Source organism: Seriola aureovittata, chromosome 1 (genome assembly GCF_021018895.1).
Source record: "Seriola aureovittata isolate HTS-2021-v1 ecotype China chromosome 1, ASM2101889v1, whole genome shotgun sequence".
Lineage (NCBI taxonomy): Eukaryota > Metazoa > Chordata > Actinopteri > Carangiformes > Carangidae > Seriola > Seriola aureovittata.
Window position 1 is genome coordinate 24,641,052 of NC_079364.1, and position 212,421 is coordinate 24,853,472.

The 212,421-nt window shown below is 42.0% G+C and overlaps 1 protein-coding gene across 1 annotated transcript; it reads right to left on the reverse strand.

Annotated features, from left to right (window-relative positions):
• Positions 1-44,796: 44,796 nt before the first annotated feature.
• fto (FTO alpha-ketoglutarate dependent dioxygenase) lies at positions 44,797-164,492 on the reverse strand. The gene is made up of 10 exons (XM_056379233.1): positions 164,378-164,492; positions 143,741-143,818; positions 142,578-143,613; positions 139,958-140,083; positions 134,840-134,919; positions 134,133-134,276; positions 127,751-127,870; positions 109,854-109,978; positions 47,017-47,157; positions 44,797-46,309 (listed from the first exon to the last, which is right to left on the reverse strand). Exons 1-10 carry the CDS (start codon positions 164,453-164,455, stop codon positions 46,303-46,305), a joined length of 1,935 nt encoding a protein of 644 aa, XP_056235208.1. The 5' UTR covers positions 164,456-164,492; the 3' UTR covers positions 44,797-46,302.
• Positions 164,493-212,421: the final 47,929 nt, after the last annotated feature.

Genomic DNA, 212,421 nt, shown 5'->3' on the forward strand with positions numbered 1-212,421 from the left:
AACAACATAGTATAATAAGGCATAAAAATGTCATAAAAAGGCCATAGTATAGTAAATCATAAAAATGTCCTAAAAATGACATGGTATAATAAATCATAAAAATTTAATAAAAACAACATAGTATAGTAAGGCATAAAAATGTCCTAAAAATTACATATTACAGTAAGGCATGAAAATGTCGTAAAACAACATAGTATAGTAAGGCATAAAAATGTCATAAAAATGACAGTATAATAAGGCATAAAAAAGCATAGTATAGTAAAGCATAAAAATGTCATAAAAATGACATAGTATAATAAGGCATAAAAAGGCCATAGTATGGTAAGGCATTAAAAGTCATAAAAACAACATAGTATAGTAAGGCATAAAAATCTCATAAAAATGACGTAGTATAGTAAATCATAAAAATGGCATAAAAATGACATAGCATAGTAAGGCATTAAAAGTTATAAAAATGAGATAGTATCATAAGGCATGAAAATGTCATAGAATAATACACTATTAGACTTACAATTCAATCTAAAGTGCACATCTTTGGACTACGGGAATGTTAGAGCCAAGATTCGAATGCATGACCTCTTCACTGTGAAGGGAAGGGACCATAGTCATACCAAGTCATAAAAACATCATAGTATAGTAAGGCATAAAAATGTCGTAAAAACGACATAGTATAATAAGGCATAAAAAGGCCATAGTATAGTAAGGCATAAAAATGTCGTAAAAACAACATAGTATAGTAAGGCATAAAAATATTCTAAAAATGACATAGTATATTAAGGCATAAAAATGTCATAAAAATGACATAGTATAGTAAGGCATTAAAATTCATAAAAAGGCCATAGTATAGTAAATCATAAAAAGTCATAAAAACAACATAGTATATTGAAAGGCATAAAAATGTTGTAAATTGACATATTACACTAAGGCATAAAAATGTCGTAAAACAACATAGTATAGTAAGGCATAAAAATATTCTAAAAATGACATAGTATATTAAGGCATAAAAATGTCATAAAAATGACATAGTATAATAAGGCATAAAAAGGCCATAGTACAGTAAGGTATAAAAATGTCATAAAAACAATATAGTATAGTAAGGCATAAAAATGTCATAAAAATGACATAGTATAGTAAATCATAAAAATGTCATAAAAATGACATAGTATAATAAGGCATAAAAATGTCATAAAAAGGCCATAGTATAGTAAATCATAAAAATGTGATAAAGTTTACATAGTATAATAAATCATAAAAATTTAATAAAAACAACATAGTATAATAAGGCATAAAAATGTCATAAAAAGGCCATAGTATAGTAAATCATAAAAATGTCATAAAAATGAAATGGTATAATAAATCATAAAAATTTGATAAAAACAACATAGTATAGTAAGGCATAAAAATGTCCTAAAAATTACATATTACAGTAAGGCATGAAAATGTCGTAAAACAACATAGTATAGTAAAGCATAAAAATGTCATAAAAATGACATAGTATAATAAGGCATAAAAAGGCCATAGTATGGTAAGGCATTAAAAGTCATAAAAACAACATAGTATAGTAAGGCATAAAAATCTCATAAAAATGACGTAGTATAGTAAATCATAAAAATGGCATAAAAATGACATAGCATAGTAAGGCATTAAAAGTTATAAAAATGAGATAGTATCATAAGGCATGAAAATGTCATAGAATAATACACTATTAGACTTACAATTCAATCTAAAGTGCACATCTTTGGACTACGGGAATGTTAGAGCCAAGATTCGAATGCATGACCTCTTCACTGTGAAGGGAAGGGACCATAGTCATACCAAGTCATAAAAACATCATAGTATAGTAAGGCATAAAAATGTCGTAAAAATGACATAGTATAATAAGGCATAAAAAGGCCATAGTACAGTAAGGTATAAAAATGTCATAAAAACAATATAGTATAGTAAGGCATAAAAATGTCATAAAAATGACATAGTATAGTAAATCATAAAAATGTCATAAAAACAACATCGTATAGTAAGGCATTAAAATTCATAAAAAGGCCATAGTATAGTGAATCATAAAAAGTCATAAAAACAACATATTATATTGAAAGGCATAAAAATGTTGTAAATTGACATATTACACTAAGGCATAAAAATGTCGTAAAAATGACATAGTATAATAAGGCATAAAAACGTCATAGTATATTAAGGCATTAAAATTCATAAAAATGATATAGTATAGTAAATCATAAAAAGTCATAAAAAAATATACTATAGTAAGCCATAAAAATGTCCTAAAATTGACATATTACACTAAGGCATAAAAATGTCGTAAAAATGACATAGTATAATAAGGCATAAAAAGGCCATAGTATAGTAAAGCATTAAATGCCATAAAAACGACATAGTATAGTAAGGCATAAAAATGTCCTAAACATGACATAGTATAGTAAATCATAAAAAGTCATAAAAACAACACAGTATAGTAAGGCATAAAAATGTCGTAGTATATTAAGGCATTAAAATTCATAAAAATGTTATAGTATAGTAAATCATAAAAAGTCATAAAAACAACATAGTATAGTAAGGCATAAAAAGGCCATAGTATAGTAAAGCATTAAATGTCATAAAAACGACATAGTATAGTAAGGCATAAAAATGTCATAAAAATGACATAGTATAGTAAATCATAAAAATGTCATAAAAACAACATCGTATAGTAAGGCATTAAAATTCATAAAAATGACATAGTATAGTGAATCATAAAAAGTCATGAAAACAACATAGTACAGTAAGGCATAAAAATGTTGTAAAATGACATAGTATAACAAGGCATAAAAACGTCATAGTATATTAAGGCATTAAAATTCATAAAAATGATATAGTATAGTAAATCATAAAAAGTCATAAAAACAATATACTATAGTAAGGCATGAAAATGTCGTAAAATAAAATAGTATAACAAGGAATAAGAATGTCATAGTATATTAAGGCATAAAAATGTCATAAAAATGACATAGTATAATAAGGCATAAAAAGGCCATAGTATAGTAAGGCATTAAATGTCATAAAAACGACATAGTATAGTAAGGCATAAAAATGTCCTAAACATGACATAGTATAGTAAATCATAAAAAGTCATAAAAACAACACAGTATAGTAAGGCATAAAAATGTCGTAGTATATTAAGGCATTAAAATTCATAAAAATGTTATAGTATAGTAAATCATAAAAAGTCATAAAAACAACATAGTATAGTAAGGCATAAAAAGGCCATAGTATAGTAAAGCATTAAATGTCATAAAAACGACATAGTATAGTAAGGCATAAAAATGTCATAAAAATGACATAGTATAGTAAATCATAAAAATGTCATAAAAACAACATTGTATAGTAAGGCATTAAAATTCATAAAAATGACATAGTATAGTGAATCATAAAAAGTCATGAAAACAACATAGTACAGTAAGGCATAAAAATGTTGTAAAATGACATAGTATAACAAGGCATAAAAACGTCATAGTATATTAAGGCATTAAAATTCATAAAAATGATATAGTATAGTAAATCATAAAAAGTCATAAAAACAATATACTATAGTAAGGCATGAAAATGTCGTAAAATAAAATAGTATAACAAGGAATAAAAATGTCATAGTATATTAAGGCATAAAAATGTCATAAAAATGACATAGTATAATAAGGCATAAAAAGGCCATAGTATAGTAAGGCATTAAATGTCATAAAAACGACATAGTATAGTAAGGCATAAAAATGTCATAAACATGACATAGTATAGTAAATCATAAAAAGTCATAAAAACAACACAGTATAGTAAGGCATAAAAATGTCGTAGTATATTAAGGCATTAAAATTCATAAAAATGTTATAGTATAGTAAATCATAAAAAGTCATAAAAACAACATAGTATAGTAAGGCATAAAAAGGCCATAGTATAGTAAAGCATTAAATGTCATAAAAACGACATAGTATAGTAAGGCATAAAAATGTCATAAAAATGACATAGTATAGTAAATCATAAAAATGTCATAAAAACAACATTGTATAGTAAGGCATTAAAATTCATAAAAATGACATAGTATAGTGAATCATAAAAAGTCATGAAAACAACATAGTACAGTAAGGCATAAAAATGTTGTAAAATGACATAGTATAACAAGGCATAAAAACGTCATAGTATATTAAGGCATTAAAATTCATAAAAATGATATAGTATAGTAAATCATAAAAAGTCATAAAAACAATATACTATAGTAAGGCATGAAAATGTCGTAAAATAAAATAGTATAACAAGGAATAAAAATGTCATAGTATATTAAGGCATAAAAATGTCATAAAAATGACATAGTATAATAAGGCATAAAAAGGCCATAGTATAGTAAGGCATTAAATGTCATAAAAACGACATAGTATAGTAAGGCATAAAAATGTCATCAGAATGACATAGTATAACAAGGCATAAAAATGTCATAGTATAGTAAGGCATTAAAATTCATAAAAATGACATAGTATAGTAAATCATAAAAAGTCATAAAAACAACATATTATATTGAAAGGCATAAAAATGTTGTAAATTGACATAGTATAGTAAAGCATAAAAGTCATAAAAACAACATAGTTTAGTAAGGCATAAAAAGGCCAAAGTATAGTAAGGCATTAAATGTCATAAAAACGACATAGTATAGTAAGGCATTAAAATTCATAAAAATGACATAGTATAATAAGGCATAAAAAGGCCAAAGTATGGTAAGGCATTAAATGTCATAAAAACGACATAGTATAGTAAGGCATTAAAATTCATAAAAATGACATAGTATAATAAGGCATAAAAAGGCCATAGTATAGTAAGGCATTAAATGTCATAAAAACGACATAGTATAATAAGGCATAAAAAGGCCATAGTATAGTAAGGCATTAAATGTCATAAAAACGACATAGTATAACAAGGCATAAAAATGTCATAGTATATTAAGGTATTAAAATTCATAAAAATGATATAGTATAGTAAATCATAAAAAGTCATAAAAACAACATAGTATAGTAAGGCATAAAAATGTCGTAAAATAACATAGTATAACAAGGAATAAAAATGTCATAGTATATTAAGGAATTAAAATTCATAAAAATGACATAGTATAATAAGGCATAAAAAGGCCATAGTATAGTAAGGCATTAAATGTCATAAAAACAACATAGTATAATAAGGCATAAAAAGGCCATAGTATAGTAAGGCATTAAATGTCATAAAAACGACATAGTATAATAAGGCATAAAAAGGCCATAGTATGGTAAGGCATTAAAATTCATAAAAATGACATAGTTTAGTAAATCATAAAAAGTCATAAAAACAACATAGTATAACAAGGCATAAAAATGTTGTAAATTGACATAGCATAGTAAAGCATAAAAGTCATAAAAACAACATAGTATAGTAAGGCATAAAAAGGCCATAGTATAGTAAGGCATTAAATGTCATAAAAATGCCATAGTATAGTAAGGCATTAAATGTCATAAAAATGACATAGTATAATAAGGCATAAAAAGGCCATAGTATAGTAAGGCATTAAACGTCATAAAAACGACATAGTATAACAAGGCATAAAAATGTCATAGTATATCAAGGCATTAAAATTCATAAAAATGACATAGTATAGTAAATCATAAAAATGTCATAAGAATGACATAGTATAACAAGGCATAAAAATGTCATAGTATAGTAAGGCATTAAATGTCATAAAAACGACATAGTATAGTAAGGCATAAAAATGTCATAAGAATGACATAGTATAACAAGGCATAAAAATGTCATAGTATAGTAAATCATAAAAAGTCATAAAAACAACATAGTATAGTAAATCATAAAAAGTCATAAAAACAACATAGTATAGTAAGGCATAAAAATGCCATAGTATAGTAAGGCATTAAATGTCATAAAAACGACATAGTATAGTAAGGCATTAAAATTCATAAAAATTACATAGTATAATAAGGCATAAAAAGGCCATAGTATAGTAAGGCATTAAATGTCATAAAAACGACATAGTATAATAAGGCATAAAAAGGCCATAGTATAGTAAGGCATTAAATGTCATAAAAACGACATAGTATAGTAAGGCATTAAAATTCATAAAAATGACATAGTATAATAAGGCATAAAAAGGCCATAGTATAGTAAGACAGTAAATGTCATAAAAACCACATAGTATAATAAGGCATAAAAAGGCCATAGTATAGTAAGGCATTAAATGTCATAAAAACGACATAGTTTAGTAAGGCATTAAAATTCATAGAAACGACATAGTATAATAAGGCATAAAAAGGCCATAGTATAGTAAGGCATTAAATGTCATAAAAACGACATAGTATAACAAGGCATAAAAATGTCATAGTATATTAAGGTATTAAAATTCATAAAAATGACAGAGTATAGTAAATCATAAAAAGTCATAAAAACAACATAGTATAGTAAGGCATAAAAATGTCCTAAAATTGACATATTACAGTAAGGCATAAAAATGTCATAAAAATGACATAGTATAATAAGGCATAAAAAGGCCATAGTATAGTAAGGCATTAAAATTCATAAAAATGACATAGTATAATAAGGCATAAAAAGGCCATAGTATAGTAAGGCAGTAAATGTCATAAAAACGACATAGTATAACAAGGCATAAAAATGTCATAGTATATCAAGGCATTAAAATTCATAAAAATGACATAGTATAGTAAATCATAAAAAGTCATAAAAACAACATAGTATAACGAGGCATAAAAATGTCGTAAAATGACATAGTATAGTAAAGCATAAAAGTCATAAAAACAACATAGTATAGTAAGGCATAAAAATGTCATGATATAATAAGGCATAAAAAGGCCATAGTATAGTAAGGCATTAAAAGTCAAAAAAATTAAATGGTATAATAAGGTATAAACATGTCATAGTATAATATTGCATTAGAGTTACAATTCATTCTAAAGTGAAAATCTTTGGACTATGGGAATGTTAAAACCAGGATTTGAACACCTGATCTCATCACTATGAGGCAACAGCACTAACCATTGCACTAGCAAACCATCCCAAGAAGGAACCATAGTATAGTGAGGTATAAGAAAGTCATAGTATAATAAGGCATAAAAATGTCATAAAACTGACAGAGTATAGTAAAGCATAAAAGTCATAAAAAGGCCATAGTATAGTAATGCATAAGAATATCATAAAAATGACATAGTATAATAAGGCATAAAAAGGCCATAGTATATTAAGGCCTAAAAATGACATAGTATAATAAGGCATAAAAAGGCCATAGTATAGTAAGGCGTTAAAAGTCATAAAAATGAAATAGTATAATAACGCATAAAAATGTCATTAAAATAACATAGGATGATAAGGCATATAAATGTCATAAGAATGACATATTATAGTAAGGCATAAAAATGTCATAAAATTAAATAGTATAATAAAGCTTAAAAATGTCATAGAAACAATATAGTATAGTAAGGCATAATATGACATAAGAATGACGTAGTATAGTAAATCATAAAAATGTCATAAGAATGACATAGTATAACAAGGCATAAAAATGTCATAGTATAGTAAGGCATTAAATGTCATAAAAACGACATAGTATAGTAAGGCATAAAAATGTCATAAGAATGACATAGTATAACAAGGCATAAAAATGTCATAGTATAGTAAGGCATTAAAATTAATAAAAATGACATAGTATAGTAAATCATAAAAAGTCATAAAAACAACATAGTATAGTAAATCATAAAAAGTCATAAAAACAACATAGTATAGTAAGGCATAAAAATGCCATAGTATAGTAAGGCATTAAATGTCATAAAAACGACATAGTATAGTAAGGCATTAAAATTCATAAAAATGACATAGTATAATAAGGCATAAAAAGGCCATAGTATAGTAAGGCATTAAATGTCATAAAAACGACATAGTATAATAAGGCATAAAAAGGCCATAGTATAGTAAGGCATTAAATGTCATAAAAACGACATAGTATAGTAAGGCATTAAAATTCATAAAAATGACATAGTATAATAAGGCATAAAAAGGCCATAGTATAGTAAGACAGTAAATGTCATAAAAACCACATAGTATAATAAGGCATAAAAAGGCCATAGTATAGTAAGGCATTAAATGTCATAAAAACGACATAGTTTAGTAAGGCATTAAAATTCATAGAAACGACATAGTATAATAAGGCATAAAAAGGCCATAGTATAGTAAGGCATTAAATGTCATAAAAACGACATAGTATAACAAGGCATAAAAATGTCATAGTATATTAAGGTATTAAAATTCATAAAAATGACAGAGTATAGTAAATCATAAAAAGTCATAAAAACAACATAGTATAGTAAGGCATAAAAATGTCCTAAAATTGACATATTACAGTAAGGCATAAAAATGTCATAAAAACGACATAGTATAATAAGGCATAAAAAGGCCATAGTATAGTAAGGCATTAAAATTCATAAAAATGACATAGTATAATAAGGCATAAAAAGGCCATAGTATAGTAAGGCAGTAAATGTCATAAAAACGACATAGTATAATAAGGCATAAAAAGGCCATAGTATAGTAAGGCATTAAATGTCATAAAAATGACATAGTATAGTAAGGCATTAAAATTCATAAAAATGACATAGTATAATAAGGCATAAAAAGGCCATAGTATAGTAAGGCAGTAAATGTCATAGAAACGACATAGTATAATAAGGCATAAAAAGGCCATAGTATAGTAAGGCATTAAATGTCATAATAATGTCATAGTATATTAAGGTATTAAAATTCATAAAAATGACAGAGTATAGTAAATCATAAAAAGTCATAAAAACAACATAGTATAGTAAGGCATAAAAATGTCCTAAAATTGACATATTACAGTAAGGCATAAAAATGTCATAAAAATGACATAGTATAATAAGGCATAAAAAGGCCATAGTATAGTAAGGCATTAAATGTCATAGAAACGACATAGTATAATAAGGCATAAAAAGGCCATAGTATAGTAAGGCATTAAATGTCATAGAAACGACATAGTATAATAAGGCATAAAAATGTCATAGTATATTAAGGCATTAAAATTCATAAAAATGACATAGTATAGTAAATCATAAAAAGTCATAAGAACAACATAGTATAGTAAGGCATAAAAATGTCATAGTATAGTAAGGCATTAAAAGTCTTTATACTATAAATAGTATAATAAGGTATAAAAATATCATAGTATAGTATCGCATAATAGTAACATTTCAATTTAAAGTGAACATCTTTGGACTATGGTAATGTCAGAGCTAAGATTCAAACCCCTGACCTCTTCATTATGAGGAAACAGCAGTAACCATTGCACTAGCAAGCCATTCCAAGAAGGGAACATAGTATAGTGAGGTATAAGAAAGTCATAGTATAATAAGGCATAAAAAGTCATAAAGATGACATAGTATAGTAAATCATAAAAATGTCATAAAAACAACATAGTATAGTAAAGCATAAAAATGTCATAAAAATGACATAGTATAACAAGGCATGAAAAGGCCATAGTATAGTAAGGCATTAAAAGTCAAAAAAATTAAATGGTATAATAAGGTATAAACATGTCATAGTATAGTATTACATTAGAGTTACAATTCATTCTAAAGTGCACATCTTTGGACTATGGGAATGTTAAAACCAGGATTCGAATACCTGACCTCATCACTATGAGGCAACAGCACTAACCATTGCACTAGCAAGCCATCCCAGGAAGGGATCATAGTATAGTGAGGTATAAGAAAGTCATAGTATAATAAGGCATATAAATGTCATAAGAATGACATATTATAGTAAGGCATAAAAATGTCATAAAAGCCTCATAGTATAGTAAAACATAAAAGTCATAAAAACAACATAGTATAGTAAGGCATAAAAATGTCATGATATAATAAGGCATAAAAAGGCCATAGTATAGTAAGGCATTAAAAGTCATGAAAATGAAATAGTATAATAAGGCATAAAAATATCATAGTATAGTATCGCATAATAGTAACATTTCAATTTAAAGTGAACATCTTTGGACTATGGTAATGTCAGAGCTAAGATTCAAACCCCTGACCTCTTCATTATGAGGAAACAGCACTAACCATTGCACTAGCAAGCCATTCCAAGAAGGGAACATAGTATAGTGAGGTATAAGAAAGTCATAGTATAATAAGGCATAAAAAGTCATAAAGATGACATAGTATAGTAAATCATAAAAATGTCATAAAAACAACATAGTATAGTAAAGCATAAAAATGTCATAAAAACAACATAGTATAGTAAAGCATAAAAATGTCATAAAAACGACATAGTATAACAAGGCATAAAAATGTCATAGTATATTAAGGTATTAAAATTCATAAAAATGACGTAGTATAATAAATCATAAAAAGTCATAAAAACAACATAGTATAGTAAGGCATAAAAATGTCCTAAAATTGACATATTACAGTAAGGCATAAAAATGTCATAAAAATGACATAGTATAATAAGGCATAAAAAGGCCATAGTATAGTAAGGCATTAAATGTCATAAAAACGACATAGTATAATAAGGCATAAAAAGGCCATAGTATAGTAAGGCATTAAATGTCATAAAAATGACATAGTATAACAAGGCATAAAAATGTCATAGTATATTAAGGCATTAAAATTCGTAAAAATGACATAGTATAGTAAATCATAAAAATGTCATAAAAACAACATAGTATAACAAGGCATAAAAATTTCGTAAAATGACATAGTATAGTAAAGCATAAAAGTCATAAAAACAACATAGTATAGCAAGGCATAAAAATGTCATGATATAATAAGGCATTAAAAGGCCATAGTATAGTAAGGCATTAAAAGTCATGAAAATGAAATAGTATAATAAGGTATAAAAATATCATAGTATAGTATCGCATAATAGTAGCATTTCAATTTAAAGTGAACATCTTTGGACTATGGTAATGTCAGAGCTAAGATTCAAACCCCTGACCTCTTCATTATGAGGAAACAGCACTAACCATTGCACTAGCAAGCCATTCCAAGAAGGGAACATAGTATAGTGAGGTATAAGAAAGTCATAGTATAATAAGGCATAAAAAGTCATAAAGATGACATAGTATAGTAAATCATAAAAATGTCATAAAAACAACATAGTATAGTAAAGCATAAAAATGTCATAAAAATGACATAGTATAACAAGGCATGAAAAGGCCATAGTATAGTAAGGGATTAAAAGTCAAAAAAATTAAATGGTATAATAAGGTATAAACATGTCATAGTATAGTATCACATTAGAGTTGCAATTCATTCTAAAGTGCACATCTTTGGACTATGGGAATGTTAAAACCAGGATTCGAACACCTGACCTCATCACTATGAGGCAACAGCACTAACCATCGCACTAGCAAGCCATCCCAAGAAGGGATCATAGTATAGTGAGGTATAAGAAAGTCATAGTATAATAAGGCATATAAATGTCATAAGAATGACATATTATAGTAAGGCATAAAAATGTCATAAAAGCCTCATAGTATAGTAAAGCATAAAAGTCATAAAAACATCATAGTATAGTAAGGCATACAAATGTCATATTATAATAAGGCATAAAAAGTCATAAAGATGACATAGTATAGTATATAATAAGGCATAAAAAGGCCATAGTATAGTAAGGCATTAAAAGTCAGAAAAATGAAATAGTATAATAAGGCATAAAAATATCATAGTATAGTATCGCATAATAGTAACATTTCAATTTAAAGTGCACGTCTTTGGACTATGGTAATGTCAGAGACAAGATTCAAACTCTTGACCTTTTCATTATGAGGCAACAGCACTAACCATTGCACTAGCAAGCCATCCCGAGAAGGTATCATAGTATAGTGAGGTATAAGAAAGCCATAGTATAGTAAGGCATTGAAAGTCATAAAAATTAAATAGTATAATAAGGCATAAAAATGTCATAAAAATAAAATAGTATAATAAGGCATAAAAATGTCATAAGAATGACATAGTACAGTAAGACATGAAAATGTCGTAAAAACAACATAGAATAGTAAGGCATAAAAATGTCATAAAAATGACATAGTATAATAAGGCATAAAAAGGCCATAGTATGGTAAGGCATTAAAAGTCATAAAAACAACATAGTATAGTAAGGCATAAAAATCTCATAAAAATGACGTAGTACAGTAAATCATAAAAATGTCATAAAAACAACATAGTATAGTAAGGCATAAAAATGTCCTAAAAATGACATAGTATAATAAGGCATAAAAAAGCCATAGTATGGTAAGGCATTAAAAGTCATAAAAATTGAATGGTATAATCATGTGATAGAATAGTATCGCATTAGGGTTACAGTTCAATCTAAAGCGCATATACTTGGACTATGGGAATATTAAACCAGGATTTGAACACCTGACCTCACCACTATGAGGCAACAGCACTAACCATTGCGCCAGCAAGCCATCCCAAGAAGAGCCCATAGTATAGTAAAGTATAACAAAGTCATAGTATAATAAAGCATAGAAATTCATAGAAGCCTCATAGTATAGTAAATCATAAAAGTCATAAAAACATCATAGTATAGTAAGGCATAAAATAATATAGTATCGCACAATAGTAACATTTCAATTTAAAGTGCATATCTTTGGACTATGGGAATGTTAAAACCAGGATTCGATCACCTGACCTCATCACTGTGAGGTAACAGCACTAACCATTGCACCAGCAAGCCAGCCCAAGTGGGGGCTATAGTATAGGGAAGAATAACAAAGTCATAGTATAATAAAGCATAGAAATTCATAAAAGCCTCATAGTATAGTAAAGTATAAAAGTCATAAAAACATCATAGTATAGTAAGGCATACAAATGTCATATTATAATAAGGCATAAAAAGTCATAAAGATGACATAGTATAGTACATCATAAAAATGTCATAAAAATGACAGCATATAATAAGGCATAAAAAGGCCATAGTATAGTAAGGCATTAAAAGTCAGAAAAATGAAATAGTATAATAAGGCATAAAAATATCATAGTATAGTATCGCATAATAGTAACATTTCAATTTAAAGTGCACGTCTTTGGACTATGGTAATGTCAGAGACAAGATTCAAACCCTTGACCTTTTCATTATGAGGCAACAGCACTAACCATTGCACTAGCAAGCCATCCCAAGAAGGTATCATAGTATAGTGAGGTATAAGAAAGCCATAGTATAGTAAGGCATTGAAAGTCATAAAAATTAAATAGTATAATAAGGCATAAAAATGTCATAAAAATAAAATAGTATAATAAGGCATAAAAATGTCATAAGAATGACATAGTACAGTAAGGCATAAAAATGTCATAAAATTAAACAGTATAGTAAGGCTTAAAAATTTCATAAAAATTACATAGTATAGTAAATCATAAAAAGTCACAAAAAAACTATAGTATAGTAAGGCATAAAAATGTCATAAAAATGACATAGTATAGTAATGCATAAATGTCATAAAAGCAACATAGCATAGTAAGGCATAAAAATGTCATAAAAATTACAGTATAGTAAGGCATAAAAATGTCATAAAAATGACATAGTATAGTAAATCATAAAAATGTCATCAAAACAACATATTATAATAACTCATAAAAACAACATAGTATAGTAATGCATAAAAAGTCCTAAAAAAGACATAGTATAGTAAGGCATAAAAAGTCATAAAAACATTGTAGTATAATAAAGCATAAAAAGTCATAAAAAACATATAATATAGAAATGCATAAAAAGTCATGAAAAATATAGTATAGTAAGGCATAAAAAGTCATAAAAACAAGATAGTATAAAAAGTCATAAAAAGGTCATAGTATAGTATGGCATAAAAAGGTCATATTATAGTGAGGCATAAAAAGTCACAAAAACATCATAGAATAGTAAGGCATAAAAATTCATTAAAGTCTCATAGTATAGTAAAGTATAATAAAGTCTCATAGTATAGTAAAGTATAAAAGTCATAAAAACAACATAGTATAATAAGGCAGAAAAAGGTCATAGTAGAGTAAGGCATTAAAAGGTTATAGTATAGTAAGGCATAGAAAGTCATAAAAATGACATTGTATAATAAGGCATAAAATATCATAAAAACGCTGTAGTATAGTAAGACATGAAAAACGTCCAATAACGTCATAGTATAGTATAAAATGTCCTAATATAGTAAGGCATAAAATTTCATAAAAATGTCGTAGTATAGTAAGGCATAAAATGCCATAAAAACATCCTAGTGTAATAAACCATAAAAACATCGTAGTATAATGAGGCATAAAAATGTCAAAAACATTTCAGAGTATATTAATGCCTAAAATATCCTAGTATAGTTAGGCATAAAAATGCCAAAGTACATCATAATATAGTAAGGCATAGAAGCGTCATTGTATTGTAAGGCATATAAAGTCATAAATACGTCATAGTACAGTAAATCATAAAAACTCATAAAACGACATATACCAAGACACAAAATCATCATAGCATAGTAAGTCATAAAAAGTTCTTGTTTTGTATGGCAGTAGAGTGGTATTTAACCCAAAGTGTCTAACCATCACACCACCAAGCCATCCCATAACTGAGACATAGTATAGTCAGGTATAAAAAGTCATGAAGACTTCATAGTATAGTAAGGCATTAAAAGTAACAAAAACATCATAGTATAGTAAGGCATTAAAAGTCATAAAAACAACATAGTATAGTAAGGCATTAAAAGTAATAAAAACAACATGGAATAATCAGGGATAAAAAGTAATAAAAACGACATAGTATAGTAAAGCATAAAAACATCAGTATAGTAAGGCATAGAAAGTCATAAAAACGTCATAGTATAATAAGGCATAAAAATTAATAAAAACAACATAAGGCATTAAAAGTCATAAAAACGACATAGTATTGTAAGGCATAAGATGTCATAAAAACGTCATAGTAAAGTAAGGCATAAAAATGTAAAAAAAAAACATATTTTGATATTATCCAAGATGACATTTGGCAGATCAACCAAACTCACACAGATCAGAGCAGGTTATTATATCTTTATGTGTGGCAACTAGCTTGTATTTGCCATTGACCAATAAATGATTCACAACACATTACAAATTCAACAATACATCAATAACTGCTTTTTTTTACTTTCTATTGCCAATTGATTTGGTGTTTAAATCATCAAGGCTTTTACATCAGCTTTTGTCAACACCTGGTGATGGCTGGGGCTTACCTGATACACACCCTTTGGTTAAAGGAATTGATGTGTTTTGCAGCAATATTTTGGCTAGTGGTTGCCACAAGCAGCAATAGCATCCATGGTTGAACAAACAAAAACACAGAGGTACCAGGAGAAATGTAACATTCCTTAATGTAAAAAAAATATCACAGTAAAACAGATGGCCTGACTTTGACAAATGTATGTTGCAAAATGCTGGTCATGAATTAGAAGTCGGACATCAGTGAAAAACATTTTCTCCCCTCAATGATGGTTAAAAAGTGAAGCGACAGGGTGGAGTAAATTTTGTAAAAGAGAAGCTACAATTGTTTTTATGCAATAAATGTGGGCAGCTTTCCAAGGTCTGCAGTAAAGAACAGTTTGAAAATAACAGAAACAGACACTCTGATGGTTAACAACATGCACTGAAGTGAACAAAGCCAGGCTCAAAGTCTCAGTATTTCCATTCTGCAGATATGTGAACACATCATACAACCTCCAGCAGGTTTCTAAGTGTCCAGGTTTGGAAATGACCACTAGAGCCAAATGCCACAGAATTTGGCAGAGGATGGCAACCTTACAGCTACTGGCAGGTAACCAACCATCACATGGAGGCGCTGCTTAGTACTAACAATCTCGCTGGCTGGTAAAATAACAAAAATGGCTGGCAAAATTTGGCATGTAACCTGTGATATGGCATTAGGGTTTCACACAGCAGTTAATCCATCCAATGTCTTCAGCAAGTGCAGAGAAGAAAATATCAGATTGAATCTGTCACAGTGCAGATCAAACTAAACATTTTAGTGAGGACCTTTGTTTATATCTAGAGAGGCATGTAGAAATTGACAATGAAAACAAATAAGCCATGATTTTGAGCTATAATACCAGTGTACATGTATACTCTGATATTCTAATAATATACTGACTCATGCACATGAGCACGTGCCTTGATCACAGGTTAACACATGACGAAAGAATCTGAGATATCACACAGTTTTGCATGGATATACTTCCACCTGTGCTATCAATTGTATGCAAAAGAAGGGGAACTTCAAATTACATCTCTGCATTTGCATACAAATGGCCCACTTAGCTGTTTTTGTCATTGGGCAAAATACACGAACCACATGATCATGAGATTGTGGGTTGAGAGTGATGCAGATAAGGAGTGTACACTGTTGAGGACGGTAAAGCACATCCAGATGAATATGGACACAACACTGTTACACAATATAACCCTGAGAGACACAAGCAGCACAGTTTACACAGGGCTATAATCTAGACTGAGATGACTCCATGCAGAGCTACAAATTAAATAAAGCCAAAATCTGGATTCCATTATCATGTCTCCCAATGCCTACATTTTTGTAACATTTAAACGGTAAAATAAATATGAACGTTGCCGTATCAAACAAGGCTCCAACCAGTATTTGTTTTGTGGGAACACTCGGAGAAATGAAAAGCTAGCACAGTAAACAGCCCCTTTTTTTGCTGAAAATTTGTGAGTAGCACCAAATGTTCCTGGGAGTAGTAATTGCTGGCAGATTTGTAGATGTGTGTTTTAATTAGCCTCGACAGGCTGCTGATGGCATTACACAAGTTGTTCCCGTCAACCAGGCCCCAGAGATGGAAAACCAACAGAGATCAACCATGTGGACACGCTGTAGTGACTCTGAATAAGACCCAAGTTAGTGCTAACAACCAACACCTATAGATGAATGAGCACACATCCAAACAGCTGCCCAAAAGTGTTGTTAATGAGGTCATTCGTAGAGGTTCTGCTTGAAACTGTATGCAGTTCTTGAGAATAAAAGTAAAAGTTGATCTAAAAGCAACAGTTTTCCTAAGTTACTGGATCAATTGCTCAACAACTTTTTTAACATTTTACCTTTCTTCATTAAAGTGATTTGGAACTCCTGCCTTCCTTGCAATGAGCACACACCATCTCCATACGCCTTTGAAATTATAGATCGTAACACAAATCTCAAGAGCTGCTTGCCTTATACACACACACATACACACACACACGCACACACACACATTCAACATTAGAGTTATCACTCCCTATAATCCACAAGCACTTTTAGGCCTTGTATCCTCCCACCGACTCCCCTTGCACCTCATCTACCTCGTGCTAACACAAACCTCCTCTTATGTGGCTTCCCCTTTCCCCCAGCGCAGGATCCACATCACTGAGACTGCAGCCGCCATGGAGGGCCTTTTTCCACTTCTCCAGCCACATTCAGCCAAGATTTATTAGACTCTTCAACCAAAATGTAATTTTCACCATGTTGGGTTTTTGAGAGTGAGGGGAATGGGGAAGGTTTTTTTTTTTGTTTCTTGGTGCTTTGACAGTCATGTCTACTCAGCTGGGATGGTGGGACAGCTCGCTCCAACACCAATACCCCAAACCCACAGAGAAAGCTAAGTGATTTATTGGCCTCTTTTTATTGAGAGGGTGAGAGAGAGAATGAGAGAGAAACATAAGTAAGAATAACAGTGTAATTGAGCCCGTCTGCAGTGTTGCACAGCACAAAGGTAACACAGGTGGAGGCATTTAAATGGGTTTAGGTTTTACGGTGATTTAAGGAAAGAAGTTTTGTTTTCCAACAGGATTTCCTGTAGCTTATCAAAACATGTCCTTTAATTTCTTTCATAGAGTTATTTGCTTGGTTGTTATGCCTTCATTAAACCACCTTTAAACCATTTATTATGCATTAGTAGAAAATGTCAGCTCATGACAGATTTCTGTCGTACTGGAGTTACAATATCTCCTGGAAAAAGTAAGTATGATACTTTTGTCTTATCATGATATTATAATTTAAAGAACTCTGGGAAGATTTTTGACTCTCAAATCTCACATTAATCCAAGTTGCAAAATGTTACAGAGAGACAAACTTTGCAGCCTAATCTTGGCACATTCCCACACCAGATAATGGTTTCCATGAACAGGGCCGTGGTGTAAGAGACAGATACTCTGAACTCTGCTGTAGAAAAGAACAGTCTTCACCATTGTAGAGTGAGTAAATGCACCTTATAAAACCCAGGAAATTACATGTAATAGAAGTGATGTACCATTCTGTGGTTGCACTCAGGAGACACACAGACTTCAAGGAGACAGCTCACAGAGATCACAGTCAGTGAATCATAACATTTCAAAGCGAGGCAGGATAGACACATGAAGAAAGACAGAGAGAGATGGAAAGAGACAGAACGGGACAGACGGAGTGAATGACGGAGAGATAAAGGCAAATTAGATAGAGAGACAGCAGAAAGGGGAAGGTGAGAGGGCCGAGATAAAAATCACACACTGAATCCCATTCCCTTTGCCAAGACAGATGTCTATGGTGAATAAATAATGAAGGGTAACAGTTTCACAACATCATGTTAGATTGCCAGTTCTAAACCGGGGCTCTGACTACTCCTGCCTGTTCTCTGACTATGACTCAGGCCGCCCTCTGCCCCAGGGGAACCTTCCAGACCCGTCACTTCACGTCTCCACGTAAAATCAAACCCAAAGGATAGGCCTGGCAAACACATGGGGATGTGTGACTCTTGGTGGCTGAGTTACGTGTGTCACACTCCTTTGAGAAGTTGTGTCCCTCCCTCATGACTGACCAGGCTAAATATACCCACTTCAGCAAGCACTTACACACTGTTTCCTTTCTTGGCGAGCATTAACCTAATGTTTCTGGATTGTGAGGTAATGGTGAGCGCTCTGTAGTTTAGCATAGCATAGATCAGCTTAGCTCTAGCATCACAATGTGTAGGAGGGTGAGTGTCCTGGCCATTCAAAGTGAGGTTTGATGTGTGGAAGAAATATATTATTTAGTCAGTATCAGTTCATGCCTTGCTTCATATCAATGCATATTTAATACACTTGCATTTATGTTTCACTTCCATAGGATTAATAGCTGTATAATACCACTTGAATCTTTATTTTTTATTCTTTTGTTATTTCATCGCAGTCTGCAGTTTAATAAAATGCATCGCGGACATGTTATACTCAAAAGTTACTGATACTGTCTGCAGTAGGCCTATTTTTTCTGTATGATGCTGTTAGCCATTTATTTACTGAACGTGGAAACAGATCCACTTTAGGGACAATCCAATGTATGACAAGGCAATCCGTGGCCAATATTGCTACAAGGTAGCCGTAAAATAATTTTTCATATTTTGTATCCAAGGCCTAATCCAAAGAGGAATGCAATAGAAAAGCTTTGGCCTAATATCCCAGCTCTGCTGTCAACACCACTTCGCCAAAATTCAGCAGTGTTATTGTGAGAGGGAGCGTTAAGTAACTGTAAGTGCACTGTACATCCCCTCAAAGTTAGTGGAATGACTCAGAAACTTGCTCCTGTGCAGTATAACACTAAGAAAGGGTAAAGGGACTTGAAAGCTTGCACACATACAGCCTTAATGCACATGCAAACACAATTACATTCAGACACACAACCACACAAACATACATGTGCACTCTTACAGACTGCTCTCCGTCTTCTTATTTGGGCAAATTCAATCAAATGATTTTCTGAATAGCAATAAAGCAGTCTTTATTTTGCTTTGCTGGGCACGCATCGCGAAACCCCCTGCTCCCCCCCCTCCCCTCCCCGCCCCACACCCCCAATATTCCCAACCCTCCAACCGCACCACAGCAGGATCAGTTTTCCCCCCAGAATCCCACTGAAGCGCTGCCATGTCGGCTGGAGACAATCAGCTGAAATGCTCCTTAGATATTCCTGCTCCTTTTCAAAAGCCCCAAATTCAATTTATGGACACATTTATTACCATGTCTGTCAGTGACTAAAAGGGAGTTTCATAATCAGGAGCACACATCTGATCTGGTCACAGCAGGCTGCCTCGCTTGGCCAATACGCGCTCTATTACACGGTCAGAGCCAGCCGATCCACAGAGGAAAGGGAAAACATGAGCAAACAAAAGACTAGGTAGTTAGACGTGGGATGGGGCCCTTAGATGTTGCATTTTTTAAAAGCTGATCTGATTTAGGAGTGGGGCCGTGGGGAGAAAATCCGTTAACTCAGTACCTAGAGCAAGGGCCTTGACCATGTGATGAGGGATCACATAGCACACTCCCAAAACTACACGGTATTCCCAAAGCACACTCCCTTTTTCTGATGTTATTGAAAACATAAATGGGATGTTTTTGTTGTCTAATGATGTTTCTGTCAGTCTCTAAGTGGCAGAGGGCTTGAAAACCTAAAGGGCCTCTTTGAAAGACTGAACAAGTTTTCATCATGTTGCGGTCTTGTCTCTTACATCAATAGTTTCCATTGTTTTTCATATTTTTTCAAAGTTGCCAAAAACTACATGAAATCCACTTTTAAACTCCAATAAAGTAGACAGAGAGTGGCTTGTTAGAGCCAGCTATAACAACATTGAGGCCTGAACGATTTACTATCCCTGCTCTGCTTGTGAAACATAGATTCTAATGAGTGCTCTGCAGGCAGCGCGTCACTCAACTCTGGAACATGGGGGCACGGACTGGACCAAGACCCAGTGATTGAGGGCTTTTGGTCTGCTGTGGTGTGTGTATGAGACACACACACACCGCAGACCGCAGACTCCAATCAGTGGTTCTTGGTCCAGTGGTTCGACAGAGTGTCAGTGATGTCTGAGAGCCACTGTTCACACACGCTTGTGTCCAGGCAGGCTGCATGCCCCAGGAGAGATGCACACCTCAAACCCAGGCCATAAATCAATACTTACTCACAAAGGTTCACCTAAACTCTTGCCAGTGCCCACTGTAGTAAAAACAGGAAAAATGTAGGCTAAGCTCCCCCTAGAGGCCAAAACTAGAGGGTGATTCAGTTAAGGAAACGAAGCGTGTCCTTCATTAGCCGAAAGATCACATTTTACCACAGGAGCAACACATTTACTGGTGCGGAGGGCTCTGTGAAATCTCAACGAAAAGGATTCTCTGTTTGCCTTCCAAGGTAATTAGGGAGGCTATCACCTGACACTCACACAGGTAATGTCCTGGACTGGAGCCAAAACCAAATTTCATCATGGTCAGCCTGACTGCAGCACCCTCGGAAAATATGTGCAGAAACTGAAAACTGCATTTTCCAAAATTGCCTGCTTGTCCCCTGTGTTGGTTTTGGATGAGGTCTCTGGGCCAGAGCTTAGGGGTTCCTGGAGCCTGTGCCAGGATCCTTAAAAACTAGTAACTGATATCTGCCTTTTTTTCCCCCCTACACGGCCTGAAGTGTTCTGTTATTAAAATGGGAGCAAATCCCACCGGAATGTTTTACACGTTTACTAGGTGTACGTCAAGGTGAGAGACAACACTAGTGAATTATGGTTTAGATTTGGACCTGGGGAATTGGGGCTAGGGGCAGACTGAAAGAAAGATGGGGGAGGTATTACTGCGTGTGACAGTTCTGACTGCCAGGATATAAATCCACCACCCCCCCTTCAGCCCCAGCATGTTGCACAGAAACCACAGTGCCCCCTACAGTTAAAACCCACACATGTCAAACTTTATTGGCCTTAATAGTAAATGCCAGAATGATAAATAAAACAGTATCAAGAGTCCTGCTGTGGAGAGTTTAGTATGAAAGATCAATGAGTGGCTGTCTACAGGGAGTAGGCTAAAAGCATCCGTGCCATCTGCGGAAGCAGTGGGTTGACATGGCACACTAATCTCTTCTGGTTTGTGTGTTTGGGGTCCAGGACGTCCAACAGGCCCAGTGACAGCTGCACGTAGAAGCAAATCTGAACCATGCTCGTGAACAGAGCAACTGCAAACTGATGACATACGCTTTGTTTGGGGAAAAGATTTTTTTCTTCTCTTGCCTGTTTTAGTGGGATCACAAGTCTGGATGTACTAATGGGAGAAAAAGAGCACCAATTAGAGATGTAGACCACGCTAGCCTCAGTTATTTCCAAACCACTTAAAATGTGTAATAAATGATCAAATGAGACAACTCCTTTTTAAGCTCACAGTTGGATTTTGTTTTCCTCAAAAGCACATTGGCTCTAATAACAGAGCGGGCCTTTGATTTAGCTCTCAGTAACAGGCAAGTGGGCTACAGACACAAAACTTTCTGCTGCTTGTGGTGGATAATCAGAGAGTTGGAGGCATGTGGGTGGATCGCCCTACGTGGCTTGAGGCCGCTGGCTGGTGTGAGGTGGGTAGAAGCTGGTAGACAGATCACCTTGATCCCTGAAACTGCTTACTTTTATGGTTTCTGACCCCAACTGGGACACTAGAATTTGCTCAGCTTGTGACTGTGAGACGCAAAGCAGAGCTCAACTGAACTGATGGTATAGAAAAGTCACTCATCCATCACTGCAGTGGGGTCTAATGCATATGGTTATGGCAAATTCCCAGAATCCAGGGTAACTACTGAGGGCGCCTCCTGCAGTTAAAGTGCAAAGAGGAGCAGGGATAAGAAAACATGTGTCCTATGTCAAGGCTTGAGCCAAATCTCAGTCTCTACTTCTTTCCCTATGTCTTTACATAATTTGGTACTTTGACCACCTTGATTATCCATTGGCATTATGTGTGATAAATAAAAATCCTTCCTGTGTCAACACTATGCTGGGCTCTGATAACAGCTCATCCAGCAGGACCTCCCGCCAGTCCCATTCCCTCAAGAATTCACCATCAGTTCCACTCCTGACTTCCAAATGCTATGACCAAGTCCTACAAGCGCTGCAGCAACATGCTGGAGTATCTGAAAAGCAAAGAGGATGGTTTTGCATTGTGGATTTTATCCTATTTATTTTCCAAGAATGTAGCTTTTACACAATGGTTCTACGGTAAAGACTAACAAAGACCTCTGCGTGGTTCTTGTGTTGGTCTATGCACGCTCACTCGCACACCCGCAAGCCTCCGCATTTATGTAATTGCGGCTGGTGTGCAGACTCGGCGCGTGCCTCTTGAAATTTGAAACATTAGGGTCCCTGGCTGTGCCAATACCGTGCAGCTCCTTTTTGATGATTGGCCTCCTCTTTGTGTGCCTAGCAGCTGGTGGTCACAAAAAAACAGTGTTCTTTTGTCTGGGTAAAAAAAAATGATTTCTTTTAATTAAATACCATCAAACAATTAGCATTGTATAAAGGAGTTCATGGTTATACGCAGCTTTATGTTGACTTTGCGGATAGCTTATCGGTCTTCTTGCTACAGATCTGTCCACAGCACAAACTTAAGTTCCAAAATGCAATGCTAACTTCTGCACACATGTGCATACATTAATAGTCGTAAACAGTGTGCAGATGCAGATGGTTGCAGAGGTTATGGTGTGCAGATTGACTTGAAGACCATGCTGAGCCCTGAAGGCATGTCCTTCAGTCAAGCCTGGAATTAATATATAAGGGTAAAGAACTCTGCTCCAACCAGCAAATATTCATGTGCTAATGAGGCTTCGAGGTTTTCAAATTGATAGTATTCAACAAAATACATGTGATTTTTTTTCCACCCAATCTCTTTATGAGTTCCCAGTGAGATTGCTTATATCCTTGGGGCACAACCAGCTCAACTCCGCCGTCCCAGCACCACACCCCCACCCCACACTCCTCATGGCATCCATCCTGAGGACAAGCACATGGTTCTACTTTCTCCCATCTAGATCAGCCAATTCATGTATGTGTTTCCAAACAGAAGACGTCACCGCCGCAGATCACTTTACAGGGATCACAGGGACATCTGTTAGGAAAATGGAATAACAAAACTGAACCAGGTTTTTGCATGTTCACTGGAATTCAATTAAAATGTGATTAGTGGGAGTATTAGGGGGACAGCTTGGTCCGCCATTACACGTTCAGTTGCCACTATCCCCTGGCCTGGTCAGGTTACCGTGGGGATTACCCCTAACAGGATGACTTCTGACCTCTAGACAGGTGCCAGTGGGAAGGATGGGAGAGCGTTCATGTCACCATACCAAGTAGGATTCACAGGCCCAGTGGCTGACAGGGGTTCCCCCATTCCATTCCAGAGGACATTCCCACTTTGTAATCACACATGCAAGCACGCACATACTCCAAATACTCAATGGATTGCATGTACTGGGATCACAATAATCTGATTAGAAATATTAGTCATTCAAATTTCACAGTTTAAAAACACAAAGACATTCAAAAAGATCTGAATCTCAGAAATGTGTGTTTGGGGGAAGAAAGGTTTAATTTATAAGATTATAAAGTATTTTTAGTGAAACAATGACAGGCAAACTCATAATCTTAATAAAGAAATCTTTGCTTTAGTCCATGTAGGATAGTAAATTTAAAATAATGAACACTATAACTTCACACTTCACAACTAAATTATTGTTTATGACTTCAATTTTGTGCATGTCAACAGTAATCTGGACCAGATTATGATTTTAAAACAACCTCTCTAACCAGTGTGATATATAATGCACACAGTAGAAGCTGCAAACAACACGTCAATATTCAAATCCAGTAAAAAGAAAAAATATGTATCTTATTGATCCTTAACATGTTGGAATCATCATGCATGCATACTAACTGTGATCCCGCAAAGAGTTTACACATGTGGTAAAGCTCAAGATCAAACTGCACTTCTTTCATTACACAATAGCAGCCTGTAAAAAAAAAAAGTGCTTTGACTGTAATATTCTCCATCACATAGAGTACAAAGAGCCTGGTCTGTTCCTACTTGTTCATCACAAAAATCCATGATATTTACCCAACCCAGAGTGATTGTGCAGAAACAGGAGCATTTAAATAAAATAAAAAAAAGAAAGAAAAAAAAACCCCAGAAAACAAAAATCCCCAGCTGCTTCCATTCTGTGCTGTTTACCATGGTTTTCCCCACCAGACTAAATAGGCCTGTGTTTGTCCTCACCATGCGCTACACAGCCACTCCAACCCCAAGACCTCTACTTAGGCAGCGTGCGGAATAAACAGCTTTCCTCAGAGGACCTGCGAGTGGAACCGGTGGTGGATTCATGAGACGATGGGAGAGGTGAGTGGAGGACTTATTGGATGAGCCGTTATCACAGTCCAACACAGCACAGATGCTGGAACACTTCTTGTTTTTATTTATTTATATTATTTTTTCAGAGTTCTGTTGCGACATTATTGGATAATCAGAGTGGTCTACTTTCCATGCCTGGCTGAGCTCACATTACAAAATTATGTAAAGACATAGGGAGAGAAGTAGACACTGTTTTTGATCCTAATACACAGAGATTTGGTTCAAGCCTTGAGGTAGGACATACGTGGAAGCATTTCCAAACAGCATCAGCACCACCAGCTCTTAGCTGAGGCCATTTGCTGCGGAGCATGGCTGAATCTCTGCAAATGTGCGCTGAGAGAAGGAGCTGCAGAAATGTAGAAAAACAAAGTCAATCTGTACTTTCCAGCAGCTTGGAAATGCTTCTGAAGGACGGTAAATACGCTGTGACAAATACACTGGAGTGAAATTCCCTCATTTAGGGATCATGACCTGTTCTCACAAGTGCATTATCTCTGGAAGAAAGCCTCTGTGTGGCAGAATCAATTAAAAACAACGAGACAGAATGGAAGGATTAAAAAAAAAAAAAAAAAAACAACTGCAAGTGCACGGCTGATAAGACTGTTTGAAATCCTCATTTATCAGATAAAATGATTATCCTCCAAAGTAGTTGATGTGGCCATTAAAAACAATGGAGCCAGATTATGGATGTCTTATAAAGTTTACAGTTAAATGCCAATCCTCATCGATTGCCACCAGTGGAAGCTCAACATATTCTGTATGCGAAATGAAAACTGACTGACAAGTGTATTCATGCCGGATGGAGTTCAGTTGTTGTTGTCTAACAAATTAAACATTTGTGTGTGTCTTTGTTTTTTTTTTTTCCCTTTGTTTCATGCATTGGTCGCTCAAAGCTGCATCAAGGACAATTGTCGATTATTTGAATGAGTGAAAAAAAAAAAGTGAAGCAATCATCCATAGCCCTCTTCAAGGAAGTAAAATGTCCATATAATAAGAGGCAGATTATGTTTTAGTCTTTATCAACACAAACAGACACACTCAGGCTCAGCAGAAAATCTATATTCTCCGTACAGTACACAGTTTGATATCCTAGCCATCATGTCCTTTTGAATCCATTAATCACTTACTGACAAGGCAGTGAATGTAACTCCACTCCGAAAGAGGCATCACAGATAAAGTCTCATCAGTCAGACTTTTTCGCTGCGTGACAGACGATCGCAGTTGAAAAGCATCACACTCACAAAGTCTGGACGCATGAGCAGGTTCCGTAATGTGTTGTGGAAATCAGCGAGCCACTTCATGCTTTCATTCTGGCAAAGAATCGTATCATCAGTGTTCAGCGGGAGAAGAAAGGCAGATTGGATCATTCTGCTCAGATTCACGCTGACCCTCAGCTTGTATTAGAGGAAAACAGGCTGACTAATGGGATGTGTGTTTTCCAGCTGTGATCCTTAACTGAAGGTTGGCTGGTAGGTTGGTGACAGTTCTTATACTCATAAAAGTAAAACAGACACTGTTGGACACTGATGTTCCTGTTATCACCCCACAGTGTTGTTACTCAAACACCACAGCAACAAAACATTTAAGGGCTGGAAAGGACAAAGACATTCTTCCATCCCCAGGCAGACCAGGCCTGTCATGCCGTTGCATATCTTTAATCAACTCCAGTTAAATTCCGATACTCAAGTATAGACACGTGATAATCTGACTTCATAAAGTGTTTGACTTGCAATTCTCACAATAAACTACTACAGAAACCTGGGTAACTCAAGGTTTTAAAGGTCCGTTCACCCTAACACAAAAACAGCCTTATTTACCACTTCTGGTGTCATTTTTGAACTGCTAGCGTTAGATTTATGTTTAAATTTTGAGATCTTTAAAACATGTTCCACCATCCCAATAAAATATAAGTGAGTGAGTTTTGTTTGTGTTGCTTAAAACATTGAAAAATTACATTTACCAGCAACATGTCTCACCACTAACAATGTCCCCATAATTTAGGATAATCCACAAACCACACTGTCAACAGTTTTAATTGGGACTATTTCTTCTGGAGAAAGTAGTTTCAATGAAAACTGGTGAGAGCAGCATCTGTGGATTATTCATAGACTGCGATTTATGATAGATATGTAGTAGGTTGTCAGTCACACAAACTTGTTTCTGTGTTTACAAATATTTTCTCAAAAAGAGGTTTTACCGTTGGCTCTGATTTTCTACACAAACAGATTAAGATTACCTCAAAGAACCTGAAACGTCAATTATATCATTATTGTGTGTTTTACTCTCAAGAAAAGATGCCAACTAAGTGTCTCTTCAACACCCTTTTGCAGCATATGTGATTTAAAAGTTGTTGGCACATACACATAACATCAACACCTGTCTCCTAAACGTGATATCTTTGGACAGCCCCCAGAAAACTTGCATAGGCTTGTTGCATCGAGCGGCTGGTTATACACGCACATGAAGACAGAAACAGTTGCAGTGAAAGCAACATTAAGAGAGGAACTGTTATACTGTACTGCGGTTTAACTGGTGAACTTGAAATTGGCGTTGCCTACTGTTTGGAATTTTTCCATAAGAATAAAAAAGGTTGGAAATACAGTTTAATGCTTAATATTCATACCACTGCTTAATAAATAGCTATCACCCTGCGAATAGAATCATATATCTTTCTGATAAATTTACTGATCAGCACTGGATACCAACATTTCTCCAAAACAGATTTACAGCAGTTTGGAACAAGACCCTTCATATAACAATACATTTTTAATCATGGTGGATGTTGGAATTGTGATCATCTTTTGACATTCATCTTAGTTTACCCACCTTTTGATTTACCACTGCATCACCGGCCGTCAGGGAGCTGCTGTGGGCCAGAGAGGTGAGGGGCTGCTTTGTTCTGAGGCAAGGCTGACAGTCTCTTTATCTCCTCCTGTCAGACAGAATACTGTTTGATCTGCAGCTCCTCCATGTCTTCTAGCTCTGGTCAAATGACCTCAGCCCACTAGCAGAGGCTGCTTTAACAGTCCCACCACTCCCAGTTTCATACAGTTTCTTTGGCTTGTGCTTGCACGCGTTTTGTTCTCACACACACACACACACACACACACACACACACACACACACACACACACAGGCACACACACACATGAACACATCTAAGACACATCCAAGCATTAAAAGGTGTGCTGTATATGTACATGTACTGCACATGTACACGTAACACATGTGCAGACATATACACACACAATATATAGTATGCACACACTTGCGCTTGAAGTTTGGCATTGGCCCTCACTATACAACCAGCCCGCGCTGAGGAGAATATATTTCACTGCCTCGCTCTGTCTCCGTCTCCTCCTCTTTTACAGGACGGGTGTCTTTTAGCAGCTCACATCACAGAGCCTACAAACGGCAATTAAAACGGATGTGCTACACTGGCTCTGTATGGGGAGAGAGAGTAGAGAGAGAAAGAAAAGAAAAATGAGAGGGGACATGAGTGAGGGAGATGGAAAGAAAGAAAGAAAGGGAGGAAATATGCGAGGGAAAATGTACAGCACCACCTCTCCTTCAAAACCACGACTGATACCGTGTCTATTGATCTTTATTACAATAGCAGCAAGCTGTAAAATGTTTGATGGTTTTGTACAGATCTTAGTCCCCCTCATTCATAATTACTGCTACACATGTAGAACCAAGGGCAACTTCAGAAGGGGCGCTGTTTGAAAAGCTGCTGCCAGACTGTAGGGATGATGGGAAATCTCGGTGGGGCCTCACGGTAGCTAAAAGCCCTAAGGCTATCATTCCTCTTGCCGAACACCTGCAGCAACTTAAGTTTTATAAAGATCAAATTATGGAGCTGATTTTAAATAAGAAATGAGACCAACCCCGTCCCTTTACAAGCAGAGTAAATCTGCTTATTTTGATCAGTGTTGTGAGTTTCTGAGAAAAGTCAGTAGCGCTCATTTTTCAGAAATTCAACACCTCATTTTTTGAGCAAAGTGACCTCAGATCTTTCAAGTTTAATGTTGACAAATGCAGCAGTTTGCATGCGGTATTACGCTTATGTTGATGCCCCCCCCCCCTCACTCTTTCTCTTGTCTCCCTTTGTAAATTGTTGACATGCACTCAAAACTACACTGAGACTAAGTTTTAGAGTTGAAAGCTACAGCAATAACTACTCTAACTCATAATGTTTTCGGCCTGGAGAAGCAGTCTCAGTGTAGCCTAAACAAACAAGCAACCCAGAGTCCTCACAACTTATCAACCCATGCTCTGTTTTCTGGGACAAAAGTGTGCAGCAGTACACCAGGACCCCCAGGCTGGCCCTGGCTCTCCGTCTCCCCTCTCTGCTCAAATTTTAATGTTCTTCTCTGAGTGGAAGCCAGGGGAGACACAGAACAGAGAGTGACAGAGATAACAGACCCGGGATACAAGAAAATATATTTGGATCTCTTCCTCCATTCCAGTGACAGTTCACATCAACAAGAAACAAAAGCAAAGAGGCTAAATTATAGGACAGTGGTTTGAGTCTAAGAGATGTATGTGTGGAGAGGCTGAGAGGCACAACAACAGCAGAGTGCGAAATGGCGATACAAACTTTACAAAACAATTATACTGTCAAAAAATAATAACTGCCTTTTTTTTTTTAAATAATAGCACAGGCCACTGGATCGACATGTGCCTTGCAAAATGCAACAAAGAGATGAAAATATGTACTGTACAGCGCAGAGAGTAATTCCACAAGGCATTTGGATAAACATCACAGTGATGAAAAATTACCATGATGCAACAGGGGTTAGGAAAGGCAAGCAGAGAAAGCAGACAGTGAAAGGAGAGGACAGAGAGTTTACAGACAGAGAACAGTGTCCTAGCGAGATGATTGTTGCTTCCAGCAGATGAGAACAGGGAGAACAGTCTTTAGCTTGGCACGCCCTGAATAATGCATCACCCTGTAGCTGTAGCTGTAGCTGGGCAGATATATGGGTGAGGGAGAGCACTGATTTTTGCCCCCTGGCATTGTTGGAGATATGAATAATGGATAGGTTAAATGCTTGTGGTAAGAATGAATTAGTATAGAGTCTGTTCAGTAGCAGTATTTATGTAATCATTTGATTTGGACTCTACAACGGGAGCAAAGACAGTGTCATGTTAAGATGCAGTGTATATTCTAGTTAGCACTGATCTCACGTGGTCCGTGTACATCTACTGCAGCTCAGTATCATCCCAGGCCCGATCCCAGTGTCCCAGCAGAAGCTGGAGCCTCTCGTGTCACCCTGCTGCCTGCCATTGATTAACATTTTACAACCAGGGAATACTTTGTCACTGAAGAGAAAAGCAAACTTTGAGCTCTTGAAAGCAACAGTAGAGGGAAAGACAGTGAGAAAGAGGGAGGGAAGAAGGGGGTTAAAGAAGAAAAAGGGAAAAATAGAAAAGAGCATGATACACACAGTACACAGGAAGCATTTTCACATAGCACGTCATGTATAACTCATGAAGTCCTGACAGAGCAGCGCACACATTCCACATTCCCTTTGGCTGTCTCCGGCTGGCAGTCTGCACAAGCCAGGATGAACAAGTTGTTCCGGTCTTTCTCTCTGTCCTTCTTTCTCTTTCCCTCTTTCTGTCTCTCCAGGCTCTGGCACTGCTCCCCCAGGCTAGAGGTTACAATGATGGAAACGGGGGACTGGAAGCGAAGACAGGCGGCCTGGGCCGCAGCCATGGCCAAACGCTGGAGCCGAGCTGGGCCTCCCCGCTGGTCGTGCTGGTGAAGCTGGCTGTGTGCTCAGTGCCCACTGCTGCAGAGCAGTGCTTTACAGTGGGCCCTGTGTTTAGACAGTCTGACAGATCTCAAGCTGAACACCTTGAGAACCGGGAGAATCAGCACTCCATGCATACATCACCCCCAGCCAACATCTACATCCTCTCTCTCTCTCTCTCTCTCTCTGCTTGTCTGTTTTGTGAAGCTATCTTGGTTGGTGTCTCTTCATCCTTCCCCACTTGGAATCTCTTTCCTTTCACTGTCTCTCTCTCTCGCCTCCCTCTTTCTCCCCCGGTCCCCCTTCAACTCTGCTCTCTCTTATTCTCTCATGTTTCTCTCTCTGTCTCTCCCTCCCTCTCCTTTTGAGATTCAATAAGAGCCCTGGAGGCAGGAGAGAGAAAACAGGGGGGTGTAAAAACATCTATGGCTTTATTTACAAAGGGCCCAGGTATTGCCCGGCGTTAAATCCGGGGGAAATGATTTATTTTCCACCCATGTGTGGCACTGATCCCCGAGGCGTAACTCAACAGTGGACTGGCTTCGTGCTTGCAATTTACGGTGGCTGCAGAGGCTCATAAAGGAAGAATGGATTAATCTGGAACACGACATAAACAATATGACTCTGACAGCCCTATTAAAACCTGTGCTACTCAGCATCAATTCTCTTTCATGCTCTCTCTCTCTCTATCTTTCTCTCTCTGGTTCTCCGCAGCCACTGCCTGTTGGTGAGAGGTTGACTGGTAGCTCCAGAGAACTGACCAGAGCTCACAGCCTTGTTATTGTGATTCCCAGAGTATCGGATTCAGAAAAGGGGGGTCCTGAGTATCTACATATAGCAACCGGACCTTTTAACTGTTTAGCCTTTGGACATCATTGGGGGTATCAGATGTACTGGGTCCAGAGAGGAGGCTCCCACAGTGCTCGTTAGGGCCGGGCCGAGAAGGCTTCCTGTCCCAGCGCCGGTGGCCTCTCATTTTCCATGAGCTGGGCTTCTTTAGGGAATGTGCTGCGTTCACTTCTGTTGGCATGGGCCTCCGTATTTGGATGTGTGCACAAATTTGTAGGGAAAACATGTTGTGCATGTGATACATGATATGGATTAGTAGCGGATGCTCGTGTACTCACGGACACACACACACACACACATACATGCACACACAGACATACACAAACAGTCGTCAGCTGCTCCCTGAACCCCTTGGGAAGAGGTCACTCAACATCTTCAATGGCCTCCAATAACCAATGGCACACACACACACGCGCGCATACACACACACATACACACACACACACAGAGAGCCTGTCATTTCGTTAGCTCCATCTCTGTCAGGGACAGGTGTATGCTAAGCCGCACAGAAAACACCCACACAGACAGCATCCATCTAACCACAGAAGCTTTTAACACATTTAAAAACAGCATTTCCAAGATAGCGACCTGTCTCAGGGAGACAGACCCAGCCAGCAGGAGATGAGCAAAAAAAAAAAAAAGAAAAAGTCCCCGAACAAGAGACAGAGTTACTAATTTATGTCCAGCAATGGATGAAAGCTTCAGAAGCGTCAGGCGGGGAGAGAACAGCCCTGAAATTGAAATCAATAAGTTCATTAGACTGCAGAGCCTGTTCGTGCTGCTACCTCCACTTCCCCTGCAGACAAACACAACAACACATGAAAAAAACTGGGGCAAAACAAGGCTTGACCTATGTCCACTAGCCAAGCATTCCATTTATTTAGCCCTTATCACAGGCCTGATCTGAAGAGGCAGCTACACACTGATAACGCCCCAGGATAATAGCAAGACTAGACAGGGTCTGACCAAAGAAAGACAGCCAAAAGAAAAGAGAAAGTGAAATAAAGAAAAATGCATTTGGGATCTTCTTGACATTCATTCTGTTTTTTCTTCATGTACACACACACAATGCTGAAATACAGGGCCTCTTAAGAAACTTTTACAGGGATTGTTTTTTGCTGGCGTCTCTCTTGTTTGAGCCTGTAATTTAGTGGATCCCCATCAATAAGTGAGAGAATAGCTTTGTGGATGCTTGGCCTGACAGCTAACAAGGCCCAGGCCGTATCTGCAACAAACAGACAGAATAACAAACGCTGTTTTCTGCGTGCGCGCATTGAACAAACAAGTGAATACAGCTCATCATTCATGCAGCAATACGGTACTGTCAAGGCTTTTGACTAAGCGCACTGTATGGAAGTGAGTGTGTGTGGTACAGAGGCATGCTGAAGGAAAAGTTTTTTACCATCTGAGCGACCTGAATAGTGTTTCTTCTTGTACAGTAGTAATCTCCTGAGCCCTGCAGGTTAGTAAAGATCAGTGCAGCTGATGTCTTCCTCCACCTGAAACAGGGCCCATTATAGCTCCAGTCCATATCAGCAGGGCCCTGCAGCCTGTGTCACACACTTCCTATTGCTGATTTATGGCTACAAGGCTCACGGGTGTTAGAATACTGCATATTCTCACAGTGACATATGCACACACACACATACCTAAGCACACACAAAATCAACGAGGCACAAATTGTTCATGACCTGAGCTCAACACTGCTGCGCCAGAGGTAGCCAAACCTGTCTTCAAGGGCACCTTTATCACACTCACAGTCCCCTTTTCACCTGCAGATTAGCGCACAAGGCTAAATGGTCTGGCTAGACCAAGACCATATCTCCATTCACACAAATGAAATACAAATGGACTATATATATCTACAAAAGAAAATCTTTATTTCAATCCCTCTTATCCTAATGCCTATGCAACTCTGTAAGACATTTCTTTTGTCCTTTTTTCTTTTTTCAATCAAAGAGAAAAACTGTTCGCCCCTCCATCCGGAAGCTCAGGGAGTCACCATCCCAGGGGGTTTCTGGGAACGCAAACACACTGCTGCAGTTGGCAAGTCGCTGTTCGCTAAAGAGTTCAACAGAAGCCAAAACATTTGTTACAGACTCATTTCATTTCCTGGTAGAAATGTCCAACACTGCAAGGCAAATGTGAGAACACACGTTTACATAGGAAAGCTCAAAGGAAACCAAGCGTCAAGCTTTTCCCTTAACAGAAACAAGAGCAGCTTTGGAGCTTTTTTTTTTTTTGGGGGGGGGGTGGTTTTGGAGGGGAGTTTAAAAATATGAGGGGAGGGGTAAAGGGTCAGCTAACATTGTTGGAATGCAAAGAAAAGCAGGGCTTATAGTGACACTATTAACTAGTGGTTAGTGCCGTGTAACCAAATGTCCACAGGTTCAGTTCACCTGATGAGTCAGCATACCCACCCACAGCCATTCGTGCTGTGGTAATGACAGAAGCTAAACAGCACCTGTGAATGTAAAGAACATCTAAACCCACATTTCAACTAGCAGCCTTGCATTTCCCAAGATGGCATAAAGATTTTAAGTTTTCTATTCGAGCTCTCCCGCCGTGTGTACAGCTGAGTTTTATTCTACATTATACCGACTACATAGGAGTGTGTCCAGAGGAGTTTCACTGCTTATCCATATTTAAGGCCTGGAACTTACTGGCAGGGCTTAGCCCCAGGCACACGAACAACTCAGCCATATATATACAGGAGACGGCAGTTGAAGAGGCCACTGTTGACCATTTATTTATGAAGTCAAAGCTCCGTGGCAACAAGCTAGTCACTCTGAAACAACTTAAAGCGCTTATATCCAGGCTGAATATTTCATCTCTGGATCGCTACTTCTTTTGAGTCTTTTTCAAGGTAGGAAGTGAAGAGAACGACACAGGGCGAGTGAGAAAATAGACAGAAAGAGAGGACACTGCAGGTGAGGCAAGACCCCTCTCTAACCCAGTCAAAGTAAACAGGTGGGACTGGGAAAGCAAGGAGGAGGAGGAAGGGAAGGGAGGGAGAGTGGGTGCTGCACACAGGCCTCTTCAAGGTCAGTAGAAGGAGAAGCTTAGTATTCTCGCTCTCTCTCTGTCTTGTCTTGAGCTTGCGCCAGCTCATTGTTTTGTCTCTTACGCTTTCTCTGTCGCCCTCCTCTCCCAGCACAACCATCTCGGAAACTAAACCAGCACCTTTTATGTGCTGAGTGAAAAAAAAAAATGCTTCGGGCGAAAAAAAAAAAAAAAAAGGGCCTCAGAAAGCAAAACGTTGTTGGGCACAGATTTGACAACATCCAGGGAATCTTGCAGTCTTTTGAAAGGACTCAGTCTGTTATGAAGCCGGGATACAGAGGAGAGAGCCCCGGCTCACTGAAAATGTAAATGTACACTAGGCAGGCAGAGAGAGAAGACTCCTTCTCCCTTTCTCTCACTTCTCTCTCCACCTCCTCCTCCTCCTCCTCCTTCACTTTGCTCTCTTTCATTTTGATCTGTCTATCCATGGTCTGTGTGTGTGAGAGGAGAGGCAGCTGGCAGGTGGCTGTGTGCAAAGGTATTGAGGCCTATGAAATATTTACCAAAGCAATAATGACTCCCTGGACGGAGTGAGCGGAGGAAGAAGGCGAGGAGAGGAAAGGGGAAAAAAGAGCAAGAAGAGAGAGATAGGAGAGTGAAGAGTGCCTGTCTTCTTTTTTTGTCAGAAGCAAGGATGAACAAAGATGAAGGAAGCATACCTGAGACTTTCAAACTTTAGCTGTTCTCTGAATAAAGAATAAAGATTAGTAGTGTCACACTATAGTGCTTAAAATATCAAAGTGCAGACAGCAGTGATAACAAATTCAAAATAAACTGCAGTGCTAACGTTAGTTCCTTCTTTTTTCTTTTTTTTATGACCTTTGCCAAAAAAAAAAAACTAAACAAATAAAGTAAAATGAAATACAAAACCTTGTAGTAAAAGTTTCCTCTCCAAAAACAATGTGTTGTAAGCCATCTTCAAGTGAAAAAAGTGTTAATCATTGGTTAAAGTTTTTCTGTGTTTTTATTATGTTGCTCTTACTAAGTTCACCTGTGTCAAGTGCTGTGACATCTTTTTCCTCTAGGTTTTCTGCTTTCGAGGCAGCTCTCTTTTGCTCACCGCTCAGTTCTCCTTCTTTGCTCCTGGTGGAAACAAGCACACTATTTCATGTGTGTCAGGGGATTTCTTCCAGGAAACACCTTCCCGTCGCCCAGTGCGATGAGAGAGACGTGCTTCTGTGACTTGTTTTCCACTTCTATCATCTGAAGATAAAGAGTAGAAAATTGGACAAAGAGATTATTTTTATATTATTATTTTGTGAATGAAATTACAAGGGTCTGAAAATATATGTGAACACACACTCAAGTGCATACAGATGGAAACTCGCCTTGTAATATTACCCTCTCCAGGGCTCTTGGAGAGTAATATTTCTAGGACGAGTGCCCCTGTGGCGAGTCTTTAATGCATGGGCCTCCTCTTGTTTGCAGACAGGACTCGGCATCACACTGTGGGCCAGTTTGATCCGGACAGCCAGCAGAGCCTGCTTCAGATGAGACAGGGGAAGGAAACTCCACTGCGGTGCTGCTGTTTTCCCTTCATAGCACTACCAGGATGCTGGGGTGGCTCAGAACAACAGTGAGCTCTCTAACCCAAGACTCTGGATTAAGGATGGAAGGAAGGACTGCCTCGGTGCAGCAGAGGTAGGGGGTCCGTTTGGATGTGTCTACAGTGGGAGTGAGCCGCAGATAGAGAGCAAGGGTTGGGACAAACAAACATGAACCTTTGCACTGCTTAACTCTGTATGAGACCGCCACAGATGGGAGAAAAAAGGATTGGAATACTTTTAAGTTGAAACGCTTTTACTTGAGTTCACGTTTTCTCAAGTTTAAGTGTGATTTTTTTTTTTCTGCTTCAAGAAATAAAGATATATTTAAATTAAATCAAATGAGACAAAAAAGTTTAAAAAGTACTTTGCAAAAAATGTGAATTCTTATTTTTAACGTTAAGATTATTTCCTCCAAATCTGCTAAATTCCCCTAAAATTACCAAATAAATCAGAGTGGCAGAAGATGAGGGATTTTTTTGTTATAGTTATAGTTTTAGTAGTTATAGAAAGTAAAACATCCTGCTTAAAATATATATAAATGGTTTCATTTCAACCATCTTACAGTAGTGTAGGAGTGAGTACATGTATTTAAGTTGTGTCAGTGGCAATTACACCATTAATCCTTGCACTGTAAACAATAATGATCACCAATTATGAGCTACAAACACCAGTCAGTAGCACAAGTCCAACAACCAGCTCTTGTACTGTTTCTTTGAGTAGTTGTTACCGACATCTTCCCACCACTTTGCTGCAGTGCACTGACTTAGCAGGGAGCTCCACTGCATGTAAGCATGGAAGATTTATGTCAGAGTGTGAGTATGTGTCCAAAACATGACACTCCCTGTGTACTCCCTGAAGCAAGAGGCTACACTTCCTGATCAGCAAGCCTGACACACTGGACAGCTGACCTTTGACCCCTCATTTCACCTGAGTCGCAGAGCGACCCCTCAGCCCATTCTCTGGCTCCTGCAGGGTCGCAGGGGTCACAGTTGACACAGCAGTACTGTGTTATGCTGAGCTCTGAGAGCCTGCACGTCAGCACCACCCCTTCACTCAGGAAATCAGTGTCAAACCAAATGGACTCTACGGCTGTGTGTGTAAATCTGTGTTTAAGTGTGTGAAGACGTATTTTTCTACTTCTTCTTCTAAATCTTCTTCAAATAATAATAACTATTATCATTGTTATAGGCTGCTAATAATAATCATACATTTGAGTAATCATTCAGTGTGTGTAACTGTGTGCGTTGACGTATATCGAGCTTGCCTTGCCTTCACATGAGGAATTTCCTTCTTTCCAAATATTGATTTTTTCCTTCACATATCTTTATTAATACAAACATTAATTTTTCCCCATGTAGATGTTGCAAATCTAAGAGGGATGGGAGGAGGGAGGTGGATAGAAAAGATTGAGCACCTTTTAGAACAAATGCGTCATGGGGGCCATTCCAAACGAGTCCATCTGTATGATCTGTAATTGATCAGCGTGACAGAGTGTGGTGCAGCAGCGCTCGTGGGCCACATCTGACAAACGACTAGACACGACCTTAAGAGCTGACCTACACACAACTAGGAGAGTGGAGAGAAAAAAAAAAACAGAAAGAACATACAAGCAAGCCTAGGAGAAAAATCTATGCAGCTGAAGTGAAACTGCATTTTGTCTGATGAGCGATGTTAAACAACAACTGGACCGGCGGGCAATTACCATTATTGGAGTGCTGTGCCTTGTGAGAGCCATCGAGACAGAGAGAGAGAGTTTGTGGAGAGGTAGAGTATCCCCACCTTCTCTCTCCTCCATCGGCCACAGAGGCCCAGTGCTCATTAGCATGCATGCTTTTACAGGCCTGGCCATACCAGTCAATGCTATCCACTTTATTTATTAGTAAATAGAGACAGATGGCGATGAGGAGGTGATATCGACTACCCATAGCCTTTTAAACAGGAATCAATAGCAGGGGTGGAGCACTGAGACGGGGGGCATTAACTCGCTAATATAGCCTTACGAAATGAGCCAGGGTTGTGTTGTGGATTCTGAAGCTTTCTGGGTTTTCTCAGTCTTCAAAGCCCATTTTCAGTACAGTATAAAGCTTCCTTTTTTTTTTTTTTTTGTCATGCCAGGGGAAAAAGATGACTTTATGACTCACACCCAGATGCAATACACCATCGATCTCATTGATTAGCCAATGCTAAGTGTTGTTGCAGGCTTTATTTTAGTTAAAGAAAAGCATCAGCACGTAGCGAGGCCTGGCCGAGCAGTAGCTTGGATCTCAGATTGAAATGGGCATGTGTTGTGGTTGAAGAAGACCAGGTGGGAGGGTGCCAATACAGTGTGAGATAGATAGATAGTTAGATTGATAGATAGATAGATAGATAGATAGATAGATAGATAGATAGATAGATAGATAGATAGAGACAGGTGTGAAACACGCAGAGATCATGTCTTGTCTCCAACGTGCAGCAGAGGCTCGCTGTAGAGCTGCTGTCAGAGGTCATCTCCATCATCTATATTAATAAGTCTTTATCATCTCCCAGCGCTGTCTGCCAGCACACACCAGGCACAATCCAACACAGAGCAACACCCCCCCCCAACCCCCAATAACCTCGCAGCCCCCTGCACAGGGACTGGCTGAGCTGCAGTGAGCCAGCGCCTTAAACCACCCACTGCTGAGGCAATTAAGAGTTTAACCTGGATGCAGCCCAGGGACTCCAGAGAGAGACTCCAGTCAAATAGTGCAAGGCTCTGCAGAAAGACAGGCAGGCAGGAGGAAGAGGAAAAAGGCAAGTGAAGGATGGAAGAGAAGAGAAGAGAATAGAAGAGAAGAGAAGAGAAGATGGAAAGTGATGGGAGAAAGAGGGAAGGAAACACGTCTGAGTACACAGACAGACTGAAGAATGGCAGCGGCTGGTCGAGGCAGAGAGAGTGAATCTCGGCACAGTGTACACAGCCGTCTCCTCCATGAGAAGAAGGTCACCGGCTCTCTCTGAGGACTCCCTTAAATAAAGTCCCCTATCCTGCACTTTTCTGGGCAAACAACCTCCTCTACTCTTTATTAACTAAATATGAGGGGACTTTGACCGGGGGACAAAAATTCAATATTTTTCCCCCACCAAATATTTAAACCAAGCAAATAAACAGACAAATAAATAGATCTCCTCTGCCAGGGGAGAGGGGTCCAGCCGGTCCCCTGGATGTAATTTGACGGCCCACTTACTTGGAGGCCCAGAGCCCAGTGCTACTCAGACACTCATTTGAAGAGCTGTCAATCAAAGGGCAGCAGCGTTAGTGATGGGGACAAGTGTATGTGTGTGTGTGTGTGTGTGTGTGTGTGTGTGTGTGTGTGTGTGTGTGTGTGTGTGTATGCACCACTGAGTGTTTGTTTGTGTGTTTGGGAGGGCTGACCAGCAATTCATCTTCAAGGTTGGAGCAGATACGTAAGGTGAGTGTCTCTCCTGATGAATACATCACACCTTCCTGCTCTCCTTACTGCCGTTTTTAAACTACAGTGTCTCTCCACCCTCTTTATATCCACCCATTACCCCTACTATCAAATCATCTTAACACTGGCCTAATATTCAGAGGATCACTAGTTTCCCAAATGTAGAACGCATTGTGAGGTATTTACTGCTTCTTTTTTCTCCCTCTTTTCATATTGTGCTATGCTGCAAGAAATAGTGTGAAGTACTGTAAGGTAACAGGAAGGAAGTTGAGCATTGAACTGACACACAAATGTCTTGTTTTACTTGACTAAGTACTCTAATGTGTGTTGTTATTGCTCAAGTAGTGATGGCTACCTTTCTAAAAAGAAGTGATGCTAGCCTAAGCCTTTTTCTCTCTCCTGCTGGGTAAGGGAGAGTGGGGCGTGGGGGGGTGGGGGGCTGAGAGGCTGGTGATATCAAAAAGTCCTTTCATCCATTTTAGATGAGATGCAGATGACTCAATTATGCTTGGCCTGACATCAAGACCACTTGGCGGAGAAGCTGCTAACGCTGGAAAACGATCCATTTAATCCCACTGATATGAATGGCAGGGCACTAACAGGGCCTGCAATGGTAAGAGAGTGAGACAGGTATGAGCGGAGATACTTCAGCGTCACTCTGGAGGAAGAGGGTTCAGTGTGTGTGAAGGGTGGGAAAGTGAGGAGGGAGGGTGAGGCCTTGGTAGCTAATGAGACTCGAGGAGGATTTAAAGATACAATGCCAAGTGTTTTGTTTTCTCAACAGTGAAAACATGATGTCACCTTTTGTCATTGATGGCGGCTATTGACTCAAGTTAGTTAAAGTATAATTAGATTATAATAATGGAAGAGAAATGAAGCTGAACAATTAACTGACAAGTAAAACTGGCTTGTGTTGGTCTAGCTCAGATCACATGAGGCAATGGGACAGGTAGATTTGCCTATAAAGGGGTTTTCTTCCCAGTCCCTTTTGTTTACAGCAGTTATGAAAAATAAATAAATTCATGAAAAAATTCTACAAATAGGATGTAAGGGAGCTCCTTTACTTTAGACTGTAACTGAAAATGCAGTGGACAGAGGTGTACAAAAAGCATCAGATGGAGATTAGGAGTGAATGAGAGAAATGGGTCAGCCACTTCCACACAGATTGGAAATGAGAGAGCTAGAGCTAAAGAGAGTACGGTCCTACAGGACAGATGATATCAAGGCCACTGGTCACTAGAGCCAGGACCACAGCAACGACCCACAAGCATGCTCCACATTTGATCAGACCGCTGTTTGATCTGCAAGGCCTCTCTCCCTCAAGACCCACTCTACATTCTCTTATCATATACACACACACACACACACACACACACACACACACACACACACACACACACACACATACCCACATAAACACACACACACACACACATCATGCCATGCCCTCCACTCATCAGAGCTGCTAAGCTGCCAAGATCTTGACAGCATCAACATCAGCATCAAGACTTCACCATCACTTTGCTCTCATCCTAGTTCTAATACTAAGTGAACTGGGGGCAGTGAGCATGTCAGTGGTGATCACCCTGCTAACAGACAGGCCAGCTGGTTTGTAGGAAGAGGTATTGAAATTTTAGAACCCAGCAGTAATAGTGAGCAGCTTCAATGATGAGAGGAGAGAAGAGGAGAGTGGAGGAGAGGAGATCGATTATATGGATGAATGTTTCCATTTTTGCATTTTGGATTTTATGATTTAGTGAATTATCTGATCCACAGATGCAACTAATTAAGTACAACAGTAGTGTATATACTGCACAATAATGTCTTAGGCTATAATACAACCAAATAACATAATAAAACTTGATGAAATCAATTAATCTTGTGACCCCGTGGAGTAATTTCTGACACTTGGTTAAATAATTGTGTTAATCCAAGTAACACCTGGCTAAATCCATATTTTGTTTAAAGGAGTTATTTCTAACTTTTGCTATTGCTACATAGCTGATGTTAGCATTAACAGCTGTTTACTTACCAGTCCTCAAGAAACCTTGTGAATTCAGCATCAAAACTTTATTCCTTTACTTGCCAAGCGACAATCACCACCACCTGCTCCCAGCAAGAAAATATGCTAAGTGGCAGAAAAAACGTACAAATAGCCCCTTAAAGACACCAACATCTCATCAAATCGGACACAAATAAAGGGATTAAAATAATATTTAATGAACAATATTAAGCTTTTTCGTGTAAGTTAAAAATAAGGAAAATGTTATTTGTATTAAATAAAAGTGCATTTTTGCATTCAATGTGACCTTAATGTCTGCATGACCTTTTGTGTAATGTACAGATCAGTCACTGTGGATGCTGCCTTGTATTTGTGCCGATGTCAAACTTCTGCGGTTTGCCTTTTTTATGACCTTCAGTGCAATTAACAGTTGCAAAACATTAGGGCTGGTGTTTCTTCACATGTGTTCAATCAAGTCAGTGTTTGTCAGTGATGAGTGGTGTTTGTCTATGTTAGTGACAAATGAGCACGGCCCTTCCCACTGCTGACAGCCGCCCCAGAGCTGTGATCCTATCTTCAGCTCTGCACCCTGCTTCTACAATTACTACTGCCTCTCAGGCCCCAGGGCCTCTAACACCAGCCTGCACTCTGGAACCTGGGACACACACAAACAGTCAGATACTTTACACATACCAATTCATTTGTACAACATGCTCAAAGACAATTTTACACATGTATTCATTCTGGAAGACACAAAACACAAATGTTGCAGTGTGTAATGTACGCAGAAGAATGCACCAAGACTGGTCCAAAAAACAAGCATAGTTTATGCAATACACTACACAACATTAGGGTTGAGGTCAGACTTCCTCACTTCTAAATATAAAATAAAATTGCCCTTCACTGACATAAATAGAATCATTATTCTCCACAATAATGTAATAACTCTTAATAATCTTTTTATAAATTGGATATGAAATCATTTTCAAATTTTGATTCATATCCATTTGCTTATTTCATTAAACTGCACTACATTCAGCCCCAGCCATTAAAGCCACACACCAAAACATTTGACTGGGGTATGACCCCAAACCTGTACCTTTCCCCACCACACACCTGGTTATTTTATCTCTCCTTGCACCTATTGTTGGCCTAATTGAGGCTAGCTTGGCTGGTTGGCTGGCGGCTGACCCCGGTCAGAACAATGCATACCTGTGGCTCTCACCAGCGCTGTGTAATTGTCTCTTCAAGTGGGGCCCTTTTCCAGTCGGCCCCTGAGGGGAGAACGCTCCACACTTATCCATCACTCAGTCACTCTGCCACTACAGGAAGTAGTTAACATGGGCGACCTCTGGGATGGCGGTCCACTGTTGGCGGGGGGGTGTGCAGGCGAGTTTTTTGAGAGACACACAGAACATTAGCTATCACTTCATCACTGGGAGTGACATCACTCAGTCAATCAAGCCATCAATCAATTTGTCGTAGAAGCTGTTTGCTCTGCTAATCCAGCCAGTTCCTTTGAAGTTTAAAGAAAACAGATAGAAGGAAGGAGCTGACCAAAAAAAAAAACAACAAACAAACAAAAAAAGACACAAAGGCTTCCTTGATGAGTATAGAGCAGATGTACTACACAGACATGTCATTGTCTTGTGCAAGTCTATCATTCATTCAAAAGAGTTTTTTTTTTTGCTTCCATGCATTTAACAGCTTTGCCTCTAGATGTAAAGAATATGAGGAGTCTAAAGGCATGTTGGCGGTTCTATGTGGCTGTACTTTGGGACAGCATTGCTTTAGGCTAAATGCTAACATCAGCATGCTAACATACCCACAATAATGCTAGCATGCTAATGTAAAGTAGCTATAATATTTACAATGTTTGGTTCAGCGTGTAGCACTCAAAACAAAACACAGGGGAATGATCAAAATCATTGGACTATGAATATCTATACAAAATCTCATAGCAGCCCATTTCATAGTTGGACCAGAGCATTGGACTGAGCGACTAACCCAATATTGCCATCTCTAGAGTCATGCTGCATGGCTAAAAATACAATAATAGAAACACTAATAAGGCGAGCTCCAACGTAATCTATGGAAAGCCTTGAATAATGCAATATTGGTCTGTATATTGTTGAATATTGAATTTGAGATGGCTGCATTCAAACTACATTTGAATTAGATTAAAGTGGTTTGTAAAAACCTGTTCTACTTATAAAGATTTGACAAGTTTTGCAAAGAAAGCACTATCATGCTAGTCATGTTTCAATTAGCATTTCTAAAATTTATTTGCTTTTGTTTTAACGTCCTTAGAAAATCCAATGTTTGCCCCATGGGAAATTACCAGAAATGTGTTTATATTTAAAAGTTCTGGATACATTCCTGTGATTGACAATGCCACTGTAAATGGTCCTGATACAGTGAACCTGACCCCTCTGGCACTCGCAGCAACTTCATTCAAATATTTGGAATTATATTTTTGGCCTGCTGTGCATGTGAGCTCTATCTGGCCTTGGCCTGGTGTGGATGCTACGTCACTCAATAAGGGATCTTTGTCCATTGCTGTCCTGTTTATCTTGAGCGAGGCAGAGATTCTAGGGAGAGGCTACTACAAAGCAAAATAACTCCCCTTCACCGCAGTGGGAGAGGAAGGATACACATGTTTCCCGGGAATGACTAGGTTTAAGGTCAGGTCAAAAATAATTAGGAGAAATACAATCAATCAACATTAAAACTGAAACACACGCACACACACACACACACACACACACACACGCACGCACGCACGCACACACGCAAGCACACGCAAGCACACACGCACGTATGAAGAAACTTTTGTACCTGTCATATATGTGTTATCCGCCAGGCGTAAAAGAAAAAAAAATGCACAAAAGCACACAAAGAACAGAAAACAGATGCGGGTCGTTGGATAAAACACTGTTTTTTTTAATTACTGCCATTCCTATTGCTTCAGACAGACAAGCTGTGGCGCAGGGAGCACAGAGTGATTCAAACAAGTCAACGCTACTGCCGATCTACAAACAAATCTCTCTGACAACAACAAACAACAGAGGCGCAGCAAAAGAAGAAGCAAGAAGAACAGTGTTTGGCAACCATTAACATCTTGGAAAAAACTTCAGAAGTAAAAAAAGGAGTGCATTCTGCATTTTTAATAGTAAACAGCGTCTCTACTTCATCATGAACTAGATAGAGAAAGAAATCAAACGAGGAGGGCTGCTACACTGCTTTGACGTCGGCCCCCTTTTCCACCCTTTTTAGCTTTTTTGAAAGTGGATTTTGTCAGAAGTGCCGGATATTTCTCTCGCTTTCTCGGATGGCCTGCAGCATTACAGGGGAATGTGGTGCTCTACACACTTTAAGAGTAATTAAAAGCGATTGAACAGCTGTAATTATGAGAAACGGCGGTTGTGTTCCGGGTCATTCTATCAGTGCTGCCTTTCATCAGAGCAGAGGCAGAGGGGCCCCGCTGCTAGTCTCTGTTTCTCCATATGCACATCTTCAAGAACAAACAACTGGCAGGCTGCCTACAGGCTCACACACACTATCACATTCATACACACGCGTCTTCATGTAGACATGTGGGCGAGTGAACGTGCACATGCACAAACACACAGGCCGATGAGTGATCGCACGTATATTCACATGGTTAAATGTACACATACAAAGCACACACGTACACACTGTCACACATCAATATGGCACAAACACACCATTGCACTGTCAACACAAAACAACACATTCTTCATGTTCTCCACTGGGTGACATTCATAACTTTTTTTATCAGAATCTTTCTTTGGTCTCTTCAGGCTCATTCCATTTTCTGAACACGATAAAAAGGATTACACTATACACAAGTGAAAAATGCAATACCATGTGAGCAAAGTGACTTTTCTTAACCATTGTATACTGTATTATAACACTGTGTGACAAATAGAAAGCATATATGTATGTACTGTACTGGACTACTGAGAATGAGCCAATCCATTGATAAAAGCATGACTGGGTTACATGAGATTAAGTAACAGAGTACACGGAAATAATAAATACTTGCACAATGTATGCTAACACTGAAATGTAGGTTCCACTTATGTTTCGTTAGACCGTTGTGACACTAGTAGCTTGTTGCTAAGCTTGCGTTATTAGCATGTTACTGAAGCGCTATTCTGGTTCTACTGTGGTGGTCTGGTTGTCTTCCAGCCAAATCCAAGCTGGGTGACTGGGATGCCAGGGTCAGGTGGGGTAGTGGAGGGTGGAGTAGGGGGAATGTAGATGCTCCAATCAAAGGAAAATCAATCTTGATGTGATCACAACGGAGCTGTCGTCAGTGGTCTGTCCCCTTAGTTAACGTGGGGGCCATTCAGAAAAGCTGGTGGGTTTTTTCTTCTTGTCTTTCTTTCTCACTTCATCCCTTCACATCCTGTTCAAGGAGATAATAGAAAAAGAAAAGACCTGATGATTAAAATACGTCTATTCAATCTTATGTTGTATCTGTGAAGTAATTATGTAATTTTAAAGCTATATATGTAAGTATATATATATATATATATATATATATATATATATATATATATATATATATCGTTCAGCACTATACACACTATAAAAATTAATATGAGAAGAATAAATTCATAAAGGCTATATACCAACTTAAGGGCATCAGCATAAGGGCATATTTTATGTACTTTAAGATGCCCTTATGCTGATTTAGAACTGCTTATCAGGTGGTCGAAAGCTTTGGAAACCCTCTCCCCCCACTCCTTTCCCTTGTCGGACCCGTGGAGCTGTGTCCCACCATCTCTGTAACTTTCCAAGACCGACAAATTGATATTCGCACCTGCTTTATGCAGCGATTGGCCAGCTATGTGCAGGTGATAAAAGTGCCAAGGTGTAGACCTTTGCTCTCAAGATGTCTTTTTTAAAATTCTTTTCACATTTTTTTCCCCCATGTTTCATGTGAGCAACCAAGTGCAACAGTAGGAGAGACTTTCTGAATTACATCTGTCTTCTTGTCTGTGTGTATGAAACAAATTAAATGACTATTAAATCATGAGTAAGCAAAGCATGCTTCATGGGCTATATATGTGTACATAAGCACATTTGTACACTTCAACATCTTGGGCACACCTCCAGAGAAGCGACTCCACTCTATTGATGATGTCAGCCAGATCAAAGGGCAGCGGCATGCTGGGGTCATCCACACCCCAGAAGGGCCGGTCCACCGGGGCCTCCTCAGGGGGTAATGTCTGGGCCAGACTCGAGTGGCACCTGAGGCGACAGGACACAGGAAACAAACGCACCCATTAACTCCTCCCTCCCATCAAAACCAACTGGTAGACACTCGTCAGCATTAGGACACGTGTCTAATCTCACTCACAAAACTTTCTGCTGGTGCTTTCAATTTTTGAAATGTCGACACAACTGTCCTGGTAACAATTACCAAGTCATATTTATATGAAACTAAAGAAAAAAAATCCATAATAATCCTGATGCCCATACACAATAAACAGTGTTGGTTGAGAACAGAAGGATTGTAGTAGGTGAAGATATGTCAGTCCCAGAAATGTCAGTTTGTTGTGTGTGTGTGTGTTTGTGTTTGGTGTGTGTGTGTGTGTGTGCGTTAGCTCGTCCCTAAACACACAGTGGGTGTTGTGTGTTTGACCAGGAGGCAGTTGAGGTGTGTGTTTCCTCTCCTTTTTATGACTCCTAATAATACTGGGCCCCATTAGAACCTGCAGGATATGAGAGAGTGTGTCTGTGTGTACAAAGGAGACTTGGTACACATCTTTTCAAATAAAAGTTGTTTTTTTCCCCTGCACTTGTAGTTCAGGATATTTAAATTATTGATCTTTAAGCAGTTTGTACTTCCTTGCTTTGGCAATACTGTTTCGAAACTTTCAAGCCAGTAAAGCTGATTGAGCTGAACGGAGCTGAGAGAGTGGTAGAAAATGATGTGTCAGGAAAGTGTTTCTAAAGCCATAAATGGCTGCAACAGGACCAAGCTGATGAGAAACCATGATATCATGTATCATGATTAATGCCCCATTCATCTTACACACATGCACACACACATACAGCAGGTGCTTTCACAAGCATCACTCTCTGTTGCAATCATGACACAGCAGTGACACAACCAGCCTTTTCATATCACTGTGTGATTTTCTTATGATTAATAATCTGGGGTTAGTTGTCATTTCTACAGTGTTTGGAACCCCAACAGACCATAGCCACATCTTTTGTCAGACCAGTGTAAATATTTACTGCGGTGACTCTGTGTTGCTCTCTGCTGTCATTGTAAATCTGCCCTCCCTCTGCCTCTTGACAGACGAGAGTGACCCTTGACCTGGAGGTGCAAGAGGGAGAGGTGGAGGACGGTATTTGTATGTCATGTGTGTAGTGTGTGTGCTTGTGAGTGGTGGCCCAAGAATTTCCTTCTAGAGCCATGAGGCCAGTTATACTCCCCAGTCATTATGCCAGGGTCTGTCCTGTCATATCTCTTTACCCCATCCACAGCCAAAAAACCTCAAACAACCCCCTCACACACACACACACACACACACACACACACACACACACACACACACACACACACACACACACATACACACACACACACACACACACACTCACAAACACACACGCACACACACACACACAAAGACACACGACCACCACCACCTTGTGGCCAGCAGCTAAAGGAGAGGATGGAGAGGACACAGGGAGCCTTAGAGAAGGATATGGGGGTCGGTTATGGATGAGATGAGGGGATGTTAAAGTTGTCAGGGGACAGCCAGGGGCTGCCACAATTTGTGGTTATATATTTTCACCGGAGCCACTTAATGTTGGACTGGCTCTCAGCCTAAGTGCTGCATTTTGGTGCGGTTAGCCCTTTAAAGAGCTGCTGCATTACGGTAGTGAGGACCAGCATTAACATCCACTGTTCCAATATATCTTCTGCGCTCTGGATCAGGGCCTGATAATAGCATCTGTTAACATGCACTAAGTACCATTATGTAGCACATCACTTCATAAATAATACGATTAGGCGACCTTGGGGCTTTGCGACGAGCCGTGTGTTTAAATGTTCTCATCATTTATTTAGGGTGCGAATTAAAGGAAGCGCCACTTCAGAGAAGGAGGAGAAGGAGGAGGACCTGGCTGGCATACATATATACAGAGTGTGTGTGAGAGAGATAGAGAGTGCAAACCAACCCAGACAGCACACTCTCACACACAGTGTGTGGTTCTGCTGACATCAGCTTGAGGACACCATAGGCCAAGGGAACCAAGGCCTTTGATTTGGTCTGATTAAGTATTCATGCAGTAAAGCTATGAGAGAAAACACTCGCCTCTTTTCTGCTGCCCTGACTCATAATGAAAGGCTACATACTGTAAAAACCTGACCAGCCGCCTTCAACAGAGCTGCTGCATTTATCTGACGAGGGATCTTGCAACATTAGCTTGCAAATAGAAGGCTCTTGGTTTACCAGAGATATAAAAGATATCAAGACTGGAAGACTATCAAAGATAATATAGTGTAGGTAATTCAGCACACACTTTTACACAATCTACCACTGTTCACAGAGTACCGTCCCTTGACTGCTAAAATGGAACCAAACAAAAAGTCAATATCAAGCGAAGTGCCTTAAGCTCTCCAGGGCTCTTGCTAGAAATTCAGTGTAAGCCACAGTGCCGTACAAACACGGCTCACCAAAAGACTTTCCCATGGCAGAACAGCCCACCTTAAAGTTAAGGTCAAAGACAAAGAGGTGTGTGTGGGAGGCTGAGGAGGGAGAGAATGTGTTTGTGAGTCCTGGCTGTTCCAATGGATTAACCCCAGACAGATATGGGCCTAACTATCCCATCTGGCGCTCGGTCAAGAGAGATTGGCAATACAATCACTCATTTCAATTTGCCCTGAAACCTTATAGCCCGGCAGGCCCCCACTCAAATGGTATGCTAATGTGAAAGGTATCTAGGATTCTATCGCCTCTATTCCACAGAGGCCTTTCCCTCCATGCAGCACAGTGCACTTGAACTGCGGCTGGGGCGGGAGCTTCGCGGCCCTCGCTGCAATAAGGGCCGGAGCCCCCTTTGCGCTCAAACTAACCACTTTAGCTAAAGTGAGTGTTAATTATGGACAGGCAAAGCAGTCAATAAAAGGTTAATGTAAAAGTCAAAGGATAAATTCCTTTAAGCATTGCATCATTCCACCATCTCCGCGACCAACACACTGCTCGCAGGTCTCCTAATCAATACGTTTTACTGTAATGCGCTCCCCATCGATTTCCTCCCCCCCTGCTCCATGGTCCGAGCTCCATCACTTGGTTAAAGAAAGGAGAGGGAGAGGGAGAGAGAGGTAGGGGAAGGAGGGAGAGAGAGAGAAAAACGAGTAAATAAAATGATTAACCTCGGTTTCACTTTGTTGTTTCACTCTTCGTCTCCCTCTGAAAGGCTTGTCAGAAGAGTGCCTGATGGTCCAATATCACTGCCATCACCACCATCCCAACCATCGCAGTCATCAGCATCATCAGCCCACTCAATCTCAGGCCGGTGTGTAATTGTGTAGCAGCACACTCAAGCAAGGCCATACATTAAAAGGCCCTCTGCTCTTAACAGGATGGAAATCCGCCTAATAGACAACATCAGTGCTTCCGACTCATGCAATTACACTGATAAATGCACAATTGTGTCAGACCAAGTGAAAAAGAACCCCGAGAACGTAGATAGGAGACAACACTTATTGCATTATTGCTACAGGAGGTCATTTGTAACCACATGGGACTGGTCAGCTTGGCCTGCTTGACTCAGGACATCATCTCAGGACATGGGTGGAGTCACAACCAGAAGGTTTATGGAAGATATTTAGAGAGGTTTACTAAACTCTGTGTGGTTCAATTGTTGTATGTCAGAGCCATGCAAATTATCTTTCAGTTGGTGCATCAATGTGGAACATGTGTCCTTTGAATGTTTTCTATAAAAATCGCTAAGATGCTTTAAACAACAGTAACAGCATTTTATCAAATCCATTCCAGTACAAAAAAACCCCACAGAATCTACCTTATAAATTTGCCTTAAAATAATCAGTTTATACTTCAATGGTTTTAAGAAAAAAAACAAACAAATGATCAACATAATATGTAAGAAGTACAGTAAAAATAGTCTAAACCCTTCACACGATTTTTATACTTGTGGCTATGACAATGTGGATGTTTTGTTATTTGCTAATGAAACAGACAGAGGATAAAATAACTGATAATAGATCTAATTAGACACAGTTCTTGTTTACAGTATGAATGTGGGTAGTCAGAATCATTTCCAAAATATGTGCCATGCCCTACGCATTAGCAAAACCAGACCAAAAAATAAAGCGTTGTTAAGGTACAATGACTCACAACATCAATCAATCATTCGTGTTAATTTTAAGATGTATTATGTGCCTGTGCTGATCAAGGGAAGCAAAAAATACCTCAGATCACCTGCTCCCTCATGCTCTGGCTGCGCCTCATTTGACTCTCCAGCAATCCTGTGCAGGTGTGAATTTTTATGGTTTTGGCAACTGAGTGCCTGATACTGAGAATGCAATCAAACAAGTCATGAAAAAAGTGGCATGTGTCTCATAAATCAGCCTGACCCTGGAGGTAAGGCATGCAATCACGTCCCAAGGAGAAGGAAAGAAAGAAGTACATTACCCATGTACATTCTGTATCTATGCAATGTTGTGTAAGAAATGAGCGATTGAGCACATCTGTCTTTATATGTCATGCAGTTGTATAATGGGTGAAGGAGACAGACATATAGCATTTATCTACATACTTATCCTTCTACTGTGTTGTGCAAGACATCAGTGATGTCATGCAGAGGGCAGTGCAATAGGGAGACATTCAGAACAAGGCCCAACCTGTGAAGTGTCGAGCCTTGGATCTCGACCTATAACACCACCCAAGACTCCAAAGGTCCTCTAAACTGTCGGGGCTGCCCTCGTTACAGCCTGAACAACAGAGTCAGATCCCCACCCACCATCCCCAACTCCCATTATCCCAATCACTGCCACATTCAGCGATAAATGTAAAGTGGTGCAGAATGTGAGCCAGCCAGCCAGCCAGAAAGCGTGGGCAGGGCCGCGACTTAACCGTTTCCTTAGGATCAATCACATGCTATTGTGTCTGCAGACAGCTGCTGACTGTACACTTTGTGAGTGTGTGAGGTGGGCAATTGTGGAGAAAGAAACAGAGAGAGAATGGGGGGGGGGGGGGGGGGGTTGGGGCAGGCGTCATCAAATGCATGACATATGTTCCTTTCATTTTGATTCCCTCTAAGGAGCCTAAGCTAATAAAACTAACATCTGATGCACTCTTTTCCCCTTTAATTAATGGTTGTGGAAACCACGCAAAAATGCATTAGCAAGAGGGGTTGTGGGGTGGGGGGTGGGTGCTGCTTGGTGCTTTCAACACTCTCCCCCACGTGCCACCATGTAGCTGCTCCTTCTGGGAACAATAATTCTGCCAGGGAGCATGGGTACCTTTGGGTGGGGCAGCCCCTTCCTCAGACTCTGTGAGGTCTCCCTCTCGCCAGCTGCAGTCTGGGCTGTTCATTAAACCACATGAAACAAATAAGCCTCTTTATTGGCATCGGTTGGGAATGCAGGACCCTGAGTTTGCATCAGGCCCATGGACTGAGCGCAGAGGTAGTTGGTACCCTGTACCTGAACAGGCCGCGCCCGCTTCACACCGTGAGTGCTTGATGTGGCCTGGCCGGCTGCCCCATCCAGAGCAGGGTGAACCAGTTGTAACAGAAAAACACACACAAGCTAGCTAGGTAGCCTTTAAATAGCCTTCATAATTGGAGGCAATAAAACACTACTGCAGTCTGGAAGTGCAAAGGAGGCAAGCCCCTGAACTACAGCTACTGCTCTCAAAAACCAGGTGGACGTCCATTAGGTGCTTAACAGCGTAACAAATTACCGAACACCCTGGCCTGCTCCTTCTCCTCCTCAGGCTATGAGATGGAATGTGGCCTAATGTCAACACTGGCGCAAAATTTACGAGCAGACAACTATTGTTCAAATGCAATCAGGTTCTAATAAAAAGAAAAAAAGAGGCAGGAAAAGGACAAGCAGATAGGGCCCTCCTGGCCATTTACTCTTCCGACAAGGGGTGGAGAGACAGATCACCCCCTAAGGCTCTGGATCTGTGTGTGTTAGTGTCTGAAAGAGCAAGAGTCAGAGAGAGAGAGTGAGAGACCACGTTTGTGTGTGTGTAGTTGAGAGAGAAAGAGAGTTTACACGCGCATGCATGTGTGTGTGTGTTTGTGTGTGTATGCTCCAGGCTGACTGGGGAGGAATGAGGGTGGCTGGGGCTTTTGGCCTACTAGCCACCTGTGCCAGGCTACAGGCTAGTTCAACAGAAGCAGCTGGCTTGAAGGGAAAGTTAAAAAAAAAAAACAAAAAAAAAAACAAACATTTACTCTGGACCCTGCCACTAACACCCAAAGGACAACACTAAGCAGGGACGGATGCCTAGCTCAACACAACAACCCTCTCCATCATCGTCCCAAACGGTCCACACGTGGCCAAATACCAGAGTGAGACATTTTGATATATACAGGCAAAAACTAATTAGAGTTGGTTCTGAAGAGACAGTGAAGTTTTTCCTGATGACGCTGTTTATTTATAAAGCCCAGGAGAGAAAATGGAGCAATAAGAGAACTTGATGGCAAGGGGAAAGAGGTTACGAGCCTGCGAGTGATTGCACTTTTTCACAGCGCGGCGTTTGAAGGCTGTAAATCTGCTGTTAGGGAATCAGGAAGAGGGTTACTGTGGCATTGGGAGCACTAACTCTTAGTTTTCCAGGGCAATGGCACGCCGTTGCTGTGAAAACTTGTTGTTCTGAGAGTGTTCTTGTAAAACGATCATTTTTAACCCTCATTCCTCCCCTCCATCGTACACCCCCTCCCTCCTGGCCAAGCGTCAGTGCCTTGTGGGCATCATCTGAATGGTGCAATAAAGCTGGTGATGGATGAGGCTTGCCTCGACAGCTATACAGCCAAGCCATTGGACGACACCTGACCCCAGTCACATGATAAGGTCGATCCAACGTGGGCACAATTCCCACCTGTCTTCAGGTGACAATGGCGGGGTCAAGCTGGGCCAGCTAATTATAGCCTATTGTAGCTTCAACTGCCTGGTTACAAGTCACCCTTCTAGCTCCAGGGGATGTGGTGTTGGGTTCTGAAGCTTTTGTGTAAAGTTAAACTGTGAGATAGAAGCTTTAAACTGTTGCACAACAGATATAGGGTTTCAGAAACGTGTATATTAAACTGCTTTACACAAACTGAGACACTGACTTCCCTGTTCCCTTCACACAAAGCAAAGAAACAAACAACTAACTTCAAGAACAGGAGACAGCAGTGATCCTCTATTCTTTGACTAGATATGAAACTGCATCCAAACAGTCACCTCATTGTTGACGTTGTTTGTCACAATGAGATCGCGTAATCGGCTCGGCAAACCAGTGATGCACAACCCACTGAAAAAAAAAGTCATAAATCTTCAACCTCATAAAATATGACCGTCAACAAAGAGAAGACATTCCTGTAAAAACAAAGAGTAAAAAAATGTAACACTTATTACATATTAGTCAATAAAATGTTTTCATAGCAGGTACTTATATGAATGGAAAACAAAAGGATAACTTCAAAATGTGCGATTCAAAGTTTAAAAAAAAAAAAGGGTGTGTTTAACAAAAGGTGAAGCTCACACCCCTTAATTGGAATCTTTAATACAAATAATAATAATTTGCACGTAGTTTATTGACCCCCCTCCCACTCCCACTGACCTTTCTTCTAGTGCCACCATCAGGAAAAATCTAGCACCTTCAGACATATCAGATCATAAAATCTAACAGGCAGTTTTCTTTAACCTCTGAGTGGACAAACAGAGTGGCACTCAGCAACCAGAAGATGTTCACATTCCCACATAGGTATCTGTCAACAAGTGAAACTACCATCACTCATTCTGTTTGCAGTCTTCTGAAAATGTCTGACTGCCTATAGGGTACAGTAACTCACTGCATTAATCACACTTTCCCACATGTATTTTTTTTTTTTTTGCTTTTCAGTAAATAAAAAATGTCCCAAACTCAAAAGCCTCATATCCAATACGGTGTGAGGCCTACAGTATTTGTGACCCAGGATGTGAGCGTGTGTGCATTCATGTGTACACATGTGTACACTGTGTGTCCATGCCAGAGGAGTGCTTTCCGCCAGGTGTTTGAACTTCTGCATCACCTGGTGCTCCTGCTGCGTGAACACGAGTTTTGTTTCACCCTATTAAGTAAATAGTGTAATTAAAGGGCCTCGGCATTTAAAACGCTGTGAACAGCCAGCAATTTGTTTGGAAGAACAGCCAGGCTAGGCCCTAAGGCGCTTTACCGAACAGGATGCAAAGAGTGCACACAGTGAGCCAGGGAACACAGTATAATGGTGTGTGTGGGTGTGTGTGTGTGTGTGTGTGTGAGTGTGTGAGAACATACGGTACTTACCTATGCAGACGAGCTGGTGTGTGTTTGTGTAGGTGTGCGTGCGTGTGTGTAAACCACTTATTAAAAGTTGTCCTGCGTATTGGAAAAAAATTGTTTGTGGTGTAACAGGTACATCATAGTGTTCAGTTTATAGTGACAATACTAACTAATACCTCCATCACTAAGGACCAACCCTTTGTCTATAGTGCCACAGGCATTGTTCATATTGATCCTGATGTGAGTAAAGTACTGGGCGGTGTTCACTGTTTAGTTAAGTAAAATAAAGTCAAAGGTGACACAGGCTTAGCTTGTTTGCAACACGTACTACAAAAGCCACAAGCCAAGCTAACCATAATAAAAACAGAGGGATTACAACTGAAATGGTAACAGAGATCAGCTCTCTGCATTAGTTCCCTCTCTTAATGATTTTTCCACTCCACAAACATCCCCACTCTGCTCTACCTATCCCAGCGAGGTTGCTTCTTACTAAATTCTCTGCCGTTACTGTTGATCCAGGGTCAGCTGTGGGGAGTAAGAGAGGGATAACCTCTTTCTGAGCCCCATAGAAGCCCAGATGGCTGTGCGGAAGCTCTGATCCAAAAACTAGCTTACAACTCAATCACTTTGGCCACATCTCCAAGTCCACAGTTTAACCCCCTCCGATGTCAGCCAAGGTCACAGATGCACACTTGAGAGGCAAAAAGAGCCAGGAGTGAAGTGCTGCCAGAGTTGAAGGAATTAGATCCGGGCTGAGTGGCCCTCATCTGGCTAAGCCTGGTAAGTAGCAAGACTAACAGGCTGAGGCACGGTGGTTTGGGTTCGTAGGCACACACTTACACACACACATCCATGCTTGTAAGCTTGCACGCAAATGTACACACACACAAATATAGAGGGAGACACACACTTATATAGTCACACACACAGTTACACACACACACACACACACACACACACACGGAAGGACTCCGAGGGCTACAGATGGTGTGCCCTGGGCCTGGTGACTGGGGCTCTGAATGAGCTAGTTTTAGATCCAGTGTGGAGGCTGCCACGATGCACAGGGCTCAGGGGTTGGGGCGGAAGACAAAGAACAGCGGAAGGAGTGCATGAGGGGAAGAGAGGAGCAGGCGGGGTCTAACTCCTTTCCTCGCACGGGGGGCTCCAAACACTTTTAGTACAACATCAACATGTCACTGTCCATTCGTCCCCCTTGCCCCAATACCCATGTCCACGTGTCTCCGCCTACCAGTGCGAGCACACACACACCCTACAGATACACAACACTACACTAACATACAAACACACACTCTGGGAGCCAGTGGCCACTTCAGCCGTAATTCTGCCTGACTTCTGCTGTCTGACTGGCAGGAGACAGGGAGGGTGAGGACAACAAGCTGTGAATACGGGAAGAGACAGAAAATCATTGAGAACCTTGCCTTTATGAATCTTTGATGAGAGAGAGTGGGGGTTGGCGGGGGCTTTGCCTCTGGTTAAATCAGAGCATAGCGTGTATGGTGTGTGTATGACTGCCAACAGAGGTTGAGATAAACAGGGCCTGGACCAGGCCCAGACAACTGCAAACCCTGCAGACGGGAACATTTGTCCCTGCAATTAGTCCCTGTCCTCCTTGTTCATGTTGCAGGTAAATGGTATTGGTAGCTAGAGAAACAGCCACAACTATGGGTGCTTACGAGCCTGGGATTAGATAGAAGGTTTAAAAGTACTCGGAGTTCTTTGTGTGCAAGTAGAAGGCATCTACTTAATTTAATTATACAGCTGGCAACAACAGATTTACCACATAATTAATCAATCAATCAATCTGTACAGGCAGTAGCTACAACAACATAACCACTTCATGAGTCACTTAAGGCCGCATGTCACGTCAGGGTGGTATGAGGCTGCTTGTCACAAAAGAGTCACATAAGGCTGCATGTCATTTCACAATATTTGACAACAACCTCTAATGGTATATGTTTTAACTTGTGACTGCTGTTCCTCCTTCTTTTCATTCGGTTTGTCTGTGTTGTCGCGTTTGTTGTATTGTTTTTAATTACTGAACACTTGATACATCAATAACTTAAAATAGAATTCAACTTGCCATGACCCACATTTTAAGCTGTGTTTGCATCTATGATTTACCTACTTCAGTTTCCACGAAATGTTTAAATTATGTGGTTTATCTGCTGTATTTATGACAAGAGAAGAATCACTCAAAATGAATGGAAACCAGCTGTCAGTAAATATGTCTTAACATTCTACTGGACCCATGACTGTGGGTGGGTTTTTTTTTTTTTTTTTTGGAGGTATCCCCTGATGTGATGCCATTTGACCTCTGCTTTGGTTACTTTATGTGTCTTTATGTATAAATTGTAATCTGATGAGAAACACTTAAGACGGCTAGCACTTCAATTTTTATAACTTTGTGGTAAGTATAAGAGACACTTTTCTGGACAGTGCATTGCAATCAGAAAGTTGTAAAATTATACCTCTCACACTGCACCACAACAGACCCTTCAAAACTATTGATATGTTTGAAGGTGCCTGATCCATTCAGTCACATTTCTGCAGGCAGCCCTCAGCATCAAAAGCATTTTGCTTCTCGTGGCTGACATTGCTGGTAATGGCCTCCATTTCTCATCTGAAGGAGGACCAGTTTAACGTATACTAACAAGTCTGGCTCCCTGCCATGATAAATGACATGCAACTATGTGCAAGAAGGAAAACGAACAATATGATGAGCTGGTATTATGCTATCCTACACTGCAGTTTTCTAATTAACAATGATAAAGCATGTTGCAATGTCTTGTAAATACGTACTAGCTTGAAATTAAAGCGTGAGAAGTTGTATTACACACACGCCCTTGTGGTATTCCTTCTTTCACTGTTCATTGTTTTTACCTTCACACCTGTTCTGACTTCGGACACATGAAAAGCTGGTGATGACTCAGAGGAGGTTGTTTTAATTAAAAATACAAGACGTGTTACAACAACCTTCCCTCACATCTCAGAAACTGCTTTTTAATAGATGTCAAGCAGGTGCCAATTTTCTTCTCAACGTAGGTTGGGTTGTGTTACGAAACAAGCAGAGCTGCATAGTAGCTTTATCTCATCTGCCACCTGTGACAGCTCAGAATTCAGAGTCCTCCAGGAAGCTCGGCTCATGTTAATGTGTCACCGATGAGGCCTTTTGAAGACTCGATTCATCCGTCTGTCAGCGAGCACAGAGGTACTGCTGACTTCCGATCACATAAGAGCTTGGCAATGAGATGAACTGCCTGTCTTAAGCTGATCAAGAGTTGCCTTGGCTTCCATCTACATCTGTCAGGTTCAAACTTTACACTTCACTACACATGTTGATCACATATAGCAAAGTATGGGCACAATTTCAAGCTGCTGTTTGGTCTAATCTACTTTCGGCTTTAATTAACGCAGGATTTCCACTTTTTGGGATCCTGAGATGAAGGCAGAGGATTGATTGACACCTAAAGTGCCTTATTTCACAGCTTGTAGACCTGCCACAGCTGTGAACTCATGGCTTCCTGCAGCCTCAGGAGAAGACAATGGAGAACTATGCCAGGTTTGGGTTGGGTCGTTTATAAGGTGTAAGAGTGAGTCTAACAGTGCCCCCTGATGGTTCATACATGCTTTGTGCCAGGGAAGGGAAGGCATCTGCGGGGCTAGTCGTGCGGCTGGAAAAAGTAATGCCAAGGAAACAACGTCACCTGACATCAAATGGAGCCTGTGTCCTGCCTTTGTTTGCAGGCAAAGGGAGGTGAAAAGAGCAGTACTTAGCAGAGTAGCTAACCTGTGCTCTTATCTGCTGGACAAATCAATAGCAGTGTCTGAGAGCAGAACAGAGTGTGCTGGGGGGAAGCTGGAGGGGCTACCCCTGGCCTGCTGCCCCCCGGGCCCCTCCTGGGTGGTACCTGCCTGTCTCTTCGCCCTCCATCTCTTCTGCGTCAGTGCTCCCATCCTGCAACTACTCGCTCACACACACACACACACACACACACACACACACACACACAAACACACACACACACACACACACACACACACACACACACACACACACACACACACCGACTCACACTCACGCCATGACATCTTGTAGCACCATCTATACTATATAACGCAACAGGGGACCCACATTCTCTAAAATGTTGCACTGCAGGTTCAGACTTGTGAAAGGTATATAAAAGCATATACAAGCTAACTCAAACATGTGCATGCACACACACACACACACACACTGAGACACATATTGATACATGTGCGCACACTGTTTGTCCCCTGATAGCAGATAGTACATGGACCACAATATGGACAAGGTACAAATGGCTTCCCATTGTAGTGGTCTTTCACACAGGAGAGCAGAGGAGGCCATACCCAGTGCACAACAGAACATCTTCCCCCACCTGACCCAAAAGCCCTGGAGAAAAGTGTGGCTCTGAGCAACAGTAAAAGTGGTGCTCCTCAAAACTGCAGGAATCCACTTCTCTAAAAAGCATGAGACCCTTCCCCTCATCGCTTCTCCACTCGCTGCTGCCTACTTACTTTCAATCACAGTTAACATCACAGAACAAGAAGTGGAGGGAAGGGAGGAGGCGAAACACAAGCCTGCTGCACAATGCACTTGTCTGGCAGCTGCTTGCTCTGACATTTGAGGCCATAGGGACCTTGTTGAAAGAGCAGATGCTCACTGATGTACAGGCACAGGAACATGGCAACTACACAAGTGACTGAAGCAGAAAAAAAAATCTGCACAAACATATGACAGAAAAGAACAAGGGGAAAAAGCTGAAGATGACAGGCTCACGCAGAGATGCGTTTGAGTGTAGGAACAAATACCACAACTACAAATACACAGCAGAGTGGACATGGCACACTGACATGCACAGAGATGGGAGACAAAACAATGCAAACCAAATGTAATTTAGTAAAGAAATCAGAAGTATCTTAATGAAAACAACAAATATTTTCACACTAATGAGCAGATACAAGGAAACTACATTTACATTTGTGATGTATTTATGTGATGTATACACACACATGGACACAATGAAACACATACTTCCATACAAGAGTTGCACATAAGACTATACTCATGATAAAAAGAGAGACACAAATAATGCAACAGAAACAGAGCAGAAGAAACAGATTCCCAATGGATAGGTAAAGTACAAGGTGCCCCAGCCTCCACACACATTAATTATACAAACACATAAATCAACCTATACGCAACTTACTGTATACCGAGTGCACCTTGTAAACACTACCATGGGATATCTTGTTATTATGCCCACGACCTATTTCAGCTTGCTACCCCTTGAGTGACAATATGTTCCTGAAACTGGCAACAATCACTGATGTGAATTAACAGGAAAGGACCGAATTCAGTTGGAGCTGGAAGAAGGCCAAGAAAAGATGAGTGTAGAGGGAGATAGAGAGAGAAAAAAGACGCAGCAAATAAGGAGTGATGGAAAGATGAGATGGGACGAAAGCAGATGGAAACAAAAGAGAAGAGAAGACACAGAATCCAAAGTGAGAGAGGTACAGAGCAGGCAGCATCATGGAGCATCTCCGGCAGAGAGAAATTAGTTTCCGCAGAGGACCGCAGGCAGCGTTATGGAAATGGGTGGCTGGCAGCCTCTTTGGCTGACTGTAAACAGGATCTTGGTAAGGCATATAGCCTCTGGTGAAGCCCACGGAGCCTGGCATCATCGCAGTGCTGTGTTGAGCTGCAATACTCCCACGGTCCCTCCTTCTATCTGTCTGGTTCCTTTGCTCCAACCTGCCCAAACTCCACTCGTGAGTAATTTATGAAGCGGGTGGGGGTGGTTGCGGAAGCGGTACGCGCACATCCTGACACCAAATACACGACATGTTCCATATGTCTTCCCACGAAACTACAAAGAGCCCTTTTGTCTCTACAAAGAAAAAGAAATATTAAAAAGTAGTTGAGGCGTTCAGGATGCTTGCACGTTGAGAACTACTGGGAACCAGGTATTTATTGGCAAGCCCGGGTTAAGCAGCTTTCTGTGCTAAGGGTTAGCTTAAGCCCTAATTAAGCTGTTCATTCAAAGAATATGACATTATCTGGCAGCATTGTCTTGGTTATCTGGCAGTATTGTCTTCTGGTTATGCCAGGGCACAGACGTGATACAGTGCCAAGTGACTAGAAGAAAAAAAGACAAAAAGACTAGCCAGGAGTTCAGGGACCTTGACCATACGAGAGCACAGTCAGTGCACTAGTATGACACCACATTTCTGCAAATTACTTCAGTAGGTCAACCAGGACATCCAACAAGTCCACATTACAGATGTTCCCACCACAGTTTCACTATCTCTTTACATGTAAATCTATTCCTTTGTAAAATTCCAACTCCAAGCGTCACATTTTGTGTGCCTCCGTCAGCCCTATACGTGCAAGTGTGGCTACTTGTCTACCTCTTCACAGTATCTAGTGCAGGCCTCTCGCTTTCTTCTTCCTAAGAGCTGTAGCTAGCACAATTAAGCCTGCATTATCTTTGCCGTGCTGCAAAACAAAGTGCATTGGTGTAATGCGAGGTCTTACACAAAAGTAAACAACTTCATCTTGTGTCTGAAATATGTGTCACTGCGACAGTGCAAAGCTGCCCATCGACACAGCCGTGTCGGGTTGAAGGAGCGTCTCCTAATTAATGAGAGAGCGAGACTGAGAGAGAGAGAGAGTCGAAGAAAGAGAAACTCTCTCTTCCACAGTTCTCCTTCAAACAAACACTTCCTACGGGACCCCATTGTTTGGACTGAGGCATCATGGGTAGCCTTATTTACAGATTTTAATTGCTCTGGTGATCTGTGGGTAAAACACCCTGTCGTAATCACCCCACAATAGAATTGTTACTCTTTCTGACAATTGTAATAAAATGCTCTACAGCGTCCGGGGGAAAACGAAGAGGAGGGAAACAGAGAAGGGCAGAGGAAAAGAGACAGATGGTAGACAATGTAAAGAAAAGAAAACAGGAAAAATAGAGAAAAAATAAATAAGGAAAAAATATTTTGGATGCAAATTTTCTCCGAGAGAGGAACTAATCCGAGCGGGCGGGAAGCAGGGATGAGGATGGGACTGTTGTCCAAGGAAATGATTGCTCTCCCACCTCAAAGTGACAACCATGAGAAGCTCACCATTCCTGGACCTCCAAAGCGTAACCGCAAAGGAGACATGCACCGCAACCATCACACAACACACATACACACCTACACACTCAGACAGATTGGGAATGTGGAGGTAGGTCACCTACAGGAAGAGATTAGTGTCACCAGGCAGAGGTATGAACATGGGACTGTCAACTGCAGCTGTCCCTAATCTGGAAGGAGCTGGCACAACTAACTCTCACACACTACTTTCACACTACTTTCAGAGAGGTGGTAAAACACAGTTTATGCTGGAGTTAAGACCAAAGGATTCCCAATATTAGATGAAATGTACTGAAGGGAGATAATCGCCTAATTTTAAATAGACAACCACTTACATAGTGTGTCACCAGTGAAATGAAGCAACTGTACAATGTAATGCAATGGATTCAAGTACAACAGCCACCATATTTAAAATGTAGCATTTTTTGTTCATTCATCACAACAGTACAGTTTGTACTATCCACAGTACAGTTACACTATCCAATCCAACTCCAATCCAATGGTTCTTAATTTAAATTAAAATATTCTGTCATGCGTCATGGTCAATCTGTCAGTGGCCCCTACGCATAGAAATATTAATCTGTCCTTTGAGTGGTACTTATCAGCTGGACAGATGAACATTTCAAACTGATATGCATTATTTTGTACAGCACTGAGAAGACACTGACACCCCACTGAGGTTCATTTATACTGAGATGAAGAGCAGCGGCTCCTCTCCTCTGTGAAAAAGCCTGTTTTACTTAAGTGTGTCAAACTTTATCCCATTATTATGCCTGCTGATAAAGGTAATACAAACACCCTGTGCATCAAAGGTCCATGAAAAATTAAACAGCCAATCAGCTGGCAATTATTCTCTTTAATCTCCTGGAGGCAGCCAATGGGGATATGCCTCCGGTGGTGGTGGCCTGGAAGGGATTCTTGCCTTCAGTTCTGCACATTCCACAATCCAAACACTTACTTTGCATTATGCTCAGCTCAGGCTAAAATAAAGTAGAGGCAAACTTTCTAGACTGTTTCACTTCTCCGTATTTGTGAAAATACACCATCTTGAGTATTGATATATTAAAGCCAGATAAGTCAATTGGTCTTTGTCTCTCCTAGACTATAAAGACATTTCAACTGGACATGAAGACACCTTGTTCACGTTCCAAAGGAGTTGATCAATGGCTCATTTAAAGCAGCAGCATGTGGTGCCAAGGTGTTTAGAGGAAGTAATGCTTATTGTATTACCATCAGAGATTTAGGTGTCAGTGCTCCCTGTTAAAATATATTTCAAAGCATTGAATACTTTATTATTTATTATGATAGATAAATAACCACAAAAAAATGCTTAATAAGGCTGCAACATGAAAACAGGGAGTTGACAATCATAGCAGCCTGGTGTTTCCATAGGTGATGCAACAATTAGAGGGTCACAGTTGCCGTATTTACAAAACCAAATACAACCATTTCTGAGTCACCTTCTCCATGATATGATAAGAAACAAATCCCTCAAAAAGCTGTGTGCCAAATACACCTGAGATTAAAAAACATAAACAAAAACATAATGATGATGTTTTCTGGACCGTCTTACGTGGCCCGACTTCACTGTGGCCATGGCTCGACCCATGAGGTTGATTTGTGTCACTCCTGTCCACACTACCCTCACAAACACCGACTCCCTCCCTGCTCCAATCGATGGGCGTGTGGAGCCACTCAATGCCAATGATTCTCCCCTGATCTTAATTAGAGAAACACATCAGATACAAATGACATCTCAAATCAATCGACAAGTACAGGGTGAGGGGACTGGGGCCTCATACTGAGACAAGTTTCAGTCTCTTTTTCCACAAGATGAATTTAAAAATCTAAGTCCCACATCCTAAATTTGAATGAAATAGCTTTCAGGCCTCATTCAAAACGTAAGCAGCCCCATGCCACGGTTCTCTCTGGATTTCAAATTAGTGAGACACTTAATGACCAAACAGAGTACCTAAATGTGCTACTGAAATATAGATGGAGAGAGATTCTATCCAGTCCATTTCTGACTTCTCCACCCTATGTTCTTTACTTTACTCTTCATCTCCATTTTCCACTCCATCTCTTCCCTACTCTATGATGGTGGATGGATGGATGGTGGCGTAGAGGCAGAAACAGGCTGACAGGCTCTTTAGACGCATGGCTGAGTGTATAACTAGCAACATTAGTGAACACCTACACCCAAGGAGCTGATCAAAGACAAGGGTATTTAGTGTGGTGTCGAGGGAAACACACACACGTACACATACACACACACACACACACACACACACACACACAAAGAGACACACCTGTGTGGTAATGCTAGCACAAACATGTATACTTCATTGGCGCATATGAGCATAAGCATGTATGTTCACACCGTGATATGTTGTAAAGGTACATACACATACACACACACACACACACACACACACACACACACACCACTAAGGAAGTCAATAGTGCTGATTTTCCTTGTCAGCTCCTCGGCAGGCACTGGTTTAAAGAGACATCAATCTGTGATGTCAGCACTTACCTAATGAACCCTCTCAGATCGATGGAAGCACTGGTCTGCTACACAGCCTGCCTTCACTGCTTTTATGTATACTCTTTTTGGATCCATGCTGGGCCAGGCCACAATGTGTCCAGATGCGTGTGTTCATGTGTGCATGCAGCTGTATAGACCTAGAAAAAAGGCTGCTGATATCCCCATTTATTCTGCGTGTCTGTGCATTTACACAAGAAAATGTGTCGGCTCTGATACCTGATCAAAGGCTTGTATGCATTTGTGGGTAAATGTAATTGCACAGCTACTGAGACCTACGTAATGTTGCACGCTTCCTATACACCCCTTGCTTGTATCTCTGCCCTATTATTTGCTGAGGCATATATGTGTGTGTTTAGGTAAGATTACTTAACTGTTGGAGGAGCTATTTCTAAGTTTTGCTATTGCTACATAGCCAATGTTAGCATTAACAGCTGTCAAAAGGAGATATTGCGAGTTCAGCATCAAACTTCATTTCTTTACTCACCAACAGCTGTCACCATTGGTGGAAAGCAAAAACAATGTTAACTCTTGTTTTGCTGCTATTTCTATCACTGTTTTTGTTCTACTGAAGTTAGCATGCTAACCACCTAGCTACAGTCTGGCTGGACCATCTCAACACTTTCCGATAGCGAGTCACTGTTGCGTCCAGCTTGCCCTGAAGAAATAGAGCTGCTCCGATGGTGTATTATAACCTATTATTTTATAATTGCAATGATCGCTGAAGCTCAAGATAAGACTGGTAAGTAAACAACTGTTTATGCTAACACTGACTATGTAGTAATAGCAAAACTAGCAAAAGTAGCTCCTTTAAGAGTGTGAATATGTACAGCACATTGTAGGCATGAGTGTTGTTGTGGGTGCAATTTGCAACAACAGTGTGTATCTATCTTCATGCATGCACATGTGCCAGATAGAGCCTGGCCATCTCTGCACCTGTAAACCTGTGCCGTCCTTTCGTTTTTTCCAAAACACACAAGTTTATATTCTGACTGGCAATGGCAATTTCTATGGAGGTGGCAGCAGCGTGAGATGCTCTACAATTAGATTAGTTCCATTTCCTTTGATCACCCTCACCCTGTCCCATCTTGCATGTGACACTTCAAATGCAGGAGCCTTCCTGCGCCACTTAATTGACCAGAATAAACATATTATATTGTGATAAGTGTTGCGATTGTAACAAATTGTACGGCGTGACTGACACAAATCATGGCATTAGCCTTGCCTCTCTTATCGGCGGCCTCCTCGTGCCTTTTCAATAAACAATCTAGTCGACCGAAAGAGAAAAGCAGAGCAAGGGAGAGAGAGAGGAACGGAGAGAGGGAGGGATTGATGGTGGGTGAGGCGAATGGGAGCTCTGCGGCCGTGATCTAACATTTACCCACTTAACCATTCAAAAAGTCATCTTCCTCCATCAGCGCCTCACTCTGCGCTGCATGAGAAACATTATCTTTCCACAGGAGCTATCATTCACAGATGGCTTCCCCCTTCTCAGCAGCCTGCCACCATGCATTTCCAACACTGGGTATTGTGAACGTGTGTGTGTTTGTGTCTTTTTTTAGTGTGTATATGTCCGTTGTTATGGGCAGGTGAATGGTGTAGAAAGTTCGGAGAACAAAGAGAAGAAAGGTTAGAAAACAAGAGGAAGGGGATATGTGTGTATATGGATTTGTTTTCATATTTATGTGTGTGGCTATGAGTGTAGAGGTTTGACAGGAGAGAGGGAAGGAATGAAGAGAACTGCTCGAGGCATGGAGGGTGGGGTAGGGGGGTGGCTGACGTGTTAATCAGTGAATCAGCGTCCATCCACTAATGTCTGCCAGTGTAAATAAGGCCCTCATCTCCTGCCGTCACATACGCTGGCTTTCCAGCCCATTAGGCCCGAGCTGGCTGGCTGAGGCGGCCCACCACTCGCTGGAGACTCATTTACGTGTCTATAGGCATCTGTGACTGGTGATAGGGAGCCCACGTGAAATTAATGGGACTATGGGTGCTGCCAGCCAGCCAGCCAGCCAGCCAGCTCTCCTGCGCCCACACACACACACACACACACACACACACACACACACACACACACACACACACACACACTCTTTACACACACCAATCACCAGCATATACGCTTGAATGCATGAGCTCTCACACACCTACATGTACGCACACACACACACACACACACACACACACACACACACACACACACACAGAGGCACGGACACACACATGCAGTGGTTTTTATGCATGCTGGGTAAACTAACCTTTGCAGTAAAGATTTAGCAGCTTTATTAGTTTAGGAAATGGCTGTAATTAAGGATAATTCATAATGGCTGCTTCTCCCCTCTCTGCGGTATTAAAAGGGGGCCGGCCTAATTTAGCATGCTTGCGTTTGTGCACTAAGGCAGTAAAATGGGTGGGGTGGGGGAGATACATAGGCATCAAGACTGAGAGAGAGGCTCAGATACACTGTATGGTCAACAGGCCAGCTGAGGGTTATTGCCTAATGGTCTTTACACATCCTTTATAAAAGTCAACAGTTTACAAAGAAACATTTTATTGGCCTGACAGTTTCCAAAACTCTCATCATTCACACACCATGAATATAAAATAACGTAAAAAAAAAAAAGGCAGGGCAAGACACTGTCCCATTTCCAAAATGCAAACCTTGCAGTGACATGGAAAATATGAAAATCAGCTGAAGTGATATTTTTAAATTAACAGCAGCAGTAGAGGACAAATCTTTTGTTATCACAGATGTTATAACACTTCAGTCAGTCTCTAAACCATGGCCAAACAGGGCACTCCAATCCAAAAAAATGAGACAGTAATGTCTCAGTGCCAGGTGGCCGGCCAGCCAGGGCGGACAAACAGGGGGCTGGGCATGTTCCCCAAGCTCCAGAGAAGAGGTGTGCGTCTGGGTTGTGCCCACCTCTTTTTCTCCTCCCCCACCGGAGGTGAGGCACGAAACCAGAGGATAGGATCAATAAGTCCACAGATGCTGCTGGCTCCTTTCACTCATTACCGCTGATAAATAATAGAGGACAGGCCACAAGCTCCTCAAGATTCTTGTCCTCTCTGAATGTGCACACATACAGAGACACGCATTAAACCACACATACTGTGGAGAGAAGCTAATGCAGGAATATGAGGACAGGAGGCAGATACAGTTCAATCTCAGGTGTCAAATGCATTTCATCAATGACCTCCTATGGGTCAAGGACAACAACTACTATACAGCAGTTGGTGTTGTGTCTAACAGAAGCGATATAGAATGTTGGAGCATTATGTTCAACATGCCCAACACACACAGCCCATGAAAAGCAAATTAGACTCCCTGATCTCTCAAAATAAGGGAAACACAAAGTCTGAGCATTGAAAACATAAAAAAACAATTGGCCCAGTTCTGTAAGGCAGAAAATCACACTGTGAAGACATTTGGCTTAACACCATCTTTCACCTTTTGCATCTTTAGTGGTGCAGATATGAGCCGCAGTAAGGTACTGGCTGTCAGCCTATAAGTTTAAAAAAATAAATAAAATAAACAGCAGCTGCTTAAAGCTGCACCCAATCAATTACGGAGTAGCAACCTGTCCAAAATGTGATTTCCACACTGTTAGCTGCATCTTTCACACCATTATCGATTACCTTCGCTTGTAACGTTTTCTGTTAATTCTGTTCACCCACACAAAATCTATATGTGTGCATTTCAAAGCAGGCATCTGAGCCGAGCAGAGGCTGCCTCAGCTCTGCAGGCCAGACAATCACTGTCAATCTACCTAATGACCAAGTGTCTGCTGATGCATGCTAGTGAAGTGGGGAGAGTCCCCGGGTGCAACATGAAGCAGAATGGAGAGCATCCCCTGCTTTATAAAGTGTTGAAAGGGCATGTAAACCCCCCTGCTGGAGCCTTCCCAATGCTTCTCACTTTCCTCTGTAACTTTAGTTAGATCAAAGAGAATGGGGCCCTTAAGTAGAAGTAGTACAGATCAACTAGGGTTGGGGTAAGTCACATAAGGATGCACAGGGAAAGTTGAATGATAGCGTATTCTGTCAGAGTGCGACTCCTCAGCTAACGAAAGTGTGTTTTAACAATGTATGGCGCAAGAAAATCCTCCCTGAAGGTTCAGGTTCAGAGAGCAGGAAGCTGCAAGACACGAAGGCCTGATGTTCCTGCTGTAAAACCCTGCCCCCTCCTGCCAGGCGGTGCTGGCTCTGTTCGGTACATCAGCCTCAGGATGTAGGAGATTGAATCAGACCTGCGGGTCCGCTGGCCGTTTCAGCAGCAAAATAAATGACAAGGCAAGTGCTGGGGGAGAGAGAGCGAGTGCAGCCCAAAGGTGTGACCCCACTGATGAGATGAGAGGCAGTTCAGACCTGCCAGACGCACTATTAGAATCTGAGACAGAGATGGGAGATGGAGAGAGAGGAAGAGATAGTGGGGGCCAGTGTCACTTTATCAAATTCCTCCCTGGCACATGGTAACAGAGGTCAGGGGAAGAAAAGCATGGGGGCAGAGTGTAAAGCTGAGTGAAAACACAGTGCTGCTCTAATACCTTTCATAAAGAGAAAAGCCTCCTCATCCGCCAGCCATGATTAAATATAACCTGAGTGCTGAAAAACTAACCCCCGCTACCCCACCCAGGCCCAAGTTTGTGTGTGCTTGTGTGTGCGAGTGTACACTCATGGGGTGAGGAGGGTAAAAGCAATTTGTGGAGAACTTGTTGGGTGAGTGGAGTGTATGTTTTTGTGGCACCGGTTGTGGGGAGGAGAGGAGTGGGTGCTGGATGTGCACATCCTGGCCTGCAGCTCTCTGACACCAGCCGGCCAACAGTTAATGTGTTAGACTGCTGGTCCCCTGAAATTAATGCTGTCATCCTGCAGCTGGAGAAGAAGAGTTAAGGTGAGACTGTGTAATTTTTGTGGAACAGCGGCCACTATGGTCATATGTGACACTTTCAGGTTAATGGCATTCAATTACCTTTCATATGCACTTCTTCTCAGTCAGTTGCTTTAGAGACATCATTAGGAAGCTTGAGGCCCACATCACTAACTTAGCAACATATAAGCTGCAAACTGCAACATGAGATCATTTCCTCTCCTCTCCTTCCAACAAACTCTACACTAGATACCAGTCCATGAGCATACACTTGTGACAGTCATGAATTCGTTCACTACTGTCATTATCTAGCTTATGTTTGCTAAAAAATGTTAGCTACCACCACTAGCAGCTACTGGCCATACCAGACCATGTTAAGCTTAAGAGCAAAGGCCCTCAGTGTTTTGATTCCGCATCTGTGCATTTATTTGCTCATTACTTCAACTTTTATTTAGAATAAGAACAATTGTGTTATTTATTCTTTCAAAAATCACACATCCTGGCTTTAAAGACTGGGAGCAAAGAGGGTTTGTCATCATTGTGGAAAAATGAAAGATCACACATTCATCATCTGGTAAGCTGATGCGTACATCCATCCAAGCCTTACCTGCCCCTGAATGCCCTCTGACATCTGACCTCACTGACATCACTGCCATACATGTTTGTCTGAGACAGGTACGTGTAAATTAAGAATTTCTTTCTATGTGCAATGCACCAATAGACGGGCTTGCAAATTCAAAAAAATGGAAGACAACAGCGTTGACACTTGGATGTGAGGAGCCAATATATACAATAACCTTATTTTATATATGCCTATGTGGTCCTCAGGGATAGAGAGAAATTGGACGATCAGTGTCACTCAGAGCCCCAGTGTGGAGCCTTGTTTTCTTGATCTAATAGAAGGTAATGATCCAGAGAGTAGGGCTAGGCTTCCTCCACCACGGAGCAGGCCTCCGGGGGCTACTCCACCCCTGACAGCGGCAGTGGTCGTGGCAGTGCAATAAGAATAAACACATGCAGGCGGGGAGTCTATTTGGCTGAGAGTGATGGCTAGCTTGTTGCTTATCCCAGCCCAATAAATCTCCATACAGGGCCAAGAGATGAGCGCCGCTTATCTCATCAGGCTCGCGTCTGATGCCTCCGACCGAGTGCCGCTGCACAGACCCCTGATTTATCATGAACAGGGGAGGGGAGAAGTTCTTCGCCGCAGTAAAGCTAAAATAGAGGGGGAGAGGGATACAGCGGGAGATGCAAAGACAGGGGAGGGAGGGAGAAAATGAAATAAAAAGGGGGAGGAAAAAAAGACATATTGAAAAGCAGAGGGCAAAGGCAGATAATGCAGAAATATAGAGAGCAAACAGAAAGGTTTTCAAGGGAAAACATGGAGGCTTTGGCGTGAGGCGACGCAATAAACTAAAAATAAAAACTCCCAAACCTGAGGAGGAGGAGAGGGGAGCGTGGGGGTAAATGTCACCATCTCCGTGTCAGGGAGTGGTGGTGAGGGGAATTGCACTTGACGTCTGGATTCTGTGGGATTCAGCAGTTTTTTGTTTTTTTTCAAGGCAGGGAAAAGGATTGAGAGGGACAACCGAGCTGTTATATTTCAAGGGAACCAAATGCACTCCGTCTTATAGGGAAACATGCCCTTTTCCTGACTGATGCTCGTAAAACACATACTGTACTGTGCTCTCAAGGGCTGCTCATTAGAAGTAAAAAGACTTGTGTAACGTGACGCTGGTTGTTAAAGGTAGCCTTATCCTAAGGCAAAGTTCATTTTTGGCATTTAGGATTTCAGATCATGGATGTCATCTCATAACAACACAGCTTGTAGTCTCCTTAGTATCTTGACTCAGCCTCCATAAAGATAAGTTTCAATATGGCAAAACTTCAGCACTAGGGATGACAGTGTGCCCCCATCCGCCCACCGTCTCTACGTTGTGATGAATAGTTTGGTCCGGTAGCATCAGCAGATTAACCCAATTAGAGGTTTTTAGCAGTGTGAGAGCTGAGGTCCAGAGGATGAAAAGTGTGTGTGTGTGTGTGTGTGTGTGTGTGTGTGTGTGTGATTGTATCGATGGTAGGAGTTGGTAGTGGTATTGGATGTTGGTTTAGAGTGGGAGGGACAATAAAGAGGGACCAGGGGGGAATTATGTCAGTGTGAAAAGACAGCAAGCTAGAGGGGCAGCCTGCGTACTGCTCTCTCTCTCTCATTTTACCTCGCTCGCTCCCTCTCTCTCTCTATCTTGTGGCCGTATGAATTAGTGTGGTGAGAGGAGAGAATGAAGAAGGTGGGAGGGGAGGATGGGGAGTGACGGGAAACAGACGGGTATAATATTCTCATCACTCTTCACTCGGCAGTTGTTGGTGAGGAGCGTGGCCCAGGGCACTCAGCGGCCCAGCCAGCCGCCTCGCAGACCCTGCAAATATTCCTAAACCTCAATTTTTCATATTTCCCTGTATGCATAAGGAGATGAAAAATCATCCGATCATTTGTATTGTCTGACTGAGGTTATACACAAATATTAGTTTATCTACCGCACCTAAGATTGCCTCCCTAAGCAAGACGGATTGGTCTTTTGGAGAGGGCAATATTCCCTGGGAACATATTCAGTCCATCTTTTATGTGCTGCAATTCACAGAGCAGCAGGTATGAGTTCTATCTCCAGACAGGCTCGATAAAGCTAAACACCCAATAGAGACACCGCTTATTATACACAATACGCTTTAATTGCCAGACAATTTGCAGCCTGGTAGAATTTATACTTTTCAAAACTGATCTCATGCATAGAGGCTCAGGACCTAATATTCCTATTCATTCTCTGCACATTTACTGAACACTTACCTAAAGTGAATATTAAAGCAAAACAAGCAAAGGAATCAATTTGACTTGAGAGGGGTGAAAAAGAGGAAAAAAAAACCTCTTCAAATCACAGTCTCAATTGATTTCCGTTACCTCTTCTGTGAACTACCGAGTGTCTGGTCCTCTGCTCCAAGAGAGTGAGAAAGGGAGAAAGTGAGAAAAATGAGAGAAGGAGGGGGTGTGAAGAAGAGTTCTGGGTCAGAAATCACTGGGTGATTATTCACCACTCAGCCATGTGTAAAACTCATTAGACAATGCGTAATGCCTTTAATCAAATCAATGGCACAAGCAACTCCAAACTGATAGCTCCCATCAAAACTTACATAAAGCATGGCTAATTTCTCATTTACTTATAAAAATAAGTGAAGACAGGGGAATTATCCCCAAAATGGGCCTAATTGTTCTCTGTCTTCCAATCAATACTGTTGTGGGAAAGAAATAAATAAACAGATAAATAACAAAAGTTTAGTGTGAGAACAATGTGGGAAGAGGGATGAGCAAGAGAGAGAGAGAATGAGCATCTCCTTCAATATAAAATGTTTTCTGATCAGTAAGATATAACATTTCAGGTAAAAGTGATAGAGCTGCCATGTAAAACAATGAGAACATATACAAATGTTCACTTAGCAGTGTGTAGTACAAACCGAACATTGAGGCTAATCATCTCTGAAGCTGGAAGAAATTAATCCAGGAAAAAATAAATCATATTATACGATAAAGACTGGCAAGGAGTAACACTCTTCTCACCTTCTCCTTTTCCTCTCCAGCGAGCTTTGAGATGGTGACAGACTAGGAAGCGGTTGGGCAGGGGTGTTGTGGGTAATTAGGCGGGTGGAGGTACAGATGTTGAGCTGTGGAGGACCCTTACCGGGACACTGAGAAGCACTCGAGCACAAATAACCCTGCATCTGCCTCCCTCTGCCAGCTCTAAGTACCTTTCTTTGTTAGGGTGTGGGTCTTCATTTTTTACTGTTGACAGGCAATGTTATTTCAGTTATTTGGTGGCATCTGGTTAGGCTGGGTGTGAGAGAAAGGGAGTGAGAAAAAAAAACAAAAAATCTGCTAAAACGCACACACACACGCGCACACACACACAGGATGCACTTTAATTAATTGCGGGGAGATTACATGGTCTTCCAACCGTGTAGTTTGTCATCAGAGCCCATTACACACTTCTATTAGATGTTTCTTCACAGTGTCAAGTGTAATTTGAAGGACAGTCTTGGTGGAGGATCTCTGAGTACAGTGAAAGGCCTAATCGGGTGAGTAAGGTTCATCTCAACTGAGGCAAAAAATAACAAACTCTGCCAAACCTCAATTAGCTGAAAGCAATGTGTAAACAAATACGCCTTATTGAAGCGGTACCTATTTCATGGTGCGTCACTCACTCATGCTGGTGACATCAGGCTGTGGTTGTCTCCAGGCCTGGTGCTGGTCTGCCTCTGTTGCCCTACTGCAATTGCTCTTCATTTCAGTGGGAGAAGCTTTATTTTCATTGCCAAGCAATGAAGTGTCTTTGTATGACTGCAGAACACACCACAATCAATCTTACAGCAGCGGAGTTAACAGGACAGAAACCAATGCAGCCGTTACTCGGCACAGAACATTACCAGTGTATGGACTCATTATTCATCACAGGCTCCATTAGACACCGCTCACTACACTGCCACACTGGATATGAGACAGACAGACAGCAAGTCAATGCTGTGTCACACACAACACTGCCCACAGTGGAACAACACAGCACAGGATACTATTGTATTTACTGCAGGTTTAACACTGAAAATCTCACAATTCACATGTTTGTTTCTCTTGTTGAATTGAAGGTTTGTACGATCCTGAGCAAAGTTCATGACTCTACAGCTACAACAAACCATTTAGCAATGTATATTTTAAAAATGCAAGAGGCCAGTTTTAAAGTAAAATTGATACTAAATTGAACTTAATATTTTCTTTTAATTAGATGGCAGCCACATAATGTGGTCCCTGGTTTACTCTACTAAAATTCCCCAGAATACTGTCACCGTTTTGCAGGCACATTCCAGTGTCCCATGCCATGTGCCCACAGAGAAATGTGTATGACAGACTGTGTGCCTTCCTGTGCCGCTACCACATTTGGTAAAGTAACTAATGACACAGCAGTTAATGGTCAACAATCAGGGGAAGAAGGAATAATAGACTATAATCCATACATCAGCCTCATAACCCCAGCTCTAATTGGCCACACATACTGAGTAAACTGGGAGGAACGCACACAACTTCAGTCACAGCGTCACATACAAGGTTTTACAACATCAGACGGCAGTTAAAAGTGGTGAGGAGACAGACAGGGAGAGCGAGCTGCTGAGCAGGACCAAGGTGGCAGCACACAACACATGAGGAGTCCCTTATAAGCCTGTCTGCTTCTTCCTCCTCTTCGCTGTCACCGCTGCAACCGTAACTATCTCCTGCCATCACTGCCAGTGGGGCCTGGGACAGCTGCTCACCAGAACAACCCCAAAACACAAGCGCACACACACACGCACGCACACACACACACACACACGCATGCAGCCCAACTACAACTGCAACCAGGCACTGGGACCCATGGTAATTGGGCTTTCTCACTCCAGCAGCCAACAACAAGCAATGGCACATTCCTGTCTTGCCACAATGGCAGTTAAAAAATGGCATAATAAAAGACAGCACAAACAAACATCCCAGAGGACCCGGGCTGCAACATTCAGATGGTTGCAAACCAGGCGATAAACACCAGCCCGGGAACAGACGACCAGAACATGGTCAGGAAAACAGGAAGCACTCCCACAAACAGGAAGTGACACGGGCCCGCTCATCTAGATCCTCTCGCTCAATAATGTGTGGGGGGAAATAAAAAGAAAAAAGCTAATGAGAACAGCAAAGACATAGGTATGGCTGTTTACAAGTGTCTGCCTTCAATTTGAGAGGGAACTGAAATGGAAATTGAGGACAAACAATCATTGCCTCATTATAATCTCACATCATGTACACAGGCTTGTTTTTATACCCCTGTCAGTTTATTGTAAGAGACTAATTTTGGCTTGTGTTTGTTATGCTACCGCTATTACAGGCTGATGTGTCCTCATTCTTAATTTCTGTCCCAGTTACTTTTTTTTTTGCTTTCTTGTTTATCTTCTGCTCAAATGTTTACTTTGAATCTACGGTGCATCTTCAGCAGGATCCGTGTGAGTCCGCCCCAACGGTGAAGTAGTTAAGTGGATGACATATACCTCTGTCATGATTTATCTGCAGCATTATCTTTTTTATTCACATTTTCTTTCCAATGAGGAGGGTTCGCTGATGTCTGCTAACTCAACTCCTACTATCAGTCAAACCTGCAATTACTGCCATGTCTATCTCTACCTTAAACATTGCTTAACAAGAAAAATATGCCAATACACCGCAAACGCTTTAATTTGGGCTCTGAAATTAAGCAAGCTGCACAGAGCTATGTTGTAAATTACCCTGAGGAATGTGCAACTGGGTGCAGACACAAAGAGACCCATTGCATAGACTCCCACAATGGCAGAGCACTTATAATTTGTAACATCTTGGAGATATTTATTATTCTTTAACCTGTTCTTTTGTCCCAGTGCCCCTCTCTGGCCTCGGGGTTTAGCTCTTATCTGATTAGTGTGTCATGTCAGAGATTTCTCACAAAGCTATAACATACACCTTGGCTTTCCAGAGGAGCCGAGACACCTCCTTGGCATGTGAAGACATGGCCACATTGTTGCTGTTTAGTGCCTATCTGTCTCTCAGTGACACTGCACAATAGAATCTTTAATAGCACTCTACAGGTGTGAATGTACGTGTAGTATGTGTGTATAGATTAGTATTTAATATTAATACATTGATTAATGAATTGATGCATTTACATTTATGGCTTGAAATTAACAATTTTTTTGGATATTAGGTTTTATACTTACAACCGAATGTTTGCAAACGAACATTATTATTTCAATTTATAACATGAATATACAAATTTATTTTAAACAATCCATAAATGTAACATATCTAATTAAATGTTAACCTGAAAAAATATTCCATCATTATTTATCATTATTTAAACCTTTCAACTTTTCTTGTGGCGCACAGTGAGTAACTGCACAGACATGATAAATGGATGGACTGAATCTTTTACTTTGAAATGCTGAAAAGATTTTGAGTAGCCAATGTGCTAAAACATAAATTCAAAGGCACCATCACCTGGCAGAAGTTTTATACCTTGAGATTCATCCAATATAAGTTTCCCACAACTCCCACAACACATCTGCACTCGGACACTGCTCGAGCACCTGATTTGGCACCTTGCGCAATTCAGCCTTTGCTAGGTCGACCGCTAACTTGACAACACTACCTGCCGAAATTAATTTCAAGCCGCATTTGGTGGCTTGGCGGGTGTTAATTTTAAGTCCCGTGCACTCATGATCACTATAGCACCTGAGGGCAGGACTGGGCCATAAACAGGCCTTAATACCTGGCTCAGTGTCCCGCCCGAGGCGCATGTCAGTGCATGACGGATCAGACACACCTGATGGCTCTATCTCTAACAAGCATCTCTGAATCCTCATCACAGCACTTACTGAATCGTGATTAATTCCATCCAACACCGCTGACAGACAAGGTGCTTCATCTGTCGCTGTTCACTTGCCTGGCTGGGCCCCGAGCAAAAACAGACAGGCGGAGATGGAGCGATACAGACAGAGAGAAAAAGACGGTGTAATGCAGTTTAGCTTCTGGTAAAACAAACAATATTGAGAGCAGCGTACTGTAAAGGCGTAAGAACAAAGAGCATGAGTGATCTATTGGCAAACCTTTCATTTAACAAAGGGAGTAGTGTGAGAACAGCAGAGGAGAGAGAATGATATAGCACAAGAGAGACAGAAAGATGGAGCGGTAAAGAAGAATGACAAGAACAGAGCAGCAGGCAAAATAAAGAAAATGGCAGGCAAACAACAAAGGGATTAGGGGAGAGACATGACGAAACGAAGAGATGTTCGTTATGCGGTAAGCGGGGGAGACAAAGACGATCAGCTTCTGACACCTTTACATTTTAATTGCCAAAATAAGAAATTAGTGCTGGCTCTTTGTATTTTCTCTTGAGGAAGAGGGGGCAGACAATGAGCAGTCAGGGATGTCAAAGTGGAGGCCTCTATCTTAAGCCTTATGCGTGATACACACAGTCTATGTATGAGTATTGTAAGGGAGCAACCTCCTCTTTGTCAAACTCCTACAAACTCTCTGAAGCCATAAATGCAAATCCATGATTCCTCTAAAGTTTATCATCCTGTGTTTTGACAAGGACGGGAAGAAAACACTAAGAAATAAAAGAGAGGAAGACCCCTCGACTCTGAGCGTGGCATCAGCCCTCTCAATCGTATCCGCATGGCTTTCAAATAGCACTTCACGGAGCTTTAAGTATCCGGATGAACGCTTAAAGTTAGTTTGCATATTAGTGGTCATAACAGGTTCGTGCTTACTAATCATTTCCAGGTAGTGACGTGTATGTTGCGCTCGATTAGCAGTGAGGTTGGGGAGTATCCGGTGCTTTGGTGGTTGGTCTCCAAGGCTGAAACGGAGTAAGGCCGAATCAATGCTAGCTGCTTTACCCCTGTCATCACTGATATCATAAGAAAGTGCTAATTAACTTACTGAAACCTCTGGAACAGCTCTGACCAGAGGGCTAATGTAGCCTAATCGCGTGTGGGGCCCTGTGCTTACTTCTCCAGGACTTTCTCCCTTCCCAGTCAGAGTTAATCGATTGTAAACTGCAGCTGGGGTCACGGAAGCCCACAACTTCCCCTGGTGACCCCTCCACACCCCCGGGCCGGACCTTAATGGAGCCATGCTCCCTAGAAATCAATACTCAAACTGGCCATGGATCACTGTATGAGCCCCCTCCTGATGGGATCTGACAACAGGGCTAAGCTTTGTCTAAATACAAGAAGCAGTTACTAAAATTTATAGGCTGCTGCCTTAAATTTTTTCCCTCTCTAACCGACTTTGTAAAACCATTCCAGAAAAGGATAAATGGAGCCGCAGAGCATTTGAACAGCGAAAAAAATTAGATGGCACATTTTCTCCTCTTATTAGATTTTCTCTTTTCTTCAATGCAGTAGCTTCCTTCAACTCATGTCTCAACACGGCGCGTGCAGAAGAACACATGTCAGCTACAGGCCGATCTGGTCTATTGAGAGGCCTAAGCTCAGGCGCTGAGTGAGGAGCGACCTAAAAGACAACAGCCGCAATAACCAATAGACAGGCAGCCACATTAATTCCTCCTCACCTTGGGAAGACCTGTTTGAGTGGCTGGGTCCCGTTAAGATTAATTCCCGCCTAATACTAATTGGTCCTTTGGCTGGGAGGGCCCTGGGGGAACGGTTCCCTTTGGTCCACTCTCGCTGGGGCTCGCCACCATTGGAGGGGTGCTGATGAGCTGGCGTTTTTATCAGCCGCAGCATTCCGCCAGAGCTCCCCCAGGGCTCTGCACAAGCTATAATTAAGTCTCACACAATCCATAATTGCTGTGTTTACAATTACTGTAGAAGAGGAACACAGAGGCAAAGCAATAGAAAGATAGAGGAGCGTGCACAAGGAAATGGAATAAAAGAGAGAGGATGAAAGTGAGAAAAGAAGTAGCCTGGCCCTACATTAAAAGGTGCAAAATACATATTAAAATCTCTTTTTCTGCTGCCCCATCTCCCTTCACTTTGGCTTAATAAGCTCTCAGGGCTGTTTGGCAGGGGTAAAGCCCATCACTTATTTATTTTTCCCAGATAGCCCTATTAATTTTCCCCAGGCCTGGAGTGCTCCGGCAGACAGAGATGTGGACTGGATCTGCCGTCCCTCGGGTGCTCCTCGAGGAAGAGCCGTAAATGACCCAAATAAAGGGTACTTTTGAAGGCTGCGGAGAGGCGCCGGCACCATTAAAACTAAATGAAGTGTTTATTAGCCGCGCCGACAGCACTCTAAACACTGCCAGATCAAGGGCAGTTACAGTTAATGTGTCTCTCCAAAGCATTCGCTGTTTGTTTAGCCTCGCCAATGGGCCTGAAAGAACCAAAGGACAGGCTTTTTCATGCTATTTTTCATGCTTTCTCACACCTGGTCTTCCCTCGTCTGCTTTTTCTATCTCTTACTTTTGTTCCATCACCCACCACCCAAACTCCCCAAGACTAAGTTCCCTTTCCTGTCTTTCCAGCAGGAGAAAGCCTGTATATTGTGGTTTCCTCTTGGATCTGGAAGCCACATAGCGAGGTTAATGTGAGGGAGGTGTGACAGCAGCAAAGCACACCCATTGAAGGTAGAATAAAAACAGTAAGACGTGTGTCTCCGTGGAAAAGGGGGCCCGTTACACTGTGCACTGACACTGTCTGTGGCTGGGCAGGAGACTCTCTGATGGGGGGACCAAAAGCTGCTTTTAAGGCTCTGATTGCTCGGCATTCTGAAATTCCCCTTAAAAATTTCCCTTCCCTCTAATTACATTCTTCGTTTCATTTCAGCTTTTAGACAAACTGCCAGGGAAGCTTTAGGAGCAGGCAAAAAAAAGTGAAGCTGGGCTCAATTTCACTTTGTTATTTTTTTATAAGGTTTGAGTTTGTAATGAAAAAAACGTGCTGAAATTGGATAAAATGGGGAATAAACTGTCCATTTATCTTCTTTATATTTTCCCTCTAATAGGCAGAGTTATTACGCACATGACATAAAACAGACATTTGCATTTACAGAAATACATTTCATAGCAAACACTGTACCTGAAATGGCTCTGTGGAAGTTTTGATGATCCCTAAAAATCAGTCGCTTGAGTGTTATTTTCTCATTAACTCATATTTAACATTTTAATGTGATATTTTTCCCAAGCTCTCATATATTTTACTCCACAATAATATCATGTGTGAGTGAGAATAATGACACTCATTTAGAGCCGAATTAAAAGTTCAAACAATGAAAGCTGCAAAAACTTTCATATGCCACCTCAAAAACATATTTTTTTCCCCTTCCATACAGATCTCTAATTATTTTTCATAACCTCAAGCAGTGTACAGTAATATCACAGCTTCCTGTTCTAACTTGCTTGTCTATGGCTGACACCATTTAAAGCAACCCTCCACTTTTCCTGCACCGACTCCTCCTTAACACTCCACTTCTTAAAAACAAGCTGACTTGGAGACTCCTCCGACAGTCGCAAATGAAGTTCTTTTTCAAATTGCAGGGTTTGGTATGAAGATTGATGCTGGACAGAGTACACTTCTGAAGTCAGAGGCTTCAATTACAATCCAGGCTGATTATCCTTGCCCATTAATAGCAGCAGATAGCATGTCACAATCAGGGATGTGCATAATTAATCAGTGGTTACTCTTTGCACCCCCTCCTCTCTCTCCCCTTACCCCTTTTCCTCTGGGCTATTTTGAGTGTAAAACAGGGTTACGGACAATTCCCAGCAGTGTAACTAAATGCACCGCCCAAAGATTACAAGACGATGTGAGTCCTGCTATTGACAAAACATCACTGACTAGCAATGAACGCAGTGAGGGCTCTAGCTAATTCTTGATTCCTTAATTTGTCATCCCTACGCATTATCTCAAAACACACACTTTCACGTAAGATCATTTGACAATGGAAAAAAGAAAATACGCTCACTTCCACTTGAGCACAGCTTCCAAGAAGACATTATTTATGTTCTCTCCCTTTGTTGATGTATCTGTGCCCTTTTTAATGAGACCAGCCTGATTTTGTAATCCAGCATTATTTTTCTCATTTTCTTTTTGATATCAAAATAAAGCCCTTCAGGCAAGGCAGACAGGGAAGAAATTCACACAAATTCAGCTCCCTTTTATATATTTTTTTTTATACCTTCACCTGTCCTGGTCTAACACACAGTTTGTAGATCACTATCAATGCTTTCCTTTCTCTTTATTTGACCTTCCTCCCCAGAAGAAAACCTCAGGCTGATTCCCTTCGCAACAAAACAACACTGTCAAACCTAAAGCCCGCTGACTTTCAAACTTTCCCTCAGCATACACAAGACTTTCTGCTCACCAGTCCTCTGGAGAACCAGGCCTTCCATCAATGCCAAGCCCAAACCGTGGAGCTCCGGCTCAGTCACTGTGATTTATATAAGTTATTATAGCCCATTACAGAACAAAAAACAGGACAAAAACCCACTTCACAACAGAAGCCCGAGCCAAACAATGGGACCACAGTGGTGAGCGCTGGCGTACGGGCGGGTGAAGTCCAGCACATGCCTGAGCCGCCACTCACCACACATTGTCTTTAATCTAATTCTACACATGGTTTCGTTTCAATCCGAATCAAAAGCTCTCATGTTAACAAACCATAACAGATCTCCCTTAATCCGCCTGGCAACAAAAGATGGATGCAAGAGACACTCTGCCTCTCCGTCCCTGAAATCACACCTAATTTGCATACAAAACACTCGCTGGAGGTAAGGGTATATATTAAAGCCATTATTTTGCGTTGTTCTCACCGAAAAAAAAAAGTTTGCATAATTGTGTTTAGTATTATGTGGGATGGAGGCTCAGCTATCCAAGAGCAACTTAGCAAATCCTTCCTGTTGCTGCTGGCCATCCACACTCCTGCAGTCTCTTGATAATGCAGGAGTAGACAAATAGGGACACGTCTCTCTCGCAATAACCAAATTGGAGACACCACTGCTTCAAAGGCTTGCATGCTGCAATGTTACTATTCATGACCTTCTTAAGAGTGTGTCCTCCAAAAAAATATATATATTATAATAGCTGCACAGAAAACCTCATGAAAAAAACTGTTCTTTACATGGCATACAGCACATTTTCTAGGAGCATGACAACGCTCTATAAACATCAGCTGAAACGGAAATTACCCAATAAATACACAAATAACCATCCATTTTTTATCAGCCTGGCCACTAGTGACTCCTTTCTACTATGAATGTTTGACACCATGTGAATGTTTTTCCAAAAGTTTAAACAGACATCCACAGTAGCACAGACGTGTGCCCACTTCTTCCGTATGCCAAACATGGATGCCAGTCCCGTGACTGACAGCTTGGTGAGGGCATGTGCCCGACCGATGCCTCTTAAGAAAACCATGTGGGGAGGAGGGGGAGGATTCAAAGACTTAGCTCAACTCTTACAATCACAGTGTGACAGCAGGCCTTAGGAACGTGTGCTGTTTCCAAACCCACAGCCAAGGGAATTAGTCAGTGCTAATGTGGCCACTTTGCTAGATCAAACAGTGGAGAGGTTAGTCACTGGCAACAGGACTGGGTAATAAGCATCCAACGGCATGTCGGTGCAGGAGGTCTGATTTGCACAATCTTCATACTCCAACACTAACAGTAATGATAAGAACCTGACTTGTACATCTGTTCATGACAGCCACCTCGGGCGAAATATGCAAGGCCTGAATCAAAACATAATTCATTATGTTGATATGATGCTTTTTATATTTTTACAACCTCCTCCACCTCCACCTTCTACACACACACACACACACACACACACACACACACACACACACACACACACACACACACACACAGCGGCTCTTTTCCAGGTGATGTGACATTTGAGTTGATCTCTATCTCTGGGATACACAGTAACTCACCCAGCCTGACTTGCTGGGCCATGTTCTGTTCCAGGTGCCTCCAGGGGTTTTACCGCACACCTGTGTGTTGAACAGGACTTTGAGCCGTCCTGAGCGCTAGTTTTCAGTGTTGTCCCTGCCTCCTGGTGGCTTGGAGCAGCAGCACTGAGCATAAAAAAACATAAGCCTTAGCTCTCTTCAAACACATACATAAAGGCCTTGGTGGATGCTTTTATCATGTTGCATATTAGCCCTGCCCCATTCATACATGTGAGTGCATTACCTCAAAGGTGTGCTCATATCATATGTGTGCAGGCCTGTCATCTGCATAGGAGCGCACACACAAAAACACATACACATTAGCATGTCGTCATGGGTGTGTGAGCGGCAGCTGGGTGTAAATTGCACACGGGTCTAGTGTAATGAGGACTGATGGCTTATGCCTGCTGTATATTCCAGGAGGGTGTCTTCTGACAGCTTTGGGAGCCGATAAAGTAATAACTAATAATGTGCAGATAGCGGCGCCACTGTGTGACAACTGTGCTGAGAGAGTGTGAGGTTGTGTTTGAGTGAGTGAGCGAGAGAGAGAGAGAAAGAAAGGGAAAGGGGGGCTGTGCTATGGGGGCTTCCTTTCAAGTTTCAAACACAACCTCTAGTGATGGTTTCAAACCTAATTCACTACCTCCAATAAACACACAGGCAGAAAGAGAATACATAAACTGTTTAACAATCACTCGCTTTGAAAAAAAAAAGAGAAAAGAACAGAAAGGGGAAAAAAGAGAAGGTATCCATTCAGCATTGCTTTTTTATAATCCGTCAAAACTATAAACAGAAATTGAAATAAGAAGAGCTAAGATAGGTGTGTAAGAGAAGCACTGGGGACAGAGGAGTCTCTCTCCCCCTCTTTCTTCCTGCAGAAACGAGTGATCCTGCTCAGGTTCTTACAACATGGAGACTCCTCCATAAATCATAGTCCCCACTGCAAGAAGACTGAAGAGTGTCTAGCAGTGACAGAAGACTCTCTGTGCATACTGCTCTCTGTCTCTTCTTCTTCTTCTTTTTCTTCTTCTTCTTCTTCTCCATCCTCTCTTCCGCTGCAACTTTACAGGAGTCAAAGCCACCGTCTTACTGACAGGGTCTTGTGACTCAGTACTGAAGTCAGAACAGACAACCTCCACAGAACAAATACAGTAGAGTTCTGTGTACACTGGAGGAAGAACTGTGGAGAGCCACGGGGTTAGCAGAAGTTGGGACTGCAGCTGCCATACTGTAGCTGCTATACAGTTCCACAAATGCATTCATAATCTAAACTCCTTGTGCTAAGATCATGATTAGCTCATGATCGCACACGTGTTATTTCTCATGAGATGCGATGGGTTGACAGTAACAGTGCAAGGGTTCAGCCTAAAAATCTATTTTATTTTTGTGACGGCAGGCTTGCATGAAAAGTATATGGAAGAATTAGAACAGATAGAAACATGTAGAAGTTTGCTGTAGGTGGTGTTAATTAGTGTAAAAACACATCCATTCAAGTTAAGACAAACAAAAAACTGAAATTATCCCAAGAGTGTATGTCTCCACTTCATGACATTTACACCAGCAACAAGGAAATTGTAAATCTTCAGGGAAATAACAGAGAGACCTGGAAATCTGTTTGAGTCAGGGCTGTAGCACATATTCTGTACACAGACACACTGAACAGTCACACTCAGGGGATAGGGCATACCTAAAGCTAACTACAGCTAATATATGTTTTGTCAATGACCTCACAGTGGAGCTCATTTCAAGAGGTTGTAACATTGGAGAGCTGAAGAGAACATTTACCTATATATATATATATATTTATCTTGATGACAAACAAATAGCATCTTAAGAGGGCACTCCCACAATCCCCTTTACCTCTAGTCTCTAAAGACAATGGTGGTTGTTTAGGCACTTTAAATTGTGAGTTACATATCTCTGCTGCTGAATGTGCCAGGAGCAGGATGGTGATGACGGTCGCTTGCCAAGAGCTTCAGCCACCAATGTGTTTACAATACAAGAGCTTAATAATATGGCCTCTGAGCAGCGCTGCATCTATAGGACAAACCTGGACGGTGTTGCGACTTGCTATCCGAAAGTCATGAGGCGGTCCAGCTGGAACAGGGCTCGCTGGTTAGCATGCTAATGTCAGTAGAAGAAAAGACGTGATAGAAACAGAAGCAAAACACATGTTAACATTGGCGTTGCTTTCCACCGCTGGAGACAATTCTTGGCGAGCAGAGGAACAAAGTTTGATGCTGAACATTTCTTCTAGCCCGGTAAGTAAACAGCTGTCAATGCTAACATTGGCAATGTAGCAGGGATAATTAGTAGTGGAAGGTACATATGTTCTACATATACATATTCTACCTATATCTATGTTACTGCTCTTACTCACAGCTACTGTCTGGGGCTGAAGAGAAAATGCTCTCTGCCTATATGAGATGAAACTAAGTATTCTAGCACCATGCATGTAATCCACGCGTGCTGCCAGGCCAGACTTTAGCCCTGGTGTTAATGTATTTATTTACAGATCTGTGTGGAACAGTGCAGCTGCACAATCAACTTCGGTCAAGTTTGGTTATAAAAGAGAAGATTCATGACAGGAGGTGGAGGGAACGACAGAGTGGAAGAAAAAGAAAGGGGGAAAAAGAGAGAGCAAAAGGAGTGTGGTTATGTTTCAAGAGGTAAACCACAGGTTGGGTCTGGTGTAGCAGGACTGATCCGTCTTTTCCCTCTGTGTGATTGGGTCTCTCATTAGGAGCCAGGCCCTGAAACCGGAGCCCAGCCTAATGCCTTGCCGTGTTTAGAGAAGCACAGAAACCATTTGGCTATAATAGCAACCTTTTCAAAAACAAACCTCTGAAATGAAAGGCGGCCAGACTTGCAAAAACCGACAGCCGATTATTTTGAAAAGGAGGTAGGGGAGACATGACCATGAAAAATCATAAACTGCAATTGAAAATAAAGCCAGGCGCGCTGTATGCACCACCCACTCCCCTCCTGCCATCTTTCCCATTTCCCTCTCCGCCTCTCTGCTTTCCACGGTTGTTCATCTGTGCGTCTGTGTTTCACTCACCTTCACCCTCACCATGAGATGTGTCAAAGGGTTAACTCTCTCTCTCACACACACACACACACACACACACACACACGCATGCGCGCACACACACACATACACACATACACACACACACACACACACACACACACACACACACACACACACACACACACACACACACACAACAGGCCCTCATTCCACACTGATGCTGTCACACGATAAGCTGCTGTCTCTGTCACTTATCAGTAATTTACTGCTACTTCTTTTCCCCTTCTTTCTCTCTCTTTCTTTCACACTAAATGAGCTTGTTTCGCCTGAAGCTGTTACCTAGGAATGTTCCATACATATGAACACGGTACAGATGAGGAGTCAAAAGCACCAATGCGATCGTGCGTCAACTTGCAACAATCAACATAATGAGCATGAAGCTGTGTGACCTGTGTTTTAATGTTAATCACCAATCATGCTTATGGTGGACATGCCTGTTCCCATGACTAAGGTAATAGAAAAGTCAAGGGGTAAGTGGGTTTCGGGACAGGGGTGCTGAGTGCAGACCCATTTTACGTTCAGAGCCCCATGCTCTGGGGGACAGGCCATCAAAGAGAGAAGGCCACCCTGTTCTGAGCAGCAGCCTGGGCCTCAGGGGCCCCACCAGTGACAGCTCCCATGTCACAGCCAGCCCTGTGGAACACAGGTAATGCACCCTGGGGGCCCGCTGAGAGATAAAAACGCACCACGACACCTGCGTCTGAAGCTGTAATTTGTCTTCTCACATGTTCAAGGTGTTTTATGAGAGCAAAAGGACAAGGTGAAACAGCGAACAAAACAAGTGAGCCCAGTTACTCCTCCGGAAATCCTCCTCCTCTCTGTCTCTGCAAGCTGCTCAGAGCACATCCTTAAATAAGCTTCAGCACAAATAGAAAGATGTGCGGCATGCTGCTCATCAAACTGAGTGAGGACCTCAATAATATGTATAACTCCACTATACAGTATTTTGGGAGAGTAACATAGTTATTGCACCATCTAGCTTGAGTCATTTACAGATCCATCAACTAGTAGGCGACATAAGTAAAAGTCAAAAAGTTTACTGGAAGTACTTTTCTGTTGTTGTCTAAGTACGTGGGTGTGTGCATGTCTATGTGCATGTATGTGTGTGTGTATGGCTGGGGGTGACTGGTGATCCCTGCCTCTTGCTGTATATCTTATGCTGGGGTATTAGTGAGGGTCCCTCCCAGAGGCAGTGACTACACAGGCTCTTCTGAGAAGGCGCTCATCAACGCCCCTGCTTTCAAAGGCAGCTTTAGCCAGTGCCATTCAAAGCAATCAGCCCAGTCAGGGTCTGCCCATCCAGCCCAAATCCCTTCATGGCTATCAGAAGAACTCTGAGCTGGGCCTGCTGGGGGCAAGGCAGGGCTGGGGGTGGGATTTGCTCATAAGGGATTGTGAAAAGGCCGTGACACACGCTTATTCATGCCCCAATAACCCCCAACAAAATATATATACTGTTCATGAAATAAATAATTAAAAAGATAGGAGTTAAGAGATACCCTGCTGCAGAAGTAATGGAGCCCATCTTGAGTATTGCACATACTGATGTTGCACAGGCATGTACGCAAACGAGCACTCATACACACATGCATGCAGTCAGGCTGCCATCTGCCATGGTGGATGACTCAACCCTCGACATTCTTCAGATGCCATAGGACATTGGTTTGGAGTTAAGGAAGTGATGGCATGGTGCAGGATAAGTGGCAAAGGAGAGACTTCTGGGAGGCCAGCAAAGTCTATGTCTGTATCAAAGTTAGCAACTAATTTAGCTGTTGATAAGCTGGTGGATGTAAATGAGAAGCCAGCAGGAGCTTGTCTTTAAGACTCTCAGAGGTGGGCTACTAACTCTCCTACCTAAGCTATTGATTAACCAAGCCTGATAACTTACAGGTCTAACCTGGTAGCTCACTACATATGACCTGGCTCATCATTTGCATTCCTAGGCCACTTACAGACTCTCCTCGAATGACAATTCACACTGACTTTCGGGTAAACTGAGTTATTTACCACCACTGACGTGTCAGTGGCTAGATGATTTGCTATCTTCTGCCGAATTATTTACACATTAACACACTTAGGTGAAACACGCTACAGCAGCTCTGTGGTCTTTACAGTGCATGGAGATCATTTCAAAGATGAATGCGCTGAGAGATAATGAAAGCAATCACAAAAGTTGTAAAATAATTACAGGTAGGAAATCACCCATTATAGCCTGTTGTTTAAAGTTCCTGTCTATGGTCCCATCTGTAATCTTTTAACTGCATTTATTATGACATATATGATGTGTGGGAAAGAAAACTGCAACACTCTGAAACATTTCTCTGAAGACCGGTTTTGGGTTACGTGTGTAAGCGTGTAAGCGCACGTGTGTTTGTGAGTGTGTGAGGGTGTGTGGAGAAGGTTCACGGGGAATAACACTGGGCAGAATTTACCCATGAGAAACAACAAAAGATGTCTCAGAAGTATGTCACAGTGACCTCATATCTCTGCGGTGGGGGCAGAGAGTGCTGGGAAGGATCAGCCAATTTTAGAGAGTGTCTTGTTTTCTATCTGCATCTAAATCCAGTGGTTGTCTTTGGGCAGCTGCAGTGAAATACATAACAAAAGCTCTTCTTGAGAAACACCGAGCCAATCAAAGCAGGCATCAGGGGCTAGATGCAGTAAATATGAGCCAGTTATTTGAAGTTTGAGGTTTTCTCCTTCCAAACAAGCTCATTTACTTTTCAAGCTTCAAGGTTTATGACAATTTCCCATAAAAGGGCAGAAAAATTGTTGCACAAAACAATTGTTTGGGTTTTGGACCAGATCATGATGAATTTCAAATATGTATGAAACAGAAACATACGAACAAAGACTTAAACAGATGCAGCAAAGCTAAGCAGCATGCAACTGAATGCAAACTGAGAAGTTTGACTGATAACGGTTTATGACTGTGAGCAACACTGATGTGTGAAATAAAGCTATCAACATACAATAGTTTTGCCAATAGCAAATCTTTGATTTTAGCCTATATTCAGTGTTATGTCCACAAATTCTGCGCTTGTTTGGGCAGAAAAGTGCCTGACACAGTGAGTCGTCATGTAATGTTCCCATTGATAAATCATTACTCATTTTGGAAAAAAAAAATTAACAGTGAAATGATTTGACTACAAGTTCAATGTACAGGATGTAAAACATCTGCTGTCATGTCCAAATGACTTTAGAAAGCTAAATATTATTATAATATTTTGTTAATCATTCAGGCAAGAAGCAGTGGAACTTAACAAGGAAACCTTTGCATACTTCCCTAAAATATCCAGAGCACCATGAACTGTTAGATGGGAGTGATGATTGGGGGTCTGGGTGGGCTAAGACCATGGATGCTCCCCACAATTAGCTGCAGCTTTCCAGGGTTGATCCACCAGTATGGAACCAAGGCCCCAGCCTCATCCTGCTTTTGGCAACCCACAAGTCTCAGCATAATTACCCCAGCAACTGTGCTCCTCCTCTGAGATTTGCTAATCTGTGGAGGCTGTGGCGCTACCGTCACTGCCACTCGTTCACTGGAAGGGAGGGAAGGAGGAGAAGGAGGCGCAGTACTGTATCACGTACACCCTTGCTACTATGAATCATAATGCATAAACAGAGCAAAAGAACAGAGGACATCTTGACCTAAAACAGGATGAGGGACAAGGGAAAGGGCACAGACAGGAAGGAGGTTATTGGCCCAAACTTTGAAAAACAACTATTTGCAGAGGAGTCTAAGGAGGGCTCAAAATTCACCTACTGAAAGTTGAGAGCACTGGTGCTTTCAAGCCCAGGACAGTGGGGATATTAGGAAGGTAAAGGGCCTATTGAGTGCCGAGCTATCTTGCCCTGGCACTTAATCAAAGGGATTAAAGCTTGGGAAGCCAAGCCCACAGGTTATCCTCCAGGAAGCATACCAAGTAGTTATCAAAAACACCAAAGTTCAAAGCAGCTCAATTTTCCTATATTAGAAGTGTTTTGGTCACAGCCCTCAGGCTTGTTTCTAGGTAAAAGAACTGTGTTAGAAATGTTTGTGCTTGCATGCTTGGAAGAGCAGTGGGCGGGTGCGTGTTCTTAAGTGAAGGCCTGAGTCCATCAGGCTCAACACAGTGTGATCAATCACTCCCAGACCCTGACTCCGTCCCAAGAAAACCTGATCCAACTGTCTCATATTCACATAAGTGTCTCCCACAGACTGAACAGGGTGGGGCGGTACATTTGTTACAATTAACCTGAACACTTTAGGATAGCTGTCAGTGGGGGATATTATAATTATGCAGCCTTAGTAGCTATTCCAGGAGCCATCATATCTAAAACAGGAGGAAAACATGAGTTAGCAAGCACCAAAAAAAGCGCTCTCTTTGTTCCTGCTGTATTGTAGCAGCCCAGGAAGGAACAGGATCAGACAGGAAGTAAGAAGACTACCCCATAACAGCATACAGGATTGTGGCCAAGCTGTTTACACACATGCGCTAAGCATAAGGGATCAGTGTGATGTGTTTTGTGAGATTTTCTTTGACATTTATAATTGGGCAAGCATAGGGTCAGTGGTTTGAAGCTTAATGTGAGGAATTTCAAAGTGAAAGCACGTGACAAATCCCATGACTCCTCAAAAGTTGCAGTGGTCTCTGTAACCTTTTGTTGCCTTTATAGTGGTCCCGCATAACTCAACCAGAATCAGGATTGCATGTCCCTCAAAATACTAATTAACATTGTCGAGTGTAGTGGTTAGAGGCCCGATTAGGACTGGGGCATTTCATGCTGAAAACGTGTCGTCATAGTACTCTGAGGTAAAGACAACAATATTAGGATAAACACCACTGCGTATGTATAATAAGCCTTCATCATCAAGCCTTTAACTGTCACTGTGGAATACCAGACAATTTTCTTTTGGTCAGTACCGTACAGATCTTGGTTTGTCAACAATAAAACCATAACAGCACCAGTCTCAAGAGATTTAAGCATTGCATGAGTGGGATGGGTCCAGAAGGCAACTGAAAATTACACCACTGGAGAGGAATACCTGATGACACGAGTCCTGTATTTCTCCCGGTCCATCACCAAAGCTAAAGTGTGACAGCTTAACTTCATGAAAAAGAATATTTACGCATTATAGCCCATACAGGCCTTGTTATGATGAAATCAGCCTAGTCGCATGCTTAGCATGTTCATTACTGAAGCCTCTAACCTGCCAGAGTCCTGGTATGGCTTCAATAGACAGACCCCATCTGTCTGACGTTAGGACCATTGGAAACAGATGGTCCTTTAATTGTATTTTTGTCCAAATTGCAAAATAGCTACTTGGGAAAGAAGCTAAAATAACATACAAACAACAGCAACTATGATAACAACTGCGTCTGGAATGAAATGAGTACAGTAAGGGATCAAAAACATAAGGCATACAAATTCAGTTCTGCTCTTTGAAAGGGGATCCCCCCTAACATTACTGGCCCAGTATTGATTTACTCTGCAATTTCGCGTTTCTCTCCCCATGCCAGCTCCACAATCTCTGTTGAGCAGGAGGTCCAGCAAATAGCACTCATCAGATTTTTCCAAAACATAAAAGATTGATACCTTGCTTCTTTTCAGACAAAAGAATAATTGAGGAAGGGTTGAAATTGGTATTTGGAGAAAGAAGCACTGAAACCAAAAGTAGATACTCAGGCCCCAGAGGTAGTTTAATAAACCATAATGGGAAAATGCTGCAGAAAGGGCACTCGTGTGATGAAAAATCTGTACCTTGTAAAAAGCCCATTCTTACCTTTAGATCCTTCAAATAAAATCCTATGCAATGGCACTTGTGCAAGACAGAACTACTAAAATCAGGTTTGAGTGCTCATGAGCGATGACATGAAAAACTGATATGGAGCACTTCAAAATATCGTGTAAACTTTTACAATAATACTTGTTGAATAATTTTCTACCAGCTTTCGGACACTAAAACAAAAGAAGATATCTTCTTTTCTCCAACCCCTGCCAGCAGTGCAGTGCATCTGAATAGCCTCCCTTTCCTAAGCCCTGCAATTTTCAGACATGGACAAGAGGGAAAGAACAGATAAACAGGCTCTTTTTACATTTCAGTCCAAATCACATCAAGGTATAAACAGTGAGCCCAGAGCACATCGCCTATTCTTTTTCAAAGTAAGTTCTGCTGTTCCATTTCAAATACCTCAGGGTTATGGGTCATAATGCTGCTTTCCAGCTTCTGAACACGTTTATTCAGGCATCCTACTGTAAATAGGGGGAGATTCAACATCAAATGCCTCTATTCCCCATGCTGGCCCTTTCGTCTGTTCTGAGTGGATGTGTGCTTTTGGCTAACAAAGTAATGGTTCCTCCTCTTCTCTCACCAGACTCTGAATACCAAGTGGCAAAATAATTGAAGCAAGTGCTGAATATAGTTCTCTTTGGTGTCACAATGCATTAAGCAAGGCCCTAAATGGGGCTTGGTATGAAATCAATCAAGTTGGCAAAATAACCAAAACCTAAAGATAACACGAAGCCAATATATGTCAGGAAATTAAATTAGTGTTAGCTTATGTTATGGCTCACAGCTCCTAGGCCATTAAAGAGGTAATAAATGTGTTATAAAGCTCTTACAAGCCCCTAAGGCCATTAAGGGCTGAGCTGCAGAACTGTTTACGAGATTGTTTATTACAGGCTAGGCTTATCATCATTTACCACGCAGAGGTGGCTAAAACGAACTCTATAAATAGCAGATTCACTGGTACTAAGCCAAGCTAAACAGGGCTGCTATAACAGGGATATATGAATTGTCACAAATGCATCCAGTGGCAAGGTGACGCAAAGGGAAGAGAGGAGTAGTGGAAGAGAGGAGAGCTGAGAGGAGAGGAGAGGGCAGGGTGACAAGCAGGTGGCTTCATATTGTCTCTATCCACCACATATGTCCCGTCCACTGCCGAGCTGACAGGTAGGGACACAATGTGTTGACCTGAGAGCCTGTTAGAGACCTGCAAGTGGATAAATATAGAGCAGTGGGAGAGCAGAGGTGTCTTAAATGACATATCTAATGATGCTCATCCTCTGCAGTATATGCCCTCAGTCCAGAGGAAGACTGCGGGAATATGAGAACCCGACTGCCGGGTGCTGGCAAAGCCGCAGCTCTAAATGCTCGCTCTTTAAAGTAAACATTGATAGAGGCACAATTGTGTCTTTCATTGTATCTTTCATGTGATTCGACCAACACCCATCCATTCTCCTCCAGCAGACGCATACACAATATAAACATAAACAGCCCTATGCCTCATTTGGATTTGCAGTGAATGGGAGAGATTCATATTAAGCCTTTGCAGCTGTGTGTGTTCCCTTTGCATAGTAGAAAACAGTTTCAAAAGGCTTGTCTATAATGCATAAGAGCCTTTTAGGCTGTGTTTACTGCAACACTCAATTCCTCCCACTGACAATCCATGAACGGGTTTGCATCATTTTGTGAGACATGCCAGTTTTGAATTATTCAGTCACTCATCTCTTCCACAGCACCTCATTTAACAAACACATATGCACATTCACATATAAAAAGACAGAGTGGCCTACAAGGATACTACAACAGCACCTCAGTCAGTCCCTTTGGAGAGGTGGGAATCCTATTACCTAGCCGTCAGAACCTGTCGGACGCCTCTCCCTATGCCAAGCCCCCTTTGTTAGAGGGGAATACGATGTACACCACCAGTCCATTTGGAGGCTGCTTGCTCTGTGTACTTTAATGGGCCTTGGGCCTTGAGCGTCATGAGCAGAAGAAAACACAGTTCAATTTCCCTTCATGAGTGCATAAAACAAGCACCTCCACTGTTCCAGCCCCATGCATAATTCACTGTCGGTGATGTGTGTCTTAAACGCTGCTGAAATATACATGGCGGCATATGCAAATTTGGCAGTGCTCTCACATGCTGTACTTCGCTAAACAGACAACAAGAGAATTGCATGCCACGCAGACAGGCCCTTCTGGACACAGACAGTATGTAGTACAGAATGTAACTGTGTGTGTGCGTGTTGAACGGGTGTTAACTGTAGGTCTTGGATTTGTAGGGAATGCGACAATGCTCGCTGAACTCTTAACTCTCCTTCAACCTCACTGCAGTATTTAAATATGTAAGGATTTACACACTGGTGTGGAAAAACAAAGAAGTAGCATCTGTGAAACTGCACATAGGTCTCTCAAGGTTTCTGAGGGGACATTTTGATGCGAGCGTGGCTTTACCGCTTTTAGCTAACGTGTTTACTGGAGCCACAAATCCAAAAGTATGCTTAGTGTGCTTATTTTAGCAATGATTGTTGGAATCCCTACCAGGTTACCTGTGAGTCATATGTGAGAAAATTTTATTTATTTATTTAAGCCTGTGAGATTTTCAAAGGCAGCATCTAGTGGGCAGTAGAGGAAATGTAGCTTACAACTCCAGACTGCAGCTTGGATTTTAACTGTATGTGCATGAGCATATGTGTTTGTGTGTGTGTGTGTGTGTGTGAGAGATCTTTGTGAAGGGTTGTTGATGAGGGAGGAGGAGAGGGCAGACTGGTGGTGTCAGATTTTATAAATGAGGGAGGAAATGTCTTTATCCCAGGTTTGGACACCCCCACCACTTTCCTTACCAATCCCTCCCAGTGTGTGTGTGTTGATGTGTGTGTGCATGGATCGGGCCAGGCACTGGCTCAGTCCGATTCCCAGCAGTGTATCTTTAACAGGGCCTTCCTGCCGGGCTGCCAGCCTGTTCCCCCCTGACGGGACAACAGCCCAGCTGACGCCCCTGCAGCCCTGCCAACACAACCCACGCCTTCGACCCACAATCTGCTCCCCTGATCCTGATGAAGGGAGGGTGGGAAGTGATTAAAAAGAAGATGAGAGCAAACACAATAAAGAAGAAAAAAGAAAGAAAGGTATTCTTACACACAAAGCACATAAATTGCAGACCTCTGGGTGAGTATGTGATACTCAAAAAACACATTTTAGAGGAGCATTCCTTTAAGGTATATATGGACAAATTTTGGGTAAGGATGTGACAAAAGTACTTTATTATGCATCCTAGTGGACATGTGTTCACAGGGAGCTCACATTCATCCTTGCACACAATGGACAAAGACATGGGGTACATCCTGCACGGTCAATCAAACACACACAGTGCATTCAGAAAGTATTCAGACCCCTTCACTTTTTTTTCACATTTTATTATGTTGTAGCCAAATGCTAGAATCTGTAAAAGTCATTCTCTTGATCATCTTTGAGATGTTTCCACCTGTGGTAAATTCAATTAATTGCACATGATTTGGAAAGACACACACTTGTCTATAGGTCTCACAGCTGACAATGTATATCAGAGCAAAAATCAAGTCATGAAGTGAAAGAACTGCCTGCAGAGACAGGATTGTGACAAGGCACAGATCTGGGGAAGGCTACAAAAACATTTCTGCTGCATTGGAGAACACAGTAGCCTCCATCATTCTTAAATTGAAGAAGTGTAGAACAACAGGACTTCACCTACAGCTGGCCGCTCAGCCAAACTGAGCAACTGGGGGAAGAAAGTCCTTGTTACGGGAGGTTAACATGAATCTGACGGTCACTCTGGCTGAGCTCCAGAGGGACAACCATCACTACAACACTGCACCGATCTGGGCGTCATGGCAGAGAGGCCAGATGGAAGCCTCTTCTAAGTGAAAGACACATGACAACGGCTTGGAGTTTGCAAAGAAGCAACTAAAGAACTCTCAGGTCATGAAGAATAATATTCTCTGCTCTGATGAAATCAAGATCCAACTGTTTGGCCTCAATTCCAAGTGCCGTGTCCGGAGGAAATCAGGCAGTGCTCATCACCCACCCAGTACCATCCCAACAGTGAAGCGTGGTGGTGGTGGCAGGATGATACTGTGGGACGTTTTTCAGCGGCAGGGAAATGGAGACTGGTCAGAGTTGAGGGAAAGCGGAATGGAGCAAAGTACAGAGAGATCATTAATGAAAGCCTGGGTCACGGTGCTCGAGAGTTCAGATTGGGCTGAAGGTTCACCCTCCAATAGGACAATGAATCTAAGGGAAAAAATGAACTTAAATGATTTTAGCATAAGGCTGCAAAATAACAAAATGTAAAAATAATTGAACAGGACTGAATACTAAATGCACTGCATATTCTTTATAGACAACCACAATCACATTCACAAGTATTCCGTTTTCTTTTCCCACAAACAAAGGTCCACACCAGCAACAATGCAAACCACTAAGCCATCATGCCACCCAAGTTCAAATAGGCCCCAGTTTATTAGACTTAGGTTGTGTCTGTGTGTAAAGGGAGGAGGAATTTGAATCAAACAGTATCCTATAGAAAGAAACCCTAACTAGAGACAAAAAAATTAGAGCGCCGCAAAATATTACAGGGTAGCTTTACAAAGGTAGTACAGAGCGTATCCAATTAGAGCAAGAAATAATGGAACTACTAATAAAAAATACGCAATAATCAAATGTTTTATAACATATAAAATAATGCAATATCTGACCAAACAAAGAGCGGATGGGGAGTTGCAGCTGTGTAGTCATTAAACTTGAACTTGACATTCACTGAGCTGCTAATGTGCTGTGGATATGCTTTGATTTGACATTTATATTGAGGCGGCTTATATTTTTATAAGCAATATTTTCTCTTGTTTTCATGTGAATCCATGTTTTCTTTTTTTCATTTTCTCAGAAGTTTATTTGATGACTCCTACTTCAACCTTTCTATAAATGAAAACAATTACTACAATTTTATTAACAGACATCACTGTAGTTGATTTCTATTATGAAATCCCACCACAGAACTGCACATTGTTTAGTTATCCTTCATTCTAAGTACATAGAACGCAGCGCCAGTCACTGATTGCACCCACAGTTGCTGCTTTGGTAAATCGCACTCAAATTTCATGCATATTGCAAGCAGACAGAATGAAAGTTGCGGTGCATATTTTTCTTTATGCCATCACATACATACACTATATCTGGCCCACGGTGTGTACATGTGCAGCTGCCAAAGCTGTGGTGTCACTGGTGTTCACTGGTGTTGAACAGTGTGTTAACAGGATGTGTAATGCGGTGTGCTGGTCCTGTGCTGCAGCCAGGGCTGGGTGGCAGCAGCACTGTAGGCTACAGTAGGGCAGTTATCATGAAGCAGTCATGTAGCTGCTCTGCTGGGCCAGTCTAATTACAGGAGAACAGCGTGCACCAGCCTGGGCCTCCAAATGGCACCATATGTTTTCCCAGACTAACCAGCTGAATAAATGCCATTTACCCATTCAGGATGCACTGTGCTCTGTGTCTGGGAATCAGTCACTCACACTCATATAAAACCATTCAACCCCCCACCCCCACCTCACCCCCCCAAAAACACCCTACCACCCACCTCCGCCATATAAAACTCAAACTCAGCTGTCGGTGATTTACCATGCTCACCCCACCATGTACCCTCACACAGCTTCCTGTTCAGTTTAACCATTTACAAATCCTATTGTAGGTTTGTCTGTGCCTCTCTAACACACACTGACCCGTATAATGATGCCGTTGATTGTGCTGTAACCAGTTTAGTTAACCAAAGAGGTCTGGTTAATCAGAAATAGTGTTTCCAAAAAGCCAGCAGCAGTGTTAGGGTGTGGTCACATCCATTCTTCTTTTCTTTGAGGGCATGTGGTAAGCGACCCGCGCAGTGAGCATGCTCAGTAACCTGACAAAGTCACCACTGGTAAACTGGTTAGTTATTTAGTGACCCCAGATGAACAAGACATAAAAGAGTAGAATTAATTTACGTGATGTGTAATGGTCACATCTGCTGTCTGGGCACTGCAGTTGTGCTGTCGAGCTAATCTTGCTGTTAGCTGCTTGTGCTGCAACCAGCCAGCAACTCTCGAACTTTTTGGCTTGTGCAAATATAACATGAAGTAGTAGCAATTTTCTGTGAACAGAATAAGCGGGGAGTGATATTTAAATTTTCAGATTGTTTTATAAATGCTCAAACAGGGAAAGTTTTTCAATGGAAAAAAATAAGGATCAGAAATTAAAAAAAATTAAAATCATTTTGTGTAGCTTTTATTCATCTTTTCTATCTTGCAAATTATCTCACATCCCTACCCCAAGTTGGGAACCTGTCACTTGGCTTATCATGGGGTGATACTACAATTCAATAAGGTTTTGATACTAAGCTAATAGGGATGCCCTTTTTCATTTGGCTTTGATGTGAACATGGAGCATTTCCCCACCAACACTCACTGGCAAATTTACAATCACAGCGACACTGATAACAAGAACATAATTCTTTGTGGTTGCAGAAAGCTGACAACATTTGTATCATGACCTCTTTCTTTGGAAAAGCTCCCTGTATCATCACTTGATAGACCTATCACACATCATCGGTCTGTTAATGAGAACAGCCGAGGCAGAGGCACTCACAGATGCCTATCGAGGGCAGAAAACAAAAAGAGAATGTAAGTAAATATGGACTGTAATTAGTATGACAAGGTTGAAAAAACAGATAACACACCGCGGCAGCCCGAAGGCCTACTCTTTCACACATGCACATGCACATGGACGCTTGCACATGCACAGGACACACACAGGCACTTCACTGTACACTCACACACACACTGGGAACAAATCAAATGTTTTAATCAGCTTGCTACAGCACATAATGAGGATCCACTAAGCCCCAGCTATCAGCTGCCATCGGCCACTTACTTGTGCCTTCAAAGAGCTGATTTTTCACTTCTAATACAGTAGCTATCAAGACTGAACACAGTCTGGCATGGGCAATAAAACCTGAAAAGTGCAAATGATGTTTCAGCAAGTGATATATATGCAGCAAGGCTTGGAAGCAATTACGTACAAGTGGACAAGACAGTGCAGCCTATGGGAAAAACGTGTGGGGGCTGAATACACCCTATTTGTCACCGCTGTGATTTACAGCATGGAAATACTAGAGATTGGTTGTCTAAGATCTTCACTGGAAATCACGGGCATAAGATATGAAAAGTATCAACTCAAAAATCGAATTGTTCATGTGATGACCTTAAATACCTTGCATAACCCAACTCACTCCTCCACTAACCGATACTGTATCAGACTTATCTCTCACCTTGAGTGTTCACACCTTGTGATGCGGCGCAGTGTGCACCTGGCCCAGCCACACCTGCTGCATAGCACAAGGCAATCACATGAATCAGTCAAGTCAGTTACAACCAGTCTAGTTTCTACAGAACTGCAGGTATGTAAGAAATATTTCTCAACCGTCCAGGTGTGTGTGTGTGTGTGTGTGTGTGTGTGTGTGTGTGTGTGTGTGTGTGTGTGTGCGTGCATGTGTAGTCGTAAGGTGTAGGTGTGGAGATGCACAGAATGTGTGCACGTGGGCCGCCTGGTGCAGTTTCTGGCCTCCTGGCATACCTCTGACCTCTGTGAGGAGGACTTACAGCGCCAATCCTCCAGCTGGAGAAGTGATGACCTGAGAACTGAACAAACTGAGAGTCCTCCTGTCCTTGTCATTTTCCTGCCTGCCTGCTGCAGTTTGCCCTGATTGGGGGACATGCATCGAATTCAGTATTTTAGTCTTGATTTCTTAGCTTGACTTAATTTACGGTTACTATTTTTATATACTGTTTATATTCTTTTATTAGTTTTTAATTTACAAATGTTTATACTAATATGTGTTTGAGTTAAATTTTAATATAATAATTAATTGACTAAGCCCAGAGACAACATATCCCCCCAGCAAAACACTGTCCAACAAAGTGTGGCTCAAACAGACATTGAAAAGCTGGCCAATCTTTGACAGAGGTTGAAATACACGTCAAACCTAAAGCGAGCTAACTCGAGCCTCTGTAGCAACATCCGGTGCAGCCTGCTGTAAAATAAATGACGTTGTTAGCTGCAGTCTCGCAGGTGAAATGTGCTGCTGCTACAATTATTCTAATGCCAGCATGCCAGAATGCCAGTGCTACCAAATGCTGCTGTCAGCCCAGGGGTTTAATTAGTTTGGCACGTGTGCCACTTATAATCACCTGCCATTACCAGCTCTGGCTGCATCTGCTTACACGTCTGTCAGTGCCGGGCAGGCTGTGCATGTGCGTAAAGGGTTGTGGGTGAGTTGGATGGTGAGCGTATATTTTGGCAACAGAACACACACCTCAACCAACCAATGTGAAATCTAGACACAAAGGATTCATTGGCATCAGTTTTCTGTAATACCTATAAATTTTGAAGTGTATATTAAAACTGACTACAGCCAGGACAATTGTATTAGTGGTACAGACTTGTCAACAGTCCATCTGTACAGATGCATTGTGAAAACAGGGGGGAGCAGGGCTTCATAGTGTCAGACTGCATTGTGAATAGAGCTACACCTCAGGCTGAATACATCACATTGTGATTTCATGAGAGCTGGAAGAGGTGAAAGATGAAAAAAACTTCAGGGCGGCTGGTGAATCTCAACCCAAAACAGGAGAAATGGAAGTTAAAAGTGAATCGTTCACTCCCCCTGGCGTAGCATTGGCTACCTTTAGGGTTGGAGTAGAAGGAGGAGGAAGAGGAGGAGGAGGAACAGGAGGAAAAGAGAAGCCCCCTGGCTCTCACAGTCATGTGACCACTGAGCTCAATATCCTAAGGATGGACCCCAGGCTGTGTATTTAGCTATTACGCCGTGAGCTTGTGTGTGTGTGTGTGTGTGTGTGTGTGTGTGTGTGTGTGTGTGTGTTGTGTGTGTGTGTGTGTGTGTGTGTCTGTGTCTGTGTCTGTGTGCCTGTGTGTGTTTGTGTGTGTGTGTGTTTGTGCATGGGGCTCTATACAGGCGTTCCCACTGACAGAACAGCGACTCAGTTCTTCACATTCACCTATGTCTGCCACAATACAATAGCTCTAACTATCCCTATTATTTTCAGAAAGTTCCCATTTAGCAGTAAACCATGGCTTCAATATTGTGCCGCCTCAAAAACATCTGTCGGGACTTGTGTGGCTACACTAATTACAAATATCTGCAGTAATCCGGCGCCGATAAGAGAGTCATTACTCCACCAGACATTTATCACTATGGGATTGATGACCCATTTCAGAGGCAGCCTTTGTACGGGGAAGTGAAATCGCTGATATCCCTTTTATCCTACATCGCTGCTGAAACCATCCATTCGTCAGGAGGCAAGCTAGTTAGAATTATAATTAACAGCTATGGACTTTGGCCCTAATAGAATTTTTGCAGGAAACTGCAGATTGACGTCGGAGGGGACGATGGGGGAGTCTTTTTGTGTTTTTCTTTCTTACTAATTGCCACTTGGAGTGTCTGTCTGTCAAGAAGAGCTGCTCTACGCTCTGTCAATAAAGTGCCCCGGTTTCGCCAATTTGTAAATATATAAGATTAGTCATTTAAAGATGTGAATGCACAGGCACAATGCTTCAGTGCAATAATCTGTCACAAACACAAATGCACATTCATAGGTCAAACATAAAATATGCGCTTCCCTGCTTCAAAATCAGAAGTTATGGTTTTTCTCTGACTCTTTTTCATTCTCAAACTCACTTGCACACCCACCCACCTCCACACACACAGAGCGGAGCAGCAGATGATCACAGTAGGTAAGGACTAAAGGTCTGGCCACCTGCTGGCCACGTCCCGTCTCTGTAGCGGTAATGAACAGAGACAGCTTGGGGACCGCCCTGCGAGCTTGTCCCCCCTTCCCAGTCTCCCTGCTTCAGGGCAGAGCTGGGGGCCCTGGGGTGACAGAGACGCCAGAGATGTTCTCCATACTGACAGGCAGGTCTTACCTGGCCAACCCACTGTACACATTGGCCCCGGAACACACACACACACACACAGACACACACATGCACATGGGGACAAATGTGGAGGTACACAAAGAAGTGCCGTATACATGTGCACACTGTAACTGTTCACACGTGTTTATGTACCTACACATATGCACATACTGAAGAATACACCCACACATACACACACGCGCTGACCCCAGTGTAATTCCTCCAGCACGCGGCTGGTGACAGGAGCAGCTGCGGCCACTACGGCAGACAGATGAAATTTTCATAACTATCTCCTCCAACTTCCATCCTCACCTTCAGGATAATTTATGACCTGCCTGCCAGCCTTGAAGAGACAATATGCTAGCTATGAAATGAAGTGTTCCAGTGGTGTAGGTTATAATTAACAGAGAAGATGTGTGTATATGGGGTGGGGAGGGTGGAGGTGGAGGGGGGGCTGCTCAGGTGGGGTGGTTGTGGTAGATGGAGAAAAAGGCAAAGGATGGAGCATGTGGTGTGTGTGCATGTATAATGTGCATGCATATGCGTGTGTTTAATCACCACATAACATTGCTGATGTTAGATCTGTGATATCGACGCCAGCATCACAACAATGGCAAAGACACCTTCCCTGAGCCCAGCACAGAAACACAATGTGAAACATTACAAGCATCCGACATGCAGATCTCTGTGTATTTACTGCGGGCCTACACTTCCCATAATTCTCTGTAAAGGCTATACTTGTGCTCATTAGCTCACTTGCTACAAACAAGCACATGTACAGTTGGTGCAGTTTAATGTTTTAAGGAGAATTGCCGTCCCAGAACAAACAGGAATTAGATGAGATAAACTGTATTGACAGTGTTTTTGGTGAGCACAACCTCCATCACGCCATAATGTTATGTTCTCACTGTTTGTTTCACATGCCTGCCACACATCCTCACCCAATCATGCTCTATCAGCTCTCTGGGATGTTGGGTTTGACCAGAAAAAATGTCCTGGTTTTCCTGACTACCAGTAAAACAGGCCCAAACCCATTCCCTCCCCCCTTGTCCTTACCACATTGTCTTTTCCAAACACAAATCTTGTTTCCATATTAAAAAAGTCAGCATTTAATAGGCAACTGTCTCTGCAACAAGTGTGTTTAAATGTCTGTGGGACTTTTAATGACATCTCTTACTCTCTCGTTCTCCCTTTCTGCGCCACATTTCGTTGCCAAGCTCTTACTGTGAAATGCATAATTATGAAATGACTGTTTCCATTAAAATCTGTAAGCAATTTAATGCAGTTGTGACTCAATCAAGGATAAGTGAAGATATTTAACAAACAGAGTGCGATACTGATCCCTGCCAGTTGCGGACATTCCATTCCCACACCCAACCACAGAGCGAGAGAAAGCATGTATCTCAAGAGCTAATTACTGAGCCAGGCAAGATAGACCTAAGTGCATATTTACACAGGTAGAACTTGTTTGTACAGTAAGTAGAAGGTAAAGAAATAGCATCATCGGTCATCTTGCTCACAGCATATTCCTGTAAGAATAAGACATACTCCTGATGTACTTTCCAGACTGGGAGCTACATAGGATGAGAGGCCGATTACTACGGCAACAGCAGCTGTGAGGTTCTGCTGAGGTCAGGACATGTCATGCATAACTGAGTGATTGCTAAACAGGGGCGGGTGCATGAGAGAAGAATTCATAATTTACATTGGAGCACACACAAACATACACCTCACAAACACGCAGGCCACAGGCGATCTCGCTGTACGCATGTAACCGGTCTGAGGGACCACACAGACATGTTTTAGATAAAGACAGACAAATTAGACGACAGCGTCTTAGGCTAACCACTGCGCTTGCGCTAATTACAGGCTGGCCGGCGATGAAAGAGACAGATGACATGTCCTTATTTGTTTTCTCCTCCAGTGCCCTGAACCAAGTAAACACAGCGATGCATGACGGCAAAAGTAGATGGTACAAAGAAAAAGACACACAGGCAACAAGAGTTCCACACACAGGTGTTTGCCCACCATCACAGCGAACAAGCCCCTGAGGTGAAAAAAGAAACAGGGGCGCAGCCAGCAAAACTTTTGGCTGGCAACGGATGCCAAGGAAAACAGACTGAGCTGGCCCTGTCTGATCTGCTTGCAAACCAGGACTGCTGTTGTGGGGGTGATGTCGAGGCAAATGTGGGGCTGCTTGTCTGGGAGATCTGATTAACCTGTCACCTCGAGTTGCAACTTACATTACACAGGCCTGGTTGACAACATGCCCGGAAACCGACCTGCCGCCAACCGGAACGCCAGCTCACCCTTACTAATTAAACCTACTTATTTACAGCTTGATGCCACCCTCTCTTAACTGTACTCCACAAACCCTGTTTCCCGAACCCATCCACATGACAGCCAGTCAGATTCCACACGGTGAGAGAAAATCGTGAAATAACTTGCTGCCTACATGCGTGTAAAATTTTAGAAACTCCTCCCAGTCACTTGTGCAATTACAGCTGAACAGATGACGGCTTTGCTACAGATCTATGGGAACCTGTACCCAACAAACCTTTAAAAGAGAGTTAAGTTGTCAATGGCATGAGAGCAACCCCTGCAGTATGGCGCCTCCATTTCTAACACTTAAAGTAGCACATTAGACAAGGCTGTCTGTCCATCTTCATTGTGGACACGACACTAACAATCTTTCCAACTCCCATCTGGGACAGGGGACCTCCATTGTCTCCAAACTCCCTGCTCCACCTCACTGCAGAAACTGGGGCGGGGTCTGTCAGGGACAACACAAAAGAAATGTCACAACTCCTGGAATGAAGTGCCAGCCAACGAAGGTCTCTCTCCTCCTTTATCTGTGTTACTATGCGCCTCCACAGGGGTGCAACTGGTAGCTGACAACACTACTGGGGTCATCCCTGGTTGGGCACAGCTTCAACCGAGGCTCTATGGCCCCTTCTGGCCCCTGGTGACCCATGGTTTTGATGACAGACTGGGCCTTTTGTGTAGCAGCGCCCTGTCCAGGTGAGGACAAGAGAGGACGACAATGGCAGGAAACATAAAGCTGATGGAGGCTGGGAGACGGACCTACAGGGTCACGGGTCAGGCTGGACAGCTGAGTGATGCCTGCAGCTGTGGACACGTGGACATCCTTCTCTGTTCTTTGGCTCGGCTTGCCATGTCAGCTGATGTTGCCTTTGTCTTGGGATAAAGACCTCACTAACTCTCAACAAGTCGAAGAAAAGTAATAAACACAGGCAACAGATGTACTACGCCACAGATTCTGAGTGTACAGCTATTATAGTGACACCGTAACCTGTGCAGCGAGGGTCAACTACTTGTCTTTTCAAAGGGTGACTGGAACTGAATTAGATAAAAGAGGACACTTGCCTATAATTAATTAAAAATTTTACATGGAGGCTATTTAAAATTTAAAAAATATACATATAAAAGGTTAAAACTAAATGGAAATAAGAGGAACTAGATGCTCCTCTTGGAGTGAACACTCTGAAAACAATCCGAAAATACACCATAAGGTACAAGATGTTGTACTTGCAAATAAAGAGAAAAAGCCTTTATGTAACTTAATTTGTGCTGTGTAGTATCACCCCACATTTATTTTTCAGCAACTACTTACAAGCTTATTAAAAAAATAAACACATATATGCCTCCAAACTCCAGCGATCCACACATCCTGAGCTGTCCGACTGTTTCTGATGCCAAAGGTCATTGGCTGCCTACTCTCCTACTGGCCCACACTGAGACATGGGAGGACCGGGTTGCCAAGTCAGGCACAAACCCTGCTTTGGGTCATAAACACCTCCGCCTGTCTCTCCTCCTTTTTCTCCTCCACAGAGGTGAGTTGGGTTTGCACTCTGTTAATCTTTCACTATAGGCCCGCTCGCTTTTACACTGGCCCGCTTGAGAACAGAAGAGGGGAATGAAAGAGGGGTAGTAAAGGACAAGAGTGGATAAAAGAGCAGGAAGAAAAAGCCATAGAGAGGGCCAGATGGGCACCTTCACAGTCCATTTATCAAACCCAATGTGGCCCTCCCCTCCCCTCCCCGCTGCTCTCATGTCCTAAACCCCCATGTAATTCTGTAATGATTTTCATTATCATATAATGACCTTACAAAGCCTACAGCAGTTTGCATGGTCAGTACAAAACTCACAGCTGTTCAATTCAGAGTTTGCTCACCGGCTGTGACAAAGCTTTTTTTTTTTTTTTGCTTTTTCTGTTGGTCAGAACAGTGACCTTTAGGCTCCAGGAGGTCAGCATGAGGTCACCTCATCCAGTATCCAGGAGGTTCAAAGGTAGCCATACTGTAAGCATACAGATTCAAGGTAGCATCACACCAAGTAACTACTGTTAGTAAGTTCAAATATAGCACTTTGGCAAACAAAACCACAGAGTATAATTGTGCAGGCGAGAAACGAGATATGTAAGTGTTGAATCTCTATAGTTGTAGTGCATCCAGGATGTGTCATTTCCTATCCTAAAAGGCCTGCTCCCTGGAGTTTGTGCCTTGCTCTTCAGTCTGCACTTCCTGTGTGGCATATACTCAACTTCTCTACTACGGTACAGTCACCCACCCACATAACAATCCATCTATTTCCACGGTACTCACGGGACATTTACCAAAGGGACACGGAGGGCAGCATCTATCAAAGAATTCACCATGTGCATCGGGAAAACCCAGTTACCAGAAAAGCTCATAAGAATAAAAAAGCTCTCATAACTTTGTTGGCTCAGAGTGAATGAATGGACTGCATCTGCTAGCGGGGCGAGCAGCGGCATCACTCACTCTGAGTGCCCATAAGTCACTTGTGAAGAACCACTGGTCACCGGGTCCAATTCCTCTTTCCTTCCTTCTACCTAGTGCTAAAAATGCCCTGGAGGCAGAAAATGGCAGCTAGCAGGCCCATGTTCCAGCACAGAGTGCTGCTTTAACTGGTGTTTGAGAAACAAAAGTCAGCGAGAAACTTAATCAATCAATGCTGGTTGTTTATGTTTATGTGCCTCTCGCAAGAGTCATCAATCATGCTTTTTTTTTCTTTTCTTTTTTTTTCTTTTTTCCACCCTTTTGCAAGCATTATGTGCTGAATGGAAACCATGGAAACAAAAGGCTGTATTATGATAAAAGTTTGCCTGTTGCATATTGTGTGGAAACCTAATTAGGATGCCCGATGAAAAAAAAACAAAAAAAAAAACAGCAGCAAAATGAATCAGTAAATTAATTTCAGAAGTCCTATTTTGGTGCATGCTTTTATGAAAATAAACAAAGGTTTGAATACATCTGACTGAAGTGAACTAAATTCACTCACTGCATGTCTGATTCTGTAATATACTGTATCTTTAATTCAAAACAATGACTTTGCCTCTAAGTAGTATGCATAAAGAAATACAAAGATTTTCTTTCTCCACGAAGAAGGAGTAAAGCAATCCTTAACTCTCATCAGACACAAATCTCTACCAGTACGTCCCACTTAACATTGCACACAGCCATGTGCTTAGGTTTGTGTAAATGCTATCTGTTGACAGCCACTTGACAGGATGACCTCTGGCTTTTTTGTAAGTGGGGGCTGTGGAGGTTAGGGGCAGACATTTAATGTGTGTAACCCTTAACACACATTAAATGTGTGTAAATGCGAGGGTGCAGCTGGAGTTCAAACATATTGTGTGGCATGCTTGCCCTTTACCAAAACTAATCTAATCAGTCTTTCACTGCTGATAGAGTAAACGTCCCGTCTGCCCCACCGACAAGGACTGAGCATTTCCTGTCCTGGTCTGTGATACTAGTTGTCAGGACCTTTAGGGTGGGCTGGGCAGAGTCCAGGGTTAGACATGGTTAGTAGGTGGTAATGTTGCATTGTGGGTGGTGGGGGAAGAGGGATGGCGGAGGATGGTGCTGATGTTCGGTTGGGGGTGTGTGTGTGTGTGTGGTTTCTAGCTTTCAGCACCTGCAGCTGGAATGCACTATCAGCGCAGGCCCTACATCAGAGTTGTGAGGTGGTGGTCGTCAACACAGCAAAGCAAGGTGTGTGGAAACAGCCTGTTTACAAGGCTCATCTGGATGGGGCATGGCTAAGGGTCAACTAGAGGGGACAACTCATTACAGAGGGGCACCATGGGAAGATGAGGGCAGCAACACTGCAGGAAGTTAACACAATATTTCTCAAAAGAAAAGATGTTGCTGTCAGGAATTTCTTGTCTGTGGATTCTGCCTCTGGCACTTCTGCTTTCTCTTGACTCTGGATCATGTCTGGTCTACAGTGTCTGGTTGTGTGTGTGTGCTTGTGTGTATGTGTGTGTGTGTGTATGTGTGCGACACTGAGGTCAAATCTGTCGATAGAGACAATAAGCAGTGAAACATATGCAAGTCCAGTGTTTACATGCATGCCAGTATTTGTGTGTGCGCTTGCTGGTGCTGAAGGGGAGAGCGACTAAGAGACTGAACAGCTAAAATAACACTGCACTGTGTGTGTGAGGCCCTTCTTTATCTGAATGAATGGTCAGTGTTCTAATCCCTACGCTCTCTACTCTTATCTGGAAGGAAGGAAGTGACTGGGCTTATCCAAGACACACGTGTCGTTGTGATAGCTGTGATAGCTGCCAGGCCTGAGGACCACAAACAAACACCAACTACACCACCGTGTATCTGTGGAATTCACATCTGCTCTTCAGAGGGAATCATTGTCAAAGCACACTGAAGGAAAGTAGGACTAATGTGACGATTCCTGATTGTTTTGTTTCTTGATGCGATCACAGCTATTAGCCCTATCGGTCCCCACTGTTTTGGCTTGCACATACCTCACTAACATTTGCACAATAGCTCTGCTGCTTAAGAGTAAAACAAACAATCACGCTTGGTTGTAACACATCCTGGTATGGCAATGCAAGCAACATGTGTGTATCAAAGGCCTGGGTTCGAGTCCTACCCCTGTGAAATCAGAAAGGTGATTCATACGATTTCACTTGAGTAAAATCTGAGTAAACTTTACTTTGAGTGAGTGTTACTGCACATTGCCATTTGTTGCCTCTTATTTATTGGTTGTGAGTCGGTTGTGAGGCCATAGTGTCTATCAATTTCATTAACTGAAAGGGTTAATAATCACTATTAGATGTGATGGTACATGCAGCAACTCAGGCCAATCACTCTTCATGGAGAATATATATTCTATGACCTTGTTTCAGGCAAATCATGGCAACTAAAGTAGAAACATAGACACAAATTTATGAGCAGCCCACAACAAAATGTGTAAATATGTGTCTTTGTGTAAAAAAAAAACAGGTCAAATTTGTATAAGATTTAATTTCCAAACTAAAGGAGAACTTTATTCGTGTGTGATGGCGTTTCTATTTTGAGTATGAGACCGTGCTTGTGCTTCAGAGTGTCTTACTTTACCTGTCTCACACATCTTGTCAGAGATTTATCTTTCATAGTCCAACACAAGGAACAAAGTTGGCGGTACATTGTGTTACCTGTCTCTCCATGTCTGTCTCTGCTGGTGTCTGTCTGTCAAGGCAGACAGCAGGGTCTCTGCCATCTCCCTCCGTCCCTCTCCTGCTCTGCCCTCCTCCTCCACTGTAGCCAGGAAGAGCATGGTCTGAAAAAGAGAAGCAGAAGAAGAAAAGAGATGCAGATGTGCAAATGACACTATGACCTCGACCATAAGAAAAACATGGCATTCCAAAAAACTGTAACTTCCATTTGCAATCAAAAAGTGGCTCAAATGATATGGGTTGTTCTACCTCCCACGACATACTTGAGTAGGACACATCAATGCTACTTGGCTCTATGAAATCTTCCGCTAAATATTAAACCAAGTGGAACTGAGGAGAAAGACAACCTGAAGCAATTCCCTCCATCCTTGAGCGTCTATGCTCAGTTTAGAAATTACACAGCTCTGAGCCAAGACTCCATTATAACATCCCTGGGACGGCGACATACAGTAAGTCTAGTATAAAGTCAGTTTCACATCAGAGGATGGGCAAATTACACCCAATATTAGAGTGTGAGTCAATTAATCACGTCCTGCACAGCACAGTGTAATGTGTGAGTATCCCCCTGTTGAACATGAATTACAGGCCGGCTTAAAGTGTGACGTGGCACATCAGTGCTAATCTGAGACATCCTGGCAAACCTTCGCCTCCAAGCCCTCCGCAGCCTCTAAGCTGGTTGAGAGGGAGTCAAATGAAAAAGGATCTGGCAGCCCAAATTAAATGCAATGCTGTCAGCCACACTCAAATCCCTCTTTCCCCTTACCGTCTCCCTCCTCTTCTCTACCCTTCACAAACTCTCTCCCTCTCTGAATATCCTTATATGTCCCCCCCCTCCTCCTTCTCCTAGCCTCTGAGATGTGATGGATCTGTAACTCTGACTGACTCTGACGTCTTGTTAAGAACAGTCTCTTCCTGTCACATCCACCAGTCAAGCATGTTCATTTCTTCCCATTAACAGTCACTCGCCTCCCCAGTCATCCAACCGTCTTTTCAAAAAAAAACCCACAATGTAAAGGAACCTTCATTCCTTCTCCTCTCCCTCTTTTTTTAATCCCTCGCTGACAATCCACCTGTCTGTCTTAATTCATGTGAAGATGCGTTTGATTGTCTGTGTGTGTGTGTTTCCAAAGGAGAGGAGTGTGATTTGCCGACAGAGTAATATGCTTACTTCCTCCACACCACACAGGACAGGTGTCAAAACATGTGGCGGTGTGTGACTGATTACACCTGACTCTGAGGAGACACCAAAGATTACGTTGACCAGGAGGAAGCAGGGCCGGCTGTACTGCCTATGGAAACTGTAAGTTTTGGTTTTGATCAAACTCCCGTCCTCCTGGGATGAGTGACAGTCTCAGAAAGTGCCAGAAAGTGCATTCAGACTGTATCACCATCTCAGATGGTAGACATCATATCGCCATGCCGGCCATGTAGCACAGTTTCAATGGTTCAAGCACAGCGTTGAAGAGCAAGTGACACGTAGTTGATCTGAAACCTGCTCTGATGTGTGTTTGCTTCAGCTCTTCCCAAAGCTGGCTCTGAAACAGAACAAGTGGTGAGGAAATAGAGCGCAGTCCAATGAGCCTTAACTATGTTAAAAACAAAATTAAACTGCAGCCTGCAAAATATTAATTCACTGAATTAAAAAAACACAATGATGTTCAAACATCATCACCTTGTTTTGCGTTGGAGTTGATAAACTGATGACCAAAATCCATCGACAAGGTTTTTGTCACAACTCAGGGATGATGACACACTGAAGTCTGTTCACCTCCTCTTCCATTAAACACACAGGTGACAGCTTGTGCTTTGGGGGAGTGTGTGTGTACATTTGTAGATGTGTATGCGAAAGCCTCCTTTGATGTTTGTTCTCGGCTAATTTCTGTGAGGATAGGTGTGCCTCTGATAATGAATGTGTGTGTAGTAAATGTGTGTTACCGAACCTCCTAACCATGTGTGTGCATGTGTGTTTGCGTGCCAATGTGTGTGTGTGTGTGTGTGTGTGTGCGTGTGTGTATGTGTGTGTGTGTGTGTGTATGATCTTGTGTTTAGAAGAGCTGGTGCTGAGAGAGGCCTTCAGGTTTAGCCCCAGGCTGATCCCCAGGCCATTTAGACACCCCACTGGTTGTTTACTGGTCAAGCCCAGCCTCAGTCAGCTACGGCCACACCACAGCCCTTTGTCTTTGGGTCTATGTTAGCACTAATCAGCCCCCTCATTCCTCCTATTTACCCCTTGATGACAGTAGCTGTCCTCAAACCTCCACATCTCTCAGCCTGATGCTGACCACAGATGTCCCCCTGACCCAGGCCACACCGAGGTGAAAGAGAGGACAAGGAGGACGTGGGTACCCCCATCCCTGGTCCCCATGCCCCAAACTCAACCTTGTCTATTTTACTACAGATAGGCATAAACATTTCCGGCCCTGTGCAGAAGCAGGGTGGGTAGACAAATACACAGCTAGGCTTAGGTGATAGTTTGGTTGGTGGAGAGCTGGAGTGATGATAGCGTTCCAAGCCAAGGCTGGCTGTAGGGCAGCCTGGGGCGGCTCACTAACACCTCAAGCCAGGACTGTATCTTAAAACCAACAAGCATCTGTCTATTCTATCACAAAAACAACATGTCACTCATTCAACACAGAATAATAGAATGGGAAGAGCGTTGCAGCACACATTGCAACACGCTGTTCGTCCCTTAAAACTTCACATAACAGCCGTCACAGGTCACATAATAGCTAAGAAGCAAGTGCTCAAAGGGAGGAAGGTTAAAAAAAGATGCATGCAGAACTGAAGGTTTACACTCCATAAAACAGAGCTACTAGCTGACCACCAGAGCGTCTGAGAAACTGTTAACACCCCATGAAATGTCTTAGCTGACTTTAGACCAGTACTTTCAGGGGACCCAGAGCCCTCTTAAGCTCACTGGCACTCGCTTATATAGGGAACCTTTTACATGTGCAGGCCACAAACGCTTACAAATTTACCTCCCTTATTAACTATTTCAGTTGACAGGGGTGATTTCTGGACCAGAATAGACCCAATGATGGATGGTTCCCTAAAAAAGTAGGTGGTAAACAAACTCACCAGTAACACCAAACATTCCCCAGGTTTTGGCGGGTGGCTGATGTTACACTAATTTGGCACCACGGTGCCTCCCCTGCCACAGTAAGTGCACCTCTGTCTGTCAGACTGGCAACCTCGGCGACTGTCTCCCTGCCACTAGCACGTGCAACAGGCCCCAGCAACAGGCCAGCAGACTCCCCCTGCCTTTCTGTGTGCCAACACGTCTGTGTGGCCATATGGAGGCAGGCGTGGCCCTAACTTGTAATCCATTCTACTGTTTGTGACCGTTGAGTCACAACTGGGGCCTTCAAACTCATAGTAACAGCATGCGAGAACTTAAAACCCCTGCAAAACTAGTTCAATATTAAAAATTACATCTACTGCATTAAGGAGCCAATCTAATCAAGCCTGACTTACTCTACAGTGAATGAGCCATGTGTTTAAGGAAAAAATACCTTTTAGCTGCAGAAGAGGCTGTTAACTTTCTGGCCACGGACCAACTCTAAATCCAAATGGACTTTGCTATTCAGTTACAGATATTGTGTGTAAAACCTAAACCTCACCTAAAAAGATCCTCCACTGACAACCTTCTGTGGAGCAATTTGAGATTTAATACTTCATGTGGTGAAAAAAAGAAAATGTTTCCGTTTTATTAATGGTAATCAGATTGTGGCTAAACTCTCCAAGATTTTTGGTCGCTAGGTGAATGACTGAGAGCTCTGCTGGTTTTCATTTTAGCCATCAGCTAAAACACAGATTAACACCTGAGAATAAGAGCAGCTGAATGATTTTGGGAAATCCCCTAATATCCTGGACAGACAGCAACTTTTTCAGACCGCAGCAATTACATGAGATTTGTAAAATGAATGATGCATACCTTCTCTAACACCCCCCGCCCCCTAACTTGACTTCCCTCTTGCCCACCTACATGGCGAGCACATTAGGGAGATATCTCAAGCTTTAAGGTTGAACCCTTTCCTCCACATCTCCAGATACTCCACTGACATTTGCCACAGCTTAAGCCCAGCTGCTCTGACATCTGATTTCATAGGCCTTAGGAGTGGGAGTTTGGCAGACTCTTAGCTGTCTCCATCCCCCTCTCCCCTCTAATACAAGAAACCAATATCACTTTGACCGCTGGTGGAAAAAGGCATCAGGCACCTTGCTTGGGGTAATGGATAGCTTCTGCTCACTGATATAAACAACTGGGGAGCTGTGATCCTGCCAGGGCCAGTTCCAGTCTGGACAAGGGATCTGTGTGTGTTTGCTGCATGCCACCGCTGAGTTACTTTGCTCTTGAGGGGGTGGGGGGGACTCTCCACCGGTGGAAAAATTATATTAGCCCAGGAAGAAATAAGCCTAGACCACATTCACTTTTCTGTGACATCACACTTTAAGTCATAAAGTGTGTGTGTGTGTGTATGTGTATGTGAGTGTGTTTTTTTTTTTTTTTTCCTACCGTCTGCCTGCTGTCACATGATTACAGATGGCTCAAAATTGAGGCATATCTGAAATTAAATTTGCTCAGTTTCCATTACGTAAGATTGGATGATAACGTGTGGGTTGTGTGTGTGTGTGTGTGTGTGTGTGTGTGTGTGTGTGTGTGTGTGTGTGTGCGCGTGCATGCGTGTGTGTGTATGTGTGTGTGTGTGTGTGTGTGTGTGTGTATGTAGGGGAAGAGTGAAGGGTGTCAACATTGCTAGTCAGAGTTGTCTTTCAGACTTTGAAGCAGCTTGAAGAACCTTTGATATTATAAAAGAAGAAATGGGAAAGAAAATGCGAGAAGCAAGTTCTATCAAAATAAAACTAAAAGTCTCTCAAAGATTATTCAAGGAAGTCTTTTTTTTATATGTACATGTGTTTTCATATGTGTCTTTTGTGTGGAACTTTGAACAGTTGAAACTTACAGAGCATTGACTCCAAGGGACCTTTCAAAAAGTTTGTTGCAACACTTATTCGCAGTTACTCCATGACATCTTTAAATTCCTTATCCTATAATAATAAAGAAGTTTTCAAACAATTAAACCTGGCATATTTTACAGTTTCTTTATACATACTTATTAGTACCATTAGTGATGAGTGCTCAAACACATCCCTGTAAATTTTACAAGTAAAGGGGAGAAAGTAGATTTTAGAATCTCTGGAAAGAGCTCTAAAAGGATTCTTTTCTCAGTCTATCGAGGTGTTTATACGATATAGTCAATACTTCAAATTTCTTAAAAGGAGATCTAGAGATCCCTAAGTTTACTGTGTGTGTGTGTGTGTGTGTGTGTGTGTGTGTGTGTGCATTTGTCTGTGTGTGTGTTAATGTGTTCTTGCGATCTCCGTGGTGATAGAAACCAAGGCCTTTCTGCCAGATTGACCCTTGCAAGGTTGCGGGCACCATCAATTATGTCAGCCAGTAAAATAGGCTTCGCTACGCACAGCAGATTATATGGAGTGTAAAACATTAGAAAAATGTGTCTGAAACATCAGAGTTACATGTTTGAAGTGACAAAAGGTTCGGGGGTGGAGGGGAACCTCCCAAAAAGGGAAGACCCCTGACAAGTGATTTTGTTTGAAGGCATTGTAACACACTCAAGTGGGCAGGGATGCTTTCTATGGCCCCTAAGGCAGTCCATCTTCTGGGCAGAATACAAGCTGGATGGAAGGACATATGCTTTCCACAGGGTCAAATGAAGCAGAACTCACAGGCTTTTGTGGTGCTCCCTTTTGGTGGGTAGAAGAAAAGGAAAATCTGTTGTTGGGTCGTAGTCCAGTGGGCCCACAAATATCACATCAAAATTCACCGGCCTGTTTTCTTACGAGGCTTTTGTCTCTCTCTCTCGTGATAAGGAGTGCGGATCCAGTTGTCCTTAATGGCTAAACCACATAGTTCTTAGTTTGAATGAGCTCTGCAGCAGGCTGGGACAGGACAAACACACACACATACACACACACACACACATTTGTACAAACTCCTGACTGGCCTGGCCAAAAATGCACCATCCATCCATCACAAGAAAGCTTTGAGAGGCGCTTTGACTAATTCAGGACAATGAAGACAGAGCTGGACAGAGATGTTTGCGATGAGCGTGACACTAAAGCACCTTCTGCTCTGTTAAAACTCCCTTTCTCTCTTTCAGTATATGAAAACTGAGTCTAGATTCTAGCTAGATAGCAGATTGTGATCAGCACCTCACTCTCCTGCCAGTAAAAAGCTTTTTGCTGATTGGGGCCAAAGCCAGCCTTTCTAAGCCCCGGAGTTACAGTGTTACACACACTGCACCATACTTCAGGTCTTCAAAAATGCTAAACCAATAAAAAAGGGTTTCCATCCATCTAGACACGCTCACATAGAGCAGTTTTGTTTTAGAGAGGGTGAGGGGTGGGAGGGGGTTATGCATGCAAGGGCTGAAATGCGCCGCTAACAAAGTTTTGATTGACTACAAAAACTCTGAAGTGTAGTGATTCTCTCAATCTTTGCATCTGGCTGAAGGCTGCCGTGGTGAAACTAAACAACCCCTGTTGTGTGTCTAGTCTGACATCAAATGTGAATTACCTACAGTGGAAGAAAATTTCTAAAGTAGGAGAGATTAAGATCAACAAAACGGCAGGTTCCCTACCCTAAAAACACTTTATACTTTACTAAAGGCTATAATGTCTATGCAGTATCAGCACCAGACAAACTGCGAATTGATGGAGCCAACCTCAATTCAATTTTGTTTGTTTATGAGATTTCACATTTCAATTATGTGAGCTCACTTATTTGCTAATCTAACACTAAGGTTCGGGAATAATCAATATATTCGCTGTTGCATCATTCTACCTCAAGCGCTCATACTGATCATTCAAAGTACTATACATTGTGTGACTAAAAATAGGAGTGTGTTCTGCTGCTTCCATGTGGATATAGACGGGCAGCCCTTTTGCCTTATACGATTTTCTCCACACTACATGGCTATACAGTAGTAGACAATGGCACACACCATGAAGCAGTGACACATAACTAGATTATGGACTCACATACTCTATGAAATGCTGTCTACTTCAATCTGGCAAAGAACTCACAGACACTAGCAGTTTTTATATTTAACACTTCATGTTCAACAGAAACAGTAGATATGCTCTAAGAAAAATTCCACTGTGGAGTATATCGATAAAACCCAACTAAATAATTGGAATTAAAAGTGAATACACCACATTTCAGACTGAGTTCCATCTTGATACACCTAATAATTGTAATGGATCACACACCTATATTGCATTGTATCTTGATTCTTAACTATATTTTTTTCAATACCAATTTTTATCAATTCCATTTTAACAAAAAGTAAATTACAATAAATGTTACGGTACAAATTTTAATGTTACTTTTGTTTTATTTTTAAGCTCCGTCTCTTAAGTCGCTCCAACATATTAGTGTAAATAAAAAGCAAATCACCTTTATTAGATCTATAGGTCCAAGCATGCCGCATGCTGATTAGCTCACTGATGTTGATGACATTTTACTCATGTACTCCTTAGGTAATTCGAAATTTGGTATCGAACAGGTCCGATACCCAGGCCTAACCCCAACTCTAATGCTTTGTTATGTTGTGTGTTGAAACTTTGGCTCAGCATTTGAACACTGAAAAAACAACAGGACAAAAGGAAAATATATCTAAAAATATAAAATGTATAATTTCCAGTTAACCATCAACAGCAACCCTGAATATACATACAACGTATGGTAAATGGGGAAAACCATGCACAAACAATGGTTTGGACAACAGTAAAATTTTTGAATATATGATACTGATATGGTGTTATTACTGGCTGTCTGTTGGTGAAGACTAGGAAAAGAGATACAGTATGTTGAAGTTACTCTAGTCTGCGAGTGTTTCTAAACACACATGATCCCCCCCCCCCCCCCCCCCAGGGAGGCTGATGAGAGCGGCTAAAGGGTGTTTATGAGACTGTTAGCCAGGAGAGGATGCCGCCCTGCAGCTCTCACCCAAATAAAAGAGCCATTTATTACATCCAACATGACCCTCTCATTACACACAAATAGGAATTAATGAGCGCTATATCGGGCTCTCCCAGCGGAGCGAGGCGGGGCCCGCTAAAGGACTAGCGTTAATCACACTGTCCTACATCTCACCCATTTAACACTACCCATCAGATTGCTCTATCAGCATGGGAAGGATAGGAGGGTGGAAGCATTTCACTACCTGGAAGGATGGCCATCCTCAGCATCACCAGCGTAAAGCCGATTCTGTCTTCCTGTCTGCCACAGCACACTGACATGTCCTGTGACCTGGCCATGAGTAAAATGCTTTATTTGCTATGTGCAGATAAAAAAATTTGAAAAACTCAAGCTCAAGAATGAACAATAAAAATTATATGTCATGGTATTTTCTTTTCTCGTGATGACCTGGGCCTTACGTTATTCAGTTCACCCATCATTCATGTTGGTTATGAGAAACATTTTTTCTCACCACCTTTATTGAACGAAGGTAAGGTAAGGACACGGAAACACTGGTAGGCATGGCCTTACAATAGAGTAGACCAAGCAACATGGATGTGAGTGGCCAGACAGGTTTTTAACAAGTCTAGTGAAAACAAAGGTGAAATTAAGGTTATTACCCAAATGGTCAACTGTAAAAGTCAATTAGATCTTGAACAGTAACTCTGAGTTACCAGAATTACTGATCTTGTACGTGCACACAGTTTAACAATGCAATGTACCATTATTACCGACACTTTGGGTGTGTATGCTTCGAGTAAAAATTAATTGCTTTGTCTTAACACTGATGTGTCTCGTCCTGAAGTGCTCAATTACCATTATTGGGATCTCAGAAGTGACACTGATGAGCAAACTGTGAGTAAACCAATAGTATTCATAGTCCAAACTACAAAAACAGACACAGGTTGTAAAAAAAAGAAGGGGCTTTTCCTTTCACACTTCACATGGGAAAAATCAGCTTTACCAGAAAACACACATATCAGGTTTGATCTCTGTTGGGTTATCCTCTTTATACTGTACATGTCTTGTTTTGAAAGGTGCACAGACCAAGAGACAAAAAAAGAAAAAAAAAACAAACAAAAAAAAAAAACCAAGGCATGTAACTTCCCAGAATGCTCCCAGGACTTGTACTTCCTCCTCACTGTACTCACATCCCCTTGTCTACAGCTTCAGCTTTTCATTTCTTTCTGGTTTACTTTCCCTCGCACGCTCGGAACTTAAATCTTTACCGTTATCTCTCTATTCCCCTCACCTCCGAAAATGATCCCCCCCCCCCCCACCTATCCTCAACCCCACCCCACCAAATTTCTTTTCTCCATTCCACCTCCTACACCTCCCCAAAGAAGTGATACAATTATCATCAACAATCTTTTCCCATATATCTCCCTTTTCTTTGCGCCTCTTCAAGCGAATCAAACAATTTTACACTGTCTTCCCATCAGTATCTCCCCATTCCCCCCACTCATTGTGTTTGAAGAAGGCTTTATGTACTTCAAAACCCCAACATGATGCCTGCTCCAGTGAATTTCAAGCATTAGAGAGGTACTGAGGTATTAAGCGGTTGCTATTTTTCTGCGCTAGTTGCGACGGTTGAACAAAAAGATGATTATTGATCAAATCTTCAACACATTAAAGACGTCATGCCTTAGCCTGAGACATGTTAAGTGTAATTTGGTATCAGTGATATTTGGATTTTCTAGCTTTGGCTCTTGTTTTTGCTTTGTTTGTCTGTTGTTTGTACAGCATACGTATGTCATTTTTTAGGCTGTGGTTTCTGACCATACCTGTGTGTAATATTTCTGAACACTGCTTGCCTTTTTTCTCTGTTAGAATCTTAAGAAGATACGCTCTATTTTTATCGCTAATTAGGTTTAGGGTGGGATTTTATATTCTTCACTTTGAGGATCTATAGTTGGGGTGGGCTGTTTTCATTTTCATTAATCAGTTTCATTTATTGTTTCACTATGTGTGGGCGATATGAAGCCCTCGGAGACTGTGGCTGTGATTAGGGGCTGTACAAATAAATGTGAAATGAATTTCCGTTGATATGCAGATAAACAATAATAAGGATCTCAACCAGGACCTGATGAGGATCCAGATTCAGATTCAAATGATTTTTATTAAAAATGCGTACATACGGTTTCGAGTATGAGGGCTGTTTTTATTCACTCTGGTTTACAGAGCTCAGCACATCTCAATGTGTATATTACTATTTCTGAACATGAGACATATTGAACCAGTGACAGACAAGCTGTGGCCATGTACTCAATATTCAATAAGATTAATAATGCACTAAAACAACATAAATTGAACTCGAGTTCAAGTTACTTTCTTTGTTTTTTAGTGACAAATCAATGTGTTTTCTTGTGTCTGTGGTAATTCATTTTACTCCACCACTTTGACATGATTGCCTGCAAAAGTAAACAATTACACCTGGATCAAAGTACTGGAATAATTATATGTCAAGCTCTGGTTAGTAGTAATGTCTCTAGTCAGCTATAAGAGGGGCGGGCTTTGCCACGAGATGCTCTGAAATCTCTCTTTCATCTTTTTATACTTTCTCCCCCAACAAGGCACTTTTCAACACACACACACACAAACACACACACATATACACACATACACAAACACACACACACACACACTCCTTCCTTGCATCTCTCTCTCTGTTGGTATGACACAGGAAGAAGCTGGGCCCCGCAGCCAACCCGCCATCCGCACTGAATGCGATTAAGCTGAGCAGTGATTAATCTGGGCTGCCCCATAATTCCTCTTTACCACTTTAATGGATGTTATCTCCCCTCCTCTGAAGGCTTATCTTGCTGATCAGGGCCAAGGATGAAGAGAGGGAGAGGAAGAGGAGGGGGTGGCCATGAGTACAGGGAGAGAAATCAAACCAAATCCATACAGAGGTAAGTAAATGAATGAGTAAGTAAATAAGTAAGTAAATAAATAAATGCAGGGATTGAGGGAGCTGCTAAGCGGATAAGGCAGATCAGTCTCTGTAAAGTGCTCATTTGTTTTCTAAGAAGACGAGACAAGCAGCCTGCAAAGCCTGCTGATACAGTAAAAATGCTGTCAACATCACAATTCACAGACAAACAAAATAAATTATCCAAACCACTGTCAATAAAACTCCCCACACCCTCACTGTAAAGATGAGGTGAACTCCGAGCATGGGTACAAAGACAAAAGAAAAAGAAGGGGGATTTTTTGATGAGATATTTTTCTTTCATAAATGCCAGTAAGTGGCATAGTTTCAGTTGCAGCTTCCACATTGAGTCAATAATGGCTAAGTTTGTCTAACACATTCCAAAATCAGCCATCCACAGCCACAAGACAGGTTTGCTCAGGTCTTAGTCTATTGTAGAAACAAAAATGCAACAGTTCTCCGCACCTCAGCTTTCATGACAATGAGCTACATCCTGTTATTGAGAAATAATGACATACTTATATGAGGAGTCATTTTATTCATTTTAAATGAGAAATCGCTCCACAAGGAATTGTACTCAAGAAGAAGAAATGAACTGGCACAGTATGAACTATGACAACAGGAGCAATTATGATTGGCAGCCCAGTGTTTGTAATGAATGTGCCAATTTTATTCTACTAACATTTAACATTTTATTCTACTAACATTTAATATTTTATTCTACTAACATTTAAAAGCAACTGAATATTGTAGTATTGCAATAGCTTCAAAATAAATCCATGAAAGGAGAATAAAAAAATCTAATTTTCAACTGCAGCAATACTCTACATTTCAAACTCTTTCTTCCACATGTTGACTGAAAACACCACAAACTTTTTTTAGACTTTTGCATTGTATTTGGAAGTACGTGTGTTTATTAGTGCGTCTCTGCCAGGTTTTTGTCCTTCCGTGTCTTTGTTCGCGTATATGCATGCATGAGACGCCAGCTGAGGAGTGACAGGGTTAAACTTGTTGGTAGCTCTTTTTTCCTCGCTCTGGCTTACAGCGATGTTGCAGTGAGATTCTGTCATAGACAAACCTCTGTGGGATTCCATTCACTACTAGTGTACATCTTTAGGTACAAAGCTGCGGGCTGCATTGGCTCCAGGTAACATAAACGCTCCCTTCAAGCCACCGCATATCTGCCCATGAAAATTCTCTAAAGGGCTTTAAGCATTTACGCAGAACACTATCAGGCAGCGCCGAAAATTCAGCTTACCCTGTTGAATAGGGACTTCAAAGAGAATTGCAAATACCTTTGCACTGCTACATTTTCTCCCTTCTCTCGGTCTCCCTCTCCCTCTCTCTCTCTCTCTCTCTCTCTTTCTCTCTCTCTCCGTCTCTTCCTGCTTCTTTTCATTTTATATTTCCAAACACAAGCTGCTGCGTGATGTAAAATGTATTATCAGCCATATATTTCCTCTTTAAATGAATAATAACAATAATCTTTGAGTAATTTCTTTTTTATACAGCTCCGTCTAAATAGGGCAAAGCAAGCAAGCTAATATAGAGCCGCAGGTAAACAAGGCCATGCAATAATGAACGTGTGGATTAGGCCTCTAGTCTATGTTGTGTGATAAGGAAAAACAGCTGCTACTATCCAGGTAACAGCTCATATTGACTGTCAATGAAGGATAAACTACTGTGCAGCTGCACATTCACTTCCTTCAATCACGTTGTGGACACACTGCGCACAGACGCACACACACAAACATGCATGGACACAAACAAACCTACATGCACACACACGCACACACACACACACACACGCACACACAAACATACACACACTGTACATATGCGTAAGAACCGCAAAGAATTGGGATATAATAAATGTATAAGCCTATTTGCACAGTATAGAGCTTGAAATGCAAAACAATATGTTGCATAAACACAGTGTGATTTAATGTAAGAGATAATAAATGGCTTCATAATGAGCAATAAAAATGGTCTTTAAACAGTTTACTGCTTAGTTCACACTTATAATTAATCTGGGTTCCATGTGTGCATATAAAGTGGGTATAAAACTCTGCCCGACTGTGCAAGTTAAACGGCGAGCAAGAGAGAAAAATGACTGCTGGTAAACATCTGCAACACGGTTCAGGTCTGGCCTGGCTTTCCAAATATGCTGTCTTTTTCTCTGAGCCGGACCAGCACGGCAAGCTCTCCAAATAATACATTACAAAAAATTGCTCCCTGAAATTATTTACGGTGAAACGCACAACAGAAACCATAACATTTATAATGTTTTACAAAGCCATCAAATAAGTGGAGAGGGGATTAATTGCCCCGGCCCGACCTTAAAATAATTATTTTGAGCGGTGCAACTCTAAACTCCAATGAAATTGATACACTTTGATAATTAGATTCTTGGCACTGACCCGCTGAAGTCAATAAAGGTTATTAAGGCCAATTGCTGTCTAAACGCATTACGGGCAGGGTAAACTGTCCGTCGGAGGCCCCTGCTACTCCAGCGCCAATATGATAATCCATTCTCCGTCCTGGGGGTTTCTTCCCTAGCGCCTGTGTCTCCACTCTGCCATACAAAACCAGATTGGATTCGCTTAACCTTTCCAGGACTTTGATCAAATGAGCTCACACAGCAATAACATTTACATTGACCCCCCACCCCTCCTCCACCCTACACACACAACCCCTCTCTCTCTCTCTCTCTTTTTTTTTTTCCTGCCTCCCCCTCTGCCTCTGTCTGTCTCTACCGACTCTCCCTACAGCTCACTTCCCTTCGTCCCTCCCTCCTCGACCGCCTCCTGAGCACCCAACCCCTCCACACACAAGGCCAATAACCTAATCAGCTATCAATGGCGACCGGGCCAGGCTGTGTACGATTGCAGTGTGACCCTCCTCAGCAGCGCAGATTGTTTCCAAAGACTGTCATTAAAGTGAGGGGAGGAAGATGAAATGGTCACCAAGCGCATCCCTGCACTGACACACACACACACACACACACACACACACACATACATGCAGGTATGCATGAAAAAAGCCAGTCTCTGTTATAAATCAGAGGAGGATAATTTTGTCACACAATGAGAAAAAAAGAGAGTGTGTGCTGCATACATGTGTGTGTGACCAAACCAGTGGAAAACAGGGAGTGACAGGCTGGGTGAACGGAGTAGAGGAAGACATGGCCCCGATACCACTTCCTGTTTTGTACATCTTGAAGTATACAAATGTATTCAACTCAGTGGATCCCATTTATTATGAAAGTAGATTAATTTCCTTGATATGTGTTGAAAAGATTTCCATCTACAAGGCTCGTTCTCCTGTCAAATAACGGGGAAAGTGTGAGAAAGAGGCAGAGATATGGCGAGATAGTGCGAGCGAGAGAGGGAGAGAACAAGAGAAAGAAAGAACATAAAGAGAGAGAGGGAGAGAGTGAGTGAGAGAGAGAGAGAGAGACGGAGTGCACTGAAATCTCTTTGCATCCGCGGTGGCTTTTGAAGTTGCGAGATGAGCAGCCACAGAAGTCAGGAAAGTGACAAATTAGGGAAAAAGCTGTACTGTGCAAGCAGAGCTGCTAAATCAATTAAAGTCATGCCGAGTGCATACATTAACATCAATGGCGCACACATACACACACTCACACAAACACACACATACACACACGCGCACACAGGACAGGAAAAAAATAAATAAATAAAGGGAGATGTGCTCATGGGCTCGACGCTGTCGCTTCTCCCCCACAGTGAAAAGAGGAAAGATAAAAAAATACCACACCGGTATTTAAAATATTCTGCATAAAGCCAAGACTCTCTGTCTATTGTCAGTCAGACGGAAGCTATTCATTGTTGCTAGTTTAAGGAAATGTCACCATTGTATGATAGCCATGATAGCAGGGTCCTGGGGGAACATACGGCTGCGAGCTAGGCAGGTCTAAACGGACTTCAGCACCCTGGATCACAGGGGAATGTAAAACCTTTAAGTTAATGTCCTTTTTCCAACCTCCAGAATCAACCTTTACCTTAAATACACTCACTCACACACACATTATACACTCGCTGTACATTCGCATACATATACCTGCACTTGAAGTTTATTCAGAGGCCCGTCTCTTTGTTTCTGTCAGGGAACCACATGAATTCATGAGGTACCAAAAGAGGCGAGCAAGCAAGTGGACTTGTTTTGTTTCGATTCTTTATATATTTATTTATGTATTTTATCAGAATGTCATTCAAATGGAAGGATAAGCATTTGCATGACAACAGGCTGAGGAGCAGAGAGAGAGCCCCAGGGAGAGACAGTATCCATAAACAGGAGCTAGTCCCCCCACATTGCAATATTCTTCATACAGACTAACAAACGCATACATAGCCCTGCGCATCCCACAACACCGTGTGCTAAATATGACAATAAAGAGAGGAAGACTGGCTGTTTGTATTGCTATTTTAGCAGGATAAAACAATAGGCTGTTTTATTGCTACAGCACAGTGTATAAAACAACACAGTGTCATTTTATAAACCCTATTTAAAGAGACATATATTTGTTATTTTAAAAAAACCCATGGTGATATCAAATTTGACAAAAATAATGCTGTATTAAAATATACTGCCAGCAAGAGCAGAAAAATCCAAATAAATAAATGGCAAACAGTGTCTGCACACAGTAGGTCACTTGCATTTCACTGAATTACACCACGCTGTCAATTTCCAGCTTCATAATGTAAAATATATGCAATAAAGGAATGTACAGGGGAGCCCATATCATTTAAATATCTCAAGAGTAATTTAGAGAAATGTGTTTTAATCTAACTGCAGAAAAGCCACAGCTATCAAAACCTCCAAAAGCAAAATCTATAAGTCACATCTATAAAGTGCCTTTCATCAGCATATCACAGGTCGATGCATGTATGTAAATATTGCTTGCCAGAGCAATAATGTTGTCTTTCATCACAATAGTGAATCACTACATTTATGCGCTCACCACTGTATTATTTTTGCATAGGTTCAATACGCAATTCTGCAGAAGACATACTTGCTTTTGTGTGATTCGACACTAAGTAATTAATAATTTAGTCAGAGAATTTTGATTGTAAATTGATGTTCGAGTAATTTGAAATGTAAAATAAATAAATACTTACATAATTATTTATTTACAGAAAAAATATTCCCAAATTCTTATATTTAATCATCATATTGTATTGATTTCACTTTTTATTTCCTTAAAAATATTTCTTATTTACTGCATCGTGTAAAGTCTGATGCTAAGTTTCTACTGCAGAAATCCAGATGTGGACACAGAGACACACACACACACACACACACACACACACACACAAATACACATAGTGGATATGGTTTGCTTATCCATTAGAGAGAGACGGAGACACAGCAACAGAGAGAGAGAAAGACCTCACATTTCACTGATGCCCTTTTCTAAATACAGGTCCAAATCACACACTTCATCGGGGCCCGGAGGTGGAGCTCTAGATGAGTTTAGACCCTGTCTACTAACTCCCCCACACCCACACCCACCCACCCTCTGCCAGGCTGTTTGACTGTGAGAGAGAGGGAGCGGGAGAGTGAGAGAGAGAGAGAGAGAGAGAGACTACGACTAGAGCTGGGCAGCGTCAGCAGCAGCAGTGCTGTTCTCCTCCAGCCCCTGTCTTTATCCCCGCCTGAGCATTAGATGTGATTACTGCTCAGCACTCGACACTGACAGAGACAGAGAGCTCCCAGAGACAGAGGGAGTGGGTGAGAGACATAAAGAGACAGAGAGGGAGAGAGAGAGAGAGAGAGAGAGAGAGAGAGGGAGGGAGAGAGAGCAGGGAGGAAAAAGGAGCACAGCTCTTTCGTTCCCTCCGCTCCTGCTACAGTGATACAAGAGTGCCCCCTGCTGCTTCTGGTGTCTGGATGTTAAATACACACACATACACACATGAACACGCACACACACTCTTTGAAATCTAGCTTTGAGAGAAGGACTGCGTAGAACCTGTGGGGAGAGAGAGAGAAGGCGAGACCAAGCATGTATCTGTGTGTGTTTGTGTGCTTTATATCTACTGTGTGTGTGTGTGTGTGTGTGTGTGTGTGTGTGTGTGTGTATGGGTGGGTGTCTATGGCTCATATGTACAGTAAAGAACTGTGCGGTGACTTAATTATGAGTCTGACATTACTAAGTGATTCCTCTCTAACTAATAGCTGTGTGCCCACGCTCCTCTCTAATAAAACTACTGTGAGGCTATGACAAACACATGACCCATCCTTAATAATGCACCGTGGTGAGAAGTTGGACAATCCATCATGTAATTTTTAAACACACCCTCCGTTGTGTGGAGCATTATTGAACAGAAGATCACATATTTAATTTGTATAAAAAGTGCAAGCAGAGGCATGTTGAGCATTTAGAAAGGTGAAAACCCTTTTTATTAAATAACAGTGAGACTAAACCTGAAATGAAGCTGCTCTTTTTTTGGAAGGGGTAAAAATGCTTCTTCATATTTATTATTATTTACTTTAAAGAATATTTTTGATAGTTGATGTTTTTATTGACAGTATATTACATACAGCCTTCAGATATATTATTAAAATCAGGGTAAATAAACATGGTTTTCTATTTTCTCGTATGAAAGAGGTTTTTCATATATTAGTTTAAAAACTATTTACACCTTTTTTTTTTTGCATGTATTTTCTAAAACAGGAACGGCATCAGTGCGAAGCCGAGGACTGGTGTGTCCTTAAAACCTAAACAAGGAAGAAAATAAGTGTCGTTCTACAGAAAGAAATACATTTCATTTAACCACTGAGGGGATTAGTAGGGTAAAGCGAGCGACACTGAGTTGATGCCATACTCAGTAAACTACGCAGGCTAACACAGCAGACTGAGCGTCTGAGCGGCCTTACCATGGTCTCCATGAGCTTCCAGTCTTTCTCCAGCTGCTCCATCGGTCTCGTCCACCAGCTGCAGAAACGGGTGTAGCGCTGGCCCTGAAACCAGTACTGCCGCAGCCACTCGAACTCCACCTACGAGCATGTGCACATGCACACAAACACACACACATAGAATAAAAACGCTAGTTAAGACAGACAATTTTCCCACAGTTTCATCTAATCTAAGTGGAAGACAATCTGAAATTGTATAAAGTCAGATATATCTATAAAAAATACATTGAGAATAGCTTCTTAGCCTCATTTGATCAATTTCATCAATTCCAAAATTATCTGTCGCTTTGGAACAATTAAATCAAGTAAAACAAAAATCTAATTCAATAAATATATATTTGAAGAATGTAATCTGTACAACAAAAACACAATTTACTTATCCTCCTGTAAAGAATGAAATTATAATATTACATATTGTGAAATGCTGCTGTAAATCTCCTATTTCGACTAGTAAATATCTAATTTATGAAAGAAAAATATTCTTTCTGTCCAAGCACATTTATATTTGTAATAAAAATTATAATGAATTTTATAAAATGTATAATATCTGATTTCAAAAATATCTAAAAATGTCCCTGCACTCTAAGAGAAACATATTCATTGGCTTGAAATGTTGCATATGTTAAAGGTCAGAAAATTATTTAAAAGTGCATTCAATCCTTTTCACAAGGTCTCTGAAAGGAACAAGACAGTTGAGACCCATTTTTTTTAATTACGTGCGTGAAAAATAGTCCAACCACAAATAAGACTCACACCTTTACCAAACACCTTTAAAGACACACGGACAACACACACACAGTATATTCACACACAAATTTAAATATGTCTATTCACACACACACACACACACACACACACACACACACACACACACACACACACACACACACACACACACACACACACCTTCCAGTCAGTACACCTGAAAACTCCGCCTTCTTCCTCCTCTCCTCATTCTCCTCCCTCCTTCCCCTCCTCTCCCGCTCCCTCGCTCCGTCTGGAGATGACAGTCTCGGCTGCCGAACTGCTCCCCTCTCCTCCGCTGGGAGTGTTTTTCTTTCCTGCTCTTTTGAAGTGCTGATTTAATCCTCGCAAGGATGCTTCATGTAGCCAGGTGTAGCCTATCTATTTCTAAGTATGTCTTTCTGCGCGCATGTTGGTGTGTTTGTACCTGCATGAGGATCAGCGTGTTTGCGCCCTTGCGTGTATCTGTCTACATAGGTGTGTTAGTGGCTTTGTTAACGTCTGTGCATACAATTGCCAATGTGAGTGTGTATGTCAAAGATTGCCCCAATTGCCGCCAAAGTGAACGCGAGATGCTGCGAGTTGCCCTCCCCCAAAACGTCCTACAAAGCATCATCCACCCAAAACAATGCACGCTCTATTACATGTTGACGCAGACAACTGTACAACACAAAATGTAGTTGCATACAAAGCGCCTGCATATCAGATGGGACTGAGAGAGCTATTGTTCTCTTTCTGAAAACTGTTCTGTTTATTGTTTTTCTAACAGAGCATTAGCCAATGTATACAGAATACCCGCTTTAGAGCTGCAAGCTTTGAGCGTATTAGCTCTCCCCAAAAGCCATCAGGACTCAGAAGGTCAATGTGGATACTTTCCTGTGTTTTTTAGTTCCACTGATGCATCTTGCACCTATCATTCTATTCATGTAGCACAGGTTTTTGGATGAGCCGGTCATCAACTCTCATCTAACCCTGTCTCCTACAAATTATGTTCATATACAACTAATTTGTACTGGCTAATGAGTTCAGATCAATTTTAGCTCTGCATTAAAAAAAAAAAAAAAACAGAGCCCTCTCATTCATTTCAATGAGGCCTAGTCCATTGGTGTAGATGGGGTGACAATGGAGGAGGTCAGGGTCAAACAAGCCACAGTCATCTGGCATGTCCCAGGTGGATGACTTTATAACGCGAATGACTTTGTATGCCGACTGTTTACCTCACAATTGTCACAAGGAAAGGCAGAATAGTGGCAACTTTGATAATATTCCAGTGTTGTAAAGTCCTGTTTGATAGGATTATAAACCACAGTGCTGTGTTTTGTGCTCACAAATTTTTTACTCAAGCTGGATTGGATATTTCATGTCTCACCAGCACCTGAAGCAAAACACTCCAGCAATGTTGCATTGTTTTAATGCACTATTAAGATATGTTAGGGGTGCGGAGGTATATGGGGTGTCACTTTCCAAAAATGTTTTCCTCAGGTGCCACGGCTGTGGTACAATAAGCTACTACAACTACAACTGTAGGTTTGAACTCAACTCAAGTCCCAAATATCCTGGTTCATGCTAATAAAAGTATCACAGAAAAGTATGAACACTGAGCCTGAAATATTATTGTTGAAATTTCCTAGTGGTCACTGCTCTGTATTATGAGGTGGGTCTCCTTACACCCAGCACCCTGAGCAAGTTAAAACAAAGGGCAAGAAATATTTGCACAAACAACTTGAGTGAGGCCTGCCTTGTGTCGAAGCTGCGCGCAGAATCATCCTGCCATTTGCTTCCAAAAGGCTCTGATCACAGCAGGGATGACATGCAAGGACTGAGGCATGTCAGGGAGAATACACAGCCAGTGGCACTGCTCAGCAGCCTCTCAGTCACTCCATACAACCCACCCTTCAAAGAAATGTCATCCTTTATGGTCCCTTCAACACCCTCCAAATCCACTCCCCTTCGATCACTACAGCTCAAACACACAACAAAGCCTCTGAACGCTGATATTGGACGTCCTTTTCTCTCTGTCTGTCCCTCCTTCCATCTCTCTGATTGTCTGCCTGTCCTTTAGTGAGAAGAAACCAACCTGTGTCTACACTTTGAGCTGACATGGCTGCCTGTCCCCCACTGCGCAGGCCAGCGGCAGCCACAAAGCAGGCCATCTAAAGCGACTGAGGAGTGCTGGCCAATGTGGCATTTGGAGTCTGGCCACCCAGCTGAGAGTTACCAAGAGGGGAACTCTGACTAAATGCCACCTATCCAGGCAGACAGATCGAAAGTGTGTGCGAAAGAGAGAGTGGTTGTTAGGGCTAGTTTTTCTGTGAGACAGCGCGGGGGAGCGAGAGGGGAGCTAGTGGCTCCCCTGCGGCAGTCGCTGTCATCTCCCCAGGTGATGGACACACTAACTACACATTAGCCCCACATTAGTCGACCGGCCGCCCACCATAGCAACTCTGGAGTTAAAACCAACTAGCCCCCTTTTTTCCCATTTAATGAGGCACGATTCTTTCCACACCTTCACGGTATTCCCTGAGCGGGTCCAATCAATTTCCAGGCCAGGGCCCTGAGGTTGGAGCTGATGAGAGTGGGATCGATCCCACTCTGCCGTCCTCTGTTTACCTTTCCCGGCCTCCTCACACATCAGCCGGGAGAACTGGTCCACCCAGGTCTGTGAGAGCCACCAGGCACACAATTTACTCTAATCACACACTTGCCAGAGTGGTCCCACTAAAGCTAGGTTACACTGTACATCCACACGTTGCTGCATATGCATTTCCATTCCTATCTGGGCCACAGACATAGGTAGAAGTGATCCTGCTGTCTTAGCTGCCACTGGAGAAGAGCTCCTTCACACCAACGTGACTAATATCATTAAATTAGAATTGAATCAGTTCATTTAATCTTAAAAAAACAAAACAAAAAGAAAAAAACTAAAGGAAATCTCTGGCTAAATCATGATATTGCAGAACTCAGAACGGGGTAGATGTGGGTAGATCTTTATTTGTGTAGCACTTTCAAAGCAAACTTACAAAGTACAAAGACATTAAAAAACCCAATAAACCTGCAGGATGAACAATAAAAATGTCTCACATGAATTAAAAACAGTGTTAAAGGGTAATAAACCTGGTAAATACAAGAGGAATAACAAGCACGGACTACAAACTGCTGGCAAAACTATTGAGAAGTGATTTATACGATTACAATGATATTGCCACTATAAGCCCCTCAGCTAAGGTGCTCCAAAGCATGGCAGAGACCTAAGAGCCTGGGGACACACTCTGGCCTGGAAGAGGACATAAGAAGGTCACACACTCCCTGCTTCCACACAGTTTACTTTCTGCCAGAACATGTGCGGAAACCTTGTCCCACCCTTCAATATTTACTGTGGGGGGACTAGCATCATTAGAGGGGGTCCCTCAGGGCACTCTGTCACACACCCACCTGGGAAGTGACACAGTGGCTTTAAATGAGACAAGACATTTGTGTCTGGGATTAGCATTTCAAAGCCAAACATGCACACGGGGGCCGTGTGGCGATGCTATGTTAGACTACCCCCCCAACCACCTAAGACAGGAGGTAAGATTAAAAAGAGACAGTGAAAAGGACCGTGCTTAACAAACAGGTGGGAACTTCAGTTTTCCTCATTTCTGTCTCTGTCTCCCATCAACCCTTACTACAACTCGACATCCCACCCCATCCCCAAACACTCATACTCAGATGGCAGACGCTCTGCTTCATCATCGTCAGACCCGCCCACGGCCTCTGACAAGTGTCAACCTCCACTCCCCCCCTCCCGCTGCACCGCATCGCACAATATCCATGACACGTCAGCCGCTGCTCGCTTGCTGTTTAGCACTTTTTAAGGAAAGGCCCACAAGGCACTGCTCAGGTCAGGCTGCCTGCACATCTCAGGCTTGTTCGCTCCTCGGTCGTCCATGTCAAACACGAACTGCGCAATATACACTCGCCAAGCGCCAAAGTGTGCCGCCATCATAAATAACTCCACCAACAATACATCATTTAAGTGGGTGTTCTGCTCTCGTGGGCAACTCCAAACAAATGGCCACATCGATCATTGCGAGTGCCACGTAGGGTAGGCTTGAGCCCCCGAGAGCAGCCCCCCCCCCCCTTACTTAAATACTCACACATACATACACATACACCTGCTATTTTATAAATAGCATCCTGTTCTCCTAAATAAACCTGTCTTGCCCTCCTGTTGGGGGCCTACGCTCGGTAATCCTGTGGCGCTATGCGGCAAGCTAGCAGGTGCTGCTAGTTTGACTAGCGCAGCACTCCTCCTGACACAGACAGCCCTATTGTTTGGCAGTGCTGAATAATTAATATTGTCTACAACCTTTAAACAACCTTACGTCAGACTCATCTGTCATGGCGTCCCGCTGAGGGGCCTGGGTGCTCGGATGTGTGCTTTGAGCCCAGGGGTGTAAGAGGGGGAGAGGTGAAGTGCTATATTAACTGTTGGCCTGCGGCAAGCTAACACAGGAGGTTGGTGGCGCCACAGACGGCCCCTCACGTTCTTCTGTTTTTGACCTCGCTCCATCCCTCAATACCCCAAGCCAGCATCACTCATTGTTTTGTGTGAAAGGGGGTGAGGGAGGGGAGCGGGGCGTGACTCCATCTTTAGATAACATATGGAGAGGCTATTGCCTTACAATCCATCACAGGCCAGGACAAATGAGAACAACCTGGATTTCATATTGGAGGCATTTCCCTGAGTAGAAACAACAAGGTAAGTAGAAGGTGGAAAGCTGGCGAGCTCCCATTCTGTTGTTTACAGAGCTTTAACCTGTTATCAGAGGACCGCCAGCATGGCCAAGAGCTCCCATGATGCAAAGGAAATGGAAAAGGCATATCAAACCATAGCAAGCACACTTTTAATTACCTGTACAGCTGTATTGTTGGAGAGGTCAATTATTTAAGTCGTGATTTCTCTGCCTGTCTGCATCCAGAGCACAAATGCAAGTTTGTTCAAATAAATTCAATTCCCCAATTAGATATTTATCCATGTTATTCATGAGAACACCAGAGTTTTCAGTAGCTCTGAGAATGATTTCTTCATATTTCATGACAATTTCTGTGATCCTGTCCTGATGAAATCCTGGCACATTTGCAAATGGTTCTCAGACATTTTAACCTCCCTGGAGCACCAGATGGGTGAGGATTAAAGCATCAGGACAATTCAGATAGTATCAGGCAGGTTCATGATCACAGAAAAATATAGGAAAACTTTCAAAGACTGGCATATTATTCTAGAAACTTTTTTGGAACATTGGCAAACATCACTCGTCTGGTTCTCCACGAGGCCAAAACAAGCTTCGGATATTTCCTGGTACATAAATAGTGGCAGGTCAGAGGAAACCAGGGTGACGACAGGTTTCGACAAGTGAAAAAAAAGTCAACACCTATACAGACTTAACAGTGCCAGTACAAATAAATGTTCCACACACTCACAAATGAAATCATGCAAAAACCCCAAAGACAAATTTGTGCCCAATCATCCAAAACACACACACACACACACACACACACACACATACACAGACACACATGAACACACGCATTTGAAAACACACGGCCGTGTCCCCACCTCATTGTGAATCTCCTCACAGTGCTGAAGCGTTGTCGGCAGCAGGGCCAGCAAGCTGTGGGAGCCTGTCTCTGGGTCAGTGTGCAGGTTGGACAGGGCCTCTTGGCAGCGTGACTGGATGTAGGTCAGGGTCCCACTGGAACACTGGTAGAAAAGGGACAGTGTGATACAAATAACTGCCATGCAGGGTTTACCTAAAGCCTTGAACTCGTGTAGCAAGTGAAAATAACTACCAGGTAGGAGAGGTCGTGATGAATAACCCTCAAATTGTACTTGACTCCACATGATCCTAATGATGCTGCTGTCGGCATCGCTTTATTTTAAATCCAAAAACAAAGGGCTATATAAGCGTACTGTACATTTGAATACATTTTAGACTATGCTTGTCTTTTAAAAACTGTAAAGCTCTTATTTAACTGATCATAGCCTGTGATGTTTATGCACTCTGTATTAAATTACACATTTATTTCCACTCATAAGATATCACTTTCCATTTCACTGAATACATCACTTTTTTTTGTATTTTGTCATTGTTGTTCACAAGACACAGTGTTTTCATCCATACGCAGTCTTTGCCCACAAACTGCGTGTAAGCACCTGCAGCAGTCCTCAGTGAAACCGAAGGGGACAGTGGGCACGCTTCTGCAGCGTTTTCACAACAAGTTTCAAACTCTGTGTTTTCCCTTTACGGCCTGTTTGCTTCTCACCTCGGCCACTCTGTGCGTGGAGCTGAAGCGTGCAGTGTCTCCAGCTAGGACACAGTGCTGGTGGGTACTGTTCAGGTCATCTGGCAAATACAGGGAAGAGGAAACTATCAGAGCACTCTACCAACACCACCAAGTAATCATCAAAAGAGCAGCGAAGAACAGTAAACAAGAGAAGCGTCCAGAACAGAATATTTATCCAACAGAAAATAAAACACTGGAGAACAGAAAAGAGCAGCTCCAAGAATAGGATAAGAGTGAAGATTTCATATTTTGATCTAGTTTGAATTAATTGTAATAAAGAATAGAAGAAGAACATGAAAAGAAAAAGAACTGATTACAACAGAAAAACAGATGAGAAGCAGAGCATGAAGGAACATGACAACTAAATCATCTTGTTCTCTCAGACAGATTGCGCGTGGTCCAGCACCGAATCAAATAGAATGAGCAGCATTGTACTATAATTTTAATTACCAAACAAAACCAGATCGCGCTCAATCTGTCAAGATGGAAGAGCCATACCAACAAACATTTGTCCAATATCACAGGAGCTTTACAAAGAGGCCTTACTGCTGTTTCCTGTGTATCCCTCCATGTGTTTCTTTGTGTGTATAGATGTTTCTCAGCTCTGCCATTATTTGCCTCATACCAATAATTAATTTAGCCATGACAGAGCTGTCATTCACAGCACATGTGCATATTTACACCCGCCTTGAGCAAGAGTACACCGGCTAATGCCTGTGATTTGAAAGTCAAACAGCCAAATGCTTTGGGAGAAAGATATTATTGTTTGGTGGGAGAAAAAAAAGATGGTGACAAACAAAACAACTTGCCGGTGTTTTCTTCACCCTGATGAGATTGTGAAGGATTAGGTCTCTGGGCAGAATTACTCTGCGTCTTTAAAACTGTTTATATCCAATAACAAATTATCTCCATCAATCTGTTCTTTTCTTGGCGCGTCTGATGCGTCAGTGGGATCAGGAGGGAGTAGAGGCAAACTCGATAACTGTAATAAATATTTATCTTTCTTTCAACCCCTGCGCCTGCTGCCACTTGTCCTCCTTTTCCAGGAAGCAGGCTTTTAAATATATTGGGTCAACTCTTTTCTCCAGTCCCCCTGTGCATTGGGAGCTGGAAATCTGATTATTGAACAGGCCCAGTGTCAAGACTTGCATTGTTCTTTTTTAACCACTGAAATTCCATTTGGGTGGAAATGATGGTGATTCAATTTGCCTCCAGCAGCTCAGACATTAGCAGTTCAAAAGGGCCAGGCAGCGACAAATGGTGCTGAAAAGACATTATGGTGTCTGTGGTCATACACCACTGTCGTTTTCTTTTAATACCACAAAACTACTTATCATACGGTGTGTGTCACTAAAACACTGGTACAATATATTTTAACACTTGGTTTAGTGGTGATCGCTCTGTCAGTGTGTGCGCGTGTGTGTGTGTGTGTGTGTGTGTTTGAAATGGGAGGGGAGGCATATCCTCCCTTCAATAAGCAGGGGGAGCGCATTCTTTGCATGTGTGAGAGCATTTATTTTTGTGCATGCGAGTTGTGCAAATTTATAGGTGCGCGCACATGTCCGCGCACCGTGCCAAGTCTTTAATGCAGGTAGACCGACAAAGCGACAGACGGCCAAGGACTGTGTGAGCCGCTATCGTTGTGCAGCAGTTGGCCTCTCAAGGGCGTACTCACCAAGTGGAGCATAAATCCCCACTGATCCGCGACAGTCAAGTCCCATTAGAATGGTCTGCACAACAGCCCATCACTCTATTATCATGGTTGGCCTGAAACTGACTGTTCTATTGTAAATCTTATCCAGCTAAAGGAGGTCGGCTTCAAGCCCTTTCAAGCTGAATATTGGGTACAGACATCACTGCTCTCAGATGAAAACATAGCAGCTTCAAAGAGTCAACTTCAGGAATTCATTAAAACCTTCCTATTCCTATTCCTTACTTGTGAAAGAAATGATTGAGATTGAAAAACACTTACTAGTGACATATGTGAAAGCTACTCCAGCCACTCTCACATAATGTAGATACAATGGAAAGGTAATCTAATGTTCAGTTGGATACAGCGGCTTCAGGAAGTGGCTTCTATTTTTGCATACATTATTGTGTTGCATTAAATTGTAAATGGATAAAATTGCCATTTTTACCCATCAATCTACACTCAATAATCCACAATGACAAAATGAAAACATGTTTTTTTGTGCTAATTTATTAAAAATCAAAAACTGAAATCTCTCATTTACAAGAGTATTTGTAGAAGATCTGCAGACAATTGGGTAAGTCTCTGCGACCTTTGCTCACATGGATTTGGGCAGTTTATCCATTTCTTCCTCGCACATCCTGTCAAGCGTCATCAGATTAGAGGGGAAGCGTCTTTGAACTGCTATCTTCAGGTCTCTACACAGATGTTCTATGGCGTTTAAGTCTGAAAGATGATCCGTCGCTCCAGGCTCAGGTGGCGTGCACTCTGGAGCAGGTTTTCTTCAAGGAACTCTCTGTATTTGGCTCCAGCCTTCTTCCCTCAATTCTGACCAGTCTCCCTGTCCCTGCAGCTGAGAAGCCCCCCCCACCACCCCCCCACCACCCCTTAGCATGATGCTACCACCACCATGCTTCACCATAGGTTCTGCTGAAAGGATTCAGTCTCATCAGCCCAGAGAATATTTTTCCTTGTGCTCTCCGAGTCGTCTAAATGCTGTTTGACAAACTCCAAGTGAGCTGTCACATACCTTTTACTCAAAATGACTTCCGTCTACCATCTCTGCAGAGAACTTCTGTAAGAGAACCTGTTTGGTTGCCTACCTGACCAAGGCCCTTCTTGCCTGGCCACTCAGTTTGACCAGACTCTTATAAGAGTCCTGGTGGTTCCAAACTTCTCCATTTCACAGGTATTGAAATGGAGAAGATTCTCCTGGGATGATTCAAAGCTTTAGAAATGGTTTATATACCATTGCCCTGATCTGTTCCTCACCTCAATTATACCCCAGAGGTCCACAGAGAGTTCCTTGACTTGGTTTTTGTCCTGACATGCAATGTGAATTGTTGGACCTTATATTCAAAGGTGTGTGGCTTTTTAAACTACATCCAGTCAATTCAGTCTGCTACAAGTGGACTCAAGTTAAGTTCTAGACACATCTCAAAGATAATTAAAGCAAAGAAGAAGCTGCTGACCACAATTTGGAGTTATAGCAAAGCATCTGAATAATTTTTGAGAATTGGAGGGTTCAGTTTTCTTTAATAAATTTGCAAACATTTCTAAAAACATGTTTTCACTTTGTCATTATGAATTATTGAGTGTAGATTGATGCGCAAAAATGGTAATTTTATTCATCAAAAATTAAATCTACAAAACAATTAAGTGTCCAAAAAGGGACGGGATGTTTTCTAAATGCTAACAAAACAATTTCTCACTTGCTGTAGTTAAGCTAATGATACCAGAATCCAGTCACTTATAATACAGCAATGTATGGGGCATTTGATGCTATTCACCTTTGTGAGTACCAGGTACTGTACCTGTCCAACATCTGGACAGTCCATGTGTTTGTGCATGTCCATACAAAAAAGATACTTTTCTTTTTTGTATGGACATGCACAAATGTTGTGAAATACTGAGGTAAATATTGCACGCATTCCTTAGTACTTATTATGTTATGTTCTTGAGGCTAACCCAAACCTCTTGTCGAGGAACTATATGTTTTGTTGTAAAAATATTATCAGAGGCTAGAATGGGCTCTATCGCTATAAAACAAAACGAAACCCAACAAAAAACAGTACAGAAAAGACTTTATATGGAGCATATTTCCTCCAAAAATGTATTTGATATTATGTCAGCTACATTGTCCCGACTCTAAACCCTTAACATCGTTTAAAAACTTCTGAAAGCTGCTGTAAATCTTAGCAGTTTATTTATGACATTTACGCAGAGAGCACAGGTAGGGGTTCAGTCGCATCATAAAAAACACTGACAGCATATGTGATTGTATACCAGATGGATACTTGCTGTTGAAGGGATCAGAACAGTGATCTTTTAATCACATGAAAGCCTCTCTAATCACAAGGTCACATACATATGCAATATATTATCACATATGTCGATGGATAACAGATTAGATAGCATAATAAGAACATAAGTAAATAAAGGATTTTTTCTTTTTAGTTTTAGTATTGATTTTTATGTAAACATTGGGTACGGTTATGCTGTTAAAGTGTGAGGCCAGAAGGTGGAAAGACGCAGTTTTGGAACAGATTGTATATCAGAGGAGACACATGTCTGTCCACAACAGTTGGTGGTGACAAGGACTGCATTACAAGAGAATTAGACAAAACTAATTGTAGAATAAAAGTGGTAAAAAAATGCGTTATCAACTGGGTTAAATGAAATATATTTGTTGTTTGATTTTGAAACGAAACAAAATGCAGTAATTGACTGAGCAGACAAAGGGAGGACTGACTCAAGATTTTACTCTATGTCTATTATTATATACTTATGGAAGCAGAGTGCCCTGAAAAATAATAAATCCCCCATCCATCCATCCAACCAGGGGTCCTAACTTCTTGTACAGCTGAACACAAGCTTCTGCTGTGATGTGGATAAATGTCCTCACACTCAGAAAATATGGGAAAGCCTGGAAGGGCCCACGAGGCCAAAAAGAGGAGGGTGGAGGTGTCTGCTGCAGCCAAAAGCATTAAGCTATGATTTACACCCCTGTGGCCCGCTGTCTGTCCTCTCCATTGAGACATAGTCAGCTCTGGGTCACAGGACTTCAAAAAATAACATTTGGTTTTCCTAACCTCTCTAATGCACACAATTTCATGGAACCTTAAAGCTCCGTGTTCGGGCCAAGTAACCCCGCTCACACACATACACGCCTCAGCTCCATTTCTCCTGCAGAGACGGTTGGAAGAAGAGGATAGAGTATGGGAGTGCATCCTGCTGGCATGGGTCATTTGGGACAAAGTACAAGAAACACTAAAACACAGGGTAATAAAAGTGCTCCTTCCTCCCAAAGTCAGACATGGTGGTGAATGTGGCTGAGTTGTGTGAGCAACGTGTTTACATGCGCGTGTGTGTGTCTGCGTGTGTGTTTATAGAGTAAGATTTAGTACCTCTCATGTAATAGCAATCTCCAGACTCCAGTGGCAGCATCAGGCCAGGTGTGTGGATGTCCCAGGCTACCTTGAGCCCAATCCTCCAGCATGCCTTCTCACCGCTGCCTCCCTCACTGCTCTCACCTGTCAGTCATACACAACCCAACTCACTGTAACATTGGCAGTTTGCATTTATATTCACATTCCAGGCACTGGACGGATAGTTTCATCCACTATGACTTAAACTAAACACTTGCACTTATATTTCCGACATTGTTATGGAAATACATGTGTTTAATCACTTTATAAATCAAATGATTTAATACAATATTAATTTTATTAATTAATTTTATGATTATTTTTCCACATCTGAAACTGAAAATATAATAAATCAAAAACACAGTGATAACAACAAGTCAAATCTGTGTAATTCAGCGCCCATTGACCATTTATCAGCAAAGATGTAGCCAAAAAAAAAAGTAAAATTAAGCAAAATAAAGGACTGCCACTTTAAATACTAAGGAATGAAATGATTAAATCCATACCACCCAAACAATGGATGTAAGATGCCTGCCTCCAGAAAGAAAGAATCACTTAAAAGCCAAGCAAAGATGATACGTGTTGCCGTGATCATATTGGCTGTTAGCACAGGATCTTTATGCTATCATTATGCTGTGCAAGAGGAAATAGTTGGATAAAAGCCCTTGATGTTGTTTAGTGTGTGTGAGTGTGTTATTAGACAGCAGGTATCCTATGATATTCCTGTTTCTGAACCCATTCACTGTAACCACCTCCTCTGTTCTTCTCTCTCCTTCCATTCTTACATGGCATACTAAGAAAACAAGATTTGGCCTGGCTGGCCAACACCCTTCAGCAAAATCAATACTAAAGTCTTTCTGGTCCTCTCTGCCCCACAGCTACCTTTTCCTTTGCTCAGCACGGATAAATAGTAACTTAATTTCCAGCCATTGTGCTCTGAGAGCCAGCTAATGACAGCACTCCCCACGGCCTCAGGAATGGTGGAAGATCATCCTCCTTGCTGGAAAACACTCAGTCGTGGCAGATTCCTTTGGATCAGCGCAGCTGGGAAAAACACGGCTCAGAACACTTTGCAGGCTGAATAAAATAAAAAAAAAAAACAAGGTGAGGCTGCTCAAAGATAAAAAAGTCTCTCAAAGGAAGCAGGTGCCATACAAAACATCTAGTGTCTGTAAATCTAAGATGTCTAAGGTGCTGTGTTTCTTTCTTCTCTAAAAGTGCAACATTCCTCAAGGTAACAATTTCATTAGCTGGTCCTGGGAGCCCTCAGAACCAGCAACTGGAATATATCTCTGTGGCTCTCTGCTCAGACTTTCCTCTCTAAAGTCTGTGAGAGCTGTGGGGTCACTCACAACTAGAAAAGACACAGCTGCTGAGCACGGCAAAGTGTTACGGCGTAGTGTTTGAAGCCTGTGTTCACAGGGTCAGAGTTGAAATGGCTTAGAACAAATCATCGAAGCAGACCTCTGGAGCAGGTGTTTCTGGTTAAGAAACCCCAATGAAGAAAGCCCAGCTGTAAAGTGTGCTGGGATGTCAGGGCAGTTGCCACTACACCTGTGTGACACTGTAAAATTACAGTTTCAAGACACAGATGCAGACTGTGTAGCGCTCTCACCTTTAACTGTGCAGTCCATGTACAGTGTGTTTGCTGAACTACAACAGCACTTTTACCTCCATCCACAACAGGAAATCCTGTTTTGCTCTCCTTCCATCCTCTGGTGGTCTAGTGAGTGACATTAAGACTTTTATTTTTGAAATCCACTAATTTGGTTTGCTGGTAAAGAGCAAATCACAAAGAGAAGCTTCTTTAACCAGCAGTGTTCTGAGGATTATTTTCACAATAAAAAATTAGGTTGTATTTTACACTGTATATTATGCTAACCTGATCACGATGACCTTGTTTTAAGCAAAACATTCTTCATATGGTGGTACTGTCTTCTTTAGCTGTTTTGCATATGCTCTAGAAAGCAAAGTTCTTGTCTCACCGAGACTCTCTATCAACGCGATCAGCAAATACGATCAGCTCTTGAAAGAGAGCGCATTCCATAATTAGGAGACATCGTATTATCCATACAGTACAGTCAGGAACATTTTTCAAAGCAGGGCTCATTATTCCATATCAGATAATTGCACATCGATCATTTCTTGGGGAAATGATTTAGATGAGATGCAGTGTGTGTGATAAGGCCCGTTTGTTAGACCGCACCATTGAGCGTGTGTTAAGAGCTCAGATCCAAATGTCTGTGATCTCCCAACGCACAGTCGGCGATAAGGCTGTCAGCAGCAAGCCGGTGATGACATTTGATAATGCCCTGACACTATCACATAGATGGATCTGATGGGTGCCTCACCAGAGGCCATGTCTACAGCTGCTACAGCGCTGCTGTAGGGCCATAATACACACGGTTAGCTGCATCTGATCCACCATAAAGCAACTGAGATAAGTTGATGGGATATTGAAGTGAAAGAGAAAAAGGAATCTTAATTTCAGAAACAACATGCCAAGAACTAGCATGATGTACTTTGGATTAAAAGTGCTGATGTCTTAAATAAAAGGGTTAAATCAGACAAAGTACTTGATTTTAGCTTTGACCCTTACCTTTGTCATCATAACAGCTGTAGCTGTAAACAGCCACTGGCGAATGAGTGACCAGGTTCTCATCGTGATGCCAGCCTACCGCCATTTTCCCCATGCCATAGTAAGGCTCTTCTTTCAGCTGGCTCATAGCTGCCGGGTCCATGTAGTTGAGTAAGGTGACATTGAACTTGACCGGACCGGTGCATACCTGTGGTGGACTGGGCTGGGAACAGCCCTGCCCGCTTGCCTTTTCCTCCTTGTCCTCAATGTGGTAATCTGACAGGCTGTGCTTTAGCTGGGCCACAGGTTTCCCGTGGGCCCCTAGTCCCACAGGTTCAGTCGGTGTGTCACTGACGGCCTTAGACCCCCAGCTAGGGCATTTCCCTTCACTTTGTTCTGACCCTGCTGCAACACTGGTTTCACTTGGTTTGACCTGGGAGGACTCTCCCTCCTCACTGCTGTGTTTGGACTCAGTCTCCCACTCCCCTTCTGGTTTTGACCCAGAGCAACCTTCTTCACTGTGTTTTGACTCAATGTCCCACTCCTCGCTGTGCTTTGACTCTGTGTCCCCCTCCTCACTCTGTCTGGACTCTGAGTCCCCTCCTTCACTGTTCTTGGAGTCTTCACTGTGTTTAGACTCTGTGTCCCCCTCTTTACCCTGTTTGGCCTCCGTCTCCCCCTTCGCACATTGTGTCAGCCTGTCTCCTTCCTTCAGCTGAGACACGTCAGAGCAGAAGAAGGTGTTAAGCTCCCACAATGCCTTGCAAGCAGATCTCAAGTCAGGGTCACAACAGTTTTGTCCTTTGACCTCAGTGTCCTCACTGTGCCAGGGGATGGCGAAGAGCCGTGTGTCCAGATAACGATAGGTGTGGCCCGGCTCACCCAGCAGAGCTCGTGACACGGCAGTGAACACGTCTCTGTCACGGACACGAACCAGATCCCTCAGGAGGCAGCCCTTGCTTCTCAGGGTGAGCAGAGCCGCCTGCACCTGACCATGGAGCTCGGCAGGCAGCGAGCAGGATCTCCTCAGAACCAGGCCAGTGTAACTGGAGTCCCACTGGGAAACAGATGTCATTTGAATCATAATGACAATGTGACAAAAATTCAAAAACATCCTAAATCTTACTAAGCAGAGTTAGAGGTTCAGAGATCATGAGCATTATCTGGAACTGTGGCTGGCTCACCAGTTGCTGAAAGCCCCGGTCTGAAGGTCCCAGAAAGGGGATCTTCTGGTCTCCCAACTCCTGCAATAACTTCCGCCTCTGTAGAACAGGAAACAGTAAAACAGGCTGATGAGCAGCTGCAGCTATATCCCTAACTGCACTACTTGTACCACTGTAACTCAGCCAGTGTACAATATCCTCAAGTGCATCTCAGCAAATATATAAATTTAATATTTTATTTATATATTTTGCACTTTGAATTAGTTTAGTCTGGACTCTTTTCTACTTTTAATTGCTGTTTGTGATGAGTGGACTGCTACTCAGTGTTGTTGTACAACAAAGGAAGTTGAATCTTGGGGACCTACTGTATTTCACTATTGTATGTTTTTTACATACTTTCTTTGATGTCTAAGCAAACAATGGCCTTAACTTTTCTTTTCTGATCAAATACATTCAGTGTAGAGCTTTCTGGGATGGGTAGGAGGTGGTGTGAGGTAAACCTTCACCCTTCCATACTTGAGTGCTGATGTTGAAAGACACAGATTTACTTTATTTATTTATCTACTTACAACAAAGTTCCTGCCAAACAAATCTCAAATGCTTCAACATGTATGCTTTTACCTAAGCCCTTAATGTCATACATATACATACATGCATATGTTAATTCATCACAACATTGCTGTCGGCAAAAAAACATTGCTCATTAATGAATTTATTATGAGGGAACATCCAGAGTCTGGTTGTAATGTCTCTTCTGTTTTATCTGTTTTGCAAGTACTGAAAAGGCAAAGTTTGAGCACAAGACTGCAATATCCTGACCTGAATACATCTCCAACCATCTTAGTATATTCTTTAGAAACAAACAGTCCAACTCTAATAGTGTGAAATGTACAGTAACAGACTGTACTGACTAAGGATTGATCAAAAAAATTTTTCAAAAATATGTGAGTAAATAAAATCAAATCATACAAACAGAATCACTCTGTATGTGAGACTTTTATTAATGAAGGAGTTCTAACAAATGATGCATTGAAAACTGGCTGCAATATCACAGAAACCTGGTAACAAGTCACTTTCATTGACGTCTCGCATTTTTATGATATTGTGAAGGCTGCCGTGGGGTTCCTCACAACCTTATAAAAGATGCCCTGTGCCATACAGAGCTCCTCCAATAAAACCGTCAACCTGGTGGAGGGATCAAAGCACCTTTCATTGGGCCACATTCCATTCTGACCTGTAAATCCAATGGCAACTGGCATAAAAACTATATGCCCAAATAAATTTCACAACTGTTTCCCTACCCTGCCTCTTCTTCCCCTCCTGTACGTTCTGTCCGTGGACTCGTGACCTCATATCCATTCCCCGCGGGTGCACACACGCACAGGCCTCCACATGGCGTCTCAGCAGGAGAAGGAGAAATGTCACCGACATGCCACTGTCTTTTTACATCTTTTAAAGTTTTGGGCAAATGGCCTGTGGATTAACTGCCAAGTGGTTGTGGCAGTTTAAGGGAGACCAAAGCTTGTGTTTATTTCTGAGACATTTACAGCAAATATCTCACATTTCTTCTGCCTCTAATAATGCCAACACAGCGAATATGGGGACCAGCTGCCAAAATATGTCCTGACTTTTAGAGTGAAATAAAATGTCCAGTTAATAACACTGAAGTGCAGGTATAAAAAAAAATTTTAAAAACCTGTGTGTCCTGACTCAAAAGGCAGGGCCGGATCAGAAAGAGGGCAAACGGTGAAACCATGTGCATTAAAGACAGGAGAGAGGGAAACAGATCCCGATATCAGAGGCAGAAGAAATGGGAGGGCATCACATCTGAGGCAGTTTGGTGAATATACCTTCAGGTCTGAATCTTTACCTTAGGCTAAACAACAACACACCTGCTGAAAGTTTTCTTAAAGGATGCACATGAGCGTACAGGCCTTCCAAGTTATTCTGGAAAAAAAAAAAAGCAGACTTGCAGACAGTTGGAATCTAAGAAACAAAACAACATGCACTATTCATGGCCAGACTGCATTCAAAGGCTGTTGGAAGAAATTGACAACCTGACACACATTCATTGGTGTCAAATTCTAACTCATGACAGAAGCTCAAGATATCAAGGTGAGGCTCTGGGCTAGTGTTGTATGTGTATGCGTCTGTGTGTATCTGTATGTGTGTTTATCTGTGTCCCGCTGTGTGCCTGTATCCCGGCATCCAACTGCTGTAGATGTGTGCGTGTGCACACATCTACAGTAAGATCATTACAGTTGGCTTTATTCAGAGTGGGCAAAGCACTACTCTGTACAAAAGCACAAAAGTGTGTCGACACACTGTACGAGTGTGTGTGTGTGTGTGTGTGTGCGCGTATGTGTGTGTGAGTAAGGCTCCCATACAGACACACATGCATGTCCTTCCTGAAAAACACACAGCCGGGGTAGCGAGCATGATGCCTCAACCCCAAATGCACACAACCAGGGCTGTCACACACCTGTCAAATACATCAAGCTACTCAGAAATTCCACAGAAAAAAAGAAAGACAAGAAGTTACCGGAGCCCTCTGAAGCAGATGGACTCTTGCAGTGTCAGAGAACCGCCGTGTCTGTCTTCCTGTCTCTGTGTCTGCGCCTGAAAACCATGAGGCGCAAAAAAAAAAAAAAAAAAGGTCTGCGTTTCCACTCAGACCCAAGAAACGAGATTACCAATCCCATAATAACGCGGATACTTCACGGTAGCCGTGCCAACCGCCTGCACTGAGTGATATATCTGATGCTTTTTTTAATCTCTCTCTTCCTTGATGGGATTATTTCCTCAGCCGGACTGTTTATCACAGAAAAACATATTAGGTAGAATAGAACTCAATTGGTTTGCTTTGATCTTGGCCTATAAGAGATATCAAACTGTGTACCATATATTTATTAATTTCATTTATTTCCCATCTGTGACACTTCAACGGACACTTTCTTCAAAGCGTTCTTTGCAGAGTAGATTAATGTCCAGCGCTAAGCATCAATAGCTCAAAATAGCCAGATAACTCCGCTGCTGTGGGGATAAAAGCACTTCCAGTCTCACTTGTGTCTGCCCCAGAGGTTCTATCGGAACGTACTGGAAGTGGTACGATTGTTGAAGGAGGACACAAAAATTTTAGTGGGCTTGTCTAGATTTGGTTAATGCATCACAACTGAAGATAAAAAGCTACAATGTAGAGTAAGCCCTGAGGAGGGTTTTATGAGTAAGATTCTCCCCCTGTGTAGCCGTACTTCTCCTGTTTTCCTAAGCAGACTTTTTGGTCTTTTTGGTTTTTTTCGTCCCTTAAGATGAAGTGTTGTACCTCTTATTTGTGTGATATCAGTATGTTTTCCTTACTCTACAATGTGAGACAAGAGGTACAGCATATTTTATTCAAGAGATCTGAGCAAAGAAGGGCAGCACCTCCATCAATACAGGTGCCTCAGAGTGCAGACAAGACAGAAAACCTCGGATCTCAAACGGGTCAACTCAACTGTGATGAGAGATAGCCGTGTAACAGAGCGCTGTGTTTAAACAGCAAGCCATTGGTACTTGTGTGACACCCATTTCAGAACTGGTCTTCTTCTGCAAAAGTGATGGTGAATCAACAGTTTTGACAAGCCGGCTGTAAAACGTCAGGACTCAAACAGACAGACTACCCGTGTACATCAAAGGCGCTTCCGCCATGCTCCATTTGGCACCGGATCGAAGAATGTAGGGAGCTCGTGCGAAGCGACAGAGGGTGCAGAGAAGGGCAGGGAGTGCCCACTCCACTAGAACAATTGCATTTGGACTTATGATACATAAAAAAGTTCGTAGAAGCCTTGAGTTTGGTTTTGAACATGAACTGAGGAAAAGATCATACACACGGAGAGCAATCTGAAAAAAAAAACGAAATCCCAAAACCCTTCAGCTAACGATATTAAAGTTTGTTCCTTAAAGGTCTATATAGGTCAAGGTCTACCTCATCTTCAGAGTATGCCACTTACTTGAACCACAGTGAGATAACACAGCACCTAGGTGCCATCACACACATACCAGACACTTACACAACCACACATGCAGGGAGAGGTTGCTGCAGAGCTGTATCATTTATACCACGTTTTCTTTTTTTTTTTATTTGCTATATACATCCACACTCCCTTTTTCACAAACTGAAAAACAGCAGCTCCAGTAGTAGTTAAAGCTTTCAACTATTTTCACCCATTATGCTTCTTAATTTCATGCATGTTGCACTAAAATAACATCCAGGGCAAAAAATTAACCACTTCTCACTTCTGACATTTTGTTTACAGCCACCTGTGGCATTCATTTATTTTAAGAATAGCAGCTAGAAGTTGTGACTCAGTGTGATGGCTAACTGGGCAGGCTGGTAAATGGCTAACTGGAATGTGTGGGAGTTGAACTCAGAGCGGGGGCGTCGGTAATGTGTAATCCCCATGTCTGAACACTCCTGCTCGGGACCAGGCCATGAATATGAATCGGACTGTGCGAGCCAGAGGTCAGTCAGAAGGATGTTGCCAGGAACATCTAAAACATTGGCTTTCAGCTACTTTTCTGTTGATATTATCCTGGGATGTATCTACAGATTCAGTTTGACATGTAGGTGTAAGCCATGTTTAATGCAAGGTAGTCCTTTCAAGCTCATGCAAACACAATGGATCAACATGTTTCTCATATAAACACATTGTAGATATACAATGCGTTCAGAAATGTTTCTTTTCTTTTCTTTTCATTAATAATTGGTAAATTGGTTAAAAAAATTACCCAGAAATAACTGAGGATGAATGCTACTTCATTAACCACTGCACATTTTTTTCAAATCGGTGAAGTGAACACTGTGTATATATCGACAGACACGTTCAGCATGTGTTCAGAGAAGGTCCACAGGTGGGGTAAGTGATGACAAATGGCAGACAGGCCGGCTCTGGCCCATTAATTGTTGTTGGAGGCTGAAGGCTGCGTTGTTCATTTCACCTCGCGACAGGTCGGCGGGGGACGTGATCATTAATATTAGAACATTCCCATCCATCTACCTGAACAAGCGGCCAGTCATTTAAAGGGCTGGCGCTGGGCAGACCTTTCACGCCCTGTTTATAACACTGATCTAAGCACATTACCAGAGCTGTGGGGGACCGCTGCCAGTCATTAATTAGATTCACACACACACACACACACTCACAATGTGAGCACCTTTATTGGGCCCCATTCACATTTGAAAAATGTCACATATGCGAGATAAGGTAAACTAACACACACCTGGTCTGCCAGTTTAACTAAACATCAAAAGGCCTGTCCTATTCTCTCTTTGTGAGCGGTGTGTACACTGTCTCACACACATACTTATTTAAAGCTACTCTTCCAGTCATCCCGGGGTACATGTAATTCTGTCAGGTAGAGAGTATGCGTGCATGTGAGAGAGAAAGAGATTGGGGGGGGGGGGGGGGGGGGGGAGTATCGGACCTCATCTGTTTTTTGAACTCTCCCACTCTCCATCCCTCTCACTGCACCTGACAGGCTTACAGAGAGACGCAGGTTTCCAGATCAATCATTCAAAAGTATTTACAAATGCACAAAGCCAGACACAGACAGGTTGGCACATGGCCACTCTGTTTAAGTGCTTTTCAATGTGTCTGTGGTGTCAACTTCTATTTCACACTTATCTACACCTCAAAGGGGAAAAAAAAGATGTTTCTGTGACCTTTAGCAAGTGTCAAATCTGGAGAGAAAAAGAGGGAAAGAAGAGAAAGAGAGGAGGGCGATTTAAGAGATCTGTCGATGTATGCCTTACATAACCTTTTTATTTATCCGGGAGGTATTGACTGAGCATGCTCTTTATCAGAAACACACTGGCTGCTTCACACTCACATACCTACAAAATTTCACACACAGGAGCTGCCCAGTACATCTGAAGATTTCTGCTAGACAATAAAAAGTTTCTCTGGGGGTCGGACATCTTCTTCAAGGGTATCTTCATTTTAACACCCTGTGCAGGATTCAAACTCGCAGCCTTGTCATCACATGACCCATTTGTATGAACTCTTGGCTACCACCACCAACATGCAAGGGCCATTTGCCGCTTTGCCTTAATTGTTAGTTTGCGGCCGGGCCATAATGTTTCCATTAAGACGATGTCGATCGAGAAAAGCTTTTTAGTTTTCTCCTTCAAATTACAACATGCTTTCATGAGGTCAGCTGTTTTCCATGTGGAATGGCCAGTTTTAATGCAGACACAGTCCCTTGGTATTCAGGCGGGGTCCAGTTCAGCAAGGGGAAAGTCAGGGGAAAGAGTGAGAAAACGAGGAAGGGAGAGAGAGAGATGGAGGGAGGGGAGAGAAGAGAGGAAGGAGAGTGTTGATTGAAAGACTGTGATTAGCAGTTTTCAGCAGGGCACTAGGGCCATTGAGTTGTTCTAACAGGGTTGTCGCGTCTCGAGGTGCAGTCAAGGAGAAGTCAGTGCTTTAGAAAGCTCCCTCGATTTCTCCATTTTCCCCCCTCCCTCCTTCATTCGCTCTCACCACCCAGCCACACTTCTCCTGCCCCTCCAAAAAATCAATATGGCTGTGCAAAGTGCAGCTTGGCCCAGGGGGGAGGGCCGGCTAGTCGTAGGAGCAAGACGCGGGGCTTACAGGGAGGACAAGAGGTGTCCTCCAGGCCTGTCCCACAGGCAGTGTCAAGGACAGACCTCAGGACCAGAGGACTGAGGCCACCACATTGCCCTTCCCCTCTGTATCACGCCTTCCCTCTCTCTCTCTCTCTCTCTCTCTCTTTGTAGCCCAAGCTTGGCTGGCTCAGTGGGGCAGAAGAAATCGATAAGCAGGTGGAGCGTTTAAAATCCCCAGCTCCAGAGGCTGACGTTACGCTCCTCAGAGCCCAGCAGACCAACACATCGCTCAGGGTAGAGCAGCTGGATGGATGGACGTGTGGGTGTGCGGTGGTCGCACCTGGTCATTGAAAGGTTTGTGATTTGTGACAATAAACAATTCAATAGCACTTAGCCATACACAGTGTCTGAAGGGTGTAGAGCCAGACTCTTCACACACAGTGCCATTGTCTCAACATGTCACAGATCAGTAGCATTCAAGCAGGTCAGACAGCTACGGACCAACACACCCTGGAGCTATATTTAACCCAAAGGCAGTACCTGTATCACTACAGCAAAGATACACCGTTAGTTTTAGAATAAACCATTAGAAATGGCTTCAAAAAAAAAAATAATGGCACGTACTATCATTGTCAACGGCGGTGTTCCTCATTTCCATACAGTAGGCTTGACGAAGACGCCTGTACATGATGTGGATGAAGTGTGCAAGGAGGATTTCAGTCCTGCCGCGTGTCTCTGTGTGTGAGTGACTGATCACAGTAGAAGTGGCTTGTGTCTCTAATCCAGTACCACTGTTAGACAGTGCAAAGACCCGGCTCTGTGTACCGCAGCACGGGCTGATCAAACCCATCATGTGACAAGCAACCTCTTCAAATGACGATGATTTCCCAGCTCTGTGTCCTTTCGGCTCCATATTAGATCATCTCCTGACACTACCGAGTCTGGTACTTCATCTGGGATAAAGATGATGTGCAATCCGACCCGAGGGGTTGGGAGTCAAGGGTAAACGAGGGGCTAAGGCAGGGGTACTGTGCCGAACTAGCTGACAGCTATGACAATTATCGTGTGGTATATTATAACCTTATGCTAAACATAAGATTTGATACTGTATGTTGCTTGACAAAACACTTCAAGGATATTTTACCATCAGCTCGGCTATATGTCACATTCACCACCGCATGAAATGAGCCATTTTGGAGGGAAAAAACATCAGAAGATCACACAACATATCAAAAATAGAGGATCCTGTCCACTTTAATTTTTTCCAAGCGCCGGCTAAAATTGCCATCCATCAAAATGTGACAAGCTGTTTTACTTTGCTGCAATCAACTCGATCGTGTGTTTTTCCAGCGACAACAAGGACAGCCTCTTGAATTATTTGTTGAGATGTATTTTCGAATACGGTATAATTAACAAGCTAGAGCAGTGGCCTTGGTTTAAATACTGACAATCAACCTAAGCCACCAGAAAACATATGGTGCAAAACAGATGTGGACTGAACATCTAGGACAGGTCCAATTCTCTGTCATGTAATTTTTGACCCAGATAAACTGGCATTATGATTTGACCTCAGATTAATATTGAATTAAGGACTGAATATCATTTGTGGCTGTTTACACGGCATCGGCCCGTCTTCCTGGAAGCCTGAAGCAGATAAGTTTGCTGTAATGGCATTAGCCAAATCCTGAAGTATAGCAGACGGCACTTGTCTTGCTTGAGAAGCCACCTCATTTCTTTATTTATTTTTCCTTCACTCATTCTGAACAAAGGAAAATATTCTACCAGGAATTGAATGGCTTAATCCTCTTTTCACTCTTCCCAGTAGCTTGAATGGTGACAGATTAACATCCTGGAGGTTTACAAACCCAGCCATTTGAAAATGTAATTGCTGGCGCCACACCGCATGCATGTGTTTAAGTTGAGGGTTAATATTAAAGCTCAAAATACACACATGCACTTGAGTCAGGAGGGATGTGGCCAGACCCACGTCCCTTAAACCAGGCCAGGATGGACCATTCTGTCACGTACGTATCAGGGAGTCGCAAGCTGTCCCAAACCCTTGCTAGACGCCATAGTTACTGTTCACTTCTGCTAATTATTACAGCCAATCAGAGGGGTTAACGGGGCGGAGCCTGGCCAGACCATGTTCTGGGGCATTTAACAGCTGGCAGGAACGGAGGTGAATGCATTACACACTGCCCTCATCCAATAAAAATAAAACACCCTGACATCTGAGGTGTACTTAGCACAGAGGGGAGGGAGGAAGTGAGCGAGGCAAGGAAGGAGGGAGGAAGACAGGGAGGGGAAGAGAGCTGGTGGTGGGGGTGAAGGGGAGAAAGCATCTGATAACATGATGTCCAAGTGCCACCTAGTGACAACTTTCCAGCTTCTCTGCTCCTTAAGGCACCAGCGCATCAGGGGTGGGCGGGGGGTGGGGTGGTGGGCTGAACTGATGAAGTGACCCAGGACAGAGGGATTCAATATCAGTAGCATATTGTTCTGTTCGTTCAATCAAGACCTCTCAGGAAGCACAAATCCTTTCCAAAGTACAGCCTGAACCATTCATGTTTCAAGTCAAGTCTCAAAAGTCTAAAACTATGACGTTCAAAAATTATGTCGATTTTAATGACTTTTACATCTTGTTTTCCGAAACCCAATCAAGCACACTCTCCAGCAGGCTTCCTCAAGTGACCCCACTGTCTGTTCAGTTGGGGGAGTAAACCTGTAACACTGCACTGGTAGGCTGATGGCCCTGGGCTCCTAGGTCCCCTCCCCTCATTAGCCCAGGTATAAATCACACTCTGGCGGTGCCCAGAGGTGAGAGGGATGAGAGTTGAGGTGAGCTTGAAATAATGCTTATGTCACGGTGGGTCAGCCCTCCATTATGGCCGTTTCAAAAACTATTAATCTTGCTTGTAGTCAGTGGCCTAGAAATAATTACTTCATCTAACCCATGTAATACAGCATGACCAGCAGTCGAGCCTGGTCAATTTGAGGCTGGGGAGGCAGGATGGGGGGTAGTGGTGGTGGTGGTGGGGGGGGTTGTGGAGAGACCAACAGAGAGAGAGGGGAAGAGAGAAAGAGGGAGGGGGGCAGCCACAAATTACCAGGCCCTGTCTCCTGCTACTGGGTGACTGATGTCCTGCTCACTTCAGCTGTGGCCTTTTACACTCTCAACACTGATTTAGATAGATACACACACAGACGCACTCTGAGAGGCAGATCATGTACAAGCACACATATGTACGCACATTAATGCATGATTAAATACACACACACACTTTGACGGAGGAACACACACAAATCACATTATTTTAAACAAGGGCTCCTACAGACTCACAAGAGATAATACAGAATTCAATTTGTTTTAGTTAGCATCCTAATAAAATGAGACCATCCACTGGCTACTGCTAAAAACTACATGATAATACATGAAATTCAAGTTTTTATATGATATGACAAGTTGTGCCACCTGCTATCCCACCTACACGAGCTTCGATATCTAATCTTGCCATTTAAAAGGTAAAAATGGCAGAAATGTATTTGGAAATCAACTATGTTGAATTTATACTGCAAAAATATGCAAGTGAAAAATATGCAAGTAGTTATCAGTCAATAATTTGAAAGCCAAGATAAAAAAGATTAAGTGATTGCACACGTCCATCTTCCTCCCCTCCTTTGCTCCTCAACAGTGCCCTCTGCAGTGGATCCACAGCTGCAGATACAATCACCTGCCTCCATGGTGGAGGACTAAACCAACCCCCCAAACATCACGGCAAATAGAAACACAATAAAGACAGCTATTGAAGAAACCCACACTGTGAGTAAACAGATGAGCTAGTGCAAACTCAGCCTCCATGAACGTCACAGGAAGTATGTATGGAATGACATAAATAAATGCAGCCCTCCAGTGGCTGTCACAGCTGGCATTGCAGGTGCAAATTTAATTAGTCAAGGTGAAGTCTCCCTTGTTGTCTGAGAAGGGGGGGGTCCTCGCCATGCACGACTGTAAACACACGCTATATCCTAATCAGGTGTCACCGCAGCGTTTGATCAGCCCGCGAAAACTTGTCACGAATCCCCGGCAGAGAGTGGGCCGAGGGGGAGAACAAAGGAAAAGAGCTGTCATGAGAGAACAGGGTGGTGGTGGAGATGGCAGAAGCGGTGGATGAAGAGAGTTTGCCCATTAGCAGTCTCTGTCGCCTATCTCTCTCCCACTCCCCTTTACGTCGCTCCTCCTCCAGTTCTCTTTCTTTCTCTATGTGGCTAACTACAGTACACACCTTACTGTATCCCACCGCGGATCCACGCTGAAAAATCTCAACCACAGTTGTCATACTCATGCCTCACAACCACCAAACAAAGCTTCCAAAAAAAAAAAGAAGAAAAACCCAAAGTAGTACACTACTTTTGTTTACCTCCCAAAAATCCACACATGTACAGGGATACAAGCTGTGCTCATTTTGTTTGTATCAGGTACTATTCTAAGTAGTCGGGTCCTCCTGAAAGGCCCGGAGAACCAGAGGCAGACGTGCAGTTCTTCTCCCGCCCAGCGCCACCAGGCTGCATTGAGGCAGTGCAGGAACACACACGACATTAGATACTGTTTACCTTTCAGTTTGGGTGATATTGAATACATTAGCCGATTGAACCTCATAAGAAACACAGGCGAGTGACAAGGCCCAATCGTCTTTGCGACTACCATGGTAACTGAGATTACAGGCTAACAAAGAGCAGACAGGGGGAAAAAATATTTAAAACCCGAATAGTGATACATAAATTAATTAAAGGACAAAAAAACAAGTGGAGAATTAAAGTTGGAACATCTGTCAGCGACTTAGCTTCCCAACGTAATACCAGTGTTAGAACATTTATACCCTTGAAGTTAATGATCCCCTCTTTAATTGACAGTCAAGGAAAACTGGCTGCGGCAGCATCCTGCCGAGACTCCGATAAGAGGCCCCCTTCCCCCCTCCCAAAAATAAAATAAAAAAAACAGTTTAAAGAACCTTGGCACTAATCCCTATTGTCATCCCAGTGCAGCAGAAGGACTTACAAACACAGATAACTCTGCTGAAGCTGTCTATTTCTCAGGAGTTATGGGGACAGCCGAGCCGCTGCGCGCCTCGAATCAGTCACTCAGATTAGCCCAATCCCTCTGTGCTGTCAGTCAGCCGAGACACTAGCCTGTCATCGCATTTACATGAGTCCATCTCCTATGTGACAATGCCCCCTATATATGACAATGGCTGTGGGGAAGGGGTCCACTCGCTCGCAGATAGCGGGTGTACAGTATGGCAGACAGGCTGTTGTTGGATTAAGCTCATGGTGTGTGCTGTGCTCGTGTCTTCGCTGACACTCCAACAACAAGTTTAAGGAGTCTTAACCATTGCTGTTTTTCTATATTGGAGAGAATGTGGGAGATGTATGTCAGATGAAACGCACACATACACCTACAACGACAAACAGAGACATACACACACACACACACACACACACACACACACACACACAGTGGGATAAACTTCAAAAAACTTAGAAGTACAGAATGACTGTTAAGAAAAAATACTAGCTTACCTAGTGTATGTCTCCCCAAAGTTGGCTTCAAGCATGACTTTAATCCACCTACTTCACTTAACATGATGAAGCTCAAAGAACAAAAGATAAAGCAACAGAAAAACTAAGTATGTGCTATAGAAAACATCTGGATCAGTCTCCATCTTCAATACACACAGTGGTGAAGGACCAACCCTGAAAAATATCTGTAAAAAGCCAAACTAGATAAGACACAAACTTTTGACTGTCAAATTAATAAGGGATTAGTTCCTGTGGAGTAGGAGTTTGTACTTTTAAATGAATGTGTGGTACTTGAAGGCACCTGAGAGCTCACACTGTGCTGACTGTTTTTTATGCTTCTGTGGCTCACTCCACTTCAAACAGTCCTGCAACAAATGACAGTGGATGCCCTCTACATAACAGGGCCAGGGCAAGCATGACACAGGGGTTGACAACTGAACCCTCAAACTCCCTAACCCCTACCCCTGCCATGGCACAAGCACACACACACACACGCAGCCCTGAAAACAGCCCTGACATGACCGCTCGGCAGCCCTTCCTAACCCCTCCTTGTGTTTTTTCTCTCTCCATCTCACTGGAGACAACCCTCAATTCAGGACCGTTTTAGCAAGGCAAGTGGATGTGACCCGCTGCCCCCCAGTCAAGCTCATCTGAATAAACAGAGTTGAAGAAACAGGCAGAGGAGGGGAAATCTGCCTACATTATGATAGGAAGAGAGAAGATGGGATTCAGCCAAGGGGCTCCTTTCTTTATGCACGTTTGATCAAGTGCTTGACAGCACCAGTGGATGGAATTACGGACTGTTGAACAAAAAGTTATGGTGTGGGTGTAAGTATGTGTGTGTGCGTGTGTGTGTGTGTGTGTGTGTGTGTTGTGTGTGTGTGTGTGTGTGTGTGTGTGTGCGTCTGTATGTGTGCACTTCAGTATGGACAGGTGGGTTTCCATGGCCTGACAGTGTTAGGCTTGTGACAAGCCTGCCGCACCACACCAACACCACATACAAAAGCGCAGCTCGCCCACCAGCCTTCGCAGTCCGTCACTCAGGACGGCCGAGGGAAGCGCCGTGAGAAGAGGTCAGACGTGGAGGAGAGAGGGAGGGAGGAGAGAGGAGAAGAGGATGAAGAGGAAGAGGAAGAAGGGAGGGCTGGTCAGGGGTTAAGTGTGGAGAAGACAGCGATGAAAGGCAACTGTCATGCACCAGTGCTCACCCAGGAGCACCTGTCTCGAGAAGAACATGCAAAGTGTGCCGGTCACGTCCTGACAATACCCCCACTTTTCTACACAGACACATAGATCAACCCACACACACACACACACACACACACTCACACAGACACACACACTCTCACACACACACACACACACACACATACAAGCTCTGAGGAAAGGGCTGATGCTCCACCATTGAAAAGGCATCGCCTGTCTGACAGCATGCCAGTCAAGCTGTCATTGGCTCCTTCGCATATGCAAGGAAAAGTTAGGCTGATGAAGAAAAAACACACAGGTGCCCAGAGGAAGAATCACTGAGACATGAACAGACTACCTGAAGTGAGCAGACACTTCTCAAAGACTTGATGCTGGTGAGTAAATGCTGGAACGAGCAAAGCAAAGAAGTCCATGAAAGCAAATCCAATACAACCAGGACACCTACTCCACAATGGAAGTTGACGTGGTTACGAAAATCCTTGGATGGAAGCAGTTACCCAAAACACCTGACGCCATGAGGACTAAAACTCATTTTTCAAAACACATTTGGTATATTAGTGTTCTATCAGCTAATGTTGTCCTTGAGCTGTCTTTGTTCTTTTTTGCATTTGCAACCTTGGCAACGCTAACTCCTGCCAATTGAACAACATAGAAAATTGAACCCCTAAGCCTGATATATACGTGTGTGTGTACATACACACACATACATACATATAAACGTACATACATCCTAACCCTAAACCCATAGCCAAACCCTAAACACTAACACTAACATTAACCCTGACCCTAACCTGTAACCCTGCTTGTACATACATATACACATATGTGTGTATGTATGTATATATGTATGTATTAATGGTGTTTAGCAGGGGAGGCCAAGTGTACCTTTTAGCTGGCTATGCTGGCTAATCTAACAGCAATACTAAAACCTGGCTCTAGCTAAGGGAGGCACTTCTTCTGTTCAGCCTCTACAAAGCACTAAGCACTGAGCTTAAAGCCAGGTATTTTAGCACATTTTCATTGCTCATGTTTATGGAAAAGAACTTATGATGTACAAATTAACAGTTACTATTTACAGCACCTTGTGAACCTGGTCTCCTGCAGCTTTTGTGAATGAAGGGTTTTGGACTTTCCATTGAAACCAGATGTTGGGCAGCACCGTAGCAGTAGGCCCTTTTATTGGAAAGGTGAGTCATTACAAAGGAAAATAAATTCACAAATAAACAGCATGAAGACGGCTCTGTCCTATGCAGGTGGCTTTGCACAGTGAAATCACTTTTATTGGAGTCAGCTAAAATTAGCAATAACCAGGGCAGTGAGGATGTATTCTTGGTAGAACTGATTATTACTGATATTTTTTGCTTTGAAGGCTGGAACTACATAAGTCTGAGGCAATATTACATCTGTAACTGTTCATTTTTCCAATGTGTGGTACTAAAAATACTTATTGAAGACTTTTAACACTTGTATGTTATATTCTCTTAGCATTTACACAACAGCAGCCTCACACACAATCGTGCATTCAAAGACAAACAAAAAACCACACCTCACTCTTTCCCTTATGTCAACCTACACAATACCCAACACCTAGTGCACACACACCACCAGAATGCCAAACAAACAGAAATGGAAAATAACGAGTCATCCGGATCATAGCCTCGAGTAGCTAATGAACTCCCTGGAGGCTCTAGCCTCTGTGTATGAGGTGAGAGGGTCATTCCCATGTTTATTCAGTACTAGTCCAATGAGCCACCACTATCTATTGATTGAACTGATTATTCTGTGTCTCTCTTGTGACGGGACACATGCATGACAGATGAACCCTACTTGGGCAGGTCACATTCGGTGTAATCTCATTGAATCTGACGGCTGATCTGGTCGGCCAGTTTGCATGATCCACATCGCTGACATCTGTGGCTAATGCCTCAACACTAATATGAGGTGCTCGGTAGGGGCTGTCAGACACGTAAGCTGTCAAGGGCTGTTTGGACAATCCTAGTGACTGTTTCCATAGGAGAAAACCAACTGCGTGGTAAATGCTAAACACAGCAATATACCAAAGTATTGGTGCCTAAAGCAGTAATTCATGGGCAGAATATTTCTCGTTTTTAAAGAATCAGGCCTCTTTTTTTTTTTTTTATTTCGGAAGAATGTTACACGGACTAAAGCTGCTAGTAGATGGCAGCTGGTGGGTGGAGGAAACCTTTGCACATGACCCTTTCACTTACAGTATGACTCACTATTGTGTTCAATCCCACAGCCACACCACAGCGTAATGCCTAGCATAAGGCTATCTCTGTTATTCCATTTAAATGTACATTAAGATCACAGGTCCACAACCACATATGGGAGTCTGTGGCAGGTCATCTTAGCCATGTACTCTGAGATAATGCAGGGAGGGCCGTAAAAGTTGATATCCTTCCAGATGCAGACCAAATGTAGACACCGTGCACATTTAAAATGTCGTGTATTCGATACAGACTGCCATAAAAAAAAGGTGGTAGTAAATGAGGGAACGGCATGTATGGTTTCTCACATCCATCATGAGAAGCTAACTTAACCCTTGTATGGTTGATAACAGAATGTCATCAACAGAGAGGACCCTTTCATGGGTAATAAACACTAACTTGGTGTATCATTTAAACTTTAGGAAACAGCTCACTTACACCTAAAAGTCACCAAATAACAAATAAATGATAAAATCAGTGAATTTAATAATTACATCACATATACAACAATCAGTTCCATCCTTTCATCACTGACATTTTTAAGTCTAGGGCCTACCGTCCATCGCCCTTACTGTGGCGCTACAAAATTCAAAATGATTAAGGTCAAATTAGAGAATCTCCTACACTGCTGACTTTATACAAAGAATAATTCCACTCCTCCAAAAATAAACAGTACGATACAGTAAAGGCAACACTATAAATATCACAGCAAATGTATTGCAACTCATATCTCACATGTCAGTCTCACTCTAACGTAAGTTATGATAGTAATGCACCGAACTGGAACATAAATACGTTACAGTTTTCGTATGTTGGCTGAGTTAGTGTATAGAAAGGCTTGACTAACCCTGCTGATCTATAAACAGCTCAGTCCAAATATATATGAGCCAAAGATCAAATAGGCAAGACAAGGTAAAGACATGTAGAGGAAAAGCTCAGTAGCAGACTAATCAGCCCCCTCTAACACTCAAATAGCAGATCAATGAAAGACCCGGGGCCTTGGGCCTGCACTATATTACACACCAAAACTTCATATTCATTCATTGATTTTACTTTTCAGAATAGTATATCATTGAACTCCAATGGGAGCGAAAAATAGAGGCTGGGGCTGAGGTCAAGCCTCGTGTGGACGGATGTTTGCACAATATTGATAGCGCACGCAGAAAGAAATGACTAAATATCTGGATCAATAGCTAGTTTCCATAGCCACGACAGGTTGTTCCAGATGGAAATATATAAATACGTCTTTGTGGTGCTGGAGTGGCCCTAACGAACAGGGCTAAATGTCCCCCTTAAGGTAAACTCTTTGATTAGCCAAGGCCAGAGGTGACAAGAGGGGTCTGCTGATGCAAGGATGCCACGCTTCCAATGGCCTGACGATGCTAATGCACACAGGGGCCCACTAAAGGGGCCAAGGACATGACAGGTCACAAGCCCTGGGCAAAGTGTTCTGTGCTACCTGACCCTCTTATTCATTTGTAATGATAATGGGTCCAGGCTACACTATTCTCAGTCATGTTCAAATAAGGCATACCATGAATCATTTATAAATCTCTGTTCTTATATTTTATTTTAATATTTCATGTGAAGCACACTATTCTAATTGTATTAATCAGAACTGAAACTGGGAGGTCCACTACAGTGAGGCCCAAAGAAATACATTTGCATGTGGAATTCTTCGGTTTTCAGAGTTAAATATAATATGTAAAGCACTGTGTAATCAAATCAGACCAATGGCCTGGTGAAAACCTTGCATCCTGCTGCTGCTGATGGCACAAGAGCCTCCTGTACTTATTTACAGTACAGCACAATTACTGAGAACAACACCCAACCTCACAGCTTCCCCTGCTCCACAGTGGCCAATGGGGCCATAAAGAGGGAGGAACCACATCATTGCCTGCTCCTTAATTAAATGAAAGCTGTTAGGTTCATTTGCCGTCTTTTTTTTTTTTTTACACATTGAACTGGCCAGCCCACCGTTGAAGACCTCCCAGACGCCATCCCTGCTTGGCCCTAAATCATGACTGCATAAACGGCCTGGCGGGTCCCTGCTGGACACGCAGCGGCCGCCCAGCGGCAAGGCCAGAGCAGGGCATGCGGTGGATCGACACCTAGCCTGCGATAAGTAATTCTGTAGAGGATTAGCAGCATGATAGCCTGATCAATACTGTGTGCTCAGGCCATTAGGAATGCAGCGAGGAAATGACCCCCTCCGGTAATAAAGCAGGGCATCTGGGTTCTCCTTCATTTGCCAGCTCCATTAGTGTAATGGTATCATTATCTGCCACAGCCGTATTTTTCTGAGGCCTGGCTTTTCCACAGCTCGACTGGCGGGGGTCTGATGAAGCTGTGAGAGCCCCCATGCCGTGTTCCCCTTTCTGCCATTCTACACAGAGTCTAGGTGTAAATCTAGCTCTGTTGGAGCTTATGTGGTACCCTGCCTTAGGTATCCATACCCATGTTTTATGTCAGCACCCAACACTATTTCTCCATTATTGGCTCATTAATAGAGCAAGCAGCATGTAGCTTGGGTTAAGATGGAGAAAAAGATGGCCGGCAGAGCACAAAGCTGCTGAATGTGCTGAATCTGACACCCCCCTCTTGCTAAAACACCAGGCCTGACATGACAGGACGTCGGCATTAGTCACCATAAATCGTTTCCTTTACACTAATTCACCAGCTAACATTTTGTGGGGGAGATTGATTAACCATGTCTGGATGTGTGGCCACATAATCAGCTTTTACCTCACTAGTTGTTAATTTAACAGAATTGCCAAGGGAAGCACAAACCATTTTAATGAGTGCTCAGAAATTAAATACCCTAAACAGCTTGCACTGGGTGACACAACCAGAGCAAACCAATGAGGCTGATCTAAGCAATGGGCTGGGCTGGGCTGAGCCCAGGACCTCACAACATCTGGTGACCCTGTGTGATCATTACTTAGCCTGCCGCTCACACACACACACACACTTCCTGTTTCGACACAGCACTTTATACTTGTCATCGCTGTCCAAATGGCGAGCTTGCATCAAAGACAGCATTAGAACATCGGGTTAAGGGACAGGGTCAGTGCTGCTTTCACACTTGCCGAGGCATGAGTGGAAATTCATCCTGTGATGACAAGACTGATAAAACATAATGAAATGTTTTCAATTCATTAGGGTACAAGGCGAGTTGAATGTTGCCATGTGGAGGAAACTCATGAAAATGTGGCTACTTGAAAACATAAGGCAATGCACAAACATATAAAGAGTCTGAGATGTTTCTATTTGAAACAGCAAAGAAAACAGTTAGTATGTCAAACAATGTCTCATCATCCATCCACCACAGCAATGTAAAATCTAATCAGAATTATTTCAGATTTTTGAATTGAAATAAATGTAAATTACCATGGTTGGGGTGTGTGTCCTCCCCCCTCGGCAGTTAGGCCAATTTCCTATTATATTTCACCTAAAAATAGATATACTATGGCATCCCACCTGTCAGTATGTTATACTGACTTGCTGCAGTGGGATTTTCTGAGGAGATTGTGTATTCATTTGGCACTAATCAGTTGGTGCTTGCATTCTCTAACTCAGAATGACAGTGGACCCGTCATAGCATATTTCTCACTATGTGCAGACACTCACTTACTGGATAAGGCAACCATCATATCCAAGTTATTAGTTATTATAGCAAGTGTATCATTATAAAGAACTATTGATATTATAAAAAACTGTCCAGAACGCACGGAGTTCCTTGCTTGGCTGCTCTACAATCGTACAGTCATTTTGCAATTACAATTCCTCTTGCTCATCCTTTTATTTATCTAAAGAGAAAGGAAGCTAAGCCATTAGGTCTGTGCCGTGCTGCTTGACTGCCTGAGGGCCAGCTGGAATGAGTTCTCTCTCTGAGCCACTCATCTGGCCGCCATGGCTGCTTTCATAAACAGGAGGAACCGCGTCCTACATAGTTTCACTGCTGTCTAACATGATCCAAACACATGTGCCACAGCAGACGACATCCAAGGCAGGAGATAAGAGGAGAAACAGACAGAGAGGTAGACAGACAGACACTATGACTATAGGCGAAACACAGCTCAAGATGCCTCAGGCACAGCTGAGTCCTTTCCTTCCTTTCCCCTCAGATTCTCAACAAACCACAAAAGTCAGGGTTATACAGCATGTGAAAGCCTGATTAAGCCCAGGTCAGCACGAAACACAGCTTATTGCACCAGCACACAAAACAGTTGGTCCTCACATGTTGTAGGCTCAAACACACCCTTCTCTGTTCACATCATGTGAAATATAATCCTGCACACATCTCACTTTTATACTTTAGCCGGTTATACAGCTGGCCTATTAACTGAGGATAGCCTCTGATTAACAGTAATCATAATATTAGCCAATAAGTTATCAGTTATTTACTGTACACCAGAGCACTGCCATCCACTGTGTTTACTGTAAAGCCACAAGCAGCTGCAGGCTGCTGGCCTGGCACGTTGCCAGGTCTGGCATGCACTGCACACTGACTTTACCATTTGTTTTTACTGTTGCACTGAGCTGTTCCGTTGATACTATACAATTAACACTTGATTCATTGTTCACTCTTCACAAGAGAATGACGCCCGAATTAAGCTCTGGCGCTGCTCTTGATTGTTTATTTGTTTGTTTTTTGACAACTGTAAATAACTAAGCTATGGAATAGTTTATGACTTTTACTATTTTCTTACAAATACCCTACAGGCTCTAATTCATATCGTATTTCCTCTAGATGTGGGATGTTGCCAAGACGTTACTCAGCGAGCTACAGCTATTCATCAGCAGTGTATTTACGTGATAAAACACCGTTTTAATGTAACTGTAATTCTTCATTGTGGTAGACTGGGGGGAAAAATGGAAAACACAATAAAGGAAACAGGCAAGGTGAGGTATGCGCTGACATTCGCGGCTTTCTAGCCTTCAAAATGCAGCCAGCAGCATCGCATAAGGAGCATTAGATATTCAATGAGCGACAGGGCTTAGAATTATGCCAGACCTAACGGAGAAAAACGCTATCAATACCTTTCTTCTCTTCTCCCCCTCACTGTCACCCGATCTTTTCATGTTCCTGGAGTTGTGTTTACACTGCCTCGCTTTCATTGGGGGCGACGTTGGTTGTTGTAGTGCTCGAATAAACGGTGGCTCATTCTGTTTTCGTGTTAGAAAGTGAATAGGCACGAGCAACCCCTCGTGTTATTTCAGCCGGAGCACAATTGTTGATATTTTCGGTGTGAGATTATTTTTTGTGGAGAGATTCTCGGCGTAGATGCTTAAAGCGCAGCGACGAGAACTACAAATCCCAGAGCGAACGTGTGCTCGCGGCGGAAGCAGTTTAGGGCACGCTCTAGATGTTGCACTGCGCAGGTGCAGCGCAGGTACAGATCTACAATTTCCAGATATGCGGGTCAACATGGTTTTAAATCAGTGAAGATTTACAGCCCCTTTAAAATGGCTGTGACACATCAAAAAAAGTATATCCTACTACACACCATAACAATATAATAATAATAATAATAATAATAATAATAATAATTGCAGTAAAGGAATACTTTGAAGTTTAAGATTTTTGAGGAAAAAGTTTTAAAAGAAAAACCTTCTCTTCAAAATATCCTGGTCTTCAACATGGATATTCCATATGCTTTCCCCTTTCTGTAAATCAAAAGCAGTGCCACTTTCATCTCAGACTATGTGTAAAAATAGCAATCACGCTTTGAACGTGCTCCAGCTCAAGTCCCGCCAACCTTCTTTCAACTCTTGCATGCATCTCAAATCCAGGTGCTTTTCTGCCGGTGTGGGCTTCAACCACGTCAGCCCTTTTCAACTCACTACCCTTCATGAAAGAGCACCGTAAACGCACAGTGTGTCTATGTGGCTGCCTTTGTGTATCACCCGCAGTTAAAGTACCCCTCCGACGGTTCATCCAGATTGCTCATAACATGTTTTGAATAGTGCTGAAATGTGTTCTGTCCATTGTTCCTATCAAAGCACATGTGAAATACATGAGAGAGTTTCACGGATGGAGCAGCAGTGGTGGGAGGGTGGTGCAGCCAGGGCGGATTGCAGGGGTCTGAAACACCTGCTACATATTACCATTACAGACTTTGATCAGTGTCTTCATTAGTTTCCTTTGTAATCTCTTTTCTTTTATGGTAGAGCTGACCCAAGTGAGCCGGTTACAGTGATTTAACACACATGTTTCTTTCACCTGTCTTGTAAAATGCTCAAAAGCTCTACCAGTTTCAAAGATGTTGGTGTCTCTGGCATCCCATACTAATAAACAGAGCGGGTTCTTTTGATTCTTGTTAATAACCTACATTTCCTCTCCTCTGTCCCGGTCTTCCAACGGGAGAATCCATTTGAAAAATATCCTTGAAATCGTTTAGTGAAAACTAGATCCATGTGCACGCATGTAAGTTTTTCACATGAACATATGTCGACCTATAGTGCCTTTTTAGAGCTTGTTGTAAATAATTCTTTTTTTTTATCTTATAATGTCAAAATCTGCCTTCAACCACCCCAATCCATCATTACACTATGTTCCTTTTATGCGTCAAACTATCATTCACATATTCCCACTGTCAATCATGTTTATGGGTTAACATTTCAGGGAACAGAGGGTTCTCCAGCTTACTTTCTTTGGCTGAGTTTGGCAGATTCGGAGCTCTTTGGGTGATCATAATGTATAGGCCTTTATCCAAGAGTTCCTACAGGGGCTTGGTTTTTAGTGCCACTGCTGGTGGCCCGTTGGTGGAATGGTGTCTCACAACCCTCGTGGCTGAAGAAATATACTGTATGTGCACATTGGGCCCTATTAAATTATTCACAATGTATATAAACCATTCAAATCATAGTTGCCGGTAATGGAGGTTTGAGGAAGTATTTCAGAGCCAAGGTCATAATTAGGTTCTTTACAAATGTATTTTAATACACTCACTTACTTTATTAAAACTGTAATTCAATTCATGAGACGGGAAGTCTCATTATTTTAAAGGAATATTTAGATATCTTGGGAAATATGTTCATTTAGTTTGTTGTTGAGAGGTATATGAGTATCAATACCACTCTCATGTGCAATAAATACACAGTAAGGATATATGTGTGTGTGTGTGTGTGTGTGTGTGTGTGTGTGTGTGTGTGTGTGTGTGTGTGTGTGTGTAAATGTTTTTTTTGTTGTTTGGACACTAACCCTGTCTACAATATTATGAATGCTTTCTTTTTGTTCTGGTGATGTTCAAATCTTTTTTAAATCCACACCAATCCATTCAATCCATAAACCTAATCTATCATGTGTTACTTTAGGGAACGTGTCAAACTATCATTCACGTCTTTTCGCTGTCAGTCATTGTGATGGGGAACATGTCAGAGGGGAGAAAGTTCTCTGGATGTTTTCTGTTTGATGGTCAGATTTAAGGCTCTGCAAACAATCATAATGTACAGGCTCTTTACATGGAGACAAGCCAATTACTTTCCCTCAACAATGCCTGTCGTTTGTCCTACAGTGAATCATGGCTCTAAAGCAGGCACCTCTCCTCTCATGTCCGACCTGTGGGGTTCAGCATAAGGAAAGGTCACCCGTGTACACACTCTGATGTGGTATCATATGGGATGGAGGGGGAAAAAAATTCACTTTGAACTTCTTCTATCATCATATAGCCCTGTCTACTGATCTGGCCAATGTGTTTGTGCTCACGATGGGGTATGTTTTCTGTTATTGTGCATTGCATCAGCTCCGGATGACCCTTTGACAAGGCTTCTTTTTGTGATGTAATGGGCGACTAAAAAAGCAGAGGAAGAATAAAGGATGAGGAGAGCATGGTGCCAGAATGTACTAAAGCAAAGTAAAGGAAGACAGAGACCATTGTGTTGTGTCTGTATTAAAACCAGAGCCCACAGCCCTGCAATCATCTCTCCCCATTCTTCAAACTATTGTATGGCCTGAAAAATCAGAAATACAAGAGACAGGCCTCTTTGTGAATAATGATATCTTTCCGATGCAGGAGTTTCTATTGGGCCACCTAGATTTTATTATTGCGTTATCAAGTTAAGCTGTGGTGTCTGTTTGAAAGAGAGGAAGCAAACTACTGGGAAAACTGAAAACAATACAGTCAAGCTTTGTCCTGCACCACACGGGACCTCTGGTGAAGGTAATGTTAAGAACTGTAAACAGCATTTTTTCCTCACCACAACTCCGGCCAGCACATTGTGCTGCCTAAGTGAAGACAAGCTCTTTTTTGATTTTTATTTATATCGAATGAGCATATGGAGCAAGTATGTGCCTTCTTTGCTTGCTAACCTTCAATGCTTAGCCTTAGGAAACTGTTATTTGTCAGTGCTATAAAGCAGATTGCTGCCCAGTGGTTTCAATTAACATCAAAGAACTCTTCGCAGGCAGTAATAGTTATATCAAAACCTGAAATGCATTATTTAGGTTGTGTGCTGGAGTCCTCCAAACGATTATGTTCTCATTCAGACGAGGGTTTTCTTTTCTTGCTGACTTTTTCCATTCCATGTATTCCACCGCCTTCGCCTTTGTCTCTTTGAAGCACCGTCACATCACTCCTGTACAGTCTCTTTGTAGCGCCGGGGTACCTGTGTAGTTCACACCCGGTGGCCTATTAGTTATGGGGCATTAAAAGTGGTACTACAAAAGTGATGAAGAAGATTAAAAGTCTTGCGTCGCTATAAGTGGGTAGATTCTAGCACATTTTGCAAATTCTGCCACTGTTCATTTCCCACTGAAAATCACATCATTTATGCACTGATGGTCCTGTTACATGCATTATATTGAAAAAAAATTACATAAATCCTTTCCAGTATTAGAGCCTTTATGAATCATTTCATAACAACAGTCTAAATGTAAATGTGAACTCACATGTAACTTCTATCCCCGTGGTCTTTTTTAAGCAACAACATGTTTGCCTACAGATTGTACCAAATAGGGTCATAAGTTTTGATTACAATGAAGAATCCATTTAAATATAGGGTATTTTAAATCATTAAAATAGTTAACCATTTTTGATGAGGTGAAGTGTTTAGCAGCAGGTCATGTGTATAAATGCCTAAATGATCAGGCACTTGACTATTATAAAGGTGTTGAAGCAATAAACACACTCTGGCTCTGGCTCTAAACCCTCTCAGTGTATGGGGGCAAAGTTCAGAACAGCTTGTCTGATAATTTCTTTTAGGATGATCGGTTTTAGGAAATCGAAGGGAGAAAGAGGAGTGAAGTTACTTTTTATATTAGTTGGTTTTATTTTTATCTTGTGTCATGCCTCAGTTTTAAGCACAACCTTTTTTTTTTTCTCCAAATTTTCCAAATGAACACTGTAACCAATGTATTGGCAGGACTGGCAGGACTTTGAAGAATGATAGCAGGATGTGCAAAATGTTGCTTTGACCAGTTTAAACAAGTTGCTTTCTTTTTACATTTCCTCAGTCTTATATCTGTAACTGCATGTTGACTAATCAGGATTCTTATAAGAGAGGCCCAGACTGGAGCAGTGCAAGATAGCTTGAGTCTGCTACTCAAGCCTACAGATACAGAAAGGCCTGGACTGAGTATCACCTGCTGTCTAGCTAATATAAATACCTTATTTTTCAATCCCCCTGGAAAAAGAAGGATTCTTAAAGACACTATGAAAGCTGTGCAAGGACAGGAGCTTTTTTTTTTGCTTTTTTGCCATGAGCCCTGAGCTGGAATATCGTTAAAACCCCTGCAACCCCATGGCCAAGGTTTAAAGTGCACAGAGGGCTCTTTAAAATGGTTCAAAAAGTACACACACTATTCAATACATGTTGATTAAGCCTCAATAAATGATCATATAGCACCGCAGGAAAGAGCTCTTTGGTTAGCGAACAGAAAGAGCGTGCAGCCTTAGTCTAAGATGTGGTACACCTCCTTGACTGGGATCACTTCCAGACACCGAAATGAGGAAGCGCTTTGCTGTTGCTGTGATTTGAATACCATGATCACTGAGCACTTTTATAAGAAGCCCATTAAAAGTGAGGTTCTGACATACAAAAGAGCCCCTGTTTAAATCTCACGCACAATGTCAGGCTGAAAGACATTATAAAACTCTATACGGAAGCATACATCCTCTGTGTGTGTCCTTGCGTGGTGCACCATCAGGGGGGAATATCTTTTGTAGAGGCAGAGATGTCCCGTTTCCTGGAGAAGCCTGTGCCCCATCGCTCAGCACCCTGCCGCAGATTAATCGCACATTTGTTCAGCATGATAAAATCACCCACTGCGGACTTAACTTTTAACAAAGACATCTGCATGAAATATGCTGATTTGTCAAAATACTCCATAATCTAAGAAAATAAGTCGCTGTGAATGGGACCAGCTGAGGTGGACACAATGGCCCAGTGTGACCCCTTTGCACCACCTGCTCTTGACAGTGTTTATAAAGTGCCAACTCCTCTCATTAGCGCTCCTATTACCCCAGAGTTATAGCAGCCCTGCAGATCAAACGCAGCCTGAGCGAACAATGGCTGAAATGGCATTAATATGATATGTAAGAGTTCAACAAATATTGGGAGGGATCGCTTTGATGGGGACTGTTTTATATTAGAGGCTTTTTATTAGGGCTTTTCTGGTCTTTAATGTGCATGTTTTCCCCTTGAGTCAGTGTTACCAGGTTTAGGTCTTATCGTGTGACCGGTCACTGAATTCAGTAGAAGACAGACATACAGCGCACATATGAATGTAATTGTTAGTACACACACACACACACACAGGACATATATTGGTAGGATTCTGGGAAAGCAACAGTTAGGGGTATTTTCATTTGCAAATCAAGATCCCAATTGGTTGATAAAAATCTATTCTATTGTATTTAATTTTCACTGGCGCATTGATGCGACAAACACACATCCATTGAATTAATCTGCCCATTTGTTACTAATAAAAGTGCGACTGATGAATGTGAAACTGATTGAAGTTTGGCAAGTGATCAGGCATTCATCTGACAGCACAAACTGTACCCAAACACACCAGTCTGACCACTGACATGAACGCTGAAATGTGTTTGTTTATCCATGCACGTTTCTCCTCGTTTCCTAATTGGTTGACATAGTGGAGCGTGCTGATGGTGACAGGTACATTTAACACTGGCTGAAAAGTTTAAGTCACACCCAGCTTCCCATATACAGAGCTTCTTACATTCTCTTTGAGGCCGCCTTCATGTCTAATTACTGTACATCCAACTGAATGGCAGGTTGGTTTATAGTAGAGCACAGGCACTTTACACTCCTCTCCCCAGCCCACCCTCAAAGGTTATATTAAGTATTTGGTGTTATGTCTTTTTCGGTTTGATTCTCATTTGGTTTCAGTGTTCCTCTTCTTTTTTTTTTCCTCCTTCCTGAGAGGGATGGAGCTGCAGTTCAATGCAGAGTGAGGAGGCCGTGAGTGCAAAAAGGCATATCCTGAGAAAAAAGAAAGAAAAAAAAAAAGAAGCCGTCATCGCCACAAAATAGATGAACTGTTTTCATTCAGCAATAGAAATGCTGAACAAGGCAAGTCATTCTTCAACATTGTTAGCCGTTTTTCCATTCAATCAACTGTCGCGACTCAGATGTTCCTCGCCGCCACCACAGGTTTGTGAAAGGAGGGGAAGACTCAGATAAGATGTAATGTAGCTATAATTGTCTGAGCAGTATTGAAAATCTTTTGGACTCAGTGCCACATGTGTTTGCATGTCTGTTTGATTTGGCCAGAAACTGACAGCAGCTTCTGGTTATCCAGAACCCATTAGTTGCTTTGATCCCAAATGGGCCTTGTTTCCATTTGCTGAAAATAGTGTTCTGTATTTGTGCTGCGGTACATGGATTGGACCTCTGTGATTTGTTTCTACGTGCTAAATATGATGTCTTGCAAGATCAGTTTAAGATGCACAGGATTTCCGTCATCTTCATCATCCACCTCCTTGTTCTCATTTTCATTATTACCATCATCAGTCACTGATTCCACTGCTGAAATACAAGAAATAATGATAAGCTGTTTGGGAGCGTTACTCTCTCAGGGGCTCTCTGACAATTGTAGGATAATTTATACGGTTTGTCAATTGATAATCTCTCAGTGACTCACTACACTCTGTCTGCGTAATTACTGATGTTTTGGTGATGTCAGAGTGTCAGACTAACATCCTGACCTCTGCAAATCTGTGTAACATTCATCACAGAAGTACCACACACCTAGAGGTAATATTTTCCATGCACATCTGACACAAAAGCAGCCTCCAGTCAGAGTTTGAAGCCATTGAACTATTCTGAAAATTATTGTTTTGTGGTATATGGTTAAGGCAGATTAATAAAGAATGTGCACTGCCTCGCTATAGGTTGAGAAAAAGAAACTGACAATGTCAAGAAAAAAAACTCCACAGCTTTTTTACACATGTAGATCATTTATGTCACGAAGCCAAGTCCCCATTTCAACACTGTGTCAAAGGCGGCTCTGGACCGCATCCCGAGGTCTTTGCTTGTTTGTCTTTTGTAAAAAAGGACAACTACCCCAGCAGTGCCAAAGCACCCCAGGCTCTTTGATATGTGAAAGCCTAACAGTGGGACTGCTCCCTGCTCAGCTGGTACGCAGATGTGTGTGTGTATGTGTGCGCGAGTGTGTAGGGGGAGCCCGCTGTCTGAACCGAACACAGATTAGTGACTCCTTTTTTTTATTCCTAATAAATAAACCCCAGTGCATGCTGGGGTATGTGTGAGGGGAAAATAACATGCCACTAGCCAATCAGAAGCAGGTGGTAGGGCTTGGTGGCTACAGACCCTGCAGCTCTTATCATAAAACAACTGCACTTTTAACTTTAATTGTAGTTGTGGATAGATTTTGGGGTTTGGGTTAGAAGTGTTTTATTACATCGGACTGGAATCAAAGCAGCAGAAATATAATTATGTTAAAAGCAGGCAACAATTTTGTTGTAATGGACGGTGGCCAGGTTTCAGGGTGAACTCACTGATACAGTATCAGTACTGCCACACTGTAAGTACATTTACTCAAGTACTGTAACTAAGTACAATTCTGTGGGACCTATGTTATGTCGGTATTCCCATTATGCTACTTTATACTTGTACTGTGCTTACGCGTTTGCATTTTGTACTCCACAACATTTATCTGGCAGCTGTAGTTACTTTGTTACATTTTTTAATACATTTGATTTTACATACAAAATATATGATCAGATTACAAAATATGTTTCACTGTTGTAGATTAAACTACCCAACAGTATATGAAGTTAATTCTACCGTCACATTTATTTTTAATAGAAAATGCTGTCCACACATTAAAACATCAATTATGATCCAATAATATCATATTTAAGACTATAATACTGATGGAAGCCATTTCACTAATAAGAACTGATAACACCTCTGTGTGTTTTCTTTAGAAAAATCTTTACTTAAGTTCAGGATTAAAGTACTGTCGTATGTTGTATGGCAGAAAAGTCTATATGGAAGTAATGTCACACTGAGCTTAACCTGCACACTAGCCCTGATTTTTTAGCATGAAGTCTTTTTTTTTTTTACTGTGTCTAAAGATAGACCAGAACAGTGCTCAAATTCTCATTTCAGCCTGACTTCATATGAAAGACATTTTTATTTGTTTATATAATCATAGTAAGCAGTTTTAAATTCAGCTGGATGTACTGTTGTTGTTTCTGGTTGCAGCCACCGTCTAACCAGTTTCATTTGCTAAAAGCGAACGCCAACAAAATATATTAAGTAAGTGCAACAACTCCAACTTTTTGTATGTGTGGTTTTAGCATTTTAGTGTGTGTGTGTGAGTGTGAGCGTGTGTGCTCCTGTATGCAGTCTGTCAGTCGACGGTTAGTGCAGAAAATAACAGCTGCACGGCAGAGGTGACACTTCAGTTGGAGCGGACTCAGACTTGTTCATTAACGCAGGCACATCCACTACTGTACATCTGACTCTCCCTCCACTTCTCCAGTCTTACGATGGTGGCTGTTAATCCATAAGCTGTCTGTGTAGTGAACAGTTCAAATAGGCCATAGGTAGATCTCTGTGTGATGTTCAAGGCTGCAGTTCGGGGCTGATGGCCTCCAGTGAGCTTTTCTCTGAACGTAGTGGGGGAGATTATGATGAAAGGAGCAGAGAATGAGATGACACACCCTGTCTCCATAATTCGCTGCTTCATCATGAACAGAGGCATTAAGCGCCCCCCCTTTTTTTTTCTCTCCGGAGAATCGTACATGTCACACCGCACAGTGCCTCTATATGAGTCAGTCACCTCAGGTGTTTCGCACGCACATCAACCGAGGCATGGCGTGTTGTCAGATTACTTCATCCACAGCATCTGAGATCACAGAGGTAAAAAAAAGTATGATTGATAATGCCAATCAGTGATGCTTCACATTGTCACAAAGTTTCCTCCCACCACTAAAAAGGTGAGCAGGGTGCTGTGCCTTGAGGATCTTCCAACCCGTGCTATAGACGATGTCAGTTTTGAGATGTCAGTGGAGAGTTTTGGTGTTTCTTTCTTTCATTGCTAAAACAGAAGCCTTTCCCTCCCTGCCAAGAATAAAACTCTTGGGAAAAACTACTCCACAGATGTATGATACATTTTGCTACATTCCCACATTCATACATTTGTATAATATCTCCTAATGTCATGCTTAAGGAACAATCTGGCCCCCAAGAGCTCAAATACGCACTAAAACCATACGTTTTCAGACCGGAGGGGAATTTGTTTTTAGGTTTATATAGTTCACCCATGTCAGTTATTTAATTATAATGCTGCCACTACTGATCACATGCTGCTAAATGGAGAGAAAGTTTGATACGCTAACAGGCTCCAACAGTGGTATCATCTCCTGTGAGTTAGTCGTACCCCACAGGTACAGTATATAACATATGGTAAAAGTAGTCTGCCATAAATATGTATACATATGTGTATTTCTTCATTTGATGGATTTAAGATTCTGATATATAAAGAAAAACAAGTTGACCCTATTTTGACCTGATATAACATCTGACCCCAGTTTCACACACTGTAAATCAACAGACAATTAAAAAAAAAAAAAAAAAAAAGAGCGAAGAAAAGCAGCAATCCAAATGCTGAACCACAAAAACATCAGACTGCCATTTTTGGGGCCCTTCCCATAACCCTTTGCTCTTGGTAATTAGTCAGCAATTGGAGATAAAGCATGTGATTGGGAGTGAAAACAACGTGGGGATCGCAGACTGTGGTTTGGAATGGCAAATTGTTCCGGGAGACACGAGTCTGTCACAGAAGGAAACGCTTGATTTAAAGGCGTTGATTCAGTAAATTGCGTGCTCTGAGAGACAGCACAGGAGTTTTTAATTGCAAACATTAAATTACAGACTGAGAAACTGTGGCGTGTACAGTACAGTATGCATTTAGACAGACGCGCAGTTGTAGCTTTGGTCCTGATAAATGTCTGCATCATCGAGCCGCGTGTGTTGTATCTTGATGTGTGATGCATGCATAAAGGCGACCTTTTTGAAATGACTCAGAAACAGTGTTTATCTAACAGGTTTACTTTGTGCAGCCTGAGCCTCTACAATCTGCCGGCTGCCGTCTCATTTGCCAGCTGGAATATTGTTCAATTATCACACTAAACTGTTTAGGTTACTTCGTATCTGGTACCTATTAGTTAGCGGTAACTCATTTGTATTGCACAGTTAGTATGTGGCATATGACTGACTCACCCTTCCTTTCAGCACACAGCATTGCTCTCACATATGTACAAGTTGTGATATCTGGTCCACCAAAATGTCTACATAGTGTTTTTTGGTTTACAGTGTGGTTGCACTAATCTCCCAGTGGCACCAAACAGATTTGCGTCTCTATATTGGGCTCAGCAATGGTTGCCGCTCAACTATGTTGATCACTTTGTGGACGGATGTGTGTGTGTGTTTTTTTTGGGGTTTTTTTGTGCGTAAAACCTGCTTCTCACATGTGTGTGTGTGTGTGTGTGTGTGTGTGTGTGTGTGAGTCATGTGTATTCCTGTGCATGTGTCTTCCCGTGCAGTGGTGTTACAACATGGGTGTAAATGACTTGGTCTTGATTGTATGTGTCTGGACGTGTGCGTGTGACAAGTGTGTTGCGGGGAAGGACTTCGTAATGTCAACAAACAGCAACAACAACAACAACAACAGTCACGCTGGCTGCCACTGAGCCTCAGCTATGTTGTAATTAGAAGTGGATGAAAATGTGGGGCAACAGTGCCTTTAACCCTAACCAAACATTTCTCTCAGGCGGAGGATTACACACAGAAAATGAATGCGGTCTGCTCTCCCCTCTGCGTGCCACATGTCGCCGCTCCTCTGGCCACTCGATCCTAGTCCTCTCCTTTGCCACCGGCCATTTGCGTCTGCACCCCAGATGTGTGATATGGTCACCTTCAACCGCTCAAGTGACTCACCCTCTGTGTGTAAATGCATGGAAGCGTGTGTGTGTGTGTGTGTGTGTGTGTGTGTGTGTGTGTGTGTGTGCTCTGCAACCCTATTATCCTCCAGTCTGTGGTGCCTCCCACTGGCTGGGCATGATACTGACACAGTGACACTTGAGTCTCTGCAGACTCCAGCCTCTCCTGAGAGACAACTAAACTTAAGCAATAATGCAAGTAATTCATTTTGCATTCATGTGAACCTGTTTGGAGTTAACCGCATCAGCACAATTCTGACGAACTGTGAACTGTAATAAATCACTTTTACATACTTCACATACTGAGTCTCAACCAGCTGGAAGTCCAAGAAATTAAATAAATGCTTACAAGGAGGTGCAAATCCAATGTTGCCTCACATCTGTATTTTCCACTGTCAAAAAATGAATGATTTTTCACTGCAGCTAAGTCTAAAACAAGACCACCACATGCGTGAATGAGTTTCAGGCTCTGCGCTCTACCACCATGTCCTGGCATGGGGAGCACATCTGAGAAACCTTGTAAACAGTCAACCATAATCATATGTACCCTAAACGAAGACATGATTAATCTAATCCCTGCCTGTCTGAAAATGCCAGAAAACGTCTCTCTATTGGAAAGCAATCAAGGCGGGCTTGCCCTGTGGATATACATTGCAACGGCTGTGAAAAGATAAAAGCGCAAGAGTTTTATCCAATTTGCCGAGTTGATCAGGTTACAGTGAAGGCATGCTGTGTCTGACCCAGTGAAATCTGCAGCCTGGGGATTATTGAGACCTGTTAACTGCTGCCCCTTCTCTGTTTCCCTTGCACATCTCAGATTGACCTGTGTGCATCCTCTAAAAGATAGATATCGAGTTTAAGAGTTTAATTGGCTGCAATAAAAAAAAACACAAGGCATGCTTTGTTTTCCAAACACTCCATCCAAATAAGCGAGTCTGCTGCCAGCATCCCGAGCCCTGCATGGGACCAGATCTCAGCAGGGAAGCAGGGCTGCAAGTTCAACTTTTGGCCCGACTTTCTACATTCCTGTTCCCCATGTCCGCCCTCCTTAGCCTCCTCTGGGGTTCAGTCAGGTGGGAGTGAGTCCCTTAGCCCCTACAACAACAGCAGCAAGAGAGGGGGTTTGATTGTGGACAGAATGGTTTGCTCAGCAGCCTGTTGCTTCGGTTTGTTTGGAGCTGCGGTCCTCGCTGGAATATGTAACCAAATTCCTTTCCCTGTCCCACAATCGGAGTTTGCTGCCAGCTTCCCTGGCAATGAGGCCCTGAATTAGGGCCAGTCCTCCTGCTCATCCCACAAAGCCTTTCATGTTCCCAAACCGCAGCCTGAGCAAGGCGCCTTGGTTTCAACAGCAGCAGACCAGCATATGTTTGCCTAATTCCTGAGACATGATGACAGTGGTCTCCCAGCCACGAAAAGACAGCTTCAGTTTTTTTTTTTTTTTTTTGCTTCATCCTGCACTTTAATTATTATTTTCTGTTGCTGATGACTTCCAATAGTTACACACCACATGTTTTCTCATTACACATGTTTTTATTCTTTCTTTTTTTTTATTTTTATGAGCAAACTCCCCACCCCCACCCCCACCCACCCACCCCTAATCTTTTCCTCCTCCTCCTCCTCCATTCCAGTCACCCTTCGCTACCCACAATGCTTTGCTAGCATGACCCTGCAACTGGAAAAAACCAAAGAGCAGCGGGGGAGGTTTTTCATTGCCCAGCAGGAGATGGAATTATGGTTGATTATTACCCACAACTGCTAAGTGCAAGGACGTATCACAGAGCTGAGAGGTGGACACAGTCTTCCTGCCACAGGTCACAGCAGATTACCAAAAACCAGGCCTGATCTCGTAAAGACAGGGCGTCGGAGAGCAACACCCAGCGTTGCACCCAGCGATGCCCTCTTGAACTTCTAGTCACACTTACTGGCGCCTCGTACTATCAGAGCCTGTGTTTGTCGCTGTCTGGGGAGTTTCGCTGATACAGTTTTTTTTTTTTTTTTTTATGAAATAAAGAGAACTTTAATCACAGAATATAATTAGGAATATGAATTTGATATTTTTCACCACAGTGGCTGGAGGCGGCAGCCAGCTGGAGCAAGTAGGTGTTCACTGAATCTCTGCAGTGATGGATGAACTGGCTGTTGCTGGAATCAAACTTGCAACTTTACAGTATTAGAATTTTGCGCCAGACGCAAGGCGTGATAGTCATAAAAACAAGAACAACACCCAGCGACATGCCACGATCCCTTCTTGACCTTCTCTTCACATTTACTGGCGCCTGCAAAAATCGCACAGTGTTGGAGATTTTATCTTTGGTGCCGGAGGAGGCTTTATTGATGGCGTGATGATCATAAAACCCAGGAGAGGCATTGCTCTTAATGCCCACACAATCTACAGCGTAATCTCCAACCTCTGTCTTATTAAGCGCAACGTCTTTTTGCCAGCGAGGTGAAACACAGAGCGACAAATCTGTTACAGAGCCAGAGACGAGCTCTCTGCAGCCAAGAGAAATAAGCACCAGATTCGCACTGAAAATAATCAGAATTTAGTGGCGCATAATGGTTTGCTTTGAAGGGGAAGGTATTCATATTTTCTGCTCTTTATTCCACTTATCAGTAGCCCTGCTCTCTCTCCCCTCAGGTCAGTCTTTTGGGAGCTAAGACTCCTTGGCTCACATCAACTGCCTGTGGCTGTCATTGCATGTGTTTAGTTTCACCGCTAGTTTCCTACGGCTTACTGTGGCCCTGCTATCCTCTCAGATGGCGTGTGACACACACTTATCCCAGGCAAATCTCCACATACCCTCCTGCCAAGTCAAACAACTCTGTGTATATTGCTGACGTCTAACCCAATATCTTTGGACTTTTCAAGACGTGCGCTTTTTCTGCTTTTTCATGTACAAATCTGACCATAGTTTCAAATACTCAATCATTAAATTCTCAGCACTGCTTGCTGAAACATTCAGAGTTTATTTTATTCCTGCATGTACAGACAGCCGCAATACATTTTTAGCAGCCATGGCAGGAGCCGTGTGTATTTTAACGCGCTGGCCATATGTGGCACCCTGACCTCTTTCATAAACAGAACAGTCTGCAGTGCACCGTGGGTCTGTTTCACCCGTTTGGGAAAGGAAGAGGGGGGGGGGGGGGGGGGTGCTTTGCTTTCTGTTGGGGTAGTTTGAATGGAAGTCATCTTGGAGCCATTCCCCTTTGAGGAAAGATGGGCAGCACTTGAAACTCTGCATCTATCTGAGGTCCAACTCATTCTTGTATTAGTTAAGCTAAAGACTTCATCCGTCTGTTCACCAGAAGGTTGTCAGAATTAACTTGAAAAGGATTCCCTGTCCTTAAACTGTCAGGCAAAATACAATCCTTCAGGCAAGTCCAAATATGTTGGACTATTTCAAATCCATCCCTGCATCCTTTTGTGCTTTGTATTACAGTCTTGGACGCAGAACAGTGGCTAGGTAGAACAATTAGCTTTCCACGAATAAACAGCTCTTTCTCTCCAAAACAGATGATCATCTCTGTGTTATGGGGTCTTTGATTGATGTGGGTGGCCAGAGTTGAATGCTAGTTACTCTAAGTGGGCTCTTGGGCCTTGAAGCCCTATCATTGCAAAGTCCCCCCTGTGGTTCTCTACCTGCGGGTATCAGGTGAGCTTTCTGTGGGGGTGGGGTGGGGCAGGGTGGGGTGTAATTACACATGCATGTGAAGGAAAGGCCTCTGAGGGTAATGAGGTTTGGAGGATGCTGCCATCTCGGCGGGTGGTCCCTCCCTCCACTCCGACACCGATCCAACTGCCTCTCTGTCTGCGGCTGCTCACGCGCGTCCCCCTGGTCCTCCCAGTCCCCTCCTCTCCCCCACGCTTGGACAATCGGATGGGCTTCACTGGGGGGCCATAGATGGGGCGCCCACCCCAGTCGCTCCAGCCAAGCGGGCTCCCAGAGCTGCTTCCAGGCATTTCATCACATTACAGCAGATCAAAAGCAATAAGCTAATTACAAACGACTGTGGGCATGCAAGCAGTAAATACAGAATCAACATAATTGATTTAATCCTCTCAATGCTAAGTGAAAAACTTATCAATGCTGGGGCCAAAATTACAGCCCGGTTTTCCAGTGCAGCTGCGACAACCGGATGAATTAAAAGATCGCATGAAGTTCATTCAACCAAAGTAAACTCTAGTGACGGCAGCAAGATTCATACAGAAAGGCTCAGATCAATGGGAAGGCCTCGGCGTTGCACCTCGGACACGTTTAGACTCACATGTTTTGTTTGTTCGTCTGTTTTCTTTTTTGCCGTGAAGAGGTTTTTGTGTGCACGAGTTTCTTCCATCATTCATCGCGGTGGCGGAGAAGAGGGAAAGAGGATGTTTTATGCATGCCTCAATATGCATCTTAAAAGCAAAAGCATTAGGAACGATAGTGAAAATGCAAAGGGTTTTCGTCAGCGTTTACTTATTCATGACGCTCTGAGAAAAGCAACGTATTTTAGAGCAAATCCATGTTATCATTGGAGAAGCTCCCCCACAGAAGTCATTTTCCACCTGAGGACATGCGCTTTAATGACAGTTTGAGGTGGTGCCGCTGGAACAGAGATACAGACTCCATGTTCACAACGCATGCAATATCAAAGCAGAGGGGAGGAGGGGAGTTATTTATATAAAACTTGTGCTCTACGATAAGGTTTTGATTCCTCTCTATCTTATCCTCTTCTTAATCATCATACTGGGATGAACATACAAAATTGAATTTTTTTTTTTGAATATTTTTTACCCGAGCAGCCTTGCTTTTCTACCCTCCTCTGTTTGTCCTGCAGGACTGCTCTTGTATTTTCCATAACTTAAAGACATATTCTTCATTTTTATTAATGCACGTTTTAAAATGATTATTCTCATATTCTTTCCTTTATCTTTTTTAAAACTTTAAAAAATTATTAATTTGCTTCTTTTCTATTTTTGGCAAATAAATACAGCGCTTTGCAACATTTTCAATTTATTGTTGTATAATTTATTGTTGTACAAATACACATCAGAAAAGTTTGTCAGTAGTATTTACTGATCATAGTGGTTGTGTTTATTTGCTGTATAGTGCCAAACATGTGAGTGGAAAAGTGTGTGTGTGTCTGTGTGTGTGTGTGTATGTGTGTGTGTGTGTGTGTGAGAGAGAGAGAAAGCGAGCGATAGAGAGAGAGAGAGAGAGAGAGAAAGAGCAATAATGTGTGTCAAATTGGCTTGCCCCCTTCCTTGTCTTTTGGCTCCTGCTCTGTGGTGGCAGCCCTCTCCCTGACCTCTCATATGTCACACAGCACTCTTATCCAGCATTGTTTTCCTGGAAGATGTCGACCATGGCCTGATCATGAACTATGAGCCCCCAACCTCACCAATATCCAGGGAGTTTGTAGTACAAGTAAGCCATCTAATGGACAACAATGGAAACAATTTTGGTTTGAGGCTTACATGTATTTTACTCTATCTATCTATCTATCTATCTATCTATCTATCTATGTATCTATCTATCTATCTATTCATCCATCCATCCATCCATCCATCCATTCATTATTGTTTATAGGATTTATAAAGATTAGTGTTCTGGAGTAGAGTAATTGCAGCGGATGAATGTCCAAACAGCAACCGGTGTCCTCCGTACTGGTGTCTGGGGCTCGTTATTTTCTTATTTATCCTGCATAAATAACCTCAAATTATCCATAAAAACATAATGTCTTAGAATTCTTCCCACTTCATCTGGCTCTGATTAATGTTTTTACAGCATGGAATTAAATGTGCTGGAGAGACGACCCGTGCATGTATGGGCCCCAGAGGAGGAGAGCTGTGAGTCCTTAAGAGGGGGGAAAAAAAATCTCTTTGTTTTCTGTAAAGGGACACGTAGTTCTTAACTGCTTCCATGTGGCCTCAGTCAGTGTGGATCTGAGGAGTGAGGTGGCAACAGATAATAATGCAAATAAAACGCATGGCAGTTAAAGCAAATATACCAGCTGTGCTGTGTGGAATCGCTCGTCGTCACTCAGCCGGCTGTGTAGGCGTGTGATTGCTGGAATGGGACGGAGCGCAGTGTGATAAACTTATAGTCTCACTTATGGAAATGTTTGCATGAGCTCTTGACGGATGAGCGGCACTTGTGTTTGCTGCAGCCTAAAAAGAGTTCCCTATCTGTGTCTACCAAGACCACAGTAGCAGGTGTCTAATGTGACCATTCTGGTTATTCAACACATGAGTCCATTATGACCGCTGAGCCGTGAGAAGAACGGGGGGGAAGGAGGGCTTCTCCTTTAAAATGGAATCTTTAATTTCACAGGCCTCTTGATATCCCGCCGCAGTTGCGATTGTGTAACAGAAAAGAGGAATCAAGGCTTTTGAAAGCACATTAAGCAGAAAGCAATTAACCAACACACAGTAGTTAATTTTTGTATTAATACTTCAACAGCTGGTGCAGATTGCTTCCTCATTTTTATCTCTGCTCCAGCTGTTCTTCCACCGACAAGAACATTAAAGAGGATTTGTCCGTAATAAAGTGGCTCCATATATAGATACCTCGCTGAGAAACAGAACCCGTGGGGAACGTGGATTTACATACAGAAAAAGTTGTGGAAACGGACATCTTTTCAATACCCCGCTGGTCTTCCTTTCAGCGATCACCTCCAATGGGAGCTGTTTCAAAGCCCCCTTTTCTTGTCTACCGAATGTTGGTATTGGTGTACATTTCAAAGCCCTTTATTGACATCCTCTACAGATGTGCTGCCTGGAGGAACATTAGCTATATTGTGAATTGGGTACTAAGGCAGGGCCCAGCAACATTTGATTAATGCTCATACATATGGTGTGCAAGGCTGAACTGTCTGTGTGTGAGTATCTCCATTCTATTCTAAAAAAGCCAGAAGGCAGGAGGAAAAAAAATTAAATGACTTTTTTTTTTTTTTTTTTTTTTTGTTTCTCTGGGCAACAGCTTTCCATATTTGAAGGATAATGTGGCTTCTATTTCTGTCTCCGAAAACCAAATGTATTATGTTTTTGGATCAGCCGGGGTGAGGAGGGCCTGCCCATGGGGTCTTAGCTGACTGTCAAAATGAACATACCAGGAACAAGTTGAGACAGGCTGCCACTAGTGCCACATCCGTCCTGTCTTAAACCAGCATAAACCACAAGACATGTACTTATGCACCCAGGCAGCTGCCACACCATGCCACATGCCTGCTTGATTAAGTGAGTGCTGGGTACGGCTGAGTGACAAGCCTCGGGCAGGGGAAGAACTCCTCTCCTCTCCTCTGCTCTCCTCCATGTCCCATTCCTTCTTCTCTCTCAGATGTCAGGCTCTTGTAATAAAGAGGTGAAGCAGGTCTGATTGTCAAGTGGTCTGACACATTTTTTTTCTTGAGAAGAGAGACTATCAGGGTCATACACACTCCTAGGTAAATTATATATTTTGTTTGAAGTGAAAAGAAGTAAATACAACCTCTGCGGCAAACTGTCATTCAATATGAGCGTTTCTTCAAATGTTAATGCACTGTTACTTTTTATTTCATGAACTGAAAAAATAGGGGAGAAAAAATTAAACAGCAATTGCGGCATGTTCAAAAGTTTGAACATCCTTCTACTCGTAAAGTCTCAGAACGTCATTATATCATTAGACGGTAATTTACCTGATAGGACTTGTAAGGCAGGTCAATAACTGTCACTAGGAGTTGTCACAAGAGGATTATTCCAGAGCTGATAAATTCTGACTCAACTCAACAACCATGGGCTCCTCTACGCAACTGAATGATCTGAAAAAGAATCAACGTCTACATTGTCATAAAAAGATATCAAAGCACTTCCAGCTTGAAATTTCCACTGTTCAAAGTGTCATCAAGAAATTGAAATTACTGTGGAAGTCAAGGTAAAGCAGGCAAAGTAAAACCCCCATATTACTGCAAAGGAGTTTTAGCTGACACAGGAGTGGTGGTGCACAATGTCACTGTGCAGCGTTGATACGCAAACAAGGTCGTCAGATGCAAATCTTACCATGCGACCTCATGTGAAGTCAACGACGCAACATCTGGATAAACCAGAGTCATTCTGGGAACAAGTGTTGTGGACAGGTGAAGTTAAAATTGAGTGCTTGGGGAGAATATTTGATGAAAACAACACTTTGCCAACTGTGAAGCATCAGGGGTTGTGTTGCAGCCAGTGGCACAGGAAACAATGCGCAGATAGAGAGAAGAACGGATTCCTCGAAATATCAGCAAATTCTGGATTCAAATGTCCTGCAGTCAGTCAAGAATTGGAAAATGAAAAGAGGCTGGCGTCTACAACAAGACAGTGATCCAAAGCAGATCTCAATATCCACGATGAACTACTTCAAGAGACACAAGCTGACCTGAACATCACTGAAAATCTGCGGGTAGATCTTAAACATATTGGGCGTACAAGACAGCCTAAAAATATCTCCGAACTTGAAGTGATCTGCAGGGGAGAGAGGGTGAAAATTCCCAAATCAAGAATAGAAAGACTCTCAGCTGGATACACAAAGCTGTGATATCTGCCAAAGTCGGATTACCAAGAACTGACTTGCCCAGAATTGTCCAAACTTTTCCAACCAACTGCAGGTCGAGACTCACTCTGCTAGCCAATCAGGAGAAGCTCTGTTGACGGTGAACCTTCTCTTTTACAGCAGTTTGTATACGTCATGTCATGAGCACAGCTGGTATAACAGGGAGATTTGAAGGATTTATGTAATTGAACAGAATTGAGAAAGTGCTTGACACTTGATATGAATTTATAGTGCCACTTACCCAAAGAAATGTTTTTTTCTGTTGGCTGGTTTTCGCAATGCTCAAGTCTTAAGTGAGACGACCAACTTTGGCTATTTGTGTATGAAGATTCCTAACACTAATTATCACGATATTTCATGGGTAACTGTGTCTTTCATTTAATTGCCTCACAGAAAATGATTTATAAAGGGGAAACTAATGTTTTTTTTGCTTCTTTTTCGACACACGTCATATTTGCTTTGTTGCTTAGTGTTAATAAAAGTGATGCACAGGGAAGAAAAGTGCACTGTTGTGACTTTTTGCAGCACAGAATTAGTGGCAAACATTATGAGAGTGCAAGCCATTAAAGTAAGAAATAAGTCTTAATTTATAGCACTGGTCTGTTTGTCATTTGGCTTGGCTACTGCTTTGTTGCATAAAGCATGTGTGGAATAATTACGGACACAGTGAGATGGGATTTATAGTGGGGTATGAGGATGATGAGAACTGTGGAGGAGGGGACTGCGGCCTTCTGCAGCAGCGCCTCCAGATGTGCAGACGGGGGCCGCAACGCTGTGTGGTTCCACTTTAAACGCAGTGGGAGAGGAACATGTCCTGTGAAGTTGATGCGCCAAGTCCAGAGTGTGCTTGGGTGTGTTTGCGTGTGTGTGTGTGTGTGTGTGTGTGTATGTGTGTGTGTGTGTGTGTGTGTGTGAGTGTGTGAGTGTGTGTGGTGGTACCAACTTCATGATCAAATATTTCAACTTGCATGTCATATGTGCGTGTTTCAGAGAACGTGTTGGCTGGACTTTTCTTCTTGGACTTTAGTTTTACAGCAACAGCCAGAGAAAGATGGGCTGTCTGTAAAACATATGCTAGGGACACAAAGATTTATTAGTGACAGGTAACCTGATTTCACCCTGCTAGTCCTGACACACAATCAAAACACATTCTTTCAGTCACTCACACACACACATACGCACCCATTTCCCCCCTGTTGACCCACCTCTCACCTAGATGTTTAAATGTCATTGCTAAGTGCCTCTTGCCTCAGATCAGCTGCTCAGCTGGTTGTTCTGGTAACACTCGTCAACATCCTTCATGTTGCAGCTGAGCCCGGGCCCTCAGAGTGGCACCGCACAGGCTCTCCCTATCCAGGGGCCTCAACGGGGCTCCAGGGAACCAGGTGTTACTTCCTTCAGCTCTTTCTCTTCTTCTTCAGGATGATGGAGGCTGCACCGCTGGCTGGAGGGATGGAAGGCATTAAGGGTCAGCTCCACAACTTAGAGTCAACTGATTTGCTCAGCTGCTTGACATGAGAACTCGGCAAGACTTAGGAAACCAGAAGTGATATCAAAAGCAAAGCAGCACATTTATTACACTATTTCAGTCAGAGTTGTTTGTGTCAAGGTTGCTATACTTTGCCTGGGAGGGCAACAAAATTGTAGCCACAAATGGAACTCTTCCAATTCTGTCACCTTTAGCTCTTTTTGTTTTATTTTTGGTACATTTTAGTGTTTAATAAATGGTTTTATTGGGTCCCGTGTACCAGCTGGTGTTCTCACATGTTAGCTCTGCTGCTGATAATAATAGAAATTCACGTAGTGTGTTGTCTGCCTCTGGGAAATGTCTTTGACACTGGTTACAAGGTCCGCCACCGCACACACACCCAAGCATGTTGGCTATTGACAGCACCATAGCTGTATATTTCTGTGCTTTGGCTCTGACAAGCACGTCGGATAAATCCAATGTCAGTGTGGGTGCTGTCGCCACTGTTTCAGCCACCCACACAGCTGTGGACAGCTGTTAGGACATGGTGGCCCTCTGTCTCTAACTATAGGCCATGCACCAACTTTTTCCATAACTCCCAAGTGTTGTATTAAGGCTTTATAGCCCTATATTCACATATATGTGAGCGTAGGCTTTACATGCCAAAACAATCTGCCCTCTTTGTACTCTGTCAGCAGCTCAGACTGTACGTTTTCCTGGACTGCTTTTATTCACAGAGCATGTCTCCTGAATTTCCTGTGATCACCTGTGATATAGTAATCGAGCGCAGATCCTTTGATGGCCTGAACCAACAGCTGAAATGATGATTACATACCATGCCTGGTCATAAAGAGACAGCAAGAAAGTTCACATTTTGTTCTAAAAAGCCTTCCTTTGATTTCTCCATTTCAAAGTCTGGTATCATACAAATATGCCGGGCAGAGATTATGCCCCCCCCCCCCCCCTCCATTTTATACATGCTGCTCTCATCACTGAGAATGGAGTGTATCCATAATAACTTGCACATGTCCCACTTTTGTCTTTGCGGTTTTCGTTCGGCTATAAATTGAAGGTAGACACTTTTTTTTGTGCCTCTTTGGGTGATGTGTAAGACAGGTTTAAATGGATGTAATTTCACTTTGAAGCAATTGTGTGACTCATTAAATGGTGCCAGTTTGCGTGTACATTGCTGGTGGTTTTCGGAGCAGCACGAGGGCCCTCCGAGTCACCGTGCTTCAGGTCCTCGGCTCCGAAAAAAAAAAAAAAAAAGACATCTGGCATCCATTCTGGTGGGAAGGCGAGTGCCAACATGAACACATTAGGCGACGGACCAAATGCTCTCAACCCCAGTCTAACACGGAGCGCATGACAACCAAAATCGAAACCTTTCGGCGAGCTTCAGCATTTGCACTTCATTCTGTGTTGTGTTGCTCTAAAGATTTCCCTTCCCTGACGCCAGCGCTCTCTGTAGTGAAACTGATCCTTATTGAATTATGAAGAAAGCATTGCACAACCATGTAGCCCAGCCACTCTCAAATCCGCTGTGGTCGGCATAAAGGGGATGGTTAATTTTTACATTAGAGAGACTAGAGATGATTTGGTGAGTGGCATGTTGTCACTACTCCCCAAATGACCCCTAAGCCTTCTGGTTCTTATTGGTACATCCCATCCCACCCCTTCACAGCTTAGCTGACAACCCACATCTTCTAGGAACACAGGCAGCATGTCCTTTGACAAAACAGACACAATAAATATTCATATTAGCTAATATTCCCAACAGCACGGTCAGTGTTTTGTTTTTGTTTTGTTTGCACTTCCTCCTTGCAACATTTGCTGTGGTTTTCATTGGAAAACAATTGTATAATAGTTTTAGTTTCCAACTTTTCCATAGCGACATGCTTTCACTCCTTCCAAAAACATTGTTTGTGGTTTGAATTTTGCAATGTATGTGAACATTGTTTACGTAAAATGTTATTATCTGTCATGGTTTTGGCTTCCAGCCTGCTCATTCATTCAGTGCAGTTGTTGGTGCATACATGTTCTAACTCCTCTGTCATTTCAGACCCTGTCACTGTATGCCATTAGAATCACCTGACCTGCTCCCCCTCCACACTCACCTGCTCTCCATTCCCTCATCAGCTCCCTACTATATATAATATTCCATTTCCACTTCTGCAGTGTGCTCTACCAGGTTGTCCTTGTGTCATGTGCTTTAGCGCTTCAATACGCTGTTCTTTACCTGCTTGTTTTGATCCTGATTGAGTTTTGGACCATGACTGGGTTTTTTTTTTTGGATGTTACCTCAGCCTGACCTTTTGTACTTTGTTTCCCTGCTTGGACTTTTGTGTCCTTGTTTTGTTCTCAGCAAAGAGAGTTGTGCCTTTCCTCAGAACCATGACAGTATCCCTCATAATAGCTGGCTTCAAATGTCCATGCTATGAGGTCTTTTACGCTTTATTGGATTTAAAAATGCAATATTAAAACACTGGACTGTGTGACTCTAAACTTACAGAATGGAAGACATTTAATAATTTTTTTCTTTACGTTTGGGTTAAGAATGTTTAATTAAGACACTACAGAAACATGTCTTGTGCCCATTTTCCTTCACCTCCACTTTTTACAAGCAGTGTCAAACTTGCTAAAATTGATGTATCAGAACTTCTCCCTAAACAATTTTATGAATACTGCCTGTCAGCCAGGTTTGTGGTATTTGAATTGATATGCTATCTGGAAAACCTACGCCCAGCAGATTTATAGTACATCATTTGAATCAGCAGGTCTGGTACGGTTTGCCAGTAATGGCCTGGAAAAGTGATCATGCTGTTTTTCAGTTATTTTTCAAAACTGCTGAAGATATACCCTTTGAAGTCTTGAAGTGATAAGTTGTAAATCAGCGAGAAATACACACTCTTAACCTGGGATCTATTACATTTGAAAGCAAGCTCACAGAAGGGGAATATTACATATTTAAGAAATAAAGTCAACACCAGGCTATGGACAACATATTCCATTCAATGTCAGTCTATCATCTCATCTTGTGTAAAAATAAAACATAAAAATAAAAGGCAAGCAAACAACAACACAAAAAAGTGTCTTGGTTGTTTTCTTTGTAATCATTCTTTTCCCCATCCATCCATCCATCCATCTATCCATCCTATTGTCAGAGCTGTGGGCAGAAGATCAAGGTTAGGCATCATTTCATTCAAATATCTCATTTCAGGATAAAACTGCAACATCTTGAATGTGACTGTATGGAAAACTCTGGAGCGGTGGTGCACATCTGACCTTGGGGATATGCTAACGCTGTGGCTTTGCGGAGATTTAACAATTGTCATGAAAACATTAAATTGAGACCGCTGCATCTGGCAGTCAGACAATAATGCTGGTACATCACAGTGCTGCTTTTTAGTGCCAAGAAACGGTGACTCATTTCTGATAAACATCTGCATCATAAAATAAAAGCGTGGCCTTGCTTGCGTCTCGGTAATGGTACAGTGAATATCAGTAATGCGAGAAAGCACTTTTTTTTCACTGAATTATAGTTTATTCAAAGCATACATCTGCATCTGATACAAAATACTGGGCACAGATTGAGTGAGCTCTGTCATGGTTTCCACATTTTACAAGAGATGATTAGTAAATTATCAGTATAATTACAGTATTCCTCTGTAACACAGTCCCATAAACACTATTGCCATTTTTTAGATTTGCAATGAATGTGTTTTTTTTTCTTTCTTCTTTTCACAATCTCTTTATTGATATTTTCCAAATCGAACAGATTGATAATACAATGACATATGATCAGTACAGTACTGATAAAGCAGAGGTGCAAGTCGTAACCAAGATAGAAGCAATACAAAACCAAGACAGGACAGATATTACAAATCAAAAACAGGACCCAAGACTAAGACTAAGGGCATAAAATGCATTAATAATAAAATCTAAATATATAAAAATATATGTATAAAGTTAATAAAATACTCATCAGTCATTCAGGGATATCTGAGGAGTCCAGCTCTTGTATATACTTGAAAAAGTGGTCCAACATCTTGCAAAACTTTCTCACAGAGACCTTCATTAGGCACCTGTTTCTTTTCCTTTTGACAGACTTAAGGACTTCTCTTATGCACAGGTTATACGAAGGAGGTGTTGGAGATTTCCCTGTGAGCAGTACCAAGTAACTAGCTAATAGGGCAACAACCGCTGTAAAGCCTGAGAGTTACACTGACCATTGCAATGATAGCATTAGGTTCAATCAAGTTTCCAGTTACCTTTGACAGTGATGTAATGATTTCCCCCAGTAGGATAGTGAAGTGGGACAAGACCAGAACATGTGTTCACTGATGCTTGGCGACACCTGACGCAAGTTGGGGCCACATCTTTATACATTCTAGAAAACCTTACTTTTGTCAGGTGTATGGTTTACAATTTTCCACTGGATGACTCCATGTTTTTCACAGATAGATGTTTTGTGTACTTTACCTAGGGTATCCTCCCAAAGCTCCTCAGAGAGCTCCTCTCCCAGAGTTTATGGAAATTAGTGAATCTGAGCATAGATATATGACATCATTCCTCTCAGATCAGGAACTGGCTTGAGGAATGTGTACAGTGTTTAATAAATACATAGGTTAGGAAACTGAGGGAATCTACTACTAACATAACTGCAGATCTGAAGTTAGCTGGAGAAGTGTTCTTTAGGTAGGGCATTTTTTCAGACAACTATTGGAAAGATGCTGAAGATCAATATGTAGGCCGACATTTTAAAGGAATTGATGCTTAGGTTGGACCAAATGGTAAATACATCATGTACCAAAGATGGAGGAAAAGCATGATTTGCAGTTATCGGGTATGTTGTCTGAGCAAAACAACTGTTGGGATTGATTCCAGATTCTCAAGGATGTTTCACAATTACATTTTCCATGTAGCCAGAAGACGGTCTCTCAATGGGACAATGAGCCAATGCTGTAGTGACACTGGCCCACAGGAATAAGCCTCCAATTTAAGACAGAGGGTCTCAATGGCTAAAGCAAATAAGAGGAGGCTCAGGGGAAAACCCTGGGTGGAGCAATGAAGGGGAAAATATACTGCTGGGTGTTATTTGTCCTCACTCAGGCTGGGTGGTTTGAATACAGTACCTTCACCCATGAGATAAAGTTCTTACCAAGCCCAAACTTGTCAAAGGTGTAAAATAAGATACATCCACTCCACACAATCAAAGGGCTTTTCTGTATCTAAGGATATCAAAGCTTCTGACTCAGAGGTTGTGGGGGTGGCAGCAGATGATATTAAAAAGTTATCTTAGAAAGAGTGCCTATTTTTAATGAAGACAGTTTGTTCAGGAGAGATAATGGTTGGTGGCACGGTTTCCAAATGGAGGGCGAGCATTTTAGACAGCAATTTGAATGATCCACTTAACAGATCTAAAGGGGTGCTAATTTGTGTTGAAACTTCCTGTAAAACTCATAGCTGCCTGGCCCTAGACATTTGCCACCTTGCATAGACGTAACAACAACAGACAGTTCGGAAGTAGTTATTGGAATTTCCAGCTCTTTGACCATATCAGGGTGAACCAGAGGCACTTCAGGCATAGTGAAAAAGTTGCCAAAGTCCTGTGTGTTTTCTGATGTGTATAAAGAGGCAATCAGACAGTAATCATTCTGTCTTTTGGGCTCTATTGTAATATCTGAAGATGTTCAAATTTAGGGGATTTGGTGAGAAGAAGTGGTGTAACGTAATTGGTGGGCCAGTATTCTGCCAGCTTTGTCACCGTGTTCATAATAATTACTTCTTGACTTAAGGATTAATTCAGCAGCATGGTCTGCTATCAATGTGTTGAATTTTGATTGCAGAGAGAGGCGTTCTCCAAACACATCTGGGGTTGGTGAAGTGGCATATGGGCTATCCAGCTGAGCAATACCCTTTGTTAGATCAGTTAATTTTTCCCTTTTCTGTTTTTTTCTCATGACTTACATAACTGATTATCTGCCCTCCAATATAAACTTTAAATGTTTCCCACAAGACAGATGCGGAGATGTCAGGTGTCTTATAAACATACCAATTTGGCTGGAAATCAATTCTACAGAGTTTTCATCTGAAAGTAAACGAGTGTTGGACAGAACCTTGAGACTGGATACTAAAAAAAACGGGCTGACATCTGAGATTGCAACCTCATTCATGAAGGCTATAAAAGGTAGTTTTGCTATTGCTATATAGGCATAGGCGTTACCCTTAACAGCTTTTTACTTACCAGTCTAGAAGAGACATTGCAAGCATCAAACTGCATTCCCTTACTCGCCAAGAGCTGAAGAGCCCTCTTGTTTTACTTCTGTTTCTATTATTTATTTTCTTCTACTGCAGTTAGCATGCAAACCAGGCAGCTCTGGCCCGGCAGGGCGGTCTCAACACATTCTGATACGAAGTCACTGTAGCATCCAGGCTGCCCTAAAGAAGTAGCCCTGCTCAGAGGGTGTATTATAACCTCTTGTCTTTTAAATGCAATGATGGCTTAAACTCTTTGGAAGACTGGTAAGTAAAAAGCTGTAAATGCCATCACTGGCTATGTAGCAAGAGCAAAAATTTACAAATAGCTCCTTTAATTCTCTTATCACATCTTGAATTCGTAGTGACCTTCATGGAACAGTGATTCAGCTAAGCCAAAAACTTTAGTCACCTCCTAAAATGAAGACGCACGAGGAGATATCAGGAAGTTTAGAGAAGAGCTGCCTAAAGAATTCTGCTATTATTCCAGTTGGGGACATATACTGTACATTCACTAGTGGTGTGTATCATACTGGGGTACTGGGGTATCATACATCCTGCCAGTAACAATTAAATATCTGCCACTTAGATTGGAGACCACACCAAAACATATAAAGGGAAGTGATTTAACTAACAAAATTGCAATCCCTTTGGGTCAAAAATCCCTTGCTATGGAATGATGAATAATAGGTGTGACACAATCCATTCACTCTTAATTATTTGATACATACATACATACAGAATTGATACATAAACCTTGGTAAAATATTCTTAATTCAGTTTTACTGCATGCATTATACACATTTGATAATATTCTTTGGGTTTGGTTTCATTAAGGGGATAGCAAAGTATAAATAAATCCCCATTTCACTTGCTGTAAAAGGACAAAGATGGATTTCCCAGAGGAAATTAATGGGGCTTAGAGCATTAAAGGGACCCCTGGTGATTTTTTCCAAATCAATTCTGGATACAAAAAAAAAAAAGTTAACTTAGATTGACTGCATCTGTAAAAGTCAATAAGATCACTTAAACACTGCTTGCTAGATGAGGACTGAGCTGCAGAAGACATCAACTTAATCTCAAGTTTTCCCTCCTCGCGCCAATGTCTGTTCCGTTAAGTGGTAAACACAATTTAAAAAACTTCTGCAAGCCAAGTGATAATCAATAGCTTTCTCTCTCCTGTTTAATCAGACGGTGATATTTTTAATTTGTTTGTTTGTTTGTTGCTCAGATACATGGCTTTATCTAGAGTATTTATTTGCCCCAGAGCTTTCTCTTGCTTTGGTTTGAGTCAGCATTTTGCACCGTTAGCAGTCCTTGTGGAATTCTCTAATGACAGTCCCAATTTGGAGCTTTAATTCAGCACTGAACAGAAAACACTCTTCTCCTCAGCTGGCTGGTATGAAAAGCTGCCTCCATCGCTGGCCAAAGCCATTGTTTTACAAGTGGAAACCCCAACGACAATTATGCCTTACTGGTTACGGTTTGGCCGAGTGAGATTGCAGAAGCCTTCTCCTCATGCTCCTACTCAGAATGTGGCTTTCCACAGTTAAGGCGAAACAAACAAACAAAAACAAACAAACAGACAAAGACACCGAAAGCTGAACAAACCAGAGGGGATAACATCGCCAAAGACACAACGACATGGCTGAGAGTTTCCAGAGCTGTCACTCCACTGAGTTCTAGAGACCCAGTAATGCACATAAATGGAGGATTAGTGGTCAACCTTGGAAACACATGTGCTGAAAGCAAAGGAAGTGGAGCAGAGAAGGAAGCTTGGCACGTGCAGCAGCTGTGCGGTTGTAGGCACTGCAGGACTCTTTGATCTTCTGTACTCAGGTGTGACAGGGCTTTGGCAGACAGCGAGCCTGGTGCAGACTGAGACTGAGGCTGGACAGGCCCATATGGTCTCAGTGAGAGCGTGAGAAAGGGCACCTGCCATGGGGCAAAGAACAACTCAACAAAGTGCTGAAACATTTCCCAAAAACTTCTGAAGTGTGCAGGCCCGGTCAGCTAGGATCTGAAAATTATTTTTAGAGTTTGTTTGAAACTCTTTGGTGCTCCAGAAGGATTTATTTGACAAAACTGGAAAGTATGAAAATGATTTAAAAGTAAATTTTGGATATTGGGTGGGATTGACAACTCATCTGACACTATCTAAATTATCCTGATGTGGTGAGCTCCACCCGTGGCTTGTCAAAGTTGATTGAATTCACAGCAATCCTTTTGCACAGTCTGCTATTATTGCTGTGTACATCTTTTATAAACCGATACCACTATAAAGGATGATTACCCCAGCATTAATGGTCCCAGGGCTGATTGCATCTCATATAGCAACTGTCATTGTGTTGACCCTTTCATGAGCAGTGTTCAGCTAAGCTCCAAAGGAGCCTAATAGGCTGTGGTATAAAAACATGGTGCCATCATCAACTCAGCAAATTCACAGTTCGTCTGGTAACCCGTCTTAAGGTCTTTCAATAAATCAGTCCAAGCAAGGATTTATGAAAATGACTGAGTGAACCCAGAGGTCACAGGCGGTTTAATTTGATACTTGGCAGTAAATTCTCTAATTGTTTTTCAATGCGCCTTTACAGTTGTACAATAATACCACAAGAATACTAGCTTGCATATCTGGATACATAAAAGGAAACAAAATATCATTTTTTATGAGCTGTCTGCAGGACACACCTATGTTTAATAAAATTTTGCATTTGATTTTGCTCTATAAACCTTGTCTGAAAAATAGGAAATTAGCCTGTTACCCTTATGCTTAATGTATTGCATGTTTTTTAGGAAGCCAAGTGAACCATTACTGCCATTTTGTCATGATTTGGCGGGCTGTGCTTCAGTCCTGGCCTCTATTATTTCTTATAGGCTAATTAAGACATTAGCCATTATAGAAATTCCTCCACACTCTTTGTGGAGTTAAACCATGTCCTTTCGACTTGTTCCAACTCCCTCGGTGCCTGGGCAGAGCGTAGGCCTGAGGTTTTCCCCTTCTGCAGCTGTGATTTCTGGAGCAGAGACAGGAGTTAGTGACCACTGTGACCTTCCTGACCCCGTCAGCGTCCATCCAACACAACAACCTGAGGATTCAGACGGAAAAAATATTGAGTTCTTCCATTGTATCCTGAGCAGCAAAGCCCTCTCCCTCTGTTCCAGTTTTCACTGTGCCCTGACTGGAGTTTGTTAACTCCGTCATTTGCAGGGAGACTTTACAAAGGTCACTGTCTGTGTATTTTTCATTAACAACCTAGCGCCGCACACTCCTCAGCTGGATAATGAGAACCATCGCCTCGGCAGATCGGGAGAAACATTTTTGGTGTCAGCAAATGTCGCAGCTTGATGGCATATAAATGTAATTTATCAGCGTGTTTATGTTGCCGGTTTAGTAGGACATTTTTATGCCCCACTAGAGCAGGGATGCTGTGTCAGTGCATAATGACAATGTCACTTGCAATAACAGACAGATTTGGTATTTGTGGCGTCATCTCATAAAGCAGCACTGCACAGTTTGTGAACTGTGACAACTTTATGATTGTATTTTTTTCTCTTTAGGATAACTTTTCTACATGAGAATAATACGCTGTCACATGCGAAAGAACTGAGAATACACTGGAATTTTGACAAGACTAGTATAACCTTTTGTTCTTTAACTATTCTTGTACTGTGTGTATATACTATCTTCATGGAAAAAAAAAACTATGTATAAAGCCCTAATCTTCACAGAACCAACAGTGAATGTGTTGAACTAAAATTCACAGGAGCCAGGTTCAAATGCCATTTGGCCATTTTAATATGAAGGCTGTGTTACTCCAAGCGCACATTTGGTAGATATGCATGAAGATACTGTAATCTTCAAACAATATGAGGGATTGAACTTCTCCAGCTCTCACATCATGTCTGCAATGGAAGGGACACATTTATGGCAGCACTAAAAGAAGCTGGCTGAACTTCCATGTTTGATCCTCCCAGGGAGTAGAAAAAAAGGGTAACACTAATCAGTTCAATGCCTTTTGTTTTCTGCATGGACTTAACAGCACCGTCACGAAGTAATTGTCAGTAATTTTGCCTTTTAACCCAATTCCCTTGCAGATTCAGAATTTTCCAAAGCCTTGTCTTCATCACATTTTGTAGGCATGTCCCAAGTGTCGTGGGCCAAACTGTGTTGTCAATGACAATTACACATACTGACAGCTACAAAGGAGGAGGAGGCTCCTTAATAACTTGTAAACAAGTTGCAAAATGGAAAAGAATAGTACGAGCTTCAGTTAGGCCCATGACGCTGTTACAGTACTGGTTATTATTGATCAAAGCGTTTGTGCTATTGGATAATGGCCATGCTAGCAGTCCAGCCATTGGCAAGCCATCATGGAGGAGCTTGATAACAGAGCTCATTTGAATTTAGCCTTTTTGCATGCCAGCTTATTCATGAGGTGTGCATTCCCCATTTCTGCTGTCATTGCTGGTGAGATGGATTTCATATGGATGACTGCCACTATATCAGAACCAGACCAGCCGATCAATTATCACTTCTTCAAACTGATGGCTTGTGCTTTCTTTCAAGTGAAAGGCACCAAATAGTAAAAAAATATATGTGTATATATATATATATATATATATATATATATATATATATATATAAATAATAAAAGAATAGTTAAAAAAAAATCATAAGGAAGAGAAAAAACATGAACCCAGAAACAGAGCGTGTGCAATGGCAGGCAGAAGACTCATAAATTCTTTCTTGGGTTTGAGACTAATCAACAGGCCTTTTTTCATTTACTTGCTGTTGCCATTTTTCATGGATCATTTCACCTCCACTAAATATGTGCACAATCACGCTGCCTCTCTGAAATGAGAAAAAGAAACATGATTTCTCTTTGTCTTCAATCTTGTAAACCACAACATTTGTATGTTGTCCAGTAATGACAATGTCAGACAGAACAAGCCCCAGAGGGCTTTCTGGGCTTGAGTTCTGAAGGCCACAGGCTGACAGATACATGTAGGAGAACAAGGCAGAGAGGAAGCCTCATCATGCATTTGTGCAACCACCACCCCAGCCCCTCATGGCCAAGACTTCTTCAGTGACCGGGATAGGATAACCGCAAGTGGATGACATATTCTGATGGCAGACGCTCACAGGAAAACAATATTTTTGTACAAGGGTGTAACTGCTATTTTTTTTAACAACTGCAATTCCACAGTGTGTGCAATCAATCAATCTTCAAATCTTTGCTGTGAGTTCAGACTGATGAAGCATGGTGGAATGCATAACCTTGTGTCCGCTGGTTGAATTGGATACTTAAAATGGTTATTTTAGATTTGCTACCATTACTTCAGCACAGATATATATGGGCCATCATGGTCCAACTTCATTTCTGTACTACAAAGGTATTATTATTTAAAGTAATGTATAGATTTACATTTTGATCCTTGACTATATGTGTTAAAGGCTATTGGATTGTTATAGACCTTGTTCAATTTAGTGGTCTGAAATACAGTATATGAAGTTGTAACCAACACAGGTTGGCTAAGGATATTCATGTATGATACGTTGTAAAGGGCAATTCCACTATGACCATGGCTGGGAGGCACACACAAAAAAAATTGAAAGGAAGCAAGTCCTGCATTTAAAAAAGTAACACATGCATTTAAAATCCACAATTTAAATGGAATACATGGCTTTGCAGATTTCTACGATTTCTACACGTTTGTTTCGTCAAATAAATGCATGGACTAAGTATCTGCAGAGACTCTGAGAAAACACAGCAATCCACTGCGGCCCAATGCGGATTATACCTGTGTCAAAATGCTCGACACATCTTCACAAGTCCTTAACAAGTGCAAGTTCTGCATGACAGTGAGATTTCAAAGAGTTACACCACGAGCTGTGATAATACACACGACTGCCTGTGTAAGTGAGGAATCTTTACAAAGAGGCCTTCAGCGTCCCAGGAGATGTCCTCATCTTCACTGAGAAAGGTAACACAGAGGACAAACCATACCAGATACTGCAACTATCTCTCTAATGTATATTTATAGCACTTCACTTGCATTTAAAAAGTTTAAAAACCTATCTTACAATGCTAAATATCTTTGATCTCCTTCTGAGTGTAATGCAAACGGATAATTATGTTTACTTTTTTCTGCCTATTGATATATACACAGTTTTCCTTATGAATATAACAGACAGTATCAAAGACAAGCCTGTTCCTACAAGGAAGCTTTGTGACTGCTCTCTAGTCTGCAATTTGTCAGCATGATATTTATATTCGCTTTCATATCTCCACTGGCACTAATGGTTTGTGGTCTGATAAACAAGAGAGAAAACTCCAATATGAATTCAGCTATTGATATCACTATTCATTTCTTTTTCGTTGTCCCTGTTTATTTATTTATCTTTTTCTCATATAGTCATGGTCTAACAGTTGGAAATGGTCCACAGGTGGGTTCACATCCAGGTTAGCTACAGCCCATCTTCCCTTATTGAACTCAAAGCTGAGGATGATTGATCCATTAACTCTTTAAACGCTTGGCTCTCAGGTATAACCAGCCTTCAGTGGTGTGGACGCTCCTCCCGTTTGAAGATAAACTTGAGCTTATTTCAAGTACATTCCATGTCATAATACATTTTACACAGACATTAAAATTTGACAAAGAAAAGCAAGCAAGGAGGTTAAAGTCATAATAGCCATTAAAATTTAATAGAGGACAGTATGGAGTCTCTTTACCTCTGACAGCTGATCAGTCGCGCTCCTTCTCTTGCGTTGGATCGGCTCTCAGCTCCATGCTAGTCAATCATCGGGAACAATAAACCACGTCGCTGCAGGCGTGACGGCGTGGAGAGCGGAGAGGAGCTTGGTGGCTATTCGTCAGACTAATTAACCATACAGACAGGGCCCGGCACCATAACCCAAGACAATTCCAATCTGAGAGGCTGTAATTGAAGTGACAAGTTAATTACAGGCTGATATTATCGTACGTTCCTTGTAACACCCCTCTCGAACCCCCCTCCCCACTTCTCCCTTTCCTCCTGTCTCAGTCTCTTTCCTGTTCTCTCGGACCTGCTCTACCTCCCATCCTCAGATGTGTTAATTATCAATGGAAGCCCAACAGGTTTTGAGCTTGCGCAGGTGCCCTCCTGTACCCCTGACCTTTTCACCTGTGCTGGATGTATAATTAAATGGAAATAAGTCCACTTTGTCTCATTTTCATTTACAACATTTATGAGCTGCACTTTGTAGACTTGAAACTCCCACCAGCTATGGCGACAGCACTGCCGCCACAAGCTGCTAGGCTCAGCCCTCTCCACCCAATCCCACCCAACACCTCTGTGCACCTCTGTAATTAGCGTTAGCATCTTCTTTAAACAAGCTACATAAAGTTTAGTGGCAGGATTAAATCAGATCATTACCATAATATGGCTGTGCAATTTGCCCCTATCTCTCTGCTTTTCCGCCACATCAAAGCCCGGCGGAGCACTGGTGTAATTGGGCCATGCCGCCTTGTCAAGATGATTCAGCCTGATGGCTGCTCCTCTCCCTGAAAAACCTCCTGGGCATGATAATTAATGGAGAAGAAAGTCAAGTCAACATGAAGAGGAGAAGAAGGAGGAGAGAAAGGGAATAAGAAAAAAAAACTTTGGACAGCTCCACATGAATATTTCACACCTTTGACTTATTCAAAATTAACATTATCAATTTGATGTATAATGGATATTAACTTTGTCAACGTTGTTTCCTTTTAATCCAGCTATGTTTTTCATGATGTTCCTCAATCTGATTCCTTATGCTGTGACCTTATGAGTGGTTCTAATGATGTAAGTGAAGTGAAATCAAAGTTTGTTTGGCTCATTGTATCCCTCTTAGATCAATGTTGTCATTTCTGATGAGGTGTCGACACGAGGACAGCTGTCATTCAATGGGTTCACATTCAGATGATTTTGAGGCTGATTTCCCTTTGGAGTTAAGGTAACAAACAGTGCCTTGTGTATCTATTATAATTTCCTTTTTCAAATAGTCTCGTGAGACCAACGCCAATGGCATTACAACAACCTCAGTGTCTTACACAAAATCAGTTTTCTTTGATAATTTACATCATTATGTCACCTTGTAGGAAGAATGCAAATTATAGGCCTGCTGTGCCTCTGTTGACACTCCTTGCCAACACACTTTGGTAATGAATAAGGCAAGGCTTCAAACACAGACAGGTGCTGGGCGTCTACTAACTCTCACTATGAATATCTGGAGTAGAAAGTCAGCCTGGGTCACTGTTGATTTGTTGCAAATTAGCACCATATGTTTTATCTCTGCGTTTACATATGAATGACTCAAAACACAGAAAGGGAGGCTGGAGGTGGGCGAGGGGATGAATATCGATGATTCCTCTGTATGCCGTGTTTGAGGGGGGTTGTGGGGGGGGGCAGAATGGTGCCTGCCATTCAAATGTCCGTCATCTGTTCAGCCAGTGAGGGAGGAGAGACAATGCCGGTGACAGTTGGTGACAGAGACAGCTGGTTGTCCCACTAGCCCCTGCCTGTGATCCAGTGTGAGGTGACACTTCGCCCAAAAAAAGAAAAGGAAATTGGAAAAAAAAAATCCATCTTTGACTAATCAAAACAGCAGGCCAGACGCCCTGCCTGCGCCAACAGGAGACCAGTGCCACGAGGACGCCCGGCTGGCACGTCTGACAATGCCTTCTCTGTCACAGTGCCCCACTACTCCTTCTTCCTCCTTCCATCTGCCCTTCCTCAAGTCTTCACCCACCAGCGTTGGGGCACTGGGGGTTGTCAGCTAAACCAAGTAACCTTTCCGCTCTTTCATTTCTTCCAGCCCAAATTTGAATATGAAAAGGGACTCTCTCTTACCCAGTCAAAGACCATCACTTTAATGACATTTGGCAGTCATTTGATTTATTAGGTTTTAGAGGGAGGGGAGAAGAAATCCACTAAATATTTCATATGCCATGCTAATCCTTGTAATATTGCCAGCTGAAGCCATGTACCTGCACCGCTAAGACGTGAGGCACATGGATTTCTCGCAGTCAGATGGCTGGAAATGCCTGTGAGTCTACTGAATAATAAAATAGCTGTATTGAAATATTTAGACTTTGATTCCCATTAAAGGAATCTTTAAAACATGAGATTTACATTCCGAGAAGAAAAGAATAGTGATAGTAGAGACAGCAATCACAACACACTCACATAGAAAAACCTTCAGCCAGTCTGAATAACAGTGTCTTCCTCTGTACTCCCTCTAAAAAGTAGATTTGGGGAGAAACAGACAACATAGGTTCAAACAAAGAGCACGCTACCACAGCAGAACAAATGGCTCACAAGGAGCAGTTTGCGTGATAGCATGTGTTGTGTTTCTATGGTTGATGTCGGGTGAAAAGCGCAAGTGACGAGAGATAGGGCCTACACATATATAAAACATTCTGTGACAAAAGTAGCTTCAGAACTGGGAATGAAAGGAAATGAGGTGTCAGCAGTTTCATCCCACTCGCAACACTTCTCTCATCTCAGCCCTGTTTGACATTTCCACAGCTGCTCCGAGCAGTAAGCGTCGTACTGAGGATACCAATGCTCCCTTTGTTCACGGAGCACTTTGTCCATTTGACTGCGTTCCAGATAGACTGAGAGAAGAGACAAAGAGTGACAGAGACATAAACAGAAGCATGTGGTCGACTATCTGCGTCCCCTGCCCTCGTGGCCTGCAGTTGGCTGACAGTGTACAGGCCTGATGTGCAGGCGTGTAGGCGAATGTGCCACATGGTGCCTTCTTGCCTCCCATCTCAGGACATTTCTGGCTAAATTTGTCTCTCCCCACAAGTCCTTGGCAGCCGCTTCTCCCTCTTTCATATTTGACATTGACCTTGCTGTGACATCACCCCCTCCGGGCACTGTGGCATCACTGAGAGATATGATGAAAGCATCCAACGGCAGGCCACCATGACTACACACAAAACAGACACCGCTTTGAACTCTCTGTCTCCTTTTGTTTTCGCTGCAGTTTAAGAGCAGGGGTGGTCAGAGGCCAGCACAGCTCGTCGTAATGTGCGGCTCACATGTGGCCAGAGCCTGAGTAATGCTGTTTCTTTGGTCGGGACATGTCAAGAGACGTGCCACAAATATCCACAGACTGAAATAACAACAACTGTACGACAGTAAACGCTAAAGATCTAACATTTCATTTTTAACCAACCAAAACCAGCGTGCTTTTCTATTCTGTTCCACATAACTGCACTGCTGTAGGCTATTTGCAATATGCAATACCCAAAGGCTTTGGAGCTGGTAAGACGAGAATTTGCTCTGTTGACTAGAGAAGAAACTGTGATCTTCCTGTTCCCAGCAGATTATTTTACTTTGGGAATATGTGTCACAGTGGCATGTGTCACATATTAGAATTGTTTGTAAATGTGGTATCTGCGCTCAAACCACCTTTAAGAAGATATGATGCATCTTAGATGTGATGTAAAATATATATAGGTAGTATATACAGCTTGTCAGTTATTAGGTGATCTCCTCTCTCAGTGCAGCAGAATGAAGACCCCCCCCCCGGAATCTTAAAGGAGATGAAAACCCAGAGGAGACAGAGTTCTGCATCTGCAGTGAAGGGGATTGTGGGTAATGAAGCAGATGCGGATGAGGCTGTGTGGATCTGTGTTTGTTTGTGTTGTGCGCAGTATGCAGATGCACGTGCATACTCTACGTGTACGTGCGCATGGGTGCTCATGCTGGAGCTCCTAGTTATACATGCTGATCACAACCACTGGGTGTGTAATTGGACATAACAGGCGTCACTCGGGCGGGGTGGGCGGGAAGAGCCAGTGTGGCTCCTCGCAGGCCCAGCTAGTTAATTTGCACACAGTGATATTCCCGCGTTGACAACTGGAGGCAAATAAATGAGCTGGGGAGAGGCAGCCAGACGATATGCCACCACGCACCCGCTGCTTGATTTGCCACCAGGGTCTCGGCACCCAGGTAGCACAATTACTGCCCATCCATTCTCCCTAAATTGTGAAGCGGAAGAGAAGTGACACCCATAAGGCGTGCATCACTGTAATCGAATCTAAATGAAGGCTGTGCATAACCAGAGCTCCCACCTGAGACACTGGGAGAGATGTGACCGTGCCAGCCTGTCAACACCGTGTCAACACACCTGTTCACAGCCCCGTCCGCATGCATAATCACACCAATCATTACAGTGTCAATGATGATAATGTAAATATAAAGACTGGAGGCAGGAAAGAAGAGGAAGAGCAGGGGATGACGGGCAAAGCCTCAACTCAGAGAGCAGAACAGTGATTGCAAGCGGGAACATTGTAGCAATGGGGAAGAATAATGTTCCTTATATTTTGATCACTGAGATTACTTCAGGTCGTAAGGACAGCACAACACCACACCTGTGCTAGAGTTAAGATCATGTAGCATTTTAGTTTAGGTGCAACTTTTAGGGGTGACTTTTAGCAAACATGACCAGCATCAGCTGATGGCTGTTGATTAGATGACAGATATATAGTTTGTATTCTCATTGGTGTGCCTTCTCTTTCTCTTTGCAAATAAGTCATGTTTTGGTGATGCCATTATGGCCATACCATTGAGAGTTCCTTAATGAATGAATGTATTACTTTGCAATAATATAAGCTAATACTAGCTTACCAGTACCAGACAATGTTCAGTAATTGACAGGAAAAGAAGCTTAATAAGTCAAATTCGTTGACAGCTTATTGATGTACAATGTGACAGCCTAATGTTGAGTTGTAAATGGGACTTTTTTTTAAACACCACTCAATTGTATGGTACAATCCGAAATAATGAGCTATGTGCATAAAATACATCTGGCTCCTGGCTTGACATGCAGACTTTGACATGTATAGCAGAGGTCATTGCACATGGTTGTATCTGAAAGCTGGTTAGCAAGGTAGCTTGTTAGCGCAACAATGCTGCACAGAAATTGAACACTGCTGTCACTTAGCCAACTACTCCTATTGAAATCTATCCAAAAGAGCTATCACATTTGTACCTTCAATATTCTTGCCGATGGTAAGTTGCAGTATGTCAGTGCTAACTAGGTTAGCATTCGGCAAAGTGCAGTCTAGTTGTACTGCTGAGGCATGTATGACAAATTCAGGCTGCAAGAACTTTTTTTACACATGATTTGGCTTAAAAACATGTTTATCATATAAAACAGCAAATATGCATATATGCATTTCTTAACATTTTTGATTGGTCATGGTTATTCCATATTAATTACTGTTTTGACATTATTATAGTTTGTGTATTATGAATCAAGTAATAAGGTGTTTAGCACTACTTTGATATTCTCTGGGGACAGTTATATCTGCTGATCACTCCTCCTAGTGGGCTACTATGGAGACTCTATTCAGTGATATCCACAATATGTATTTGCACTTTTCTTTATGTGTGTGTGTGTCCATGTTTTACACCGTATGAACGGTTCTGCATTTACATATAGTCAGCTACCAATAGTCAGCTACATTATGAATCTTTGATAGGTGTAAACAAACTTTTATTTTGTGGTTTACAGTTTGACAACATGGGTATTTAAATGGCTTGACGTTTTACTGGTTTTCCCCATAATGACCCAGGTTTACAGTTGAAAACCAGCTTATTGGTTGGACCTGGCTGATCTGTTGATTAATGTGTTCTGTCCTCGTAAAAAACCATAAAGAAGACAATAGGTTATGTGAGGCGTCATTTGGACATAGTTGTGTGTGCATGCCTGTCTGCCCGTGTGTGCGTATATGAACTTGCTCATCATTGCGGGAGTTTAAATCATTGCTGATGTCAGAAGGGACACGCTCCATGCCACCCAGCATCATTATCAGCACTTCCTGGTGCCAAAGGGGAAGCATTAAATCCTCTCCACCACCGCAGCGATTGAGACTGTCACTGTCATTAAACCTGAGGTGACGTTGGTGCAGGCCACTCAGCCTGTTAGCCTCGATCCCCATTGACATCTACACACCGCCAACCTGCCAGCAACTGAGACGTATGTCTGTATAATGCCCGAGCCTGAAACCAGCCTGTTTCTATCACTGCTGCCTCTCTAGCAAAACTTAACTGTTCCTTAGTGAAAACCAGAATAAGCCAAACTCTATAGGCGTTACTGCCGATGATCTCTGTGAGGAAGAGAAAGTTGCAGGTGGAGTTTGCAAGTTTTTTTTTTTTTTTTCTGCATGGGACACCTGATTCAAATGGACATGATTGTTTAAAATTGTTGTCAGTGTTCTTTGACTCTTGCACTACAACTAAAGGGCCAGCAAAATGCATAGCATGTGTGAAATCAAATGTACGTTAAATTAAATTTAAACATGATTTAATCAAATTAAGAGTTTCCTAATGTGACATCTGCCCACTTAAAAGATTTGCCTGTAAGGAGGTTAAACTTGATAAAGAGTTTTTTTGAGGTTTTTCATTCCTGAATTATTATATTTTGAGTGTTTTTTGTGGAATAAAAAAGTATATTATTATGCAAATAAATCAATGAATATCACTGTAACATTTTAGGAAAATCTTACTTGTCATCTTATAGTGTTTTCCTTGACATCATGTCTGTGGCCCAGCAGCAAGGTACTAAATTTAGTTTTCCATGTTTTCGTTCCATAATCCCATCACTCCTGAGTTTCAGTCATCCCACTGGCCTCACCAGTCTCCTCAGTGAGAAATTTCCTTTCCTGTCATGAACACCAGTGGGGAGAGAAAAAACAATCGACAGCACGGCTCTGGTCAAAGTGAGGATGGCGACACCCTGTTTAACGACGGCGTGTACTTTGTGCTGTAAGCATAACACGTGATTTACAGTACACTGGATTTTATTTTAAGGGATCCAACTCCCTTCTTGGGTGATGATGAAGTGGCAGAGCTGGGATATAGGAAGTCGGCCAGTCTCTGGAGGCTTTGACCAGACATGTTTTCCTCTTTCTTTAGCCCACAATTAGAAGCGATAGTCTCCCACTCCTACAATGGCTCCCTCTCCTCAGCAGAGATATATTTATCTGAGGATAATTGGCCATTAAATCCTCACTTGACAACTGTGAAAATGCCACCCCAAGAGTAATCTGGCTGCCAGAAAATGACAACGGTTGGCAGAGCTGTCGACTGCTGGGAGCCACATCAGGAATGGATGGATCTATTCCACACACTCGCATCCGTACACATGCACACATACACATCGAACGGAGCCGGCTGTCCTAATCAAATTCTGTCCTGTTTGCAGGGTTGTGATACAGTTTTTTTTTTTTTTTTTTTTTTTTGAAAAAAAAGGAAACCCCTCATTATGATCCTTATTAAAAGACAGGTCTGAGCACTCAGGATAAAACAGCATCCTGCTAAACCCTTCTGTCACTAAAGAGAAATGCACTTTTTAGCTTTATTTATTTTCATTAACTTTGCAAGCTCCATGCTTTGATCACTTTATCAGGGTACTCTATATTCAATTACGGATGTCGCACTTCTTTGAAAGCCCTTATGTAAAATTGGATTCTTCTTAGCCTAGCGTCTGTCTGACTTGAGCTGATCCTTATCATACGGTTCAAAGTATCTGAGCTTACCAGCTTTTTGAGGCTGTCGAAAGCCTGGCCAAGGCAAATGAAAAGACAAGCACTGCGCTATAAATTTCTGTCCTTTTCGTCCAAGTGCCTTGGCTGTCTCTCAAGCTGCTAACACGAATCAGACTGAGCAGCAGATACAGTAAGTGTAATTATTCTCAAAGGATGAAGAGAAGACCAGGTCTTTGATAGTGTTTCAAATACCGGCCATAGTTAGCCCCTGGGTGAACATTTTCCTGTATGTGTTTTCTTTCTCTCTGATCAAAACCAGACTTTCTCTTACATTTGAAACATTTCCATTTCGAGGTTTAAACATTAATTAAGTTGTGTTTTCTTAGAGGGAGTCCTTGATGAGGACTTCATGGAAAAGGTGGCGACAAAAACGGATCATGATCAGTGAGGTTAAGATTTGTACTTTGGCAGACGGCGGTTGGGGTTTTTGTTGTTATTGACATTTTGGATCATCATACAGCGTTAGTGTGTTTCATTGTCTGGCAAGAAAGCACTGTCCGTGACAGAGCGGTTGCCATAGGAATGTGCACATTATCTCTCATAGAGGAGGTCGAGGGGGTCTCTGTCTTTATCTGGTGAACGTGTTGAAAATAGAGGAATGATTGAGTTACTGAATTTGCTAGGGTAGGGTGAGGTTATGGCAGAAAGACAGGAGTCTTATAAAGCTGCCATGAATTTATGGCTGGCCAAAGAGCCTTTTCTGTCTGTGTCCACTGCAGTGGAAGATTTCTGACGGGTGAGAATGCCGTGAATCCACTCTGCTCCTGATCTAGGCCAGAGCTCAGACACTTGCAGCATGGCACCCTTGTATGGAGATGTCGCAGGCTTTTAGACAAAGGTAGCAGAAAGAACAGGGAAACCATGCTTTGACTGTAGCCTGTCTTTTCAGATGTCATATGTGTTGCAGATTCAGGGGCTACTCAAATCACAGCACCCTGCCAGAGCATGTTTCAGGAAACACCCATCCCACAATTCCCGTCCAGGAAGCTGAGAGCTTTTTCTAATATTACTCAGATGGTACAGGACAACAGGCAGAGGATGAAAAAGTAATAATACTAATAATACGGTGAGTGGAAGGAAAAGGGTGGATTCGGCTCTAAGAGCTCCAGACTATGTTGTTTATTAATTCAAAACAGTGTTTCAGTTTCACAATCCGTGTTATCAAAAATTCCATCCTTGTCTTGAGTGCAATCTCATGTTGGAGTGATAATGGGACGGAAAGTACAGGACAGGTGAGTAGAAGGTACATAGCATAAACTATTCACCAGAGAGCATGAGATAGGAGGAGAGGGAGTGAGAGAAAGCAGTGTTTCTGTATTTCCATACCTCTACCCACCAGTGACAACACCCAAAACAGACACACACTGCGTTTTAACAGTTTGTCTAAGAAGCTTTTGTTTGTTCCATTGTGTTTTTTTTCCTCTCTGTTGTTTTTTTACACCCCTCCTTTCACATCAGTCCTTTACTCTGGAGGCTGCCTCGCTGCTCACAAACAACAGAAACTCTCCCAGTCGGTTCTGTTTGATGACCTACATTACATTCTCTTTGCATGGAGGTACAGCGGGCTTACATGTTGTGTGTGCATAAACTGCGGTGTAAATGACTTGAACAAAAGGGAGGAGCAGCCGTACGGGGATGGAAATGAAAGTGTGTACCATTGTAGGGGACACATTGCATCAAGAGAGCTCAGTGTAGTCTAAACACCGCCACTGAGGGTTTGTGTCACTGATGATGGCTTGCGCTGGTATGACGTGAGTGTGAACATGTTTTATGTGCATGTGTGTGAATACATACATAAAGTACAGGACGTGTGTGCTCATCATGAGTTCGTCCCTCACACATGAAACACAACTTACGTTCCTCTGGGACCAAGTGGCAGCCACTTCCTTCCTCTGGTTTGACAAGTTGTATGTAAAAATGATCCACAGCAGTGCATCTTCTACTCTTGGGGTTGTGTGTGGGAGTCTCAAACCGATGTGTATGTTTAGATCTCTTCTCAGAAAATCTGCCCAAATGAGTTTCATCTGGCTAGATGGTGAGCATATTGGATGTGCTTTGATTGTAAAGCAAGGCCTAGCAGTGCACAGGCCCTGCAGCGCCTCACATCATGGTAAAATCATGTACTCGAACCTCTGTTGTATGTACAGTAATTGTGCTCAGCAACCAACTGTGCCTCTTCCAGCAAAACCGCACATGTTCAGCATGGATGAAAAGTCAACTCCATGATGTTCATTCAATAACAGGCCCTTTGATTACTGCTTTTCAAGCACGGGCAATTTCACCATCTAAAAGCCACGTCTCTTCAGTGTCTCTCTTCCACGCAGACGCAGAGTACACCCATGGCACTGTTGCAACTTGTGTAATGTGTCATGTGAACGTCTGTTCACTTGGAAGTAAAAGCTCACTTCTGAAAGAGCCGTCACACAAATTAAGCTCCTTCGTTTCCCCCTCTCCAAAAACTAAAAGTTTTGGTGTTATCCCTGAGAGCAGCACTAAAGCAGAAAGCCAGTTAAGCCCCATTAGGAGCCTGCGCGCTGTGACGATCTCATTGGAAGTGCTGGATGAAAATTGCCCGGATTAATGTGTTAATCCACCTCTTTAAAATGCTAATGTCCATTTTATGCCCATTAAATCTCAGTGTGCGTTTTCTTTGATGCGTGCAATTTCTATCAATTAAACACAGAGGAGTGAAACAGGCAGGAGGGAGATTAGTTCCCTTGCTTCAAGCATGAATTTCTCCGTTTGGTTTCATATTTATCTTGAATGGGGAGGGGGAGGGGGTGGGTGTTTGGAGTGGGTTTGTGAAATACAGAAGGAGCTATGTGGGGATATGAAGAATTCTGGAAGCCCAGCATGCCTTTCACAGAGCTTATAACAAACATTCAACATCCACCAGCAAAAAGAAATATGTAAACATACTACTAATGTGATTTTTTATTTCAAGACTGTATCTATTAAAAATAGTTTTATATTTAAAACCCCCTTTTATTTACCTCTCCTTACTTCTTTTTTTAATCTCTTCTTTTCTCTTACCTAATTTTACATAATTACATATTTACCCAGAATTCCGCTATAATATATTGGTTTTCTTACATTGTTGACAGTTCAGGGGGAAAACTATTACTCACTATTATATTAACTACAGTACTACCATTTATTTTGTAAGACATCTCTATATGCACACTTTTTGTTGTTGCACTGAGGCTGTTTGATTGTTTGCTGCAGCATCATCAACTAAATACCATGCCACAATTGCTTGCATGATTTCATATGCATTGCATTTTACAGTGATTAATAATTGTCCATAGTAATTGTTAATAGCTTCCACTTACAGAACTGTGGCATGTTTGGTATTTTGCATAATGTTCTTACCCAAACCTGATTCCAGTACATGTACAATAAGCTTTGCTGTAATGTCTAAATAAATGTTACAAACCAATACTTGTACAGATTGTAAGTTTGATCTGTAGTGCCCCAATAATATTCATGTATCTATTATTAGTTAAAGCTGCTCTAATTGATATATTTATTTTAACAGTGATCAAAATTCACCCATAATGTGAAAGGTGTTGCTTGTTGTGACGAATGCAGAGAGAATATAACCCAGCTCTGTATTTCCCTGAATTTCTGTGGAGCTTCACAAAATCTTTCGGCTCATTGTTTTGGTTTTCTGGCCCACAACATTACTATTTTGGTTCAGTCTCACTGCACCCATCAACCTTTTTTTCCGGGTGCGGCAGGAAGCTAATTTCAGCGGAAAATCTTAGATGAGTCCACTACAATAACAAACTTAGCCATTAGCTCGTAAACACAGTGGAACTTTCAGCAGTCAAAGGGCCATGTATATCCCTCTGGAGTTGGTGGAGACCAAACTAGAGCTAAAAGGAGGGTGAATATCAGGTAATCAGAAACACGACAGCAGATGAATGCTAATGTTTTGCTAATGCTAATGCTATGTTGACTATATGTCATATAGTCAATGTTGAATTTACAAGTTGTTGCACTACCACCAACTGGCCAAACAAACAAACAATCAAACAAACAAAAAAAAAACAATTACTTCAAGTTAGTGCTTATTGCTAACAAAAACAATCAGAGTTCAGATTTGTATCTAGTAGGCTAATCAGTATAGGAATATTAGATGTGATTTAAGAGGATGGCAATGACGAAAGTTTTTCTTGAAAAGCTGAGCTTCCAGTCTGCAGTGAAAGATGGACAACAAGAAAGAGAGGGGAAAGTTTATTCCAACATTAGAGGAGAGAAGAGAGGAAACTAGGCACTGAGCCAAACGGTAGTGGCCAGTAGAGGTAAAATCAAAATCTGTCGTGGAGACAGTAGATAATGAGACTGTGGAGTTAGCTCCCACTGAGCTAAATCTAATGGATGTGCAACCTATGCCATATAAGTCCAAGTCATTCAGACAGCAAAGTGATGAAGTTCATAGTTCACATGCTCTGCATCCCTGAGTGCTTGACTCACAATAATATACACACATCAGAGCATTAGTGATGTGATTCAGAGCTATCTTCCTATAACACTGACAAATCCATTTACAGATTAGTCAGTGCGAGGATCCAGAAAGCCCTGGGTATTGATTATGGACCACAATCACAAATTACTGAGCTGAATCATGTGTCTACAAAAGCCTGCAGATAGAATAAGCAGTTTGGATAGAAATGAACTGTGTGGTGAATCCTGTGGAATTTCTCATCCCACAAATGGCAGGATGACTCGCGGATGCCCTCGCTGTTGTGCAAAGCCTTTTAAGACCAGGAGTGACATAGCTTGTCCAATCACAGAGGCCTCTGTGGCTGACCATAAAATGCTTCCAGATTTGTCACACACAGACACACACACACACAGACTCATTGTTCAGAGTTAAAATGCTTCCAGTAAACTCGCATTTATCATGTGAGCACTATTTTTGAGGTAGAACGCAAGGAATGATTTATGGAGGCATTTCGACTTCTCTCGCTCTCGCCCTCCATCATGAGCAAAATATGCTGCCGTAAAAGTAAAATACACCCTGTGCTACATGGTGAAAATGTACTAACTCATATTTTATTTACTCAGGCATTGTGTGACAAGTTGCAGTGTGCCAATGGAAGGGCCGGTGGCTTTTTGGGAGGTCCAGGAAGCTATGAATATAGATTATTTAGATGTGGAGGTAGCAGCCTGTACAGTCCATTAAGATGACTGAAGATAAAGCCAAAGCTTTAATTGCTCCTGTTTAGAAGGACTCCAATGTCAGTAAGCAACTAGGAAGTGCTGACATGCCTTATTTTGTTAACCCCCCCCACTCTTCCTGCGCCACTCATCCCCATCCTCTAATACATGTATTAAAACAACTAGTCCTCCCACCGGCAAAACAGCCCCTCCTCCATTGTAAGCATATGTGGACTATTCAGTGGGATGGTTAATTTATTAAAATAGACCTAATTTTCCATGATATATTAAATCTCTGCCCTAGTAATCGTGAGCCCCATTTCATTGAGCGAATTAGGTGCCCACCGCTTTGTGCGATCAGAGGCCCGGAAAATGAGTGCCGGACTGGTATTAGAGAGCGCTCACAGCCTGCTAATGGTCGGGGGATGAAGTAGATTACCGCAACATTCATTATAGTTCAGTGACAAAGTTGAGCAGCCAAATGTAAGCACACGGTCAGCACCATCATTACAGAGGCCTGTTTAAACGTGTGAGGCTTTTGAACAAGATGTGTGGTAGGGAAGTCCTGATGTGTTGGGCAAAGGAGAAAATTACATAGCTATAGGCATTATTGCCATATCA

Coding starts and splice junctions, on each gene's coding strand:
- fto (XM_056379233.1), bottom strand. CDS start 164,455: ATGAAAGCGAGGCAGTGTAAACACAACTCCAGGAACATGAAAAGATCG. Junction 143,819..164,377: donor AGGGGGAGAAGAGAAGAAAG/GTATTGATAGCG, acceptor CCTGTTCTACAG/AGGCGGAAGTTATTGCAGGA. Junction 109,979..127,750: donor GGAAGCTCATGGAGACCATG/GTAAGGCCGCTC, acceptor TCTCTTTTTCAG/ACCATGCTCTTCCTGGCTAC.